General features: G+C 41.1%; 1 protein-coding gene across 1 annotated transcript; it reads right to left on the reverse strand.

The window, feature by feature from the left end:
* Positions 1-332: 332 nt before the first annotated feature.
* ARHGAP31 (Rho GTPase activating protein 31) lies at positions 333-127,025 on the reverse strand. Its single transcript, XM_089512485.1, has 12 exons — positions 126,918-127,025; positions 35,898-36,000; positions 34,501-34,645; positions 29,299-29,381; positions 26,828-26,935; positions 19,299-19,438; positions 14,296-14,497; positions 9,208-9,332; positions 8,212-8,271; positions 6,166-6,789; positions 5,658-5,929; positions 333-3,865 (listed from the first exon to the last, which is right to left on the reverse strand). Exons 1-12 carry the CDS (start codon positions 127,015-127,017, stop codon positions 1,433-1,435), a joined length of 4,395 nt encoding a protein of 1,464 aa, XP_089368611.1. The 5' UTR covers positions 127,018-127,025; the 3' UTR covers positions 333-1,432.
* Positions 127,026-247,173: the final 120,148 nt, after the last annotated feature.

Raw genomic sequence — 247,173 nt, forward strand, 5'->3', positions numbered from 1 at the left:
ACGAAAAAGTTAGATTTAAAAAAACTGTTCCGGGTAACGAAAGATTTTTCGGGTTACGAAATTCATTTCGGCGCGTTTCGGCGCGAAATTTAAATCGGAAGCGCGGCTAGCGGCTTTCCAGCGGCTTTCCAGCGCCTTTTCGGGTTGCGAAATTTATCGGGTTACGAACGGCGCCGCGGAACGAATTAAATTCGTAACCCGAGGTAGCACTGTAAGTTGGGCATCTATACTCTATTTTACAAAATGATGTAACAGTTTTAATTCAGTCACTTCAAGGAAAACTTCAATAGTGTGTGTGTGTATGTATTCCAACTCTAACTCACAACTGTGAATTCTGACAGGGATATCTTTGCAAATCAGAGCTTATATTTATTTCTTGTCACTTACCTTCCTGATGCTCCAAGTTAAAGGACAGCTTAAAAAACAAATTGTTTCTGAACAAACAGTAGCCACAATGCTTGTGAGAGAAAGAGAGAGAAATCCCTCGATGACTTCAAATAAAAAGCAGCACACATGATTGTTTTTTTTAAAAAAAATACAAATACAGATAATACAATTGTTTGTAGCTTATTGTGACTGCTCTGTCCATCAATCCATTCAACAGCTACCAAACCTGGGCCTGATAGTGCAGAAAGAAAAATGAAGCAAGCAGTGAACTGGGGAGAGAATCAATAGGATCAGCAGTGGGTCTAGTCCCTGCTGTGTCATCTCTAATGTTACCGACCTCTAAAAGAAGAGGTAGCTTACATGGCTATTTGTGCAGTCTCCTATAGCAATTAATATAAAACCTCTATAGTTAACACTAAATTATTCAACATGATGGAGAAACAGATGCTATGGGAATAGGACAAGAAAGAGCTACTTGCTGGCAAGACCAAGACATCAACATAGGTGTTAGTTCAATTACATCAACATTCCTCTTATACCAATCTGTTTTGCACATTACAACAGTCCTCATAAGTCTCTCCATAACAAGGAGAGTTCAAAGCCTACAGGCTTCTGTTACCATTGTAATCTGGAATCCTGGGGAATATGATAAATCAAAACCAATAGGAAGGCTGTGGAACATGGAGAGCAATGGAAATGTAGCCAACTATAATTTGCTGAGATGATTCCTGTATGTTGCTGGGAAGATGTAGAATGTGAATCTGGAAGGGGGGAACCTTGGTCAAGGAAACCAGGATTGACTTCAGCTTTTCTCTTGGCATTTTACTTGTACACCTTTTGCCAAGGTGGGCTCCAAACCAAACCAAATTAATTTCCTATCATTTAACAATGACAATCTACAAAGTAAAGGACTGTTGGAGTTGACAAATAAGTATTTGGGGGCTAATATGTGTTTAATAATAACATAATGATCATAGTTCTCCATGTCACACCCCCACCCCAATCTCATCCACCAGGGAAGAGCAGGGAAGGGAATCAATAGGTATTATTCAATTTGTCTCCCACTTCTCCCATCCAGAATCACAGACCTTCTTTGAGGTTGGTAAAAACAGCTTGTGGAAGTCTCTAGTCTTTGGCCATTCTTGGGAATTGTCATCTTATTCCGAAGAGTAACCCCCTCTGAGACTGTCACTGACAAATCACTGGATATTGGGCTTGGAGAAGGGGTCTGTGAGGGGCTTCTTATGGGTGAAAGCAGCACCCTGGAGTCTGCAGAGGAAGAGGGATGGTCCATGATTGGGAATGGTGGACTAAACAGGATAAGGCTCTGAGGTCTTCCGGGCCTTGATCTGTACAAAGGCTTGGAAACTCCTGAAGGCCTCTCCATTTTTGAGGACTGTGGATTATCTCCTGTATTCTCTCCTTCAGAGGTGCGCTTTCGACGAAGAACTGGTACATCCTGTGAAGAGTTATGATTGGAAAAGGATGGCTCTACCTTTCTGGTTGCTGTTAAATCCACAAATGTTACATGGTTGTTTTCTTTGCCCTTCCTATCTATAGGTGGACTTGTTGAGGGCTGCAGCTGGCCCTGAGCATTTTGTTTTGACTTGCATTGGCTTATGCTGGCTTCTACTTCTTTATTCTCAGGTGTCAACTGGGTCCTACAATTGGGGTTCTGTGTCTGTAGGGGCTGAGGGACTTGGGTATACTGAATCTTAGGTGGAATAACTGGCACAGCTCTAGCCTGGCACATCTTAACCATGAAAGAGGTTCTCACTGCTGAGACACTCACTGGAGCAGAGTTACGTCGGCCAGTGGTAGCATGAGCCATCATTATGTAGTCTAAATCTAGTTCTTGAGGATCAAAACGAGAACCCCAAAGGTCAGCTTTAGTCTTGTTTGGACAGGCAACAGGAAGTGATGGCACAGAATCACTAGTTTTAACTTCCTTTTGTCCAGAGAGGAAATGTTTGGGAGGAGTAGGCACAGATAGACTCTCAAACTTAAAAAGGCTGGCAGCCGGAAGGACAGAATCCAGATTGAGGGAAGAAGGCCTTGGTCTCTCTTTCCGTGGGATGTCTTCACTTTTACTGTCTTGTGAGTCTTTAGTGCTGTCCTTCATGACAATAGGTGCAGAGCTATCAGCCTGCTGAATGAAGAGTGTGTCTTCCAATAGTCCATTTGAATTTAATAAACCATCCCCTGTATTAAAATGAGGTAAGGTGGACTCCAGATGATTCATGACATCTTGGTTTTCTTTGCCCTCATACACATCCTTCTCAACTGACTCTTTATGAGCAACAGGGTGGGGGGATGGCAATTCTATAGCTGCAAAGCCCGCTTCATGGCTCAAAGGTTTCTGGATATTCTCAACCAGTTTAGAAGATTCCTCTGAAAGATTCAGCCAGGCTTCTACTCTGTCCATTCCTCCCTGCTGCATCTCTGAAGGCTTCTTCACCCCTGACTGTGTGTCACTACAAAAATGCTCCTCACTGGCACTTAAAAAAGGCACTGGAATACCCCAATGCCTCTTCACAAAGTCTTTACTGTCTAAAGAAAAGCTACGATTGAAACATGGCTTCTTGGAGTGGCTCTGGACTACTCCTTGGCTCTGTGGGTGAAACTCCTCCTTCCCTTGAGTGTCTTTGAATGTAGGTGAATGAAGAGGACTGGTGACCCACTGGTGATCTTCCCATGGCTCCACCAACTCTAAGCTCTGGACATGATCCACCCATAAATCATCATCCTGCTGATCAAGAGAATCTTGGGCTTGATCACTTATTCTGCCTTCCTTCAGCTGGTGGGATCCAACTCCAGTTAAGGTCTTTGAACTGGCCAGATCTCTTCTCTCTGAAAACTCTTTATCACTTTCTTGTGCCTGGGTCACCACTGTTCCTTCCTTCTCCTTTTGAAGAATGCAGCTGTTACTTTCACACTCTGGTTCATCTAAATGCTCTTCTTTGGGATGCGGTGATGACTCATCTCTCAAAAGAGCTGTTCTTTCTAGTGATTTTGATGGAAGCTTCTGTTCATGGGCCAGAAGTGAAAAGTCACTCCTGGAGTCCTCATTTTTCAAACAAACCTTTGGACAAGCTACCCCACATGGGGTATTTTCCAGTTTTGGTAAGGTAGAAGAAGCATCATCCTGATTTCCGAACACTTCAGCATTACAAACCAGAGAGTCCTTTGATCCTTTGGAGGAAATACCAAACAAAGGAAAGTGAGGTACAGTTGGTGTGTTTCTGGCTATGCTTTCTTCCTTTGGTGCTGTGAGAGGGAGCACAGAACCACACACTGCACTGTCTGCTTCTATAGGTACAATCAATGGAGGACTAGGTTTAGGTTCCCATCGTTGTTTGACTTTTTCTGTAGCAGTTGCAGTGGATGACATCTCCTCTTCAGATTCAACAATTTTCAGTTCTTGTTGAACATCTTGCCACAGGGGTTCCACTGCAGCACTGGAATGATCATCATAACCCTGCAAGGGGTGGGGTGGGGACCAACAATATCAAGACAATTTTCTCTTTACCAGTTTGGTTTCTCATCTACCCACATTATTTTTTACATGTTGCATTCTGTGCAGTAATTAAGTCAATCTATGCAAGGGGACATATGTACATGCACAGAAGCAGATAAATGCAGAAAAATTAAAACCTCGCTCAATATATAGATATATGTTTCTTAGCCAAAAGGATTCAGGGAGAGTGGAAGAGCTGTTTTAGGGTGTAGCAGCTGAGCATATGTTTTGTTAAAAGAATGAAAAAACAATTTTCCTTCAGGCCCTCCATTATCCGTTCCCATTAAAAAAAACACTGTGCATCATGTACTGTGCTAAGTATACACTGATAAATGGAGGTTTGCTTCAATTGGATGTAAGAATCGTTACTACTCATCTATGCCACTTCATTTTAAAGTAATGTTACAAATTCAAGACACATTTGGGAATTATGGAAGGGTGAGAGTAACTATACATCCAACATCCCACTAGGGTGTCTGCAAAATTCTCACTGGATTTAGATTTACATGAAGAGGAATTTCCCATGTGAAACAACGTTATAGAATGAGAGTGGTTCCTGCCCTCATGTTTCAAAACCCAGTGCTATGAAATTTAAAGAACCCAGGAGTCCATTGATGCTATGTCATGTTAACAAACTGAGACACCCTATCAGATGCTGGGAGTGACAAGTGTAGAACAAAGGTCCTTCAAATGAAAGTGGAATCCATTATGCAATTTACTTGTATAAATGGTTTTGCAAGTGACAAACTTGGTTTCCCTTTTTCTACAAATGTAGAAGACAATTTCATGTTGGGGATGCAGTCTACTTTATCTGGCTATGTATCAGTTTGAGGAACATGTGGGTCATGGACCACATCAGCCCCCAAAACCATGAGATTCAGAGAAAGGCAGGATATAAATCCTTGAAATAAATAAAATTAATAGGGCTTACTTCCAGTTTTCCTCCTGTTTGAAAAGAATGCATCTTCTGAGCCTAAATTATCCCAGTAAGGTTCCAAAATATGATGAAAGTGCCCCTATGGCCTCTAGGAGACACAGGGTGGCTTTTTCTGTGCAAAACAACTACATGTGAATTTTGTGTGGAATATGTCCTGAATTGGGAATAGGCTTCAAAGACAATATTGTTTTAAATATTGCTTCCCAGTGTGAAGAAAATTGCTAAAATTATTCATTGCTTCCATCAAAAGAAAAATTACTGAAAAGTCACATCCTTGCTTTTCAGTGGAAAAGTTATTTTTTAATAAGTGGGGATCAAGTGATGGGGCAGCCATACAAACTCCCATAAGGGGCCAATGTTGCTTCTCCAATTCCTGGCTGTTACCTACTCTATCTCTATCTATCTATCTATCTATCTATCTATCTATCTATCTATCTATCATCTCAAGTCATACTTTATTTCAGGCTATGAGTGAAAACCACAAGTCCTGAACATTATGTCAATTTTGAATTTGAATTGACATTATCACGTACCTATGGCATATATATGTCTGTCCTTAGCTTCCACTCCACTAAAAACATCTGAGGAAGTAGACTGAAGTCTATGAAAGGTCATGCTGCCAACCTCTTTCTTCCAGTTAGTCTCAAAGGTGCTACAAGATCTCTCTACAATGTTGATCAACAGTAATCTGTGAGCCACAGTTCACCAAAATCCATTATTTGACAGTCATTAATCTGTGAACCACAGTTCACCAAAATCCACTATTCATTGTTTAAAGTATGGGCATGGGGCTGGTATTCAACACTTTCTTCTTACCTGCTTCTTTATGTGCAAGGTGTCTTCCACTTTGTCCCTCAGCGCTTTCTGTTCCTGGCAACCTTGCTCTGCCTGGCCATGACTTGCTTTGTCTGCCTCCTGTGGGCTTGCTGGAAGCTTGACCAGTGATTTCTGTTCCAGGTTCTGTTTTGCCTGAGGAGCTTGGCTGCCATTGCTCCAACCACTCCTGGTCTCCTGAGTTTCTGAGGCAGGCAGTGCATCACTTATAGACTCCAGCTTCCTGACTGTTTCAGGTTCTTCAGCAGCAGAATCTGAATCAGAAGCAAAAAGGGGAAGTAAGAAACCCGCATGGAGATGGGCAACAGAAACAGAGGAAAAAATGGCTCAAATCCAAAAAATAAATAATAGAGCACAAGAGTCTGCCAATACATATTTAGCAAGTATTCCAAGCATTTCCTTAGGGGCTATCTCATACATAAATGACACTGTTCTGGAACAAGTCCTTCATACTATGTTCTCAATAATTACCATACCCTTCTAAGTTTACCTGCTGGTGCCACTTTGGACTCAGGCTTCTTTTCCTCCTTGATTCTGGTATGCTCTGACTTGGCACGGTCTTCTCCTTCTGTGGCTGTAGAAGCACCACTGTCCTGCCCCAAGAAAGAAGATTCTTGCAGGCTAGGAAAAGCAGGCTTATCTTTTGCTGGTGAGCGGCAGGGGGTGCTGTTGATACTGATGACAGCAGACACCCGAAGAGGTACAGAGACAGCAAAGGGCTCTGATATGTTCAAGGCTTTCCGTTGGTGCCGGGGAGAGGCTTCCAGGGGGAACAGAGTCCCATGGAATCCCGATTTGGTTGTCCCATCATTGGAAGTATAGAACACGCGACGCATCTTTGGGGAGGTTTGCTCACTCTCAGGGTCTTCTATGGCCCGGAACACTTTCAACTGTTCTGGAAGTGGCCTCAGTTGGGAAGGTCGAGAAGCACTATTCTCTCCATTGTCCTCTGTCCCTCCCTCTGCTCCTTTCACATCACCCTTTGGATCCCATTCTATCTCCTGTTTGGTGACATCAGATGAGTTGTTTAGGCCTCCCATCCGTGGTTTCATCACTGGAACGAAAAACCCTCCAGCTATGACTGTATGCTTGAAATGGCCTTTCTCATCTTCTCCTAAGGAAAGAAATGAGACAAGCTAGAGAACATTGCCAAAGGGACATGATACCCTGCTATTTCAATACATCTAGAGGAAAAAAGGGAAGAGCAACCAATTGGTATGATGCTCCCATGTGTTTCCCTCCCACCCCAAAACCTTAAGTCAGAGACTCCTCTCTTCTAAAAGGTGACCAAACTTTATCATGATCTAATCAAATCCACACTCTTGGAATTTGCTATGGCTCCTGGTTTATTGTCTGGGGGCAATTCTGGCTGATTTCAAATGTCTCTGAAATGGCTTTTTATGTATCCTGGCTGGGGCATGATGCTTCTCATCAACATTTATAAATTATTTGCACAAATAAATACTTTGTATGATGGGGCATAGCAATTCTGTCAATGCAAAATAATTTCTGAATGATGCATGCATATAGAGCTGTAGAACCAACATGGTGTAGTGGATTACGTGTTGGACTACAACTCTAGAGAGCAGGGTTCAGTTCCCAACTCAGTCATGGAAACCTACTGGGTGAACATGGGCAAGTCACACTCTCTCAGCTTCAGGGGAAGGTAATGGCAAACCACCTCTGAACAAATCTTGTCACCTTCACACTTTCACTAACCTCCACTTACTACCTCACAAACCTAGCCTTAAAAATGCATAGAGGAAAAGGGGAAGTGAGAAAAAAGATGCTTTTTTTCACTTCCACTTTTGTCTGTATATATTTTCATGGTCTGGTCTGCATAGTAATCCATCTGAACAGGTATATTAAAGTGACACAGAAACAAACCATTGGATGGCTTATGGTTGCAATCCAGTCCCTTGATTCTATGAGCAAAAATATACTGTGTGCACAGAAATATGTGTCTGTTCATAGAATCAAAAGTTTAGGAAGTCAAACAAATAATCCACTGTCTAAAAAAAGTGGTACACATATACAATAGGCCTGAAGTATCAGCAAGCTAGCTATCCACAGATTAAACCAGCCCCAGTTTGCCACCCCATATTATTCAATGTTGGTGAATGCTCCCAGGTGCACTGATGTGGACACACACACATCACTAGTGATTGAATAAAATGGGGTTTGAACATTCATGGTTTTCCCTATCTGTAGGCGTCCCCAGAACCAAATCCCCTGCAGAGAGGTAGGATCCGCTATACATCAAAATATAAATCATATTATATAAATATAAATTTATGCTGATATAAATCAACTACCCACAAAGACAGCTTCCACCACCACACATATACACACTTAGGTCTGAATCATGTTCTTAGCCCTGACTAGAGTTGACCCATTCAACCAATGAGAGTTACCTAAGTGTTGACTCACCATTCAACACTAGGTCTATTCTAGTTGGAACTATCCAACAGGATGCCAGACCTAGTGAGAATATACTTTGACTGCCATTTTTAATATAAAACTGGCCAAGTCTCACCTTCTACTGGAATTGAACACAGCGAGTCCATGCTTTTAGCTGGTCGAATGGTGACTTTTTCTGGAGAAAGAAATGTTAAAAGGCACTTAGTTTAATGTGCTGTGGACTGGAAAGATTAAAGTGTAAGAGGGAAAGACAGTGTATTCTCTATCACCATGCATGGATGCGAGAGCTGGACAGTAAATACAAAAGGAAGAAAATAAACTCATCTGAGATGTGATGCTGGAGAAGAGTACTGAGAATAACATGGACAACCAAGAAGAAAAACAAATGGGTTGTTGTTTCCATGGCTGAGTGGGGATTCTAACCCTGTTCTCCAGAGTTGTATCTCCTGGATAAAAATGAATTCCAGTATAATGTAGTGGTTTGAGCATTGGACTACAGCTCTGGAGAACACGGTCAGAATCCCCACTCAGCCATGGAAACCCATTGGGTGAACTTGGACAAGTCAGACACTCTCAGAAGAAGGTAAAGGCAAACCATATGTGAACAAATCTTGCCAAGAAAGCCCTGTGATAGTTCTCCTTGGGGTTGCCATCATCAGGAGACCTCCCATTTATATCTATCTGCATTTTCTACTGGAGAAATATGACCTTATATTTTATCACTAAAAGACAAAACAACAACAAATAGATGTATTCTTAGTAAGAGTGTTTTGGCAGACATTGTTGACCTCTGTCTGTGTTTGCACCCAGCTGCTCAGGAAGAAGCAAGTATTCCCACAATACAATGGGAAGCATTCATAGCAAGCAGCTTGTATGCTTTTAGCTATAACTGCTTTCCATTGTCCTTCTGGTGATACTCCACTATGACACAAGAGGTTAAATATGTGATCTCCCTCTTGCTCTCTTAAACAACCATTCAGGCTGCCATCAAATCCTTGTAACTTTATTAGTATATAAGGTCTTTTGCACAATGGAACACTTCTTTACTACTCAAAGGAAGAGCAACAAAGCTGCACTAGTCTCATTGGCGGAGATCACAAATAGTCCTTACCAGATAGCTTCTGTCCTCGTACAAACACACTCCCATTTCGGCTCAGTTTAGTCTTGGCTTCTGAGCCAGACCGGCCCAGGTTGAATATTGATTTCCATGTCTTAGATTTGGTGGATAACTTTCTCCTGGAAAGAGAAATTTATAAGAGATCAATAAATGTAGCTCTGTTTAACTGCTACGGTGAAGAAGTTTATCATCCTAGTTTTTCTTATCCCCCTCTGTTCAAACTCATAGTTGATTGCCTTCAAAGGGTATTGTCAATTACATTCTTCCCTCAATATTTGCAGCTTTGATTTTTGCAGATTTGATTATTCACAAATTTTATAAAATATTCTTTTTAGGAATATCTAGGTCCTCCAGTGCAACTCTATGGTCAACTTTAACCAAAAAATCACACTGAAGGACCTGGAGATTCCCAGAGAGAATATTCCACTAGGCATTTGTAGCTCCTCCAGTGCACTTCTATGGTCAGTGTCTGGCAGATGTTGACCACAGTTGCAGAGGAGGACCTAGAAGTTCCTACAGAAGTCTTCTCTTAGGTAAAAATATAGTATTTTTGTTATTTGTGGTTTTCTGTCACATTCTTGGGAGTCCTGTGCTCCTAACCTGAGTAAATGTGGAGGGACGAGTGTACAAGATTCTCTCCTCCTAAAGCCTGGCTGTTGAGCTGTGTAACATGGGGTGGGTAACATGCAGCTCATAGGACCATGTATGGTCTCTAATTTACCTTTGCAAGACTGATTCTTCTCCATATGTCTCTGACAGTCTATCTACAAAAAGCGGAACCTACTAGAACCCACCAGGAATGGGGATCCTCCTCTTTTAAAATGGCTTGCTTTAAGCATTGGATATGAACTTCCAGTCATTTCTTGTTCTCAGGGGAGGGGGATTAACTCATATTTTGGGGGATGTTTCCCTAGAAGTCAAAATTGCCCCCTGGATCCACCAAAGTTTCCTTTCCCTGTTGTATAAGGTTTAAGGTTTTTCTCATGACGAGATTGTCTAGTTGTGTCCGATATTAGGGGGTGGTGCTCATCTCTATCACTAAGCTAAAGAGTCAGAGTTGACAAAGATGACTCTGTGATCATGTGCCAGTATGACTGCACAGAACGCTGTTACCTTCCCACCGAAGTGATACCTATTTATCTACTTGCACTTTTATATGCTTTCGAACTGCTAGGTTGACAGAAGCTGGGACTCGTGATGGGAGCTCACTCGAGATTTGCACATGGGGAAAGGATAGGGATTACTCCTCCATTCCTATCCCATCCTTAACCCATCTGTGACTGGATTGGAGCAAAAGGATTCAAATTGTAGCATCAATCCCACCATTAACCTGTCGTTAAAGCAGCATTGCATTAAGGTGAACCTCCGTTAATGCAAAATGCCAGCCAATGTCGCTTTAATGACAGGTTAATGGAGAGATAATGATGGGATCTGTGCTACTTCATCTGAAAGCCTTTCACGTGATCGCCATCATTCACACTTCCCAACCAGGTTAAGCGCAAATCCATCTGAAAGTCCTTGTTGCAATGATGGGGGAAGGATGGGAACATGACAGGAAAGGGACAAGACGTCCCTTGTCTGATAATCCCCTTTGTTAAATGGCAGTTGGGACGAGACCTGCCGACCTGCCAGTCTTGCAATTGTCATATAGAGAAAGGCAAAATCAAAGGACAGATTATTTTTAGTTAAATGTTTGCCCTTACTATTACAGGGAGATGCCCTATTCCCATCAGAAGGCAGGTATAGGTCTGTATATTGTACAAAATCAAAGAGTCTGTATATTGTACAAAGTTTGCTGTGGCTCCAAGATTCAAGTTTTCAATAGGTAACAGTGTTGGATCTGGAATGTGCCTTCTGTAGAGAGAAGGGCTGCATTCACATAAAGTGTCTCTGACTGATTTTCACAGGTTCCTTCAGCCTCCCCCCACCCCAGCACCACAGTTCACACCATTCAATACCCCCACACAGACACACACCTCTTTTGGAGGGACTTTCACAGGGAAGGAAAAATTCAGTTGCATTAGCCCAGATATATGTGCCTAAATTCCTCTGGAATTTATCTTGCAGAGATAAATTGTTATAAGGCAGAGCTAGATAACCTGAATGTAGCCGATCAGCCAAGTATGGTCACCCATGCAGAGCTCAATAACTCTCAGAATGTTTTTGATATCTTCTGGGTCACACAGCTGATGGGCTATAGCCAATTTTGTGGATCAAAAGTTGTCTAGACTTTTTATAGGGATTACTATGGGGATGGATGTGAAATGGCATTACATAAATATCAAGTATTATGACTTGAAGGCACATAACAACATTCTTCTTTTTCTCTTACTTCTGAGGAATTGAGGCTGTGAGTTAGAGATGCTGCTTCATCCATTATATTCTTTAATGCATCAGTTACACGCAACCCACACAGCTATTTCGCTGCATCTAAATTAGCTTGGACTGCTTAGCCACCATCTCCATACTGCTCATACTACAGTAGTCCATACTGCTCATACTATGTCTGTGCTATGTGGAAGGATCACAGTTTTGTGCCAGAACATGCACAAGTTATAATTGGTTTTTTCCCCCAGTAAATATGTAACTACACTACATTTTGATTATAACTTGATGCAAGATGTCAATTCTTTGGCATTATAACTGTAACCTTTAAGTTACTTTTATGCTAATGAGGACAAGGACTCACCAAATTGTGTGAGGCATAGCCCATGATCTGAGTGCTGGCTTGTGTTCTCTACCTTATGCTGCTGCCCCATCCTTTGTTGTGGATAGGATTCCTAGACTGAAAATGGGATGAAGTTCCTGTAACTTTTATCCTGAACATAAAGCTCTGTCAAGTCCAACAAAAACTGTATTTCCTTAGATGAGCCTGCCCTTCTCTCAGTCCCGCCACTGTCACAGGCATGGTTGGTGGGGGTTTGAGAGATGGCCTTTTCAGTGGCTGCCTCAAGACTCTGGCATTTCCTTCTCAGGGAAACTAGAATGACCCTCTCCCTGCTAGCTATCTCTCAGTAGGCAAAGACAGGCTTTTAAAATTGGAAGTTTTAAAATAATGTATTGAGCTGTGCTGCTTTAAATCTGAGCTTTTATCTCTTACCTGTTTTTTAATCTTTTAATTGTATTTTAACTTTTTAATTCTAGTTTGAAATCATTTTGATATTATCAACAGTTTAATTCCATTTTAATATTAATTTTTGTATATTTTTTGCTCTATTGTTCTTTTAGTGATTTCAGGCCCATCATGGACTATCCCATTGTTTCTAATATTTAAAGGGGGCACTATATGTTGTAATAGCCACATTGTGTTTTTTAATTTCTTTCAGTGTTTGGAAGCATGGTTTCTATTACCAAACTTTTCTCATTTTTAGTTTTGGTTTTTAAAACCAGTTTTGCTAAGATTTGATGGAAACCTTCCCGTTCAGGTAGGACATCTCTCTGATACTAAATGTTTCACCACAATTTTGCATATTATACATTGCTGTGTAGCAGGGGGTTGGACAAGATAGCCCTTGTGGTCCCTCCAGTTCTAAAATTCTATGATTCATAAGTTTATTGCTATAGTCTACTCCCTCTTTATTATCATTCCATTGTCTGGTAAAAACCTTTCTGTTCTGCAAGGCCAGGGCTCTTAATGGTGAGCTGTTTTATTGTGTGTTGCTTTGTTGAAAATAACTTTTAATTTGTTTTTCCTCTCCTGTTGTAACTTTTATTAATTGTTTTTAACACCTATAGGCCACCTTGGGTTGCAATATTGGGGGGAAAGTGGAATATAAATGAAATAATCATAATCAGAATTATAATGGCCATAGAAACATCATCTTCACCACCACCATCATAATGTTGCAATGTAGTGGCTTATAACTTATTACATTATATGGCTTTGACTGAAGACCATAGATGAACAGGGATTTAAGCAACTAGAAATCAGTGCTGAGAATCCATTAAGGCTGGATGATATAAGGGTCACATTCCCCCTTCTGTCATCTGGGAACAAGTCTCTGAACTGTGTACCAGAAATGAAAAGGAAGCCACTGCCCTTCACATACAGAAATGTTTGAGAGAAACTATGAAGCCAGAAATGGCCCTTGTATCTGTAGTTGGGGCAGGTCACCAGCAGGTGGCTCTCTTATAACAGATGTATCAAGACCTGTTTGGTATTCCATTCATGTTGATCAAAACTGCAAAATGAAGCAAATCACTGAAAGTAACTGAACAAGCCTACATCCTTCTGGTTAACTGAACAGTCTTGGCACTAGAGAGGAACATAGCTTAGAGGGAGCACACATGTTTTGCATGCATCAAGCCCCAAGTTCAGACCTTGCCATCACCACCTTGCCATCTCAACCAACAGGGACTGGAAACTCATTTACATTATTCCTTGATGTCAGGAAGCAGTATTTGGCTAGTAGGATCTGTATCCTCAGAGGGCATGTGGAGGCAAAACTATTCAGACACTGAAAATGAAAATGCTTGTGGCATGTTGCCCTTCTCTCAGCAGTATTGAAGGATAGAAGTGTTTAACCATGGGGTAAGAATGGGAAAGAAGCCTAACTACCGGTAAATTTAGTCAGTCCCAAGTATGGCCTCCTTTCGCTGCATTAGGCACTATAGCCCCTCTTCATTCAGATATTGTGTCAGGCTTACTGGCAGATGCAACAGGGTTGATCCTGCCAATTGGGAAAGTAAGGTAGCTGCCTCAAACAGCAGATTTTAAGTGCTACAAAAAAGGTTGAAAATTGTTAGTTATTTAATGTGTTATGAATTCATTCTTATTGTCATGAACAGAAAGACAGAAATAATTATTGGATTTCTTCTTCAGGTGCTAATCAACCTCAACTGGCTTAGCGTAATATAAGCATTGACTTGGGGCAAAAGTGCCACTTGCTGCTGAAACTCAGGTTCTTATGATGGCCCTGGGGAATGGAGAGAAAGCAGTGTCCATTATAGTAGGGTAAAGTAGTAAAGGTGCTGTTCTTCTCATACATGGTTTTTCACAGTGGGTGTCCCTTTGTTTGTCAAACTGCTGAACCCAGGCATTATACGTTCCATATGGTTATACTGAGGAAGTGAGATACTAACTTGCTGTCTGGTAGATCAAGGACAGTATGGTAGAAGGAACCTGTGACTGGGACAATTTCTGGCAAACTGTTCTCCCTCCGTTCTTTCCGGGCAGGGTGGCAAGCTGAGAGGCTCCGGGCCTGCGCCTCTTCCAGGCTCACCAACTTCATTGGCAGAGAGGCAGAAGGAGGCAGTGTCAAGCTCTTCATTATGGGGTTATTCTCTGGAAAACAAAAGAGGAAGAGAAATCAAAACTTTAAAAAGTCATGCTTGCCGGGAGATTCTGGGAGTTGTGCTCCAAAAAATGAATTTTCCCAGCTCTGAAAGGAATTACAAAATCCACCCTTGTTGGAGTGGAGTGCCAGAATGGTTGTAGAGAAGGGAAAGGCCCCCAGCAGGTGTCTCTCAAGCATTTCCTTTCCATTCCAGTGAAAACAGAGCTTGGAAATCTGTTGTTGGTTGAAATCTCTTCTTCCCCAGAAATTCAGCCCATCTCCCCTGCCTTCCTCAGTAGGTTCCTGGTCAGTAGCCAAGGAGCTTCAAAGTACGTTGGTGAGCATCTTCTAAAGCAGAGTCCTGAGAATTCTGAGTGTACTAAACTTTAGGAAGGCTCAGTTCAGGTCTTGGCCTTTGAAATGAAACAAGATTCTCCTCCGCTGGCAACTATTTCAGGGAATTGGTTCTGAAAACTGCAGTCACTTTTCCTGTTTATCAATGGGGACTATTGTTAGCTGAAAGTGTCAAAGTGCCAACTCTTGAATTCAAAGAAATAAGCCTGGTGATTAAAGAGGACTTTTCCAGTTTCAGCTGGCTGACACTTCATAATTTGGTTCTAACAACAGTGGTCATTGATAAATAAGGGCAAACAAGCTCACCTCAAGAGTCCCCTTGCAGTAAATGAAAAAGGAAACAAAAGAAATATTAAAACAAAAGGGGAAATGGAACTGGTGCAGAAACACAATGCATGTGGTCAGAATTATGTGGTCATCCAAACATTAAAACCGTGAGGTTAAAATGGTGGACAGTAAATGTAAACGTAAAGAGGTGGAATCTCTTTTCCTATAGCTTGCATCTATTGTTCCAGGTCCTATTCTCTGGAACAGCAGAAAACAAGCTTGCTCCATCCTCAATAAGACATCTCTTCAAATATTTCAACAAGGCTATCATATCACCTCTTAACCTTCTCTTTTCCATGTAAACATATTCCGCTCCCTAGGTTTATCCTGATAAGGAATGGTTTCCATACCCTTCACCATTTTAGTTGCCCTCTTTTGGACACACTCCACAATGTCAACATCCTTTTCGAATTGTGGTGCCCAGAATCAGACACAATATTCCAGGTGAAGTCTGATCAGCAGAATACAGTGACACTATTACTTCACTTGATTTGTACTTCTATTGATGCAACCTAGAATTCCATTGGTCTTTTTAGCTGCTGTATCACACTGTTGACTCACGTTCAACTTGTCTATGAGGACTCCTAGATCCCTTTCACATTAAGACAGGTGCCCCCCATTTTATATCTATGCATTTCATTATTCCACCCTAATTTCTCCATGGTGAAATTCATTTTGTTAGCTTTGGCCCAGCTTTCTTCTCTATTAAGGTCATTTTGATCCTGTCCTCTGGGGTATTAGCTATTTCTCCTAATTTGGTGTCATCTGCAAATCTGATAAGCATGCCCCTTATTCTTTCATCCAAGTCACTGATAAAGATGTTGAATAGCACTGGGCCCAGGACATCTCCCTGATCACTTCTTTCCAAGATGAAGAGAAGCCATTGCTGAACATCCTTTGGGCTTGGCTGGTCAACCAATTACAAATCCATTTAACAATTGCGTTGTCTAGCCCACATTTTACTAGCTTGTTGGCAAGAATGTCATGGGGAACCTTGGCAAAGGCCTTACTGAAATCAAGATATACTATTTCCACAGCATTTTCTTCATCTATCAAGATGTTAATTTTATTTTAAAAAGAGATTAGGTTCGTCTGTAATGACTTCTTTCTCTGAAACTGATTTTGACTTTTTGTGATTATGTCATTGCCTTCTAAATGTTCACAGACTCTCTGTTTAGTTATCTGCTCTAGAATCTTTCCTGGTATTGATGTCAGACTAACTGGATGATAATTGTTGGGATTGTCTTTTTTCCCCTCTTTTGATGATGGGGATAACATTTGCCCTCCTCTAGTCTGTTGGGATTTCTCCTGTTCTCCAGGAGTTCTCAAAGATTATTGCCAATAGCTTTGACATTACCCTTAGATGTAGTTTATCTGGACCTGGGGACTTAAATTCACTTAGATTAACCAGGTAATCCCGTACTACCATTTTACTTATTCTGTGCTGCATTTGTGTCTTCTTTTCCATTCTCCTCAGGCTGAGCACCCTTTTCCTTTTGTGAGAAGACTGAGGCAAAGAAGGTGTTGAGTAGTTCTGCCTTTTCTCTGTCTTCTGTTAGCATTTTCCATCTTCTCTGTGCAGTAGCCCTACCATTTCCCTCTTCCTCCTTTTGCTACAGACATATCCAAAAAGCCCTTTTTATTGTTTTTAACCTCTCTAGCAAGCCTGAGCTCATGCTGCGCTTTAGCTTTTCTGACTTTACCCCTACACTAGCTAGCTATTTGTTTGAACTTCTCTTTGGTGATTTCCCCTTCCCCCCCCCCCCCCCATTTCTTATACAAGTTCTGTTTAAAAGTTAGCTCAGCTGAAAGTTTCTTAGTCATCCATTTTGGTTTCTTGAGACATCTCCCATTTTTCCTCCTCATTGGAACTGTTTGAAATTGTGCCTTCAGTATCTCCCTTTTAAGAAACTCCCATCTATCTTGAATTCCCTTCTCTTTTAGTATTCCTGACCATGGGACCACACCTAGTATTTCTCTAAGGAGTTTATCGCACACGAAGACGTCCTCCAAGAGGCCCCGTTCCGTCCCCCAGCGCACACCCGTTTGTGTCCAGTCCTGACGGGTGTGATTTTTGCCTGACGGACTACCTTCCGTCAGCAAAAAATGGTGCCTGTCAGGACTGGACATGAACGGGTGCACGCCGGGAGACGGAATGGGGCCTCTTGGAGGACGTCTTCATGTGCGATAAACTCCGTTTTCTGCCGGACGCGCGCGCGCACACGAGCATCCTCCTTCAGTCCCCAAAACGTTGAAAATTGTGTGTGCGATAAGGTTCCTAGTTTACTAAAATCAGCTTTCCTAAAGTCTAGAATGTGTGTCTGACCATGCCTGGCTTCTCCTTTCCATTGTATAACAAACTCCAGGAGAATATGATCACTCCCACCTAAGGATCCCACCACCTGCAGTCCATTAACTAGGTCATCCCTATTGGTTAGGATCAGATCCAAAATAGCTGATCCCCTTGTTGCCTCTTCCACCTTTTGGACAATGAAATTGTCCAAGGCAAGTGAGGAATTTGCTAGGCCTTGAGGATTTGGCTGAATTTGACTTCCAGCAAATATCAGGATAGTTGAAGTCACCCATCACTACTACATCTCTCCTTTCTGAGTGTGTGGTCATCTGTTCTAGAAAGGCATCATCCAGTTCCTCAGTCTGGCTTGGGGAACTGTAGTACACTCTCACAATAACATCCCTGTTGTTAGCCTCCCCTTTAATTTTCATCTATCTGCTCTCCACGTGTCTTCCAGGGTTTAAGTCCTGGATGTCTTCAAAGGTGTAAACATCCATGACATATAAAGCTATTCCTCCTCCTTTCCTGTTTCGCCTATTTCTCTTAAAAAGGTAACTAGGGGGCTCATGCTAACTGGGGGACTCAGATAGTAAAAAAAATCCCCTGTTCAAACTCTCAGATTGCCATTATAACTGCTGCCAAATGGAGCAATTTAAAGCAGCCACTATGCATGGCAGCTGTCACAAGTAAGGCAACACTATTAGAACAATTATTTTTAAAGTGTGGATATTATGGGACTGTCAAACAGACATTTTAGCATGAGGAATGCTCATGCTAATTGCCTAACATGTTTCTGACATATGTCAAAAGCTTGACTCACTAGCACCTCCAAGCTCAGCCAACATGCCAAAGACTTAGGGTGACAACTAGCTATCTCAGCATGGATGAGGCTAGTGATAAGGCACAGTTCTGAAGTCTGCAAGTCATGAGTCAAATTAGCTTTCTATGGGAACCAGGTTTCTCTGCAGCTGGATCCTCTCCTTCCTACCTCTTCTCTATGTTTCCCCAAATTATTAAGTTTCAATGGCAAGGGGAGAACAAATAAGCAGGAAAGGAGAATGGTGAGATTTGAGAGGTTCTTGTAGATTCTCATACAAGAATGTTTAGAGCATCCATTGCCAATGGGGATTCTGAGAGCTGTAGCTTTTGTTGTCCTTCCTTTTAAACACCAAATCTTAGAAAAGAGGATTATCTAGCAGTAAAACTTCCAGAATTCTGGAAGCTGGGCCCCAAAAAATGTATTTCCAGGCTCTGGCAAAACTTGAAGACTTCTGCTGGGCTGGGTCTTCCCAAGCTTAGAAAACATGGGATTAAATCATGAGTTTTTTCTGAGAGCAGACCATGAAAGCACAGAAAGACTGAGCAAAGACTGAGAAACTAAGATGGGAGAGAAGTTTGCTCACCAACATGCAGAACTGAGGGGCTCGACAGAAAGCCCCTAAGGAGCGGTGGGATGCCACCATTTTCCTAGCCGGATTGGGGTCACAGCAAGCTCATGCCAAGGCCCCGATCCAGTCTTTTGAGGGCACAAAAAAGAGCTGCAAAAAGCAGCTCCTTTTTGCATCTTCAAAAGGACTCCATAGCCTTTGGTGCTGTACATTAAATGTAAAAATAAACTAAATAAAAACATAAAAAAATAAACTACAACAGCATGCTAATAAAAGTCATTTCCTTGTAAAACAGTCAGTTTGTGAAAGCTTGTTGGAATAGAAGACTTCATCTGCTGATGGAAGAACAGGAAGAGAGCCAGACTAGTTTATCTAGGAAAGGAATTCCAGAATTACATGCAGCTACAAAGAAGGCCCTCTCACATGTCCCCTGTGAGAAAGACTTACCTTCTTTTGGCCTGGCAGTAGCATTTTCACTAAAGATCTCATCAACATGGTTCAATATAAATTCAATGACCAACTGCTGGACACGCACCTCCAGGAAAGCTGCATCTCCATTGCAGCCCACAGCCTCAATCTCCTTTGACCTGTGGCCATAGTAAGGAAGCAGTTGGAAGAGAAATATCAGCAAATAGTGATAAGTTAATGCTTATTTGCAATTAGAGATAAGTTAATGCTTATTTGCAATTAGAATAATAGAATCATAGAATTGGAAGAGAACACAAGGGTCATCCAATCCAACCCCCTGTCATGCTGGAAGATGCAGTCAAAGCACCCCCGACAGATGGCCATCCAGCCTCTGTTTTAAAATGTGGAGTCAAAGGCTTTCATGGCCGGCATCCATAGTTTTTGTGGGGTCTTCAGGTTATGTGGCCATGTTCTAGAAGAGTTCCTTCCTTATGTTTCGCCAACATCTGTGGCTGTTTTAAAACCTCCAGAAAAGGAGACTCCACCACTCTCCATGGGAGTGTGTTCCACTGTCAAACGGCTCAGGAAGTTCCTCCTAATGTTTAGGTGAAATCTCTTTTCCTGTAGTTTGCATCCATTGCTCGGTGTCTCTAGAGCAGCAACTAACTGTTAAGGTTAACTTTTGCAGAGCAGTAGTAGCTTTTTACTTTCTTTTATTTGTATGAGTGTGTGGCCTGGGAACGGAAATCTTTGCTTTTTTGTTGTTCTTGCATGTGAAAAAATAAAATTTCAAAGCTGTCTCCTTAGTCACTGAGATTACTAGGGGTTTTGTGATCACTAATTTGCATTTTAGGACATTTTGTGGAAATCCTTTTTCTTTCTTTTTTCTTTCTTTTTTCTTTTTTTGCACAAACTGGAACAATTTTTGCACAAACTGGAACAAACTGTAATAACACAAAAACACACCACCAGCAGTATTACATCAGCAAGAAAAATACACATAAGGACACAAGCAAGAATAGTTTCACATTATTTCAGAGAGCATCTAAATCTAATGTATATCTCAACAGAATTGTTTAAATATGTCACCTGATAATTGAAATTTAAAGTGCAGTCTTACTGAGCAAACAACTGAACAAAATCCACTATACACACTTTCATATTCCAGCAAGGCCTGTTGTTTGATGGGAAAATCTGTCAAATTCCAATTCTCCCACATTTCAGTTTTTTAAAACCTCCAGCTCTTTTCTACACTGAATTGTAAATTTGTATAAATTCTTCAAAATTTAACTGAAATGAAATTTTCCCTGAATTTTCACCATCCAAATTCAACTGGTATAGCAATTGCTAGCATTGAGAGTATCATGTTATACCTGCCTGTCTTGCAGGCATTAATCCCTCTTACAAAACATTCAAGAGATGTGGGTTCTAATTCAGCATCAAAAACACATGCACTAAAACACTCAAATCGCTGTGCCAGGATGAAGGAATCACTCAGTGCTAGTTTCTCCCACATATACATATTTTCTTTTTAACCAAAGACCCTTCCATCTAGAATATGTAAAAAAAATGAGCATGCTTGTATATTCTTATCAAAAATGAGATGCAGTGAAATTCTCCAATGCTTTGTAACACGAAAGATTAGGCACAAAGGAGTCTGATAGGACATCCAAGATCTTTTCAAAAGTTACTGTTTTGAAGTACAAATCCCAGAATCTCTCATGGCCAGTGGTCATGCTAGCTGTAAGTTTCTGTGATTTGTAGTCCAAAGAACATAATTTTCTCAGAATCTGGGGCTGACTAGCACCCGTCATAACTGGAATGTTCTGCCAGGGAGTTTCTTGACAAATAGCTTCACCTTCCAGGCTTCAAGACTGCTCCCAAAGTGCAGCAGTGATAGTTACGGCTGGAGCTGCTGGAGCTTAAGCTGATCCCCAGGATTTAGCTTATCTCTGAGTAGAACCATCACATCAAAACAGTATAAAGTGGGGACAGAAAAACATCAAATGGAGAACATCACAACTCATCTTGATTATTTTTGTGGGTTGGTTCTCCCCTCCCTTCTTTAATGCCTGCTTCTTGTTGTCCATCATACTCCCACCCTACCCTGTATGTCCAGAACCAATCTCTCCTTCAACCCACAAACTAAAAGGAACAACAGATAAACTGTTTCTTATCTTGACATGCCAAAGTGTTATTGAAGAAATTATCTCTAAGCAATGAATCCTTTGTAAAGTTAGTGGCTGGAGTGTGTGATAAAATTCTGAAGGGGACTTCGTCACTCTAGGATAGCCATTTAAGGCAACCAAAGCTGTGACTCCTGCTTCTTTTGTGTTCTCTTTGGGACCCAGATGGATAAAGGAATTGCGATTTCACACACACACACACCCGCCCCCTGCAAAAGTAGATGAAATGAACATTTTTGCAGAAGGTGTCTATAAGGTTTAACACATCTTGCAATTATGGAACCAGCTCTGCCTTTTTTTAAACTGAAAAGTCTGAAGATACTTATTTAAGGTTGCTTGAGCCAGGAAGTGATGTTCCTTATTTTGTCGTGAAACTCCTTCTGCTACAGTAGTCCTGGCAACTTGTCTACAAGGCCAGAGTCTCAAGTGAGCTATCTTTAGAAGTAGCTCACAAGCTGAACAGGAACTCTGAGTTTCTACAAGACTAACTGAAACAACTATGACCTATGTATCAGTTCCTTTGTAACTCTGATTCATTTAAAGGAGACACAGCATGGAGAAATATCTCCTCAAATGCACCACACATTTTCACAAGATATTATTAGACCTATTCATGGGAGCTGGCTGTGTTGAGATGTAAAACTAAACCCTAGTTTAGAGCTATGTGAAAAAATATTCAGCTTGTGCAGTTCTACCTTCTCTTCTCCTTCTCTGGCATAGCTGCACAGTAGAGAAGTATCTGCTTCCTTCTTGAGATAACTTTAATTTAAAATTTCATCCAAATCAGAGCAGATACCACTGGTATTGGATACAGAGGTGTACACTCCTGGCTATGGAGGTACACCCAGAATCCATCCAATCATTATCATCTTACATTTTCCTTGTGATTTCTCAGACAACAACAAAAATCTGTCCTTTCCCCCATCTCAAAGAACAAGCGTAGATGTCCTTCAGTCTTTTTAAAGGGCTTTAATGTAGACAGTGCCATATCAAATAGCTTAACTTCTCACAGTTCAGTAAGCATTCACTATTAGCTTTTGCAGTGAATTTCATTTTATTACCAGTTAATTTTTTATTATTTGGTGCTCCTTCACTAACATTTTTAGTCATTTAAGAAATGTATTCCTAAAATTATTTAAGTTCTAATTACCAGATTTGTTAAAATGATAATAATACAAGGTTCCCAAGATGTGGCAATAAAGCTTCAGTTTAAGGCAGGGTAAGGAACATCAGCAACTGGGGCCGAATCTGGCCTTTTTTGGGCCCAAATCCGGCTCTCTGGAGTTCACATGGAGTCATGCTCCTTTCCTCATAATATCTTCATTTAATAGTATCCCAACAGTGGGTTTTGTATATCCCATCTCTTCTGAAATAGTAAATGTGTAATGCTTAGGTACTGGAAATAAGAGCCTTATACTAAATATGTTGGTACCTTTGCTCTCAAGTTTTTGTCTTTACCTCCACCACTGGAACACATACCCTGAGAATTTATCTAAAATTGAAACTGGATTTTGGGTTAAAAGCATCCCAACATCCTTTGTCATTTAAAGTACAAAATATAAACACTAAGGTTGAGGAAAGTGTAAAATTGCTGCAAATTGCGTCACCTTTTCCCTCGTCACATTTCCCATGCTTTAACAACATTTTCAAAATTGTGACAGTGTGCTTCCTATCAAATAAAAAATTTTACAAATAACCAATAGCAGCTAAATCATATTCCCCCATCAAAGATTTGCCTCCCCTTCTGTAATCTCTCAACCGCAACCTCTAATTTGATTTCTCCTCCTCCTCCTTCCTCTCCCGTCTGCTCATCTCCTTCTCTCTGTCTTATACCATTTACCAGGTAATGGGTTCCATTAAAGCCAATGGGGCTTACTTCTGTCTAGACATATATTGGATTGAGAGTAGGCTTATATCTGAACAGATGTGCCAAAATAAATAAATAAATAAATTGCCAGAATAATAACCCTGCAAGGCAGTAGAGAACTGCAGAAGATGATGCTTATCAAATTTGCAGATGACACCAAATTAGGGGTAACTAATACCCCAGAGGACAGGATCAAAATTCAAGAAGACCTGAATAGGTTAGAAAGCTGGACCAAAGCTAACAAACTGAATTTCAACACAGAGAAATGTAAGGTACTCCACTTAGGGCGGAAAAATAAAATGCACAGAAATAGGATGGGAAAACCTGTCTTAATGAGGCTATGCATGAAAGGGATCACACATAGCGATGTGGCAGCTTAAGAGGTCAATGCGCTTTTAGGCTGCATCAATAAATGTATAGTGTCTAGATCAAGGGAAGTAATAGTGCACTCCATTCTGCATTGGTCAAGCTTGGAATACTGTGTCCAATTCTGGGCACCACAATTCAAAAAGAATGTTGACAAATTGGAGCATGTCCAGAGGAGGACAATCAAAATGGTGAATGGACTAGAAACCATGCCTTATGAGGAAAGACTTTAGCCTGGAGAAGAGATGGTTACGGGGTGATATGATAGCCCTGTTTAAGTATTTGAAGGGGTTTAAGTATCACATTGAGGATGAAGCAAGCTTGTTTTCCAAGCTCCAGAGACTAGAACGCAGAACAATGGATGCAAGCTACAGGAAAAGAGATTCCACCTGAACATTATGAGGAACATCTTGACAGTATAAGCTGTTCGAAAGTGGAACACACTTCCTCAGTGTGGTCTCCTTCTTTGGGGGTCTTTAAGCAGAGGCTGGATGGCCATCTCTCAGGGATGCTTTGATTGTGAGTTCCTGCATGGCAGGAGGGTTGGACTGCATGGCCCTTGTGGTCTCTTCCAACTCTGTGATTCTATGTGGCACAAAGTAATGTGTATAAAGCAAGCTATCGGGAAGAATAGTTTGATTGAGGAAGAAATGGAGACATCATTAATGCTGCCATGCTCCAGATTCACCATATGCCTGGAACACACTCAAGTGGATCCACCTGAACTCTAAAACTGGGATACTTGTGAAAAGGATCTTTTGCACCAGAAAGAAAAGAAACAGAACAACCGTGTGACCTGAGCCAATAAATGGATTATTCTGGTAGGCAACAATGAAGGGAGCGTAGAGAAAACAGAACCGTAATAATGTCATGTTCAAAGCCCTGTTGATGCTACTCAACCTGTATTCCACGATAAAAAACATATGTGAAAAGGACTTCAGATTAAGCAACAGATAGGGTAATCTATCCTTGAAGAGGGGTTCCTGGGTAAGGGCATGATTCTATTCTAGGCTATTCTTCTTTAGCCATGTGTGTCTATGGCCCCATTCTCACTGGCTCTTTTGCACTGGAAGGAACTGGGAAGATTCGGTTTCTGCCCCCCCCCCCTCACGAATGCTTCCGGAAGCAAGTGCCCACTATAAACACCTCAATCGGGGTATTTAGCCCCAGAAGCCATTGCAGCTCTTTAAACCAGTTTAAAAGGAAGAGTCCTCTGCTGTCAATCAAATTAGTTCTGCTTTTGTAAAAGGTGGCGTTTCTTGCAGCTATTGGCTACGTGGATGGGGGCTTCCCCCCTCCTTTTTAAAAAAAATCTGGCAGGCAAGGTGTGCAGATGCTGTCAAATTTAAAAACCTCCGGTGTGTGTCTTGTGTGTAGCAAAAGCAAAAGCAAAAGCATTCAATTATCAAGTATCAATTTCCCAAATTGAAAGGGAAACATTTGTAAGATTGGCATTGTAGCATTCACATTTTAAACAAATAATTCCAGGAGCAAGAGGAAATGAAAGGGAAATGTAGTAGCTCGGGCATTGTAGCATCTGTAACATAATAATAATAATAATAATAATAATAATAATAATAATAATAATAATGGCTTTTAAATTCCAGGAGCAAGAGGAAATGAAAGGGAAATGTAGTGCAGCCATTCTAATTGTAGCATCTGCATATAACACTAATAATAATAATAATAATAATAATAATAATAATAATAATGGTTCTTATAAGGTGCTGTTCCAGGAGCAAGAGGAAATGAAAGTAGCACAAGCACACAAACATTCTATGTCACCCAAAAAATCATGCGCATAGACTTTCAAAAATAAAAAATAAAAAGAGAAAGAGGCTCTTTCCTCCTGGCTCCGCAGTTCGATTTCCCTTGGCAATCCTCCTCCTCTTCCTCCTCCTCCTCCTCCTTCCTTCCTTCCTTCCAACCCTTCCTAAAGCAAAAACCACTGTCACTCCAGTTCCTCTTTTTTGCAGCCTGTCACCCTGATTCCCCTTTTTTGCAGCTTGTCACCCTTTGCCTCTTGTCACCCCGATTCCCCTTTTTTGCAGCTTGTCACCCTTTGCCTCCTGTCACCCCGATCCCCCTTTTTTGCAGCTTGTCACCCTTTGCCTCCTGTCACCCCGATTCCCCTTTTTTGCCTCCTGTCACCTTGATTACTCTTTTTTCAATCCTGAGGCTCTGTCCTCCACCTCTTCCTCCTCCTCCTTCTCCGATGAGGGGAGGGAATGCCCTGCCCTCTGACCTCCCTCTAACCTAAATCCCTCCCCTGACCTTGATCCTATCATGATTGGGGGCAAGTTCATATTTCGCAGAACCCGGGTTTTTGCCCCTATTCTGAATGACCCAAGCTAAGGGGCATTTGCCACGAAACGCTTGTGCATGCCTCGAAATGGATTGTGACAGATTTGGGACGAATATGAACTTCACGTGCAAGGATCGATTCCTGATCCGGGGTAAAGTGTAGTCTGAATGGCCCCTATGTGAACAGCAAATCAGAAAGAAAAGGGGGGAAACAGATAAACCTGCCTTACCAGCTCCCTCAAGCACATTTAAAAAAAAAAAAAAGAAGCAAAGATTGACGAAATGGAAATAAAAAGAAAAATGGAGACTGGTGAAAGATAAGATCTTAACAAAATGTTTTTGTTTACTTAGGCAAGGTTTATGTGACTTGTCTGTGTGCTTTTTTTTAATTCCACATATGCATATTGTTAGTTATTGAGCAGGGGGGCTAGACCTGATTGTCCATAGGGCCGCTTCAAAGTCTAAGATTCAATGAACAAAAATTTGCTGAATTATGTTGAATTGCTCTTCTTTAGTAGGAGAGGGGGGAAAGTCTAGAAACCTATCCCTATTCTTTCCAAGCTATTTCTACCTGTGGTACCACTTTTACTGTTAAAGTAATATCCAGGAAAGCATTTATTTTGTTAACTGATGCATACCTGTACAACTGAACTCTTGCCTTCCAGCTGGCAGCCAAGATAACTGCAAAGGTGTTGATTCACCTTCCAAGACCTGACCTATTACCAGTTACCTCACTTCAGCACTGGATTGCACCATGAAGTTCTTAACATCCACATTCACACCAATGCCTAGATCTCAGTGTTGCCTTTGACTGTGATGCAAAACAGGAAGAGCTCCTAATGTACCTGAGGAGATTAGGTGCCCACACTAAAGCCAGATTCCTGGTGTGCATGTTGGTCATGCTGCTGAAGGATGCAAGAAGAGTCAGATGCTTGCTCAAGTATTCCAGAGTCCTGCAATGGTTTCATGAAGATAAAAAAAGAGAGACTTGATTATGTGTATACATCTTATCATATTTGTTTTGTTCAAAGAAGGATGTTAGAAGTTCCTACGCATCACATGAAACACCTTGAATGAGACATGATCTGTAACTTCTGCTAATGATGCAATGCCATAATTCCTATCTTTTCTGTTTCATCCCATTTCTTCTCCTGTCAGTCAGCTTAATGCCTCGTCTTTGTTGTTATTGTGTGCCTGAAAGTTGATTCTGACTTATGGTGAACCTAAGGTGAACCTATCATGGGGGTTTCTTGGCAAGATTTATTCAGAAGTGATTTGCCTTTGCCTTTGCCTTGCTCTGATGCTGAGAGATTGTGACTTGTCCTAGGTCATCCAATGGATTTCCATGGCTTAGCAGGGATTTGAACTCTGGTCTCCAGTCATTGTCCAATGCTCAAACCACCATACAATTCTCCTCTTTGCCACTTGATTATGGACTCCACAAGAGCCCCACAAGCCATATTTATGCTCCTTTAGTTACCATTACATACCTGAGAGAGAAGATAGAGAAAAAGAAAACTATATCTGTCCTGAACTGTACTTTCACTGAACTGGTTAGGAATTACATGTGGTTTTATGAGCCAGCTGCTAGTGCTAAGAACTATCATAGTGGCGCGTTACAGACCGTCCCTTTGGGGCAGCCTGTAGGCGCTGCTTTCCCCAGTGTATCAGGCCTCAGCTGCCAGAACGGCAGCCTCCGAGGCCCCGATCCACCACTTTCCAGGCCGCGAGGAAGCTGCAAGCCCCGAGGACACCCGATGGCGGCAGGGAGGAGAAGAAAGGGGCCGCTTGGCCCCTTTCTCCTCTGCGTCGCTGGGCGCAGCCATCTAAAGGCTGCGCCCAGCAATGCAAAGCTGGAAGGAGCTCCGAAACGGACCTCCTTCTGGGGCTGCGGAAAGGGCGCACTAGGTGCCCTCGCGCAGCCCCACTACGTCACAACTGCGCCGCCCCATTTAGAGGTGGCACGGCCGTGACGTAGTCATGGCGGCGGCCGTGTGGAATGGCCGCTGCCATTTTGTGAGCGCTCCGCTGTCCTAGGGTTGGGGGTGTGCGGAAGCACCGCCACTTCCTAAGCCTAGCACGCGTGGAGCACGCACTTTTAGGCTCATCTATAACGGGCCAGTGACTATCAAGATGAGGCTGGGGGATCCATGAGAGAAGTGTTTTTAGTTAAACATGAAAGGGTCCCTGGTGTCTTCATTTAGAAACTGGTGTGCTGGAAAACTGACAGACATGACAAACTATTGTATGGGTAGTTCCGAAATATCAGATGAGTGTTTCTTGTAGGGAAATAAATTCCACAGATCACATGCCAATTACATTCTGGGGGCTGCTGGAGAACAGAGAGCATGAATTTAAGGAACAGTCATTTTCTTCTGAAAAGTAAATTTTGACCCATTCCAGATGGGCCTTGACTCCACCCCAAGTACGTACTAGGGGTTGGCCGAGGACGCAGCGTCCAATCAGGCCTCACCCCTAGTATGTACTGGGGACGTCAAAATGGCAGCACCCTATACACATGGGCGCCGCCATTTTGATGTGACAGATGCTTAGCGTCCACACTTTGTGCCTTGCGGCATCACAACTCCACCACAAGAATAACCCGCTTTTTGTGGGTTCTTTTTGCTGCACGGGGGAGCCACGCAGTTTGTCCGCTGTGGCTCCCTCATGCAGCAAACACAGGCACCGGTAGAGTGCCCTTTTTGGAAGCTCTGTAAAGCGCCATAGTTTCCTCAGTATATTTTCAGAAGGGGAAAGAAAACTAAATGATTGGTTACTCTCAATGCATAGACGACTCTTCTAATTCCAGTAATGGTATTGATTACTAATAAGAATCACCAAATCTCTCCCTACATCTTAAGAGCAGGTCTGCACAACATAAAGCCTGCAGACCACTTGCAGGCCGCCAAAGGATTTTCAGTGGCCCGTGAGGATATGGAACCTCCTCCACAGCCCAGCTTTTTTCCAAGGAGACAGCCAGACTGCAGCAGAGGAGGAGGAGGAGGAGGAGGAAGTGCAAAGGCTCACCACCACCCAAGCTGCTCTACAGTCCAGTTTTCCTCCAAGGAAATGGTTAGGCTGCAGAGAAGGAAGAAGGGCAAATGTTTGTCCAGCAAAACTTCTCTGCCACTCAGCTCTCTCCTCAGGAGAGGGTGGGTAGATGATGAGGAAGATGGAATTAATAATATTAATTATTGTTCATTAATAATAATTAAAACCTATCTGTGGTCCAAAGAAGTTTAGCCTATTTTAATGTTGGCCTCTACCTACCATGAAGTTGTGCAGGTCTGTCTTAGAGGACGGAGTTTGCTTTTACCTGTAATGAGATGGTGGAAGTTCCTGGATGGCATTCTGAATTTGAACCAGTTGTTGTTCCTCTGGGAAACATGAAATGGCCTCCTGCAAAGGGGGGGGGGGGGGGAGCAAAAGAAAACCAAAGCAATGTAGTGCTGGAACAACCTTCAATGGCTCATTGGTCCCACCTATCCCCATCCTCACCCACATTTTTGTGTACCAAATAGCCTTACAAATTATAAACATACAACAGATAAATTGCCTATAGGCCTCATACAAATGGCAGAATTGTAAAAATGGCTGCTTAAAGATATAGGCCTGAATCCTGTTGTTAGTCCCAAACGGACTAAGCCCATTGGAATCAATATGTATCAATACCTACTAGTATGTATTGACTTATCAAGTTTCTACTGAATCAGTAGATCTAGATGGTACTAATAATAGGATTCAAGCCACACTGCTAAAAAACAACACCATATGAAATCATAGACTTGAATGAATGAGGAAAATTTCCAAGTTCAGGACAATCCTATGTGAAGATGTTGTGATCTATAGATTTCTACTTGACATTGATGGACAACGTGTCTTCTCTTGAGTGTCATCCTATTATCTGGAAAAGATCCAGAGATTTGTGAGAGTTATTGCAAACTGATCATCAAACACAGAGAGGATCTCCCTAATAGATTAGATGCAATCTAGCATCAAAAATAGCATTTTAGTAATTATTTTACTAAAATTACTTTTAGACTACAACTTCTAGAATTGTGTAGCCAGCATGGCCACTTCTACAAGCTCTGTTTTGTTTTGGCTCTTTTTGAAATCATCTCTTTTCAGCTACCTTCACTTTTTTCATAGCCTCAACTCATATTAAGAAGCCCTACTGTGTATTAAAATAAGGTCATGTGAATCTGCTTCAGTCAGTCCATTTGTCTAGCTAGCCTGAGTTGAAGACTTCACTTTGGCCAGCAGTGTCTCCCCAGATCTCAAACACAGGGTTCCCCCTCCACCCACCACCCACATACACCTAACATTTGATCCTCTATCTGGATATGCCAGGGTTTGAAAGTGAAATCTTCTGCATGCAAAGCATGTGCTCTACCACTGAATTATGGTCCTTCCACAGATTATATTCCTTCCAATGCAAATTTCCCAGTACAGATTTCCTCCCAATGTAAACAGCAGCCTTTGAACAAGGATTTCACCCATCATACACGATCCTACTCTGATCACTACCAATCTGCCCCAGCAGATGCAATCTGCATAATAAAGAAAGTGTACATTAAATTCAAAAATCAGTTACATCATGTTTGGTTTGGTTCTCTTTTACTATACTCTGGGCATGGCTCTTGATAGGAAGTAGCAGATTTCTAGGTCATCTCCTACCCTGAAGTTTCCCTCCAGGCCCCTGGAAAGATTGTGCAGGGAGTTTGGGGACCCTGTTGAACAGGGAAGACTGTGATGCAGGATATTCCCTCAGACAGAAGAACCTGTGATAAATTGTGCTCCATTCAAGGAAGATGCTTCTGATGAATTTTGCAGATTCCCTGCCCCTATGTCCCTACACTGTATAGCATTATCTTCCAGCCTTTGATGTGGCATTTCCTAGTAGCCTGAGGAGACAAAAGGGTGGGGAAGTCTGATCTAACCAGCCCAGTTGCATGTGCCACATCTGGACCCAACCCAATGACTCATGCAGATACTCAGAAGGCAATGACTCCCAAAGGCATGTAATTCTGCTGCTTCCCTGCATTTCTTGTGTTTAGAAGCCAGGCATATTGTGACTCACAGCTGCTCTGCCCCCATTTTGCTGTGGGCAGATACTTAGGGGCTGCTATTTAATTACTCTCTAGCACTTCCTTTCTGATGCAGAAGTGGGGAACTCTGCTTGTACCAAGGCAGACCAATGATTCATCCTGTCTAATACCAATAAAATGGATGAAGATAGTGGTTGCGAAATAGACAGTCACCCTGCATGTTTCGTATTAAAGAAAGAACTGCCTAAAATAGGTCATGACTTGCACACACGCACGCATACACGCACACACACATTGTTTATGGCATTTACCCCACACACCCACTCCTTTCTCTATCCCTTTCATTTTCAAAAACTAATATGCTTACTAAAATGAGAAACAAGTGGATCAGAAGACAAACATTTTAAAAATTTATCATTTTATGAGCACTGGAAAAAAAACCTCAGTAATAATGACCTGCATTTTCAATAAGCTCTCTTGTAAAGTGTGTTGAGATATATGCTGTATTAAATATTAAGTACCATAATTAAGTCACTGTATACAGGTAGTGCAATTTGTATGGTGTTAAGACCATAAATACTTAACAGTAATGAGCACCTTAGGAATGTAATTATAAACTTTGACAGAGGCTGTGCATTCTGCTTCCCACATACAACCCAGGAGATCCATAATTTCAAGTGCTTACCAACCATATGCTTCCCATAAGAACACCATGAGATAAGGTCTTTGTGATTAATCCCATTTTACAGGTGGAATGAGAAAAACTGTTTGGCAAAGTAGCAGAGTGTAGAAACAGCATGCACCAGACAGTCAAAGGAGGCAGGTAAGGATCAGGAACAAAATTAGCAGACTCAGGAGGACATGGCAGCAGCATTAGACAGGGAAGTGCAAAGTATATTGCAGACACTTCTGTAAATAAGATGATGGAAACCAAACAGCAACAGCAGAGACAAGATGAAAGCAGAATGATATGCTATACACACTCCCTGGACTACTTCAGTACTGACATGTGGATTTGCTGCAGAAAGAGTGTAGAAACAGTCAGGGGACGATATTATTGTGTTCCTCCAATAAGAGAAGCAACCTTCATCTCTTTATTTACTTGTCTCTTTAACTTACATCCTGGCTTTTTTCTGATACAAGACCCCATGTGACTTACAACAATTTAAAACAAGTTCAGTTAAAATTTTATTTTTACAAAAGTTAAAAAACATTGGGTTTTTTTAAATTTAAGTACATGTAAAACATAAAAGAAACAATACAGATAAAAACACATCACACCACTCTGAATACACCCTTCAACCATGTGATTTAAGAATGGAAGGCCTTCCAAAATAAAAAAAAGATCTTTACATGATGACAAAAAGAGAACAGAGAGGGCGGCTGAACTTCTTTGGAAAGGAGTTCCACAGCCTGGGAGCAACCACTAAGAAGGCTGTATCTTATGGCATTGTAAGGACTTTGATCACAGTGACAGGACTTTTCACAAGTACACAATAGAAGGAAGTATGTATGTATGTTCAACTGAAATCCTTAGCTGTTTGTCCTTAACTGAATCCTTCTAGATTCTACTCAACAAATACAATTTGCACTAAGAGAGAATTCAGACTCTCTTAACTGAATTATTGGCTGAGAAGGCCTTTGAAAAATAGATTCAGATTTTTAACACTATAGCCAAACAAACACATTGTCCTCTGTTGCTAGCTTTGGTTGACATTGTGTCTCTGGTTGATATTTAGAGGAATTATGACATCTGTTAACCTATTTCAGAATCTAAAATTGTGTGTAGATGCCTCCAGCAGAACATTTGACTAAACATTAAGTTCCTTCTCACAGCTTTGGAGATAAGGACATGCGTGCTCTATATTCATTTTCGCCCATCAGAATAAAGTTATTACACGAAAGTTGTTTGAAAATTTCTGCTTGGACAGTTTCCACCTACGCTCATTCTCTGCATTCATGGCCTGATCATTTGGAACCTGATTTTCCACATCTCTGCACTTTGATTCATTAAGTCCATCATAAAATGGGAGGAGGAAAGTAGCTGTGACACCAGAAATATACTGCTTTCACCCACTTAGCACTGGATTAAGTGACAGTAAAAGCCTCTGCTGCTAAGATTATAGTAAGATTCCACTGGTCTGAGAATTATGAAAGATTTGTTTAAAGAGAGAATGAACATGCATATCTGTGCTTGGAACACAGTTAGAATAGAAATGTCATAAACTCTCACTATTGAATGACACTTAAGATGACATTGAATGACACTTATGGTGACACTGGTCAAATCCAGGGTGGAAAGTACCTTTCCTCCCTCTATAGCACAGTTCAATCTATTCAGCAAGGTCTCCCATCCCTCTATGTAGCACTTTCAGGGGACTGGGAGAGGGATTTCTATAGGGAGAAGAAAGCAGAGAAATCAGTTCTCCTAATCCAACTGCATGTACCTAACTTTGGATCAAACCTTCCAGCAGCAAACTATCTGGTGTTTCTGTTTAGATGTTTCATTGTAGTGTTGCAGTAATAACTGAACTCGTGACCATTAACTTGGTTCACTTCAATGTACTTTTTAACAGTTAAAAAAATACACTGCAGATTGTTCTTTGTTACAATGTTTTTCACTTGCTACCACTTTCCAATAGTTTTCAACCTTTAGACAAGCAGGAAACCACTCTTTGTCAAATACGAATAAGACCTACTTCTTAAGCATTTTTATAATTCATGGCTGTTGATGGCAGTTCTGGAGTTTAGAAAAGTTCCTTTTTTTATCACAAAGTTAATTCAAATACTTGTTACCCATTGATTGTGTGATGAAATTTATTTAGAAGGCAAAAGGGGATCTTGATCCCGCAAGCCAACACATTTGAAGGCCTTGGCTAAGAAGCAAGGCTTTAGAACATGTAACAAGTTCTTATTCTAAGACTAGCTCATTGCTTTTAGTTACTTTTAAAAATTATGCCTCGAAAGTAGCCCAACAAAATTACAAAATGAGCACAACCACCCTCTCATTTAAGAATAATGGCTAACGGTAATGATAAGAGTAATGGTACTTTTCAGTAACATGTTCTGTCTAGAAAGCACTCATTATTAATGTTCACCTTCGGGAAAGCTGTTTCAAGTAGCAAGCTGTGAGAAGAAAGTGCTCTGCACATACTCACAGAGACATTTCCTACTTTATTACTGTTTCATGTGTTCCGACACTAGAAACTGAAAATAAATTTCAGCGTTTAAACTGGGTTCAAATGAAGGCCTGGAAAGAAGTAAAGAATGAAATGCATAAAGATCTAAGAATGAAGACATGTGAGCAAACAAGGAACATGCCAAAAATGATGAATGGTTCTTTCCATATGTACCCCATCCCATTCCACCCCTGCTGTCATTTTCATCTACACACACACACAAGCCAATGGAATGAGTCCAAAACTGCAATGGCCCTACCCAGGCTGGAAGCAAGGCAGAAAACAGCTCACCGTGAATTTCTTGTAAAGTTCATAAGTGAGAAGAGGATTAGGTAGCTCCCTGAAGTACAACTTGCAGAGTGACCCCACGCAGTGAATGTCTTGAAGGTAAACTTCCCTTGTCAGGTCAGGGCATGGGTCTGAGCCAAATTCTTGCCTGGAACAAGTGACAAAGAAGCACAGTGGCATTAATGAACAGAATGAGAGGGAAGACAGTCCCCATCTTGATTTCTCTCAGCGACAAAGGAAAAAAGTGTCCTAATTGGGTAGCAAAGATTTGAGAGTTTATTGCCTCGACAAAAGGATCACCATGGAAACCTACCCTGACCCTGAGGGCTCTGTGGATTCTGCATATATTGGTTTATGTTTTCAGTGCCATTTAAATGAAGAAGGTATACTAGAAGCCACAACTGAACTGGCGGGTACAATTTTGCAATGTTCCTAAAGAGCTGGTTTATAGGAGACCCCATTATACACATGGCAGTGTATACACAGGAGCTAGCCCTCAAGTGGCCAAGCAATGAAACCAGTAGTGGAACAATTATTTTCTTTTTTTCAGCCTAAAGCAGCCTGTGGAGAATTTGTTGTTGTTAACTGCCCTTGAGTTGATCCTGACTCATGGCAACCCTGTGGATGATGCATCTCCAAGACTCTCTATCCTCCACTACTCTGCTTAGGTCTTGCAAATTCATGCCCTCGATGTCCTTAACAGGGTCCATCCATTTAGCATGTGGTCTTCCTCTCTTTCTACATCCCTCCACCTTTCCTAGCATTACTGTCTTTTCCAGTGAGTCATTCTTTCACATGACGAGACCAAAGATGGAGAATGTATGGCCTCCTGGCCCTTCTGCTGTTGCCAGAACCCCTGAAATAGGCAATGTTCACATGATCCAAATGGGACAAATAGAACTCACCCTGTAATTTATATACACAGACTTCAGTTTACCCTAACCATTCTATGTAAGGGAAGAAACATGAGGTAAAGGCTTACTCCCACATCATGATGCATATACCCCAAGTTATGGGAAAAGTGGGGCCCATGGTTCACATGCAACCCTCAAGCTCAATTTTTTTGTTGTCACAAAAGCCCCCTAAACCTATATTTTGTAAACAAAAAGGCCTGTTCATTTTTAGGTGATAGTGTATCCTGAAAACTGGTCCAAACAACTCTAAACTGGCTACAAATAGGATGATTTATATCTTCCATCTTTGTGTCTTGTCTTCTTAGTCTATAAACTGGAGGGCCAGAAACTGTCAAATTAACAATTTGTATGCTGCTCTGAGAGCATTTCTGAAGATAGAGGTAATAATAATAATAATAACAACAACAGTATTCACACATTGCATACTCCACTTCCAACATCAAAACTGTCATCCATTTGTTTTGTATTTTTAAACATATTTTTTACCTCAGTTTTTGGATGTTAGATGTCACTCCAGAAAGCCGGTAGATCCCATCCACAATTCCATGAGTCTCTATGAATTCTGCACAACTCTTCAATACTGGGGGGACTAACACAAGGAAAGAGATAATTAAGCAATAGAAAGATTTCTTTCTCAGTAGATTACAAGCTGAGTTGCCTATATGCAGCAAGATGGCCATGAATGGCTGGTTTTGTTTATTTAAATAGCAAATTATTTCACACTTAAGAGAAAACCTTTTTAAAAGAACCTAGACTGAAAATTAATATCCTCATGCTTCGAATAATATGTGGCTTGAACATCTATGTTTTTTCCCATCTGCAGGTTGGAGGGGGATCCAGAACCAAACTGCCATGGATGGGGAATAAATAATAAATAAATAAAAATTTTATTTTTATCCCACTTTTCTGTGACAAGACAATCAAAGTGGCTCACAACACATTAAAATATCCACATTCAATATTATCTTCCAAACTACCCCTCTTAAAACAAGATTAAACGTGATACAATTAAAATTGGAGATTAAAATATCTATTAATAACAATAAAAATATAACGAGGATAGAGCGGTGGGCTAATACATGATGTGAGGGGCGATCATTCTGTGGCCGGACACTTTTATTCAGGAAAGGCCTGCCAGAAGAGATCCATCTTGATAGCTTTTTAAAAGCTGTCTAAACTGGCAATTTGATGAATCTCGTCCAGCAAGCCGTTCCATAGTTTGTGAGCAATTGCAGAGAAGGCCCTCTGAGAGGTAGCAGTTAATCTGGTTTTTAAAAACTGCAATAGATTCCTCCCAGAGGACCTGAGTGTGCGGGGTGGATTACATGGGAGCAGGCGATCCCTCAAATAGGTTGGACCCAAGCCATGTAGGGCTTTAAAGGTTATAGCCAACTCCTTATACTGTGCCCGGAAACTAATAGGCAACCAGTGAAGAGGTTTTAGGACAGGTGTTATTCGGTCAATCCTAGTTTTTCTGGCAACCAGTCTGGCTGCCATATTTTGCACTAGTTGAAGTTTCTGGACTAGGCACAAGGGTAGCCCCATGTAGAGCACATTACAGAAATTAAGTCATGAAGTTACCAGTAAATGTACTACAGTTTCTAGGTCTTTTAATTCCAGGAAAGGGCGCAGCTGGCATATCAGCCGGAGCTGATAACAGGTACTCCTGATCGTTGCATTCACTTGGTTCGTCATGTGAAGCGACGGATCTAGGAGCACCCTCAGACTGCGAACACAGTCCTTTGTGGAGAGTGTGATCCCATCTAGGACTGGAGGTTGCAACCCTATACCTGGTGTGGGGGCCTCCTACTGTAAGCACCTCCGTTTTGTCTGGATTCAGCTTGAGTTTGTTTTTCTTCATCCAGCCCATTACTGCCTCAAGATACTGACTGAAGGGAGAAATGCCATCTGTCATCATAGCTGCTGACCGGGACATGGAGAAGTATATTTGGGTGTCACCAGCATACTGATAACACCCTGCCCCATGTCTGCGAATGATTTCTCCCAGTGGCTTCATATAAATATTGAATAGCATTGGGGAGAGTATGGCACTTTGAGGGATGCCACATTTAAGCTCCGTTTTTGAGAAGCAACTGTCCCCGAGCATCACCCTTCCATCTACAATGGAAGAGTCCTTTGTAGTAGTATTCACTAAAAATGATCTCACTAGTACTATCTAGTTGGGACTGGTAATACTAACTTCATATTTCTTCTTAACATTATTCATTACTTTTTTGGCTTGCTTTTTAAAAGTAGCCTAACAACTTGTAGCAAGCCAGCATCGTGTAGTGATTGGAGCATTGGATTAAGACTCTGGCAACCAACGTTTGAACACCTTCTTGCCTATGAAAACTCATTGGATGACCTTGAGTAAGTCACACACTCTTAGCTCCAGATGAAGGAAAACACCCTCTGAACCAAGCTATCCAAGAAAAACTCATGATAGGGTTACTTTATGGCTGCCATAAACTGGAAATTACATGAAGGCACACAACAACAGCAGACAATTTCTAACAGGATTATTCTTTCTGTTTGAATGACCCAAACAGTAAAGGCTGGTCAGTCTATTGAAACAGGATCCTAGATTTTCTTTCTTGATGCCATCCTAAATGCAAACAAATTTCTTATAGGGAAAACCTGCATCCAACACATGTGCACATGCCATCAGATAAATATTCATGACTTATTTAATACCCATTCCTCAATTAAATTAAAATTACAGCAGTTAATGCAATTGTGCAAAATGTTGCCAGCTAAACTGTTCCAGGCTACTGATATCTGTATCCAGATAAATGCTTACATTAACAAAGATATTCATATTTTGTTTCTGGATTGTCCCTCTTGCTCATAGTATTCTGAAAAGTGAACGTTGAGATTTGGATGATTTTAGCAGCATTTCCAGATTGTTTCTACATGAGATAGCCCTACGTCACCCCTAGTCAATCTTATGTAGCCACCAGAGGTGCCTCAATGCAAGGCCTGCCCAAATAAGAAGATCTGGAAGACTTGGCTTGGGAGCACTAGTGCTTGCAGAAAGAATAGGACCTTGGTGGCTGCATAATCCCTTCACACAGATGTATAATGGAGGCCAATGCACTAGATACTTGCCAAAAGGTTGGAAATCAAAGAGCACTTCCCTCTGGAAATGATTGTCAGGGATGATGGGAGTTGTAGCTCTTCACCTCTGGCTCAAACTCACCACCTTGTTACGCACCGGCGCTGACCAGTTTTGGCCAGTGGTTAAAGCTTTGCTCTAAAGCAGCAGAGTTACAGAGAATAGGCTGAAGACCCTGACAAACTCTCCAAGCCTTCTCACTCTTGCTTCCACAGAAGTCTTCCCACTTCTTCAGGATCCAGCTGGCTCTTGTATCTTCACTCAAGACACCAGACATCTCAGTAGTCTTATATAAAAGATCAACTTTATTCTACTATATACAGCTCCAAAACTATCCAACACAACTCCAATACTCCACAACTATCCACTACTACCCACAAAATACATTGGGATTCATAGCAATTATTATAGTCATTGGAAAACACCACCCACTCTTGTCAGTTTCCACCCAGTGGGCGTGTACAACTATTTTCATTGGTTCTCTTGGTTCATCCCATAATTAATGATTTCATCATTTCACCTTGTCCACTTAACAATTCTCAGGTGTGTTCAATTATACACTTTGCATTTCTGTCCTTGGCATTTAGGACTTGCTAATTACATTACCTTTTACACCTGTGTGGCTTCTAATTGCTTTTGCTGAGTCATCCTGACTCTCACATACATGTTTTATTTCTTACACTGTATATCCCATGCTGCATTTTCCTTAACAATGATACCCTTGTGTGTGAGACATCTGGATTGATTGTCCTACCATTTACCCAAACATCTGGCCATTCTTCCTCCTGCAGTAATCCTCTCAAACTCCTGAGAAACTGCTTCAGGAGCCATTTCTTCCCATAAATATGCCTGTTTGGTGCAGTCCCAGTTTGTTCTCAGTCAAGTACAGACAGCCACTCTGTTTCTCCCTTGACTCCTCGGGACCAGCATGCCACTTAGGTCCTGGCTGTGTTTTGAGTCAGAATCATCTGTTAACACATGCACACAACACATGATCAGAGCTCCATGCTTCAATTCATATAGCCCACTGCTAAAACCCTCTGAAATCTCTGTCAGCTACCACCTTTTACATCATTAGTTCTTGTATGTGTTTGTGTGTGAGTGTCTTGAGTGAAAATTGATTTTCCCTTGCTGTCATAAATAAAACTAAGCTAATTTAATTAATTAATAATAATAATTTGTTTTATTTATATACCGCTATTCCAAAGATCATAGCGGTGAACAGCAAGTAAGCTAATTAGCAAGTAAGCTAATTTGCCCCCAACAGTCTGGGTACTCATTTTAGCGACCTCGGAAGGATGCAAGCCTGAGTCGAGCTTGGGCCCTTTTTGCTGGTCTTGAACTCACAACCTTGTGGTTTCAAGTGAATGGCTGCAGTACAGGCATTTACCCACTGCGCCACCAGAACTAGAGTTCTTGATTTGTAAACTATACATAGGCTAGAATCCCAGCTTTTAAGAGTTACCTGAACCCTCTCACTGCTTCCTCTTTAGCTAAATCAATTCCCCCATTGATTTCAGTTGTGGATGCCCTCCCAGGACTGCAGTAGTTTGGCTAACAAGATTCTACTTGACATGACAGGACTATCAGAATGGAAGGTTTTTGCACATTCTTCTCTTAGAGCACATGCTTTTGTGCTCATACTCACATAAGGTGACAAATAAACATTAATTATAGTTTTCTCTCCATTGTAGGCATCTACAATATTCTCTCCATATTCAAATGCCCCAAAGTGTAGCAGAGCAAATAATTCTGTATTTTTATTGTTTGTTTGTTTGGTTGGTTTTTTGAATAAACAAAAAGTGTTCTGCACTGGAAAAAGGCTTCTAGTGTTTTCCTTTAAAAAATTATTTGGGTACAGAAAATACGTTTTTGCATAAACATTCAATTTTTGCCCATGAAGAATCATTTGTCCACAACACTTTAAGACATTTGAATACAGGGGGAAGGGGAGAATGCTGGTCTATTATTTATCCCAACATGGTTTCCAAACTGTCAGTTTTTTAACCTGAGTAAGGATGATAATGAATATTCTTTCCATCCCTATTTTACACAACTATAAAATATGGAATGTGGTACTATGCAGTGTGAGAATGTTTAATGCACACATTGCTTTTGAATCTTGGCTATGAGCCACAGTCCTCCACAACTATAAACATGACCAGGCAAGCACTTAGGTCAGGTTGGCTTTTGGCTTGCAGATCTTCGGTGTGCTGAATGAAATGTATTGCAGATGAATTGCTGCTGGTTCAATTGCAACCTCAGAAAAAGACCTGAGATCCCTATTTCTGGACTACATGAGTCAAAGAGGGGAAAGCTGGCATTTGTGGAAATAAAACAGTTATACATCAAGAGCTCAAGACCTTGTCAAATAGATCCTGCAAGATGAAGAGACCTACATATGACAATCTTCTGCTGTCCATAAAGCTGTCATCTAAATAAAGTGGCTTTCAAGAAAGAAAAACAACAGTCACAAATCGTTGCACATCATCTTTTTCTTACAGGACAATTCAACTGTGTATACGTTCAGAGTAGGAAGTAGGATTACATCTAGTACTGAAAAACCTTTTGTTTTCTCTCATGCAAAACACTTATTTAGTTAAGAAGCAACTTAGGTCAATGGCAGCCTTAGGAAGAGTGAGACCGCCTCATACAGAAGAAAGCTACTTTCATTTATTCTACATACAAAACAGGGAAAGGGCCAGGTAGAATATTTTAATTGTTCCCCTGTGTTTCAGATTCTTGGTGGCATTTTCCCTTTTATCATTCACAGTATAGTGTAAAACAGATGGATTTTTAAAACTTGCAGACTGTTCCAATGACTACCATGGAGAAGTAAGAAACATTACAGATGGTTATGCCTCACAGTCTAATATTATAATCCAGAATGCCACTAGATTCCCTTCAAGGATGGTAGAAATCTGACTGAGGCAGAATATCAACTGCAATGTAACACTATCCAGTAAGATTCTCTGAAAACTCCAATGTCTGCCTGGCCACACAAAGCTTCAATGCATGCTCTGCGATCTCAAGCATATTGTACTTTTGATTTCTACTTGTTGTTGTGTGCCTTCAAGTCATTTCTGACTAATGGTGACCCTAAGGCAAACCTATCATGGGGTTTCCTAGGGCTGAGAATGTGTGACTCACCCAAGGTTACCCAGTGGATTTCTGTGGCTAAGTGGGAAATCGAATCCTGACCTCCAGAGTTGTAGTCCAATGTTCAAACCACTCCAAATCCCTCAGCCACTGGTCATGATTTCTAGTGGGGTTTTAGGAACTGCAGTCCAAACAATTAAGTTTTTCAAACTCTGGTGTGATGGTGGCATCAGACTGGTAGAGCCATAGGCCACAATTGCTGGGTCTGGTGAGCATGATTATTGAGTGAGATTGGACCCCAATGAATATTGTAGCAATGTGGGTATGCCTCCTAGCTGTTTGCTAGCAGCTGTTCCATGCAACAGGCGTGGAATATGGTCTCAATGGCCATGTAAAAGGCTTGGGCTGAGCAGGGAAGAGAATGGATCCAAGGAAGGGGTTCCTCTCCTGTTCTTATTCTTCTTTGCTCCCTGCAGGTTGGGAAGAGACTCTAGAGACTTGCTGCCCAGAGGTTCTATTAGTGTGCATGCCTTAGTATTCCCAGTGACAAGAAAGGCAGATTCTTGGTTTCACAGAAGCAAGGGACACTGGTGCCTGGAGCAGCTTGGGAAATGGCTTAGCTGAAGGTGAGAAGACTTTCTTCCCTTGCTCCCATGGTCAGGCTGCTTCACTTAACAGCTGTTTGACTAATGAGGAGTCCAGATTCCTTTCCTGGCTTGCTCGTTGGCAGTTTTGAGCAACTCAAAGGACACTTTAAGACCTTTACATAGGTTTTCCAATCTTTTATGTCATCATCGTCATCATTTAAAAAAAAATCATTGATTTCAAAATGAGTGTCAAAAACATTCCACAAATACTACTACCAAGAAAGACAAAAACATATGCAAAAACTCAATATCCCTCTTATAACTGTATGCCTTTCACAGGTCTGTTTCCCTCCTAATTTACTATAGTCATGTTTGCAATTCTGGTTCTGGTTCCAGTGTACAGTGCTTCCTCCACAGTCGCTGGGGATAGGGGTGAAAAACTGCAAATAAAAAAAAATATTCTTTTTACCTTCATAGGAATCTCACAGAATCATGCTGGAGGACCTACAAATGCCTAGAGAAGTATTTTCTATAGGAACTTCTCAGTTCTCCAGAACAACTCTATGGTCAACTTCCAGCAGACTTATGCTGGGTGACTAAGGCACGTTACAGACAGGCACATGAGGCGCCGTCATTGCGCCGACATTACGCGTGAGGGGCGGTGCTCCCTGACGTGCCTTTCCTCTCGCGCGTAATGATTATGTCAAAATGGCAGCACCGCATACAGATGGGCGCCGCCATTTTGACGCAGCGGACACTCTGCGTCCGCACATCGTGTGACAGAAGTGATGCTGCGAGTGCGCACTTTGGCACTTGCAGCGTCTCTTCTGGGCTGCAGGAAGGAGTGCGAAAATCGCGCTCCTTCTTTGCAGCGTCCGGGAACCACACCATTTGACTGCTGCGGTTCCCGGACGCTGCAACCAGCAGCAGCGCAAGACTGCCCCTTCTGGGCTGTCTGTAACGCGCCTTAGAGATTCCTAAAGAGAACTTATTAATCAAAACCTCGAATAATCAAATCCACAAAAGTAAAAGCCACAAATATGGAGGGCCAACTGTACTCACTGTCTCCTAATGATCAACAAACCAATGAGTATTATAGAATCATAAGCTTTTGTGCATCTGATGAAGTGAGCTGTAGTCTACAAAAGCTTATGATATAATACATTTGTTAGTGTTTCTGGTGGCATAAGACTCAATATTGATCCTAACAAGCCCTCTAAGGGGAAAATTGCACAGGGTTAGTTTTCACCATCTTCTGCCTGCCTGCCTTTTTTTGTTTGTTTGCCTCCCTTGACTTTTAATGCCAGTTTGGCATTCCAGCCCTATACTTCCCACACCACTGTAGCCAACTCCCTCCCCAAACTTTATGCGCACAGTTTCCTCCTGTCTCTGTCCATGAACTCTGCTAAACAGAAAACAGCCTATTTTGCCAGACTACACAGTGGGTTTGTGATGTCAAAAAATATCCACCAAGGACTCATTTCACATGTGACCAAAAATTACAGTCTTGACCTCAAATCCCCAGAGATAAAAAGGCTATGCATCAATTTCCAGGAGAGCCAAGCTCCTCAATGCATTGATTGTGTGAATACGGAGCACAAAAATGTTTTCTTTCTGTCTCTGGAATCAAAATTCAGAATTAGTTTTGCTCTCCGCCACATGTCAGGTGGTTGAGTTAAAAATGATGATAACCCCATGACAGGTCCTGAGATAACTTCCTTCTGATTTCCCTGAAAAGGACCACAACCCAAATGGCAGTTATTCTTCATAGCAGAACTGAAATTCTAATACACATTGAAACATCATTGCAAAGGTTTTATAAAAGCAAATTCTTCTTTGGTAGCTTTGATACTCAAAATGAAAACTGAAACAATAACTCTGCATTTTCAAAGGTTTTTGGTTTTTGTTTTGTTTTTTGTTTTTGGAGGGGGTGCAGAGAGAGAAAAGATTAAAATGAAGGAAAGCAGTGATGTCTGTGGAGAAAGGAGGGGAAAGTTTGGATATCCCAGTCTTCCTATATATATATATATAATTGAAACCACACCAGAGGGCTGGAAGTTGGAAGACACAGCTAGTGTCACATAGTTGCTGATAGTTCTGCCAAGCAGCCAAAATACCCTCATCTTACAATTACAATAGAAACCAGATGCAGAAGAAAGAGAGTGCATGGACCCCTGGCAGCAGTTGGAAAGGAAGGGAGAAGCATGAGTTTCAGTGAAAATATACTGAGACTATAGCTTTTTTTTTCCTTGACCAAAAATAAAAACCAAATATGACTGAGGTCTCATTTGCACTGCTGAAATAATACAATTTGTAACTGCTTTAATTGCCATGACTCATTGCTATGGAACTCTGGGATTTGTAGTTTTGTGAGATATTAGCCTTCTCTGTCAGAGAGCTCTGGTGTCACACCAAATTACAAATCCCAGATTCCATAGCATGGGAGTTAAAGCAGTGTCAAAGTACATTATTTCTCCAGCTCAGATGAGGCCTGAATGTCTTAGGTTTGTGCAGGGTGTATATTTTAGGCAGCCCCCTTCAAAATCTGGTGGATTATAATTTCCACCATCCCATACTAATAGGGCAATGCTGACAGGGGATGAAGTTGGCTTGCAGCCTAATACATTTTGAGAGTCATCAGATTCAGGAAAGATTATGTTAGGATTATCAAACCCTGTCCATCTAAACCCTTGTTGTTCTTGTTGTTGTTGTTGTTGTTGTTGTTTTACTTCAGTCAGTTTCCTTTTGAAGACTTCACATGTCATACCCCTTACTGGGATGAACAAGCTACACTGCTTTTACTTGCAAAATTTTATATCCCTCCACCTCAAATAATTCTGAACAAGATCTCTTCCACACACATCTCCACATACTGTACCCTGCAACTCTCTTTTTTACCTGAATTCTAAAAACTAAGTACTGTTTTTAAATACCAAAATCCATTCTGAGTCTAGAGCCTCTGTCATCTTTGTGTGTGATTGATTCTGGTCAGCTTGACAATTTTGTGTTTTTATACTGGAAAACATCAAGCCTATGAATGATCCCATTGAAATCTTCATTTATACTAAATCTTAAGTGATGACAACACAGGATGGAAATTCATGTCACCTAAATTAGGACTCAGTAGCATAAAGCCCATTTTCTTGTGTTCTATCTATGGATGCATCATCTTTTCTGTTGCTTTTTTAAGTTTCTAGCTCTCATGACCAGTATTTAGTATGCTGAAAATTGTAATATAAATTTAGCCAATATGGCTTGTGGGGAAAATATTTTTTATCAATTATTATTCTTCAACAGCAAGTGGGAAACACAGTTGACTCAGACAGACCTCCAAATCTAAACAAGTAATACATGGACGTCTTCTGCCCCTAAAGTACAATAGGATGTAGAATTAGATTTTATTGCCTAGTGATGATGATATTGAGATAAGAAACTGAGAAACAAGAGTAAACACAAAAACTTATTTCCATATCTTCTTTAGCACTTTATGCCACAAGAGTACTATACCTAATTTTTACTGTGCATACAGAAATATACAACTCCCTTGTTGTAACAAAAATATTAAGCAACACAAGACAGAAAACTGTTGCAAACCATATATATTGCATCTGCAATAGTTAGAATTGTAAACATCATATACCCGCTACTTAATTTGGGGGCCCTTTTATTGTTTAACTAGGAACTGGCTTAATAATTGACAATATACATTTTAATCAGAATTAAAGTTAGGTTTCTGGACTACAGCTCCCTCATCAACCCCTCAGTCAACATGACAACTATATCTTTTTATTTTGTAAACTCTGAGTCACAGATTTGGTGGAAAATAATTACAATTAAGCAGAACCAATCCAACATATTTTGCAAATCTGAAGAGCAAGATGGTTGCCCTCCCTCATTCTACATGCAGAAACTGCTCATATGATTTGAGGGTCCCTAGACATGCTGTGTCGCATACAGAGTCCTGTCCTTCAGCAAAGGACATATACTTTCTGCCTGAGCTTAACAAAATATAGGGCCAGCCTTGCATCAAGATGGCAAAGGCAATGATTGCCATCACTTGAAATATCACAATTGTCAAGAGTCCTGTTCCCTGGCATGCAAACTGCAAATACATGCTACACCATCACTATTGGGAAATATGAGAAACTGTACAATTTCGTATATTTCCCAATAGTAATTGTGTAGCATGCATTTGGATCTCTCAAGCAGAACATCTTATGCATGAAGCAGATGCTTGAACAATTCACCACCTCACTCTGCCCCGCACACAATATCTAGTAGAGAAAAAAACCAAACAGAGGCTGCCTCCGCACTGCAGAAATAATCCAGTTTGACACCACTTTAACTGCCATGACTCAATGCTATGGAATTATGGGAACTGTAGTTTGTTGTGGCACCAGAGCAGACCCTTGGAATGGAATGCTATGGAATTCTCAGAATCCCATAACATTGAGTCATGGCAATGAAAGTGGTGTCAAACCAGATTATCTCTACAGTGTAAATACAGCCTTAAGTTTTCTGCATAAGATATATAAAAGTAGTTTTACTCACAAATACTTGTGCATAAACACAGGTTCATCTTCTTGGGAAAGGTAAGGAAAAAAAGATATTGTATTGTACCAGGAGAGTTGGAGCATTTCACCCAGAGAGAGCTTATCACACATGCTTCATGAGGACAGGCAGGAAGAAAGAGAGAAGAGAACAGATGAGACCCCAGAGAACAATGGGTGTTTATCACACTGTACTCTTATAGTGCTACTATTCCACTTTAACTGCTCTAGCTGCCTCCTGTTGCATTCTGGGATTTGCAGTTTTAAGGAGGGGTATTTAGAATTCTCAGGCAGAGTCTGCCTGAGAATTCTAAATACCCCTCCTTAAAACTGCAAATTCCAGAATGCAACAGGAGGCAGCTAGAGCAGTTAAAGTGGAATAGTAGCACTATAAGAGTATAGTGTGATAAACACCCATTGAAAGTCTATGTGATTCAGGAAGAATCATAGAATCGTAGAGCTGGAAGAGACCACAAGGGCCATCCAGTCCAACTCCCTGCCATGCAGAAACTCTCATTCAAAGCATAGTTCCTCCTAATGTTGCGGTGGAATCTCTTTTCCTGTAGCTTGCACCCATTGCTCTGGGTCCTGTTTTCTGGATCAGCAGAAAACAAGCTTGCTCCCTCCTCAAAATGACATCCTTTCAAATATTTAAACAGGGCTATCATATCACCTCTTAACCTTCTCTTCTCCAGGCTAAGACATACCCAGCTCCCTAAGGTGTTCCTCATAGGACATGGTTTCCAGATCCTTCACCATTTTAGCCACCCTCCTTTAGACACGCTCCAGTTTCTCAATGTCCTTTTTGAATTGTAGTGCCCAGAACTGGACATAATACTCCAGTTGGGGCCTGACCAAAGCAGAATATAGTGGCACTAAAAATAATTATAATTATAATTATAATTGTAATAATAATTATAATTATAATTCCACTTAATCTCAAGGAATCCAAGCGGATTACAGCAATAAAACAAGATAAAATTAAAAGAAAAAAGCATTAAAAGTTCCAAGATCCCCATCCCCCCCTGTCATAAAAACATAATACAGGTAAATGCTAAAAAAAAAAAAATCAAACCAAAAAAGAGGTTAAACACAATGGTGTACAATAACAATTAAAACAAGATAAATGTAAAGATGGAGAACAATGGGGCGGGGGGGAGAGAGGGGAGGCAGGTCAACAAGGATGTCCTAATCCAGAAAGGCCTGCCAGAAGAAATCCGTTTTAATAGCCTTCTCAAAGGTTTCCAAGGTGGTAATCTCACGTTGATCTAGACACTATACTTCTATTGATACAACCTAAAATGTACAGCGCTGTGTAAATTTACAGCGCTTCATAAATAAAGGTTAATAATAATAATAATAATAATAAAATTGCATTGGCCTTTTTAGCTGCCACATCACACTGTTGACTTATGTCCAACTTGTGGTCTACTTGGACTCCTAGATCCCTTTCACATGTTGTCTCCTTAAACCAGGTGTCCCCATCCTATATCTATGCATTTCATTTGCCTGCCCTAGGTGCAGTACCTTATATTTTTCTGTGTTGAATATCATTTTGTTAGCTTTGGCCCAGCTTTCCAGTTTATTCAGGTCATTTTGAAATTTGATCATGTCCTCTGGGATGTTAGCTATTCCTCCTAATTTGATGTCATCTGCAAATTAGATGTCTCTAATTTTGTCATCCAAGAGAGTGAGTGTGAACAAACACACATACAAAGAAAATGTTATCATGAACATATTGTGCCTAAACTCCTAGAAATTGACATGCAACCAGTGAATATACACTTGAGAAGGTTGCTAAAACCAACAACCACAACAGCAACATGTTGTGAATAGAAACAAAATTTTGGTGTATTAAAAAAAGAGAGAAGAGAAGGGAAGGGAAGGGACAATTACATTGTTGGTTTTTGGAATGGTAGGGATAATGTTTATTGTTGAAGTTTGAAAAAGAATACGTCTAAAAAGGAACAAGAAGAATATTCAATGATTTTGTTTAACATATAGAAGTGATGATGATGGGTTTTTTTTCCTAATAAAACTCATCATTTGAAAATGGCTTCAGGAATTCTCCATTAAATGAATGTACTTTCAGTAAATGTTGTGTACATGGTCTTTCTGGATGCATTTGCTCTGGTATATTTAGAAGTATAAAACACATTGAATATTCTTTTTGTTCCTTTTTAGCCTTATTCTTTTTCAAACTTCAACAATAACCATTATCCCTACCATTCCAAAAAACCAGCAGTGTATCAGCTCTGTATTTGATTAGTGCTATATCAACTTACCTATAAATAAGACTCCTCTGTGTGTGTCCTGGACTGCAGCCAGCACACACAAACAATGCCGATAAGGATGGCTCAGCTAAGTAATTAGCAAGCAACTGGGAACAGCCCACAAACCTGCAAGGAGTGATAGTTAAGGAGCAAGCCAAAAGCCAGAGCCAAAGTCCAGAAAACAGAGGTCAGAGTAGTCAGTCCAGTCCAGGGTCAGGGCAGCCAGAAGTAGCAAGAGTCCAGTCCGTTCCAAGGTCAAGAGTCAAGGCAACAAGGGGTCAAGATACAGGGAGCCAGTGCAGGCAGCAATCACACCAAAGGATCATGCAATAAACTCTGACACTGAATTGGTGTCTCCCTGCTTCTTAAGTAGAAGATTCTCTCCTCGGTGCCAGCTGAGGCTTGTTTGCCAATTGTCTCTCAGCAATCCTCCTGGACCTGCATCTGCCAGCACTCTCAGCCCGGCGTTGTTTAAAGGAGGGAACCTCCAGGCCTGATTCCTCCCCAGAGTCACCACTAGGCTGCTGTGCCACCAAAGGAATCCCATCAGCACTAGGATCTGGCTAAGCCTCCTCCTCTGGGGCTGGGAGATCAGGGCTGGATTCTGGCAGAGCAGGATTAGAACCAGGTGTAGCCTCAATTACCTCTTGCTCTGGAAGAGCTCCATCCTCCTCATCATCCTCCGAGACCTGCTCTTGGCTGGCCATGACTGTGTGTGTGTGTATTGTGTGCCATCCAGTCATTTCTGACTTATGGCAACCCTAAGGCGAACCGGTCATTATTGGCAAATTTTGTTCAGAGGAGTTTTTTCCCATACATACATAGTTATATTTCTATAGTACAATTATTTTCAGATAAATATTGGAATAGACAGGATGGCGCTGCTAGGGACAGAACATGTCCCCTTTTCCCTTTACACAGACCTTTCATGATCAGAGGATAAGAGTTGTCAACAGGGTTGTGAGCAGAAGTCTGCAGACAAAGGCCTTCAGTCTCCACAACTGTCAGTCCAACAGCTTTCACCAGCACTACATTTAAAGTTTGTAGAAGAAAGTGAAAAAAATATATATAACATGGGCCAGTCCTCCTGTGCCAATGTTTACTTTGGCTTATGGTAGCTGAACTATCGGAAGCCCCAGACACCTGTGTTTGAACAGGAAGATAGCTAACCAACATCAAACAGGTTTAAAAAAGAACCCCCTCCCTTTTAAGCTGCCATGCTCTTTGCCACTTTGGCTGCCCTGGGTTCAGCATTGAAAATGAAACATACAAACTGGCCCTGTTGTGATCCTAGCTGCGCAGAGGATAGTATATTTTCCCACTTTGTTTCAATGGACAAGTTACTACATTTTCATAAGGGTTAAAAAATGAGAACACAAGAAAAAGCCTTTCTTAGGTCCAATCCACACTGCATAAATAATCCAGTTTGAGGCTGCTTTAACTGCCCTGGCTCAATCCTAGGGAATCCTGGGAATTGGAGCTTATTGTGGCACCAGAGCTCTCTGACAGAGAAGGCTAAATGGCTCACAAAACTACATAATTCCCTAACATTAAACCAGAGTGGTTAAAGTGGTGTTAAACTGGATTATTTCTGCAATGTGAATTGGACCTCTGTCTCTTCTGCTTCAGTTGTGAGAAACTTTTTTCTGGGATAGGCTGATGCTGAGCACTTGGTCCCCAACACGTCCATTTATGCTACTGTCTCTTCACCAGTTGCTGGAGATCACAATGAGTAGGAAGGACTCTTGAACTCATGTTCTTCTGGTTGTGGACTTCCCACAGATGGTTGTTTGGCTATTATGGTCACAGAGCACTCAACTAAACAGGCTAGTGAGCAGACCCAATATGGTTCATTTTACATTCTTATGTACTTCCATGTTTTTGACATGGCCAAGATGACCAGCTGTCAAACCACAAAGGAGGACAAGGCATCACATAATGTGGGACATTCAAGAAAAATGTAGGTCATGACAAAAGAAAAGCTAAAAACCATAAAATAAATATTAAATTCATGCTTCTTAATCATGTTCAAAATGGAGGTTGAAATGTAGGACATATCCTGGAAAAGAAGGACATCTGGTCACCCTGAACAGGGCCATAAACACATTCAGCATTGTTCAGGATTTGTGCTTTTCTTTATGTTTCTAATTTAATGAATTCTAAGCAGACATTGAATTCATACGACTACATGCAGTGGAATGAATGGTGCACCTCTTTTGTGGGATTTTGCCCCTTTTACCTTTTGTTTGTGCCTTTCAACAAATTACCCTTTAGTACACAGTTTCTAAAACTATCTGATGTGACAGACCAGCAGCTTGTTTTTCCCAGTATGCTAAGGAGTGCATCATATTAGTGCCAATTGGCTACAACTGTTTCTTTCTCTCCTGGAAACCTGCCACAGACTGGCAATGGCTTGCAGACTGGCATTAGGCCATGCACCAACAGTTTGAATAGCACTGCATGAGTGTAAACTCTTCTGCTTGAATTCTAGAAATATCCCTGCTGTAGACAGCCTGGTGGGTGGAAAATTTAAATATAACAGACAAATAAACAAAATCCCGAGAAGCTATGCAAAAATAGTACTCAGTACAGGGTAAAACAATCCTCACTTTTTTAGACTGTCAACACACAGCAAATGAGCACACTGGAAACACTGTGCCATTGAAAAGAAATACAACATTAACATTTCTCTAATCAAGGGAATCAAAGCTGGACTTAGGGATTATCCTGTTCATAAAAAGTAGGTATGTACAAACAACTCAGAAACAATAATCATGCAGAGAAGCAAAACCATTTCAACCCCCTTTTCTTGCTTTAGTTTATTTATCAGCCTTTCACTTGTACTGTTTCATTGAGGAGGCCATACACATAGTCAGATAGTTACTTCTAGACTAGAGAAATAACCTATTATTATGGCTCCATTTTTGTTAAACAGCAAATAATCCATAATAATAATTACAATAAATAAGCCAGATGATTTATGAAAGTGTTTTTATCCTCAAGGTGAAAGGATATCTTTACAAATTTTGACGAAAAACTGTCCATACTAGAAAAAATTTTGCCCTGCCTGCTCTTTTCTCATGTACAGTTGCAATAACAACAAATATTTTTGCATAAAAATGTGTTTTTGGGGAAAATCAGTGTTCCTCTCACAAAATATTGTATTTTGCACATAAACATCTTATGTGAAATTTTCATTCCAGGAGACCTGAAGTGCAAAAAAGGCATTGAAAGATGTGCAAACACTCACATAAAATGAATGTAAATGCTTGAAATGTTTCATTCTTGCATGTAAGGATGAAATAAGGACAGGTTACTCACCTGTAATGGTATTTCTTCGAGTGGTCATCTGCGAATTCATACAAATGGGTTTTACTGCGCCTGCGCAGTGCTGTTCGGAAACCTCTAGAATCACTGGGCAAAGTACACTTTGCAACATATAGAAACTTTTTGGCGGTAACCCCGCCCCCCTCCTATAAAGCCCCGGTTCCCGCTCTTTTCCCCAGTTCCAAAATTTTTCCGCCAAGCAGGCGATGTCAACAGAGCCAATCGAGCAGGACACCGAGGGGAGGATGGGCGGGATTTGTATGAATTCGCAGATGACCACTCGAAGAAATACCATTACAGGTGAGTAACCTGTCCTTCTTCTTCGTGGTCTCTGCGAATCATACAAATGGGTTTAGACTGGCAAACTTAGGTTACGGCGGAGGGAGTGTCCTGAAACCAAGCTAGGTAAAGCAATGTATTTTATTGAACAATAAACTTCAAACCAGTCCAAACATGTGTCAATTTCCTTGTTATCTGAGAGATACTCTACATTATCTACAAGGCAATACCACATCCAAGGCAGGAAAAACGAACCCTGGATGGCAAGGTAAAATGTGAACACCCGTATAAAACAGTCTCATAATATGGATAGGCAGCAGTTTGGTCAATGCAAACCCGAAACCAACACTGCCCTCCCAAAGGCTGCATCCCTCCTAGACCTGGTGTCCAGCCTGTAATGTTTAATAAAAGTCAAAGGCTGGGACCAAGTCGCAGCCTTGCACACATCCTCTAAAGAAACTCCTGCCAGAAAGGCAGAGGATGCCGCAACCGCCCTGGTCGCATGTGAGCGTACCCTTGCCGGAGCCGGTTTGCCCAAAAGCTCATAACAGAGGTGAATAGTGTTTGCCACCCACTTTGACAATCTCTGAGATGAGACCGGTAGTCCCATCCTCGGCTCCGAATAACATTGGAATAGTCTCTCGGAGCGGCTCGAACCCGCAGTCCTGTCCAAGTAGAAAGCCAAGGCTCGCCGAACGTCCAGCATATGCAAGCTGCGTTCCTCGGCTGTGGACGGGTTCGAGGCTAAAGAAGGCAAAACAATGTCCTGGCAAGTGTGAAAAAATGAGAGCACCTTAGGGAGGAAGGTGATATCCGTCCGGAGCACCACCTTATCCCTATGGAACCGAAGGTAGGGCTCATCCCTCCGTAAAGCACACAGCTCGCCCGCCCGGCGTGCAGAAGTTATGGCCACCAGGAATACAGTCTTCCACGTCAATAGTCTCAAGTCTGTTGTGGCCAAGGGTTCGAAGGGCTTGGATTGGAGAGCAGACAGCACCACATCCAAACTCCAAGCCGGGGCAGGAGCTGCGACCTGGGGGTGGAGGTTGTTGTAGCCCTTCAGGAAGTTCTTAACAAGGGGATCCCTAAAAAAGGAGGGCAGACCATCATATTGGAAATGTGCACAAATAGAAGAAAGATAGACCTTAATGGACGAGAGGCAGAGCCCCGCATCCACTAAAGACATCAGGAACTCCAGTACCACCGGTACCGTAACCGCATCTGGCGGTAAGGCTCTCTCTTCAAGAAAGTGCAGAAATCTCCTCCACTTGGAGGCGTAGGACTTCTGGGTAGCCGGCTTTCGTGCGGCGCGAATTACCCTCTGTACCGAGGGTGGGAGAGACATCAGCTGCAGAGCCTCCACGCTACCATCGGTAGCGAGTCTATGTCTGGATGCCGAACTCTCCCTCCCTGGAGAGTGAGGAGATCTGGCCGCGGTTCCAACCGGAGGAACTCGTCGTTGGAGAGGTGGATCAGCGACGGGAACCACGGCTGTCTCGGCCACCATGGTGTGATGAGGATCACGTCGACACGGTCCCTCAACATCTTGGAGATTACTCTGGTGAGGAGAGGAAATGGAGGAAAGGCGTACAGCATCTCTCCGGACCAATCGAAGGCGAAGGCGTCTCCGAGGGATCTCTCGTTGTGCCTTCGGGAGCAGAACTGGGGACAATGAGTGTTGGAGGCAGTCGCAAACAGGTCAATCCCGGGGGCTCCCCACCGAAGGAACAAGTCGCTGACTGTCTCCGGGTGCAACCTCCACTCGTGGCAGGTGGAGGAAGCCCTGCTGAGCTGGTCCGCTAGCGTGTTGTCGTCTCCCGGGAGATGAATCGCCTGTAGGAGAATGTGCCTCTGGATGCACCAGTCCCAAATTCTCAATGTGATCTCCAGGAGTGTCGTCGACTTGGTGCCTCCTTGTTTGTTTAGATAGTACATCACGGTGGTGTTGTCCGTTCTGAGAAGGACCACCTTGTCCGTGACACTGGATTCGAAGGCTCTCAGCGCCTTCTCCACGGCCAACATCTCCAGTGCGTTGATGTGGAGAAGACACTCTTGTCGAGACCACCTCTCCCTTACAGATAAGTCCAAAAGATGGGCACCCCAACCTTCCATCGACGCATCCGTCGTTAGGGTCAGCTGTGGTCGGGGCTCGGCGAAAGGCATGCCCACGCAGACGTTGTGGGAGTCTAACCACCACCGGAGGGAGGCTGCGACGGGTCTCGGTACGGTAAGCCACTTGTTTGGAGAGTCCGACATGGGGTTGAAGACTGAGAGGAACCATGCCTGAAGAGGCCTCAGTCGTAGTCTCGCCCAAGGAGTCACGAAAGTCGTGGATGCCATATGACCTAAGGCCACTTGGACGTCTCTCGCCCTCACTCTCCTGTGGAGCTGTATGGTGTTCACCGCAGCCGACAAGGTCAAGAATCGGTCCTGAGGCAAAAACGCGGTGCATTCTTCTGAGTCTAGAATGGCGCCTATGAAGCGGACCTGCTTGGATGGTGTCAGGGAAGATTTCTGTAGGTTGACCACTAGTCCCAGATCTGAAAGGAGGAGCAGAGTGAAGCGAACGGCATCCTGCAGCTCCTCCCGGGAGGGGGCTGCCAACAGCCAATCGTCCAGGTACGGGTAGACCCTGATGCCCTTGCGATGAAGGAATGCCACAACCGGTGCCATGCATTTCGTGAACACCCTTGGAGCGGTGGCCAAACCAAACGGCAGGACGTTGTAGTGATAGGCGTCGGAGCCGATGGCGAAGGCGAGGAATCTCCTGTGAGAGTCTCGAATCCCTATGTGGAAATAAGCGTCCTTCAGGTCGACTGTGGCAAACCAGAGACCCTGATGAAGCAATGGTAAAACAAAAGCCAAAGTTACCATTCGGAAACGTCGGTATCGAAGAAAAAGATTAAGATGTCTTAAGTCCAAAATAGGCCTAATCCCACCATCCGACTTCGGTACCGTGAAGTACCTTGAGAAGAAGGATCTGGACAACAGTTCGGATGGAACAGGTGAGATTGCACCCTTTTGGAGCAGAGAGCGCACTTCGTCGAGAAGGGTGTCCGAGGGGACTGTGGAAATAAAAGCTCCGGTGGGCGGGAGCTCTTCGAACTCGAGGGTATAGCCCCTACGGACGATGTTTAAGACCCAGGAGTCGGAAGTGATGGAGGCCCAGATGGTGAAATAGGGTCTCAAAATGTCTAAGAAGAACGGAGAGGGAAGGACGAAGTGCGCTCGGGACCTTCATGTCCTCTTCTTGGCCTGCTCGAAGTCCTGCCGGCGGCTCTTACGATACCGAGCAGGTTGGTTGCGGCGGCCAGATGAAGAAGAAGACTGGGAAGGATCCCTCTGGCGCTGTCCCTGTTGGCCGAATTGACGGTCCTGGTAGAAGGACCTCTGGGACTGACCTTGATGGTGCTGCCACGGGCGCGGGCGTCTGCGGAACGAAGAGGGCGCCGGGGCCAACATGCCATGTTTCCTCGCGGCCGCCTTCATTCTGAACTTTCTGTTCAGCTTGTCATCAGTCTCCGCATGGAACAGACCCGAGTCGTCAATCGGCATGTCTTCGATGGTGGCCCGGACGTTAGGGTTTAGGTCCGAGGCACGGAGCCATGAGTGGCGCCGCAGAGCGACCGAAGCTGCCATTGCTCTGCCAGAGCACTCCGCGATGTTCCTCGAGGCAGTAATTAGCCAGCTGCCAATGGAGTGGGTTTCGTCTCTAATTTCAGCCAAGGTGCGCTGTACCTCATCCGGGACATCCGGGATGACCAGGGAAATGCCCTCCATAAGAGTCTGAATATAAGCGCCCATACAGGCAGCATAATTGGTGGCCTTGACCACCAAGGCGGCCGCCGAGTAGGACTTCTTGGCCAAGGCGTCAATTTTCTTGGCCTCTTTATCCAGGGGTGAAGAGGCCTGACGCTGGATGGCAGTCTGCTGGGCTCCCTCGACAATCGCAGAGTTCTGACGCGGGTGGGAGGCCAACCATGGGGCGACAGGAGAAGCCAGTCTGTAAAGAGACTCAATCTTACGGGGCGGACCCAGAAGAGAAGATGGGGCATCCCATGAGCGCTTGACTAGAGTCTCTAACGAAGGCAGGAGTGGTATGGCCGGAGGGGTCGGCACGCGACCGTGAACACGCCTTTCCACCGGGTCCTTGGCGGTGTCGTCGGGGTAGGCCACTTCAATGTCAAGAGCACGGGACATCTTTATGACGTGCTCGCTAAATGACCTGACGTCATCGGTCGGCGAAGTCGGTTCCGGCTGATGTAGTGCCTGTGGGGAGTCCTGCGGAAGATCACCCACGTCGGAGGAACGATCAGACTCTGGGAGGGGGTCCGGCTCGGAGTCAGAGGCAAGCAGGTCAACCGTGACCCTGGGCACAGGTCGGTCAGCCGGGCGGTGGGTAGATGGAGCCCGAGTTGTCTTTGAGGAGATATCCGCGTCCAGACGCCTTTCCTCCCGATGTCGGTCCCGTGTGGAGGGGAACTTCAGCATGGCCACGTCCCTCGGAACAGCCATATAGTACCGGTCGGTCTCGGAGTCGTAGAAGTAGGAATCCTCGTCGAGGTCATGGACCGGCGAACGTGGCAGCGGAGTGGGGGACCTCCTTCGGTGCATCCGAGCATCTACCTCCCTCGGGTGAGAGACCTGAGCCGTTGACTCCGAAGGGCAGGGGGCAGAAGGCAAGCCCTCTACGGCCGAAGTGCTGGGGTGGTCGTCCCGAGAGGAATGGCGACGCAGGCGCTCACCTCGAGGGGAAAGACGGCGTCCGCCCGAGACAGATGCGGCCCTTGGAGATGGAGACTTAGACCTAGACCGGACACGCTGGGAGACAGCCTTTACAGGTGGAGTCGACCTAGGCTTTTTGGGTGCCACGGTATCTGGGGTCGAAGCGGAGGAAGGTCTCTTCTTGCCCGACCTCGGTTCCACCTGTGCGTCGGGTGGGAAGAAGGGAATAGGGGCATCCGAGACCCTCGAACCCGACTTGGGCTTGTCTCTCTTGACGGTGTCAGCTCCTGATCTACCGGCCTCAGAGCCCTCCGGCTTCGAAGACTTGGAGTGAGTCTTAGAATGCCTGGAAGCGTCCTTAGACTTCTTCGGGCTCGAAGACGAGGTCGAAGCCGCCGCGGGCGCCTTACGCTCCGAAGATCCTCGCTTGGAAGCAGCCGCTCCCGAAGCACGGTCATCATGAGCCGACGAGGCAGAGGTGGGCGCCGCAGAACCCGATCCCCGGGGTTTCTTGGCAGGCTTGGAAGAGGCACTGGGTTGGGCAGAACCACGGGCCACATCAGAAATCACACTAGGCTCCCTAGAGCTCTGGCCTGGAGTGGCCAATGTAGGCGGAGCGCTGGCCGTGTCGCGCAAAGAGCCGGGAGGCAAAGCAACCGAGGCAGAGGGCGCTGAAGAAGGACGGGGGTCCACCTCCCGGACCTTGCCCTGGGCAATCGCGGATGTCAGTCGCGACTCTCTGTTCTTCCTGGCCTGGGAGGACATCGATTTACACAACGAGCAAGCCTTTGCATCGTGTTCTCTTCCCAGACACAGGAGGCAGGAGGAGTGTGGGTCTTGGACTGGGACTTTCCCTCCACAGACCTCACACTTTTTGAACGGCGGAGACATACTTGCCAAAGCCGAAACGGGATCTGAATCGAAGTCACACAGTCCGATGGTCAAACAGCCGGGGAAACAGAGAAGCCAAGTCCAAAAACAGTCCGAAGTCCGAAAACCAGTGATCCAAAACGAGCAAACAACAGCGAGGTTCCAAACAGCAGCCAAACGTGGCGGAAAAATGGAACTGGGGAAAAGAGAGGGAACCGGGGCTTTATAGGAGGGGGGCGGGGTTACCGCCAAAAAGTTTCTATATGTTGCAAAGTGTACTTTGCCCAGTGATTCTAGAGGTTTCCGAACAGCACTGCGCAGGCGCAGTAAAACCCATTTGTATGATTTGCAGAGACCACGAAGAAGAAGCCAAGATTTGACAGATGTGTTTAATTTATCTTCTGTTAAGGTTGCCAAATTTCCTTTATCCAGAGGATTGTCTCTTATATGAAAGGATTTTCTTATGGCATTGCAATCCTCTTTTCATACATTATGGTCCACAGCCCTTCTCCCTATTTCTATCCTTGTCTGACATGGTAGAGCTGTAGTTTCAAAACCAAGTAAGGCAGGACTTACAAATAAGACCAATCTCAACTGAGTTGCATGGTCATTTGACATCCCAAACAGAAGATTTCCTTGAACAAAACCGGAGATCTCAGTATGTGTTTTAGAGAGTAAGGAGTATTTATTCCATTCATTTTATGTGTTGTATATAGTTTTCAACAGATTTGAATTGTCTACTCACTGATGTTATTTTTTTGTGTGTGTATTTTTTTCCAGCTATAATAATTTTATTCTTTATGTTTCTATACTGCCTTGTGGCCCCCTCTGAAAGAAAAGACACGCAAAAACGAATATATCCCTTTTGAAAAATTACTTTTAAAAAACAAAACAAAAAAACCCTTCAATTATTAAACAAATAAATCTTCAGTGTTCCCATTTTGAGAACTTTCTTCAATTTGGCCATACAGAGTAGCAACAAAAAGAAAAGAAAGTGGACCATTTTCAAACCATGTAATCCTTAGCACACATAAAAAAGATTTAAATCTCTTCAAAATCAAGGGGGCTCACTTTTGAGTTTACATTCTTATGGCTGCATTACACATTACTTTGGATCAGAAGTATCCACACAATGCAGCACATCTGGGTCATATTTCAGATACAGTAGAATCGCAAGAAGTCCTTCAAAAAAAATTGGATGCTTCCCCCTCCCAGCTTTTTTTTTTAAATGTTATTATACTCTTTCCTAATCTTGACACGCCATACTGGGTAATCTGATTGTATTATGTTCTAACATTAAAACTTTAGCAGATGCTCCCTTTTTCTGTAGGCACGTCGCTTCAGGCCAGACAAACTGCATCTCAAGATACTGAAGGAATAGGTGATATTTCATAGGACTGAAGGAGAGCTAACATGGGCGCGTTCCACACATGCCAAAAGTACTAGGGTTAGGAAGGGGCGTCCTTTCTGGATGCCTCTAACCCTAGTACGTGCCGAGCATGTACAAAATGGCAGCGCCCATTCTACATGAACAGACGACCACACACTCAGAAAGGAGAGATGTAGTAGTGATGGGCAACTTCAACTATCCTGATATTTGTTGGAAGTCAAACTCAGCCTAATCCATAAGATCTAGTAAATTCCTCACTTGCCTTGGAGATGATTTCATTGTCCAAAAGGTGGAAGAGGCAACAAGGGGGTCAGCTATTTTAGATCTGATCCTAACCAACAAGGATGACTTGGTTAATGAAGTGCAAGTGGTGGGATCCTTAGGTGGAAGTGACCATGTTCTCCTGGAGTTTGTTATACAGTGGAAAGGAGAAGCCAGGCAGAGTCAGACACGCATCCTAGACTTTAGGAAAGCTGATTTCAGTAAACCTAGAGAAATACTGGGGGTGATCCCATGGTCAGGAATACTAAAAGAGAAGGGTGTTCAGGATGGATGGGACTTTCACAAAAGGGAGATACTGAAGGCACAAATTAAAACAGTTCCAGTGAGGAAGAAAAATGGGAGATGTCGCAAGAACCCAGGATGGATGACCAAGGAACTTTCAATTCAGCTAAATTTTAAACGGAACATGTATAAAAAATGGAAAAATGGGGAAATCACCAAAGAGGAATTCAAACAAATAGCTAGCATGTGTAGAGATAAGGTCAGAAAAGCTAAAGCACAGAATGAACTCAGGCTTGCTAGAGAGGTTAAGAACAACAAAAAGGGCTTTTATGGATATGTCTGCAGCAAAAGGAAGAAGAAGGAATTTGTAGGGTCACTGCGTGAAGAAGATGGCAAAATGCTAAGAGGGAACAGAGAAAAAGCAGAATTACTCAACACCTTCTTTGTGTCAGTCTTCTCAGAAAAGGAAAAGGGAGCTCAACCTGAGGATAATGGAGCAGAGAACGGAATAGGGGAATTTCAGTACAGAATAAGTAAAGAGATAGTAGAGGAATACCTTGTTAATCTCAATGAATTTAAGTCTCCAGGACCAGATGAACTACATCCAAGGGTATTAAAAGAACTGGCAAATGTAATATCGGAGCCCTTGGCAATAATCTTTGAGAACTCCTGGAGAACAGGAGAAGTCCCAGCAGACTGGAGGAGGGCAAACGTTGTCCCCATCTTCAAAAAGGGAAAAAAAGAAGATCCAAACAATTATCGTCCAGTTAGTATGACCTCAATACCATGAAAGATTCTGGAGCAGATCATTAAACAGAGAGTCTGTGAACATCTAGAAACCAATGCCACAGTCACAAAAAGTCAACACGGGTTTCAGAGAAAGAAGTCATGCCAGACAAATCTTATCTCGTTCTTTGATAAAATTACCAGCTTGTTGGATGAAGGGAATGCTGTGGATATAATATATCTTGATTTCAGTAAGGCCTTTGACAAAGTTCCCCATGACATTCTTGCTAACAAGCTTGTAAAATGTGGGCTAGACAAGGCAACTGTTACATGGATTCGTAATTGGTTGACTGGACGAACCCAAAGGGTGCTCAGCAATGGCTCCTTTTCGTTTTGGAGAGATGTGACCAGTGGGGTCCCACAGGGCTCTGTCCTGGGGCCAGTACTGTTCAACATCTTTATCAATGACTTGGATGACAGAATTGGGAGCATACTTGTCTTCCCAAGTTCTTCAATTGGCTTTATATTAATCTGATTGTTCTGCTCTCTTGTTAATGTATCCTCACACCTTAGCCATTTATGTAACTACTTCCACCAACCTTGAAAAACTTTTTGTGGTGATATCCAACCATGAATTCTTCTCTAGAATTTCCTTTTTAGCTCAATCCAGTTTTTAATAGTGAATTTCTAATATAATGGTTTTCAAAATCCTTGTGGGCTTTTGCTTTCCTGTACCATAGATAACTATGCCACCCAAATTGATTGTTGAACCCCTCGAGTGTTAGTAGCCTTTCATTTTCTAAATTAATCCAGTGTGACACCCACATCAGTATGTTTGCATAGTAATATAGTCGTAGATCAGGAACATTACAACCTCCAATTTGTTTTATCTATCAAAGTCTTCCACTTAATTCTCAGTTTACAGCCTGCCAATATAAAATCTTCAGATCCTTCTGCCATTGTTTAAATGGATTTTCCTTAATTATTACCAGGATATTCTGAAATAAAAAGTTTATCTTTGGATGCACCATCATTTTTATTGCAACTATTCTTTCCAGTAAAGTTAATTGTAATTTGGACCATTTTTCCTAATATATTTTTATCATCTTCCACAGAGTTTTATAGTTATTTTCAAATAGATCTGGGTTCCTCTTTGTAATCCAAATTCCAAGATATTTCACCTTCTACTCTATTTTCCAACCTGATCTCTCTTCTATTTTTACTGCTTCCTTCTTAGTGGTGTTCTTTGTTATAATAGTTGTTTTATCTCTGTTATTTTAAATCCTGAAATATAACAGAGTTTAAAAGTAGAAAATTGGGCTGAATATAAAAGAATGAAGTTCAACAAAGAGAAACTCAGAAATCTACATTTAGGCCACAAAACCCAAATTTGGGCTATTTGGTTTGATAGGGGTTATTGCTGATCATAACTTGATGACCCAGTGGTGTGATGCTGCAGCAAAGAAGACATATAATATTTTAGCCTGTATTAATAGAAATACCATTTTCAAGACAGGAAACAAGAAGTAATAGTCTCACTATATTATGAAATAATCAATCCTCATTTGGAGTACTACATTCAAATCTGGGCACCACATTTTAGGATGAACATAGACAAGTTGGCACAGGTTCAGAGAAGGGCAATACGGATGATAAGAGATATGGAGAACGAAACATTTGAGGAATGGTTGAGGGAGTTGGGCATGAAGACTGAGGGGTGATATTAATGTTGTTGTTATGTGCCATCAAATCATTTCTGACTTATGGTGACGCTTAAATATCTCAAGTGCTGTCACAGAAAAGAAGGTGTAGGTTTGTTCTCTACTGCCCTAGAGGGTTTTGTGTTACACAAAAGTGTATTTCAATTGAACATCAGAAGGAAAATCTTCACAGTAAGAGTTGTTCAACAACAAAATCAATTACCTAGAGCAGTAGTGGAGTCTCTTTTTCTGAACTTCTTGAAAGGGGCTAGACAGCTACCTCCTGGTGATTCTCTAGCTGGACTTCCTACACTGAGCAAGTAGATTGGATGCAATGGCCAAAGGGGCCCCTTTCAACTAGGGTTGCCATTTCCCAGTTTTGGGCAGGACTTTCCCAGTTTTTGGGTGGTTGGGAAGGTCCCGTCCCACAATTTAAAATTTCTCGGGCTTTGGCCGCCACCACGACTCCACCGCCACCTGCAACGGAGCCGAGGGGCCTAGCCAGCCAGCTAGACCCCAAAGAAGGAGGCCTTGCTGCGGCTCCCTTGTGGGCGGTGGCAGACTGGCAACGGCGGTGGTGGCGGCCAAAACCCAAGGAATCCTTCAGCAGCTCCACCACCCACGATGGAGCTGAGGGGCCTAGCCAGCCAGCTAGGCCCCACAGAAGGAGGCCTTGCTGCTGTGAGGCCTCCTTCAGCGGCTCCACCTCCCGCGATGGAGACAAGGGGCCTAGCCGGCTGGCTAGGCCCCAAAGAAAGAGGCCTCACCATGGTGAGGCCTCCTTCAGCGGCTCTGCCACCCGCGATGGAGGGAGGCCTTGCCACGGTGAGGCCTCGTTCAGAGGCTCCGCCACCCGCAAGGGGCCTAGCCGACCAGCTGGGCCCTCTACAGAGAGGCCACTGTGCCAAGGAGTCCTCCAGCGGCCTCCTCCAGCAGCGGCAGATGCGTCTCACAGGTTGGTACACATGTATTTTTCATTATATTTGTTGTTGTGTGCCTTCTGTCTAGTGTCAATATCTCCTTGATTTTTTTTGTAAATAATTATTTATATTATTTTTTAAAAAATATTATTAATATTTCTGGCTTTTAGTTGGTTGTGCCCTCCATTTTTCTTGAATGTCCTACATTTTGGGGCAAATGTTGTCCTGCATTTTGTCCTACATTTGTCCTACATTGTGTCCTACACTTTTTGTCCTGGTTTGGTGATAGCAAATTATGGCAACCCTACTTCCAACTCTATGATTCTGATATTTGATGACACTACAGGCTCCCATGTATCCCCTACCATGAGTTTGAAAGCATTATTTTTCTGGATTACAGTTCCCAGAATCCATGCTGGCTTCTGGATGCTGAGAGTTAAATTCCAGAAAAGATTCTGGCAAGTTCATATCGGGCAATACAATCTTTCAGATACTTTAGACCTGAGCCCTATAAACAGAAAAGAATAAACAATGAAGCAAATATTAGTACCATGGTTTCAAAAACTTAAGGGAAACAGTATTTTTTCTCTCAGTTACGCATTTCACCTGTATATTCAAATACATAATTTTATACATAACTGCACTAATGTGTTGGCTAGAGAATACGAGGCCTCCCCCCCCTCCCGCTTCCCAGCAGCAAAAATGTCAGCATCTAATATTTTAAGTAATAACTCTGGCCTCTCTCCCAATGCAATTTCTGGTTTTCCACAGACACTACAGTCCTGATATTTGTCCATTGTTTTGTTTTCCACATGGTAAATCACAAGCTCGAACCCATCAGGAGGGAAAACAAAGCCTTTTCTCTCCCTGCTATCTCTGCTCCATTTCAGACCAGGTAGTGCTTATCATTTCCTTTCTACCTCACACACACCAGCACATATTCATTTCCTGCTAGCTAAGTCTGGATTACCAGCAGAATTGTTTCAGGGGCCTCTTCTCTCCTGAAAGCAGCAGTAGTTGGTCTGCATAGAGCTTCCTGTTGATGTCAGGACCCACTTCCTCTTAAAGCAATGGAACTTCCCGTTAGCATATGTAACCTTTTCCATGAAAGCCATTTGCCTACATAGAGGATAAATAAATAATAAGAGAAACGGAGGAGGACGAGGGATAGCAGGGCAAGGTGGGGCTTGCTTTATTTTGCTTGTATTTTCACAGGGAATCAATGGCTATCTTCTATCACTAACATCAAGAAAGAGGGGGAAATGATATTGTACCTGTATGAGCTCAGGTCTTCAATCCTGCTGGCTATGATACCTTAGATCTAGAAGACAATGAAGTCTGAGCATGGTAGTTATTACTTTCCCACTTTTACAGAATAGTACCATTTACAAGGTGACTAGCTAGCTAGTTTTCTTGGAGATGAGGAAATGATTTCCCAAATGTCTCTGGACTTTGTCTTCTTTGACAACAAGCAGGGATTGTGGGAAGCTGTAACCCAACAACATATGGAATCCTACTCTACAGGTTGGGGATCACTGGTGTGAGAATCAGGCTATCAATTCTGCGACTGGACAAATACATGTGCAGTTGTATAGAAATTACAGCCACTGCCAAGTCACTTGAGTGCATTTTGCCAAGCAAAATGATCTTCAAAATGCATGCTTTTGCAATGACAACATTTAGCCAACCCATTTCTAGGGTCATATTACCTTTCAACAGCAACCTACTTTGGCAGGCACAAAGGGAGAATACCATTATCTCAGCTACCCTGTATGTTTTCAGAACAATATAGAAACATATAAACTATAAACTAGAGCCAGAAGTCAGATGAGTCTTCCCACTTCAGCAAACCTGGGCAAGTTATTTTTGGATTACAGGATCCCATAGAAAGCATTTCCACTGGTTGTTAAGTCTTTTTTTAAAAAAAACCACCACTTTTCTAAGTTCTGGCCAACAGCAGCTCCTAGCTCCATGAGAATGCAAAGAATCCAAAGTAATTACAGATGCATGTGTCCGATTCCTACACTTCATTAGAATAAAGTGTTGGCTTGAAATTATTATAGCAACCGGTGTGATCTGTTCAAGCCTGGCAGAAAGTCCAGATGACTAATAGTCTATCCCAGCCTAGGGAAAGTCAAAGTATGCAATTACTGGTGATACGACTAATGCTCATTTCGTGAACAGAAGTGGACAAGGGAATCAATCATGAGGTGCAAACTAAATTGAGAGAGGCAATTGGGGTGTCAAGCGTGGACACAAGTGATACATCACTCTGCACACTGACTGAATTGGAAGCAGTTCTGAAGGCTTCTAAGGTTGAAAAGGCACACGGACTTGATAAAGCCCATAGCAACTTTCTTCATCATCTTCAGCTCTGTGTCAAAATGCATTGCATTTTCCTCCATTCCTTAATAGCTGCTTGGAGTCAGTGTATTATTCCTAATATTTGGCAGAAAGATAAAATTGACTCCAGTGCTTAAAATGTGGCTCTAAATGACACAAGACATTAGTTATTAACTGACACAAGAAGTTATCTTCCAGTTACTTTCTTATATGGCCCAGAGACAATATAATTTTTCAAATATTTGGCACTCTTGAGTTCCTTCAGCCTTTCAACACACAGTCCACGCACATGCATGCATTTGGACATACACAGACAGTATATACTGAATATATACTTCAATATACATTGAAGTGTACACTCTGCCAGGCAAAGAGACAAATGACAACCCACAGAATTCCACAGAATGCAACCAGTTAAAGTGGCATACCAGTGCTATATCCATGAGTTGTGAAGAGGCCTCAGTTCCAGACAGCAGTTAGAGGATCTGAGGTTACTTTGAGGTTCGGTTCACATACAAATGTTTCTCACAACAATTAGCTTGGAAACCCTAAGCCTATCAGCTCCCTATCTGTGGCCAGCTAGTCATATGGATATTTTCATCACACAAAGCATGCATCACTTTATGCATTACGCATCACCTTATGCATCACTTTAAGCATTATGTGCTGAAAGATGAACCCTATGTTGGCATACACAAATGTGACCAGCCTATGGTTGGAAGACTGTTTGTATGGATTTCTGAAGTGCCTCATTCATAGCTATATTTTTTTTAAGGGCATATCTCTGTGGTTGAGCATATGCTTTGCATGTTGAAGGTCCCAGGTCAAGCCTTGGCATCTCCAGTTTAAAAGATCAGGTAGCAGGAAAAGTGATGAGAACTATCTCTGCCTGACAACAAGAGTGGATACATCAGGATGATGATGATGATGATGGTGATGACGGGGGAAAAGAAGAAGAATTTTCTAAGCACTGTACAGGCACTCAAAAATGAGAGCCCACCCCCATGTTTATCATATGTAAATACAGTATAAAACAAAAAGGAACAGGAAGAAAAACAAGTGTATTGGAACAGCAGTTTCTTCTCTGGCTAATAGGACATGATGATCTCCTTTCAAACAGGTGATCTTTCTGGAAGGGAAGGCCAAAGCAAGCTCCCTACAATTCAGCAACAGGCAGAATCCACCCAAATTTATTGTTTTAACTGTGTCGGGGTGGAGAAAATGAGGGCTGGATGTGGTCCACACTATTGTTATTAGCCCACAGGCTTCCTCATTTTTTAAAAAAGTGTTCCTATAACTGGAGTGAGTGAGTTTGTATGTTTTCCCAGGGCTCTTTTAGGCTGAAGAAATGACTTTTTCTAACAGGAAATGATTCAGAAATTCAAAATATGGGAAAGTGTCCCTCACGTTCCCTAGTAGATATTGTGGCCTATTCCCTCCCTTCATTTTTTCACAGTAGGACAGAGGCCTCCCTGGGTCCCATGGATGGCTAATGCAGCCCCAGGTGTTTCCCACATATGTTAAATACATATGAGCAGTCTAGAAAATCCTGCAATGTAACACAGTGGGAGAAATAAGGGTATGTGTTTTTATAAGATAAATACATTTACTGTCTAAGAACATATTACCAATGCCCATATGGTTTCATTAATAACTGTAATTTTAGAGGTAATCCTGAAGATGAAAGATAATTTTTAAAAGGGGACTTGAGGCCCAATTCCGACAAAACTGATTAGGGACACGAAGCTATTATCTGAAAAATCTTGGAAATATTACTGTATCCAAGAAGAACTGCCGAGTGTGGGGTTGTCCACACGGGCCAAAATGTCTGTGTTCCCTCTGGCCTTGCGTTGCCCACTTTAGACAACACAAGCCAAAATCCCAGGGACAGGACTGGGCCCGATTCTGCCAGACCAGATGTAGTTCTGGTGGATCTGACCCAAAGCTGGAGTTAACAGATATTACCCTGGGGTACATTGACCCTTGGTTTGCAGCAGAATTTCCTGGAAACTCCATGGCAAACCTTGGCTGTTCAGATGGCCCTCTGTGCAACTTACCTTGCCCCAGCATCACTCTTACTCAGAAGCCGCCTATCACCCAGTCTGAAATGGAAACAGGGCACATGGTCATGTGGGTGCTGCCAGATGCCCTGTTTCCGTATCAGATGCAGCAACAAGGAGCTTCTGAGTAAGAGCGACAGCACAAGCTAAGAAGTGCACACCAGTCGCAGGGCTTGGATCAGTATGGGGACAAGTGTGTAAACACTCGCTTGTCCCCTATGCTGACCTGGGGGCTGATCTGGGTGAGCAGGGAGCCGAGATAGCATGGAGTCAGCCCATGAGGCTTGTCCGCTCAGCCTCTGTCAGAGAGAGCAGGTAAATTAAACTTTATCCATCTGGAATGAAGCCTACATCTGGGTCACTTCATCTGGGTCTGCCAGCCATTGAATTCAAGCCTGGTTTCAACTCACTCTAGGCATGCTAGGCCATGCAGATCCTGGGAAGAAGGAGCTGGAGATCTGCCATTACAGTAGGGACTGCTGGTACGCCACTTCACCCCAAACCTCAAGGCAGCCATGCAGTAAGTCACACATTTCGCTTCTTCACACAATTCACAGGACACACTCCCAACCAGCACAGCCAGTCTCCATGGTGGCTAGTAGATTCCAAGAATTTCTAAGATCTAAACAGCATTCAGGAAGCACAAAATCAGCCGGATGTACAACGCTATCCCAGTACCTATTTTGAAAATTTCTTTATGGAATGTCACCAAACATAATTTACAACTTAAAGACAAGCCTATCTTTCTCCCGAACTCAACAAATATCCATTTTTAAAGGGTGATTAGTTTCTGGAATGATGTATATTAATAACCAAAGCAACACTTGTAATTTGTATTTCTCTTAAAAAAATGAGGGTGCTCAGTACCCTCAAGTTGTAGGTTGAGTCTTCTTGTTAAATATTACCCTCCATGCCCACACTTACACTAATCCTCTCCCTGGTCTCTTTTACACTACACAATTATAGTACTTTGATACCACTTCAACAGACATGACTCTGTTACATCCTATGGAATCCTGAGATTTATAGTTTTGTAAAGTCTCTCGAGTTGCCTGCTTTGGCACATACTACAAATTCCAAGATTCCACCAGATGAAACAATGGCAGTTCAGATGGTATCAAAGTACAGTATTTTAATGTGCAGTGTGAAAGTGGCCACTGCTAAAATAATTGAGCATAAGCAAGTATCTGTTACAAATACCTACTAGCTCCTTGCAGCTCTTTTTTGATCCAGGAGTTTTCCATCTTGAAAAAAATGGCCACTGGAGCCCTCCTGGAAGCGGGGGTAGGCCCGAGATGTATTCAGGCAGCAAAATTGGAGCTAAAAGCCTTGTGATAATATCTGGATGCTGCCAGAATTAAGGGTTAAAATTGGATTGAGGTAAACTGATTTAAATATCCATGCAATAAGCTCCTATATCACAACAGAACCAGTTTAAGCAAAATGAGACAATTGCTGTAGATTACAAATGCTAAGTGAGCATTTACTGCCCTAAGGAAAGGTGAGGAAATGCTAGGTGAGCATTTCCTTCCCTAAACTATGGTGGAACATGCTGTCTCATCCTCCACAATGAAGTAAGATTCAATTGTAGTCTGCACAGGCTCGAGACATGGATTGTCCTTCCCATCAAGCAGCACCAGGCATGGCTTCCTCCTTCACGTGAACTAGGTCAGCAGACCATTTCACTTGCACAGTGCATAACATTAATCTATATGTTTTGCAAATAAAAAACTCTACTAGTAAGGAGCTCAGCAGCATCTTCAAATGCTACAGAAAAAAAGTCAAGGGAAATAAGCCATGCACTTCTTGTTCCTTGTTAAAACACTGTGTATGTCCTAAAAGCACTTTACGGGAAAAGACTAGCAATCACCACAATGAAACTCATATTTTCCTCTTGCTGGCATTCTTCTTCTTTTTTTTTCCTGCTTACTTATTAGTGCAGTTCCTTATTCTTGAATGAATTACCTCAATCCTTCTTAAACAACATACTGGCCAGGAAAAGGGTGTGGGGATTATTAATGGAAAAATCCTTGAATCCTTTAACCCAGTGTTCTGCTTAGCAGCAGTTATAGCGGGGGGAAAGCAAAACAGGATACCAAGCTGTTTATGAAGGAGAAAGATTTTAAACTTCAAGGAGAGACAAATAAACGTAAATGTTAAAATAGGGAAGGGAGGTGACAATAAAAGTAAAAAAGGGAGGGATAGGGAAGATTATGGTCTGTATTTGGGCACATTTGTTACTCATAAAAAACACACCTGGGGGTGACAATGTACCAGTGGATACAGCCAATAAGCATTTATTATTATTATTATTATTATTATTATTATTATTATTATTACCTTATATCCTGCCTTTTTCCCAATGTAGAGACTCAAGCTGGCAAACATAAGAAAAATAAAAGGCCTAACTACACTTTTACTAATACTGTGGATGAAAGAAGTCACCTACTCCTATATATAACGGAATGCCTCTGTATCAAGTCTTCTGCTCTTTCTAAGGACGTTATCAGACAAGGGAAATTGGAAGTATAATCCAATGGCAATCCGAATGCAATCATGGGGTTTAACGTTATTGCGTGATAGACTACCACATGCAATCGGGCAATGGGAAGTCAGTCCAAACGCAATCATGGGGTTTCACGTTATTGCGTGAGAAGTGATCACACACAGTTTGGGATAATGGCAAGCCATTTTCGGGCAATGGGAAGTCAGTTCAAACACAATTCGAATTCACACAAATTTGTTGAACTAGCAAATTCATGTGAATGCATTCTGGCCCCACTTTCTTTTCATTCGAAATTAAGAGAAATTCCTCTCGTGTAATAAACTCCTCACACTCCCATACTGGAAGATATTTATTCCCAACATGATTTAAATCAGTGTTTTCCTCCACTTTGGTCCTCCAGCTCTTGTGGACATTAACCTCTAGAAGCCTTAGCCAACTTGGCCAACAGGAATTCTGGGAGCTGGTGCTCTAAACATCTGGGGGACCAAAGTTTCGGAGCCACTGGTTTAAATTATTGTGTTGTTACTGGTCTACTCAGGAGCCCATTCACACCACAAAGTTATAGTGGGGAATGCCCTCAGAGAGCAGCACTTTCAAAATGCTGGCTCCTGGGCTTTATTTTTTCTTCCCCGACCACCTGGCTGCACCAGCCCAGAAAAGGATGCAAAGGAGAGCGGCAGAGTATTTTATGCTGGTTCTAACGCTCCCAGAACCCCTGGCTGCACCGGCCCAGAGTTTAACTATTTTAGATAAGTAATTGATAACTGACTGTTGTTTTGCTGCCAGGGGAGAGTTTGGGATTGTCATTTAGATTATTGTGCTATGTTATTATTATGGTATGTCATGTATCCTGAATTATTATGTTATGCCATGTATTTTGGGTTTTTGTATTTTGTATTCTTTATTATGTATTTTTTTACTTTTTGTATAATTAATTTGTTATTATTATGTTTGCTGTGATTTAATTGACAGGGGGGTTATTTTGTACTTTGTATCTGTATTTTTTGTTACCTTTGCTTATAATCTGCCTTGATTCCACAAGGAAAAGGCAGAAATATAAATAATAATAATAATAATAATAATAATATAGTGCTGTTAACTGTCTGGGCAAAATCTGGGCAAAAAAAATCCCATGGAATCCTAGGATTGACAATTTGGGGAGGACCATTTCAAATCCTCGGTCAGAGAACTCAGGTGCCAAACTAGAAACCCCTTGATTCCACAGAAGATTGTCATGGCAGTTAAGGTAGAATCATAACCCACCTTTATTTTTCCCAACCAAGCAAAGGCCCAGGACAGACCACCAGTTCCCTCCAGAGACACGCTGCAGCCACCAAACCATGCAGCGTCTCTCCGGAAAAACCCAGGAAAAAACGGATTCTTTTTCCCTTGCTGGGCAGATGTCACGAGTGCGCCAATGGCACACTCTTCACTTAAGCGATGCACATCTATGTCAAAATGGCGGCGCCAATGTTCACGGGATGCCGCCATTAGTCCACTGCCACACCATGCTAGGGTAAGGGACTGTGCGATTGGTGCACAGTCCCTAACCCTAGAATTGGTGGTGGCACGGCACTTTGGGGCCATCTGTCCCACGCCAAAGACATGTATTCTTTGGGCCACTGCCTTTGTGTTGTATTTTGTTGCACTGTCGTGTGTGTGTGTGTGTGTGTGTGTATGAGAGAGAGAGAGAAAGAGAGAGAGAGAGAGAGAGAGAGAGAGAGAGAGCTGAACAGTGAAGACAGGTGACCAAAAGAAAATAAACTCATTTGAAATTATGTTGCTAGAACAGAGTTCTGTAGATACAATAGATTGCTAAAGAGACGAATGAAACCTAGGGCAAATCAGGCCTGATTTCTTCCTAGAAACCAAGATGACTAAACTGAGGCTGTCTTACATTGGACATATTATGTGACAACATGACTTATTGGAAAAGACAGAAATGCCAGTAAAGTGGGAGACAGTAGGAAAGGAGGAAGACCATAGTACAGATGGATTGATTCAGTCAAGGAAAGCACAGCCCTGACAATGCAGGCCTGAATAGTTCCTTGGTCTTGGATGTCTCTCATTCATAAGGTTGCCATAGGCTGAAGTAAACTTGACAGCAAATAACAACAAAAGAACTTTCATCTTAAGCAGCCAACCTATATACCATTGCGCTACAAGGTCATTTGTGTATAAACTGTGGGAAAGTCATTCCAACATCTTGAAACAGCCATGTAGTAAGAATGTATTGTTTGAAGCACTGTTTTCTTTAATCCATTTATATGCAAAATGTTTAAATTGTAACTTAAAGACTGGAGTGTCCGTTTCTCTTCATCTACAAAATAAAGCTAGACGTAGCTGGGTTAAAAGACTGCGAAGCAAAGAATATATTATGTACAATACAGGAACAGGATTTAGAGAATGCAAAAGGCATTATTGAGCTATTACTATCCCACAGATATTATTGAACTATCTTGGGCAGGTGTTGTTGCTACTGCTGCTTCCCAAATGCTCAATAAACGCAACAAATAAGCACAGAAAGGGTCATAAAAACAACCTATGAGATTGTAAAAGATAACACAATAGTAGAGGAAACACCAGGAATTTATGAATCTGGCATCACTGCCGGTGACCCAGGACCGCACATAAATCACCTCAAAGAAGCCACGTTGGCTGAGAGAATACAACAGCTAATAAAAATCAGAGAACATCCATTATATGCTTAGCGGGTGACATTTAAAGCCTGTAAAGTTTTACATTTTGTACATCTACTTTGTACATTTGGAACATATGCATGAATGTATCGCTCAAGAAGGAAGTATGCTAGTTATTTTCAACTTTTAGAGGAATTTAAATCAGGTTTTTTTTCTTTCCAGCATTATAAAAACCTAAGAATTACTCAAGTAGGAACGGGTATAATTTTACAGGAAGAGCTGTTGAAATAATTTATTTGTTAATTTGAATGATCTCCAGCCAGGTTATATAAAAAAAACCTCCCCCAAATATTGTAAATAATCCCTAGGAGATAAAAATGATTTTTTTTTTATTGTGCTTACTTTCATAAAATCCAAGATCAAAATGAACTATTCTGAAGAAGGGAAAACTGAATTTGGGAGTAGACACAATGGAGAACATATGGTGGCCACAAAAACAAACAAAAAATCACACACACACACACACACACACACACAAAACCTAGAAGTGTTCCAACTCTCCTCTCTCCTCCAAAAATCTGATGCTAGAAAGACAGGAGTCACTGGGAGTGTATCATCAGGAAGAATGTTTGCCAGTTTCTAAAAGCAGCAACCCATGAAGTGGCCAGAGAAATTCTAAGAATATGAAAAGAATGGGTTTTACTCTGAGGGCTGTATGTGACTCCAGGCTCCTATTTTAATAGAAGGGACCACAAGGTCCATTTATTCCAACCCACTGCCATGTAGAAACACACAACTAAAGCCCATCCAGCCTCCTCTTAAAGACTTCCAAGATGGAACCACTAAGGTCCTCCTACCCCATTGCAGATATCCAGTCCTAAATATGGACAGAAGGTATAATTTAACATTGTAGAAAGGGCCAGTGACATGCCCAAGCTGTCCCTTAAATGGATGAGCACTTCATACAAGTAACATGAGTTATGAACATCCCAAAAGGTTTGTCAATTTTTTTTAATCTGGGGTTAGATTTTTTGCCTTATATGCAGCCGAGGATTTCAAAATGACTAGAAGAGATTCACATCATAATTAGTGGAAGCACCAAGAAATTCAGACATTTTGCAAAGCATGCAAAATGTGCAAAAGAGTGTGGGTGTTTGATCTATGAATCTGCTGCTATAAATTATGTTTTAGACAAGTCAAAATAATATATTTATAAAATCCAGATTCTAATTTACCTGGCTGTCATGTACTGTCTGTGCAATCATCAGCATCATCCCTATTCAAATAAAATTCCTGGAGCAAAGCATTACCTAGCAATCTCCGTTTACCTTTTCACATTAACACTGTGAGTTCCTTGCAGATATATAATGCAAACCATCCTTTACAAAGCAGATAGCAAGCTAAGGCATTCGTCTTTCCAATAACTTGTTAAATTGTAATAACAACATCAAAAGTTTTCAGTGACAACTTTATAAAGATGAATGTTTGGGGAGACTTAGCATGTGACAAGCACTGCAGGAAATCTTGGAGGTAATTTTCTGCCTAAGTTCAGTGAAGCTACTGGGTTCAGAAATCAACAATGAGAAAGTAGTCCCCAGATGGTGGAACATAATCAATTATCAGTCATACCCAATTGCCTACATACGATGATCCACTTGCTTACTCAGCTAGAGCACAATCTAGCAAAAGTTAGTCATGGTGACCGCCTTTGAAAGCAATGAAATGTGACATACAACACAATCCTAAGCATATTTGCTTAGAAGAAAGTCCCATTGGGTTCATTAAAACTTACAACCAATTTATGCTCAATGAAGGACACAGGCAAAATGCTTCTCATCACAGCTGAACACAACCTAGTATCTCATTTAAAACATTTTTTTTTACCCAGCTCCTTCATATGCACCATTAGAACTCCAATTCAGCTACGATATAGGCTACAGTTTACTCATACTATATGCAAAAGAGCAGGCCAAGGGTAAAAGCATTTTAAATTAGAGACTTCAGGCTATGCGAAATAATGCATATATAAGCATTCTGCTTACACATGCTGTTTTACAGAAATGGGCTTTTACTTCCTTCCCATATAAAACGTTCATAGGACTGCAGACTCAGTCACATTTAATGTCCAGTGGATTGTTCTGTTTTGATACACAACAATTTTTATTTTGAGAAATGTAGGCAGACTGTGTTAGACGGGTAGATATTAGCAAGCTATAATGCTAACCAAGTGGATTCATCTCCTGCACTGTATGGAATGCCGGAAGAAGGCAAGATGTGGATTCAAAGCAGCAGCATGGAAAAGCATGAAAACTCCCAGAATCCCTCCAGCAGCAAAGCTATGCCATGGTATAGCTATGGTGGGAACATGAGAGAGGGTCTGCTCAGTGCTTGCTCCCAGGCTCTGGAACTCCCTTCCCAGAGGTTAGAATGGCACCTTCCCTACTTTATTTTCACAGACAAGTAAAGACAAGTAAAGACTTGTCTGTCTGAATGGGTATTTGATGCTTCATTGCAAAAAGCCTGCTTCACATAAACAATATGCTAGATCTGGGGTTCCCAACCTTTTTGACTCGTGGAGCCCTTCTTTCTATGGTGGAGCCCCAAGAGTGTTTAGGAATATTAATGGTGTTTACAAGAATATATTCTTATTCTTTAATTTCATTCCATTTTTATTTCTTTCATTTTCCTGGAGCAGCCGCAGAGCACCTGGGAAGTACATGCGGAGCCCTAAGGGCTTCTCAGAGCACAGGTTGGGTAACCCTGTGCTAGATCTTGCTATTTCTTTGGATCTTGCTAAATGTTGTGCTGGGAGGAGGTGTGCGCATGCGTCTGTTTAATGGTGGTTTTTTTTAAAAATGTAATTCTATTTTTATTATTTAAATTATTTTTTAACTTTTGTAAAGGTGTGAAAAGGTAAACGTTTCCCCCTTTGACATGATTGCCTAGTCATGTATGGTCATGTAGCCAGCATGACTAAATGCCAAGGCACAGGAATGCTGTTACCTTCCCACTAAAGTGGTACCTATTTATCTACTTGCACTTTTACATGCTTTCAAACTGCTAGGTTGGTAGAAGCTGGGACTAATGAAGGGAGCTCACTCCATCATGTGGCGCTTGGGTCTCGAACTGTCAACCTGGTGACCTTGCAGTCATCAGAGTCAGCATCTTAATGGCTAAGCCACCAATCCCTGTTAATGTTTTTACTTTGCATTTTTAACTATATGCTTTTTAACTTGTTCTAAACTACTTTGAGTCCAAAACTTGAGAAAAGGTGGGGAAACAACAACAATATGGGGATTTTATATTTTACTGTTGTCAACCGCCCGGATTGGTTTGCCATAGGGTGGTATACAAATAAATATTATTATTATTATTATTATTATTATTATTATTAAGATGCAAAATGAAAACAGTGCCTCCTAATGAAATTTTCCTTCTTGGTGTTCCCAGATTTCTAACATTGCAGTAACTTCAAACATCAGCTGAACATTAAGAAACAAGAGTTTAGACTCCCCCCCCCAAAAAAAAAAAAGTTAGTTACAAAGGAAACAAGAGCACAACAAATATAGGAGTTTTAGATGTGAGTGATTTTAAGTGTTTCACTCTCTGTAATAGAGGGTGATGAAGGAAAATTTCCTAGGGAGACTGGAATTCCTGTTTGGAGTAAGTACAGACAAATTTACTAAATTTACATGCTCTAGGTGATGTAACCTTTCTGGAGTTCATCTACAGCTAAATACGTAGTATCTAGCCAGGGCATTATGTATAATATGCCTTAAATTATTTTGTGGAAGAAAACTGGAGTATAAATGTACTAAAATTATGCTACAGAATGTTCAAAGTGCTAATAAATGGAAGAAGAAAGTGGATTCATTACAATACGGGAATGGGAGCCTCAAAGGTGCAATGAAGAGGAAAGTTTTTTAAAATGTTCTTTCATGTTTTATTCTTGCCAACCAATAATTCATAATTAACAGACAGATTTCATAGACATTATTGTTCCATATGGTTCAAGTTAGTGACCTTTATTCTGGATAAACAGAGAAGTCTTCACTACTGTTTCTGACTGCTTAATCAGAGAAAAGAGTCTGTAACTCAAAGTACATCAGGTTCAATAAAACACAGCCTCAGCACACAGCTCCTTTGAGGTTTCCTTTCATGCATTTCTTCTCTTCAAAGTCCATTATCTCAGAGCAGTCTTGCAATAACCTGGTAAGCCAGGTCAGTGTTATTACTGTCACATTACAGATGGAGTAGTAGCTGCTACTCCATGCTACTGATGTTGAAATAGAAGCTTGCCCAAACCAATAATGAGTAAAATTTGAACTGGTAGTTTTTTCATTAATCCAATCTGCCTTCCTCCTTTTCATCTGCATTAAGACTTAGAAAGAGTTAAGAGCATAGGTTGACAAGCAACTTGCAGGTACATACACACACAAGAACAAAATCCAAGGGCAGGAATGGTCTTACCATATAACCCCTGATGACCTCTGATCGAGTGTACTTCAAAACTTTATGATAACCCCTAATGTCATAGCCCTGATATATGTTTGCCATATAACCCCTAATGACCTCTGGCTGAGAGCATTTGCGGGATGGGATCCTGTAGCGCCTGCCATATATTTCAAAATCTCTTTTGAAATTAGGTTGAAGGTTGCAGGACAATCCTAGGAGAAATCTTTTTTTCTGAGAATTTAGTTGCTTCTGGGATTGCACAAAACTCAGGAGTCCAGATATACTATAAGAATTAATACAGTAGCACTAAGGTTACATTAAAGGAACAACCATGTGGAAAACCCTATGGCCCACATCATGTCTGAAATTTCTTATCCTATGTGCTGGTTTGTACATTTGCAGCTGTGTATAGCTTAAACAATAGAATGCAGATTCAGATCATGTACTATATAGCCCCTTCAAACTGAAAACCTACAGGCAGAGATTTAGAGGCAGTTGCCCACCGCTAGTATATTTAACTGAGACAAAGAATTGGATTTGAGAGCCAGCATGGTGTACTGGTTTGAGCACTAGACTAGGACATTAGAGATCAGGGTTCATTTCCTCGCTTGGCCATGGCAACCCACTGGCTGGGAAAATCACACGCTCTCAGCCCCAGAAAACCCTGTGCTAGCGTCACCTTAAAGTCACCATAAGTGAGAAATGACTTGATGGCACACAACAACAACAACAACAACTATTGTATCGTGAGCGGATGTAGGCCTTGACTGCAGCTCTCAGAATTCCTCAACCACAGGATGGCAAGCTAGACCTGTGCAGGACCAAAATTCAAGCCGTGTCTGAGAGATCTAGTGAGGTTGTTCTGACATGCAAAATCTTTATTTCCATGCCATCTTGAATGAGAATAAAAATGGCAATAAAGATTTGCCTCACATGATATTGCGACTATTTTACTCAGTAAAATAGTAGATTCCTATGTAAAAAGTAATATCGCAAGAGCGTTAAATAAACAAACAAACAAACAAAAAAAAAAAACCAAAAAACAGCAACAACCAGTAAGAGTAGCTGGAGTAAAAATTCTCCCTAAGGCCTACTCAAACAAGTGTTTGTAAAAGTGTTGTTGCTGTTGCTGTTATTTTTAAAAAGTTAAGCACTGCTCTGTAGTTTTATGAGAAAGGTTGTCCACTGGCTGAATCACTAGTGAAGGCAACTAGGCTGCCAACAGCTTCCACAGCCATGAATAAAAAGGCTCTCTCACATGGATGCCTCTGCACTTTGGGATTATTATGCTGCCAACAGAACGCAAGAAAACTGCCTTGCTGCAAGGCAGATCTGAGCTTGTCTCTCTCCCCTCCCCTTCATTATATGAAAGAAGCATCTGTTGGGTGTTCTGTTTTGTGAACTCTAGAAAGGCCTCAGCCAAGAGAGGCCAACTGATGCAGTCCTCTAATTAAAGGCCCACTGTTCGGGACTCTTCCCCCCCCCCCCCCCATTCTCATTATATCCTGCAAACACTCAGGCATCTGGCATAATGGAGTGAGAACTGCTAGAAGAAAAGAAAAGCTTATGACCTAAAAGGCCACATAAATCTTCTTCTAATTTGGAAACCTCTATACCCTCATATCTTGCGAAAAGAGGCTTTTCTGGATTACAGCTCCCAGTATCCTCCAGTCATGACATATTGTTACTCCAAGGTCTGTCCCTCTGCACCTGACCTGTGTCAATATCAAATTGATATCAAAAGGGATGCTTAGATCACCTAACTGTAAGGATGCCCCAGTGCAGGAAACTAGCCTTACCATAGGAGGAGATTAGGGAAGCTCAGCATGGGGGAACTCAAGAGCACATATCCAAGGATAGATCAATCAGTCTTAGAATCTGCATAATCCCTTCCCTGATAGAAGTGATGGTGGGTGACAGACCTTGTGTTTACATGTGTACAGAAATACACGTACACTTTCCTCTGGGAGAGATGCTCCTTTGTCCAAGGACATTTGCAACGATTGTCTGGCCATTCAGAATTTCCACTTCCTTTCTTTCTTCCTAGAAGCCATCCCTCAATCCCAAATTTTGCCCCAGGATATGTTTTTCACTATAAATATGCTCACCTGGACAGTATCAATTCAATCTCATTTGAGGTCAGTCAGACAGACATTCTGTCTATATCTCACTTGACTTCTCAGCATTGCTGGCCATGCCACAGTCCTAAGGCAGCTTGCTGAGCAACTAGTCTTCCCAGTATCCCCAACAGGAACTCTGCAGTACAGTATTTCCCTCTGCCATCTTCTAAGTCACTATATGGCACCACCTGTTGTTTTCTTAGTCCTTGAATGTATGTGTGAGTGAATTACTTTGTATGGATGGTGATTATCTATTGTTAGCCGCCCCGATTGACCTCAAAGGGGCGGGATATAAATAAAAAAATTATTATTATTATTATCATAAATAAAACTATTTTGAACTTTCACTCTGGAGTTGTTTCTTGGAACCAGTGTGCACAGCCTTGATCCCTGCTTTGAGTTGCCCAGGCCCTCTCGGCTGTTGTTATTTAAGCAAATAAATTTCCCCAACTAACTATTAATTGTGGGTACCCTACCAGGGCTCTGGCATTTTGGGTAACAATTTGGCCATGCTGGCTGGAAGATATGAGGAGCAATCATAATAATAATAATAATAATAATAATAATAATAATAATAATAATAATATCATCTCCAAGCTTTGCCTGAACTGGTTTGGAGGGTGTATTTTTCATCAGTTCTAAACGGATCGAACATTGCCTCAAACATACAAACATTTTGCATTGTCAGCGTCTTTAGCAACTACTGCAAGGAATCCATAAAATACAAGAAAAAGTGTTTTAGAAACATATCACGTAAGCTTTCCTTGTATATTCATAGCTTTAAACTGGATGCACAGAATGAAAGAAACCTCATAGCATAACATTGTTCTCAATAAGGTCAATATGTAAAGAGAAGAGTCTTGGGTGCATTGCAGACTGTCTAAAAGCGGCGGTCTGCCGCCGCTGCCGGTTGCTGGGTCCGGGAACCGCAGCGGCCAAACCGTGCGGTTCCCGGGCGCAGCAAAAAAGACACGCCAAAATGGCGCTTCTTTTTGTGCCCTGGAAGTGGCGCCACAAGGTGCTAGTTGTGCACTCGCGGCATCACTTCTGCCACGCGGTGTCTGGACGCTACGCGTCTGCGATGTCAAAATGGTGGCCCCTGTGTGGACCAGCACTGCCATTTTATACGGACTCAGTCCATACTAGGGTTGAGGGGCATCAGGAAGTGATGCCCCTTCGTAACCCTAACACGCAATTTGACCCCAATTGTCCTGCATGTCATTTGGACGGCTCACTCTCGGAACTTATTTGGCCCATGTAAATAAACCCTCAAAAGCCTTCGTAGGGCCCATTCACACTACAAAAAAAATCGGTTTTCAAACCGATTCAATCACGTGAAGTTCATACTCACCCCGAATCTCACACAAGCGAATCCGAGGCTTGCACACCCGTTCCGTGGTAAATGGCCCCTAGCATGGTGTTTTTGAAATCGGCGCAAATACCATTTCTTTTGGAAAACCCCAGGTCCTGGGAATGAGAACTTGGCCTCGATCACGATCGAGGCAAATTGAGGGAGGGATTTAGGTGAGAGGGTGGGCAAAGGGCAAGGCATTTCCTCCCCTCATCGGAGGGGAGGGGGAGGAGGAAAGAGCCCTGGGAAGAAGAGAGCAAGGGAAGGCATTCTTTAGGAGCCTCTTTTCCCTGCATCCCCTGCCCAAAGCCCTCTGTCGCTGGGCATTCCTTCCCTTGCAGGAGGAAAAAATTCAGGTCATGAATGGAGCTCATGTCAGGCAAACCCCCCCCCCCTTTTCAAATTCAAACAATTTTTTTTGAGCAAATATGCGCATTGAATACATTATGTTTGTATTCCAGAGGCAGATGGAGCTGGGCTTGCACTTTATATCCTTGGATCTCCTTGCCTTCTGCAGAGGGGGAAGCTACAAATGTTGCAAACAATCAATGTTACATTTTAAACAATTTTTTTGGAGCAAATATGCGCATTGAATACATTATGTTTGTATTCCAGAGGCAGATGGAGCTGGGCTTGCACTTTATATCCTTGGATCTCCTTGCCTTCTGCAGAGGGGGAAGCTACAAATGTTGCAAACAATCAATGTTACATTTTAAACAATTTTTTTGGAGCAAATATGCGCATTGAATACATTATGTTTGTATTCCAGAGGCAGATGGAGCTGGGCTTGCACTTTATATCCTTGGATCTCCTTGCCTTCTGCAGAGGGGGAAGCTAAAAATGTTGCAAACAATCAATGTTACATTTTTAACAATTTTTTTGGAGCAAATATGTGCATGGTTTGTCTTCTTGAGCAGATACAGCAAGGGAAGCAAAGGGAAAGCTAATGTTGCTTTTAAAAGCATAAAAAAATGCATGGCAATCCCATCCTTTGCCTGGGACAGGGGCAGATCTGACCCCAAAGCCCACAGGTTTATAAAAAAAAAAAGAGAGAGAGAGGCATCTCTCTCCCTGCTTCAGCTGCTGAAACCCCTGTGCCTGGCTCTTTAAAAAGGGAGGACACTTTCCCCGATGCCCTGCAAACGTCACCATGACGATAATAATAATAATAATAATATGTTTTATTTATAGACCGCTATTCCGCGATGATCATAGCGGTGTACAGTAAAATCGTTAATACAATAAAAATACAGTTAAAGGAGGGAGAAGTCTCATCCTTCAGGCAGTCCCTGATGTTGCTGGGTCTGCCTGATGGCTCCCTCTGAGGCCGAGATGACAGTTGAGGAGGGAGGGGCCTCTTCCTTCAGGCAGTCCAAGATGTTGCTGGGTCTGCCTGATGGCTCCCTCTGAGGCCGAGATGACAGTTGAGGAGGGAGGGGCCTCTTCCTTCAGGCAGTCCAAGATGTTGCTGGTCTGCCTGATGGCTCCCTCTGAGGCCGAGATGACAGTTGAGGAGGGAGGGGCCTCTTCCTTCAGGCAGTCCAAGATGTTGCTGGGTCTGCCTGATGGCTCCCTCTGAGGCCGAGATGACAGTTGAGGAGGGAGGGGCCTCTTCCTTCAGGCAGTCCAAGATGTTGCTGGTCTGCCTGATGGCTCCCTCTGAGGCCGAGATGACAGTTAAGGAGGGAGGGGCCTCTTCCTTCAGGCAGTCCCTGATGTTGATAGCTTGATTGGCAGCGGCCACCTCACCAGCAGACACAGAATGCATTCGATTTCTAATTTGCAGGTCAAAATGCATTCGATTTCAAATTTGTAGTGGGCACTTGCTAACGGAGCGATTCGGGGGAGGGGCATCCGGATCAGCCCAGTTCCTTCCAGGTCTTTTAGACCAGTATGAATGGGGCCGTAGATACATGTAAATGTTCCAAATACAGTTTCAAACCTCTAGAACAGTCTTTGGTCCTCCAAATGATTTAGACTTCAGCTCCTATAATTCCTGTTTGTTGGCCAAGTTGGCTGGGATTCCTAAGAGCTGAAGTCCAAAACAAAAGGAGGACCAAAGTTGGGAACCACTGGCCTAGAGCAGTAGTACCACATATCAGAATCATGAAATTCAGCATTAGCAACATTGTTTGGGTTGCTTTAGGAGGTCACTCAAGCTAGAAGAACCTTGGCTAACCAACCGAAAGCCACAGAAGAACTTGCTTGGGAAAGATCCCAAGACAAAGATTTCCATGATAAGGTACCATCACTGAAAAGGCCTTGCACCATTTGCTTGTTTATGAAGGCCAATAGATTTGGAATCCTGATCCACATATAGGAATGTGTCTTCATTAAATATTCTAGCCCCAGATCCTGGAGGGTTTAAGACCAGCACTATAAACTGTGAGCCCATGAAACTTTCAGAGCACTGATGCATTTTGCATTCTGCAGTCAGAACATTGTAACAAATGGGATGCTATACTCTGAACCAGTCAATGTATCTGGTTGATTTCAGGGACTGCAATGAGATGGTAGAGTTTGTCCTTAAAATATCTCATTCATTAAAGATGAAGGAAAGTTGTGGGAAATGAACTGTTTTGTAATGATGCAAAAGTGATGAGTGTGATGTATTAGTTAAAGTAGATCTTTGAAAGTGTGTCAGATTTTGTGGATAGTCTCAGAAAGCACTGCAGTAGTTTTGTACAGTACAAATTTTGAACAAACTTTGCAATATTTCTCCCTAAGTAGATCACATCTTTGTAGAATGGTGGTCACTATACAACAGTGACTGCAAGGTACTTTGTAAATGCTCAGAGGCATTGTTTTCTGTTTTACATTAGAAGTCAACCATGTGGTTGCTTCTCCCATCAGTAAGTCGTCATGGAGCTGCCCTTTGGCAATAATGGAAGATCCCTTTATTACCAAATGGCGGCTCCAAGGACTCATGGGAGAAGTGAGCACCAACGCCTCCATGACGATTTATTGTCAGGAGAAGCATACAGGGTGTGAACCCCGATCACACTTCTTTCACGATTTCTGATGATTTCATGGCGATTTACTCACGAGAAGCCTCCCATGTGATAAGGTCCAATGGTTTGATATCCTATTCAGCCATGAAGCTCACTGGGTGATTTTGGGCAAGTCACATGCTTGCAGCCTCAGGGGAAGGCAATAGCAACCCCGCCTCTGTACATATCTTGCCTTAGAATGTCCATAAGTTGGAAATGACTTAAAGGCAAATAACAAATAATAAAAACAGGTACCCAGTTACTAACCATTAAACATGTTGAAAGACTACAATAGAGATCAACTGTAGTAGTTTAATCTGCAAATGTAGATTTTTGACAATGTACTATGGTGTCTTTCTATCACTCTCTTTCAAACACAGAGTAAGGCCAAATCAAGCTTTTTGCCTCATAGCACTTTCTAGTTGTTTCCTCAAGAGTGTATGTTCCCCTCAAAGATTTTATGTTCAGAACCATTCTCTTTTTGCTTACATCTCTTCTTTTCATCGCTTCTTCAGCTATCTCTTCCTCTTTCAAATGGCCAAACTCTTCTGCTTTCCTGTTGGAATTTCATCAGCTTTCACCACTAATGACTTAATTTAGTTCAATGGGTGGAGGGGAGATTTTCCAAGAAAAATCTAGAAACTGCTCTGGATGACTCAAAAGCTCAAACCCTTGTGGATGAGTCACTGAACCAGGGCCATTTATTGCTATGCCACTGGAGCCCTTAATGTCGTAAAAGGCACATAAAACAGAGATTCTGTTCACTGAATGCATTTTCTATTTGTAAGACTCAGGTCAAATATGCCGGTGTCTTATCCCAATTTCAGGCAATCCCTTCTCTTATTTCAGTTCAACCCTGTCTTTGCATTCTTACCCTCCATTTTAATGTTAAATACTAGGTTGTTGTAAAGGGCCAGAGAGGCCTGTTAATTAAAACATGCTGTGTTATGTTCATGCTTTGGAGCTCCCACTGGCTGACAAAAGGTTCAACAGGACACCATTAGCCATGGCATTTATTCAATCTGTCATAGGAGGTTTCCATATGCACCCCTCTACAATATTTAATAGCAGTGAGCAATGTAAAAGGATGCTTTTTTTATCTGGATGCTCTGTCAAATCCCAGATCTGAATACAGTGGTACCTCGGGATACGAAATACCCAGGTTATGAAATTTTCGGGATACGAAAAAATCCCATAGGGAATTATTGTTCCGGGTTACGAATGTTTTTTCGGGTTACGAAAAAACTTTTGGTGCTTTTTTCGGCTTTTTCGCACGGAATCGCGGCTTTTCCCCATTAGCGCCTATGGCAATTCGGCTTACGAAGGCTTTTCGGGTTACGAAAGCGGCCGCGGAACGAATTAATTTCGTAACCCGAGGCACCACTGTATACCATTGAGAGGGAAAGTAAAGCCCTATTCAGCTGGTTAGTGAGCATGTGTGCTCCACATGTGAAGAGGAGAGATGTTCCATGCAAGCCAGAATGTCAACAAATGAGGTTTCTATGATTTTGTAATTGCACCAAGCTAATACAACAAGCTCTCCTCTTCAGACACTTTATTTTCACACGAGAAAGCAATGATGGGAGAGGGTTATCACACTCCCCTCCTCACACGTGGCATACATATGCTTACTAAATAGTTGATGTTATACGGACAACATGGTGGCTACTGAAAACAGAAATCAATGCCCACTTTCCTTTTCTGTCATACATTTCAGAAAGTTAATGATTTAATGTCATTAGGTCATGTGTTTCTCCACCACCCTCTTCATTACACATCAGTCAGTAATATGGGAAATACACAACTATTTATTTATGCAAAGTTATTTCCCACCTTTCCCCCAGTCCAGGACTCAAGGCTGATAACAAAAGTTTAAAAAGATACAGCTATAAATTTTATATCATACAAAAATTAAAATTATAATTGTATGCCACCAGGTTATATGGCATAATTTTATCTTACTAACAGCCATAACACAGCTGCCTTCTGAGACTGGTCTGGACATGCAGCTGGTACAAAACACAGTGACTTGTTTGCTATGCAGATCAACCTTTTGAGCACAACTTAGAAACACTACTTCTTTTCTATGACAAATCCCAGATCCCTCTCTGTGGTCATGCTGGCCAGGGCATTCTGGGACATATAGGAGTTTATTGCATGGCTTAAAAACCCGACTTACCTCTGCTGTGCTGAAGTCTCTTCGGGGATAAAGTTGGGTATTATCACACGCAAAATGTTGCCAATGCTTCCGCCCAGCTGAATCCCAGTGAACTTCCGGTGAGAAGCCGCACTCAGCCAGCCTCATTTCAAAAGCAGGAAGCTCCCGGCTTTTCAAATTGGCCAGCTGACTCCATAGTCCCCCAAAACTAACCTTTTCAAAGGTCTACTACTTGTATATTCAACAAGTAACATGTTTGCTGGAAGACTTGGTCTCATTGCCCTATACATTACTGAGTCAGGTGTACCCCTCATGCAAAAGGGACCAAAACCTTTTATTCAATGAATTGCTGTGTGTTTTCTAAATCCATTAGAATGCCAAAGTTGTGTGAGGATCAACAGTAGGGATAGCCTTGGCATTGTGGTTAGTCTAAGGTAGGGAGGTAGTGTTTAATATACATTTCATGAATTTTCTGAATCACTGAGTATTCCAGTCCCACTCTCATGGGGATGGTCTGCTGATGATCACAACAGATTACATCTCCTTCTTGGGCTGACCACTCTTTCATTCCAATATCTTACACTCACTATGACAAAGAGGTCTTGCAATGAGGGAGAGTATGGACTCATTGAGACGTTTTGCTTTTGGTTCAGGATTGTTGTTTTTTGTTTGGTTTGGTTTGTTTTTAGTCAACTGAACTTCTAAAGTGCTTGAAACTTAGGGATACTGTTTGCAACCATTCAGATGACAATGTTATAGAATGCACAGCAACTGTCTCAGTTTGGCAAGGACCATCCTAATTATCCTGCTGTCATCCCACTTTTTCAGCTGCTTTTAAAAATGACCCAGTTTCTCTCACTTCCTCCCATTTTCTGCCTCTGTCCTCAGTTTACTTCAATTCCTGCAAACTCAGTTCAAAAGTAGTTTGCATTCAATTAACTTTGGAGAATGAAGAGGAGACACAGAGGCAAAAACAAATTATGCTAAAAACTTATTTGATACACAGCTTAAAAAAAATAAACAGTTTTGTAAAAAATACTAAATTGCAAGAGTTAAAAACATATAAAATATGTTAAAAAGATAAAAAGCATAATAAGCCCAATTAAAAAGATCCTTCTGTCACAGCAACTGAAAAACTGTCACAGCAACAAAAAAGTATTTGTGTGCTGGTGGAAAGAGTGTAGACACAGGTCAACCAAGCCTCCCATGGGAGGTAATTCTTCAAGTTGGGAGCAGCCACTGAGAGGGCTCTTTCACTCATTCTCACCAAATGCACCTGTGAAGGTGACAGGACAGAGAGAAAGCCTTTCTCCAAAGATCTTAAAACTTATAGAATGAGCTTCTATATAGAGCTTTAAAGGTCATAACCTAGAAATGGACCAGTAGCAAGTGAAGATGTTTCAATAGGAGGGTTATATATATGGGAGGAATATACATAGGATTCAAATGCATCTGTATCATTCCAGATTATTGTGCCAGGTTTATTCTTAAAACCATTCTTTGTTTTCTTCTGATCCCACGGGTATCTTAAATAGCAGAATCCTACTTAGCTCCATTGGGTCTGTGAGAAATGTTCCACAAAGTCTAAAAAGCACTACTTCTATAGATGTTGAAATACTATAGCTAATCCCAAAACAAGGATTAAAAAATTTATAGAACAGTTGCCCTTCCGTTTTCATGGGGAATCTGTTCTGGACCCCCCGCGAAAATTGAAAATCACTTATATACAAGCCCCATTGGCTTGAATGGAGCTGCGCCACCATGGGAATCCATGGGCGCACTCAATAGGCACGCATCCCATTTTGTCCCCCTCCATCTGCCGCCCACGAACGGGTGAGGGATGCAGACTTCAAGTCTGCGAAAATGGAGGGGCGACTGTACATACATTGAGAGGATGGGAGAGAAAAAAGCCACTTCCAAACCTTTACAAGACTTCCATCAAGTGTTCCAAATCTTCACTATACATAAACGCTAAATAATATTTGTTTAAAATACATTGTTATAAAGAAGCAGTAGGCTTTGTTACCCAATTCAGAAGAACTGTCATAAAAATAACAAATCCTGCTGACATTGTGAAATAATTTTGGCCAAAAGTAGTAACAACATATATGTCGAACAAGCATGTTATTAATTTATTGGATTTATAGTTCAGGATGTGCTTAAATGTCCAGGCAACTGAACGTGAGCAGTTACTCTTCTTTTAAATGCACAAAAGATTTAGGCAATCAATTAATAGATAATACTCAGGAGCAAAATAAATAAGGACATTTTAAAAACAACAACAACAACAAATGTTTACCTAAATGTGAAGACTCAAAATTGCATATTCACCTCTGTGGAGAGGCACTACCAATGTCTTACGAAACTAACATTTTGATTTCCAGAATTTTCACAAACTGTTTCCATATTTACTTCATTGCAGCTTTCCTTTTCCTTTTTTTTTTTTTTTTTTTTTTTGTCCTTGCCTCTTCCAGCTTACCTTATACACATATATACTAGTGTGTGCTGATAAAACATAGTGCAAAAGAAGATCCTGATACACTCAGGTGTTCGTCTGATCAGTCTTTGACTGCATGCTCATCTGACCCTATGCTTATATTATCCTAAAAGCTGTTTCATCAGTGCTCACTTATACAAACTAGGTAAAATTGGAGGGGGATACTAAGGGAAGGAAATAAAAACTGCTGCAAACCGCACACGTGCCAGCTCCAGAAGTAATTTTAGAAATTCTTCATGTTGCATCGGAAGGGAGGTGGAATGAACTTGTAGAACAATAGTGAATGGAACCGCCCTAGAACAGTGTAAAGTTAAGGCAGTACTGTTGTTTCACAGAACGTGCACCAAAACACATTGAACACAAAAGGAAAGAAAACATTTTTACTGGTTAGGGCCAGTTCAGAAGCTATGTAGCACAAAAGTCTTTTTTAATGAATGTATTTGAAAATGATAAACTAATTTTCCCAAATGGGATGTCTATAGAAATTCAGATTCCTCACCTATTTTTTTAAAAAAAGCAAAGAAAAGTTTGATATCTTGGGTATTTTTCCACAGCTGAGGTGGTGTGTTAAATCATTTCAGCAAGGTGCGATCAGAACTGGAAGTTATGTTTGGACTAGAGTTTCTAGAATCTCAGCCACTGCCCATGTTGACTGTAGGATTCTGGGTGGTATAGTCCAAAAAGCAATTTCTTCTAAGCTCTTTCAAAATATTTAATTCATAATTCAGGTTCTACCTCCCTCAGGTGGTATGTTTTAGTATTAAGGAGCAATCTGTCATTATTTACTTTTAAATTATTATATGTTTATTGCCATGGATGTTTCAGCTAGAATTACAATACAATAACAACAACAAAAAAACCATGTGCTGTCTTCCAGCTAAAGCTGGGCAGTCATGAATTTGTTGTTATTGTATGTCTTCAAGTCATTCCTGTCTTATGGTGATCCTAAAGTGACCCTATCATGGGGTTTCTTGGCAAGATTTGTTCAGAGGAGGCTTGCCATTGCCTTCCCTTGAGGCTGAGAACATGTGACTTGCCAAAGGTCATCCAGTGGCTGAGATGGGAATTGAATCCTCATCTCCAGAGTTGTAGGCCAACACTCAAACCACTACACCATGCTGCCTCACAGTCATTAATACAGATGGAAAAGAAGTCTATTGGACTTGCAGTTCCCTACACACATAGACATGCTATACTTCCTAAGACTAGCAATGACATGAAGCACGTCTTATATCAGAAATTCATACATTCACAAGGTTTGAACACATTTTGGAAAAGAAAAAATATAGAAAATCATGCGCACATCTGAGAAATGAACTCAATTAATAGCTTGGAGAACATGCACAAATGTGCTTGTCAATAGGAAAATGTACTATATGATAAAAAAAATATGCACATTCAAAATCTGTGCACAAAAATCATAGAATTATTTGCAGAAGGAAGAACCAAGTACACAATGTTGACAGGATGAAAATACCAAGGTGGACTTCTGGGGAACAGAAACAGAACAAAAATGAGACTGGCAGATTTTCATGCTTGCATGAACTATGGAGCTATGAAATGGTCACTTGTTGCCATGCCTGGCAGGCAACAAAATGAAGGGTCACTGGGAAGATGGGATCTCTATTCAAATATAAATTTATTTTACTCCTCTCCAGCTGATTTTCCCCATTCAATAAATAACATATGCAGCACAGTGTGCACACCAGTCAAGAAGAATTCCCAAGATACTGTCTTGCCTGATAAATAAGATCCTAATATAGACTTAGGGACACAGATTTTGTGGGGGAGGAGGGAACTCTGCACACAAATAAGTTGCTTCCTCCATAGCCCACTGCTGAGCTCCTGTAGTTATGAAGGAAAGCCACTTTGCATAATTTAAATATATTTATATGAATCATAAACTAGAAGTTAAAATATGCCTGCACATTTCTTGTGCATGTTTGTTTGAAGTTACTCTAATCAGAGTCATATGATTTTGTTCAGTGAAAAATATTTTAGGATCAAAGTTTGAAATGTCCTTTCTCTTTCAGACATCTAGTAAGCAGGACAGAGCTCCCCAACCCTATTAAATACACCCTATTCAGATGGTGATGTTGTGGGGAGGGGATCTCAGGGAAAGTAAATTTAAGAGGGACTGCTTTCAAATCTTTGAGGAAAAGAGAAGTGTGCTTAGAGATCAGCATTTTACAACTGTGTGCAGAAGGGCTTGGAAAACAAACTTTTTTGGAGCATAGCTCCCAGAATCCTCTAGTCAATATGGCTAGTGGCCATGCTGAGGAATACTGGGAGGTGTAGTCCAAAATTAACTTTTCCAAGCTGTGGTTTGCAGACCATTTGCTACTGAAGGTCAGTTTCCAGTTTCTTATGTACCTTATTCATGGAACATTATGAAGGAGCCAGGAAACATCTTCCAATTTGTAACAGGCCCCTGTCTGTGTTTTTTCCACTTCTCTTTTCATCTGTTTTTTTAACCACAGAATATCCACTAAGGAGTGAAAGCTGGAACACCAGGGCAGAAGTCAATTTTATTTTTATTTGTAATACTAAGACCTATTTGTCTGCAATGACTCTCCAGTATCAAACGTCCATCTGTGCCAACTTGATTCTAAAACTCAGCATGGACTTCCCAGAGGAAAGGCAGACCACTGGCTGAAAATGTGGGGTGGCTTTTAACCTCCGAATCACTTCTTAATGTCTCTGCTCAGGGATAGTGATGCTCGGTGGTGGAAGCAAAGTGGATCTTAACTTGTGTGGGAATTCTGTCTTTGTTAGGGGAGGTTCAGCTGAAATTGCTGACACGTCTCAAATTCCCCTCAAGCGGCATTGCTGGCCCAAGCCAAGTGAGTTCAAGGAGCCATTTGGCTGCGGCTGCAGTGTCCACGTGCCAGCGGCCTGATTCTTGCTCTGTAAGCTGGGATAATTGGACATTGTTCAGTTACTGAATTGATGCTCTGTGGGTCTGCCTACTGTATAAAAGAGCTAATTAAAATGTAAACTGTTAAAGGAAGGAGCAGGTCAGAGAAGGTCTTATCTCCTGTAACCAGAGCTCCTGTTGGTACTGGAGAAGAAATGCCACAGTGGAACAGTTTACTATTTTTCTGTTGTCATCTGATTCGCAATCTGAAAAGTTCAGCACTCAAAACTTCACACCACATTCACACAAGTTTGGGTGCGGGGGAGCTTGATGTATTAAAATTGCTCATGATCCCTTGCAGAGAAATGTGGGGTGAAGGTAGAGAGTCCTCCCCTTTGTCTGAACACTGGAAAAGGTCAAAAACAATGCAAGTAATTCTCATACTGTTCTTCCCACCACCAGCAGCCTTCCTTCATTTCTTGCTACAACAAGAACACTTCTCACTTTTTCTATCTTTTCCGAAGGCTCAGAGTGGGGAGACAAGCCCTTCTCCCCAAAACCTGGGTGCTGACAAGACCAGAGTTTTGAAAACTTACTTTTTTGGACTACTGGACTGTGAGAGCTGTCACTTGTCCAAACTGGGCAAGATTCTCGCTACAAAGCAAAAGACTGTCTCTCCCCATCCCAGTTTTCTGTGATGGAAAAAAAGGCTAAAGAAAGTTGGGAAATCCACAACTAAAAATGAAGTTGCAATTAGGTGACTTGGCAACTGCATCTGTGGCCACATCTCCTAGGCTGCATCCATACTGCAGAATTAATGAAGTTTGACATTGCTTTAATTGCCATGGCTCCATCCTATGGAATCCTGGGATTTGTAGTTTGTTGTGGCACCAGAGCTTTCTGACAGAGAAGGCTAAATATCTCAAAAAACTACAAATCCCAGAATTCCATAGCAGTGGGCAATGGCAGCTGTGCTGTCAAATTGCATTAATTCTGCAGTGTAGATGGTTATTCCAGGAACTGTATAGGACTTGTAGGATTGGTTCAACGTTTGGTTCAAATCCCAAATTTCTGGATGAACTTGTTCACCCTAACTTGATTCAAAGGACTGATTAAGGTTCCCTAAAGCCTGGACTTGAGGTACATACACTCGAAGTGGACCATTTTCTGGACAGGTATCCTGGTCAAGGTAAGGTTGTTTTTGTGAACCAGAGACACTCCACCCCCTTGCCCACGTCCCCTTAGCTGCTCAATGTCCGAGTACCCATCTGGCAGGGCCTGTGCCCAGGTTATTGTACTGTCCTCTCCCAACCAGGTCTTGGTAAAACAAGCCAGGTCGGCCTCTTCTTCTAAGAGAAGGTCGTAGATGATACGAGTCTTATTTTTGACCAACCTGGCATTACAAAGGAGCAAGGCAAGGTTTTGTGGCATGGTTGGTAGGCTCTCCAATCCATTTTGGGGAACAGAGTGATCTGAAGGTGGGATAGCTTTCAAATATTTATCCTGCCTTCCGTTGTAACAAACTTTCGCTCTGTTATCGCTGAACCTTCCTTTCCCCTGCACAATTTCAGCCCTCGCTCCCAGCTCATATCCAGCCATAAATTATAATCCCTTATCAAAAAAGCAATGGATGCAAGCTCCAGGAAAAGAGATTCCACCTCAACATTAGGAAGAACTTCCTGACAGTAAAGGCTGTTCGACAGTGGAACACAGTCCCTTGGAGTGTAGTGAAGTCTCCTTCCTTAGAGGTCTTTAAACAGAAGCTGGATGGCCATCTGTTGGGGATGCTTTGATTGAGATTTCCTGCATGGCAGGGGGTTGGACTGGATGGCCTTTGCGTTCTCTTCAAACTCTATGATTCTATGTTACCCCTGAGAGGTGGGCATCCAACCTCTGTTTTAAAAAACCTCCAAAGAGGTAGCATCTATTCTATTGTCAAATAGCTCAAGAAAGGAGCATGGGAAAGAACTTTATACACTGTGTTTCAAAGATTAATGTCCAAAAATAATGTATATAGAGGTTTGAGGGTGAACAAAATGCTTTATATATAGTAATTCAGCAACCTTTAAAGCAAAATTTGCAAGGTAGGTTAGAATATTGATTATCCTCATATTGTAGATCAGTTGAGAGTTAGAGAGACATAGGGGCAATTAATGGGTTTATGGTGGAGACCAGATTTGATTTGTGAATGCAAGTTCCTTGTTCACACATTAGTCTCTTAGTAATCTATACCTACAATGAATATTGTATTTAGCTGTGTAGGATATTTTGGCTTTATTTATTCTTCAGGGAATCCATTTTGCTTTGACAGAGAACTTCACATTATTTTTAAAAACCTCCAAGATCACCTCTGGCTTTCATTAATTTTGCTCTCAATGCTCACAGATCCATTAAGCATTTTGAAACCTATTTCTTCAGGACTAGCTAGCTACTCTTAGACCTTGTTGCCAATTACCCTCACTGTTTCTATAATATATTGCATAATTTATCTAGCACAGTGGTGGTGAACCTATGGCACGCGTGCCAGAGGTGGCACTCAGAGCCCTCTCTGTGGGCACACATGCTGTCGCCCTAGCACAGAGTTTGCCAGAGTTTCTTACTAGAAAGCCAGAGGGACGTGGCACTTTGCAATAAATAAGTGGGGTCTGGGTTGCAGTTTGGGCACTCGGCCTGTAAAAGGTTCATCATCACTGATCTAGCAGAATGAGGGGGGGGGGGGGGGTTAGAAAATATCTTAAGAGCAAAATTAATTTTTTAAAAAATTATTGTTTGTATTTGCTTTAAAATTTAACACTTGAAAGATTTTTTGAGTTTTTAAATGAACCAGTTGATTATAAATATTTATTAGAACTTTCCCTTTAAATTTCAGTATCCTGAAGGATAATCTTATCACAAAACACTTTCATTGTACTAAGGAAGAAGATTTTGAGTCATCAGCATCCTATTTCCTGCTTGTCCTCAGAGCATTCTAATCCAAGAACCAACTGGGTATGATTTAGCTTTATTCTCTAGGGGTTGTGCTGTTAGCACTGCTTTCAGCTGCATATACACAAACTTAGGAGACTGCCATTTTGGGAGATAGCAGGGAATCATTAATCTCTGTTATGCTGATTTTTGAGACAGAGTGAATGACAGACAGCTATTTAAGCAGGATAAAACTGAGCCCTAATTAGAATTTGCTGCCATCCTGCCTGCAGATTAGATGCTTCCTTGTCTTGCTTAGAAGCAATCTAATTGATAGTGTCAAGGCCAAAACTGACTGCATTTCAAGCCACTATGCTAGGCTAATGTGGCATGCTTTCCCAGATATAACATGATGCAAAAGCAGCAGGCAGAGGGCCACCAAAAATCCTAGCTTTGTTGAGTCAGTTTTGAAATCTCTCTCCATCCCTTTCAGCATCTGCATCCAACTTCCATGCCATGTATATCCTAAGGATGAAAAGACTATTAGCAAATATTTGAAAAATAATTGAAAAACATGTTTCTCGACATGTTTCTCATCAGAAAGCCTGATGAGAAGAATCTGGGACTGATCCAAATTTTCACAGTTCAGGATTTATTCTATGCAAAATGTGCACATGGTTGTTTTGCACAGAAAATAGTATTTTCTTCAATGGAAACTAGAAGATAGCATAAGTATTCAATAATTATGGAATAAATAAGCATAGTATTCAACTATGCTTCTCAGAAGCATGTATGAAATTCAAGATTTCTTTTTCTTATAGCTTACTGTGTTCTTTTTTACTTTCCATGCCTAAATAACTTCTTCAAAACTACTTTTCATCTACAACATGTCTATATGCTTCAAGAAATGCAATGAAGGACTCAGGACCCATTTCGGCCCTATAGAGAGTACACAACTCCTTCACAACTGCCTTCACCATCTGGACTAACTTTGGGAAACTGAAGTCAGCTTCTCTGGTTTGTGATTCTAGCTCAGTTCCACAACCAGCTCACTGAAGACGCTTCAGCTCTTCTGAGCGTGCACAGGATGCCCATTAATGTCCAAGAAAATGGGAAATGTAGTTTTCAGCCCCTCTTGGCTCAACAGCTTGAACTGTTGAACAGCAGCAAATTTTAAACTACACTTTCCATCTTCCTCAGTTTTAAAGTCTGAAAACTGTCTCATTGGGAAAATATGAGATTGATATCAGCACTCCCAGTTTCATTAGCAAGCACACAGACTGCATGAATAGTTATTGTGTAATGGCCATAGACACAGATCTACACACACACACACACTTAAAGTTTACTAGGAATGAGAGGGGAACCAGTCAAAGGTTGTGGTGGTGGAGTTACCTGCAGTTCACCAGCAACACTATTCCACTTCTTTCCACAACTGAAATCCATACAGGTATATACAGTGCTCTCTTGCCTTACACAGTACATCTGTTCCCCCCCCCCCCCCAGTAAGGCAAATAGTGCGTATGCTTGAGCCCCATTGAAAATAATGAGGCCATGCATGTCATGTGGTGCGGCACACATGCCATTTCTATCATGTGGCTTTCAGCATACGCTACGTATAGCATGCCCTTGTATGATGCAGGCATGCTGTGTTATATCCTGCTATTGACTATCCCACTGCTCAGCAACATCTCCCTTCACCCAACTAAATACACTTGGCCTTCTCTCCACCATGGTTGCCACCCACTTGTTCAATACAAGATCTCCCTTCACCCCTTTCATGAATATAGAGAAGTGAAGTGTTCTTGGGAGAAAGAAAAGGGAAGTTAGCAATTAATTAGAGGGAGCTAAATATGTATGGTGTAGTGGTTTGAGCACTGGACTTGGACTTTGCGACACCAGTATTTGAATCACAATGGAAGTCCCCTGAGTGACCTTGAGCAAATCACATTCTCTCAGACTTAGAGAAAATTATTTTAAAATAGTTTAAAATAATACAAAACATTAAATGTAGGCACAAAGTTTAAAAAACAATTTAAATATTTAAAAACATAAAAAATTACACATTAAAAATTAAAATGTATTAAAAACACTATACAGAGCCACAATAAGTTTGCCTAAGGGTTGCTGTAAGTTGGAAACAACTTGAAGTCATACAACAAAACAGAAGTAAATAGTATGACTCAGAAAGCATTATTGTCAAGATCACCCTCATCTTTGCTACTTTACTGGAATGACATAGAATCATAGAATCATAGAGTTGGAAGAGACCGCATGGGCCATCCAGTCCAACCCCCTGCCATGCAGGAAATCCAAATCAAAGCATTCCCGACAGGTGGCCATCTAGCCTCTGCTTAAAGACCTCCAAGGAAGGACACTCCACCACACTCCAAGGGAGTGTGTTCCACTGTCGAACAGCCCTTACTGTCAGGAAGTTCTTCCTAACGTTGAGATGGAATCTCTTTTCCTTCAGCTTGCATCCATTGTTCCGGGTCCAGTTTCCCCCAGCTATCTGATCTAAATGACTAGTTGAGCTGAAAGGAAAGACGACCTAACATTGACTATTTTTTCCACTACCATCATACAGCTTTGCATTTAACATTAATACTTTGGGGCAGTCATAGTGCTATTCTTCAGTCCCATCGTATCAAAACACCCCCTTTTAACATTTCATTAAGATTCCAGCCTCCTCCTTCTTCTGCTTTCCACTGTGTCTCCTACTTTAACTGTATTGTGTCCACAGTGATGAGGGTCATAGATTGAGGCATTTGCAAAACACAGTGAGTCACCAAGCCACCATGTCATTGTCCCACTACAGCAGATCATAGCAGATTTTCCTACTAGGCTGCCAGAAATCATTATGGTAAATAAGGGGAAAGGAGAAGAGAGGCCAGTAAGAGGGAGACTAACACAGTTGCCTCATCACCAGACATGACACAACATGGGTTTTTAATGCTGTGCAGTGCTGTTTTTAAGGTTTGTATGGCCCAGTACAGATGGCACGAAAGCGCCGTGCTGGGACCAAAGTAGGGCTGGAGAGTGCGCAGCAACTGCACACTCCCCAGCCCTACTACGTATGGAGGGCGCCATCTTGGCATGGCGCCATCCATATGCAGCACACGACAATGCTGTCACACGCGTGATGCATCCAAATGGAATGGCACACGCCTGATCTCATTGCACGATGGAGGGCACTTAAGGCGCCCTATTTGCGGCATGAGAAGGAGCTCCAAAACAGAGCTCCTTCTGAGAGGGCGCCTCTTTCCCACGGCAACTAGATTGCCACGGGAACGAAGCCAGGGAGAAAGGGGCCAAGTGCCCCCTTTCTCCTCTGGCTGTGCCTGTTGGGGTGTCCATAGGGCATGAAGGCCCATGGACACCCCTTTCCAGGCCATGGGGAAGTGGTGTTTTGCTGCTTCCCCGTGGCCTGGAAAAGTGCCAGGTTGGAGCTGCAGGGGCTGCCGTCGAGGCTGCCCGGCCTGCAACTCGGCAAGAAAAGGGGCGGCTGCAGAATGCCCCTTTTCTGCTGTCTGTACCCCACCTAAGAAATCTTTTAAAGAATTTAATAGTTTTCATGTTTTAATGTTTTTAACTTTATAATTGTTTAATTGTTTTTAAAAAAGTTTTTGCATAGTTTTAACCTGTATTGTTTTTAAATAGGTTATCTGTCTTGAGACTTATTATTGGCAGAAAGGAGTTATACAAATGAATAAAATATAGCAGTAGTAATAATAAAAGCAGCAGCAGCAGCAACAACAGCATGACCCCCAAAAGTGACATTTCACTGCTAGAGACATGGCTAATGAATGGCATTACATCAACATGTTTAAAGAACTTCAGGAGCTGCAGTTCAAGCACTGTTTAATCCAATCCTGCTCTAGAGTATGGCAATACTCCTAAAAGGGTTTCTCACAGTTATGTTAGTGGCCAATAGGACTGGCTAGTGGAAGCTGAATAGGGCTTTCACTGAAAGTTGGGGGTGATTGGCCTCAAGTCATAATGGCTTGAAATGTCTAATTGGATTAATTCCTTTAGAATCCAGTCCCACCACTCCAAACTTCTGTGTCATGTCTAGCTCCCAGTAGGTGTAACTCATATCTCTCCTGCTAACTCAGACCTATGACTGACCACAGAACACATACAGCTATCCTTTTATTTAGAGTACAGCATCTGGAGCAGCCCCTGCGATGTACTTTAAATAAGCTTTGAATCTCAGTATGTACAGTTGGGGAATCTAAATATTTAGTTTTGTTTCCTTATGTTCCAGCTTACTGTTCATTTAGATCAGAATTATATGATCGTTCCAAGGCTACGCTGCCATTTTCTAAATGATGAACATCCTTGAAAAACTTCACTAGTCTTAGTGGAATTAGTTTTGTCAACTTCTGGTTTTCGTTCCTTTGAAATTCCTTTGTCTGATACTTCTATCCAAAGAGATTTCACCCCACCTCCCCAGCCCCAGATTCATTTGATGGCATACACTGCACAGTTAAGTGATAACTCCAACCTCCCCCTTGGTACCTATCTTTAAAAAAAAATCCTTGTCCAGTGTACTGAGGTGTTCTTTGTGAGCATGGGGCATTCTCTATTTATTGAATTTTTGTCTTCTTTTGTTTTCAGGATTCCTTGCCCATATCTCTCAAGCAAGAATCTCTGGATTGCTTTAAGAGTTTTTGTTTGTTTGTTTGTTTGTTTGTTTGTTTGTTTGTTTGTTTGTTTTAAGGGTAGCCATCCTGGTTCCTCTTCAAACAAAAAGCCAGCCATTTTGCACAAGAAATAACTGGCTGCATTCCCGTTTTTTAGTCTCAACTACAGTAGACCCATTGAATCAATTGTCAACACACTGGTAAATCCCACTCACACTCTGGTTAGGAGTAACAAGCCTTTACTTGAAAACACCACTGAATACCAAGGACACACTGTACTGTGGTCCTTGGTATCCAATGGTTTTTGGTTCCAGGACTTCCTGTGGATACCAAAATCAATTGATGATCAAGTCCCCTTATATACAATGATGTAGTAAAATGATGTCCCTTGTATAGAATGGCAAAATCAAGTTTTGCTTTGTGGAATTCTTTTTAAAGACTATTTTCAAGCTATGGATGGTTGAATCTGTGGATACAGAATCTGTGAATGAGGGGGCCAACTGTACTACTATATTGTTACTTCTAAGCTCAGAGTCATCTACTGGCCATAATTTCATTCAGAACACAGGGCAGTATTGCAACAGAAACCCATCTGCTGTCAGAGTCATAACTGGGAAAGAGGAGTCTAGCCCAAGGATTAAAAAGTAATGTTTGTCTCATCCTTACTCAAGTGTGTTATGTAAAGAAAACAGATAAAATGTCCCCATTAAGTTAATAAATCTTACAAATGTGTCTGGCTTGAAACAACATGTAGGATAAAGATGCTTATAGTTGGTCAGCCTTGAACATGGAAGAGGAAGAAGAAAAGGAATCAGAATTGGGAGAAGAAGAAGGAGGGGCTGATGGTGTTTGTGGGAGCAACTGGAGATGAATGGAAGTTAACTCTGTTCAGCTGCAAAGGCAGAATTCCAAGCGCCTCAGCAGGCAGCTGGGAATCCAAAAGCAGTTGCATACATTCCTCCTCCCCTCCTGCTGCTGCAGAGAAGGGTGTAGATAACAAAGCATCTCCAAAGGAGACTCTGAACATGGCTTGTATTAGATGCAGACATGCGCAGGATCACATTACAGCAGAGAAAACAAATCCAATATTAATTGGAAAGGGAAGGTGCTACAGGCACCACACAGTGTATCCTTGAGACTCAAAGCCTGTGCCTCCTCCTGATGTGTGTATTTACTTTGGAAGCCCTGCACGAGTTCATAAAACATTTGCAAATTAGCCAAACAAGCCCTTTTGAAGCTACCCAATACTGAAATGGCTGCTATACGAAGAGAAATGCTGAGAAGAAAATGAAACACAAGGGCATTGAACAACCCCATCCAGCAGCTATGCTGCAGTTCCCCACAAATTTCCTTTTCTTATTATTTCCTACCCTGAGCTATGTGAGAGAGTCATTCATTCTTTATTACAGCTACCAGAGAAAAGTCAAAGTTTGGATCTTATTAAGAGGAGCTAAGGTCGATAACTTAAATAGCACAGTCTGTACACAGACTGCAACCAAATTAAGAGTAGTAAACTATAAATCCTTTGGGTTGAATTCCTTTTATTCCAGAATCTGTTACAAAGTTTCAGTCACTAACATCAGATTCATACAATACTCTGTATGGAAACAGTTAATGCAAGTAGATTCCCCATGAAAGAAAGACATTCTTGTCGCCATATAAAAAGAGATGAATCATCTGTTAGTACCAAAAGATCATCAAGGCTCTGTTTTTGGAGGAGCATCAGTATGCAGCTTAATTCACAAATCAAACAACTTGAAATATCCAAAGCTGCATCTACGTTGGAAAATTAATGCAGTTTGACACTGTATTAACTGTCATTATTCAATGCTATAGAATTCTGGAATTTATAGTTTTGTGAGCTGTTTAGCCTTCTATGTCAGAGTGCTCTGGTGCCACAACAAAGTACAAATCCCAGGGTTCCCTTAAATGGAGCCATGAAAAGTTAAAGATGTGTCAAATTGCATTAATTCTAGAAACAATCTAGATCCAGGGAAAAAAAATCATGTAGCCCTCCAAATATGGTTGGACTGCAGCCCCCAGTCTGGCAGCAGTGCAGTTCAGGAGTGGGAAATGTGAAGTTCTTCAGATATTGTTGAATATCTGGGAGCTGCAGTCCAACAATATTTGAAAGACTACATGATTTTCACCCTGTATCTAGATTGTTTTCATAACACTGACAATCAAAGTGTTTCATTTTAACTAAAGGCCAACTACTTACTACTGTATATTTACTTAGCATCTACTGCAATCCATAGGGATGGAAAGAATATTCAAAAATCCCCTACCCCAAATGACCAAAAATATGTTTCCTGAGTACTGAGAAATCCTGCTGAGGATAATACTGGACTGACAAGAAACTGTGCCAAATTTGGACATGAGTTTCTTTGTGAAGTTTTCAAAAGATTTTCTTGCCGTTTGAAGAAAATTGCTAAAATTACTTGTTGTTTCCTTAAAAAATGAAATTACAAATAGATTTCATATCTATTGAGAGAAGCTATTTATTGGGAGGGATTTTTTTTCTGATACAAATTGCTCAGGCATCAGTAAATATCTCTTAAACTAATGAGGTTGCACTGTTTCATATATGGATGCTCTGGTGACCTTTTATTTTGTTTGACCCATGAGGGCATTGCTTCCCCCAATAAAAATTCTGACTCCCCAAATGACATTCTTCAATCCCCAAATTTCTAGCATTGCAGTAATTTAAAAAATTCTCAAGATAGATTCTGTAATGTTTTCAGAATTTTTTCTGTTGGGCATTATGGACAGAGAACTGGGATAGAACCACCTCTTTGATATATGACTACAGCAGCAAGAATATGGAGTTAAATTAGTTGGAGACAAGTGATTTTAGTATGGTCTAGCATGGGTAGCTATGCCCTTCACAGTTCCTTCCTTAGTACTGCTGCACTAATCTAAAATCAGACCCCCTGGTCTCCATTTTAAAAAAATGGAGATCTAGGCCTGTTACAGACAGGCCAAAATAAAGCTGCTTCAAGTCACTTTGGAGGTATGGTATTTCAGTGATGCATGAGTCCTAAGACTCCAAAAGCCACACCAAAGCTGCACTCCAGTCCTTAGGACCGGAGCGTGGCTTTGGTGCAGCTTTTGGACTCTTAGGACGCATGCATCATTGAAATACCATACCTCCAAAGTGACTCGAAGCAGCTTTATTTTGGCCTGTTTGTAACAGGCCCTAGTCACATACTAGCACTGCATCTGTTTTGATCTTAGACTGCCATCATTGCTAAACTAAACTTGTATACTGGAACTCCTATCAGTCTGAGGAAACCTCCCCAAAGCAATTCTTCAAGGGCAGATTTAAGAGTCTGGAAAATCTGATGCATTTTTACAATGAGTTCATTAATGAGAGTTTTATTCAAGTTAACTATGGGAATGAATGATAATCAAATGCAAAAGGAAAACATCTTTTTACATTCTCTGTGAGCTAATCATTTCCATATTTTTTGCAGTAATAGCACAGAGATGCTATTTTATTGCCAAGGGAAAGGCAACATGTTCAAGACTGGGAAGGGAAGCAGGGAGAGAATAAAAGAAAAGGAAAACAATGTGCTTGACATCAATACTGCTTGAAAAATAAGATTTCAATTGCTTTGGAGAAGACAAAATTATAGTGCCAGAAGTACCAATGATGAGATGTACCAGTCACCTTTGTGTCGATGTTGTTGGTTACAAGTTTTAAATTAATTGAACAGTTAATATTATTGAAAGGGTTAGGAACTAGGTCACATGGCAAATAGTCTGAGATTGTCATCTCTTTCATAACTGTTAAGTGCTAGAGATGGTTCATATTTTTTAATTAGATGGCTATGGGATTATGCAATGTCTGAACAGAACAGGAATAAGCCCAGATACAATGTCCATGTCTCTACTCACCAGGTCAAATACTTCATTATCAACATGCTGGACCAGGAGGGGGACTCAGATTCAAAACCATACTTTACTAGATGGCTTAAGATAATTCAATACCTCTCATTCTAAACCATGGATGGGTGGGTTTCTAGGTGACATGTTGCAAACTGGCAAGTATTTCTGATTCTGAACTGTCATATAATAGCAGCAGCAAATTAACTATGAAGGATGTAAATTTTTATAGTTTTTGTGTGTTTTTCAGTCTATGTGGCCCTGTTCTGGAAGAGTTTATTCCTAGGATATAAATTTTGTTTGGTGCACTTTTTTGACTGATAATTTCTATAGCATTGATTTCTTCAAAAATTCTATGGAAAAAGAAGAGAAACTGACAGGTCTTGTCATTCCATAAAGAAGTGCTTAGTTTCTGGAGGCTTAGCTTTGAATCTCTATGTACCAACTGCTTCAGCTGCTGAATTCAAAAATCTCTTTTTGCTGAGATGCTCATCCACTTCAATATTTATTTGGCAGGCACGTACGACATGATCCTCCCCATACTGCAAACAACTGTACTTATTACATTTGTTCAGTACAGATGGTTGAGAATGTTGTTCTGTTTGGCAAGGTATTTATCTCACTTTATTTATCAATCTGATGGAACTGAGATTTTTAATTAAAAATAATCATATGACAGAAAGCAAGAATAGCATATTTGCCCATCCCTCAATGATATGACTAAAAGGAAGAAAGTGTGAGGTAATCATGGTGGATTTATATGTGAAAAGACTAAGCTCATATACCTCTAGTACTGAGAACAAATTACTAGATTCAGAATTCTCTCATTCTAAGCCTGGAATGCTATGCACATTTACTTGAAAGTAATAGGACTTGATAAGAATAGCTATGCTTAAGACTGCACAAGACAGGCATGGTTTTGCACATGGCTCCATTTGGTGGATCTGAGAATCTTCACAGAAAACAAAGGAGCTTAGCACACAGCCATATAAAGCAACTTAACATTCCCAGTTTGAAGCCAAATTTGGGCTGCCCTCTAGTTTTATCTAGTTTTTGCCCCCAAAACTGCCATCCAGGTACAGCTGGGCTCCAATACGTGTCCCTGAACTTGCATCAGTGGCCATTTTTCAAAGTTGGAAAGCTCCATGTGATAAAACCAAGGGGCAGCCCAAATTTGGCTTCAAATTGGGAGTGGTAAGTCGCTTTATATTGCTATGTGCTAAGCTCCAAAGCTACAAGTCTACCATCCCCTGAGCTAACCAATCTCACATGTTTATTGTAAGGATGTGTGTGTGCACAGGTAAATCCTGTAGGCTATCTTTGAATCTTAGGAGCAAGTGAAATATAAATGAAATAACAAAAACAGGGCATCATGTGATGCACATGGATGTGCAAACCAATTCTTAAGAAGCAAAATAATAATAATAATAATAATAATAATAATAATAATAATACATCAAACCAAGCCTTATGAGGAATGACTTAAAGAGCTGAATCTGTATAGTCTGGAGGAAAATGACTGGGAGGTGAGATGATAGTCATCTTTAAATATCTGAATAGATGTCATGAAGAAAATGGAGCCAGATTTTTTTTCTGCTGTTCCAGGGATTAAAACAGAAATCAATGGATTTAAACTACAAGAAAACAGAATCTATCTAAACTCTGGGCTTTTTTTTTTTTACTTTAAGATCTGTTCAACAGTGGAATAGATGGTAATGAAAGCTGATGGCCTCTTCATCTCTGGAAGTTTTTTAACTAATTTGGATGGCCATCTTTCAGGAGTACTTTATTTCTGCATGGAAGGGAGTTGAATGGAGTGGCTCTTATGGTCCCTTCCAGTTCTAGGATTCTGATTTTCTGTTTATAAAATTACAGCATGGAGATAGGGGTTCACAGCATTTGTAGTCACTGAGTACAAAATCCTGTACACAGATCTCTGGAATGAGATACTCCATCCCACCCCCCTCAAAAAAGGCATTTGTATGGTTCTCCTGGGTAAAACTACAAATCACTTTGAACTCCAGACTGGAAAATGAAATCTGGCCAAGAAGTATTCCCATAACATTTATCCTTCCATATCTGTCTTCACTCACCCAGAATACCAGTGCTTTTTGCATCTAAAAAAATACTATATGCTGCAGAACACTCCCTCTGTGTGTATCTGCTACAAGAAACCACAGACAAGAAGAAAAATGTTTTCTATCTGGGAAAAATAGAGGTCTTTGTGAATAGGCAACCAGAAACATGTGATTTCTTTAGCAGCAAAGGAGGCTGATACATTCAAACAAAATATGTGCCTCACGCAATGATTGCTGAGGGAAATGTTAACCGGGATATGCAGCATATTGAAAACCAAAAAAAGTTTGTAAAAGGAAAATGCAGATACACAGCAGAGAGCTATGATGGCAATGTGAATGTTCAATAGTAACCACAGTAAGCCGCAGCTCCCAGGAAACAAGCAGCAGATTGAGGAAATAATGAAAACATAATCTCAGACAAGAAAGGAGAGCAAAGGAATAACAGCAAACAGATGGCTTTCACTCTCAGTGACATCAGCATTAATACATGGTTTTGAGTGACAGGGTTTGTCTGATTTCCCTTTGAAGAAACCCACAGCTGAATCTCCCTAAAAGATGCTACAGAGAAAGGTGGGAAAGAAGAGGTTTAACCCTGTCCTCCCTCACTATATTCCTGGCCCAAATTGCCACACCCTAGTTGTGCAATTCATGATAGACTAAAGTGCAGTCAACATTGGGGAAAATGTTTCCAATGGTGTCAATGGGAACTTTCTTTTTCCATTGCACCATGCACTGGGGCAGCCTGTGGAACAATTCTGGCTAGTATACCAAATTAACATCCTTTCCCCACATCCTACAATCCCAAATCAAAACAGACCCCACCCCTTTACATTTGTCACATCACTCTGCAAATTAATATAATAAGCGTGAGCCATTGTTTGGCCCTGAAGAAAGTGGAAAGTGGCTTTATGATTCATACCAGAGCCAACCAATCTACACAAGGCAAATCTGGCTCCTGGTCAAATCTAGAAGAAGATGTTTTCACTGTGGGCTGTACATGTGTTCAAAACATTCTGAATGTGTTTCCGCAGCAGGCTTACAGCTAAAATTATGTACATCTGTCCACACTCTTAGTATTTTGTGGCACATCAAACACCTGTTATGCTTTAATGTACCAAATCTTCCCTGCACAGCTACTTGGAAGTACTTGCTGCTGTCAAGGAGACAGGTGTCCATTTATAGGCAGGCTGTAATTAGCACCTAGGAAATAATGGATTTAATATGTGAACTACCTAGAAATTGTAAACAAACCAAAAGCATAATAAAAAGGTTAAAGCAAGTTCTAAAAATTAAAGCAGTTTAGAACCCCCATACAAATGCATGGGGGGAGGCAGATCAAAAAACTAGTAAGAAGTCAAATTTCTTCTTTAGCACTGAAATGAAGGCAGCATGGAAGCCAATTGGGCCTCAACTAGCTTCAGTCAAAGCAACTAAGACCACTTCAGTATCATACTCTGGCCTGAAAGAAGGCTGATATGTGTCTAATAATTTGTTTCTGCCCAGAACTTCTGAAACTGCCCAGTCACTACACACTCAAATACTTTAACTGCAAAGGGGATATTTGGAATACGACTATAGTTTTTACATACCTCTGGGTTCAGGGATTTCCTGTTCAGGAGAAGTCCTTGGGGGAGGTTTTCACTGCAACCTCCTTAAAGGAAACAGGTAGCAGGGCATTTACCACCCCAGACACACCTGATCAGGCCATCTCTGCTGTATTTTCTCAGCCAAGATAGTCAAGGTTCAGATGTACATGTGGTAGGATGCAAAGACATAGTTGTGCTAGTTTGGAAAATGAGTATGCAAAGGGATCTTGCAGCACTTTTGAGACTAACTGAAATATATACAGTAAGATGGTAGCATGAGCTTTTGTAGACTTGACCTTACATCTTCAGATACATTTGGTGGAGTGAAAAGCCCAAGAACAGACCTATATAGCAGTCTGTGTTAGAAAATGTCCACAAGAATGCCAAACTGTGTAGTGTTTTGGTATGAAGATAAGGTGGCAGATTCAGCTTTAACAATGATTGATGGTCATTGGGGACCAAGGCAGGGATATTACCTAAAGCCAAGGTTAGTAACCATACAAATATTGGGATGTAGTGTGGAAGCCAAAAAGAAGATGTGATGAACTGGCCTTGAGCCCTCATGAGATTTGGGGGGGGGGGGGGGGTAGCTAGTGTTACAATGTGAGTTGTGTGCCAAGAAAACATTGTCTCTGTTCAACGCACTGCAGATGGACTGCAGTTTGTTCATATATTCCAATTTTGCTGTTTCTGGTGGGTTACACACCACCGTGAAAGTACGCGCGGAGCGCGTACTAGGGTTAGGGAGGTGCGGTACTTCCACACCTCCTTAACCCTAATACGCGCTCCGCGCGTAAAAAATGACAGCAGCCGTTCCAGACGGCGGCCCCTTTCTCCTCCTCCCCACCGCCGCAGGGTGTCCTTGGGACTTGAAGCCCCAAGGACACCCCTTTTCAGGCTGCGGGGAAGCGGCATTTTGCCGTTCTGGCAGCTGAGGCCCCAATACACCGGGGAAAGGGGCAGGTACAGCCCGCCCCAAATGGGCAGTCTGTAACCCGCCTCTCCTTCCAATCTTCCTTTGTAGTCTTTTGAGGTCCAAGATGGAATGCCCAGGAAGAATGAGATTTTCTTTATTTCCCTTCCCTAATGTCTGATTTATGTCCATGTGATAGAATGCACTTGTTGAAGAGTCCTATTCACATCATTAGGCCACAAAAACTGAAAGTGATCCCAAGAAACCAAACCAGATGGAACACTGGATATTTCCGCAGAATCTGAATGAATACAAGCAACTTTATCCTCAAAATAACTAGCAACTATCCCAGCATCCCAGCAAGCAACCAAGAGTTCCACTCTGGGTCTCTCTGAGCCTGATATCAATAGATTCCTTGTCACTCAAAATAACTCTGTTGGTTGGCATGTCAAAGGTAACAGGGACGTAGCCAGGATTTTGGGAAGGGGGGGGGGGGTCCAGACTAAGGGCCACCATTATAATGGGGCTTGGGCACAGCAGTGCAGCAGCACACACCATTCATTGTATCTAGCAGAGGTGGTGGTCCAGACCCCACAGACCCCCTCCCCCGGCTACGTCCCTGAAGGTAGCTGAATGATACAGGATACTAGCATACCAGTTTTTATTCCTATGCTAGGTGTGGGATGTAAATGCACAGCACATTCTATCTCACAGCTCTGTCCCTGGACAGTATTCATCCAGTACCTGACCTGTGCTTCTCCTGGACCTTTTAAAGAATGGGAAAATCTTTGAATTCAACCACTGTGTGAAAGAAGTTGTTGCATAAGCTTTCACAGGCCTGGTTTACTGGATGTTGTTCAAGCCTACGCTACAATTTCTTTTGCACAGTTAGTCTCATAAGTTTGACAAGACACCTAAAGCTTATTACTTAATTTGTTAATTACCATAGTTCATTTTCAATCACATGAACATCAGTAAATATTTTTAATTGTTCTCTGAACAAAAAAACAACCTGCGAAATGAGCTAGTGCAGAGAGTCGGATCTTGTGCAAGAACAAAAGCCTGGAAGTTTACCTTTTTGGTTTACAACTCCTAGAATTCTGAGCCAGCATGCTGCACAATTCATGCTGGCTAGAGAATTGTTAACCAAAAGTGAACTTTACAAAATTCTAGTATGAACTATTTATTGATTTTAATATTTTTGGTTTTTGTAGGAAACTAAATGTGGCCATTATATATATAAAAGTTAAACGAAAGAGTTTGTTTCTTTTGCTGCTTCTGTTGCTCAAGAGCAGAGATGTATAGGTTTCATGGGATGCAATATGAAAAATTAAGGTGAGGTTTCTTGGAAAACAAGCTTTTAAGGAGAATGAATGTACTGATATGCTAGAGCCATTCATAACTGAACAGTTTGGTACGATGTTGCTCTGGGTCTAGGGATAAGAAACCTTTCCTAGTCTTGATTTTGTTCTCTGCATTTCATGTGTATTTTCTTCAAGACTGCATATCATAGCAGGCTGTGTTTCCTTCCTCCCCTGAAATTCATGCAAACTGTAATGCATTCTCCTAACCTACACATTTATCATGCAATTTACCTAAATTATGCAACTCTTCCATATTGACTACAGCATGCTTCTCTGTATTATTTTCAATTCTATGTATTCTAGCTATTTGCATTTTAAAATATGCAATTATTTTGTGTGCCCTTTATTTCTCAGAAAGGCCCTATAAACCTTGCAAATGTGTTGGTACTATTGGCAAGGTGTGCATTTTCTCTCAGTGAATCTCAAGAGGTATGAAAACAATATTCATGAGAGACTGTTGCTGACGTTTCTGCCTTTGTGCTTTCTGTTTATTATCAGAAACCCTTCTAAACCAGGAAATTGGAGCTAGGCCCAGTTTGGCAATTTCCAGGGGCCATGTGGAATAATTTTGGAAGCAATGGGGTAGTCCAGGGTACAACAAGAGCTGTTTCAGGTTGATGCCATTTTGTTGTGATCTGTTCTTCTATCTTATAGAGGAGTCACACAATTTGGGCACATTGTGTCCCCCCCTCCCCTTCCAGGCAATAGTAGTACATATTTGTATGGGAAGTATTGTCTGGTTCCTCCCTTCCCATTGTATCTTCTCCACAGACCATTATAAAAGTGCCCATGCCTTCCATGGCACAAATGACATTCACTGATTATATTTATACTCCATCATTACTCCAGTCATTGTACTCAAGGTGGTGTTAATGGTTTTTTTTCTACCTCTATTTGCACAACATTCCTGTGAAGTAGGTTAGGCAAAGAGAGAATCAATGGCTGAATCAAGAGTACTCCATCAACATCATCACTCATGGGAACCAACATTTCTCAAGTCTCAGACTTTAAGTACTACACCATACTGGTTGCCTGTTGTGAGATTGGGAGCTGAGCTAGATGATCTGTCACAGTTCCTTAAAAATGTAGGGGCTGTTCAGACCGGCCATTAAGGCCGACCTGGGGTTGGAGTCAGGGCATCATGTCCACATGATGCATGCCCTGACTCCACCCCAGGCTGCCATGACACCATGTGCACTCCACACAGTGCTCCTCCGACACTGCGTCCATACAATGCAGCACCAAAGCCAGATCGGGGCCAGGGTGTGCAGTTTCCACAGTTCCAATCCGGCTAGGAAAGGGGCGGCATCATGCTCCCCTTAGGGGCTGGGTGTAGAGCCCCTTAGTGTCTCTTGAGGAATGACTTAGAAGTGAGGCAGATGGACGGAAAGAAGCAATTTAGCCACAATTGGGCCAGGACCATGGCGACCACACAGCCCACTTTCAAAGGAGGCTACTGCCACAAGTCCCAACCCATACTACCCAGGAGCTAGTTAAAAACCACACCTTTTTGTTCCTGTCCTTTGGACTGGAGGGTGATGGCAGAGCGAATTCTGGCCAATTTGGAGTCATGAGTCACCTAAGCACCATGCCACCAAAGCATCCAGAAGCAGCTTCTTTTGTACCATGTGTTTAAGGCCTTTGTTTCTTATCAGTGCAGGCTGTGTGAGGCATAGCTAGTTAGAGCCTTGGACTCTTTCACACTGCACAATGATGGGACTATGATCCCCCTTCAACAACTCAGGGATCATTAAAAAGAAGTATCAGAATTAAACTATATGTCATACATTACTTTAGGCTTTGCCCTCATAATCCCAGACTTGTAAACAATATTTACTCAGTAGGGATACTCCCTATGTGAAACCTGAAAAATCATTGTCTACACAGGAAACATTATTGTCTGCATGGAAAATGATACTTCAAGATGCAAAATACCACAATTGGGGATTCAGTTTATGTAAAAATCACACATGGGTAACTTGTACAGAAAACAATATTTTCTGCACAGAAATTAATATGTCCATATTGAAATATTATTTTCCATGAAACCAGCTCCGCCTGCTGAAATGCTCTTTTTCACACATTCATTAAAAGTACAGGAGCCCTGCCCACTTTTTCAATGTCAATCTAACATCCAGTACCAGTGGAAGTGACAAAACATCTCCCATCCCATCAGAACTTGGATATGTCGTTTGGGACTAATTCCTAGAAAACCGCAGGCATTGCCACTGGTCATGCTGGCTCCAAGGATTCTGAAAACTGAAGGAGGAGGAGTTGAAATTTTCCAAGTGCAAAAATAACTTTTCCATGTTGAAAACATCCAAAATAATAATAATTATAACTTTCCCAAATTCTACATCCCATGACTTCAGAACTAGCAGGACAGCTTGGTGCAAGCCTTAAATCATAGAATCATAGAATCATAGAGTTGGAAGAGACCACAAGGGCCATCCAGTGCAGAAAACAAGCTTGCTCCCTCCTCAATGTGACATCCTTTCAAATATTTAAACAGGGCTATCATATCACCTCTTAACCTTCTTTTCTCCAGGCTAAACATCCCCAGCTCCCTAAGTCGTTCCTCATAGGGCAAGGTTTCCAGACCTTTCACCACTTTAGTCGCCCTCCTCTGGACACACTCCAGTTTCTCAATGTCCTTTTTGAATTGTGGTGCCCAGAACTGGACACAATATTCCAGGTGGGGCCTGACCAGAGCAGAATACAGTGGCACTATTACTTCTCTTGATCTAGACACTATACAAAATACAATATAAGAAGACAGAGTTTCAAGCCCATCACAAGCACATGCTATACAGGTTGTTTGGTGAATGAATTGGGGTGAGTAAGTCTGTTGTGTCCTTTTATTCCTATTCCCACATTTTTCCATCCTAGTTCTGTATTAATTTAAAATTATATATATGTAAATTTATGCACTTTTGTGTTAATTTTTTAAGAGACACATTAGCCCATTGACTAAAGTAAATTTGTGCTCATGTTATAACTGTACATAATGTTTTTGGTATTTTTTCCAAATATGTATATGTTGCCAAATGTTGCTGGTTTTTACACTTTCATGGAACATTTTTAAAGTCCAAAATGTATAGATATCCTATTATGAATTATAGCCAATTCCATGTTCAGTCCAGAAGTTACAGAATCAAATAAATATTTTTTTAAAAAAATAAAGAAGAGTGAACTTCTTGCAAATCTCTAAACCAAATAGGGCCTTTTATAGGGCCTGTCTACTCTATAGAATTAAAATGATCTGGATGTCATTCCTTCTTATCAAAGTATCTTGGGAACTGTTCGTCAGGGGAGCGCAGTAAAAGGTTCTAACAGAGAATTGTAAGTACCTCAATAATCTACAAATGCCAAGATTCTCTAGGATGGGATTATAAAAATGGTATCAAACTATTATAACTAAAGTCAGTTCTGCATACCCACATTTTCTTTATCCACATATTCAACCATCCACAGCTTGAAAATATTAAATACATATGTTTATTCCAAAATCCTTGATTTTACCATTTCATATAAGGGATATAATTTTACTATGACATTGTATTTAATGGGACTTAAGCATCCACAGATTTTGGTATCTATGTGGGGTCCTGAAATCAAACCCCACAGATACAAAGGGCCCACTGTATGAAGTGCAGATTATTGTTGTTGTGTGCCTTCAAGTTGTTTCTGATTTATGACAACCCTAAGGTAAATCTATCCCAGGGTTTTCTTGGCAAGACTTGGTTCAGAGAAAGGGTTGCCAATACTTTCCTCTAAGTCTGAAAGAGTGTGTCTTGTCCAAGATCAACCAGTGAGATTCCATGGCTGAGAAGGAATTCAAACCCTGATCTCCCAGAATCCTAGTCCAACACTCAGACCACTACTCCATGCTGGCTCACACACACACTATGGATTAATTATGCACATTCAGTCCCTTTGAAGCAAAAAGGAAGGAGGAGGGTAAGCCATGCCTGGAAGTTTAGGGGCTGTATAGGCCAGCATCAAAGGCCAGCATGGGGGCGGAGTGGGGGAGTGGCATCTGCATGAAGCATGCCCTGACTCCACCTCCATGCCAGCATGACACCACGTGCCCCACCACACAGCAGGTGGCATCAAGGCACTTCCCTGGCACTGTGTCCAGATGACCCAGCACCAAAGGAGCACAGAAAAGCCGCAGTGCTGGCGGCTATGGCTGCTTTTTGTATCTCCTTTTTGTGCTGTGGAAAGGCTAGATCAGGGCCATGGCATGCGGTTGCTGCTGCCCTGATCTGGTGAAGAAAAAGGCGGCTGCAGGCCCTGAGCTCCTGAGAATTATCTGTTCTATAAATTCTTGGATTGTACCATCCATTTCACTTGTAAGCTGGTGATAGACCTGCACGGAAAGAAAATCAGAAGGAGAGGAAATATGAAGAAAACATAGACAGGAAGGCTGTGTTTTGTTTTCATCTGTGTACCACACCTCCCAAGCATGGTTAACTAATTAAGACTTTGTTAGAAGCTTCATTCAACACTTGAAGGATTTTCCCCCCAACCTTTTTCAAAAGGGGGCATTTTATTTATTTATTTATTTTTAATAATTTTTATTATTATATAAACATACCAGATGCAAATCACATATTCCAAACAAAAAAGACAAGATGCACAAAAACAATACAGTCTTGTACAAAAAACATAAAAAACACAATTGTATCTAATTTTCATTTATATTCTAACAAAAGACTTCCTCAAAGTTTTGTATTTAGGTCACCTCTTTAACATACTTCATAAGTTTTCTACATATTAAATCTTAAATCTTATTTCTTCTTGGCTCTAATCATAAGCCCTTTCCTATAAATCATATACTCTTTTGGTTTCTTTTTAATCCAAGTCCAATTCTTTGAATTTTTTTTAAACATTCCCATTCTTTCTCTCTTTCTTCCAGTTTCATGTCATTCATACGCGCTGTAAGTATGTCCATTTCCATTGCCTCTGTTAGATTTTCTAGCCATTCCTCTATAGCAGGATTCATTCGTGATCTCCAATATCTAGCAAAAGTAATTCTAGCTATTGTAATCATATATAATATTAGTCTTCTAAATTTTTTTCCATTTTTTTCTCTAATATACCCGTCATGTTCAAAAGAAACAACAAAGGGTTTAAAGGTATACCAATATCTAATATTCTGTATTTTTCCCCAATAATTTTTGGTCTTTTCACATTCCCACCATAAATGATAAAGAGTACCTCTTTTTTTTCCACATTTCCAACACATACCATTCCCAACTTTGTACATTTTATTTAATCTATTTGGAGATAAGTACCATCGGTGTAGGATTTTGATATAATTTTCTTTATAGTTCTGACAAAGAGTGAAGGAATGTGAATCTCGCCATCATTTTTCCCATAAGTCCATTTCAATTGTTTCGCCTATATCCTGTGACCACTTTATCATACTATGTTTTACTGTTTCAGATTCCAGCTCTCTTTGTTTTAATATTCCGTAATATTTGGATATATGACCTTTTTCCCATCGAATATAATGTTATCAATTTCGTTCTTTTCAATTGTTAATTCATGTTCTTTTTTGTCAATTCTAAATTTTTCCATTAGTTGTCTTTGCAATAGCCAATTCCTGTTAGTCAATTTTTCTATTTCATCATTAGATTTCATTACTAGTTTTCCTTTTTCGTCTTTTAATAAATCTTTATATGTTAACCAACATTGATCTTTTTGTTTAGTTCTTTTATAGAACGCCTCTTGAACTAAGATCCATAATGGCCATTGATTATAGAACATTTTTTTTTATTTTTAACCAGATCCTACATAATGAGTTTCTTATAAAATGATGGGAAAAATCAGAATTAGCATTAAGTTTTCCATACCATAAGAAAGCGTGATACCCAAATCTCATTTTCGTACTCTCTAGTTCTAACAATTCCTCATTTCTCAGAAAGACCCATTCTTCTAACCATTGGAGGCATGCTGCATAGTAATACAGTTTCAAGTTTGGTAAATTACAACCTCCTTTCCTTTTATCTTCTGTTAACAGCTTCCACCCAATCCTCGCTTTCTTTCCCTGCCAAATAAAGTTGGTAAGGATTTTTTGCCAACTTTCAAAATATTTTTCTTTACACAGGATGGGTAGGTTTTGAAATAAGAAAATGAGTCTTGGCAACACGTTCATCTTCAGGATTTCCATTCTTCCCAACAGAGAAAGATTCATTTTTGACCATTGTAACATATCCCTCTTGATCTCATTCCATACTTTTTCATAGTTGTTAGAGTAAAGATCTATATTTCTTTTTGTGAGATATACACCCAAATATTTAGCTTTTTTAACCACTTTAAATCCTGAGATATTACTTAGTTCTTTCTCTTCCGTTTCTGACATATTTTTAGTTATAATTGCTGTTTTATTTACATTAATTTTGAAGCCTGCCAATTCGCCATATTTGTTTATCCTCTTTATTAGTTGTAACATCTATTTTTTTGGGTCTTCTAAGAATATGATCAGGTCATCGGCAAATGCTTTAAGTTTAACATTAAAAAAAGGGGGGGGCATTTTAAAATGAGGTCAGGATAGTAGGTTCCTGCCTACACAGAGGCCAGACAATCAGTTCTGTGCACAATCCTGTTCTGAAAAGCAGAGTATAATATATGCAAGACAAAAGGGACAATCAGTCAGCCCTCAACAAACCTGGATTCCCTTGAAATAGAGCAGGGCAAAAGCACACACATATACACCAAGGTTGATCCTCAACAGAAGGTTATTATGTGTGATGCAGCTGTGTACCACTCTTGCTCATGCACTCACCACTGAATTTATGTCTGTCTTCTCCCTACAGCAAGACATCAAAGCACACACATACACATATATCCAGAGAAAACACAAGTAATAAATGTGCCTGCAAACATAGGCATAAGCTTAGCAAAGGGAAAAAACCAACATGATACTGACAACTCAAATTCACATCTGGTTAGCAGGCTTAGCATTTGGCTCAAACAAAGCTCCTCCTCAAATTGAACTGCAGATTCCACATAAAGTTCAGCAGGCAAAAGAACAAAAGTACAAACTATGTGGCAAAGAACATGAAAATCTGGTTTATTTCTCAAATGTTCATAATGCTTAGATGTTATGATTTCCTGTGGGGTGGGAGGTCCACAGGCAAACAGCTGGAGGATTGAGAAAATTCCTATATTCCTGATGGCACTATGGGAGACTATCTTCACATACATAAAAAGAAAGTTAGAATAATTTCACTACACAGTCATACAGAAAGCATAAGAAGAAATCCTCTACCAAATTAGACCACAAGTGCATCTAATTCTGCATTGTATACATCAGCCTTCCCCAGTCATGCTTGGTTGTACTCCAATAGATCAAGAGGACCCCATGGTTGGAAAAGCTAGCAAGTCACTCTTCTGTGTTTCAGTCAATGATTATCAACCCTACCTTGGGAGCTAAAATGGACGGCTCCAGCCCACCCTTTTGGGGTGATCAGTTGAGCCCCCAAATAAAATTTCTGTCCTGCGCCGCCCCCTTTCCCCCCCCCCCCCATTGACACTTCAGTTGAGCATTTAGAAATAAAGTTTAATCATGCAAAGAAAGGGGACAGGAAAAATTAATAAGAGAATGCAAACAGATGAAACAGATTCATTTTAGGTGTGAATGATTTTCTTGCACTGCTAGAAATTCAAGGACAGGAGGGAAATTTTGCTAGGAAGAACAGAATTCTTCTTCTGAGGAAAGAAAGCCTTATCCCCTTTCCCTGTAGCTACCATGTGCTAGGGATTGAATGTGGGACTTTCTGCATGCAAAACAAATGCTCTAACACTGAGCCATATTTCCTTTCTCCACATAGAGAAAGGGAAAAAACCAACACATATAGTTACCATAAATTTGGTGGTTACATTACTGACACAAATCTTCTTGGCATAAATCTATACAGTTCAAAATTATACCAAAAGGTATGTTGTAATCTCTGCCATGTGTCTGCTTGTGCGCACACATGTGCCTGTGGTTAGAACACTCTTCTTCATATAAAACAGTAGTGTTTCTACTGCCAACATTTCTTTCATTTGGTTCCATCAAAACCTGGATAAAACACCTTACAAATAATGGCATTACCTGTAACATGTTACTTGGGGGAGGGAGGTAATGAGGGCATAATAATGCTTAATTTTCATCACTGCCAAGAGTAATTTTTTTAAAAAATCACAAAATCAATTTAGACACAAGGAGTTGCTAGTGTGTTACCAGTACATTACTCATATAGCAACATGTAACTAGCAACAGCTAACAAGATTCTTTCAAGCACTAACACACTGGCTTTAAAAAGTAATGCCTTAAGTTTGAAAAATATTGGACTTGTTATTTTTAAACATTTTAATCCTGATTAAACTATTATGCAAAATGTTGCAAAAGTAAATATCAAATAAATAAAAGTACAGTGAAATAAAGTTACAGTGCAGCTTGTAGTGTATTATGAAAAGAGCTCATTTATCTAACAATTACCCTGAAGTGATAAATGGCATTTCCTGTTTTATAAACCAGTATAACCTTGTTACCATATATATTCAGTTTGTAATCCATCAAAGACTCTGGATCTCTTTTGGAAATGCTAATGTCTGGCTGATCCCTCATTTTCTGTTTGTGGCTGTAAATGTGTCTTTCCAGCATACTTCTTCCGCAATGTTTCATTACACTGTCTGAGATTTGTCTCAATTATGTTCCTGTGTTGGATCTCTAAACTGTACAAGACCTATTCCTGTTTGCACAGAGCTTTACTAACTACATTCAGCAAACCTTACACTGAAGTAAATGTACATAGAACAGCAGCCTTGGATGAGTAAATGTGAAACTTCTGAGTAAACATGAATAGGATTGTGGTACATGCCTGTCTATCCAGTCACCATCCAACCACTAAATCCCAAAAGCCTGGCTTAGCATAAATGCATAGAGAGCTAAGTGAGCATTAATTTTGCCTGAATAAGAAATTGTGGGCTTGGCTTTAAATGAACAAGACAACCCAAGAAAAGATAGGGTTTCCAATGTAAGCAGTATAATAAGAAATTCTAATCTTATATGCGTCAGGGATTAACAAACTAAAAATAAAATAAAATGAATGTACTTTCCATCTCTCATGGTTGCAAAATAGCTTGAAAAAGGATCTGCAACCAGAGTTGCAATAGGTCTGAGAAATTTCCTTTTCTCATTTAAAAGAGAAAGAAAGAGGAGCTGTGGGGTTTTCATCATGAGTTGCCCAATTTTAGTAGCTGTTAAGAAACATCTAAAATCATGAGGCAAACCCCTTTGGGAATTCAGGTGGGTTCAAAAGCTTTAAGGAAAAAGAAAGAGTGAAAGCACACATGCCTTGTCTTTTCCTTTTGATGTTTCTGCTGTTATGTACAGTAAAGGAAAGCTGAACATTCTCTGTGGGCAAGATGCATGGGCACCAGATGTATATCTTGAGCTGTCTTGGCATACTGAACAAGAAAAGTGAGAAGTAGACCAAATTCAAGAAATCCACTTGCCAGCTGGGCAGGGGTGAGAAAGCTTTTGATCCTGGCTAGCAAGAATGCTCAAATAGGGAGGCTGCATTATAGCAGTTAAACTGGACTGGCAGGTCAACTTGAAATATGTTTTTGGGAATGGCCCTGTTCTCCAGTCCTGAATAATACCAGCAAGACTGTGGCGTTTATCAGACGGGGTCTCTGCAGCTCAGATCCAGGGCATCTGCTGATCGGGCGATTCGCATTCACGTGATAACAAGAATGTATTTTCATACCTGGTCGCTGTTCTGATGCCCTTCTGAACTGATGGGGAATCGAATCGAAGGAAGTAATGTGATGTGGATTCAGGCTAAGCGGATTGAGTGCAAATTGTATTTCCACACTGGTACATACCATTGGGATTCAATGATTCGAATTGGGACCCTTGCACATGCTCAGTGGAGCCCTGAAGGCATCCTGAACCTTTGCATTTCCGGGGTTAAGAAGGGAATCTGGCTCCACTTTCATGCGAACACTAGCCTCACATGAATGACAGCTGCATCTTTCTTCCTCCCTTCTAGTTTCCCATCCCTGGCAGCCAAATTCAAAGGGTCCTCCGTGTCAGAGCCCCGATCCATTTCAGCCACATCGACATCTATCCCAGTTGTCCCCAAACTGTGCCCTTTAAAGGATCCTGGACTTCAGCTCCCAGAAGCCTCAGCCATGTTGGCCAATAGCCTGGGATTCTGGGAGCTATAACTATATCTGTATATATCTACATCCATCCTCCTGTCATTCAGTTGCCTTCTCTTAGGTTGCATCCACACTGGGGAGATAATCCAATTTAACTCCAGTTTAACTGTCCTGGCTCAGTGCTGTGGAATTCTGGCAACTGTAGTGTCCAGAGACATTGAGCCTTCTCTGCCAGAGAGCTCTGGTGCCTCAGCAAACTAATAACCTATATTATTATTATTATTATTATTATTATTATTATTATTTTAAAACAATAAATTATTATTATTTTAAAAATAAAGTTTTACTATTATGGGAGTTGGAGTTTGTTGTGGGGTCCTTGGCTCAAGGCTATGGAATTCTGGGAGTTCCATCTCTCCCTGCATCCTCATGTTTCATTTCCTTCACATCTATTTCAAAAACATTAGTATACATCCTTAGGATAGATGTACGTGTGGATGAAATGGATGGGGGCTCTGACACGGAGGATCCCTTTGAATTTGGCTGCCAGGTGTGTGTGTGTGTGTGTGTGTGTGTGTGTGTGTGTGTGTGTGATAGATGAGGAGATTGACAGGAGGATAGATGTACATGTGAATGAAATGGATGGGGCTCTGACACGGAAGATCCCTTTGAATTTGGCTGCCAGGGATATATGTGTGTGTGTGTGAGAGAGAGAGAGAGAGAGAGAGGCAGGGAGGGAGAAAGTGCACTGGCCAAAAAGTTGCAGCGAGGAAGGAGAGGGAAGAGAGACAGAGCTCCAATGGAGCCCCGGTTGCCCTGAAAGCGAAAAGGGCCACCGGAAGTACATGGGGCAAATTGCAGCAGGGCGTCATGGGAGATTTGCAACCCAGGGGTCTTGCGATGGTGTTCAGGAGCACAAGCAAATTGGGATTGCACACCAGACCAATTCTCAGTGAGATCGAACAGAGCCCCAATGCGAATCGCGTCAATCCACTTATTTAGCGCACTCGCCAAAACGCGCCAAAATGAGGAGCCAAGAAGGATTCGGTTCGGAAGTCCTGTGGAAGGGGTTCACATTTAAAACTACCAGGTATGAAAATACATTCTCATTATCACATGAATGCAAATCGCCCGGATCTGAGCTGCAGAAGCCCCGGATCTGAGCTGCAAAGACCCCGTCTGATAAATGCCTGTATGTCCTCTTCCTCTTTTTTCTAGGAATACTGCATATTTGACCAATGGGCTGAGTTGGAGCATGGCAACTTCATTTTCAGTTTTGTCCTACTGTAGCTCTCCATTTCTCTTTCTCTTCTTATTCACAGTTGTCCCCTTTCTGTTACATCATCCACATGAGGGTAAGCAGATCCCAAGGCCTTTTCTGTAAGCTTCCTTTTTCCCCCACCTCTGTGTCCATTTCTCACCAGTTCTGTGAATGTGTTGCAAGACATGAATGGATGCATTAAGCGGTACAAGCTCTCATGGATTAAAGGTGCCTGTATACATATTTGCAATTGTATGCAATGGATGGATTTCCCACACTTTTAAAGGTGTGCAGGTTGTCACTCATATTTTTTTATTTTGTCAAATGCGTCACAAGTCCAGAAATAAACATATTTCTGATTTTAAAATGTGACCATTTTCATATTCAGTCTAGCAGAGGTGCAGATGGGGTAAATTTGCAGAAGAAACTTGACAGAGTGAATTTCTCCCAGATTATCTTTTTCCTAGAACTCTGCAGCAGCAACTACAGGATCTTTGAAAACTCATACTCCATCTCTCACCCTGAAATACATATTCCTTCTAAATATCTCCCAATCAACAATCTCCTGTGCTGCTCATTTCAACTGTAGGTAGATTTTTTTCAAGAGCAAGGAAGATTTGCTTTTGTAAATTGATTGACTGACTGGACAGAAGGTAGAAGGCAATTTAAAATCTATTTCTGGTCTGTCAACCATAATAAATAAATGGATGGATGGAATTTCAAATTTCCCTTTTAATGCTTTCGGATTTTCTCCATTCTCCATCTCTACATGCAACTGGCTGCTCTCTCTCATTCCTTCTTTCCACACAAAAAGAAATTGAAAGGGGGGGGGGTCTTTGTTTTGTTCTGTGACGTTTGATTAAGAACAACTTCCACCAACCACACTACAGGGTTGTGAAGGTCAAATGCTTCAAGGAAGGAAGAAAAATCTGGAATAGATTTCTTTGGAAGAAAGAGAGAGTCTCCTGTTCTGCCATTTGCCAAAAAAAGCAGTGTAATGTTTAATGCTCAGCAACAGCCTGGCAGGGGACATGGACTTATGAGGAACAGTGCATGACTAGCACGTCTCCTTATTTCTGGGGGAATCATAAGCTGCCACTTGATGGGATGTCTGTGTCATTGGTATGAATGCACTAATACATAGTTGTCTGTTTTTTCTGCTGGTACATGTTGCTAGGTATATTTTGAGCACACATTTCCCAGTTTACATGTGAGAAATCTTAATACACCACAGATTCACATAAGAGAGAAAGGTTATGAAGGAAAACAAGGAACAATGAAATGAGATGATGATCTGGGTGTGACCTAAACTGTGGAGAATAACACTGTTACTATAAAAGGCTCAAAGGGCACATGCAGAAGATACAGGCAACACAGATAGCTTTGTAAGGGATGAACAACACCATTCATATGTGTGTGTGTTATTCAACTGTCCTGAAGGCTTCCACAAGTTTGTTAATCTTGCTTTTCCTTTTATCTGCTGACCACTGGACCAGCCCCTTGTTTGTATTTTGTTTTGCTCATCATTTGGGTTTGGTTTCATCTGTGCTGGCCACAGAAAGGTCAAGCAATTCCTTCAAGAAACGGCAAAAAGAACATTTCTGATCTTTTAGTGGCAAACGCACAAGAGGATGGGCTGACATTTCAGATGAAAATAAGCAGTTCTGGGAGAACAGTTCCCTCCTCTTTTTCCCTCTTTACATAAGCCAAGGGTGATTGCTAAGAGATGACCCTGAGGAAGAAAGCTGCTCAGAGCTGCCAAACCACTTCCTGTGACTACATCTAGCGGCCCTCTGTAAGTCGAGAGCAGGAACCTCAGATCATCATACAAGGCAATCCCTCTGCCAGATGCAAAGACAGCTGAACAAAAACATTGTGATCTGATTGTGTCTCTCCATGTGCACAAATAAAGTGAATATACACATATGAGTGGGGCATCCACTACCATATTCCTCTCCAAACTGCCAAACTGGCTGCTGTGCTGATTAGTGATGAGAAGAATGTTGGCAGATGTGCAGCTGATCCGTCACTAGCAACTGGGAAAAGCTGGACACTTAGAAGCTGGGGGAAGAGGGAACAGAAGTATAAAACCTGAGGGGAGAAAGCAGTCAGAGTGTAGGATTTGGCCCAGTCTTGGAAGACTGCCACAGAAGGCAAGAGCAGAGGAATAAGGAAGACCCTATAACCCACACAGCATATAAAGGCTTTCCAAAAGAAAGAGGGAGAAGATAAAGGAAACTTCAAAAGGTTTTGCCCCATAATTTGGTCACTAATCTCATGAGACAGTGAACCTAGCTCCTTCACTATCCAGAGCAGTTCTAAAGAACTAGGAGAGATTCATCTCTGTACTAGAAGAGGTTTAGTACAATAACAACCAAAATCTACAAAACAGCAATACTTTTATTGAGCAAATCAAAATCCACGAGATTCATGATGCAAGCTCCACTGGCTTCTTCATCAGGCAAAAGTATTAAAAATCATACAGGAGAAAGAAAATGACAATGTTAGAGTCACAGGCCTGCTGTCATATTTTTCATTCTTCTGTATGATTTTTAACAGCTTTTTCTGATGAAGAAGCCAGCATCATGTACTTTATGAATTTTGGTTGGCCCAATAAAAGTATCACTGTTTTGTGAATTTTAGATGTTATTGCACTTTGCTGTATGGCCAACATAGCTAATCCTGGATATGTTTTCTAGAAGGGGTTTGTCTGACACACCTGTAAAGACTCTGCTGTCAGTCAGAAGTTGAGGTGGAAAAGCTAGAAGCCCCCTGCCCTGCTAATTGAGCTTTGGAAAGTAATCACAGGACCAATACAAATGGGCATGAAGCGCTGTGCTGGCACGGATTTTAGGGTTAGGGACCATGCACCAACCACACGGTCCCTAACACTAACATGGCGCCATAACAATGGCGGTGCCCCATGTAGACAGGCACTGCCAATGTTATGAAAGTGCCACATGGCGTCCACACGTCACCATGCGAGTGGTGCACTCATTATGTCGGCCCTGCGGTGCAAAAAGAACCCATTTTTCTGGGTTCTTTTTCCTCCATAGGGAAGCAGTGCGATTTGGCAGCTGCAGATTGACTCTGGAGGAAATTAGTCTGCCAGCAGGCACTCTTTTCAGGCGGTCTGTCCTGCGCCATAGCCAGAATCTACACAGGTGCATGTGGCTTTGACCACACTGGGCTTGGCTGTGCTGAAACTGAAGAACGGAGCCTGATCCTGCCCAGATTTAACCTCCTTCAGATGGCTGATCCTGGTATAACATAAAGGCTGCTAGTCCAGCTGGGGAGAGCTTGGAAGACCTAAACACTATTCTGACCAGGTGAATGAATGAAGGGTGGGAAGGCTGGATTTTGAAATGGGTACTGATCTGTGGAAAATAAACATCTCTGAAGTAGAATTTGTGTGCCCCGTTGGTATACCATGAAGAGAGGGGATTAAGATATCCCATTCCCCATGACAGGAGAGGAAAACATTTAATAAATGCCTCATAGTGCATTTGAGGCTGGTGGAATGTATTCTGTAGTCCCACATCTGAAAGTTTTACTCTAAAGAAGAAATGAAAATATTCTGTTTAACACTGAAGAAAATAAGTTATCAAAGGAAAACCTTCTTAGGTCGTTATCACATGACGAAAACTTCCAGTCTATTCCAAAGTCATCCTGGAGTCAATCATGGGTATTCACATTAATGCGCAAGAGATTATCACACGCAATTGCTGTCAATGCAGAATCGTTCCAAGCCCTCTCCAAAGTGAACCCGGAATAGCTAAATTTGATGAACTACGGAATTCACAAATCCTACTCCCAGGCTGAATCGCATTCAGTTCGAAGTTGTGATGGTGTGGAATGCATGTTTGCTTCGGTCCTGGTATTCCCCCCCAACCTGGAAAGCTACTACAATTCCCATGAAGCTTCGCTGCAATCTTGCTTCTATTTTGCTTCCAGTAGTCCTTCCACTTCTAGTGCTGGTGGGGGGTGGGAAGCAGATGTTTCTGATGGTATGGGTGGAAAGCTAGTGGAAAATGCATATGTGCTCATTTTAACGTGAACAGAGCAGTGTATGGTTTGTGCCTCCTGCCCCCCCCCCCCCAAGATCTGAAAATGGGGGTTTTCCTTTGGGTAGTCATATTCTGATCGCCCTGGAAGTGTTGCCCAGTCAATGTGATGGGGAGGAAGGTGTCTTATTTTGCCAACACATGTCATGTTTGCGATATCTATCTATCTATCTATCTATCTATCTATCTAGGAGCGATGTATGCATTTGAACATGCGTACGCATGCACATACACACATATATACGTGCACATATGCATATGCTTCTGTTTCTTTGGCTGCATTGAGTCAAAACCATATCTACACAACTGATAATTCACCAAACCAAATGTATCCTGCCCAAATGTGTATATTGGCCCATCAGGAGCTCAGTAACCTATATTTGTCATAGCTCAAAAAGCATAAAGAAGGTACTAAGATTTTTGTATATGCCCATTTCTTGTTGTGTGCCTTCAAGTCATTTCCAACTTATGGTGACCTTAAGATGAACCTACTACAGATTTTTCTTGTCAGAGGAGGTTTACATTTGCCTTCCTCTGGGGCTGAGACAATGTCACTTGTCCAAGGCCACCCAGTGGGTTTTCTTGGTCAACCCTGATTTCCAAGTGCTGCAGGCTATATTTCAAAGGAGGGAGCTGGCAAAACCACCTTTGGGTATTCCTTGGCTAAGAAAATCTTATGAAATTCATGAGGTTGCCATAAGTTGACAGGTGACATGAAGACACATACACACACAATCCAGAGTTATAGTCCAACACTCAAACCTCTACACTATACTGGCTCTCTGCATGTCCCCATGCTAGGAGGGAAATTGTGGATGTTGCACTCTGACAAAGCAAGTCTTCCAAGGTCTTTGTTTGCTGCCTGTCTAGGATTGCAGAAATGGAGATAAGAGAATAGTCTAGAACCATTGATAAAATTCTTGCATGGGGAAGCTGCCATCTATTGACTTGGACAAACATTTTAACTCTATACTAGCTATACTATCTACATTGACTGGTAGCATAATTAGGATGCCACAAGTGAAAAGGCCCCAACCCACATCCCAGACAACCAAATCTCCAACCCCAGGAGCATTCAAAGTAATGTTTTGGCCAAGTAATGTGGTGGGAAGACAAGCTCATATATATCCTTATTTAACATGGCTGTGAGGCTGTGTTTGCCTCCATGGTCATGGAGGTCTGATCATGAATGTTCTTGCAGTTCAACACTGAGATCTCTTTATCCTCAATGCACTGGGCCAACAGTGTTGCTGTGGTCAGCCAAATGGGGAAAAAGTGCTACATCCCTCCACTCCAGCCATGCTTTTCCATAGATGCTATGCACATCTGTCAAATGAATTAAGTTCTGTATTGCAAACTGATGTGGGAAAACATGTTCCATGTTTGTTTGGTTTTTTACTGGAAGTATGTGAATGCATAAGAGAAAGAACATAAGAACAACATGATGTACTTTGGCAGCTCATGTCACTCTGTAACAGCAACATCTTATGCAGCAACATTTATATGAGTACATTTCCTTTCTGAGGCATTCCTTCCACAGAAATTGTAATGACTGTCCCCGCCATTATTAAATAAACTCTGAAATAATATTGTTAAAGGAGCCCTTGCCCTGGAAAGTCTGCATTTTTTTTAAGCAGCCACATAAATCTAAACTTGGAATGTCATGTAGATGCAGAGGAGGAACAAAATCCTTTAACATTTCTCATTAAATGTACAGTTTCTAAGAACAAAAATCAGGGGAGGGGGATTGTACCCTTTCAGACATGTCAACAATATGCCTTGTCACCCACTTCTAAGAAAGATATTTTGCTTCATCTCTGACCATCCACTTCAAAACCAAATTGATATTGCCACCTCCCACAGTCTGACACATCATATGCTCATCTGAGAAAAAATGACTATAGGGAAGAAAGAGGTAGGAGTTGCTAGTAAGAAATACAGGAAATTCTGTCAATTGCTCCCCCCACAACCTACCATTTTCCTACATCTTTGTCTTTCAAATAAGAACATTATGGGAACCTTACATAATAAGAACATTACAGGAACCTCGGAGCAGAAGTTACAAAAATTACTTTCTTGGACTACACTCCCTGAATCCTTCAGCTGGCTACAAGATTCTAGGACCTGTGGCTTAAAACAATAACTTTTCTGAGCTCTCCTTAAGAGCTCTTGCTGCCTTCTACTTGCAGTCCATCTTCTGAGCACATTTGCCTCCTCAGTTCACTGATTTCAACGGAGGTTCATGTTGCTGGACATCTTGAGGAAAAGAAATGCAAGACCTGGAAGGGCCACACCTGGAGCGGCAATCTTGAAACCTCCTTATTCCCCTTGCCCCAGTTTGAGGGTGTCAAAAGTATTCCCTTACTCTCTCAGGATCAAACTTATATCCTGGGGGTAAAGAGATCATCTTTCTCTCTTTGCCACACAGCAAAGCATTTCTTGCTGTTAGAAGCAAAAGCAACAAGCACTATTCAGCTCAGCTAAAGTAATTTAGTGTTTTACAGCGGTAAACCATGAATCTACCTCACTTCTTGGCAGTGGCCACAATAAACGTCATCTCTAGACCTACAAAGAAATAAAAAGGCTATTGTTATTACCATCTTGTCCAGAGCTCTCCAGATATTCTGTCAGATCGCAGCCGAAGATGTTAGTGGCTCCTTTCCTCTTGAGTTTCGGCTTTCCTCCCTTGTTCTTCATGAGTTAGTTCCAAAAAGAGGTCTGCCCCCTCCTTCCTTTCCCCCCACCCCCCTTAGTTTGCACCAGACAAGTGCAAAGCTCCCCCCTTGTCCCTCAGACCTTCGTTGCCTGTCTCCTGTTCCCAGTCAGCGACATTGAAAGTCCAGAAGAACTTCCAGCTGGATGTATCCACATTAATCCTCTCCAGATGTTAAGCTGCTGTGGCTGATGCTGCTGTTGCAGAAGGGGGAGGCTGAGACAATGCAGAGAGCTCCAGTAGGCAGCAGCAGAGAGATCATAGCCCAAGTTCAGAAGGGTTTGCTTAAGAGGGAGGTGGCTGGTGGTAAACCAGTGTCTTCAGTGAAACTGGCAACAGAGGGCAGATGTTAGCTGGGGGGGGGGGTCCTCCCTTCTTACAGTTGGTCCCAGGAACCTTCAGAGTGAAATCAAGCTGGCAAGGAGAGTCAAGCAAAGTTGGATATTGCTGGGTCAGCCAGAGAGTACAGATAAGACACGCCGAATCTTTTCTTCCACAAGCTTGTAAAAAGAGAAGGAAAGAAAAAAGAAGGGGAAAAAAACCCAAGTGATGGAAAGAGAGAACCAGACGAGTCTATGAATCACTCATTTGTCAACTCCTCTTTTGGTGTATCCACCAAACAATGTTAGGAGAACAAGGAGTGAGTTTTGTACATTAATGCACTCTCTTGTGCTCTCCCCTTTCCCCTGTTTTTTAACAAATCCTGGGATTATCCAGCTCAGGAAATGCTGGAAGGAAGTTAGCTGGGGAGGGGGTGGAGGATGGACATTTTGGCAGTAAAGTGTGTGCGTGTGTGTGTTAGAGAAATAAGAGTGGGGGAGAGGCAAAGAGAAGTGTTTCAGAACCAGGGGAAGGGAGGGAGGGGGATGTCCTGCCAGCTAAAAGATAACGGGACAGCCTGAAAGGAAATCATTTCACTGAGTAGGGGCCCGCAGCAGTTCACAGCTCTGATTTTTTTCCTTTTCCACAAATGGTCAGCTCTGAAAAAAGGTCCAGGGAGGGGCTGGAGGAGGAGGAAGGCGCATAACTGGTTTCAATAAATGCCCAACTCTGTTTATTGATTCATTTCCCAGAACACCTCTCAACCCAAACACATCTTTCTTTATACTTTGGACAGAGTGTTCCTTTCTCATCCATAAGTGGAGAGAGGAAGCATGCAAGGAAGGGTTGTGAAGGGAAAATGGAAAAAAAGCAAGATGATACCACAGCCCAGTGCCCAAACAAACACACACATACTAACATGCATGTCATTCCTTCAGACCAGAAACTGATGTATTGAGTCCTTCATTTGAACTCTGGAATCAGCTTACAGTCTACCCCTCCTCAGCCTGGCTACAGAATAACAGTAATCAGTTTGCAAAAAGAAATCCACCCATCTCTAGGATGTATAAAAATAACTGCACAACTTTGTCTTCTATTTTATGGAAGGCTGCTGAAGCCATTGACCTGGGTTGGGCTGAATTTCATATTGGTGCAAGCAGTGAAAGGAAAGGAAGCATTCTACTTTACAGAGTAGACCCACTGAAACCCTTATTTAATGGTGAGTCAAAATGTAGGAAAATCTTAGGCTAGTTGGGATTAATAATAGGGTTCAGGCCTTTCTCTTGCATCCTTCGTTAAAAATTAACATCATGGCAGTTTACAAATCAACAAAACCACCAATTATCAAAATACTACTGTAAAAATAGTAAGAAAAACTGAAATATGCAGACAACATACTATTCTGATTCATTTGCCAGTTCTGATTCTTATTTCCTTTCCATGTCAATCATATCCCTAAAATGAGATAATATGGATGTGAGGCACTTTACAAATTAAAAGTATTAACATTTTATTATTAATGTTCAGCAACTGAACTGTGGCTTTTCAACAGCTGACATCACCTTTTACATTGAGAAACCCTGTACTTAACTATATTGCAGAACATGTCTAGGCTCTTTATTTGTTTTGAGCTTAAGGGTTGACCATATTGGCCCTTCACACAAATTCTTTCAGACCTTACGACACACAACGTAACCACTGTGTATGAGATGGCAAAAAAAACATTCTAGTGGCGGAAAACATGTGTACTGTAACCGTTGAGGAGTGAGCTTCAAAAGGGTGAGGCGTCTGATTCAAACAAAGGAGCCTTAAGAAGCAGATAGTTCTTAAAGTTTTTTCAAGAAAATAAAATAACTGGAGACAGACAGTGACTCGCTTTTGTAGGAACAGCAAATCAATCTTCCCCACTCCCCAGCCAGAGATCGAAAGTGAGAGAGAGAGGAGAAAATTGCTGCCTCTTGACAAACTAAGGAATCTCATAACTAATCCAAAATGATGCCCTTGGCTCTAGCTGTATTTTGGTTGGCTCTAACTAAAGGAGGCTCAGCACATAACTTTAGATACCATGGCCTCATCCACACATAGAACAGATTAGAGTGTTAAAACACTGAGCTGGACTGAACCAATAGATACTGGTGACTCACAGTTTGAATCAGGAGTGGGGTAAACAAACCCCACTGGAGGATGAGGTGCTCCTTACTCAGACTACAGATTGTTGCTACAGGTAGGAGGCCAAAATTTTAATGCTTTTATAAGTTACAAAGTCCCTGCATAAAGATAATGTTCACACCAGGCAAAAGTGCAACTAGCATGTATAGAATCATAGAATCTTAGAGTTGGAAGAGACCACAAGGGCCATCCAGTCCAATCCCCTGCCATGCAGGAAATCTACATCAAAGCATCCCCAACAGATGGTCATCCAGCCTCAGTTTAAAGACTTTCAAGGAAGGAGACTCCACCACTCTCTGAGGGAGTGTGTTCCACTGTCAAACAGCCCTTACTGTTAGGATGTTTCTCCTTATGTTGAGGTGGAATCTCTTTTCCTGTAGCTTGCATCCATTGTTCTGGGTCCTGTTCTCTGGAGCAGCAGAAAACAAGCTTGTTCCCTCCTCAATATGACATTTCTTCAAATATTGAAACAGGGCTATCATATCTCCTCTTAGCCTTCCCTTCTCCAAGCTAAACATCCCCAGTTCCCTAAGTCATTCCTTATAGGGCACAGTTTCAAGACCCTTCACCATTTTAGTTGCTCTCTTTTGGACACGCTCCAGTTTCTCAACATCCTTTTTTGAACTGTGGTGCTCAGAACACAGTATTCCAGGTGGAGCCTGACCAAAGCAGAAAAGATTGGCACTATTATTTCCCTTGATCTAGAGACTATACTTCTACAAAGATACCTTAAGTTTTTGGCTCATCAAATTCAGTATTATCTACACCACAGTGGGGAAAGTACAGTCCAACAGACTAATACAACATCCACGTAGGCTTGCCATATCCCGCCTGTGGGAGGGACTTTCCCGGTTTTGGGCGGGTCTGCACGGTCCCGCCCCGGTTTGGCCCCGCCCCCAGGATTTCGCCTGCCCCCGGGCTGAGGAGAGGATTCCCTCCCCGCTAGAGCTCTGGTGTCGCCGCCGCTGCAGCAAGGCCAGAGCCCAGGCCGGGAGGGAAAGCCTCCCTGAAGGGAGGATTCCCTCCCCACCTTAGTCCCGTCCCCACTGCTGCAGCAGCGAGGCCGGGGCGAAGGCCAGGAGGGAAAGCCTCCCTGAAGGGAGGATTCCCTCCCTGCCTTAGCCCCCGCCTCCACCGCCGCGGCAGCGAAGCCGGGGCTCAGGCCGGGAGGAAGCCTCCCTGAGGGGAGGATTCCCCCCCGCTTGAGCTCCAGTGTCGCCACTGCTGCTGCGGGGCCAGAGTCCAGGCCGGGAGGGAAAGCCTCCCCTCAGCAAGGCTCCTATTCAAATGTAGGACACAAAAAAATGTGTCCTACATTTGAAATTTTTGTCCTACATTTGTCCCGGTTTGGAGGTCCTGAGGAATGGCAACTCTCCATCCACGGCTTTCTTGAGGCGCTCAATGTCCCCCAGCACCTCCTTAGAAAATGTTTGCAATTTTTTGAAAATTTTGCTTTTACAAGGAGGAGGAGGAAGTCTCTTATGCCCCCTTTAGCTATAGACTGTTTTAAGCCAGGGGAGCTTTTTCAAACCAGGAATACCAGAAGTTGTCTTCCATTGTACTTTAAAATGGCTTGGGGAAGCCTAATTAGGGAATGGCCTCATGACCACTTGATGGTACAAGAATATGTTCTCCTGAGGGAAAAAATGGCCTGAAAATCAAACATCATGGTGTGTGATGGAAGGTCAATTCAGCCCCCACAAAAAAAATATCTGGACAGTACCTGCCCACCTCTGCCTACAGTTCTCCAAAGTCTGAGATATGTATCATTCTCAGCTCTGTCTGGAGATGCATGGGAATAAATCTGGATTCTTTCCTAGAACTTGGAAATCTATGCTCTCATACCCTCCAACTGTCCCAATTTGACAAGGATAGTCCCAATTGACACTCTTGTCATCCACTTTTTCAGTTGTTTTTAAAATATCTCAGTTTCTTTCTCCCCTACTCCCACTTTCTCCTTTGTCCTCATTTTACCTCAGTTGCTAGAAACTGAATTCAAAATAGTTTTTACTCAGTTAACTCAGTAGGAGGGAGAAGAGAGGAGAGAACAAAATCTTGCCCTTCCTAGTAGGCTTAGGCAAAAGGAAGCTGCTTCAGCTTCTGAATTCTTTTTTCATTAATAATTTATGCCATCTTGACTACACCCTGAAGTTGTTTGACCACACATGTCCTGGTTTTCATCTGTGCAATGTTGGAGTTTATGAGCCATTTTACTGAGCAATGACATTCGACCTAAATTGTGTACTGGTCTGACACTGCCAATCTGATCCCTCATTCTCCTGCCTCAAAGAACACACAAAGCTTCCTTATGTTGTTCCTCTAGTTCATTATTATTCCCAATAAAATGGTTAATAAAATAAAACGAGATCAAAGTCTGGTGGGTACCGCTAAACAAATGGTGGGGAAATTCTGAGGAGATCAGTTTGGGAAGGCCTGCTGGAAGAGATCCGTTTTTATTTCGTATTTTGTTCCAATGATCCAGACTGAAAGGCCTCCAAAGATGTTAGATGGTGGATCTCATCCAGCAGGTCATTCCAGATTTTTGGAGCGGCAACAGAGAATGTCCTCTGGGAAGTCGTCTTCAGTTTAGTTCTCTCTAACTGCAGTAGGTTGTTCCCAGAGGACCTGAGAGTGCGGGAAGGATTGTATGGAAGGAAGCGTTCCCTCAGGTAAGCTGGGCCCAAGCCATGCAGGGCCACTGGCTTTTAACTATGTGTAGTTAAAAATTAAAATTAAAATTTTAAACAAAAGTTAAAGAGTAATTAAACCGTCATAAAACTGAAACCAGTTAAAACAAATTAAAACAATAATGATAAAAGTTGAATACTTTATACATGACCTGTTTCCCCTGAAAAATCAATTCTCAAAGGTTTTTACCTATTTACAGACAGGTAGTAGTGTCTAGAGTCCAGCCTCTCTGGGAAGGGAGTTCCGGAGCCTGGAGTAGCCACTGAGAATCCCTCTCCAATGTTCCCACCAAAGGTACCTATGAAGGTGGTGGAACAGACAGCTGGGCCTCCCCAGAAGGTCTTAAAACACAGATAGCTTGATGTGGGAGAATATTGTCATTCAAATAACCTGGAACTGAACTATATGAGGCTTTATAGGCCATTCATAAGTGAATCCTGCCAATAAACAAGCAGCCAGCGGCACATGCATACAACACACATTCTGAAGCCATATGAATTACAGTATCACCACAGCAAAACATCTTAGACACAGTTTTATATACACATGAAGGGTCCCTCAGTTACCACCTCAAAGAATAACATGCTTTGATTTCTATTGGTATCATAGTCTTGGCTGAGAGGGATTTGAACAATTGCTGAATAGAAATGAAAACCATGTTAATTCAGGAATGCCCAACAAGCAGGAGATAGGCCTATGACAATGGTTACAGCATATATATATGATGTCTTTTTACATTTGCACTACACTGTTACCTCTCCTTATAATAATAATATAATAATAAAGATTTATTTCTAGCCCACCCTATCACAGAGAATTCGGGCAGGTTACAATAGTAAAATGCATCAAAGTTACAATAAAATCCAAGAAGAAAACAATCCCTATACCCACCCACCCCATTCCCAATGCTAAAGCAGGCTATATAAATGCTACAGTATCAGATGATCCTGTTTAAAACATTTGCTGCCTTTGAATCAAGTTCATGATTACTCCCAGTTCTTTATTTCAGGGGCTATGTTTTCTAGACCAACCAACCAGACCAAATTTGTGGATATAAAACAGGGTTCATGCCCAGCCCCACCCCAGAGGCACAAAATCCATCCAAGTCCTCCTTTATAAACATACATTGGATGCCCTTCACATTGATCACTCGGAAACATTGAGAAAAGAAGGCTTATGTTTCTCAAAAGAGAATTATTTGATAAACATCAAAACATAAAAGGCAGCATATTTCAAAAACATCAAATGTTGAGTGAACTAAGGAAACTGTACCTGAATGAGAGTTTAGCTAGCACACTATAATTATTCATACTCACAACATCAGTGTGCATTCTGCTGAAAAGAGTGACAGCAACAGTGAAGAATGCCAGCAATGGCAATATTCCCATAAGACTTTTGAAAGATAAAGCACTAGACTAGGGCTGGGAAGAGAAGCCTTGGATTTCCTTGAACTTTAACAATTTTATTTTTGATCAGTTTTTCAGTTTAGTATTACTCATCCACAGATGTTGCAAATGTTTTTTTAACTACAACTCCCCAAAAAAACTAGCCACCCAATATTATTGAGATAGACCATGCTACAATTTCTTGTCTGCAAGTTAGATGAAATAAGCACAAAGTTTGTGACAGCAGAAACAGGATTTTAAAGAGCTTATGTTGGAGATCATGCTTGCTATGAAAGCAGCAACTGTTTATGCTTCAGGGTTCCAGGACGAGATGGAAATAATCATTACAAGCATAATTCAGCATCCAGCTAGCCTCACAATTACAGATGGGTGAAGATTCTGTTTGTTTAATTTGTGATAAGATCTTTTCAAAATTTGCACATTTCTGCATAAATTCAGCAGAAAGAATGTAGAAGAAAGTGAAAATGACAGACTCATCCATCCCTAGACTTAGCTTGTAAAATTGCAGCTTTGAATCATTCATGCAATCAACCATATTTGTGTTGCTGAATAACAGAATTGCCACCTCTTTTTTCTAGCAGGCATCTTATATTATATCTAATATTTTGAAAGCCAGTGGGGTGTAGTGGCTTGAGCATTGGACTATGACTCTGAAGACCAAAGTTCAAATCCAAATTCTACCATGTAAACCCACTGGGGGGACCTTGGGCAAGTCACACTCTGTCAGCCTCAGAGGATGCCAATGGCAACCCCCCTCTGATGAAACTTGCCAAGAAAACACCATGGCCCCATACAGACTGCCAAAATAAAGCTGCTTCAGGTCATTTTGGAGGTATGCTGTTTAAATGATGCATGTGTCCTAAGTGTCTGGAAGCTGCACCAAAGCTGCACTCCAGTCCTTAGGACTGGATCGTGGCTTTGGCATGGCTTCCAGACTCTGAAGACTTTAGTACTTTGGACATATCTCAAAAAGACATGACTCATTAGAAAAGACAATATTGCTTGTTAAAATGGAAGGCTGTAGGAAAAGATGAAGACCACATTACAGGTGAACAGACTCAATCAAGGAAGCTGTAGCCCTGAGTTTGCAAGATCTGAACAGCCAGTTGATAATAGGATGAAGTCTCTTATTTGTAGGGTCACCATAAGTCCCTGTCAACTTGACAGCAATTAACAATTTTTTTAAAAAAAAAATCTAAATCCTTGCATCTGCCTTTACCATTTGGAGCTAAGAGAAGCCATACTTGAAGATCTATTTTGTGGGAGTTCTCTTTCTTCTTCCGATTGGAGCATTTTACTGCATCAAACTCATACCCATCTATGATTTGTTCAGTCTCCACCTAACTGTCAGGTTCCTTTTGAAGCAAAGATCAAGGCGGAAGGGGGCTGGGGAAGAGATGTAGAAAAACAAAGAGAGAGGGATAAGTCCCCTAAATATAGCTGTATGGTTATAATAAGGAGCCCTGGTGGCGCAGTGGTTAAATGCCTGTACTGCAGCCATTCACTCGAAACCACAAGGTTGCGAGTTCAAGACCAGCAAAAGGGCCCATGCTTGACTCAGGCTTGCATCCTTCCGAGGTCGCTAAAATGAGTACCCAGACTGTTGGGGGCAAATTAGCTTATTTGCTAATTAGCTTACTTGCTGTTCACCGCTATGATCTTTGGAATAGCGGTATATAAATAAAACAAATTATTATTATTATTATTATTATTATTATTGTTTTCCTGTCATATGTGATTCATTGTTAGACTTGACACACTGATATGACTTCCCTCTCCCAACTTCTCCTCCAGCTTTCTTTCCCCACTATATATACACACCTTGTCCAGTTTCCTGTCTACTCCTGAGTCATGTTACAATATGTGACAGAAAGGAAGCCTCCTTTGTCTGATATGTAGAATGCCTTCCTACCTTTTCACTTGCTGCTCCATACTCCTGGATTTGCCTCCCTAAATATTTGCAGACTAGTTCTTCCCTCGCTATTTTTAAATCTCAATTTAAAACTTTCTTGGTTTTCCAAATCCTTTGGAGATTTAGTTGAATATTATTTTCTAATCTCTATATTTTGATTACAGGTATTTGTCAGTTTGAGAGCCAGTGTGATGCAGTGGTTGAAGCACTGGACTAATATACTGGAGACCAGACTTCAGTTTCTCTCTTGAGCATAAAAACTGCTAGGTGGTCTTGGGCAAGTCACACTCTCTCAACCTCAGAGGATGGCAATGGCATACCCCTTCTGAAGAACCTTGGCAAGAAAACTCACTTTGTGGTCACCATAAGTAAAAAATGACTTGAAGGCACACAACCATTTGTCAGTTTGCTTTATATTATTCTGCATTTGCATTTTGTATTTCTATCTGGATAATTCATTTTACATGTATATTGCATCAATTTTATATTTGCATTACTCCTTTATTCCCCTGTGACAGAGATAGACAGAGACAGAGGGTGTGTGGATGCATGTGTCCATGTGTATTTTAGATCATATGTCTTTCACAAGGCTGGAGGACCAAATGCATCTGTGGAAGTAGACTGAAGTTTATGAAAGCTCATGCTTCTTTCAGTTACTCTCAAGGGTGCTATGTAAATTTACAGTACTATTTTACAGACTAACACAGCTATATCTTTGAATTCTGCTTCAATGACTTATCCATGAAATTCCAAATTACACCAAACACATATAAGATTGGCATAAAACCATTCCTGATTTTTTAAAGGGAGGAGGGGGTATGAATAGGGTTAATCTCTCCAAGTAGTGGTGGCCCATGGACATTGATGAGGAAGCACCTCACCCAGAAATGGTGGGAGGGGAGGCAGCATGAGCTTCCTATTTTATGAGTTGGATACATAGAAATCCTTATTGGAAAGAAAGGACTATTAGAGCCTGTTGTCCAGCAACAGTGGAAGTGCCCAAATCAGGAGGGCAAAGGATAATCTGCCTGTAACACTCTGGGATAGATGGCAAACAGAGGAAGCAGGCAGGCATGGAAAGAAATGTTGAGTTCTTAATCTCTCTGTCTAAGCCATTTTATCCCTAGTTGGGCAAGAGAGCAGCAAGAACAGGTGCAGAAGCTGCTGCATCTTCCATGACTGCCCAGGTTTCCAATAATAAACCTTATGCTACAGACTCTTTCCTGACCTGGCCACATGCTAACCATTCAGTGCTTCAGAATTAATTTTAACTTCTAAGCAATTCTGCGAGTTATGCTATCTCAAGCATTACTGAATTGCGCAATGCCTGCTACAGGTCTTTCCCATATAATGTTGCACATAAAATTCAAATAGTTAAGCAAATGCTCAAATCTAATTTCACTTCTTTCCGAACTTGGACAAATGTATTTACATAGGACACATGCAAATACTTGCACTACACAAATGGTTGTGTGTGAGGAGGCCTGACGACTGCAATATAACAGACATCTGAAGTGGGGTGCCGTAATACATTTGCTAGTTTTAAAGGTGTTTTTACATTAATCTATTATTCTGGATTAAGTTTATTGTCTAGATATTGACATTAATATTGTTGATATTGCCTAGAAGCATTTGGACCATGCTGAGAAAATTATATCAGCTAGTTTGGTGTAGTGATTTGAAGATTAGACTAGGACTATGGAGATCAGGGTTCAAATCCCTACTCAGCCATGGAAACCCACTGTCTTACCTTGGGTAAGTCAGACTCTCTCAACCATCTATGAACAAATCATGTTTATAAAATCCCATTACAGGGTTGCCATAAATCAGAAAAAAACTTGAACAACAACAAGAAGATTAGACCAAATTGTTGTATAGGAGAAGTAGTACAGAGGACCCTTGTCATACGCTGGGATTTGGTTCCAAGATCCCCCGTGGATAACAAAATCTGTGGATGCTCAAGTCTCATTAAATATGACATAGCAACATGATGTCCCTTATAAAAAATGGAAAATCAAGGTTTGATATTTGAAATTTATACTTTTTTTAACATTTTCAAACCGTGGATGCTTGAATCTGTGTATTAAAAATCCATGTATAAGAAGGGCTCACTGTAAAGGGAATTCCTGGAATTCCTGTAGGGAAAAAAGTTAAGGCAGGTCTAGCCTACCTAACTATTTGAAAAGATATGTCTTGGGGTCTTAGGACTAAATCCAATCACCAGTCCCACAGAATCAATGGAATCTGCACAAATGTTGACTTTCTATTCAGCAATTGATTCTAATTCTATTTGGGATTAGCAACTGAATTTATGTCTCAGTATTTAACTTCAATCCATTGGGTTAACAGAAAACAGTATCAATATGCATTTCATATAAATATGCAATTAACTTTCAGATCTTTCATTTTTAATTTCCTTTTAATCAAAGTATACATATTTAATCAGAACATATGTGGGTGGGGGTTGTGCTTCTGGGCATATTATACTGGTTAATGACAGATTGATAGCACCTCTTACCAGTTATGAGGCTCTCCTGTCATTCTTCCTTTATTGGAATCCTACCCTCAGAATTCTGGAATCAAAGGCCAGAAAATTTGTTTATAAACCAGAAAGCCTTAATGGACACATACAATTTAATTAGTGAATCACAAGATTTCCACTCCTGTTTTGATGATTTCATCAAGTTATGAAAATAATCCCCAGATATCAGTGATGTAGACATGACTAATTGACTTGAACTTAAGTCAGACTCATCACTTCAATGACTTCACTTGAACTTGGCAAAAATGGCACACTAACTCAACTTGACTTGAGACTTGTATATTTTTAGTGACTGACTTACTGGTAATTAACTTACTGGTAATTAGCTTACTTGCTGTTCACCGCTATGATCTTTGGAATAGCGGTATATAAATAAAACAAATTATTATATTATTATTATATTAAGAAAAAGCAATTACAAATTAATCATGTCAGTGTGTAAAGAGCTATGTTCAATAAATATGAATACTGCACTTTAATGCATAAGACAGAAAAGCATTCTGTTGTCATACTTGACAAGGTAGGGCTGTGGCCTGGACTCTTTGTCTATCTTGAGAAAAACCAAGCCTTATTCTAAACTGCAAAATTCCCCACTCCCACCCCCACCCCCTGTGCTGTCAAGGAAATGGTTACACTGATTGAGAGCAATCTGTGTTTACCCATCTAGTCTATATCCAGTGAATGGAGATCCTGCCAAACTGGCTCAGACTGGGACACTTCTCCTGGTGAAGTATTGGGCTGACCTCAGAGAGGCTAGCAAACACATCAGGATTTCAAAACGAATAAATATCTATGGCCCGATTTAAACAGGACTTTGCCCCACCCCCGTCACAGCGTCCATACCAGTCTCACCCCTAGCACAAGACGGGGGCGTCAAAATGGCGGTGCCCTGTACACACGGGCGCCACCATTTTGACATAACGGCCACGGCACGTCAAAACGGTGTGGCACGTCCGTTACGTCTTGGCGCCGCTGAAGGGCGCTTGTGGCACCCTTTCAGTGGTGCCAAAAGGAGCTCCATTTCAGAGCTCCTTCTGCCACGCATATCGCTGGCGTGGCCTTTAAACAGCCATGCCAGCAATACAGAGAGAAAGGGGCTGAGCTGCCCCTTTCTCCCTTTCCCCACTGCTGTCAGGGTGTCCTTGGGGCATAAAGCCCCAAGGACACCCCTTTCCAGGCTGCGGGGAAGCGGCATTTTACCGCTTCCCTGAGGCCTGGAAAAGCTGCAGATCAGGGCCTCTGAGGTTGCCCCTACGGCCGCTGAGGCTGCGATCCGTCAGGAAAAGGGGCAGGTGCAGGCTGCCCCAAAGGGGCAGTCTGTATCCTGCCAGAATTTGATTAGGTTTTTGTCCTGTATATGCAACCCATTGTTTGATGTTTCAGACCTCTTAAGACACATTATCATAACCTGATGGATACTCCACTTTTGCCCTTTTGCAAGGACATGGTTTGGGGCTTTTTAAAATCTTGCATGGGATAACGTTTTATGTCACCCAGAAGTGTTCCCTTCCTCTTATAAGGCAAGCTCTCATATTTAAAAAAGGTTAAATGCAGACACACAGAGAACCTCTTTCTCTGTAGCCCATCTTAAGTTGGATAGGAGATGAGTTTTAGCTTCCATACTGTCCTCCTACCATTTCTTTAGCTTTGAGAAACAGCTTGGAGTGGAGCCTTGGGATCTGCTGGGGGTTGCTTCCAGGACACACACGCCATGGATACCAAAATCCACAGATGCTCAAATCCCATTAAATACAATGGCAAAATCAAGGTTTTTATTGAAGTTGAAGGAAGGTGTAGTAGCAAAGTCTTAACCATTCTAGAAATGAAAAACCAACAGACATAATAAGTAAAACCATGAAGGAAAAAAAAAGTATGTACACTATTTTAAGTTTAGAGCCAGAGAAGAGACAAAATTTCACAGCCACCAGACCTGAAAAGAGTTGTTGCATTAACTTTTTCTCCCATCAAAAACAGATGGTCTTGTGGCATGGCAAAGACAAATATATTTCATCATGGCCTACAACCACTTTGTGGACTAAAGACTACCCCATCAGATGACTTTAGTTTAATCTTCAAATGGAAAACATGTCATGTGACTAGTATGCAATTGCCTTATTATCTGAAATGTAAAAATATTTCCAGAGAGAGTTAGCCTTGTTAATTCCCAGATCCAATAGATGCCACTGTTGCTTGCAGTATTTACAGACCAAAAACATTTTTAAGCTTAGTGTCTAGTTTACATGGTCAAACATATGCACACAAAAAAGTTTGGGGTGTGGTAAAAAGGATTAGGGAAAGCCTTTGTGTGCACCATGATGAATTTCAGAAATGTAAAAAAATTGGGGGGGGGGATTAAAATACAGCGGGCCCTTGGTATCCACTGGGGTTTGGTTCCAGGACCCCCTGTGATGACTGGCATTGTAGTCCAAAGTATCTGGAAATCATCAGATTGGAAACAGATTGAAGAGATGCTGTTCAGCACTTGGGGAAAAAATACTTTTTTGGACTATACCTCACAGAAACCCCCAGCCAGGAGATTGTTGAAGTTGTAGTCCAAAGAATAACATTTCTAAGATCTGGACATTTTTAGGCAATGAGAGCAGACCTCAAAACAGTCATATAATCTTAATGTCATATACTCTGAGGGGGTTATCACCTCCCAGGTTACTTTATATTGTTATGTGTTTACTTGCAGTGATAAGAGAGATTGTTTCCCATTAGTTTACAGACCAACAGAGCCCACCCTTCCATTAGGTTGAGTAGGCACCTGGCTTAGGCAACAGATTTTGGATGTCCTGGAAGAGCTGCAAATTGGTATCTATGGAATACTTTATTATTTAATTTTTTACTGTTTGGGTGAGGAGAAGTATTTAAGGGTCTGTGGTTTAACCTCCCCCAGTATTTTGCAGCTAGCATGGTATGTAGAAATTTAAGATATAGAGACAAAAGATTATTGGTGGTTCCACCAACACATAAGGTTCTGTCAAGACCGCAAATCTTTCAGGATTTGGCTCTGTGATTGTGGAACAATCTTCCTTTGCACCTCCAGCTGGAAGAGGATCTTATCTGCTTTCGTAAAGGGTTGAAGACTTTCCTCTTATTTGCCAGATTAAGTCGCTGAGCATGCCTAAGGTGGTCAAGATGGGTAGTGACTGATGAGGATTTTGTTTGTATTTGTTTTTAGCATATCAGTATATTATTTTAGTATATTTGCATTTTATAGTGTTGTGCTTTATTGTTTGCTTTTGATTGTATATGTTCTATTGCACCACCCTTTGGTGAAAAGTGCATTATAAATAAATGTTGTAGTTGCGGTTATTATTTGTGGAGTATTCTGCCTCCTGTAGAAAAACAGCTTAAAACCAACTTGTGCTGAGCAGTTGCCATTAAATTCTTATTTGTTAGCTTGTGATTTCAAGTGTCGTAATCTGAAGCATGATTTATATTTCTATCCTATTTCATACTACCTTGGGGGCTACAGGAGACTATCAGAGGTCTGGAGAGCTTTACCATCAAAAATGCTGGCTGCCGTCCAAGCAATTCTTTCAAGTCTCATTGTTTGGTAGGAAACAAACAAGGAGAACAGTGTTGGGTGGGCACACAGAAGGGCTTAAAAATAGAAAGGCAGCTTAAGGGAGCCAAGCTTCTTGACGGTAGCTTCCTCCGCAGATAACATCCTACTGCCTTGTTCTAAAAGGGAGATCTGAAACAGGCTCAATCAAATACCAGTCTTGGGCCACTTGGTACCAAACTACAAAATCCAAGATTCCATAGAATAGACCATTGGAAGTTAAAGTGGCATTAAATTATTGTAATTCTGCAATGTAAACACACCCTATGTCTCCATTCCCTTTGCTTCTCCTTTTTCTAGGATGTCTGTCTGAGACCTGCATCACCATGTTTTTAGTTTGCATCTGCTTTTCAGCCATCAGAAACAAACAAACAAAAAAACCCCACAGACTTCATAATGCATTTCTATTATGCACCAGAACCATTTTAAAGCCTACTTTGAGAAAAAAATCATGTAAACTCAGTCAAAAATACATTTGAAATGTGTTGCAGTTATAGTTGGGTGACAAGTAAAATCTCTTGACTTTATTTAATTGTTGCTCAAAATGGTATGTTGTGCTATTACTGTACTGAATTTTAATTTGCATATGCTGCTCCGGAACCCAGGTTTGGCTAAAGGCACTGTTCATAAAAAATTAACAAAGATCTAAAGTGTAAAAGAAATTATGCAGCGCGGGGGGGGGGGGGGGCAGTGGATGGGTGAGCATTTAACCAGAGGTAGTTGTTGCTCCTTGGGGCTGGTATGGTGGAGGCCAGGCTCAGCAGATGTAGTACGCTGTCAAAATTCTTCCTTTCCAAAATCTAAGTACACCCTTTATCCCCCACCATTCAGATGGTACTGAGAAGTAGTGCTTTGTCAGCCCAGAAAGTAGGACCATCCCTGCACTAAACTGGGAGTCCCCAATATCTCCTATTTTATTCTGTAGCTATAAGGACTATTTTTTTTCTTGACTTCAGTGCTGCTATTCCAATGCCTACCTAAACATTATATAAAGTCCCCGTATAGAGCTCCTTGTCAAACTGCCTCTTTGACCCTTCCTGGTACAGTACTTCCAACACTTGAGCTTTTCCATTTGTCCTTGGGTTTCTGCAGCTATTGTGTAGAGCACAATAGCACAGAACAAACCATGACCTGCATTTCAGGAAAACATTCATACACACAACAAATCGGAGGATAAAAATATGCCATGACAGGGTCCTGAAACCTTCAGGCTAAGTATTTTTGAAGGTATTTATTTATTTATTTATTTATTTATTTATTTATTTATTTATTTCATGGGTCAGATTTCTGGACCTCCTTAATGCTGTTCAAGATGTGATTACAGAGGTATAGGCAACTTGGTACCTTCTGATGGATTTTAGTTCCTATCAGCCCCAGTTAATTCGGCTTGTAATAAGGGATTATGGGGCTTATAGTTCAAAATATCTGTAATACAAGGAGGTAAACAGTAACAAAAATAGAGTTTTGCTTTAGGGAGGCTGGGAGGCCACCATCTATTTTCAAACAGAGCACACCCTCCAATATTTCAGAGATTAAAACTGGGGCATGCATAACCAAGCGGGACAAAAGCATGTGTTTGAGTTTCAGTTATAGGACAATCAACATTCCATCCTGAGTACAATCAATTTTGCCTGATCCCAAAAGCTAAGTATGATTGCATTGTACCTGGACTTGGACCGTGGAGCACCAAAATTCTCTAGGTGGGTCTACATGTCTGTAACTCAGATGCTGCCAAGCAAGAATTGACAATATTAGGCTAGATGTTCAAATGGTCCCTCAATATAAGGCGGCTTCCTATGTTTCTGCATTCCTAATTTTCAGTGGGGCAAAGAGCACCAGATCCCATCTGATCTTGGAAGCTAAGAGGCTCAGCCCTGGTTAATACCTGGATGGGAGACCACCAATGAATACCATGTGCTGTAAGCAATATTTGAGAGGGAGGAACTGGCAAAAAACACCCTTGATTATTCCTTGCCTTAGAAAACCCTATAAAATTCACCATAAATCAATAGTGACTTGAAGGCACTCACGCACACATATATGTTGGTCTTGCTAAGGTGGGTGGGGGAAAGTATCCTAAAGACCAATTTAAAGAACAAGATGCTTTGTGGTATCATTTTCTAGCCTACAGTGAACTTCAGCCTTCCCCAAATTGAGGAAGAAATCCTCACTCCTGATCACTAATGCCTAGGATAGTAATTATTTATTTGTTGTTTTTGTTGTTGCCGTTGTATGCCTTCAGGTCACTTCCAACTTATGGTGACCCTAAGGTGAACCTATCACAGGGTTTTCTTGGCAAGTTTCTTCAGAGGGCCATTGTCTTCCTTTGAGGCTTAGAGTATGTGACTTGCTCAGGGTCACCCAGTGAATTTACATGGCCAAGCTGAAATTCAAACCCTGTTCTCCAGAGTCCTAGTCCAGCACTCAGACCACTACACTATGCTGGCTCACTAATCTATTTGTTACATTGTTATTAACATCATTGTTATAATCACAGTATTCTTCAGTATCTGTTGCCCTACTGTCTGAAGCATGTGTTGCGTGGTGCAGTAAGTCTAAGGAGGCTATTACCTTATAGAAATAGAACCTCTTCTCTTCTTAATATAAATTGCTGCTCAATAGCTATATATTATCCCTGCAGTTCTCAAGCTATTTATACTGGAGTAGTCCTGCTGGAAATTCTTTCTTAAAGCCGGCTCCAAACTAAATGATTTGAGCACTGCAGCCTCTTGCCAATAAATCTTTTGTACCACATAGCAGCATCATTAACAGTTATGCTGCATGTGGCTATAAGCATAAGTCACATGGATTTCTCAGAGAATTACACAAGTAGGACAATACCTAAGATTGCCGCTGTAGTTCCCTGCCTTCTTCCCCTCTTTCTGATTCCTAAAAGTCCAGTGTGAATTAGAATCACTTTGTTGATTCAATGTTATTGGCTGCTGGTTTGGAATATTTAGAAAGAGGTTGTATATGTCATTCCCACTGCTTTTTATTTGAAATTTTAAAAAAAGCAGGGTTTTTTTTTTCCTATGTGTGCATGGAAATGCTAAACACTGTCAGTTTCCTGTTTAAGCTGGATTCCAGTTAGATTTCACTGGTTGTTTTTCCGATGAATAAGCCCTTGTGTGTCACTATTGGCTGGTGTCTATAAATCCTGAAAACATTTTAAAATTCAGTATCTGCACGTAGTATTTGCATCAGTTGTCTATGAATAGTCAAATGTCCACAGATGACTGGTAAAAAGGGATCACCATTGAAAATAAGAGTGAAACAGAAGAGAAATGATTGGCAGATATTGTTCCTTACGATTATTTCTTTAAAACATATCTCCTTTTTTATGGTTGCTGTTACAGACCTCTCCATACAGCTTCCAAACTAGTTCATTTGTTGTTTTGTTGTTGTGCACTTTCAAGTCATTTTTTACTTATGGTGACCATTATCATTAAAGCTTATATTGTATTACCTATTTCCTTTCAATTAGTCATATTCCTCAATAATTCACATATTAGATTAACCACTCACATAATCTCAGTCATTTAATATTCTATCTTATTCAGTTTTCCAAAAATATAACTGCTGTCCACAATTTGGAAAGATATTTGGGGGTAGGATAGTAGTTCATTTTTGTTTTTTGAAAAATGAATAAAATGATTTTTAAAAGCCTCCATGAGTATTGGGTGGAAATTCTTTTTGCTCATTCCCAAGGGCTGTTATTTCTATTGTTTATAGCTTTGTTATTTGATAAAACTTAATAATTTTTTTTTAGAAAAGCCTCCACAGGGATGTCCCAGGAAAAAGTTTGGCCCTTGGAGATGAAACAGTTTACCCACTCCTGATTTTTATAGAAAATTTTCAGTAAAGTAGATGGTGCAAAACATTGACCTTCGACAAATGGGGTCATAATGACCTGCAGTGACTTGAAGTCATTTTGTTCTAAGAGAAAAGAAGAGGTCTTTGGGAGTAGAGAGACCTCCATAGCCCTCTCAGTAATTGGGAAATGACTGGCTGGAGTAGACAGAGATGTGATGAAGTCTGTGTTAGCCCTCACAGAAATGGTATTGGCAGCTATAGCTAAAGCTATTTGACCATGTCAAACGTTTTCTGCTGGTGGAGGGAAGAATAACCCATGAAATCAGTCCTTTAACTGAAAGGGTAGCAACTAAAGCAGGAAAAGCTCCTCCTAATATGTTCCTTGAGTCACAATGGGAAATGGGGGCAGAGGTTGACATCTAGTGGTAACCGGCTCTGCAGGGATTACACCGCAGGGAGCACAGAGAACGCATCAAGATTAGTTATGACACAGGATTGCCAGCATGCTTTGCCCCTTCGGCGAATGAGGTAACTGTGAACAAAACTAGTCTCAGCCTACAGACTGAATCATCACAAACTCTGCTTATCTAACTTTTAACATGAAGCTGTTTTTATTCATTTATTTGTTTAATATCCTGCCTTTCCCAGCATGGGATTCAAGGCGGTGTGCAACTTTTTGAAAACATTGTTCAGTTCAAAAATTCTTAGTACAAATATGAGAACACAAACTAAATATCGATTTTCAACATGCAAGTGAAAAATAGAAGTTAAAACAGCTTTGAAAAGACATTTAAAGTATAATAAAATAAAATAAAAAACCTGCATGCAGCCCAACTATTAAGAGCTCTGTCTGTTGCACTACAATAAAACCCAAATGCCTCCTTGAATGAAAAGGTCTTTACTTGCCAGCAGAAAGATAGCAGGGAGGGGGCCAACCAAACCTTCCAGAGAAGGAGGCCACAAATTGGGAGCACCCACAAAGAAAGCTCTTTCTCATGTCCTCACCAAGCGTGCTTGAGATGCCGGTGGAACAAAGAGAAAGAAAAAGATAACGGCTTCCCTTGCAGATCTTAGAGCATGGGCAGACTCATATAGGAAGAAACAAGTTTTCAAATAGTCTTGACCCATGCCTTGATAGCAATAGGACTACAAGGGAAGCTAGTAAACATAATTTTCAAAGCAAGGCACAGTTCTGGAATATACATTAAGGGTGGAAATGTGTTTGTGGCTGGTTTGGTAGAGAGAGGCTGCATCCACACTGCAAAAATAATCCAGGTTGACACCACTTTAACTGCCATGGCTCAGTGCTATGTAATTCTGGGAAATGTAGTTTGTTGTGGCACCAAAGCTCTCTGAAAGAGAAGGCTAAATGTCTCACAAATGTATGATTCCCAGAATTCCATAGCACTGAGCCATGGCAGTTAAAGTGTTGTCAGACTGGATTATAGTTGCCCCTCCTAACTCGCAGATCTGAGATCCACAACCTTGAATATCCATGGAGGAACAATCTCCGCTATTTTCAATAGCCCACGTGTCCAGGCTGCGCACATGGGGGCACACCCCATTCAAGCTTAAATATGAACAAGCTTCCATTTTCACAGCGGGGGTCAAGAGGGGATCCCCCACAAAAACGGAGGGCCAACATTATTTCTACAGTGCAGGTGCAGCCTTAATAAAGAATTTCTGGGGAAAGCTATTTTTGAAAGTAAAAGAACAGATGTTTCTTCTGGCAAGGAACTGCTAGATGTTTACAGGTTTTTTAAAAAATATGGTACTCTTAATTTGCCAAATTTATGTTATTTTATTGAACACTATATTTTATCTGCCATCCACCTCTCTATTAATCCTTCTTTTTTTAAAAAAAAAAATAGTTGCTGTATTTTACTAATTGTTGTTATGTGCCTTCAAGTCATTTCTCACTTAGGGAATCTAAGGTAAACTGAATGAAAATTTAATTACTGTAAGCCACCTTGAGTATGAGAAATATGTGGGGTACAAATATTTTTATACATACTTTATAATAACAAATAAACAAATAAAAGTATGCACAAACTTTTTTTAAAAGCAGCTCTCTGGATTCCAGTCATAAATATGTGACTTTTAATCACTATCTTTATAGGGTGACCCCTTAACAGGTCAGCCCCCCCCCCCCAAAAAAAAGACAAAATAGGACACAGATCTATGCCATATATTTCACTACAGAGCAGAACACTGTGAACAAATGACACATTTGTCAACTCAGTCTATTGGCTGGATGCTAATTAAAGTTAAAGGGCAACTTCAGGGACCTTGTTCTCCTTAGTTATGTTTTTTAAACAAATCCTAAAACCAAACTTAAGTTGGACAACCTTTCAAACAGAGCACTGGTTTTCCGACAGCGGTACAGAACCATTGGTGAGCCACAGGTGCAGTCTAAGCAGAATGAATGTTGTTCTTTTCATTATTATGCCTAGGAATTTGCTCTCTCTCAATTCTAATGTCTTCCTGCAAGTGTGATGGGCCATCTTCAGTCAAAACTACCTGCCACGGACTAACTACTGGGGACTTTGGGGCATGCCAGTAGTAACTTTCCTGTCAAGAATTGTGCTTTACACCAATAATATTATAATTTTCAGCTACTTTATTCCCAAAAAAACAGAACTGATGGAATCAAGCTTTTAAAATTTAGCCACAAATGGGAGATAAATATAATAACCCAAAGCCTGTAAACATATAAATGTCCTGCTCAGAAAAAAAAGACAGATTTTTAAATATCTGTTCAAGTGACAACCAAGTTCTTTGACAGGGTGATTACTCAGACAGCTGTAGGATATGAAAGGCTGAGAACCACTGAAACAGAGGGCATCTTCAGTTAGAGGACAGTCCCCTGATCATACTCATATTTAGAAAAACATGAAATATATAAAAAGTAATGAGCCACTCAGTAAAATACCATTCTTATGAGACCTTTAATCAGGCAGTCCCTTCCTTCCTTCCTTCCTTCCTTCCTTCCTTCCTTCCTTCCTTCCCTCCCTCCCTCCCTCTCTTTCTCTCTCTCTCTCTCTCTCTCTCTCTCGCTTTCTTTCTTTCTTTCTTTCTTGCGTTTATAGTCCACCTTTCTCCCAAAATGATACTCTTCTGGGATAAAGCCCATCTTTTGTATTGATGAAACCCAGGCTGCTGCTGGTGCTGGTGCTGGTGCTGTGTGTGCCATCACGTAATTTGTGACTTATGGTAACCCTAAGGTGAAGCTATCACATGGTTTTCTTGGCAAGGTTTGTTCACAGGGGATCTAAGGCTGAGCGAATGTGACTATCCCATGGTCACCCAGTGGGCTTCCCATGGCTGGTCTCCTGAGTCCTAGGCTAAATCTGCACTGCAGAAATAATGCCATTTGATGCCACTTTAACTGTCATGGCTCAGTGCTATGGAACTGCAATTTGTAGTCTGGTGCCTTCTCTGCGAGAGGTGGAATCTGGTGGATCTGCCAAAAACTGAGGAGGGATGGTAAACACTCTTCTGCCATTAGTCCCTCCCCTCCAGAATGAATCGATTCTGATCTGTCACTCCCACTTATTGAACTCGCTTGAGAATCGATTCTTCTCAAAAGAACCTCAAAATAACTGCTACAAAAAAAAAAAAAAAAAACCAGGCTTTTTGCGTTTACTTCACTTTATTTCCTCTGGAATCGATCCAATGAGGATCAGAATCGATTTCCAATGGGAACTAGGGGCATATGCATCGAATCAGGATTCGGAGCTTATCGTAATGGGAATGATCCAAAAGTTGACTTGATGGCAATTACCAACAATTGATTAATTATACTCAATTGATTTTATTGTATGCTGCCCTGAGATCATTGGATATAAATATTTTAATTAATAAGTAAATAACAGTTAATTTTGAATACTGAAATCATCATCATCATCATCATCATCATCATCATCATCATCATCATCTCACGTTTTCCCCCAAAACTGAACACTAAGTGACTTACAAATTAAAAGAACAACACAGTTTAGAACATACAAAAGTGAGCATTAAAATAGAATTAAACATTCTCATTTATCATTCATATGCCAAAATTCATTTGGTATTCATGCAGATGGGGTTATGAACTTTTATTTAAATAACCTGTGGCTTGTTCACATCACACTCAATACCTTCAAGCAATTCTGATTTACTTGAAGGGTCAATTTAAGAGAAGCATTCACCTCTTCAAATGGGCACAAAAGATCTGCTTTGATTTTACAGAAGTAGCAGAAGCAAATTAAATGCAATCAAAGTCATTGACATTTAGTTAAACAGTGTTGAGGCTGACAAAGTGAATTAATTGAAAGAAAAGTTCTAAAAGGACACAATCTGGGATTCAAAACCTTATCAAAGGAAATGAATCCTCATATTTGATTTGCAAAATGCTGTTTTACCTCAGCTTTGTTAGGAGCCCCACTCATGAACTTTGTCAAAAAGAGGTGCATAGAAAACTGCTTTTGGAAGTTGGCTTCAAAACAAGCACCTGCAGAACATTCACCCTTCCCCACTTTTATGACGTTTAGAAGCTTGAAAAAAGCCAGTTAAACTTCATGGATCCAAATAGATACAAACAAACAGAATAAACAATGAGAAAAATCAGTGGGCAAATTTCTGCTTTGACTCTGAGCAAGTTGGCCAGTTTGCTTAGTTTTAAGATAGGATGAAAGGATATAGATATGGATAAATAATAAGTGATAATGCCATTGCTGTTCTATTACAGAATGGAGGAGGACATTTTTCTGTCATGAAGAGAACATTAAAAAAGTGGTTCCACTGCTTGCAATACAACTAAATTTGAAGAGGAGAAAATGAGCATGTGGCAGGTACCTATTGCCCAGTGTTTATACCATCACCAGAATATCTCAGTTCAGGAAATGTCCTGATCTTGTATTTAAACATTAGTTCACAGTCATAATTGTAGGGAACCAGACCTCAGGGTTAAAAAGGTGTGGAGTTGCAAGATTCCTTGGAAGAGCTGCTAAGAAACCCTGTGCTAAAAGCAGCCTGGACTAGTTAACTATACACCTGCTGTAACTGCTTCTCCAGTACCAGAAGCTCAGATGATTGTACCCAAAGCTCTGATATCTGTTCCTATTATGCGAGATTACATTGGTCATTGTCATTTTACTGCAGGTAGAACAGAGAAGACTGAGAAGAGCCACCATTGCCCTGCTGCATTCTAGCTGCCACAAGGGCTTCAAATACCCATGCGCTCAACCTTGTACTTTTAAACAAAGCCATCAACATTGTGATTCATCAAGGAACTTGTCAGTGAGTGGAATTAAACAACTTCCAACATTGGAATCTCTACATGTAGAAGCATGAATAAAATGTCGTCCAGCTTAAGTTGGAATGAACCACTTTCCAATTTGAATTTAAAACAGAATTTTAAAATTAAATTGGAATATGCTAAGAAAGGAGAAGGAGATTAAACCCCAAGATTTAAAGACTAAAGATATTGATGGAAATGTTCATGTCTGAAAACTGAGAAAGTTAATGTTTAAAAGCATGAGAAGAAAATTTTATTTACCTTTTCTGGAGTCTAAATATCTCCATCGCATGGTAAAGAAAGAAGGAAACTAAAGGAAGAGACTCGTTTGTAGTTGAAGCAGTATAGAACCTAGAGGCACTGTGGAGGACTAAAGGAATCAGCAGCATCTAGTAATCAAAGTGAAAAATGCACAGAAAAAAAGCACAGTCAGCCTTCTGTGTCCACAGATTCAAGCATCCATGGCTGAAAAATATTTTATACATATATAGATATATAGATATATGCATTCCCAAAAGCAAAAGTTATTTTTTCCATTTAATATAAGGGACACCAGCTTACTATGACATTGCTTTTAATTGTACATGAGCATCCACATATTTTGGTATCCACAGGGGGTCCTGGAACCAAACCCCAGCAGATATCAAGAATATGAAGTTTCAATATAGATTAGGGTTTCTGTGCCAATATTATATCATCCAGTGTGCAGATTATTGCATATTTGTACATAATTTCCCATTGCTGACAGTACTCCATGCAATGAACAATGTGTAGATAATTCTTGGTCTCTCTTGTATCATTCTCAGGCTAGCATCCATTGTTGTTGTTGTTGTTGTTGTTGTTGTGTGCTGTAAAGTTGTTTTCATCTTATATTGACCTTAAGGCAAACCTATCACAGGGGTTGTGTGACTTACCCAAGGTCACCCAGTGGGTTTCCATGGCCAAGCAAGGAATATCATTCTCAAAAGCACAGAGTTGGAGCATGCTCCTTCCCAACACCCAAAGGAACACTTTTGCCTTTTGACCACTATGTGGCAACATAATCATATCTCATTCTCCTCCTTTAGCTTATATTGCCCACAGACATTCTGTCTCACACACACAAAATACATGTTCTTGAGTCAACCTGAGGTGCCACTGGTCTGTGAAGATGTCTCCATTTAGATACACCCAAAGCAATGACATGATATGATGGAGCAATTGTGGCCTTTCATTCATGCTGATGAAGCTAATAGGATGTCCAGTGACTCCACATTCATTTAGGTTTTCATCTCAACCTGGGGAGGAAGCGCTTCTCCATAGTATAAGTATATTTGAGCATGACATTTTGGACGGTGGAATTACCACTTGGGGATTCCACCATCCACGAAAGGGATCCTGCTTGCTTTGTGACATGAGCAGATAGCCAGCAAGGTCCATTCCCAACACTGTGGCTATAAACTACTTGGTTAATGCCCTTGGCTGTTTTAAATCATAGTATTTTTTGTGGTTCCTGCTTTTCTCATACTTGAGTAGCATCATCAAGATACAGAGAGATAGAGAGTTCATAATTTCCTCACCATTAGCATTTCCCTGTGGTTAAAAATGGTTTGAGATGAAACAGGAAAGGGAATCTAGCTTAAGCAGTCACATCCCATCTTCCCCCTCACTACAAGGTTTGTGCCATTCTTTTTTATTATGCCATTGATTAACAGGAGATGTGGTACAGTTTCTCCCTCAAGAATTACAACGTAATCACATATTATAAATTGAACCCCTTTATCCTTACCACTTCTTCTGTCAGTGTAAAAGGAGAAGCAAGGTTGCAGACATTTATGAACTTTATATGGAATGCACATCTGATATTATTAAAATATTTATCTTTATAATATATGAAAATTTCACACTGAAAAGCATTCCATTATGTGAAATATGACCCAGATTGCTCTGATCTTGCCCGTATACATAATCATAGAATCACAGAATCACAGGGTTGGAAAAGACCAAAAAGGCCATCCAGTCCAACCCCCTGCCATGCAGGAAATCTAAATCAAAGCATCCCTGACAGATGGCCATCCAGCTTCTGCTTAAAGACCTCCAAGGAAGGAGACTCCACTACACTCCAAGAGAGTTTGTTCCACTGTCGAACAGCCTTTACTGTCAGGAAGTTCCTCCTAATGTTGAGATGGAATCTCTTTTCCTGCAGTTTGCATCCATTGTTCCGCGTTCTAGTCTCTGGAGCAGCAGCAAACAAGCTTGCTCCCTCCTCAATATGACATCCCTTCAAATATTTAAACAGAGCTATCATATCACCTCTTAACCTTCTCTTCTCCAGGCTAAACATACCCAGCTCCCTAAGATGTTCCTCGTAGGGCATGGTTTCCAGACCCTTCGCCATTTTAGTTGCCCTCCTTTGGACACGCTCCAGTTTCTCCACATCCTTTTTGAATTGTGGTGCCCAGAACTGGACACTGGATAAAGTTGTTTTTAAAGAAACATGTAGCAGGTACAATGACAAAATAACACATTGCCACATGACTGTCTTCATCTGATTGAATTTTCTAGGGCACCACACACAACTATCAGCTAGGGCTAGGCCTTTTCCTCTTGCATGAATTCAGCATTCTTTTCATATTAACACCTCCAGTATAGCATGTCACCTCACTTGTGGTACAACTATCTGAAACTCAAGTAATAAATATCCACCCTGGATATTCAAGAATGTCCTGTGGTGGTAGTATCCAATAGCTTACTTGCTAATTAGCTTACTTGCTGTTCACCGCTATGATCTTTGGAATAGCGGTATATAAATAAAACAAATTATTATTATTAGTGCAGTGACCATTCTTTGTAATCTTGCTAAAGGATCTCTTATCTTAAATAACAATCTACTGCTATTTTGTTTATATCCGTCCTTTCCCCAGTATTGGGACTCAAGATGACTTACAGAATATTAAAGCAAGAGCAGATTTAAAAGCATACAATAACATACAATAACAAAAGCATAAAAACATACAATAACATCAATAGAAATTGATACATAATATGTTTTCATATAATAAGTTTTTTTTAAAAAAAATAAGAATCTATACAATTAAAACATTTTTTTTAAAAAAATCATTAAAAGATACATGGTAGTAAAATAAACCCATTGCAATCATTTCTTGAAAGCTGGCACTTGCTGGCAGAAAGAGAGCAAGGAGGGAGCCATCCTATTCTCCCTAGGGAGGAACTTTCAAAGCCTGGAAGCAGCCAGTAGAAAGGTCTTCTGCTTTGTATCCACCCAACATACCTGGGAAGACAATGAGACTGCCAAAAGACCATCCCCTGAAAATTGCAGGTTCATATAAGGACATATGGTCCTTCAGATTCAGGTTCATCTAAAAAGATACAGTCCTTGAGATATACTGGACCTGAGCTATTCAGTCTTCGAGGCCTATATTAAGATAGTGAGCATCAGATTAGCTGTTAGCAGACTGGGGAGAAGAATCACCACGTCCACCACTACAGGGAAGAGAGGTTTCTGTAGCTGCCCTCACCATCTACTTCCTGCAAGCTGTTGCTTCTGTGCTTAGGGGATGGCTGCCTACCTCAGAAGTCTGTCTGTTCACCTGTTGGCTCAGGCCCAAGTCTCCAGGTACTGAGCCAGCTGCTGTGTACCAGACAATGGTACTCCCTTCCATGCTAAATCTGGTTGGCCTTTGCTTTGCTATCTTCTCACCTACCAGTGAAGAACTTTTTATACATTCAGGCCTTTGATATTTAAATTATGCTGTTTGCTGTTTTCTCTTTTTTCTTTGTAATTCCATTTAAAATGCATGTTAATGGTTGTTAACCATATTTTCTAATGTTATTTTATTCCATATTTAACTTTTGTAAAATAACATTATAACCAAGCCTTGTTTTAAAATGATTATAAACTGTCTTGGGTCCCATCTTGGGAGAAAAGCTGGATATAAATTCAATAAATAATAATAATAATAATAATAATAATAAATTAAAAATAATGGGCAGGAATTTTGTTAGTGACTTAGACACATGTAAGTGCAGATTACATGCATGGACATCTCTTTTTGAACCTGGTGCAAGGGCATAAAGAATTTCTTTATCCCAAATCCAAAACAGTCTCCCCTCTTTTTTCACAGTTACTTTCAAAGGTGTTGTATGGTCTCTTTGCATAATTACATATGAGACTTACATGGCTATGTCTCTGAAGTTTTTTGTCTTAATTGTTAAACCCCTGCCATGCAGGAACTCTCAATCAAAGCATGCCCAAGAGATGGCCGTCCAGCCTCTGTTTAAAGACCCCCAAGGAAGGAGACTCCACCACTCTCTGAGGAAGTGTGTTCCACTGTCGAACAGCCCTTACTGTCAGGAAGTTCCTAATAATGTTGAGGCGGAATCTTTTTTCATGTAGCTTGCATCCATTGCTCCTTGTCCCATTCTCTGGGGCAGCAGAAAACAAACTTGCTCCTTCCTCCATATGACATCCCTTCAAATATTTAAACAGGGCCATCATATCACATCTTAACCTTCTCTGCTCCAGGCTAAACATCCCCAACTCCCTAAATTGTTCCTCATAAGGCATGGTTTTCAGACCCTTCACCATTTTAGTGACCCTCCTTTGGACACACTCCAGTTTCTTAATGTCCTTTTTGAATTGTGGTGTCCAGAACCATACACAGTATTCTAGCTGGGGCCTGACCAAAGCAAAATAGAGCAGCACTATTACTTCCCTTGATCTAGACACTATACTTCTATTGATGCAGCCTAAAATCGCATTGGCCTTTTTAGCTGCCATATCACACTACTGATGCACTTTCAACTTGTGGCCTACTTGGACTCCTAGATCCTTTTCACATGTAGTCTCTTCAAGCCAGGTGTCCACCATGCTATATCTATGCATTTCATTTTTCTGCCCTAAGTGCAGTACCTTACAACTACAATGGAATCCCATTGTTTCAGGGTTTCCTGGAAAATCCACCCAAATGCTTCAAGACTCTAGTTCTTGAACATGTTATAAATAGGCAAGATCCCACCTATTGTTAACATAGCCCTCTTGCTGCTCCCAACTGAGTTTAATTAATTTCCCCATTGGTTTGTGGGTGCCCTCTCAGGATCACCTGCCATTTAGATAACAGATTTTCCGCCCCTCCCCGAACCTGACATTTGAGTTTCAACAGACTGTTGATTTTTTTTTCCCCAAGAAAAGAGGTGAGCGTAGGTCAGATGGTATAAGTAATCACAAGGCAGTTGTAGTTCATGTAACTACATATCTAAAGGGGATATGCAGGATACAAATGTTCTTTTGCTACAGGAGCAAAAGCCCTGGAGCAAAATCTGACCCTCTGGAATTTCTCAAAATCCACACTCACTTCCCCATGACACTACTTTTTTATTTTCAGATCTTTAAATGCCTTCCCCTGTTCTGTAAGATTGAAATGGTTAGTAACTGGCAGTATGTACTTTAAGATGTGTTGGTAATTTGATTTTTTTTCTTTTGGCTCTGCCCAATCCTGAAATACAGCTCCCAAAAATGTATCTGAAACTGAATTCTGTCCTCAGGCTGAAAGAGGTCCCCTACAATTGAATTCAGCCCTCCTCCACCTCTGTTGTCTTCATTTTACCAATGTAATTGGAGAGGTGGATGTCATGTTCCTGTTCTTGCTTTTAATCAGTTGGAAACCATAAATCCTTGCTGAACTATTGCATACAACTTACTAGATCTTAATTGATTTTCTGCCCATTCCTGGAGTAAATATTGCAGTTTTACAAAGCTCAGACCTCAACATTTTGTACATAGGAAAACACATTTATTTTCCCAAGAAACCACTGCTTTATTTTAATTCTTGAATTTTATCAGGAAAATTCAAAAGACCTAGAAAAGCTTTTCAAGACAGGATTATTGCTATATAATTTCAAAGCTGGTTTTCCTAATTTTAATGCAGTTGGTGGTTAAGCATTTTAATATGTAAAATATGAGGCTAAATCTCCCTAAGAGAACTGCAAAGACAGGTTTTTAAAGTGATTAATTCTTATTAGATGTTAATAACATAAGTCCTGAAAAAGAAATGGATAAACTCTTCAGTGCTGCCTATTATCTAGGCAGGGAATACAATTCCTGCCAAGTGCCCATCTTGCACTTTGGTGTCAGTAACATCTTTCTGACCTTTGACTTTCTTCTAACTCCAAAAAGGAGACATGACAAATACTAACTGAAGTTCTGACAGATCCTAGTCCAACACATAGTTATGACAGATGTCTCTGCTGTCCCTTGTTTTAAGTCATGTTGTCTTCTCTTCATGCCAGTAAAGCAAAATGTTCATCACACAGTCTCATTATCAGCCATATGTTGTGTCATGGTCTTTAACAGAAGAAGGGCAAAGATCTCAATGAGATACCAAAGCCAGGATAAAACTAGAGTCTCATGCAGCTTTTGAGTTTTTAATTTTGAGTTATACTAGGATTTAATTTTCAATCAGAAAAATTTAAGGATGGACATTTAGAGATGAATAATGAAACCTTGGGAGTCAATTTGTAAGATAAGCAGTTGATTTGCACGAGTTTATATGATAAGCTTTGAGCTACATATATATTTGGATACGTATTTATTGGAGAAAATAACAAACAGAACTTGATATGTAATTTCAGTTCGAGAGGCAGCATGACACAGTGAGTTGGACTGTGACTCTGCAGACCAGGGTTCAATTCCCAGCTCAGCCATTTAAGCTCACTGGGTGACCTTGAACAAGTCACACACTCTCAGCCTCAGGGGAAGGCAATGGCAAACCTCGTCTCAACAAATCTTGCCAAGAAAACCCCATGATAGGTTAACCTTAGGGACACCATAAGTTGGAAACGACTTGAAGGCACACAGCAAAACAATAAAAAGTTCAATTAATAAGTGAAACGTTTGGTCTTTACCAAAATATATATGTTTTTGAGATATATTTTTATTCACATGGACTCATACATTTTTGATATGTATCATGGTCTGAGTGGGCTTAAAATTAATATTCAAAATAATACATATAAATAATTATAAAAATAATAAAAAAGATAAAAGAAAGCTTGTCATGCAAGTTACCCTTACTAGCATGTGGTTGTAATTCAAGTGTTTCTCTCTCTCTCTCATTTATTATACTCCTCTTTCCATAAACACATACACACATACAGGAGAAAGCCTTCTCAGTGGCTTTTCCCACCCTCTGAAATTTCTTTCCATGGGAAGCTAGGCTAGCTCTCTCTCTGTTCTCCTGGCAGGCAAAAGCCGTTTTGTTCAAGCAAGTGATTAATGAGTAATTGCTGGCAGTGAGACTTCTTTTGGGGGGGGGGGGGGGGATGTCTTTATTTATAACCTTTGTAATGTTATAATCATTCATTTCAATGTAATGGTTTTTAATTTTGTTTACAAATGTATTGCTAGGATTTTGTGTGTCTTCAAGTCATTTCTAACATATAGTGAGCCTATCATGGTAATCCTCTCCTGGGTTTTTCTAGGGCTGAGAGTATGTGACTCATCCAAGGTCACCCAGTGGGTTTCCATGGCCAAGCAAGGAATCAAACCCTGATCTCCATAGTCATCATCCAATGCTCAAATCACTATGTATTTGAATTTATTCTTTTTGTGAACTGCTTTGGGTCCCATTACAGGTGAGGGGCAGCATATAAATAAAACAAATAAATACAATAATATGTGTACATGTAGCATTTTTTTAAAAAAAATGTAAGTTTTTAAATATTGTTTGTTTATACTTTAAAGTATATTTTTCTTTTATACAAGTGGCTCTGGGTGCAAATTGATAAAAGGATGGAATATAAATATTAAATAGGATTACTTATATTATTACTGCTACTAATGCTGATATTAGTACAAAGATGATGATGGTGCTGGTGGTGCCTTTGTTTTCTAACCATTTAGCTCTACCTGACCAGTTCGCATTCCTTAAAACCCTGAGCAACATTCCCACCCCCAGTACAACTGTACTTATTATCTGTAGAGCTCTAACCACAAAAGGGAAGATTAGATAAGGACCTCTACACATATATCTGTAAGTATTCAGATTCTTCTCAGACCAGTGCCAGTTTTGCCATGAGGTAGACTGAATCTACTGACTCAGGCAGAAGATTTTAAGCAAAAGTAGGACTATCACACAAGGCTAGTAAATCAGAATTTTATAAAGACAATAGCATATTTGGCCACTATTTATCATGTGATGCCATGCCTCTCCTGTTGCTGCTTTGCATTGCAATTATTGCTGGAGTGCACCTTTTCATTGATTGGAAAAACCAATCAATAGCACTCAATATCACTGTTTTTCCACAGAACAGTTTGTGTGATAGGTCCCTTCCACTACTGTTCACATGGAGTCAGTGGGTGTGATTCTCCTCCTCTCCCACTTCTTCCTCCTTTCTCCCTTGCTAATCCCAAGCAGGCACACATGTGCTGGGTAGGGTATACATGGAGAGGAAGGCCAGGTTAGTGAGGGGTTAAAGAAGAGCAGGTATGAGACCATGGATCACCAAAGCAGCACCATAGCACAACAGCTGAGAAGTGTGATAGGGATTGTTTTCAAACCAATATGTTCCTGTTTACATCAGCAATGCAATGGCAGTGACAATCGACTGGTGTGATAAAGTTTTAAATCTACTGGTTATTCAGATTCCTGAATTCCCCACGTGTTTCCTTCCATCAATGGATAGAACTATGTGTGCCACAAAACTGGTGCCCCCTGACTAGCCTGTGTACTAGTGCCCTCAGACTAGCCTGGTGTTTCACATGTGGTGTAAGTCACTAGCCCATCACAGTGCTGAAGTAAGGTTCAGCTGCTTGTACAGCTGGCTTCTGTATTGATATGGGAAGGACCATCAAGTCCTTTGCCTTGAGAAGCAAAATGTATTGGTCCAATGCTAGCTCAGAGGATGTGCAAAGACTCATTGAACATACATGGGTGTAACACAGAGCCTAGCATTGGCTTCCTGCTTCTTCAATGAGCACTTATTGAACATTGACCAATAAACTGACCATACATTCAGAGTACAATGGTGCCTTGCTATCCACTGGGATTTGGTTCCAGGACCAAAATACAGCAAACTGCTCAAGTCCCATTATATACAATGGCATAGTAAAATGGTAAAATCTGGGTTTGCTTTCTGGACTTTAAAAAAATAGTTTCCAGAGTATGGATGATGAAATTTGTGGATATGGAAATCCAACTGTACAGTCAAAGGCCCTACATTCCCAATAAAAATATAAAAATAAAATAACGTTGGGCACCATTTCTAAAATGTGTTTGTTTGGATTTCTCTAGCTGGGACAAATGTATTGGAAGATTGTGCTGTAGTAATTGGGTTTAGGCAGACAGGCAGATAATTATACTGTTCAACACAACAGAAACATCATTTGGGGTTTTATATACATACATACATACATACATACACACACACAAATGATGTTTCTGTTGTGCTGAACTATTTTCTGGCAATTTCAACCACCAACCACAACATTTTAAAAAAAGCACTACTAAAAAGCATCCTTACTAAGGGCTCCTTGAAACAGAAGAGCAATCAATACACCTTCCATTAGGTTTTGATCTGACTTGCCGTAGATTACGGCAATAAACAATCCCCAGGATGGAACTAAAATCTTAAATCAATGATCAGGGCTTTAAACTTTAGCCAAACCCCTTTGTAGTTTATAGAATCAAAAGCCTCCTCCTGATCAATAATGGCAGCATAAAACCCTTTTGACATTTGAATGATTGAATTAATGAGTTAGAGAGGACAGTATCAAAGAACTGGAAATGGTCCAAACATCCACGTGCCACCTTTAATAAACTGGTGTTAAGATGCACAGCTTCCCAATGTGGACAATATATGTTTTATATTCTTTATACTATTTGGCTAATAGATCTAAATATGGATTTCCATTCCCTATCCTATCATAATAGTATTCAAAAATAAATTAGTGCTAGACATGAATTTGAGTCAGAAAAAAGGGAAGTGGAGCTTCAAGGCAATGTGACTTCAGAATTTGCTGTGCAAATACATTATGGAGTCATGGCCAGAGTGAGGCAGCTACCTCAAGTGGCATAACTGGGGAGGGAGTTCTCCAGTCAGTTTCCTCTCTTGTGCTGTTTTAAGAAGTAGCAGGGGACACTATCCTGTTGCCAGTGTTAAGTAACTTCTGTACTAGTTGGCTTCTGTACATGACTAGAGAAGGGCAACATTTTCCCCTCCTCTGGCAGAAAAAAAATCTTTCACTGGCCCTGGCTAACTTTGAAGATCAACACAGAAACATCTCAGGGGGCATTTTAAAAAAAACCTGATCAGAAAGCATTAGCAAGGAATATATTGAACTACTTCATCCTTGCATGTGATTACAAATAATTTCAGCCATTTTCCCCTGATGCAGTTCTTGCCCAATATTCACAAATCCTGAAAAGTTTGGGGAAATTATTCTGCACAGAAGAATACAGCTTTTTGCATGAAAATATTAGCTTTCTACAAATAAAAAAAAAGATTGTCATGCCAAAAAAAAAACCAAAAAAAAAACCCTGTTTCCAGATATCCACATAGGAGAAGTGTGGGTGTGTATATATACAAAATCTAGCAGTCTTGCACAGTCTCATGAAGGTTTCTGCAAATAAAACCCACTTTTTTCTGCAGAAAGTGTTTCCAGATACTCATGGATTTTTTGTGCAAAACTGCTATTTCAGAGCAAAAGGCTCACCAGTTTTGCACAAAAAGCCATGTGGATTTCTGGAAACCTGGGGGCTTTTGCCCAGAAAATATGTTTTTCACACAAAAACCAGATTTTTCATGTAAAAAAACTTTCCAGAAAAACATGTGGTGTTTTTGTAGAAAATTGAGGGGTTTTTAACATCAAAAATTTGGGGTTACACAAAAAACTACAACATACAAAACAATACATTTATTTCTGTGCATAGTAATTTCCCAAAGCACTTTGGGATGTGTGAATACCAGATGAAAACTCTGCAGAAAATGCTTTTGTGTTATCCTTCTCTACCAGGTTTTTCAAGGGTTAGGAAGTGCATTTGTCATCAGGGAAATGAATAATCATAAATATTCTTTCCATCCCTGGAAAATAAGTTGCATATAAAACAACAGAGTAAATTTTCAGATTTTCATATAGCAAAACATAGAGTGCAACATTGAATTCACTTTGGTTGCAACAGATTATGTTTGTGCTTTACTTATTTCTTTGGTTTGACCGTAAACAGCATTTTACTGTACAACATTAAAGTATCATTATATTTTAAGTTGAAGTCAATAAAAGTTTTTTTAAGAAAAAAATCAGCTATGGCATGACAGCATTAGATAAAAAGTTGTTCTTAAAAGATGGTCTCTTAATGCTTCCTGTGTAGCATCATTTCCAATTACTATGGCAAATTTAAAATGACCCCAAAAATGAACAACAAATGTGGACAAAAGAAATATAGTACAAGTGATATACCTTTGTAAAACAGAATACTTTATATCCTGCCTTTCTCCCAAAATGGGATTCAAGATGGCTTGATAATATGAATTTATACACATTTTAAAATGGCAGCTGAAAGCCTCCCATCCCTGCTATCCTGTGAATCTGTGGCTCATAAATGTTAAAAGCCTTCCCATCACTTTGCTAATTTTGGAAGTGGTGACGGTATTTTCCACTGAGGAACCTGACGTCTTTTCAGACACACAGTGATTTCTTTTGCCCTCTAGCCTGCCTGATTTAAAGCTAAAATCTGTTGACTACCTCAGGTGGCATGAATGGGCAGCAAATTGTTACTTAGTTTGTTACTTTCGTATTTCTACAGTCAGGGAAGGGGAGAGGTAATTGTGAGATGTTCTGCCTCAGGTGGCAGAATAATTTGATCACTGTCGCTACTATGTAGTGGAGATGGAAATAGTGATCTGGTTTATCCTTGAATGCTAAATGAGAAAAACACATACACAAAGAAATCCTGTGTGCAATGGAGAAAAAAAATATCTGTCACTCTCTTAGGAAATGTTTGTATTTACCAGACCAATTTTTGTACATTTCCATAAATGCCCATCACTTAAAACCCATGACAATGTCTGTCTTGTGGCATGCATTGCTGAAAGGAATAAGCTTTGGAAGGGTTATCTTTGTTGTATTAAATGAGCAGCTTGTTCTCTTTAGTTTGCTGTAGGTATGTGTGCATGCACACTCATGGACACTTAGCAAAAAGGATGCTAGAGACATTTATTTTGGTAAATTACACAAAGCACAACCCCAAAAAGCATTTGGTATCTCACTTTGCTGCTGGAGGTGATACTTCTCATGGGAGCTGGAAAATCCTTGACAGTTTGTCTTGCCATGTCAAGACAGCCTGTCTCAAAGTTAATGAAGATATTGGCAAAATTTTCTTCACTTCTTCACTTCCCTATACTGCAGCCATGATTTGGTTGGCAGATTCTATCTCAAGCAGCATAATATCTCAGGCCACCCTGCAGCTGAAAATTTCATGACACCCTTAACAGTCACACTCTCTCTCCCTCTGTCATACACACACATACAATAATTGTCCATGAATTGGCTGCATGTGAACACCCAGGTGCGACGTCTGCAATGTGGATCCATCTCCAACCCCCCATCACCACTCCTACTTCATACTTTATTCTACAGACATTTGTTGTGTGAAGAGCACTGCAAAAAGAAAGAGAGAAAAGATAAGGAGAGAGACTACTAATTAACTAAATGAAAATGTCACAGTGTTCTTTTGCAAGTTCTTTACTTTCGAGTGTTGAGTGATCAGTCAATGGATATTGAAGGAAGGGTGTGTGTTTTTCTCTCCGACTTAATGCAAATAACTGGGGGGGGGGGGGGTCTATAAAGGAAGGGCCCTACTTTCATGGTTGGAGAAAGCAAAATAATCTAATCTCCTGCCCTTACAACCTCAGGGCACCGTATCTTATACTTGAAAGCCATCTCTCTCAGCTACGTCAGTGATACAGTCACAGTATCTGAACATCCTTCTGTTTCCCCATACAGCTGAGCTGTAACATCCTTTTAAATTACCCACTATGCTGCACAGGAGGAGGGGTGGAATCTTTAGATTGCTATTCTGAAAGATTCCTTGCAGGAAATGTGTTTCTGAGTCAAAGGAGATAATTAAAATACGGAAAATAGCTGAAGTGAAATCCCATATAACATGTGCATTGTTTGAGGAAGCAAGACAGATCACTGTTAGTATCTCGGTAAAAATGTCTTTTGGGGGGCCCTGAGACTCTTGATTCTAGCTTTCTATGTGTTAATGAAAGGTGTGCGGCACATTCGGGAAATTTGTTGGCAACTTCACTTGGTTTTGGTCACCAGTGGACAGTCATCCCAAAATGTCTCTAGAGATAATTGCATTCATAGCCAGATGGGAAGCTACAGTTACAGAGGAGTCCAAAGTTCATTAACATGAAATAGCATCAAGAAGTTTAAAAGGCAGAAGAATGATACAGAAAGGTAATCTCCATACTCATTCTGAATATTTTTAGATAAATAGAGATATTATGTAAATATTCTCCTTTCACTCTGCAGATGATGTTACAGCTGAAAGGAACTCTTAACAAGTCCCATGACATCCATGGTAGGGCTTATTTTTTATCCTATCTGCTATGATCAAGGTCTAAGATTAGTGCAAAGCTTGTGAAAAGGAACTTTTGGAGGCTACGATAGCTACTGGCCATGCTGTCTATACTTTAAGGATTTAATTCTTCAATAATTTCATATTTGAAGGAAACAGTGAGTAATTATAGCAGTTTTCTTCCTGCTGTGAGAAAGTCTTCCAAAACTGTAGTTCTCAAAGACTATTAATAGTTTCTTACTTATTCTGTGCAAGGTGGGTGTTTGTGTGTTTAGCACAGAAAATGGTATTTCTGCGCACACACACACTCAAACATTTTCCGTGCAGAAAGTACTTGGGGTTTTTTGTGCTCAAAATGCTGGAGTTGGAGATTTATTCTGTACAAAATTCAGACATCTTTTTTATACAGAAAACAGCATTTTCAGCATATAAAATGCCATTTCCTATGCAGAAAGTGCTGTTTTCTGCACAAAAAAGCTTGTACAAATTTTCAGAATAAATCTGAAACTGTGAAGATTCTCTTCAGTCCAGGAGTCTCCCCAGCAGAGTTTCCTGACACTCAAGAAACCCATTCCTGCTAGGTAGTGATTCAGAAACTTTAGCACTCCTGTGGAGTTTAAAAACAAAAACAAAACAAAACTTTAAATCCCAGAAGCTCCAGCCAGTTTGTCCATTGCTCAAGGATTCTGGGAGCTTAAATTCAAAATACCATAGATTACTAAATTAAACAATCCTGGAAGATATAATCACACACGCGCACACACACACACACACACACACACAGAGACAGCTGAACTCTGCTGGCAAGGTTCTGACCGACTGGTTCAGGTGGTTTTAATATTCCTAGCTAAGACTCTGATGCCACAGAGAAAGACCATCCAGGAGTCCAGCCATCACAGTAGGTTCCAGAGTCGAGAACAGAGGCAGTAAAGGGAACGAATAGGCTGTGATGCTCTAATTAGCTGACAGTGAGATAGGCAATGCTGAAAGCTCAGGGACATGGATAAAGTATGTTTTTGATTTAATTACTTTCTCTTCTCTCCCTCGAGCAAGCACCCCCTACTTGTGCCTTTTTCTTGCATTTGTAGCCCTAAAACTACAGACAGAGATCTCAAAAGTGTACAAAGGTTCTTCCAGGTAGGAGCACTATAATGTCCTGATACAGTTTTTAAAATGACTCATTTTCTCTCCACAGGAACCTTATAATTCTTTCTAATGAAGCTAGTGGCTGCTCCAGTTCCAGTTCTCTCTGCTCAGCTTGAAAGCACTTTTAGCATCCCTTTGATCTACACCCAAGGGCCGATGGGAATAATGCAGGCTCTGTGATCAAAAAGACCAAAATGAGAAAGGAGGGAACCTCAGCACTAAATGAACTCTGTCTGTATGCATTCTGTGCCCTCCATCCAGGTTAGCCTACTGTCAGCTAATTTCCTAGTCACATTCTCTGTGATGGTTGAGCATATGTCACACCTGGCAATGTTGCATTCTGCAAGACTGTATTTCCTCATAGTCAATGGTTAGAAAATTATGTTGTTTGGACTGCAAGTACCACGTTGGGCTCCAGGTAGCATGGCCAGATGTAGTCCAAAAAAGTACCCTTTCCAAACTCTAATAGTACTAGAGAGATTAAGAGAGAGAGAGAGAGAGAGAGAGCACCACTGAACCATCTAAAAGCTGCAAGAAGGAAATGTGAAGATGCTAAAAATAGTGAGAAAACTTTTGAGTTCTGAATTCACCTTCTGTCTGCATATTTAAAAAAAAACACACTGGGCATGCAGAATGAGGTGGAAAGAAACAGATGTAAATTTGAAACCCCAGATATCTGCAGTTACTAATCAGTTACTCTTTACAGTTACTCTTTAAGAAAGAGCACAGAAAGTGTTAGGCAGGCAATCTTTCATAGACATCAGCGAGCAGTCTCCATTGGACTCAGTAGGATTTCCTTCTGAGCAGGCATGTACAGGATTGTACTGTGAATGAGATTAGACTCTCCTACAGGTGGGAGAATGTGTGGCTCTCCAGTTGCTGTGGGACTGCAGTCCCCATTTGCTTTAGGAAATACAGCCAATGGAGACAGGTGATACAAATTGTAGCCCAACAACATCTGGAGGGCCAAACATTACTCCTCTTGTTTTTCAAAATCCTCAGTTCACATTTCAGAGACTGTCCCAATGTAAACTGATGAGCTCACTATTGTCTGTGCTGATCTGTCATGACTCTTTCAGATGTGTTTCAGGTGAGGATTTGGAAAGAGACACTCTGTCGGGGTGGGATCATTCTAACACATGATTTAGTCATCTTGCATATTTTTTTAAAAATCTGAAGTAATGTCATTCCCATCCCCCACTATTCTGGGAGGGCTACAATTCCACTTAGAATTTTATATGTCTTCAGGTCAACTCTGACATATGGCGACCCTATCATAGAGATTGCTTGGCAAGATTGATTTAGAAGAGGCTTGCCATTGTCTTCCTCTTAAGGTGATAGAATGTGACTTCCCAAGGTCACACAATGGGTTTCTATAGACCTTATCACATGCAGATTTTAAACCACAATTTCAGCAAGAGAATACTTCTTTTGACAGTATCTATTGCACAGCATTGCCTCAGATCCATTGCTGCTGTGCCTCTGAAGTATAGAGGGCATAATTTCATTGATGGAAAACTCATCAATAAGAGGCCAATCATGCTACCACCCTATTACTTCACAGATGCAATACGGACAGTCTGCATCAATCCTGATACTAGACAGTCACATGGTGTCATTCACCTCCTTTCCCCCTTTCCCCTGAAACATCAACAGGCTTAAGAAATGTGGATGGCACCATACTTACTAGCAGAAAATATCACAGACCTGTAACAATGACTAAGGAAGGTCTAAGAAGAAAGTGAAAAGACAGGCTTGCTGCTGAACATAAAGAAAACAAAAATAATGACCAGAGGATCTACATATATTCAACCTAGACAATGAGGGAATCAAAATAGTTAAAGTGTTCTCATGCCTTGGATCAAATATTGATCAGAATGGAGCATGCAGTCAGGAAATCAGAAGAAGACTAGGAGGCAGCTATGACGGAACTAGACATGATCATAAAGAGCAAAGATATACTGTACAATTGAATACTAAAGTTAGAAATGCCCAAGCCACTGTGTTCCCCATCACCATGTTGTGGTGATCCCTGGAGCAATGAGCCCTGTGCGTGGCTATTACTCCCAGGGAGTCCCTTTAAACACTTCCCTTCTAGGATCTCCTAGGTCTCTATTCCCACTCCCTGCTGAGCGGAATCAGACCCCTTGAGGTCCTATCTGTTGCTGCCACCACTCAGTGAATTTTCCAACCAACCTACATTTCCCTAAGCACACACTGAGACTTGCTAGGGATCTCTAGAGTCCTTCCTTGCTAGCTTACAGCAACCAGTAAACCGAGCTTAAGACGCGTGTACAGGAGCAGAGAGAGACAGCAGATACTTTTAAAAGAAAGATGTTTATTTCAAAGAAATAGCATAGGATAGGAAGGTATCCTTCGTGCAAAGCCTCCTTGCTTCACAGGTACAGAAAGCATAGTTACAAAGATGTTCATTTCAGGCAAGCTATTGAATAAACATAAGAAAACCTAGACACACTAACTAACACATTTCCTAGCTACTCACACAGTGATGGGATTTGCAGTTCGTGTTGAGTTCTCAGATGCAAGGAGTTGGCCCTCATGGCCTAGCTCCACTTGCATCACTTTTGCCTGCCTCCGTGCAAGCACACAGCTGGTTTCCCCAAACAAACACAAAGATGGAGAACAACAGAAGCATGGTCCTACAGGGTATTTAAAGTCCTCTCCTGGAACCTTCTTGAAAAGGCCGCTCTGGCACTGATGATTGGCCAGGTGAGCCTTACGTCAGCTATGATGTAGCTGCTCATTAGCATGTGATGTCAGCTCTCATTAGCATGTATCTCCCCCCAGATTAATCCTTTGTGGTTCAGGGGAAGTCCCTAAATGACTGGAGGGCCCAGTCATTACACATGTACAGATGCAAGAGATGGAGGGTCAGGAAGGTAGATAGAGGAAAATCAAGACATTTGAGATATGGTGCTGGAGAAGAGCTGGGGATGCTGTGCACATCCAAAAGGACAATCAAGTGGGTCCTTCAGCAGATAAAGCCAGAAATTTCCCTGAAAGCCAAGATGATCAAATTGAGGCGGGATACAGACGGGCAAAAAGGGGTGTGTTCATGACGTCATGAAGGTATAGCCTTCAGACAGCCCTTACCTGAATGCCGCCATGAACACACCGCCCACACGCCCCAAGCGGGAAGAAGTGGCATTAAAAAGGTGCCGCTTTTTTCCGCTTCTTTTCTATATACTGCGCAGCTGCGCATCTCCGTCTATAAGCTGCTGCACCGGTACGCCAGAATTGCTACGCCGCTAATTTAAGTTGCCCATTTAAAAGCTCCGTGTCTGCTGCGTCGCACAATGAGTCGGGGTCCTGGAACATGCGCAGTTTGCAGTCAGGCTTTAATTGCAGCGTCAGATGCCATGCAGGTGTGGAAGCTGCAGCACAGCTGCAGCGCATTTTAAGGCTCGTAACCCTAACCCTAACCCTAACCCTAACCCTAGAGCAACATGTACGCATGCGCTGCTAGAATTGGGGAAAGTTTGGAATTTAAAGTGAACCCCTACACACATTCCTGTGCCATTTTCACCTAACAATAAAAAACCCCTAAAACTTTAAATATTTACATATGTACAAGGGAGGTGATGGGGGATGGCAGGGGGACAGTGGTGGCAGCGGCGACAGCTGTGGCTGTGCATTGCAGATTCAGCAAGAGCGTGGGGACCAAAGGAGAGGAGGCATCCATGATGCTGGTGACACTACCAACGTGCAAGTGGACAAGGATGCCAACACCAGCTGATCACCAGCTGGCAGGTGACCACCATTGTTCTTGGGCAGGGCGAGGGAAAAAGTTTAAAGGGGCTTGGGCACTTTAAATGTGCCCATAGGCTTTCTGCCGCCGCTGCTTAGCGCTGCAGCTGCGCAGCTGCGCATCCGCCAGCCAGCAAAAGGAAAAAAAAAGCCCCGTTTTTGGCCGCCCGTGCAGAAGCTGCCTCTCTCTTTGCAGCGTCCTCCGAGGTGGCGGTTTGGAAACTGCGGGTCAGAAACGGCCCCAGGTGAGGCGTCTTCACTGCCCCCCATGTGGAAGCCCCATCTCCTGTGCCACGCCCCCGGGGCGGGCGGTCTGGAGGCTCCGTATTCAGCAGAATACACCTCCAAGACGTCTTCCCCTGCCCGTCTGTATCCCGCCTCCGACTGGTGTACTTTGGCCACACTATGAGAAGGCATGACTCATTAGAAAACACAATAATACTAGGAGAGGTGGAGGGCAGAAGAAAGAGAGGAAGACTGCACACTAGGTGGCTAAACTCAGAGAGGTCACAGGCATGAATCTACAAGACTTAAGCAGAGCAGTGGAGGATAGAGGGGCTTGGAGATGTCTCATCCACAGGGTCTCCATGTATCAGGGAATTGAGGACAATTAACTACAGTTTCCAGAATTCTAGTCCAACATCCAGAACAGTACACCATGCTGCCTCTAGTAGCCCTAGGAACAGAGTGATTCAGTGGCTATAGTTCATCAGTCTTCAAATTGTATGTCTGGCTAGGTTAGTTGGAAAAACAGTACTGCCTCTACATGAGTGAAAACCAAAACGAAAAGCAGAGTATGAAAACATTGATCCCCCATAACATATTTGAACTGGAGGCAGGTCCTGACTTGGAAAAGGGTGAAGGTAGCTTCCATATGGCACATGGATTTCATCAAACTTATTCAAAGGTCTTTCTTTCATCAATGGCCTCCCTGCAAAAAAGAGCAACAAGGGCTACAATATTATCAGATGATAACTGTAATTATCATACACGAATAATGCATTTTTATAAAATTTATTTTTGTTCCCCCCCCCCCGCCAAAAAAAAACCTGTCACTCCAAACATTCTCCTTTGTGCACAAATCCACCACAACCAGATGCTCTCCCAAACATTCATGTGAAGTCAAAAGAAACGCTTGTATGGACCCTCAGAAGAAGCAGAAAAAAGGGGGATTGAAAGGGATGAACAGAACAGCTGTTCAGAGTTTGAATCAATAGATTCATGCAAATGGTGTTTTGGCTGGATTATTCCTGTTGTTAGTGTATAGTTCTTGCACTGTGTGTGTATGTGTGCATGAATGAACAAAATACACAAGCAGCATGCTCTAAGAGTAGTAGCTTTTGAGTTCTTCTCTACTTACTCCATGGAAGAATTTGCATTATTATTATTATTATTATTATTATTAACCTTTATTTATGAAGCGCTGTAAATTTACACAGCGCTGTACATACAATCTTTTTAGTTAGACGATTCCCTGCGCTCGGGCTTACAATCTAAATAGACATGACACAGAAGGAGAAGGGAGTGGTGGAGGGAAAGGGTAAGAGGTCCAGAAGTTCCTCTCTACCTCCAAGGCCTGGACCAAGGCAGATGGACTGGAGGGAGGGCTTGGTTTCATAATGGATGATTAATCTTCTTCCAGGGAAAATACATACTCTCAAGTAGGATAATACATATACAGTACATAGCAATACAGGAAATGGTTTGATAAACAGGCATCAAAAGAACATCAAATAGTAAGTGACAATTATGCAATGCCAGGGAAGGCTTCTCTGAACAGGATGGTTTTCAACTCCGTTTTGAAGCTGGTTAAAGAAGTGATGGCTCTTGCTTGTGGGGGAAGAAGGTTCCAGGACTGAGGGGCAGCGAGTGAAAAGGGGCGAATCCAGGATGGGGCAGAGGAAATCGTGGGCTGAGACAGCAGACCTTGACTACCAGAACGGGGGGCCCGAGTGGGAAGGTGAGGAGAAAGAAGGTCTGATAAGTAAGGAGGGGCCAGTCCATGGAGGGCTTTAAACATTGACAGCAGGAGCTTATACTGAATGTGGAAAGGGAGGGGAAGCCAGTGAAGGGATGCCAACACAGGAGAGATGTGGTCAGAGCGGTAGGTGGAAGTGATAATGCGTGCAGCTGAATTCTGAACAGAGATTAAAGGACGGAGGTGAGAAAGAGGAAGCCCAGCCAGGAGGACGTTACAGTAATCAAGTCGTGAGATCACTAGGGCATGGACCAGGATCTTGGCAGTAGAGGCAGAGAGATATGGTCGGATTTTGGCAATATTGTACAAAAAGAATCTACAAGCCTTGGCTGTGGTCTGGATCTGAGGGATACACGACAGAGAAGAATCAAAGATAAAACCAAGACTGCAGGCTTGCTGGACTGGTTGAATAGAAATGTTGTCCACAGAGACAGAAAAGGGGTGTTGAAGGGTGGACTTAGGAGGAAAGACAAGAAGCTCCGTCTTGGACATGTTGAGCTTCAAACGCCGATGGTGCATCCACTGCAAGACAGCTGTGAGGCAAGACGAAACTTGCTGTTCAAGCCTTGGAGAAAGGTCAGGGGCAGAAAGATACAACTGGGTGTCATCGGCATACAGATGGTAGGAAAAACCAAAAGAGCTAATGAGTTTTTCTAAGGACAGTGTGTAGAGAGAAAACAGAAGGGGACCCAGAACAGAGCCCTGGGGAACTCCAACAGATAAGGGAACAGGAGAAGAAGTCTGACCACCTGCAACTACGGCAAAAGATCTGCCAGACAAGTAAGATCTAAACCAGTCAAGAACAGAGTCTGAGAACCCAAGGTCAGAGAGTATGTCAATTAGGAGAAAGTGATCAACAGTGTCAAAGGCTGCAGACAAATCGAGAAGGATGAGAACAGAGTAAAAGCCATTAGCCTTGGCCTGTAAAAGGTCATTCGAGATCTTAGTGAGAGCTGTCTCTGTAGAATGCCTTGGGCAGAAACCAGACTGAAAGGGATCGAGGATGGAGTTGGCTTCAAGAAACTCAAGACAGCGTGAATAAACAACCCATTCCAAAACCTTAGAAAGAAAGGGAAGAAGAGAAATCGGACGATAGCTAGACAAAGAGGAGGGGTCAAGAGAAGGTTTTTTCAGAATTGGGGAAATGAGAGCATGTTTGAAGTCCGACGGGAAGGAGCCTGTAGAGAGAGAGAGATTGAAGATATGGAGAAGTGAGGGCAGAAAGGAGGGAGCAATAGAGATTAGAAGACGAGTAGGAATTGGATCAAGAGAACAGGTTGCAGGTTTAGAAGAGTTCAGAAGTGTAGAGAGTTCATCCAAAGAGGCAGGAGGAAACACAGAAAATTTTTTAGGCGAGGGCGATAGAAGATTAAGAGCAGAAGAAGAATCGGGGGGGGGACTATCTCAGAGCAAATAGTGGTAATCTTAGAGATGAAATAATTAGCAAAGTCATTAGGAGAGAATGATGAAGAGACAGGAGGAGAGGGAGGTTTAAGCAACGTGTTGAAGGTGGAGAATAATTGCTGCGGGCGCCTCTCATTGGCGGAGATCAATGATTTGTAATAATTCTGTTTTGCTATAATTCTGTTTTGCGTGAGAAGGAATAAAGAACAAATTAGAAATGGATAAAATCAGCCCACTGTTTGGACTTTCTCCAAAGACGTTCTGCCGCTCTAGAGCAGGACCGGAGAAACTTAATGTTGTGGCTAAGCCAGGGCTAAGGCTGAGTCTTAGAGGAAGAAGTGCATACAGAGACAGGGGCAAAATGGTCAAGAGTCAAGGAAAGAGTGGAGTTAAATAAAGACATTGCTGAATCAGCAGAATCCCCGAGATTTAGGGAAGAGAGAGATGGTTAGAGTCAACAGATTGAAGATCACAAAAATGGCGTTGAACAGTATGACGAGGAGGAGGAGTATAAGTAAGAGTAAAGGAGATTAAATGATGATCAGATAGTGGAAAGTCAAGATCCAGGTAGTCAGAAATGGCACAGTTTCCAGCAAGAACTAGGTCACGACAGTGACCAAGAGAATGAGTTGAAGAGTTGGAATGGGGTTGGAGGCCAAAAGAAGCTAGGAGAGAGTTGAAGCGAGACATTGTAGGGTTATTGGAATCATCAGCGTGGATATTAAAGTCACCTAGGATCAAAGTGGGGACTGAATCTGAAAGGAAGAATGTCAGCCATGATTCAAAGTCTGAGAGGAACTGGGTGACAGAGCCAGGAGGGCGATAGATAACTGTAACCCGGAGCTGTAGAGGAGAAAAGAGTCTGATAGGATGAAACTCAAAGGAAGAGAAATGATAGCTGGGGGGAAAAGATAGAACTTGATACTGGCAGGAGTTAGATAGCAAGATACCAACCCCTCCTCCTCGACCCTCAGGACGGCTTGTGTGGGTGAAGGAGAGACCACCAAAAGAAAGGGCAGCAGGGGTTGCAGTATCATGGGCTGGGAGCCAGGTTTCGGTGAGAGCGAGGAGATTAAGGGATTTGGAGAGAAAAAGGTCATGGATTGCTGCCGCTTTAGGGGCAGCAGAGCAGCAGTTCCAGAGGGAACAGAGGAATGGAAGCAAGATTGATAGAGTTTGTATCTAGTGCCACAGCTAAAATAAGATTTCCAATTGGCATGGCAAAAAACAAGGGACTTGGTTGTCCATTATATCTTGATAACTGCAGTCTTATTTCCTATTCCACCACACTCAAGACAATGTACATTTGCCTACCACTATTGATTTTATTATCACAACCGCCCTTTGATTGAGGTTAAACTAAGAGAGAGAGAGAGAACTTTATGACCAAGTTCATATCTGAACCCGACTCTTTTCACTCCTGGTCCAAAACTTACACTACTGTGCCGTGTTTCTTCTTTCTCCTATAGCAGGGCTCTGATAAGCAGAATATGGTGTTTCTATCAATAAAATTTGAACATTCATTGCAATCTTCTGTTTCAATATATGTTTTCTGTTCTCTGTTTCAGTACCTCCCTGTTATTAACTAGAAAATGGCCCATTAGATTGTAGTTTTAATGTACTGAGTTTCACAAACATCAGAGTAACAATGGGCTAAATCCAAAATTAGCCCTCTCTCCAGTAGACCCACTGAAATGGATGGGATTTGTTGTTCACAACTAAAGTAAGTGTGCTCAAGAAGATCATGATCTAACATTTTATTTTGTAACTAATACCATTAAATTGCAAGTTTACACTTAAACAGATTTACAAAGGAAGAAGAAAAAGGGGAGCAGCCAGTGAAATCTGCAGAAGAAACTGAAGACATGTTTCAAGATGCTCAAGATGTACAGAGGCAGTTGCATACAGCTGATGTCAAAGGTCTATAACTTCCTAGATGAGCTTGCCTGTCTTTTGGAGTCTCCCAGGAACATCCTCCCACCATCTCAACAGTTGCATTTGATAGGAATACACAAGAAGGTTTTCTTGATAACAGGTTTTGGGGAACTGATTGCAAGAGCTTCTAATACCATGCCCTGTTAATTTTATCTTTTGCCTTTTTAATGGATCTGTTTTAGATAGATAGACATTGAAGATTTCCATACCTGACTCAAATGTGGATCGAACGTCCTTGAAATATCCTTAAAAGGTGGAGGAAGCATGCATGTCTGGAAGCCAGGCGCGCTTCCTCAATCGTCAGAGAAATGTCACTCCCTCTTTAGCGTCCCTGAACCATCTCAATGGGAGCAAATTTCCTATGAACACTTTTCCTCCACCTTTTAAGGATGTTTCAGGGATGTTTGAGCCATGTTTGAGTCAGGTATGGAAATCTTCATTGTAACAACACCTTTTTTTTTTTTGCATGTTTTTACTTAGGTGTTTGTATGTTTGTTTTTTAATCTCTCTTTTTTTAAAAAAAAAAAGTTAGCTGCCTTGAGTCCTGGTTTTGGGTGAAAGGCAGGATATCAGAGAACATTCCAACAACAATGACAACAATTTGTAAACTTCCTTCAAAACCTCTGGGAGCCAGCTAGTTTAGCCATGAACTAATACAGATTTAGGATAGTGTATATATGTGTATACACACACATTCACACACACGCACACAGAACACATTACACATGGCTCCCAGAAAGTCTCCTCTCTGATCAGCTGATGGGGCCACGGCTAAGCTTCTTTAATTTTAGCAAGAGAATATCTGGTCTTCCAGATATTGTTGGACTGCAAATCCCACCAGCCCTAGCCAGCATAGCCAACAGTGAAGAATGCTGGGAGCTAAATTAAACAACATCTAGAAGGTTATATGAGCCTCACCACTGTTCTAAACTATTCTTTGGTTCTTTAGTATTTTCCACCCACCCTAAAATTCTGAGGGCCTTTTGGCTATTGTTTCAAATGGGGACATTCAGTTGTGCCACCTCTTCACTCTCCACAGACTCATGGTGCCCATTTAATGATTCACAGATGGCTCCCCATAAATTACCCTTTGCAATGGGAATTAATTGTTAAATGCAAGCTCTGTAGCCACCTGCTCCCCCTCCTCTGCTTGTAATTCCTCTGTCTGCAGTTGCCATTTCTAATGAATCTGGATGTTATACGGATAGTGCAGGCAAAAACTTTAAGCATTTGGGAATGACATCGAACTGCAGACACCGAGACTCAAGGGGCTAGTTCAGGCATTACATTTTGATGATCCTTCTCAGTAGTGTACCCAGAGGGATGGTGAGTGGTAATGGGAATCTTTTACCTCCTAGTGGCATTATGTCACAGGATTAAAGTGCCTGCCCTATGATTCAAATCTCATCTTATATTGAATGAACTTGATATACTGAGAGAAGAATGAAGAAAAGGCCACAGAGGCACTGAGAAAAATAGCATGGAGATAAAGAATGTTTCATTTACTGTCCCCTGCTTACACTGATTGAAGATTCAAACTTTTTTTTTTATTTTTCACAGTTAGCTAAGGTGAGTATAAATTTTCATTGTTTCTCATGACATCTGAAGGGGGCAAACTATTTGCCAGGATACAAATAAATGAGATAGCATCCTGTGGTTCCCCAGGATTTTCAGGTACAGTGGAACCAGAACTTGTAGGATCAAAGCCCTGATTCTTTTTATTAGCAGCTATGCCCCCTTGGACTCCTCTAGAGTGGTATGTTTTCAGTGGACAAGTCCAATTAGTTTTACAAAAGACCTGCTCTTGATGGAGATAAAAGAAGTACTATAATTAAAAAAAAAATAGATAATCAGTGCTACCTGCATTTTTGGGCTCTCTTTGTGGCTATTGCTATAATGACTGTCATGAGGAGGGACTGCACTTATCCATGGGATGAACTGACTAGGTGTTGCTTCATAGAGATATATTCATATGAGTGGCATTCTAGAGCACCCCAAAGAAATTCCTGGGATGTGCTAGAAAAAAATATCTTCCCATTCTTCCTGCACTATATGTGTGCTTATGTCATGTGCATGTAGATTATCTTGTGTTGTGGGAACAGGAGAAATAATCAGTCTTCAGTTCTTACTAAGGAATTTAAGTAGCAATGTCTTGTTCAACACTATTGTTTGGGGAGTCCTGGGCAAAGCAAGAATTATTTAGAAGCTAGCTTCCTTAAAATACAGACCTAGTGACTCACTGCAAAACTGTTTGATTCCAGCTGTGTTGGCTTGAAGCATGTTGCTGTTAAAGCACTGTTGCCATTGAAGAATACAGGAAGACGCAGTAGGAAGTACCAAACTAAAGGAGGATCTTACCCACTTTCATAAATGGCTGAAGACCTCCCTCTTCAATTTGCTGGTTTGCTGAGTGTCCATAAGGTTGTCAAGATGATAAGGACTTTTTTTAGTATATTAGCATATTATTTTAGTATTTTAGCATTTTATAGTCTTGTGTTTTTTCATCTGTTTTTGATTATATATGTTTGATGTTCTGCCCTTTGGTGGAACGGGTGTTCTAGATAAATATGGTTAGTAATGATGATATTGATAACTATTATTAAGAATTATTATAATAATTTTAAATGCTGTTGGTAAACTGCATTATTATTATTATTCTGCATTTTCCCCATTAATTAATAGTCAATGAAGGCTATTCCACCTAGCTTTCAACCTAGCTCCTCCTTCCTAACTGAGCAGAAATCAGATGGGAAGGACACACTGTCTTCTCAGCCATGGTGGCCCACCAGATGCCTCTGGGAGCCCACAAGCAGGACATTAATCCCTTTCCCCTTCCCAAGATTCTTTCAAGCCAAAGGATTTTCAGACTTCAGGTTCTGCAAAACTTACATCATAAACTACATGAACTTCAGACTTCTTCTTTAAATAGACATATATTTGAATTGCAGATATTATCATATCCATTTCTGATTGTTTCCTTGATTTTTTAAAAAAGTTTTAGAAATGAGATGCCTCACATTATTATTACTTTTCAATATTTTTGCTGTGTGTTCATTTTCTGGATGCTTTATATAGTTTCATTATCTCACTGGATGTCTAAATTGTATTATTGTAATAAACACATCCAATTTATATGTTTTTGCATTATTGTTCACTTCACATTCACAAGTACCTGACTTTCCTGGTTAGTCTTTTTTGTTTGTTTGTTTGTTTGTCATGATTCTATGATTCTATGATTCTATGTTAATACCTTCCCACTCTTTCATTACCAGCAACTAATATTCAGAAGGGTACTTCCTCTGAAACAGGGGGGGGGGGGTAGACTGCTGCTAGCCACAGGTAGCCTTATTGTCTATGGATTTGTTGGACCTAATGTCATTCCATTTAATGGTTGGTGGGCTGGTGGATTCCATGTCATTAGTGCAGTGAGTCCATTCTGTGTTTTACCCTGAAATATAAAGGAGCTGCCCAAGGTGCCAAACCTATATTGTAAATACAGTTTAACATCTTGGATAACTTATTTGAAGTGTGGATAAAAACCTGGAGCAGATTACCTGCCCTACTAAAATGGAAGACACTGCTATTGTTTCCACATGTTGATGATGCACAATGCAAATAAGTGCTACTTTTTATCCCTGCTGAATTTCCACAATGTGCTTGATCTCAAACTACATATTTAAATGCATGTTTTCCTTCAAACTACACATTTGAATGCATGCTTTCCCTCAAACTACATATTTGAATGCATGCTTTCCCTCAAACTATATATTTAAATGCATGCACTGAAATGATGATTCAGTTGCCCAGAACTGCATGACAACATCAAAGAAGCCCAGGATCCAGGAGATAGCTAAGCACACATTGCTTTGAAAGGCACCAATCATGTTATTTTCAGATAGGAATTTTCAAAAACCATATTTGTCAAGCATCTCTAATACGGTTTTCCTTGCAAAATTATGCTTTGCTTCCACCTATTAAGACGGTACCCAATGCCAGCTGCCTCCGAGAGGAGTGAAAGTAGAGATGGGGAATAGAGAACACACACACACACCAATCTTCCTTTTGCATTTGCATTTTCAGTTTTTCTACCCTGAGAGGATTTTTTCTTCATTCCCATCTGCTGATCAGTTCATGTCCTGGAGCAAGAGGAGTGGAAGATGTGGCTCAGTGTTTTCCCCTTGATGGAATACTTTCATATGCTATTCATGTTGACAAAGTTCTAATGCTCACCAAAACTCTGTAGTTCATTGCACATTCTGTATTTATTCTCACTCTCTGAGTGTAGCCTTTTAAAGATAATTAAAATTTACCATATACATGCACTCAATTTGTTGTTTATATCCCAATTTACCACCAATGACCACAAGGTGATGGGTGTGGCTCTTTGCCTTTATCTTCACAACAACTTTGTGAGGTAGGTCAGGTTGAGAGGTAACAGCCAATGCAATGGGTTTTATGGTTGAATGATGGATTGAAAATTGATATCTCAAAATCCAACACTGTAATCACAACATCGCAAGTGCATTGTCTTTCATTTTAACCGAATACTGTTTTGGGGGGTTGGTGAGTGGATTAATGTGTAGTAAAGAAATATTTTTGTTATATTATAATCAAGGAAGGCTATAACTAATGCTAGCAAGTATGTGTTGTTTGCAGTTATTGTGAATCTAGGAGTGACATGGGGAAGAAAGATTTAACAAATAAATCTTTTCTGTGCTGCTAAACTGTACTTACAAATGCCTCACCCTGAAAAAAATCTTTCCAGACCTTCACTTCTTTTGCTCTGAGCCAGATTGGAGACAAATGATAAAGAAATGGTTGGAGGGCACATTTGTAGAAAGGAAACCATGGGCAGAGAAACAACTGAACACTGTCTCTGATTTGACAGTTCCCCTCTGTGAAGACTGTGATTGTTATAAAACACGTTGCTACGCACAGTTCTGCCTTGAGGCTCTGATGGATTGTTCTGTCTGAAAATGGACAGGTTTCCTGTACTCAGATCCCTAGATCAAAATACCTAGTGACCTTTCAGGCCTTCAAAGCATAGTCGATGAACTTCAATCACTTCAAGTTTTTGCTTTCTAACCAGCAACTGAATTGGATCTAGATTGTGTTGGCTGGTCTGAGGAAGGCTGGAACCAGGGACAAAGCTCAAGAAATTAATTTTGAGGATTATTCCCAGAATTCCCCTACCAGTACAAATGCTGCATGGAGGATTTTGGGAATTGTCGTTCCCACATACATACGCACAGAGAGACATGCACATGGATCAAGCTTTTCAATCACTATGTATGGATATGAGAGCTGGAGTGTGAAAAAAAGCAGATGAAAATCAATTCATTTGAGATGTGGTGTTGGGGAAGAGTGCTGAGGATACTGTGGACAGCCAGAAAGACAAACAAATGGGTCCTTGAGCAAATCAGGTCAGAAATACCCTGGAGGCCACGATGATTAAACTGAAGCTGTCAGATTTTGGCCACATCATGAAAAGGCATTATTCATTGAAAAAGACAATAATGCTGGGAAAGGTTGAAGGCAGAAGAAGGAGAGGTAGACCACACACCAGATGGCTCGACTCAATTAGGGAGGACACAGGCATGAGCCTGCTGGAAATGAGCAAAGCAGTGACGGACAGGGAGACTTGGAGATGCCTCAATCACAAGATTGCCATGAGTCAAAGTCCATTTGAGGGCAGCTAATAACAACAAAAAAGTTTTTCAAGCCACCCAATAAAATAGAATGGCAGCAGCCACCATGAGTACTGATTTCAAGTAGATGTCAGGATTCAAATAAGAATAATGATGACTATGGCAACAACAAAAGAACATTCACAGGGATCAGTCATGGCTGTTCTTTCTAGTAACATCTAAGTTCTTTTAGTTCTGCGTTACGATTATATTGAATTACTAGTCAGCTTATTGTGCTTCCCTTCTGCTGTTAATATTGCAGCCCTGTCAGTTTTCTCTGTGTATATTATACTGTTATACTCTTTTGTTTAAACTGGCCATGCTGTTGGGAGAATCTGGATAATGTAGTGCCCAAATGTACCTTTTCCAAGTTCTGTCCTTAATGCCCCTCTCTTAAGAACATGTTTTTCCCAGATGCCTTCTAAACACCCTGCACTCTGATACAGTGCCCTGTAGCCATAGCTTTGGCAGGAGACCATATGTGCAGAAAAGACGTGAAGCCTGATTAGCATTCACGCCTCAGGCAGAGCAAGGCTGAGTGAACTGCAGAAGGGTTATGGGGTTATGGTGTCCCTGACTTCTAAATAAATAGTTCAAACTCTGCTTGACTCTGTCATAATGGGAAGTGGCCTGATCCTGCAGCTATTTAACAATTGACATGCGTTGAAGTGATTGATCTCAATGCAGGATCATGACCTTATCCCCTCCACAATCAGCCTCAAGCTTGGCTGGGAGATACAGCTGCCTTTCATTATGAATTGGCCTACATAGCGTTTGTGATTAGACTACAAAAACAAGACAAGTGCAAGGTTTCAGGTTGTCTCCCACTCCTTCATGTCATTGTCCTAATCTCTGCAGGCTCAAGGGACAAGGTTTTTCTTCCTTGTGAAATGCAAAGGAAGCTCAATATCCACATATATTTTTTTCTCCTATCACAGCTGTGTATTAGTAGTAAAGAAACTCATATTAAAAATCAATATGCTTTTCAGAACTTGTGGCTGGATGAGCAAGTTTAATAATAATAGTAAGTTTGATAATAATTTTTTAAAGTGTTAGGAAAAGGGAAAGCACTTATAAAACACCTGCTGTAATAGATTGCCTCGACATGTTTTTGGCCCATAAAGGCAATAAGACCCATAGCCTGACTTTTCCATGCATGGCCAAACCTAATATAGTCCACAACGCATGCAGATTAAGATTGTTTTCTTCCATGTAATGCAAGAGACTCTTGTGGTTGCTGTCCAGTAGTGTGAAACTGTTTGAAGTGACTAGAAATCAGGAGCATCATTAGGGTCTAAGGAGTGAAGGCTACACTGGGTGACACCCTAGTGAGGGAGTGACACCATTTGCTCCCCAAACATTTGCCTTTTGACAGAAACCAGCTGTAGCATTCGCCTATGTCCTTTTAAATGCTGGAGCTCAGCAGAAGAGATGGTGGGAGTGGGGTGAGGCTCAGTGGGAGAAGAAAAGAGAGGACCCACTTTTAAAAAAAAAAGTTTTTATTTTAAAAAATATTATTTAAAATTTTTCTTGAAGAATGTTACATCATACTCAATTTTCCATTTAACCACATGAAACTATGTACATGTAAATACATTTAGGCTGTGCATATGATGTTGTAATTTAAAGGTATCGTCTTAATTTTGCTAGTTGTTTATGTTACAACTATTGCCCTTACATTCAGTGATATATGGGAATTACAATTCATGAGTAACATTAATACAAAAACATTACTAAGGATTCTGTATGGTGTGGCATGGGAGGGGGTCAATGGGGGGGTGACACCATGAGTTACTGCACTGGGTGACATCAACCCTAGTGATACCACTGGAAATCAGAATGGTAGATCTAACAGGCAGCAGTTCTTTAATGAGAGAGTAGGGTTGTAGGGTCCATACTATCCCAAGACCTGGGCAACAGATCTTCAAGATTTCAGGCACAGGGTTCTTTGCTAGTCTTATTTAAAGATGGTTCTATGGGGCTGACATATCTTTAATAGGCTAATTTGTATGGCTCCTCTATGAACCTATGTCTCCAGAACCACATTTTCATCCTAAATTTTATTTTATATGTAGCAATTTCCTTGCAAAATAATTCATTACAAACTATTTATCATTTCCACTTGAATGTCTAAATGCACTTGAATGCCTAAATGGTCTTCTTAACATAAATGGAACAAGAAGAAATTAACTTGAATATAAATGTATATAATCATACAAAAAGAGTAGTGATTAGTTGGATATATAGAAGTTCACTAAAAAAAAAGGTGCAAGATACAAAAATAACTTTTCTACACTTACTTTTTAAAAAGAAAAATCCAGAACATATTGTGTGGCAAAACCTAAAAATATCCTTTCTGGGCAAAATTAGTATGACTGAAAACATTATCTACAAACTAGCTCTTGATTAACTGAAGTTCATAATGTGAAACCAAGAGAGAAAAGATTTAAAAATGTGACCAAAAATGTGTTTTACATGACAAATTTATTAAGTTATAGAAATAACACAGGTCTGCTTAGAAATAGGTGATTTCAGAAAAATAAATATAAAGCTATCCTATGAAATGACAAGATAAGCACAAAGTGTCATTCATTATTATATTATTATTAGTAGTAACAGTAACAGTAGTAATAGTAGTAGTATTTCAAGACAAGCCTCAGTATGTAGAGAACAGAGAATGGAAATTTAACTGTGCCTCTCCTCCCCACAGTCCTCTCAAAAACTGGCCGTCTCAAAAGCTGCTGTTTGCATTTCATGAAGTTCCAATTGACATCCATACAATTGATGGTCCTCAGGGATGGGGAAGCTCTTTCTGTCTGAAGGCCAGATTCAAATTCAAAGAACGTCTTGAGAGCTATATTGTTACTGCTAGTACTTAAGCCTTAGGAAAGGCATTTCAAGCCTTCAGGATGAAGAAAACCCCATATAAATGCTGGAGAATCATCAAATGCTGGTGTTGTGGGGAAGAGGTCATAACTGTCTAGTAAGGTTCAGAGGGCAAGATTTTTTTGCAGGATCTGAGCTTTCCTATCCCTGCTGTAGACAGGGGAGAAATCCTGCATCAGGAGAAGTATTATAAAATATTATTAAGTTCCACACAGGTGGAACTATGGCGTGTATTCTCCTCATCTCCCCCAAACCACCACCTTTTAGCTGCTACTGCTCTCCCAACATGGTCATTTAACGATTGGTGGAAGGGGGCTGTGGAAGAACAACCAGCCATGTTTCTATAGCTGGATGCACAGCAACAGGCATAGAATTGTAGAGTTCAAAGGGGCCTTTGGGCCATCAGGTCTAATCCCCTGCTGAATGTCAGATTTCCATCTAGAGCATCTTCAGGTAGCTGTCCAGTCTCTTTTTGAATGCATCCTCCAGAACTTCCTGGAGGGGAATCATCTGGAGGTCATGGAGAATGAAGGCATTCCTGTGCACCCAGATGTAAGAACATAACTGGACTCTTCATCTCTGCCCCTCCTGAGCCAACCAGTACATGACCATGGTGGGGACTTCAGCAGTCAAAAGATGGTGTTGGGAGGAAGTTTCATCATTATGCAGCCAGCAGAGGATTATAACCCCCCCACAAGGACAAAAGTCATGGATTAAACAGATCTGCCTAACTCATGAACAGGATGTCAGCTACCTTCTGCTCTAGACAGCCTGAAGGTCTGAACTGAGTGTGGATCTGAACAGGTACAAAGCAGTTTCCTATGTTCCTATGGAATTGACCTCTAGCCCAGTGATTCTCAAACTCTGGTCCTCTAGCGGTCTTGGGCTTCAGCTCCCAGAGGCCTCAGCCATTTTGGCCAATGGTCTGGTATGGTCTAGCAGTCTGGGAACTGAAGTCCATAATGCATGGAAGGCCACATTTTGGGAAGCACTGCATCTAGCCAAACTTTCTTGCAAATCTGCCCACTGCCCAAGCAAGAATCCCTTTGTATTGAGAAAGGGGATTGATTGGTGAAGATGACTTGCTAGAGACAGGAAGAGAAGCTTTTCCAAGTGATGCTGATAAAACCTACTAATCCCATTGATCCTGTTGATATTCTGGAGGGTAGTTTCCAGTTAAGGAAAAACCAGAAAGACCTTTGCTATATCTGGCATTTTTTCCCATTGTCTTTTACCTCTTCTTCCTTTACAAAGCCTTCTTCCTTTATAAAGGATTGTTTGTTGTTTTGCATGGGATGCGGCTGGAAGGATTTGGCAAAAAAGAATTCCTGCTACTTTTTTAAAAGATTTTTTTCTCTGACATTAAAAAATGCCACCTCAAATAGTTCCCCTCAAAATATTTTCAAGGACAGCGTGAGGTGAATCATTTTGTGTCAAGTCAAACTTGGTTCAACTGTCACAAATGCAGATCTGATCTGGATTATTTTGGATTTATGGGAGAAATAGAGGAAACACGGGGATCTAAGGCTTGATGCAGCTAGTTTTATGAATTCTTACTGTGAATTAATGTCAAATTGGTAATGTAATAGAAAATCATATCCTTTTCATACTTTCAAGTATGAAGTTTCTTGAGCATACATAACAGGAGTTATAAGACTGGGATTTAACAGCTTTTGAAAAGCTTTTTACAAAGAATGATGTAAAGACATTTTCACAAATGTGTCATCTTGTCTGGGAGAAGGATTGTGTTTGGGCAAAAGTGTGTATGTTGATGGAATAAAGATAAATACAGTGCAAAATCAATGATGCTATCGGGCCATTTCTATTACTGTATTCAGTCTTCTTAAATTTAAGAGGCAGCCTGTTACAACATTGCAAAATGTTGGTATATAATATCATAGAAGATACATAACATTTGTAAAGTAAGCTTGAGAAAAAGCAATGCATTTAGGGGTGATTTCTTTCATTTGTGATGATAACGTAGAAGGGCATGAAAAGGCTGAAAGATAGGAAGTTAGAGAAAATAGCAAAATTATAACGATAAGGTTCTGTGGGCACATCTGTTCAATTCCAGTTAAAATGATGTGTGAAGGAAAGAGATTATGCTAACTATCTTTATAGGTTGTGCACACACACAAAGCACCAGAAAGGATAGAAAAGAACAAAATGTGATAGAAATTGCTTTTTAAGATGTGGGAGACAATTAGAATAACCATATTAATCAGTGCAAAAACATATCCAAAGGTAGCCATATTGGTCATGTAGCAAAATACAATAACATCCAAAATCCACAAAATGCTGATACCTTTATGGGACCAACCAAAATGCACAAAATACATGTTGCAAGCTTTCAAAGCTCCACTGGCTTCTTCATCAGGCAATGATCAGCATTTTTTTTCCTCCTGTGTGATTTTTAACATCTTTGCCTGATAAAAAATCCCATGGAGCTTTGAAAGTTTGCAACGTGTATTTTGTGAATTGTGTTGACCCAATAAAAGTATCACTGTTATGTGGATTTTGGATGTTATTGTACGTATTTATAATATTATCATTTAAGAAGTCCTATGACAACATACCTATTGTAATAATAATAAAAAACAGAAATCAGAGCTAAGCCTATTATAATCAAAATCCAAAGTTATACATACCATAGCTGCTAGACATTGAATGGGTGAGGAAGGGGAATTATTGTGGTACCCTCCTAACAGTTTTTGTTGTTGTGTGCCTTCAAATCATTTCCAACTTGTGACAACCCTAAGGCAAACCTATCATGGGGTTTTCTTGGCAAGTTTCAGAAGGGAGTTTGCCACTGCCATCCTCTGAGGCTGAGAAAGTGTGACTTGCCCAAAGTAACCCAGGTAAGATTTGTTCTCCAGAGTCATGGTCCAGCATGCAAACCACAACACCACCCTGGCTTCTCCCTAACAGTCCAATTTATATTAAAATTTTAAAGAGCTGTATGTCATCACATTAGGTCTTTGTGTAATTTGTGTTTGAAAATATCTGTGATGTGGTTATTGAATGTTATTGCAAAGTTAAGCTCTTGACATGACTAAAGAACAAACTGGTTTAGGTGACAGACATATATAAACAATAGCCCAACTCTGTTTGCTTCTACTTCTTTCATCTATCTGATTATTTCCATTCATTTCTCCTTTTGCTCTGAGGTTTTCTTGAGGCTATTGGATAGTTTGATGAGAATGATTCTAGTAAGTCAGTTTTTAAGGTGTCCAGAATGAAGGGGAGCTGAGAAAGGGAAAAGCAGGTTTACCCAAAGAGGAGTTAAGGTTATTCTTGTAATGCTATACCATGGTTTAATGTTATGTTCATCTCCAAATTCATTCTGTGTGTACTGAGGACAGGGTTTACATTTTAAAATAACTCTTGTCACTTAGACCACAGCAGCCTGCTTCAGCCTGTAGGTGGACACTATGTTATCTGCACTGGCATATGCCAAGACAGATAGACTGGCAGTCCCGTTATGTCAAAAACTTTAGTCTCAGACTTTCTATAAGTGTGGGGAAAATCCCAGAGTCAGCATTAAAAGGCTGTCGGCAGTCGCTCAAGGGTGCCTATCAGGGTGCATGCTGAGCTAGTGCTTTGAAAGCAGAAACCTTGGTGATCTCAGAAGCTTCTCCCAAACATCTTCAAGAGCAACAACTCTTTCTTGTTTTATTGCTTAGTTTTCTGAGGCATCTTTAGAATCTTTTCAGACCAAAAAAACAAAACAAGACATGACATGCTAGGCCCAAACTAGAAAATAGTTTAAATGTTTCATTGCCTTTAATGTGTTGAGTTGTTTTTGTCTTCACTAACTGCCACAAGGGAGTCAACCAGCTGATGGCTTCCATGGTGGTGAGTTGTTGAATTCATGGTGAGGCTTAGTTCATACTTCAAGGGCACTGTCCTAGGTGGTTGAAGCCTACGCTCACAATAAATTCATCATCTTGGGTAGCCCCTTTAAAATTCAGACTATGGCCCTGAACAGGTAGAGGGGGAAAGCAAGCTTAGCTCTGGGTTTTTCCAATTCACAGGGAGAACCCACTGACTGTACTACCAGCTCCTACAAAGGGCCACCCACCCACAGGCAGTCCACATCACCCCCTTCTTCTGCAATGATGGGTAATAAAGGAACAAGCTGTGTTGCATCATTATTATTTTTATCTTCCACCCTATACTGCACACAAATGCACTGCTAATGGCCACCAATTGCCTTCCTCATTCCACCCATCTGCTAGACCATCCCCTTTCCCATGCAACTGGCTGTCTGACCAGTCACTCAATCACACAATTGATCAAGTGCCCATTGGTGCACCCAGTGACACATTGGAGCTTATCGCATTGCATATTAGAGCGACTTACCTCTCCCAGCTTAAATTTCAAATCGGGTTGCATCCTGATATTATCACAGGGATTTTGCCACCAAATCCACCACCTGGGTCCATCCCCGCTCCCAGGGGCACTCAGTGTGCCTCTTTTCAAAACCAGGACATTTTCTTCTTAAGAAAATGGCTGCCAGAGTACTCCTGGTTACAGGGATGGACCTGGGAGGCAGGTTCAGTGCAAAATCCTTGTGACAATATCAGGGTGCCTCCCAATTTAAAATTTAAGCCAGGAGAGGTAAATCACTTTAATAAACAGTGCAATAAGCTCCAGTGGCACAGCACAATCATGGAAGTCCCCCTCTCATACAGGCTCCTTTCCCCCCTTCTCCTATGGCCCCCATTTGACCAGCCAGTTTGTTAATGTTCTTATTAAATCCACTATATTGTTGGCAACCTGCTGTGTTTGTTGTCCTTTCACTGGAGGAGGGCAAATATTGTCCCCGTCTTCAAAAAGGGGAAAAAATAGGATCCCAACAATTATTGCTCAGTTAGACTGACATCAACACCAGGAAAGATTCTAGAGCAGTTCATTAAACCTAGAGTCTGTGAACTTTTAGACGGTACTACCATAATCACAAAAAGTCAACATGGATTTCTCAAGAAAAAGTCATGGCAGACTAATTTGATCTCTCTTTTTTGATAAAATTACCAACCTGGTAGATGAAGAGAATGCTGAAGACATAGCATATCTCGATTTCAGTAAGGCCTTTCACAAGGTCCCCCATGATATTCTTGCAAACAAGCTAGTAAAATGTAGGCTAAACAATGCAACTGTTAGGTGGACTAGTAATACGTTGACTGGCTGAACCCAAAGGATGCTCAGCAATGGCTGCTCTTCTTCATCTTGGAGAGAAGTGACCAGTGGGGTCCCACAGGGTTCTGTCCTGGGCCCAGTGCTATTCAAAACCTTTATCAGTGACTTGGATGAAAGAACAGGGGGCACGCACATCAAATTTTCAGATGAGACCAAATACGGAGGAGCAGCTAATATCCCAAGGAGAAGATCTAAATTCAAAATGACCTTAATAGATCAGAACACCAAAACTAACAAAATGAATTTCAACAGGGAGAAATGTAAGGTACTGTAGTAGGGTGGGAAAATGAAATGCATAGATATAGGATGGAGGACACCTGGCTTAACAAGACTACATGTGAAAGGGATCTAGGAGTCCTAGTAGACGACAAGCTGAACATGAGTCAACAGTGTGATGAAGCAGCAAAAAAGCAATGTGGCTCTAGGCTGCATCAATAGAAGTATAGTGTCTAGATCAAGGGAAGTAATAGTGCCACTCTATTCTACTTTGGTCAGGCCTCACCTGAAATTCTGTGTCCAGTTCTGGGCACCACAATTCAATAAAAAGGATGTGGACAAGCTGGAACATATCTAGAGGAGGGTGACCAAAATGGTGAAGGATTTGGAAACCATGGCACAGTACAGACCTCCATAAAGCGGTGTACTCATGCCAATTTTAGGGTTAGGGAGCACGCACCAACCCCACAGTCCCTAACCCTAGTTCGTGTGGCCGGCGCCATTGTTACACAGCACTGTCCACACAGGGCGCATGACGATGATGTCACGCACGCACCTCATCCAAATGGCACGGCATGCGTGTGACGTCTCCATGCTGCTGGAGGGTGCTTATCGTGCTGTTCCAGTGGCACAGAAAGGAGCTCCGAAACGGAGCTCCTTTTGGAGAGCGGATCATTCCTGTGGCAACCACACATCTGCGGGAACAATCCTGAGGAGAAAGGGGCCGCCCCTTTCTCCTCATGGCTCCCAGGGTGTCTGGGGGCATGAAACCCCAAGGACACCCCTTTTCCACACTTTGCTGCTTCTCCATGGCCCAGAAAAACGGCAGATCAAGGATGGAGCAAGCCTGTTTTCTGCTGCTGCAGAGAATAGGACACAGAACAATGGATACAAGCTACAGGAAAAGAGATTTCACCTAAACATTAGGAACTTCCTGAGAGTAAGAGCTGTTCAACAGTGGAACACACTCCCTCAGCATGTGGTGGAGTCTCCTTCTTTGGAGATCATTAAACAGAGGCTGGATGGCCATCTGTCAAGGGTGCTTTGATTATGAGTTCCTGCAAGGCAGGTGGTTGGACTGGATGACCCTTGTGCTCTCTTCCAACTCTATAATTTTATGATACTGCATGGGGTGTGCGATGGGTCAGCAATGCAGCTGACCACTTATGCACATGTGTAATCCATTTGCAGGTAGGTGCCCCTTGCCCATCTCTGCACCAGCATGCAGTACAGACACTGCTATGATAGCTCCCACTTTCCATATTGATCTTGAGCAAACCTGGGGTTATTTTGCTGCAGCATTAAGCCCCAGAGCATGGCTTCATTCCAGATTCCTCCCATGTTGGTAACATGCATCATTTAAACAGATTTCAAAGCAGGACAAAACCACATCTTATTGTTTGTGCAGACAGCCTCTTTAATGCATAATAATAATAATAATAATAATAATAATAATTTGTTTTATTTATATACCGCTATTCCAAAGATCATAGCAGTGAACAGCAAGTAAGCTAATTAACAAGTAAGCTAATTTGCCCCCAACAGTCTGGGTACTCATTTTAGCGACCTCGGAAGGATGCAAGCCTGAGTCGCGCTTGGGCCCTTTTGCTGGTCTTGAATTCGCAACCTTGTGGTTTTGAGTGAATGGCTGCAGTACAGGCATTTACCCACTGCGCCACCAGGGCTCCATGAATTCAGTGCCTCACTGAAATGGAAACCACCAGCCTCCACTGATAAGGACTGCAGCAGACGTGGATACCAAATTCTTTCCCATAATAAACAGCAGCTCAGAGGTGGACAATTCTTTTTCAGGACGGTAGCAGGATAAAGAGTTAACTGCCCCTGGACCCTTCAAACTACAGAGACATACTGCAATGCTTCACTTTAACAGTCATGGCTGCATTTTAAGGAATGCAGGTGTTTGTAGTTTGGTGAGGCACTAGAACCCTCTGGCTGAGAATTCTAAATACCCCTCCCTAAATTGCAAAGCCTATGATTCCATAAAATGTTGCTATGGTAGTTACAGTGGGATTATAGTGCTATAACTGTGTAGTGCAAAAGGGCCCCTAGTGTTTTGACATCCCAATCTTGATTAAGCCCAATCCTATAGCTGTAATTTAAAAGGAAAAAGAAATACAGACATGCTAAATATAGTCACACACTTGACACTAAGCTACAAAGCTGAAAATAAGCAAGAATTCCAAACAAAAGAGTGGATCTTTTCATTTTAATGAAATGTGGGTGCCAGCAGGTACAACGTGACTTAGCTGTAGCAGTATCACATGCCTCGTAAGTCCCTAGAACTGAGGCTAGTTTGTCAAAGATGCTGCTGTTTGTTTGTGTGTGTGTGTGTGTGTGTGTGTGTAGCAGAAAGGGAGATCCTCCTAATGACACTAGATGTGAATCCACACTGCACAGTTATAGCAGTGCTATGCATCCATCCTATGGAATTCTACGATTTATAATTTCAACTTTGTGGTAAGAAACCTAAATTTCTCTTATTCTGCAGTTCACAGGAGTCCATCAGAAAATTCTAGGTAGCTTATAAAAGTACAAATCCCAGAATTCCATACCGTGGAACCACTGAAGTCAAAGTGGCATCAGACTGCTATAATTGTACAAGTATGGATTCACCCCTAGGTTCAAGTTTGCAGAAAGGCTGCTTTAAAACCTTTGACTGCACAAGAATGCCTTGAGTATGATGATCATTTTATTTTCCATCTATTTTTCAGTACCTTGAAATTTTTTCTTTTTGTTTAAAGACTTGACAAAGTTTCACCCAGTCGAATTCAGAGTGAGAGGCAGTTGCAGTATAGTGGACAGAGTGCTGGATTTAACAATTTATCTTCTAAAGTGCTGGGTTTGACTGGATTCGATGCTTTATAACAGTGAGTTTCCCATCTTCGGTCCCCCAAATGTTTTGGACTTCATCTCCCAGAATTCTTGATTGTTGGGTCAAATGGCTATGCCATTTGTCCCAACAATCAGGAATCCTGGGACATGAAATCCAAACCATCTGGAGGACTGAAGTTTGGGAAACACTGATTTATAAGGTGGAATTGACACTTTAGGCAATCTACTGGCTTCATGGATCTCTTGGGAAGGATGCAAAGGAAAGAAAGGAACGTGGTTCTAATAAGAGGAAAGATTTTTTTAAAAAAAAAGCTTAATTCTTACTTGAAATGTACTGAATTGTCCCTCTTTTTAGAGCTCTTCCTCTCTTCCTTTCAGTTAACTATTTTTTCTCTGCTCACACTATTTTCCAGAAGTATTATAATGAGAAAATGACAGATATTTTTATATGCTACCCTCTTATATAGTCCCAAAAGAATGCATTTTTCCAGGTTTGGCAACTCAGAGCCTGCCACACATTTAACTAAGGAAAAGAAAAGAGTGCTTATAAAAATTCAGTTGAAGTACAAAATAAACCAGCTGGCTCGTGGGTGATCGGTGATATCCTGAGTGATCTATCGTGTTTTCTGTTCCTATGATTTCCCAAGAAATAGCTATACCTTTCCCATTTAACCTGATCTTTGTATTTCAACTTTAATTAGACTTTTGTGAGCTCCAACATTAATTAGGCTTTTGTGAGCCTTGTTGAAATTGCCAGTGTTTCATTGGGGGGGGGGGGGGGGAGGATTTCGATCAGAAGATACCAAAACCTTCCATCAGATAATTGCATGTACCCCAGTGCCACTGCAATGTGTTAAGCAAACCTTCTACATAATAAAAAAGGTAAAAGATTCTACATTTTGTCTTTTTGTATGCTGCAAGAAAATTTCATGACTTCCTGAACAAATCTTTAAAAGGAACGATAGTCTATTGCATCTTCTTTTTCTCTCTCTAATTAGATGGAAATTAACTGGCAAGATATTAGGGGGAACTGTTTTCTGTTCCTCTTTATGGGAGACATCATTTTTACTACCATTCTACATTTTACATTTATTTCCATGAACCTTCCATGAATGCATTCCATGTCTTTTTACAATTTCTGATGTCAGCCAAAAAAATTAACCAAGTAAGTTATAGCTGATTCCTTTCCTTTTGCAATAAGCTTTGAAAGCATCCTTGAGATGGGTGAAAGGATACAAAACAGTGAAATAAAATCTGATAGTGTATGAAAATGTACTGCACCATATCTGCTTAGCAGATACAATACAATGTATATCTATTTAGGCATTTTGGCATTTCCTACTCTGCACAGTCTCCTTAGCTTTAGGCTTTGTGTGTGTCTGTGCCTGGGGATGTATAATGCCCTTTAAAAATGCCATAGTTTTGTCTTGTAACCTCTAGATAAAAGTACAAGAAAATCCAAATAATAGTTTACAAAGAAAGGTACATTTTCGCCACCATTAGGCATCTCACCTTGCCAATCTAATGGATTGTTGATGTATGTGGTTCAAATTACACAACTACCTAGATATCCAGAAGGCAGAAAGTTGGAACATGGAGTATGACAGTAAGTAGCAATCGAAGGCACAAGTCTCATAAAATGCTGAGAAAAAAGGATCTCTCCCTTTCACAGACTCAAAATTTCACATAGCAAGGTGCTATGTAGTTTTTTTTATTGTGTGTGTGTGTGTGTTTATCAAAACCAATCTGGAACAGGCTATCTGAGCAGAAGGACAGGTGAGAAGAAATTGCTTTTCCTTTTCTTCCATCATTTCCAGCACAGAATAATCTAACCCCAGCTGTGTTATCACCTGGGGGAAAAAAGATACCAACAAGACAGAAGGGCATTGTATCTTTCATTCTGTGGGCAGAAAAGACAGCTTAAAGAAGGCTGGCTTTGAACTGGCCAAGGCTTCTACACCAAGCCTTGTTCCACACAGACACAACCTTCGTTGGGCTGTTTTGGATTAAAACAAGGCTGGAAGAAGGCATTGTAGAACTTCATTCATGGAGCAGGTAGTTTGTGACAGAGAAAATCCCATACCACTGTGTTGTATTAGAGAGCTGTGCCCTATTTTAATCGCACTGAGAATGCAACTGGTTGCTGTTGTGAGCTAGAGTTCATGCTGACATTTTGTTCTTTCCTGATCAAAAGGTAACATAGACGAGTAAGTAAACTGTACAATTTTAAAAATTTCTCTTAGAAACCACACACAATGTCTTCAGCTAAAAAATAATAATAAATACACAAAACCACACACAATGTCTTCAGTGAGTTGAGTGGGTGAAGAGTGTTGTGCGTGTGTTTCTCTTTCATTAATATGAAAAGACAGATTCATCTTTGTTATTTGTCCTCAGATAACACATCACTGTTTCACAGGGTAATAGTCCAATCGTGCCAAATTTCCCCTCCATGGAAAACAACCTGAGCTTGGAAATTTACTTTTGAAAAGGCCATTTAGTAACACCGCTTTTTACAGTGTTTTAAAATAATAATTGCAAAGTAATTTGTTTCATAGCCCTTAACTGTTCTACTAAGTTTGTTTCACTTTAAAACAAATGTTTAGAATTGGCAAGAGAAAAGCATAAAAAGTTTGTGGTTGAGTTCATGTAAAAATTAACTTTAAAATGTAACTAGAAAACATTACTGTTTACACCCATAAAGTTATGTAACATTCTCATAATATGTTGCATTATGTTTGATATCTGACTTCATTGTGTCTTCATTGTTTGTGTGTATGTGCCTTAAAGTCACCTATCAACTTATGGTGGCCTCATGAATTTCATAGAATATTCTTAGGCAAGGAATACTCAGAGGTGTTTGTACCCATTCCTTCCTCTGAAATATAGGCACGGTACAGACTGCCAAAATGCAGCGTACTGGTGCCAATTCTAGAGTTAGGGACCCCGCGGCAACTGTACGATCCCTAACCCTAGCACATGACCGCACTGTCCTCATGGCGGCCTCTCGTCCACATGCTGGGACTATATGTTGGGCACAGGAAGTGGCATCATAAGGGCGCCACTTCCTGGTTGTGGCACCACAAAGGAGGAGCTGCTTGAGGCAGCTCCTTTTCAGCACATGCATCATTCCCGCAGCAACCAAACAGCTGCAGGAATGATGCCAAGGAGAAAAGGGCTGGGTGGCCCCTTTCTCCCATGGTTGTGGCTCCTGGGGTGTCTGGGGGCACGAAGCCCCAAGGATACCCCTTTTCCATAACACGAAGAAGGGGCATTCCATGGTCTGGAAAAACTCCAGATTGGGGCTGCAGGGCTGCCAGTGAGGATGCCCTTCCCCCAATCCACCATGGAAAGGGGCAGGTGCAAGCTGCCTCTGAAGGGGCAGTCTATACTGTACCATAGCCTACAACTCCTGGTATTCATTGATAGTCTCCCATCTAAGTACTAGCCAGGGCTGACCCTGCTTAACATCCAAGATCAGATGGCATCTGGTGACTTTGGGGTATTTAGGCCCTGTGTGCCTTCATTACCTTACCAGTAGCTTCATTACATTACCAGTAGTAGTCTTCTGACTTGCCAGTCATGAGAAGTATCAGTGAAAATATCTGTTAAAGGCTAACATGAAAATTGATAGGAAAACTCTGTATGTAGCAAGACTGTTTTCCATAAAGCCTGGATGGGACTCATATAACCCTCGAGATAATGTTGGATTGAAATTCCAAGAAGCCCTAGCCATCATAGTGAGGAATGCTGGGAGCTGTAGTCCAACAACAGCTGGAGGGCCACATGATTCCCACACCTGCCATAGAATCTCCTGCAAACTAATCTACATACATTTTGCATTCTGTGCTGATCTTAGTTTTGTCCAATGTATTTATACTTTGGCAAAACAGAGTAGGTTAGATCCTGCCCTTACGGCATAAGAATGATGTGAATTTATTTATTTATTATTTGATTGATGGATTGATAGATTGATTTCCTGCCTTCCTCCCTATTCAGGATCCAAGGCATGAAAGCTTCATCTTGGCCAGCAACACATTGAGTTATCCATTTTGTCTGCTGTGTTCATTCCAGGAAAAAAAAAGAGGAACAAATTTCGGCATCACTCCAGGAGCCCTTCTACCTCCCTCAGATTCATTAGAAATGTGTTCCTCCTCCTGGGCCAGGCTGCTGTGAAACTCTTTGCCTCTGGTGCTGCTGACAAACCGGCTGCAATTAATGCCATTCAGATAGAGCTTGGCTCTCTCTCTCTCTGCGCCTTAATGAGCAGGCATTGGTATGAAATGCCAGAAAAACAGCTGATGTATCACTTCCTTTGAGACTCTGTTTTTAAGTGCTTGACTCAGCAGAGAGGTGACCAAGTATGTCCTGAGTGATTTTCATGTTAGCTGGTGCTCCGGTGGCTCTGCGTTTTGAATGATACAAGGATGCTCAGAACAACAGAGATTGGCAAAATAAATGTTCTGAACTCATTACATTGATTCTGATTGATTTTATTCACTGAGTTCTAGCTCCTTCTTTCAAGGAGCTCAGGTCAGTATAAACTGTTCCTCCCACATTAATTCTCACAACAACCCTATAAGGAAAGTTAGGCTGAAAAAGAGTGACTGATAAAAAACACCCAATGAAACATTTCACCCTCATAATTTGCAAGATAGTTGTGATCCTATCTTTTGCTCCCCTTATCCCCAATGTTCAGGTCAGCTCAGATAATTTACCGCATATGATAACAACACTTTTCTCCCTTAGCTGTAGCCTTGCTTTCTCTAATTCATGGTCACTTTCTTGGTTTTCATCAATAGGGAATTAGTACGCCTTCAGTACTATATTATTTGGGGAGCAGAGTTGGTGCTTTTTTACACACACAGTGATTCTGTGAAACACTGTATTTCCCTTAAGATTTCTGTTTTTATTACATTGTTCTTTTTATCTCGGACATGCACATCACTTCCAAAATACCCTTCCTCTGTACTTTCTATAGATTTTATTTCCAGGGATGACTGGGCTAGAGTCTCACCCTGAAAATTAACCCAGTTTATTGAGTTTTCAAACTATTTTTTAATACTACAAACAAAACCTAATTGCACTCCACACCCTCCATTTCATCCAGCTCTCCTCTAATTTCACAACCCACCTCCCTGTGATGTCAGGTACATGAAAGAGAAGAAGGCAGTAATATAAAGCAGAAGAACTGACCAAGAAAGACCCAATGAGCATATGTCATTTCCTGCTAAGGGTCAATCTCCATATGTAACACATTCAGAGCTTAGAAAAGTTACTTGTTCAGACTATCACTGCCAGGATTTTCCAGCCATCATGGCCACAGGTTGATGATGGCAATGCAAAGTTGGGATTATCTGTACCATAGTGCTATTGATTCTCCATGTCATCTTATTTCCAATTTTTATATGTGGTGGTGAAAGCTGGACAGTGAAGAAAGCTGAGACGAATAAAAGCAAATTGTTTGAGATGTGGTGCTTGAGAAAAGTTCTATAGATACCATGGACTGCCAAAAAGACAAATAAATGGGTATTAGACCAAATCAAGCCTTAAATCTCCCTAGAAGTCAAAATTACTAAACTGGGGCTATCATATTTTGAGCATATCATGAGATGCCTTAGAAAAGACGGTAAGTCTTGTAAGGTGAAAGGCAATAGGAAAAGAGGAAGTTGGCATTACAGGTGGATTGATCCAGCTAAGGAAGCTCATGGACCTGCATTTGCAAAACAGAGTGTCCTGGAGGTCTCTCATTTATAGGATCACCTATGAATAAGTCAAAGGTAATGAAAAACAAGAAGTCTGAGTAATAAAATTCTCAAGCTCTCACAGTATTTACATGTATAGAACATGTCATTTTTCCCTAACAAGAGGCCCATCAGTGGAGAACCACCAGAAAGGGGCAAAATCCATGCATAGTTCTCTGCTAGTAATGAAATAGTTGACTTTAAAAGGAAATAATTCGCAAAGCATACATTGCAGCTGGGGAGAAGTTCCAGGGAGCTTTACCAGGCCCAGTTGTCCTGCTTTCTGCAGCCTTGTTTTCCTGTCCAAAACAAGGCTTTCATGGAGAAAGAGAAACTGTTAGCAGATCATGGGGGTGGGCAGAGTTTAGAAGACATTTTAGACCACAGATCCCAAAATTCCTCAGTCAGGAGTTCAATCCACTATAGTTCAAATAAACCCATTTATTTTGTATAGACTTGGCATGTCTCTAAAGACCAAAATCTTTCCGTGTCCCATTCTGAGCATATCTGCATTGTCCACCTGCACAGCACATAACAGTATAATATCTGCAAACTTTCCAAAAAGTTTTTATCATTTTTCCATTTACACATGGAGTTTGAAAATCTTTGCCATATCAATTCCCACACCCTGTAGAATCACAGCATAGATAGCTCCCCGAGGTGAAAGCCAGATGGAACTCTCTGAAACAGGTACCACCCATTGGCCACGGGCTACATCACGCACTGTGTTTTTATGCATACATCACACATTGCCATATTCAGACATGGAGGTCTCCATCTTTAGCTATGACCAAAATACCATTGCCCATTGTCTTGGGCTTGATAATTGGGTGACACAAAGGGGGAATCTAAACTAAGCTTTTTTGAAGCAGTGTTGCAACATCTAGCTCATTTGTATGGCACATGAAGCACTCAACTCCATAACCCTTATGCTAATACTGTTTTTCCTCAATATTCTCCCCCACCCAAATGCTTTTATGCTATCTTTTTCGTGACATCCCATGTGCTACTGAGTTCCGTCTAGTGGTATTTTATCATTCTTACTGACAGAAATGTCTTCAGAGTTGTAGGACTTGTTTTGCTACATTTGATGCATTCTGGACCTTTGACCTCAAGAGGAAAGAACAGGAAATCCATGGGTATCCTCTATTTCTTCTCTATTAATGATAGGAATGGGGATTGAAATGGGGCTGGTCAGTCACAGACAGTGGCATCACGGGGGTTGGGAGGTGCGGACAACTCTGAGTGACACCCAGAAGAGGGGTGTCACCCAGTTGGGCTCTCCAGAGGGGTGCATGCACACCCTTGCTGGCTGTTCTGGCCCTGGGCTTCCTTCCACTCTTCCTGGCTGTTCTGGCCCTGAGGTCCTCCCAGGGAGAAAGCCCAGTACTAGAGGAGGAAGAGGGGTACATTTGTGCCCTTGCCAGCTTCTATTACCCCCAGGCTTCCTCCCAGGGAGAAAACCTGAAGCCATACTCTTTTAGCCACCACCCCACATCAGCATTGCCCCTCCTGCACCAGGTGACACCCAGCTTGGGAATGTCACTGGTCACAGAACTTGGGAAAAGTACGGTTTAAAAAAAAAAAAAACAGCTCACAGATTCACCCAGCCATTATGCCTGAGGGGTTCTGAAAGTTTTAGTCCAAACCAACCAACCTTTCTATCCTCTGGGCAGCCATTTTCAGGGATGACTAATCTTCAGTGCACATCTACACAACTTCACAGTTGTGAATAGCCAATATTTATGCAGTCTTTATATTGGCTCTTTTGAAATGTGAAGTTGTATAATACTGACACTATAGCACTTGGGAAACCAAAAGGAATTTTGGAAGTCATAGTCCAAAAGGTAACTTTTCAAAGTTCTGCGTATGCATTCCAATCATGCTTCCTTTTCAGGAACACTTTTTCCCCATTTGTGTATGTGTGTGCGCGCATGTATATGTGTTAAAATACAAATGAAATCTAGGCAGCACTTTCAATAGATATCATTTGCAATTTAGGAAGTGATTTTTGTCAAATTGTTTCCCTGAGAATGGCATCATTGTTTCTAACCGGCACTCCTCTTTTTGTTTAAGAAAAAAACATCTACAGCATTAAAGTTGGAATGAATAGATTCTGCTGTAGTTCACATCCTGATTTAAAAAGTTTTGAGGAAGGAGAAATGTTGGGGTTGGGCAGAGTTTTCATTTAGTTGCTAAATATAACTCAAACTTGGTGCCTCATCATTTCCATACAGGGTACTCTTAGGATTATGTTTCAGGGTACATCTACACTGTAGAAATAATCCAGTTTGACACCACTTTAACTGCCATGGCTCCATCCTACAGAATTATAGGATTTATACATTTGTGAAGCACCAGTAATCCTTGGCAGTGATGGCTAAAGACCCTGTAAAACTACAAATCCCAATATTCTATCGCATGGAGTTATAGCACTTAAAGTGGTGTCAAGCTGCATTACTTCTACAGTGTACATGCATCAACACTGTAATGAATAAGAGACATGATTTTCATTGAATTCCTTGTTCTTCTCACTTGATATTCCACCTGCTCATGCTCTCTAACTGCTTACATTTTCTCCCTTCCCTTTCTGACTCCCATCATCTTTCACTAGAGAGAGGACTTTATCACACAAGGCAGTAAATCACAATTACAACAGGACAATAGTCTTTGGCAGCGACTTATCATGTGATGCCATGTCTCTCCTGTGGTTCCACTGGCTCTTGATTGTTATTGGTTCACATCTTTCTACTGGCAGGAAAAATGCATGAAAGGCTGCAATATCGCTACTATTCCATTGTTGTTTCTGGTGCAATCATTTCACCCCACTGCCGCTGTGATAGATAGATTTTCCTAGTCTTTAAAAGATCTCGGAGAAGCCTGGATCAGGTACGGGATGAGTACTGCCTGGGGATGGAGCTGTGTGATAGAATCTGTCCCTGTGGTTTACATCCCGCGCCTAGTGTGGGAATAAAAGCTGGTGCGATAATCTCCATTGATAAAGCCATGCAGTGTAAGCGGACATGGTTTCTTCTCCCGCTTGCTATCCCCAGACAGGGAGAAGTCAAAGAAAATGGAGCCAGATGTTCTTCTTGCATCCTTGGAGAATCAAAAAAATGTTATTGTATCCCTTCTCTCCTGACAGTTTTCCCTCAAACCCCCCCCCCCCCGCACGCATTTGTGCATTCTCTGGAGAGGAAGAAAGGGGACTAGCAGAAGCGAGGGAGAAAGACTGATAGCAGGATTCTGCTTCACCAAAGCAGTGCTTTAGTGTTCTTGCAGAGAAGGGTGATAGTGACTGTTTCCATTCCAGTACGTTTCCATTTCGCTGAACAGTGCAATTGCTGTGAGACAACAGGCTGGTGCGATAAAGTCCATAAAGGCATAAAGAAATACAGTAGCACCTTTGAGACTCACTGGTTTCTTATTTATTGATTTAAGATATTTCTGTATTGCCTCCCAGCCCAGAAGAGCTCCCAGGGCAATGAACAAATAAAAGCAATTAAAACAGTACAAAGATAAAACATTTTTAAAATACAGTACAGTAAAACATTCTTTGAAACATTTTAGAACAGTTTAAAAACAATACTAAGCCACAATCTATCTACATTTTAATGCTTTGCACTGTATTTAACTTGTGCTGTTTTAAATTTGTTAGCTGCCTTGAGTCTCTATATCAAGAGAAAGGTGGGATGGATGGATGGATGGATAGATAGATAGATAGATAGATAGATAGATAGATAGATAGATAGATAGACAGACAGACAGACAGATATCATAGACCCATTTCAGGCATTCAAGGCCATGTAGAACAGTATTTTTAGCTGCCTGCTGGAAGCACAAAAGGGATGGAGGAAAACAAACTTCCTCGGATAAGGAGTTCCACATTCAAAATGCTTTTGCAGAAAAAGCCCTGTTACATGTACTGTACATATCAAGCTAAATGGGACACACAATAGGACCTTCTCTGCAGATATCAGTTTTCAGGCATGTTCATGTAGGAGGAGGCAGTTTTTCATATATCCTTGTATCATAAGCAAGTTTCTTGTGTCATAATCTTTCATTGCCTCCAGTCCACTTCATCAGACTTCACAAAAGCTTATGCTAGAATAATCCAACTGGGGCCCTTTCATGCTGCACATATGGCACTATGATTCTACTTTAACTGTGACAGCAACATCGTACAGTATCCTAAGATATGCAGTTTAGGGAGAGATGTTTAGAATTTTCATCCAGAGAGCTCTAGTGCTTTGCCAACCTACAAAACCCAGGATATCATTGAATGCTGCCATGGCAATTAAAGTAGAATCATAGTAGGTTTTTTTGTAGGGTTTTCGGGCTATGTGGCAATGTCCTAGAAGAGTTTCTTCCTGATGTTTCGCCAGCATCTGTGGCTGGCATCTTCAGAGAATGCTTGCCTGGAAAAGAGGTGTGTGTGTGTGTGTGTGTGTGTGTGTGTGTGTGTGGAATATATATGGTGATATATCTTGGGTTTGGTGGTGAACTGGCTGGACTTCATCTGGACATTTTGCTGGGCCCTGCATTGTTTGGACTGATCACCATGGGAACAGATGAGGACATGTTATTTGGCCATGCAAACAGGGCCATGGCCACCAACTACCTTAAAGGAAGAATCTTGGCAGAGGTGCCAGCAGATGAAGGTGTAAACTACATCCATACTGGATGCAATGAAAGCAGCTGAAATCTATTTGCTTTTTACTCATAAGTAAAAACATGCAGGAGCTTCATCCAAATCATGCTTCCATGCAAAGATTAAATTGCTTCCTGCATAATTTTTTTTAAACCTAAATCTGTGCAAAGGTTGGCAAAGTTACTTTTTCACTACCTCTCCAAAGATTTTCAGCCAGCATGGTCAGTTATGGGAGCTGTCTTCCAAAAAGTTACTTTGTAAGCTCTAGAAGAGACAAAATATGGGGGGAAGGGGGGATCCCCTTGGGAGAAAGTGATGTTTTTCCTTATATGTATGCATGTCCATGTGTGTGTGTCCACGTTTATGGTAAGGAAACCATAACTAACCATGCTTAGCTAAACTGACCAGAAAAAAATAAAATAAACCTCCCCATATTCATTTGCAACTCAGAACGAAAACAACTTTCACTCACACTCTACACTTTAATGTTAAGTATGTAAAGTAATCACTGGTGCTTAATGGCTTAATGGCCTTTCACTTAAAAAAGTAAGTAGCATCAGGGTGTCTGCTCTGGGTTTTAATTTGAGCTTTAACGGTAGTGAATCCTACCTTTACTGGTTCAACACTTTTGATAGCTCATTGAGCATTTCAAGCAGATTTGTTGCTCCACTGACATGGAATCTACCATCTGCCACTCAGCTGAAAAGTCAGGGCTTCTTCATAGTCCACTCAGGGTCTTCATCACCACCTGTGAAAAAGCATTTAGAATAAAATAGAAAGGAAGCGAAGAAGGCAGAAGATGGCTGTTAGTGTACTGTATTCCTCCCTTCTTTCACTAGGCCTTCTGCCAAATCCATTGACTTTCTGTGGAAGAGCCCCTTGTAAGTTAAACCTTTACAGTGATTTTATAAATATACCATTCTCTTTCTTGGAAGGATTTCTATTCTGAATAATTTCTATTCTGAATGTCAGGATAGAAAAACTTATAATAAATCAACAGATAAGAACATTAATTAAATGGCAGAAGCCTACTGTACAGCATCACTTGCCATTAATAACCTTCTATGGTTTATATTATATGGGCCAAGCAGCATAATCTCTGGTTAAAAGGATGCATAGGCATATATCTGATGTTAAAAACAGGAACACAGAGAAAGTTATAAAGGGGAGGGGAGCATCCCACTGTCCTTGTCTCTTATCTTGAGCAATGAAAGTTAAACAGAAGAATTTTAAAGGTCAGTTTGGTAAATGACACTTCAGCATTAGGAATCTGTTTACAAATCTGATAGCATTTCTCAATATTTTAATGAGAAGTACCAAAGGCCTTTCACTACAAAAAGTAAATTGCCTTCCATTTGACATTTGATGGGGTGTATATTTAGTTCTCCAATAATCAGGGTCTCTTCTCCCCCTTGTTAATATGAGACCTAGTGTACTGTAGTGGCAAAAATGGGATTGTCCACTGACAGCTGGGAAATCCCCATTTAAACCTCAAATCAGATATGAACATACTAGGTTTAATTAGGAATAAGGCTGTAAACCTTCATTTACTCACTCTCACATGCAAGAATGATTTTTCCCCCACTGCAAAAGAATACCAGGGATATTTCACAGTTCTTGGTCACCATTTGCACTTCAAGCTGTGTTTTGGGTCACATCATGCCTCCACAGTGCATACCCTCAACATTTCCCTAATGAAAATCAAGGAACATGTGGCCAAGTAACATCAGTGTGGTCAAGATGTCAAATTGTATTAATGAAAATTTGTTTGTTCACTTTTCAATTTTATTAATGAGAAAGAACACACAAATAAGGAGAGGCTGAGTCTCCTGGGAAATGCAAGATTCCAACCCTTCTCTTTCCATCTTCCCAGGTAAATTGAATCTATTTTTGCATTTTGAACTCAGTTTGCAGCAACAAAAACAAGCTGAAGACAAATGGGGAAAGCTGGGAGGAGGTAAGAGAAACTCTGAACTCTGATATTTTTGAAAGAACTTAAAAACTGGGATAACAGAGGATTTGTCAGGACTGTTCCCACCAAATCAGGACACATGGAGGGTAAATGTACACTTACGTAGTTATGTAGTGATTATGCTTCACCATTCAACTGCTGAAAACCAACATTCTGCAACTGACTGTGTATCAGTCAATGTGCCTACACATTGTCCCATTCAGCAGTGAGGAATGCAGTGGCTGTTTCTACAATCCCAGATCCCAAGCATGCTTTGGAGGCCACTTTTCAAAGCCAGGAGCTTTCTGACTTTGAAAAGTGGCCTCCAAAGCACACCTGAGACCTGGGATAAGCCGAGATGCAGCTGCCCAGCAGAATTGGTGGCAAATTACTAGCAATAATATCCGCCTGCATCCCACAACCCAGCTGCATCCTGTTAGGGAGCAGTCAAGTTATTTGTCCATGCGATAATCTCCTTAGTGTGCATCTCCACTGTAGAAATAATGCAATTTGACACAACATTAAGTGCTGTTTTCCACCTTTGGAATCCTGGGATTTGTAACTTTAAAAGGTATTTAGCTTTCACAGAATGTCAGTGCCTCACACAGCTACAAGTCCCCGAATTCTGTAGGATGGAGCCATGGCAAAGTGGTGTCAAACTGCATTATTTATACAGTGTAGATGCACCTCAAGAAGGTGAAGATGAAGAAACCAATCAACAAAGCAAGGTTAGTAAACAGGAGCAACCTACTACAAGACAGTAGTACAGGACTACAAAAATATAAATGGCAGACACCTACAGTCCCCAGCTGAGACCATTCAAATGAATCATCAATGAACTGCAACCAGTTTTGAAGAATAACATCCCCCCACACACACACACACAAGCTCCAGGAGACAGGAATTTATTAGCCTTCAGACAGCCTCCAAATCCAAAATAATATTCACAACAGGATCCATAACATGTATGCTTTGTTGCATCTACCACAAACCCAGATGCCAATTCTGTCCCTGAATCTGCTCTGGGAGTAATATTACAGTGGTTCATCACAGAACCAAAGAATCGTAGAGTTGGAAGAAATCATAAAGGCTATCCAGTCCAACCTCCTGCCATGCAAGAAGACACATTAACATACCCCTGACAGTTGGCCACCAGCCTCTGTTTAAAAACCTCCAAAGAAGGAAATTTCACCACAGTCCTAGGTAGTAGCATTCAAAAATATAGTCATATTAGTCTGTAGAATCAGTATGTAGAGAGATCTTGTAGCACCTTTGAGACTAACTTAAAGAAGTTGGCAGGATGAGATTTCATAGACATCAGTCTACTTCTGAAGCCCTAGTGGTTAAATGCCTGTCCTGCAGCCACTCACTCACAAACCATAAGTTTGCAAGTTCAATACCAGCAAAAGGGCTCAAGCTTGACTCAGGCTTGCATCCTTCCAAGGTGGCTAAAACGAATGCCCAGATTGTTGGGGGCAATTAGCTTACACTTTGTAAACTGCTTAGGGAGTGCTTAAGTGCACTGATAAGCAGTATAGAAATGTACTTGCTATTGCTATTCTGAGGAAGCATCTGAGGAAGTAGACTGCAATCTACGAAAGTTCATGCTTTCCTCCTTTCAGTTAGACTCAAAGGTACTACAAGATCTCTCTACATACTGTGTCCTAGGCAGTGTATTCCATGTTGAACAGCTCCTTCTTGGCCCATTTCTTCTGTGATGGTGAGGCATTGGCGCAGCTTCCAGCCATGTTCAAGGCTTGTGTCATCTAGAGAAGATTAAGTTGGCATAACTTGTTTTGGAGAAGCCCATGTTGACTTTCAGTGATCATGGCATTCCTTTCTAAGTGTTTACAGACTGTCAGTTTAATAAGAACATCACCCAAACATGAAATGTGCATTTGCTTGTTCTTCCTCCAATGTGACACATGCCACCAATGTCCGTGTACACTCTACATTAGAGAAATAGGATCATCTCTACACAAGAGGATAAATGGATGCAAAATTGATGTTCAAAATGGAAATGTACAAAAACCAGTGGCAGGATTTGTCAACCTTACAGGTTGTAGCCCTTGAAAAAGGAAAATATAATGGAAGACTAGAAAGAAAAATTGTGAATTTTCCTGTCCATTAGCAGAGGTCTGAACAAAGACAATGGCTTCATGGCACACTACATAGAAGAGTCCTTGCTACTGCACATATATCAAAATAAATCTTCTCGGAGAGAGTTTTGAACTCAAGGAAACTGACTTCAGGGGAGCAGATTCATTGTTTTCACACATCAACACTAACTAACCACTGTAAAAATCTGAAAGACTTAAACCACCTTGCCCAACCCGCAAGATATAGTCCACCCTCAGCATATGCGCCCTCACCTTATGCCTATTTTCAACATAACACAGAAACAGAGTGACTAGCATCCTATTGGTAATCCCTGATAAGACAGTACCACTGAATCAATGAGATCTACATAACTCCCAATAATTGACTTGTTGTGTCTACTGATGTTGAAACTACCAATAGAATTCAAGACAGAGACTTCTCTGGATTACAACTGCTAAATCTGATGATGATGATGATGATGATGATGACAAATATGATGATTTTGATAAGCACATCCCATCTGTGTGGCTGTCTTGTCTATCTCCCATGGCTATAAAACCTGGTCAGGATGTTTGTTTGTTTGTTTGTATTTTTGAAGTTTTCTGTTTCTCCCCTCTCACACCCCTAATATTGTTGGGGGGAGTTGCAATGTCCAGTATGATAACAAGTTTTGAAGAACTCAAAACTTGCCTTTTTTATGATATTTTGATATATCAATATAGTTATTACCCAAATCTACTTTTTTATTTTATTCATGGACCACAAAGCTAAGCATCTTTTCATATTTTCTTTGCTGTATCTTTCTCTCGTGCCCTATCACTACAGCTTTTTCTTTTCTTTTTCTCCTTCTCCCTGCAGTACTGTGAGTTCTGACACAGAAAAAGCAATATCTTACTGGAAAATAATAGAATTGTAGCCCCAAGCTGTTTAATGGCAACCAGGAGTACACTCCAAGAATGGCTTGTGAGTCCCCAAGGAAGAAGGAATATTTTGTATTAATATTTGATATCTTATTTAGGATGTGAAACCAGAAGCATGAAACCGATAGGGAAGCTGTGGAAGCAATTCTCCATTAAATAATACGGCATTGCAGCTGGTCTCCACATCCCCCTGCTTGCTGGCAGTCTGACCTCGCTGATAGCCTTCCAAACAGACTCTGTCTTGCTGCTCTGCCACACAAACTAATGAGCATGCTGCAGCTGGTTGCTACAGAGGAGTTGTTACTTAAACAGCTACTTTTTTATTATAGATAACTAAATGCTTGTCAACAGGACAGGCAGGGTTTATGAAGATGGTGAGGATTGTACATTGCTGGGCACCATGGATGTCTTTGTATTTACACACACACTCCCTGCCAGGGAGGATCAAGCTACTCTGTAGCATTAAGAGAAATGCTCTCTTCCCTCCTCTTCTCCTTGAAATGCAAGAACATAAGAAAAGCCATACTGAATCAGACCAAAGGCCAACTGATGGGGAGCCTGCCAGCAAGGTATGAATGCAACTGCATCTTATGTTTCGTATTCCCCAGTGACTGATACATATTGGTTTGCTGCCTCCGATACTGGAGGCGATCAATTTCTTCTCCTACCTTCTTTCATTGCCTTTTCCACAATAGTGTTCCTGTGAAGTGTTTTGCTTATTTGTGGATAGCCTTTCTAAAGGATCCCAAATGAAGCTTAGCCTTTGCCTGGGTAAGAATAGTGCTTATAATCCTGGCAGCTCAGTTGCTCAGGGCTAACCTAAAACTGGCTGACAAAAATGGTGATGAAAATGGCAGTGAGAGGTGATTTTTGGGGACTGAGAGGGTCATCAATGGGATAAGAGGAAAACAGACAAGTGACAGCAAGGTGCTTCTTGGCACTAGAATGAGCATCATGTCCAGAAGGCATAGAATTCTCAAAGTTCTGGACAAGCTGGATTTAAGTTGCTGCTCAGGGACGAGAAGAGAATGAGAAGCAGAAACCCTGAAATTGACAAGATTCATCTATCCTTATCTGGAATTCAGATTTCCTGCTCCAAATGCTCATTGGCCACTTTATGTGATGCAAGGGGGATAGAATCATAGAATCATAGAATTGTAGAGTTGGAAGAGACCACTAGGGCCATCCAGTCCAACCCTCTGCCATGCAGGAAATCCAGATCAAAGCATCCCTGACAGATGGCCATCCAGCCTCTGTTTAAAGACCTCCAAGGAAGGAGACTCTATCACCTTCCGAGGAAGTGCATTCCACTGTCGAACAGCCCTTACTGTCAGGAAGTTCCTCCTAATGTTCAGGTGGAATCTCTTTTCCTGTAGCTTGCATCCATTGTTCCGGGTCCTGTTCTCTGGAGCAGCAGAAAACAAGCTTGCTCCCTCCTCAATATGACATCCTTTCAAATATTTAAACAGGGCTATCATATCACCTCTTAACCTTCTTTTCTCCAGGCTACACATCCCCAGCTCCCTAAGTCGTTCCTCATAGGGCATGGTTTCCAGACCCTTCACCATTTTTGTCGCCCTCCTTTGGACACACTCCAGTTTCTCAATGTCCTTTCTGAATTGTGGCGCCCAGAACTGGACACAATATTCTAGGTGGGGCCTGACCAAAGCAGAATACAGTGGCACTATTACTTCTCTTGATCTAGACACTATACTTCTATTGATGCAGCCTAAAATAGCATTGGCCTTTTTAGCTGTTCACTCATGTTCAACTTGTGGTCTACTTGGACTCCTAGATCCCTTTCACACGTAGTTTCATTCAGCCAGGTGTCACCCATCCTATATCTGTGCATTTTATTTTTCCGCCCTAAGTGCAATACCTTACATTTCTCTGTGTTGAATTTCATTTTGTTAGCTTTGGCCCAGCTTTCTAGTCTATTCAGGTCATTTTGAATCTTGATCCTGTCCTCTGGGGTATTAGCTATTCCCCCTAATTTGGTGTCATCTGCAAATTTGATAAGTATGCTCCCAGTTCTGTCATCCAGGTCATTGATAAAGATGTTGAATAGCACTGGGCCCAGGACAGAGCCCTGTGGGACCCCACTGGTCACTTCTCTCCAGGATGAAGAGTAACAGATGCAAGATTCACATGGTGAACAGATGGAGCTGTGCAGTTTGAAAGTGTTGCATCTTTTCATGTCTCTGGAAGGAACCTTTGGCTTTCTTTCTAACCTTTCTTCTATCTAAACCCCTCCTTTAAAGTCTGTGTCAAGATGAGAAGACATGCTTTGCAAAAGCCCTGAAGTTGTAATGTCTAGAAGCCCAAGGCAGACAGGAGGGACAATTTCCACAGTTTTGGAAGGATACAAGAATAGTATTTCTCTGGGGATTTATTTTAGGGTCAGAGTGATCCAGTGTTTGCATGTGGAGCTTGGTCTTCAATTGTGATTGCCAGCAAATGGAAAATACAATGAAGAAATAAAGCTAATTTATTTTCAGAGAATTATAATTTTGCCAGTTTGGAGTTGATTTTTCATAGTTTTTGGTGTCAAATAAAGGGGGTGTCTCTGGCAGCCTAAGGTGGAACTTTCTTTCAGAGGTTCCATTTTGGTTGCAAAGCCTGGAGGGTCATTTTAACTTTCTTAAGCTTTTATACCTCAGGTACATTATGAAAAATCATGTTTGTCTATTCCAGCTCAAATGCTTAAGGACATCTTCCTCTGTCTCCCCCCCCCCCCCATATGTATATTTATATCAAACAATTTATGTTGTTATTATTTGTTATTTTATTAAAATATTTATATTCCACACAATATCCAAAAAGGGCATAAAACATCAATTTAACCAATATAAAAATTTTAAATAAACAATTTGAAGAAGAATTCCATTGTCTGAGGCCAACATGGAATCAGCAAGTGGTCCTTTGTTCTCCCCACCCCAAACCACAGTAATATACAGGTGGGGAGATTTTGAAAGGGAAAGCAAATCACAATAAATATCTGGAATAAACTCTTCTAGAACATGGCCACATAGCCCGAAAAACCCACAAAAAACTATAAATGACAATAAAGTTTTTCAGTGCCTCTTCCCCACCTACTGATGTTCCTTTACTTACAAAAATGTTACTGGTCTTGTCAAGGTATAACCAGAGGCTGAAACCATTACTTCTTTGGACTACAGCTCCCAGATTATAGGGATTATGGTAGTTACATTCCACAAAAGTAGCATTTCCAAGCAACAAGTAAGACAGAAAATTCCACCTTCCAATTAATTTTTTTTTCTAGATAATGTCACTGGTAGTTTGTTGTTAGCTTCCCTCAACTTCCCTCGACTCATGACGGCCCTATGTACAAGACACCTCCAAGCCCCTCTATCCTGCACTGCTCTTGTAGATTCAGGCTCTTGACCTCCCCAATTGAGTCTATCCATGTCGCATGCAGTCTTCCTCACTTTCTACTGCCTTCTACCTTTCCTGGCATTATTGTCTTTTCTAGTAATTCATGCATTTCCATGATGTGGCCAAAGTACAACAGCTTCAATTTGATCATCTTGGCTTCCAGGGGGAGTTCAGGCTTGAACTATTTAAGAACCTATCTGTTTTTCCTTTGATCATCCATGTATTCTTAGCACTGTTCTCCAGCATCACATCTCAAATGAGTTGATTTTCATTTTATCTGCTTTCTTCACTATCCAGCACTCACTGTTATACCCTGCCTCCTTGAGCCAGGCATGTCATCCAGTCTGAGGAAGAGGCTGAGAGCCCAGGGTACATACCAACATGGCAGCCGCTCCAGAAGCCTCTGGAGGCTTGCAGCCAGTACCAGGACCAAGACTGCTTCCATCTGAGCCAGGCTTACTAGTGTCTACTCCCACAGAGAGATACCAGGAAAAAGAGAGACAATGGCATTTTCTTTAGTTAAGTAGGAAACAAGTGAGACCCAGATGGGCTGTAAATATTCTAGAACCTGCCTTGGTCCAGTATGGTCAACAACCATCCATCATGCTTGAGAGATGCTTTACTGTTGCCGCATACATTGACTGTTTACGTGTTGCCTGGACTACTCTTTTGGACTTTCCCTTTGAACCTGCTTGCCTGGACTGACTGAAGCCTCATGACAAACCTGGGCTGGATTATATAACCACTGCTTTTGCTACAAATGACTTGGCAAAACAAGGTCCCTTCCCCTCTCTCTATCTCAGTGCTTGAAATGCTGAGACTCTGCATCGAGGGTTTGGCTAGCCTCCCAAGAGTAAAACAGATCCCTTACATGGTGATGGGGAATACAATGGATCGGATGATTCTAACTTTAGTGCTCAGTTGTATATCTTTAGGCTTTAGGATCTTGTCTAGTTCTAGTTCATTGGTAGGCCAAACTACAAAACTTGACAATGGCATAGTAGGAATGACATTTTAGAAGCTATTCTACTAGAAAATAATCATTAGCGTCTCCACATGAAAAAGAGGGCAGCTGCTTCTTTATATGGAAGAGGAATTTCAGCAGGTACTGCTTGTCATGCAACTATTAAAAGTACAGGAGTCAACCCTAATGAGCATGTTGTGGCTAAGCATCAGACACATAGTTTGTGTCCATCACGTCTGTGCTCCATCACAATTGTGATTTTGCATTGGTATTGTATAAATCAAACTGTGGCCTGTTACAGACTGCCCAAATAAAGCTGCTTCGGATCTCTTTAGAGGTATGCTGTTTAAATGATGCATGCACCCTAAGAATCTGGAAGCTGCACCAAAAGCTGCACTCCAGTGCTTAAGAATGGAGTGTGGCTTTAGTGCGACCTGCGGACTCTTAGGACCCATGCATCATTAAACAGCATACCTCCAAAGAGACCCGAAGCAGCTTTATTTTGGCAGTCTGTAACAGGCCTAAGTGTTATACCAAATCACCAAGTACAAAGTGGAGATTACTCTTGACAGTTCTTTCTATAATCTGGTTGATAATTGCATGAACAGATGGTGTAGCCATGCTACTCATCCCATGTTCTTTCACATTAGCATTTCACTGGCACTTTTTCCCCTGTGAAAGCCTGCATATCATTAAACGGCTATTACTATTCTACTGTGATTGATCTGGAAATAAATCTTATATAGTTCCTTTTTCAAACTATTGTCTTGAAGAGTCTAATCCTTCTACAAAATGCCTAAGGCCAGGCGGAATACTTTTGTAGCACAACTTAGATTCAAAACAGGACTGTTAGGTCTGTAATATCCAGACTGAGGAGTTGTTGTTGTTTTTAATTTACATTATAATTCAGCATGATTTGCAAAGAAAAAAAATGAAAACATTTTATAACAATGCTTTTTTAAATCACATAACAGTGCCTAAAAGCTGAATTGGTACATTTTAAATAATTTGGACTATCACTAATATCAGATTTACAAAAGCTAAACTGAAGTGTAAAACTACACTACAGCTCACTGGCTCTGGATTATATTTTTATATTTGGTTGCTCAGAATGAAAGGCTCCTTATTAAACCAAAGTTAGTTGCTTTAGGATCTTACTAGAATTTAATACTCTTTTTTCTGGTTTTGAGTTTACCTTCCACTACTTTACAAATAATACACTAATAACTGTTAGCATTTATAGAAGACCTGGAGCCAACATGATATAATGGTTTGAGTAAGACATCAGGAAACAAGAGTTTGAGTCCCCATTCAGACTTGAAAATCCACTGGATCACCTTGGTAAGTCAAATTCTCATAGACTGAGATGAGAGGACAACAACAACAACAACAACAACAACAATAATAATTTGTATTTTCCCGCCTCTCCCGAGTGGATTGAGGCGGTATCACAACCTGATTTAAGAAACAATACAGAATAACACACAACAATTCGATAAAATACATAAGAATTAGCTATGAAAAACAAGATATCACAAGCGACACTGGAGTTCAGGGAGGTGGATTCATGTCTTACCAAAGATCAGGTGGGTATGCTCACCGGAAGAGCTCCATCTTAACTGCCTTCCTGAAGGTTTCCGGGGAGGCAATAAGACAGATCTCTTCCGGGAGACTATTCCACAGTCTTGGAGCAGCTATCGTAAAAGCTCTTTGGGAAGTTGAAACGTATTTGGTTGTTGTTACTTCCAACAAGTTCTTCCCCGTTGTTCTAAGAGTGTGGGGCGGATTGTATAAGGAGAAGTGTTCCTGTAAGTAACTTGGACCCAAGCCTTGTAGGGCTTTAAAGGTAATAACCAACACCTTGTATTGGCCCTGCAAGCATATTGGGAGCCAATGAAGATCTTTTAAGATTGGTGTTATATGGTCAAACTTTGAAGAACCGGTGACCAATCTGGCTGCCATGTTTTGTACTAGTTGAATCTTCCAAACATGGTACAATGGTAGCCCCATGTAGAGTGCATTGCAGAAATCAAAACGAGAGGTTACCAGAGCATGTCCACCGCATGTTACCATTGCAGAAATCAAGACGAGAGGTTACCAGAGCATGTCCATCAGGACGAGAGGTTACCAGAGCATGTCCATCAAGATGAGAGGTTACCAGAGCATGTCCACTGCATAGAATTCTCAAAGTTCTGGACAAGATGAATTTAAGTTGCTGCTTGGGGACGAGAAGAGAATGAGAAGCAGAAAACCTGAAATTGACAGATTCATCTATCCTTATCTGGAGTTCAGATTTCCTGATCCAAATGCTCATTGGCCACTTTATGTGATGCAAGGGGGATGAAGAGTAACAGATGCAATAATCACATAGTGAACAGATGGAGCTGTGCAGTTTGAAAGTGCTGCTTCTTTTCATGTCCTTTTCAAGGTCCTTTCGATCTAGGTAGGGATGCAGTTGGCATATCAACCGAAGTTCGTACCAAGCATGTCTGGTCGTCGCATCTACTTGAGATGTCAGCTGTAGAGACGGATCCAGAAGTACTCCCAAACTGCAAACTTCATCCTTCAGGGGAAGTGTGACCCCATCCAGGACAGGTTGGTAAATTTCCAAGTACCTCCGTTTTCTCTGGATTCAGCCTGAGTTTGTTTTCCCTCATCCAGCCCATTACCGACTAAAGGCAGGTATTCAGAGGAGAGATGCCATCCTTAGTCACTGAAACAGTCAGAGGCATAGAGAAGCATATTTGGGTGTCATCAGCATACTGGGGGACAGAATGGCGCCTTGAGGGACACCAGATGTCAGCTTTCTTTTGGAGGAGCGACTGTCCCCCAGCCTCACCATCTGGAATCTGCCCAAGAGGTAGGAACGGAGCCACTGGAGCACAGTGCCTCCGATACCTAACTCCCTCAGGTGTTCCAGAAGGATACCATGGTCTATGGTATCGAAAGCCGCTGAGATGTCCAAGAGCACCAACAGGGTCACACTTCCCCTGTCGATGCCCAGACAGCAATGGCAATCCCCTTTAAACAAATCTTGCCAAGAAACCCCCATGTTACGTCTACTTTTAGGTATCAGTAAATTGGAAATGAGCTGAATGCACACAACAACAACATAGGAGGGTTATTGATATTTCCTGAGTGTCATAGTTTTAACTTAAAGAAGTACATGCTGAGAAATTTCAGGTTTTGGATCCAAGTAAATTATTGTGCCCAAAGGCCTAGGAGAAGACAGAACACCTTTGCGGTAGAAAGCATGGAAGCATCCATCATTGGAGATGTAGTAGTTGCAGAATGGAAGACAAAACATAGCCAAATTACCATCATTAGTATAAAACCTATGAGCCACTATACAGTACCATGCAGCCTTGTGAAATTGATTCATGAGGCCAGATGTCTGTGGCCAACCAAATGTGTACAATCACCACTGAAACAATTTTTTTGCAAGCCATTCCAAATTCTGAGCAATATAATGCACATGAAGCACTGCAGAAATAAAACATGATCATGGTGGCATTAGACGTATGGTGATACAATATATATAAAGTTTAATACTACAGGCAATTGCTATGGACAAGGAACTGACACAAACACCAGTTAACATGCTTCCATACTGAGGCTGATTACTGTCTGAACCTAAGTGGTTCACTGCAAAAATTTTCAGATGCTTTTTAAAAATGGTTAAGCAGACGCATCAAACTAGAATACAATTTTAATTATCCAAAGTTTTTAGGCAGCCTGACAACTCAAGGGAATCGTTTTCATTTCCCCTGCCTTCCTATGCCCAACTCACTGAAACCGCATGAACCATTTGCAATAAAGTAGATGTATGCTTTGTTAATTTTCTTTTTTGCCTCTGCCTATTGAAACACACACACACAGAGACAAGGAAAAGAGACTAGACAGCAGGACTGGATATATATTATGACCAGCATGTATCCTTCATCTTAAAAAAAAAAAAAAAAAGCAGGAGATAGCACAAATATTTCCCTTTGCCCAAGATTAAGATGAGTGTTGTCAGTTTCTGCTGTGTTGAATGGTCACTGAATTTCTGTTGCCACAGATAATGAGACAATATGTATCATGGCACCTTAAAGACTGAGCAGGAAATGACAGAGAGAGAGTGCGTGCACTACTAGTACCCAAAGCCAGGCAAGTTATCTTGGCACACCAGGCAGGGAATTCCCCAAGCATTTTTTTCCATCCCTGGTAGTAAAAATACAATAATACTGCATTGCCAATTTGCTGCTCCTTCATGATATTTAGAATCTCCCACCAGGGGCAGCCACTTCATCCTGTCTAATGGCCTTGCATTCACTGTGGCATGAGATTTTATAGGCTAAATCTTGCTTATATCTGATGAAATCTACCTTAGACCAGGAAAGTTTGTGCCATAATAAATTTGAATGTGTTTAAGGTGCCCCCAAGATGCCTCCTTGGTGTGTTGGTTGTATCAGATTATCCGTGGAATTCATTGCCCAGTTAGTTGTCTGAGCTTCTCCCAAAGGACTCTTTGGTGGCATTTATTTGTTACAAGGAAACAGTAAACATGCTGCTGTCTGTCTTTTCATGTGTCTTGTTTGCTATAGGGTTACTGGACACTTTAATTCAGATTCTCCTTTGTTTCAACAGTTAGGGGCATTCTTAAAAGTTTTGACTGTTATAAAACGTGCAGAAGAGACTTGGTGTAGGTAATTCCTCTTTGGTTTAATGAAAGAAAGTATCCCTGAGACTTGAAGAGATTGTAACTCCCTAATTGACATGTCACTACCCAGCTGGCTAAATTGTGAAGATAACTCTAAATTGGCCAGTCAAAAGATCCAGGCCAGAAGCATCTCTGCCCACCTACCAGTTCATCAGGATCAAATACTAACATGGGTAATACAAGCATCCTTGATGATGCTCTTTTCTCTGGAATATTGTGCTATGCTGTCTTGGGTAGCTTGGGTATCTTCTGTTGAGTAATGTGAAACTGTTGTTTGCTTCAAGGGTTTGATTGCTTTCCAGCATAGCAGGAAAGATCCCTGTCATTTGAATCTCTCCAGGCATCGCAGATCTTTCAAAACTGCCTGTGGTGGCTTGAGGCTATGACCCCATTTTTGAGAACCTGAAAGTAGTGTGTGCTCACAGCTTGTTTCCAGTTTTTGGCACTGACGGGCATAAAAGGGAGCCAAGTTGTACAATTGCCTAAGTATGGAACCAGTGGACCCCTCAACCTAAATGTACATAGAGCTTGTCATTCTGGTGATCATATCTTTGATAATTACTGATTTATAATGGCCATATGATTTATTTACAATGGCATTATGACTGATTTATGATTGCAGTATGATTGATTTATGGTGGAATATGATGATTCATGACTCCTGTATTATGCAATAAAGTTGTCGGCAGTTTTATAAGCCATGGAATGGTGTCTGGCCCCTTTGCCCTGGTTCAAACACTAATCTTTAAATAAATGTATCTGTTTGGGGACTTTAAGGCCTAAATCAATTTGCTAATGCCAAAGGAAGTAAATTCACTGAATCAACTGATGAATGGTAAGTCAATACTTAAAGATCCAACATGGTGTGGTGGTTTGAGCATTGAACTACAACTCTAGAGTTCAAGGTTCAAATCCCCATTCATCCAAGAAAACCACCTGTGTAACCTTAGGCAAGTTGCATCAGAGGAAGGCAAAGGTGCACGTATAGATCCATGTTGCTTGGTGTGTGTGTGTGAGAGAGAGAGAGAGAGATTGAGCACAGGGGTGCATAAGAAAACTTCCCACTGGTGTTAATTAAATTCAACTTAGATTCCACTGTTTTTCCATTTCTTTCTACTGGAAATAACTTTTGTTAGGCAGGATATTTTCCATTACATGTTGACAAGTGATATCTTCTTACAACCAAACATTAAATGGTTGAGGTGTGTGTGTGTGGGGGGGGGGGGGGTGTCCAATATTCAGATGTATTTACTAAAACATTTGATAGTGTTGCTTCAAATCCAGATGTGAATCTGGCAAAGAACTCCTATCCATGCCTTGAATACAAAAGAAAATCCCAATTTGCAATTAAATGTGGCAACTACGATTCTTAAATGCAATCAGACTGGACCAAAATCTAGAGTCTGATTGCAACACCTAAAAAATGGAACTTAGGTCAGATGAAGCAAGAATGTTTTTAGGTCATGTTTTAGCAGCAGCTTGCTTGTTCATCCTTCGCCAAAGCGACAGACCTCAGAAATGGCTGCCAACCTCTGCTACAGACTGTCTCCCCTGAAGGCAATATCATTTGATGCATTTAGTTCATTTACTGCAAAGCCTCATTGCATGTGAATGTGAAACCAATTCATATCACTGGGGATTTGGAAAAGTACGGGAATTTCCCAAGACCCCATACCATAAAGGTGTTGGCTGATTCTTTTTTCGCTGCATTTCAGATGTGCGATGCCATTCTTAAAATCACTTATCACTGTTCTCCACTGTTTGTTCTACTTGCTGCACCAAACAAAAGATTCCTTTATTTATTTAAATAGGTTATTTAAAGCATTTGTATCTTCAGTCAGAAAAAGGCTTTTAAAAGCAGATTACATAAGATAATGAAACAATACTGTCAATCTAAAAGTTGCAATATAAAAGAGGAGGAAAGGTTTGATGAAGACAAGCAAGGGCAGACACTAAAGTGACACAGGAGTCAGATATGGTGCATTCATTAGGCAGTCTGAAGAAACTGCCTGAGGCAGCAGATGATGGGAAGAGCAGCACTGTCACTCCATTAGCCATTCCTCCAGATCCCCCTGGCCAATTCCCTCTGGCAGAGGCCAGAGCCATGTGTGCCACATAGCCTCCCTTTCACCTCTTAAACTAGCCTTCTGCCCTCAGAGGCAATAGAGAACACAGTGTCATTGCTGGTACTGAAACCAAATTGGCAGGAGAGAAGTGGCAAGTTAAGGTGGCTCATCCGTGTAGAGCTGCAATCTAGGAGTTTCAGGACCCTGGACAGTACCACAAGCACTGGGCCTGGAGACTTTTCTTGACTTGGGAGACCTTTTACACTACACTGTCATAGCACTTTGTTGTTAACTGACCCTCGAGTCAACACCAACTCATGACGACTCTCTGGATAAGACCTCTCCAAGACCCTGTGTCAGTTTCTCTGCTCAGGTCCTGCAAGACCAGGTACATGTCCTCCCTGATCGATTCTAACCATCTAGTGTGCATCTAGGGATAGCCGTGTTGGCCATATAGCAAATCCAGTAACATTCAAACAGTGATACCATTATTAGACCAACCAAAATGCACAATTACATGTTGCAAGCTTTCGAAGTCTAATATTGGGACTGATCAGTATGCTGTGCCTCTACACCACCTAAAGTTTTCCTGATGCAAAACATGAAGTCTTCTTGAGAAATTCAGTGTTCTCTACCTACTTAGAAGCCTGTGGCTTCACAAATGAAGGAGACATGCTGGGTTCCAAGGAAACATCTTCTTTGACTTGCAAATGGACATTACATTTCCTTGACTTTGAAAATCTACCAGTGACCACATGGCCAAAGGGAGGGGGTGTCAGCCTGCAGATAGCCCTCCCTACCATCTGAACTAAGAACAGAAACAGAATATGCAGGTCTATGACTAACAATTTCTTTCTCCTGTTTGCCTGATGAAGACACCAGTGTGACTTTGAAAGCTTACAACATATAATTGTGCACTTTGGTTGTCCCAATAAAGATATCATCTAGTGTGCAGTTTTCCTCTCTTTCTACTGCCTTCCACCTTTTCTATTATTATTAACCTTTATTTATGAAGCGCTGTAAATTTACACAGCGTTGTACATACAATCTTTTTAGTTAGACGAGTCCCTGCCCTCGGGCTTACAATCTAAAAAGACATGACACAGAAGGAGAAGGGAGTGGTGGAGGGAAAGGGTAAGAGGTCCAGCAGTTCTTCTCTACCTCCAAGGCCTGGACCATGGTAGATGGACTGGAGGGAGGCCTTGGCTTCATAATGGATGGTTAATCTTCTTCCAGGGAAAATACATACTCTCAAGTAGGATAATACATATACAGTACATAGCAATACAGGAAATGGTTTGATAAACAGGCACCAAAAGAACATCAAATAGTAAGCGACAATTATGCAATGCCTGGGAAGGCTTCTCTGAACAGGATGGTCTTCAACTCCGTTTTGAAGCTGGTTAAAGAAGTGATAGCTCTTGCTTGTGGGGGAAGAAGGTTCCAGGAGTGAGGGGCAGCGAGTGAAAGGGGGCGAATCCGGGATGGGGCAGAGGAAATCCTGGGCTGAGACAGCAGACCTTGACTACCAGAACGGAGGGCCCGAGTGGGAAGGTGAGGAGAAAGAAGGTCTGATAAGTAAGGAGGGGCCAGTCCATGGAGGACTTTAAACATTGACAGCAGGAGCTTGTACTGAATACGGAAAGGGAGGGGGAGCCAGTGAAGGGATGCCAACACAGGAGAGATGTGGTCAGAGTGGTGGGTGGAGGTGATAATGCGTGCAGCTGAATGCTGAACAGAGATTAAAGGACGGAGGTGAGAAAGAGGAAGCCCAGCCAGGAGGACGTTACAGTAATCAAGACGTGAGACCACTAGGGCATGGACCAGGATCTTGGCAGTGGAGGCGGAGAGATATGGTCGGATTTTGGCAATATTGTATAAGAAGAATCTACAAGCCTTGGCTGTGGTCTGGATCTGAGGGATACACGACAGAGAAGAATCAAAGATAAAACCAAGACTGCGGGTTTGCTGGACTGGTTGAATAGAAATGTTGTCCACAGAGACAGAAAAGGAGTGTTGAAGGGTGGACTTAGGAGGAAAGACAAGAAGCTCCGTCTTGGACATGTTGAGCTTCAAACGCCGATGGTGCATCCACTGCGAGACAGCTGTGAGGCAAGACGAAACTTGCTGTTCAAGCCTTGGAGAAAGATCAGGGGCAGAAAGATACAACTGGGTGTCATCGGCATACAGATGGTAGGAAAAATCAAAAGAGCTAATGAGTTTTCCTAAGGACAGTGTGTAGAGAGAAAACAGAAGGGGACCCGGAACAGAGCCCTGAGGAACTCCAACAGATAAGGGAACAGGAGAAGAAGTCTGACCACCTGCAACTACTTCAAAAGATCTGCCAGACAAGTAAGATCTAAACCAGTCAAGAACAGAGTCTGAGAACCCAAGGTCAGAGAGTATGTCAATTAGGAGAAAGTGATCAATGGTGTCAAAAGCTGCAGACAAATCGAGAAGGATGAGAACAGAGTAAAGGCCATTAGCCTTGGCCTGTAAAAGGTCATTCGAGATCTTAGTGAGAGCTGTCTCTGTAGAATGCCTTGGGCGGAAACCAGACTGAAAGGGATCAAGGATGGAGTTGGCTTCAAGAAACTCAAGACAGCGCGAATAAACAACCCGTTCCAAAACCTTAGAAAGAAAGGGAAGAAGAGAAATCGGACGATAGCTAGACAAAGAGAAGGGGTCAAGAGAAGGTTTTTTCAGAATTGGGGAAATGAGAGCATGTTTGAAGTCCGACGGGAAGGAGCCTGTAGAGAGAGAGAGATTGAAGATATGGAGAAGCGAGGGCAGAAAGGAGGGAGCAATAGAGATTAGAAGATGAGTAGGAATTGGATCAAGAGAACAGGTTGCAGGTTTAGAAGAAGTGTAGAGAGTTCATCCAAAGAGGCAGGAGGAAACACAGAAATTTTTTTAGGCGAGGGCGAAAGAAGATTAAGAGCAGAAGAAGAATCGGGGGGCACTATCTCAGAGCAAATAGTGGTAATCTTAGAGATGAAATAATTAGCAAAGTCATTAGGAGAGAATGATGAAAAGACAGGAGGAGAGGGAGGTTTAAGCAACGTGTTGAAGGTGGAGAATAATTGCTGCGGGCGCCTCTCATTGACGGAGATCAATGATTTGTAATAATTCTGTTTTGCCATCGAGAGGGCGCGTGAGAAGGAAGAAAGAACAAATTTGAAATGGATAAAATCAGCCCACTGTTTGGACTTTCTCCAAAGACATTCGGCCGCTCTAGAGCAGAACCGGAGAAACTTAATGTTGGGGGTAAGCCAGGACTGAGGCCGAGTCTTAGAGGAAGACGTGCGTACAGAGACAGGGGCAAAATGGTCAAGAGTCGAGGAGAGAGTGGAGTTAAATAAAGACAATGCTGAATCAGCAGAATCCCCGAGATTTAGGGAAGAGAGAGATGAATCCAGGGTCAGACCAAGATGGTTAGAGTCAACAGATTGAAGATCACAAAAATGGCATTGAACATCTAGAATCATTGCCTCTTCTAGGGATTTATTTTTCCTCATGATGTGGCCAATTTAGTCATCCTGGCTTCCAGGGATATTTCAGGCTCAATCTGTTCTAGAATCCATTTGTTTGAATTCTTGGCCACCCATGATATCTTCAGCACTCTTCTCCAGCACATCTCAAATCACTTGATTTTCTTGATTGGCTTTTTTTCACTGTCCAGTTCCTGCATCCATACATGGTGATGAGGAATGCAATGGCTTGGACGATGGTTACTTTAGTGTTCAGAGTATGATTCCCCTTTAATCACCATAGGAATGAGACAGTGTTCTCTATTGCCTCTGAGGTCAACAGGCTAGTTTAAGAATTGAAGGGTAGGCTATGTGGCAAACACAGCTCTGACCTCTGCCAGAGGGATCTGTAGGAATGGCTAATGGAGTGGCAGTACTGCCCTTCTTTAGCAACTGCTGCCTGAGAGAGTTCCTCAGTCTGCCTAATGACTGCACTATTTCTGACTTACATGTCACTTTAGTGTCTGTACTTGCATGCTTTCCTCAATAAATCTCTTGACTTGGGAGCCATTTTACACTACACATTTATAGCAATATGACCCCCCCCCCCCCCATTAACCACCATAGCAGTACTGTATAGAATCCTGGGATCTTCAGTCTACCAGAGAGCCCTAGTGCCTGATCAGACTCCAGGATTCCAACTACAAGTATTGGATTCCATAGAAAGCTGCTATAGTGATTAAAGTGGGAACGTAATTGTGCAGTGTGAAAGAGCCATTGGATTTAGCATGGTGACTAACAATCTTTACTGAGGGTTGACCATCTGTGGTTAACAATCTTTAGTGAGGGACGTGCGCCCCCCAAGTTTGAACTGGGCTCAGAGAAATGTTGTTTGATGTGAATTGCATTTCTCAATGGCAAGAGTAATGCACTCTGCACATACTCAGATGTATTTTCTACTGGTGTTTTGCACATTCTGGAGATAATTCAAAGGAAGACAGATTTCATGCAAGCCCTGGCTCCTCTTCTGCAAACTGTCTTCCAGTCCCTGTCCCTCCACCACCTCCAATTTGCATTTTCCTGCCTCCGAGCACAGTTATCTTTGTTGTGTACTGCGCTGGTAATTTGGCATGTCAAACACATCTTCCTTTCAGACAAACCAATCTGATGGCTAATTGCAAGTCTGGTAATTGAGGTTTTTACTCTTTTAGTGGTTTTATTTAAAGCAGAGCAGGAGATTCTTCATGGCTCATTGCCAGGTCGCTCATTTCTGTACGCAGGCTGGGGCCAAGTTGTCATGAGCAGAAACCTTTTTACTTTCCCTTTGGTCTGGCAGGGATACTTTTTAAAAATAGTCATCTGCATGCAACTCTTCTCTGATCTCCATCCCAAGCTGGTTCCCTCCAGATGTGCTGGACTACAATTCCCAGTCAGTTGTTGCTAGGATCCTGGGAGCTGAACTTTGAGGCTACGATCCAATAGGACTGCTAGTAGAATGTAACACTCTGTCACCATACTTATGCTTGTGGTCCAGGAAGTGAAGGTGCACCTTTTCCTTGTGTGCCTAGGAAGTAAGCACCCTTAACATTCATTCATTCATTCATTCATTCATTCATTCACTCATTTTATTTTTATCCTGCCTTTCTCCCAAATTGGGATTTAAGGCGGCTTACAACATAACAATTCCACGCACATCTCTTTCCCAATTACTGATTGGTTGCAGGGATGAAAGAAAGGAGGAAGATTTTTAACCCCCTTGGACAAGTGAAAAGTCTGCTTCTCCTTTCCTAGATGTATACCAGCTCTATGCACTATGCACTCAGAGAGACAGAGTATGTAGTGGGGAGCAAGATGCACATGGAGCCATTCAAGTGCCATTGCACGAGCAGAGCAAATACCTTCTTGCGCAATGTCTTCAAATGTACCTATGCCTGCATAGCATGGCCAGGAGTTACACTAGCATAAATCACCAACATGACTCTGGTCCAAAACATCTAGAGGGCACCAGTTTTGTGAAGGCTGTACACATGTATGCTTTGCTCTAACAATTAGAATAACATCCTTTCTGCAGCTTCACCCAAAACTGAATATCAACCAGCAGAAAGAAACAGCCTTTTAACAAAGGGAAAACAGAGGCTTCTTTCAGAGTTGTTATTGCAGACTGTGTCATGATGAGATGTCACAAAGCATACGTGCTCAGATTCCAGGACTGTTGTTATGCTAGCACTTTGAGAAAGGCAACAAAACTTCCCCAGCCATGATTACAACATGGAAAGTCGAGCCCAGCTTTGACCTCTGAACTATCTCAGAACTGAACTGTCTACCTTTGGAGTATCCACATCCTTTATGGACACTGCCTAACAGGAGATCAGCATGGCAAAAATCTGATGATCAAAATTTATCAGGCAAATCATGCTGCCAAATGAGGACAGATAACCAGAAGTTACCAGTCTGTTAGCCCTTCCCATCTTTGGATCTAATAAGGCTTTCCATGTGAATTGTATAACTTACTTGTTCTTTTATCAGTTGCATTTATTGGCTACTGTCCCCCAGTGAGATCAAGATTATATATATATATATATATATATATATATATATATATATATATCTCCCCCACCTCTTCACTTTTGGAGAGTGAGGCAGGTAACAACAGAAGTTAATACAATACAAAATAATCAAACAATGCAAACCCCCAACTCCCTGAATAAAATTACCACAATAAAACCATATAAATACAGATCACAATAACAAATTAAAATCAGTTAACAAATAGCGACAGTGGTGTGATTTAATCAGAGGATTAGACTTGTTCTAGTTTGGACAAAGGTCAGTCTGGGAAGGCCCGCCAGAAAGGATGGTACATATGATTCTCTTGCTCCCAATTTTAACTTCACAGCAAGCCTGCAAGGTAGATCAAAGTGGAATAACCAGCCCAGGGTCATTCAATGACTTTCATGGTTGAATAGAGATCTTCCAAAGGGATCTTCCAAATCCTATTCCAATACTCTAACCAGCACCCACAAATTGGTTATTTAATATTAAATGTTTATTCCATTTCTGAATTATTCTACCACTACCACAACCCCCAGTGATCCTTTATGTTTTAGATTTGCAATAGTTATCCTCTCACAATCCGAAATCTAGATTTTGTAGAAGGCTTCATCCAATTGCTTCATGCATTAGGGTGCACACATCAACTTCAAAAAGCCCAAATGCTGAAGCAAAGTCCATTTTGTCTGAAGCAAAGGCGCTCTACAGACCACCCAAAAATGATGATCTGCCAGCGCTGCTGGTTACGGATAAACTGCGCGATTCCCACACGCAACAAAAAAGAAGCTGCAAAAAGCAGCTTCTTCTTGCGATGCGGAAATGGCGCTGCAAGTCGCCAATGGCGCACTCGCGGTGTCATTTCCACTGCACGATGTGCAGATGCTAGGCGTCCGTGACGTCAAAATGGCGGCACCCATGTAGAACGGGCACCGCCATTTTGTACACACCGAGCGCGTACTAGAGTTAGAGGCATCCGGATAGGACACCCCTTTCTATCCCTAGTACGCGTGCGGCTCGTACTTTCCACCCGTGCGGAACAGGCCAAAGTCTGTTTTTTCTGAAGCAAAGCAGCCTACTATGGGAGCTTTGGGCCTACTGCAGAAGTGTATTTTCCTGAAATCCAATTCTGGCCAATTGATGCCTTTTAGGACTCCCATCAAGCTTTCTATGGAAGGAAAATAACAGCCAGGGAGGTGAGAGGTAGAGCAGAAGGAGATAGGAGTGAGGTTTTGTGACTTACAGTTGCAGTTTCCAATCAGAAAATGATTTTACTAGGGTTTTCCCTTGGAAAGGGATGTTGCAATATCAAGTTTCCCCAGTATTCCCAACAGTTTGTTTGTTTGTTTTTGCAAGGAGCAGGTTTGATGAACAGAGTTTGAAGCTGATAGTAGTTATTTTAGCTCTGTGCAATTATTTTCCTGAAATGGAAATAATATTTGCAAGGAGAGGAATGAGGAGGAGGGCGGTAGTTCCACCAAATCATTCATTGCTCTCTACGAGTATAGGACAAATGCCTGCTATGCAAAGCCTCCTGTGTTGATGAAGAAGAGCCTGGAACATTACTTTTTGATGAAGTGTAGATATAATGAAATACTAAAGTCATTTGTAACTAAGTAGTGATGGGATGATGCTCCAGGATCCAGCATATCATCCTGCTACACAGCTCAGTTATGGACAGCAGATGTAGATGTAGAATTCTATATACCATTTTGTTGTTGTGTGCCTTCAAGTCACTTCCAACTTGCAGCGACCCTAAGGCAAACTTATCATGGGGTTTTCAGAGGCTGAGAGTGTGAGATTTAGCTCTATTCTTTCCTTAAGAAGTTCTTAGCCCTTAATTTCTTAAATCTGACAAAACTGGAGCATTCCTGGTTTGCTTTCTCCTGAAATAAAGGAAAAGTGAAGGAGGTTGCAATCACACATACCCACAAGCAATGGTTGCTGATGATGCCCATGTACATATATCAGAATGAATATTCAGCACATTTGATTACTTCTTGGACTAAAACTCAGAGCAGATTTCACCACCCTACTGACATGGAAGCCACAGATGCCAATGTCTGCAAGAATCATCCAGTAGATTAATGCAAGATATTTCTTCCAAATAATTTCAGTATAATGTAGGGCATGAATTGAAGCAGGATACAGAGTGCTTCTTGGGATGTGGGAAACCAGAATTTTTTTCCTCATGTGCCAGGGACAGGTACTTTATTTGTACCCATCAACTACCACAGTTCCTTTCTTTCCTGGAAACTTCCTTTGGGCTGGCTAATCCAAGTACTAGCATTTTAGTAGGTCTGGTTTAAAGCTCTGAGCAAGGACTTGCTGAAAAGATTATTCAGTTTGAGCTTCATTGTTCTTTTCTTGTTGTTTCATTTAGCCCTGCAAATGCGAGAATGTCCTGATGGATGGAGTCTCATTGCATGGGGGAGTAGTGTAGGGTTGTTGTTTTTTGCATTTCAGTCAACAAAATGTCTTGAGCCAGCTGTTACACAAAGATGCAGTGGACTTTTATGAGAGAACTCTCCCCTTTCTCACCTCTTCACTGGCAAATGAATGAGAAGAAAGTGGGAAATGAGATTATGTGTAGAGTCAGCAAATCACATCCACCACCCTCTTCTAGGAGTCCCTGACCTTGCAAAATAGCAGTTTTTTCATCAAGCATGTGTGGGAAAATCCTTACTCCTGAAGAAGTTCAGTGGAAGCTGAATTGTAAGTTTCAGCAGCCTACACATAGTGGCTTTTTTGGTACCAAGAAGAGATCACTGACAGGAAAGCCTCAGCAGGTGGAGATCAGGAGTCATAGCTATCTAGGCTGAGCTGCCCTGGTGTTTGGGTCAGATTTTCTTTTTTCATTTCAGCTGTTAAGAAGCAACCCAGGGCACAATAAACGGGGAAGGAGGGAGAGGGGAAGAGACAGTTGCTAAGGGAGAGTAGTCCCTTTAAAATGATTTGTTCAAAAACCTGAAAGAGATGTTCAATGCATGAGGCATATGGTGGGTTGACCTGGGTCCCAAAGTACAAATCTGGTACATGTCAGAGGTAGCAACCTTAGCATTCAGTAGTTCCTAGTTTGTCTGTCTTGCAGAGTTGAAGCTTAGAATGCATTCATATCATTTTCTGTTTGTTGGTCCTAGCCACATCTAATCTCTTCCTGCATCACTTACTCTGCAATTAGTCTGAGTTTGTTCTTCCTCCATTTCATAGACTGCAGTTTGCTTTCTCTCCTCTGGGTTTGAAGAGCACTTGTTATAGAATCTCTCACCATGATATGTCATGAAACTTTTAGTATTTGTATGCAAATCTACTTCATATGTTTTTTAACAATGTAAACTAAGCCTGCTTTATTTCTGTGGATGGGTGGTTGTACAGGATTGGTTATCACTCACCTTCTGTTTTCAAATATGAGTTGCTCTGTTTGTGAGATATTACTAACTCTCACATTCTCCAACAGTATTTTCCACAAATCAGTGGAAAAGAGAAGGGCATAGTCATGTGGGGCTAATGATAATTAGGTATAAGTGTGTTTATCTGTTTCACTTCTTGGTGTAATGCCAGGTGTGGAAACTTTACATTTTGGGGCAACAGTTTGCAGAATCTTCCAGCTAGCATGGCCAATGGCTGTGGAAATATACATGCTGTCATTCAAAAAGTAAATTTCTCAACCTCTTTCTGAAACTTGCTCTTGTTCACTAATTATGAGTTGAGAGGCCTCTTGCTGATCACTGCAAATGACTCAGAAATCTACCAGTAGTTGCTGATTTATCTTCTTCCCACTCATGACAGGGCAAGCACTAGACATAAGAATGAATGTTTTCTCTCTCTTTACTTCCTTGGCTGAAATTCTTTATTCTTCATGCTGGGATTTCTAAATCTAACTTAACTATATTCTGATATATCTTATCTCACTCCAAATTAATGTCATAGCCAAGTCACAGCAAAATGTGTACGCTGATACTTTGCAGGTATTTTGTAGAAACTTGCAGATTTAAACTGTATCTCTCATGGATCTTTCATTATAATATATAAGCTTCTCTGTCGTCAATATGTAGGCGTTAGCAGCTCTTGATTCATTAACAGTAACAGTAAAGCTGGAACAACTAGACTCCCCTTCAACTTAGCTTACCCGTGAGAGCGAGAATAGTGATTTGAATTCTGAACTATGACTAAAGCCTAGGGTTTGAGTCCCAGCTCAGCAATGAAACCCACTGACCTTGGGCTCTGACTTGGTTGACCTTGGGCAAGTCACTTGCTCTTGGCCTCAAGGGAATGCAATGGCAAACCTCCTCTAAACAATTCGTGCCAAGAAAACCCCATGATAGGTTTGTCTTAGGGTTGCCGTAAGTCCAAAATGACTTGAAGGCACACAGCAACAACAACCCCTTCAATGTCAGAGCTGTGCTGGCTGGTGGCTTCCAAGTCAGTGAATCCATTCTAGGTTTTATTCAGAACAGTAAAGGAACAATTCAGAGTGCTAACCCTGCCTTCAAATACACCTGGAATAGGTCCTTTAAAGATCCAAACAAATTTTGGAGCAGATTCACCAATTGGGGGGGGGGGGGTGTCACCTGCCACCACTGTAACAGGGTAAGGAGAATTAAATAGAGGTAGAAGTTAAAATGTTCTCACCAATGATATCCCAGGGCACTACTGAGTAAAGATTTTGAAAACTAAGATGCATTTTAAAAAATCTTCTAAAGGCTTCAAATGTCTTTGGAGCTTTGATTTAAAAAAATATTTATCCAATGGTTGTATTTATATCCTGCCTTTATTAACCTGTTATATCTATAATAACTAGTGACATTTATTTTCCCTCTTTTCTCCAATGAGCCCAATGTTATGTTCACAGCTCTACATTTTCTCATCATGTCCTCCCAAGAGCCTGGTGAGGTAGGTGAGGCTGAGGGAAACTGGCAGTGCCAAGGTCACCAAGCAAGTTGCCTGGCTCAGCAGGAGCTTGAACTACTTTTTAATTTGTTGCTATTTATCGTCCCTGATGTGAGAATAGAAGCTGTATCATTTCACTTTCCAAGTAATGCAAAGTATCTGGAAGACTCCACTGAGAATCATGTTCCACTGTACAGTTGCCGTGGTGGTGCAGTGGTTAAATGCCTGTACTGCAGCCACTCAGTCAAAACCACAAGGTTGCGAGTTCAAGACCACAAAAGAGCTCAAGCTTGACTCAGGCTTGCATCCTTCCGAGGTCGCTAAAATGAGTACCCAGATTGTTGGGGGCAAATTAGCTTACAGTTGTAAACTGCTTAGACACTGCTTAGGTGGTATGAAGGGGTATATAAATTAAGCTTGTTTGTTTGTTTTGCAATAGCAACATTTGTGTTAACTAGGGAAAGCATTATGTTTTCCCCATACAAAATATTGTAGTACTCAAGAGTATTTGATGTTATTCCAGTAGGAGTACAAACTCAAGGCAAGCCATATAGATCAGGGTAGCCAACTGTGGCAGGGAGCAATTTTTGCCCTGTGTTTCCATAGATGCCTGTATTCCATGATTTCCATCTGAAAACTATCCAGAATTCACAGCTGGAAAACTCTTCTAGCAGCAACTGATGGAATGTTAGCATCGTTTGCAAGCAATAGAGTGATGGTAATGGGAGAGTGTTTCCAAGCAAAAGTCCTGCAAGCTAGAAGTAATAATGATTATTTTTGAAGAAGGAATTTGTCATTCCACACATACACTGGAATGGACAAAGTGTAATCATCTAGGTCCCAGTTACTGGCCCTTTAAATCCTCATGTCCATGGGAATTTTTGTTTTGCCCTAAAGTAATGGCTCAGAAATTACTCAAAATGCTGCAAAACACAATGCCCCCCTCCACAATATTCCTCAAGTACCCTACCTACTCCCAATCCATTATATCTCCTCACAAAAACAAAACAAAACAAAACAAAAAAAGCTGAAAATTGGTCAAAAATGAAAACAGAAGTGATATGATGTGATTTCTGGTCATGTTGGGCAAACTAGTGCCATCCACTAGAGGAGTGAAAAATGTCCCCTAACTCACCTACATTTGCTCAGCCCTGCTTAATAACCTGCCAATACACAGCTTGATAAACTGAACTTTCTACAAGGTGAACTTTATAACTAAGAACTGGTTACCTACACTGATTTTTTCTTCCTCCCTTCCAAACCTTTTCCTTTTATGCCATTCATTTTAGATTGCAAGAATCTGTGTCATTTAGGATATTTGTTAGCTGCTCTAAGAGGCTTTTAAAAGTGAAAAGTGGGCTAAAGATATGTGTATTAATACAGAAACAAATCAAACAAATCCATCACAATGATTAGCTAAATAAAAAGGATTTATTTCAATTCTACCAATGGCTAGGACCTTCCCATGGAGTGCCCCACAACCTGGATCCAGATGGAAATGAAGAGACCTCTGGGTCTATATGAATCATGGACGGAGATTTTGTTTCCAGTACACAACAGTGCTGTATAATTGCAGTTTCAGCCTTTGCATGCACATCCATTTGACCCTTCAGTCTATTCATTCCCAAAACACAAAAGGCAGTCTTGTTTAAATTCATTTTGATGAAAGTCATTGAGCAGAAAGGAGCTGGGGAATACAAGCTACTTTCTCAAATCTCAGTGTAGCCGGGTGACAAGTGCCCTCTGTTTGGATCCTTCCCCTTCTCAACTCCGCTTCTGAGCTATACAAAGAATACAGCCGTTTTTAAAAAACTGGTGTGAGAAAGAAATCTGGTATCTGTGCATGCAAAATTATGCATGAAAAGCAGCTTAGTTCCCATAATTGCATATATCAAATTAATATTTCCTTTAATAGTTGCTGTGACAGCGATTTGCATAGATCTGATCTGTCAGCAGTTAACATGACCTACAGTGAGGGAATAGATGAATCTGTCAGATTTTGGTTCCTCTCAATTTCTCCTATCTTAAGTTTGTTTGATTCTATAACAGTGTCATTCTATCAAACAAACTCCAGATTTTGGAAAGTGAAAAGAAAACCACACTCATAGCAATTTGGAAGAACAAATCACCAGGAACAGATGATATTCCAAAAGAAGTGCTACAATCCACAGAGAAAGATCAACTTTAGTTCTAACTAAAATCTGCTAACAAAGGGAAAATAAAACAGTGATCCACATATTTGAAGTGATCAATATACATTCCAACCCACAAAAAAGGAAACACAAAAGACTTCCATAATTATAGGACCATTGCACTAATTTTCCTTGCAAATTAAATCATCCTCAAAATTCTGCAGTGGAGACTCCTACCATATATGGAGTGACAGCTCTCAGAGGTGCAAGCTGGATTCAGGAAAGGTAGAGGCAATTGGGATCACAGTGCAAACATACAATAGCTATAGGAGCACACCAAGGAATTCTAGAAGAAGATCAGCATGTGCTATATTGATTTCAGAAAAGCCTTTGATTGCATAGATCATAGCCTGAAGGAAGGAGACTCCGCCCTCCATAACTGCCATCCGCCGGCCTGAGAGGGAGATCACTAGGCAGGTCCAGCTACATCAAAGACATGGGAGTGCCAGCACATCTGATAGTTCTGATGAGGAATCTGTACTCAGGACAAGAAGTTACTATTAGAACAGAACACGGAGAAACAGAATGGTTCCCAATTGGCAAAGGGGTTAGACAAGGCTGCATCCTTTCACCCTATCTGTTCAACTTGTATGCAGAACATGTTATAAGAAAAGCAAGCTTGGACACAAAAGAAGGAGGAGTAAAATAGGAGGAAGGAATATCAACAATCTAAGATATGCAGATGACACCATAGAACTAGCAGAAAACCTCAAAGAACGCCTACTAAGGAAGATCAAAGAAGAGAGTGCAAAGGCAGAATTAAAGTTGAACATAAACAAAACAAAAATAATGACCACCGTTCAACCTAGATAATCAAGTAATAGAAATAGTAAAAGAATTCCCATACCTGGATCAAATATTGGTAGAAATGGGAAATACAGCCAGGAAGTCAGAAGAAGGTAAAGAATGGGGAGGGTGGCTATGAAAAACCTAGAAAAGATTCTAAAATGCAAAGATATACAACTGAGCACAAAAGTTAGAATCATACAAGCCATCTTATTCCCTATTACCATGTATACACGTGAGAGCTGGACAGTTAAGAAAGATGATAGGAAGAAAATTCATTTGAGATCTGATGTTAGAGAAGAGTGCTGAGGATCCCATGGACAGCCAAAAGGACAAACAGATGTGTCCCAGAACAGATTAAGCCAGAAACCTCCCTGGATGCCAAAATGACCAAACTGAGGCTGTCATACTTTGGACACATCATGAGAAGGGAGGACTCATTGGAAAAGACATTAAAGCTGGGAAAGGTGGAGGAAAGTAGGAAGAGAGGAAGGCCACATGCCAGACAGATGGACTCTATAAGGAGGTCACAAGTATGGGGCTGCAGGAATAAAGCAGAGCAGTGTTGATGTCTCATCCATAAGGTCGCCAAAAGACAGAAGGTAGTAGCAAAAGAAGAAGACTGCATTACAGGTGGATTGATTCAATCGAAGAGCCCATGGCTCTAAGTCAGCAGGACCTCAGCAGAGCTGCTGAAGGTAGAGTGTCTTGGAGATGTCTCATTCATAGGTCTGTCATGAGTCAAGGTCAACTTGAAAGCAGGTAACAACAACAAGCACAGCATTGTCAAAGCTTTACGCTATGCTGAGACAATGTAGGTTCTCAACCAAGGAGAGCTGACAATGTGGGATGAAAGAGAGAGCTCTTACAACAGTGCATCTGTGAAGATGCTTTTAACATCACACCAGAAGCACTCAAGAAGAGTTCCTTCATTTAAACACACACACACTTCCCACACCCTGGAAATGGAAGTGTGGCTTTGCTGATATCCTCCTACAATGTGTAGGACTACCAGGAACAGAAGGGGAACTAGTGTTTTAATTGTGCCTCCATATAGGATGGCCGCCTAGCCTGGAAGTGAGTCAAAATGCACATTCAAAAGCTTTTGAAAACTTCCATTGAACAGCTGACTATGGTTTAAAAAAAACAGTGCCTAGTAATGATTCTCTGCTTGTATTGAAAAGTATTGTAGGATTTATTAGGGATGAATCTGGCAGAGGAGATGACAGATACTATCATCTCCTGAAATTTATTTTAAACATCCATTGTTTTTAAAAATTGATTCCTGGAGAGTCTATGCTGAAATATAATTCTCTGCTGATCACACACACACACACACCTAAGGAAAATAATATTAATAAGCCACCATCATTGCTTCCATCAACCATCTATTCTAAAGAAGCTACTTATGAGAGCTGAAGTAGCAATACCAGCTGATAATCCTGGATCACACCACTGTGCATCAGTACATTGGATTACTATTGTATATCTGCATAAAACTATATATATATATATATATATATATATATATATAGTTTTATGCAGATATACAATAGTAATCTGCATAATGAAGTAATGATAGATTTAACCAATACTACATATATATATATATATATATATATATATATATTAGTAGTACTGGTTAAATCTATCACATTAAACAAAACTTGAATTGTTGCAATTCCACAAGTGTCATATATGTGACAGAATGCCAGCGCCCTGAATGTAACATGCAATATGTTGGGGGAACCACCATCAATCTGTACACAAAATTCAAATACCGTAAGTCAGCAATGACCACCAGAAACAATATGTTTCTAAATATTCAAAATCTGAGGGACACAGCCCTTGCAACATGGCTTTGTTTCCAGTAGAGAAACCCCATGCTTGAGAAACAAGAAAATGCATAGAACTAAAAACAGCTCCATGCTGTATGGTTTTAATTTAGAGGACAATACTACTCTCACCACCAGCCTCACCTTTGACTTCCATGCCTAGAGTCTATGAATTCTATAATTGCCACATGATGCTATGTCTCCCATTCCAATGGACATCACCAAAGAAGGTAGAAGCTGACATATTTGATGCTTCTTTATAAAGATTAGTTTTTTATCATATCATCTTCTGTTTTATAGTATCCTTCCGGGATTCAGGTTCTCTCTGAAAACAGTGCTGTTAGTTGCTTTTTTTCCAGACTATTTTATATAGTTGAAAAAACCTACATGGTATGTATATCTATCTGTGCCAGTCTCTACAGCAGTGATTCCCATGCTTGGTCTGCCAGGTTCTTCCCAGATGATATGCCCAATGGGTCAAGGATGATGGAAGTTTAGTCCAGCAGCATCTGAACCTATAGTCTGGAACCACTGCCCACAATGGGGTAAATCATAGAGGTAGAAGGTTCAGCCCAGTCCCACAGATTTGGACCGTCCTATCAAACAAGGCTTTGAAGGTCAGTCAAAGGTCATTATAACTCCCTCCTTGGCTTTTTGTAAACTTCATGGGAAACTCAAAATACATATTGTAAATGGTCCATTGCTGTTTTTTGCCCAGACAGTCCCATCAAATGTGGCAATGGGGTATTGCCAGTGCTCTGTTCAGTGTTGTTTCTCCTCTCTCTCGACACAGAAATCTGTCACAGTTTGGTGCCCATTTTACCAGCCTGCTTCAGCCAGCAGAGCTATGTGCCCTTCTGCTTGCATCTAAGGATACCTCAATAGGTGGGTCTTCATGTGGTATACTTTTTGGTATCTATGCCTGATTGATCCATATTTTCTCCAAAATAATATTGCTTTCATAAGGGGAAAATTAAAGTTCTAGCTTCTTTTCCATTATGTAAAATCTTGTAGCAGAAAAAAACTATAACAAATATCTGAATATCAAGGGCATGCTGACACATCCATAACTGAGCAGTGGAAGAATAATGCTCTGGGACCCAGAACATTAACATTAACTGAGCACTGATTAACATGACTGAGCATCAATGTCATGCACAACTGAGTAGTGGAAGGATGATACTCAGGGACCCAGAGCATCATCCTTCCACTTCTCCGTTATAGATGGTTTCAGCTTGCCGTTATGTTCATCCTTCTGCAGACTAACTTTCCAAGTTTTTACTTGTGTGAAGTAATGCAAAATAATCTGACAAGCACTTAATTTAGTACACACACACACCCTTTAAAGTGCAATTCAGTTCTTGTCATCCTTCCAATATCCTGACATATATGTGGTTCTCTCACAGCAAAGCAGAACAGGAACTTGGCAATAGATGACTAGGATTGTCAGCTCCTAACCCCCTCATAAAAAGAGTGAAACATGCTTTGCAGGCTGCTGCATAGTAGCCTGAAGAAGCCTGCGGAATAGCAGACAGATGCTGTGATGGTAAAGGCCAGGTGCAAAGATAACTCTGCAGAGGAATAAAAGTATGAGTAGCTCCCTGCAAAAGTACACACAGACATACAGAGAGAGAGAGAGAGAGAGAGAGAGTCAGTCAGTCAGTCAGTCTTCTCACATTCCCTGTTTAATTTTCCATTAAACAGTGAGAGCCTGAAGTGCAGTCATGCCAGAGAAAGAACAAAAAGAAATATAAAAATATTCACTGGCTTCCAGGGCCGGTCCAAGACAATTTGCTGCCTGAAGCAAAGGGCAAGATTTCCCCTCCCCTGCCACAAATGTGTGTACAGAAGTAGACTGGATGGGCAGGTGAATCTTCCATCAACTCTAGTGATAGTGCATCAGGTCATTTTGGCAGCACAGAGCAGGTAAGTGAGAATACCTAGGGGAATTAGGATGGCTTGGAGAATGGCCAAAGTTTGCCACTATGGAAGGCCTCCTGCTTGAGATAACTGCCTCATTCTGCAAAATAGCAGGACTGTCCCTCACAGCATCCAACATTTGTCTTCAGTAAATGGGAAGCTCTCCTTTCACAGAGGAGAGTGACTAAGTGCTCCCCATGTTCGTTAAATAATTATTTTCTAAACTTTGTTTTTATCTGATCAGCCACTTTGTGCCACCTAATGCTATACTTGGCCCTAATTCTAGGCCATGTGTGATGGTTGCCCATGCATATTGGTGACTCTCCATAAGAACAAAGGTATGAGAGGAGAAGAGAGAAGAGAACATACTGGTAGCACTCCATTATATGATAGAGGAGGAAGAACAGAATAAAAAAGCAGAACAACTTGCAAGAGTCGAATATAAAAGAAAAGACATGATCTGGCAGTCTTTAACATGTTACCATTTGAGGGCTTCTACTTTCACCACATACATTTCCCAACAGCTAAAGGTGTATGGACTAGCCAGTTGTATCAGTTTCATATCATTTTAATCCTTTTAGATTCTCTGTTAAAAATCTAGAATATTCCAATGAACTACAACTTCTAAGGTGCCCTGGGTACCTGTCTACACTACTGAATTAATATAGTTTTGTTCTCAGTCCCCCTCTTCTTAGGATATCTTGCTACTGTCATCAAACTAGAAATCTCAGTACTCCTTAGGATGGAGCCATGATAATTGAAGTGGTATGAAACCTATATAACTGTGCTAGAGATGCACCTTTAAACTTAGAGGGAAAAAATCTCTGTGTTTTCTACCCCCATGAATCCCAAAATACACGAACACGCAGTCTCTGCCATTGGCAATATTCACGGAAGATACTGAGGCAGTAATTGCTTCTCTTCATACCCTTGTAAATTCAAAATTAAGCTCAAATCTGATTTCTTACTCATCTTGTTTCATTCGCCAGGTTTATATAGGTTCAATAATTCCTTTATTAGTCCAGCTGCATAGGGATGCATTCCAAAAGGACAACAGTGTTAGGCCTCAATCTAATTGCTATTCCTCAGTAACCTTATTGACTCATAAAAAAGGAGGGAGGGAGAGAGAGAGAGAGAGAAAAGGAAATGTGGTAGCACCTTTAGCTGTTTTTCATTTTAGCTAGAGCTTTCATAGATGTAAACCCACTTCTTCAGATGCAGTGAGTGATATTTAAGCCTCAGGTTATTAAAGCATATTATACTCTTATGGGAATTGAATAGAATGGATCCTAAATTTTCAAAGGGTCAGATGAGGCAATACAGGTCTTTCAAATCTTTGCAATGGCCAATTAATGTTGGTTTATGAAACCAATAAATCTGTTTACCAAAAGTCAGTTTTCTTGGGTTCAAAACTCTAAGAAAATCCCTTTTGTTATATGTGCAGAACTCTGGTATTAATATATGTAGTGTACCATGAACCCATTGGCCTGTTACAGACTGCCAAAATAAAGCTGCTTCGGGTCTCTTTGGAAGTATGCTATTTAAATGATGCATGCATCCTAAGAATCCGGAAGCTGCACCAAAGCTGCACTCCAGTGCTTAGGAATGGAGTGTGACTTTGGTGTGACCTCCGGACTCTTAGGACCCATGCATCATTTAAATAGCATACCTCCAAAGAGACCCAAAGCAGCTTTATTTTGGCAGTCTGTAACAGGCCATTGTCTTTGTTCATAGCTCTGCTAATGGGTTGGAATGTATTAATATAATTCAATTCTGCTGCTTCTCTTTCTAGTTTTCTTTTGTAATTTCAAGGACTGCAACCTGTAAATCCCTTAATGTATATCCAGGAAGGTTGAACATTTCTGCAACTGGTTCTGGGGTATTGACATTTCTAATGTCAGATTTGTGTCCATTAATCATCTTGCATAGACCATCCTTCTTGTTCAATGTAGAGTGTAGAGGGGCATTGCCAGCATTGAATGCCCTATATCACATTGGAGGAAGAGCAAGCAAATGCACTTGCTGTGGGCGATGTTATTGGCCCCTGTAATATTGCTCCCAGAGTAGATGTGGATACAAAGTTGACATCAGGGTTTGTGGCAGGGTCTTGTCCCTGTATTACTATTCATGCTATGTATCCTGTCGTAAGTAGTTATTTAAGATTTGGAGGCTGTCTGTAGGCCATTAAAGGCCTGACTTCCAGAGTTTGTGAGAGGGCTGTGTTATTGTCCAGAACTGGTTGTAGCTCATTGTGTATTCATTTGGTCTCAGCTAGGGACTATAGATGACAACTAGGGATATTCTACCATTTTGTGTTTTTGGTTTGTCCTGTAGTAAATGGTTCCCAGGTATTAATCATGCTTTGTTGATTTGATCCTTCACTTCCTTAGGTAGGTTTTGTAATTTGAGCAATGCTTGCTGTAAATCCAAGAATTTTGAATCTCTGTCTTCTGGGTCTGAGCAGATGCAGTTGTAAACAATAGATTTGGCATTGTGTTCTGGGTGGAAACTGCCGTATGTGTAGCAATCAGTGTATGTTCAACAGAGCATGGTGTTTAGAACTCCTTTGTGCATTTGCACAGTGGTGTCAAGAAAGCGAATTTGTTGTGTGGATTGTTCCAGGCTCAGGTTGATGATAGGGTGGAATTTGTTGAAATCAAGTTATTGTTTTCCATGTGGGCAAATTACAAGAAATCATAGAGAGAGGAGAGGTTTGGAGGTGATAACTTCAGTTTGTAGCCACTGAAGTAGGCTGAGGACAAAATTGGAGGAGAGGAAAAACACTGGACATTTTTAAAACAGCTGAAATAATGGGATGGCATCCTTAGAGGAAGGCAAAAGCAAACCCCTTCTGAACAAATGTTGCCAAGAAAATCCCATAATAGAGTTGTCATAAGTCAAAAATGACTTGAAGGCAAATAACAGCAACAACAACAACTCAGGGCATTTATGGTAAAATTTAAACAGATGCTAGGCGCTTGATCAGATATAAATACCAAGTAATGCTACTATTTGCCAATTGCTGTAGTCTCTCCACCCCCAGAAACAGTTGGTTTAGCCAAGGTTTTGTTTTATTACTAAAGTTCAAGAATCCTGAGGTAGAGAAGCAACATATACACTCCGATAATACCCAAAGCTAATCAAGAGGAAGAAAACCCCAAAACAAAAAAAGACTGATAAAACAAATACTCTGGACTCTATTAAAATAATAGTTTCAGTCATGACTGCAGGAACTAAATGGACTTTGGTTCTGTTACCCTTGTGTTAAACACAGTTACTTAGGCATAAGCATTACTTTGCTATAGAAAATGATAACATGCTTTTAGAGTAAAAATAACAACAAGGACCTGTATGTATCCCCTGTGCTAATAGAGCCACTACCACAAATTCTGGTGGTTCCTGGAAGGTCTGGGGGCTGCATTCAGTTGGCAAGAATCTTTGGCATCAGCACCGATATCCAGCCTTTGCTGCACCTCTGCTGAAAGACTCTCCTGCCTATTGTTACAGAGTGTCTATTGTCTCTATGTTAGCCTCTTCTTGGCAGGCAGCAACTGTCTGGGTATGAGAAGAATGCCCTTAATTCTAAGAATCTGAGCTCCACATTCTTGCCTAGCTGATTCTCTTATGCCAAAACACTGAGGGGCAGTGCCACTCTTTCATAACCAGATCCCAAAGTATGTAAGCAGAGGTTGCTCCAGACCGGATGTCCTGTGGAAGCCATAGTAAACACAAAAAGATGCATCCCCATTTTCCCATCATATTGACATGATAGAGAGAATGGTGATGGCTAAAAGATGACAGACACCAGCCTTACATCTCTACATCCATTTTAGCTCCCATAGCATTTAGCGCTTGATAACATCTATTTCAGGTTTTCAGAGGTGAGTGTCATTCCTTTTGTTGCCTTGAGTCCCTGTACTGGGAGGAAGGCGGGATATAAATAAACATAATAATAATAATAATAATAATAATAATAATAATAATAGCAGCCAAATGGGAATAAAGCCAGACAGAAAAGGGATCCAGCAGCAAGCTCAGAAAAATCCAGAGGTTGGCACAGAAATTATTTCACAAGAGGGATGCACTACTGTGGGAGGGACAGAATACCACCCATTTGCAAAATGAAAACCATAACTTAGCCTGGTGAGGACTGAGCATATTGAATGCTATGTAATATTGACTCTTTGATGGAATGGAGCATAAACTGTAACTCATAGGTCATAGATCATAGAGGTGGAAGGTACCACCAAGGTTATCCAATGCAACTCTCTGGTATGCAGTTGTTCAAGTGTTGATATTTGTTTTCTTTATTTGTGAGATGCATCCTTGGAATGTATATTCTATCTGTGCCCAGTGGGACCATTTTGGAAAACTTTATTCTCATTAACTCACTAACATTCCACATTTCTGGGAAGAATCATATTTCACCTCTTTGGTGATATACAGTTCTTGGATTCTATTTTGCTCTTAATCTCAGGAAAGGGCAAAGGCACCCCTCCCCAACAAATCTTGCCAAGAAAACCCTGTGATAGGTTCATCTTAGTGTCACCATACATTGGAAATAACTTGAAGGCACCTCAGCCACAGCAAGAAGATATATCTGTACAGTTGTCACATACTTACATATGGCTTTCTAAGCTAGGAAAAGCTTCCTGACACTAAGAACTGTTTGACAGTGAAATATGCCACCTTGGAGTGTGATGGCATCTCCTTCTTTGGAGGCTGGATGGCCATCTGCCAAGAGTGTTTTGATTGTGTGTTCTTGCATGGCGGGAGGGGGGGTTGGGTTGGACTGGATTGTCTTTGTTGTCTCTTCCTATTCTATGATTCTATGTTGCAATATGACAGCCAAACTCCCTCTGAACATGATAGATTCTCCTTAGGGTCATCCTAGGTTGGAAATGACTTGAATTCACACAACAACAACACGAGTTGTGATGTTTTGTATTGCCTTCTGTTGTTTTGTATCACCAGTGTTACATATCAAATTATTCATTGTTCTGTTAACACTTTTGAGGAATTTTTTTAACAGTCTAAAAACATGAATATGGAAAACAGGTATTAATTTTTAAAGATGTATCATAAGATGATGGAGAGAATGGTGATGGCTAAAAGATGACAGACACCAGCCTTACATCTCTACATCCATTTTAGCTCCCATAGCATTTAGCGCTTGACAACATCTATTTCAGGTTTTCAGAGGTGTCATTCCTTTTGTTGCCTTGAGTCCCTGTACTGGGAGGAAGACGGGATATAAATAAACATAATAATAATAATAATAATAATAATAATAATAGCCAAATGGGAATAAAGCCAGACAGAAAAGGGATCCAGCAGCTATTGTGTTTTGGACTAAGGCTATTGTGTTTTGGACACATCTTGAAACAATATGACTCATGAGAAAAGATGAAATATGCTTGGTAAAGTGGCAAGCAGTAGGGAAAAGGAAAAACAATTTTATAGGTGGATTGAAAGGGGGTACATTTACACTGATGGGAATGCCTAGTTTATCTTGGGTTACTGTGACCCACAGTGACCATGTGTTTGTCTTCATGATCACCACACACACCGAGGTAAGTTCAGGAGCACTGGCCAAACAGTGCTCCCATTCAGATTCACCCGAGTCTGATAAATCACAATATGTGCAGCTTCATGGTCATGGTTGCTCCAGAGGTTATTTCTCCCTCCTCCCATGCATGCAAAAGTATGTATTTATGAACTCTTCCCCTCGGCCTTACATCAATGTCACAACAGAGTGCAGTCCACACATACATGAGAATACCCAGATTTTCCACTCAAAACTGGGCTAAATCTACACTTTCCCCCCTCTTAATTAAAGCTCTGAAGTAATAAAAAGGGCCAGATTCAGCCTGAATAATTCTGTACATGGTTGGGACAGCTTGCTGTGAAAACTAGTTGAGACTGTTTTATTTGGCCTGTGCAAACATGCCCTTGGCCAAGGAAGGAAGGGCTGAATGATCTTGAAAGTTCTTGAAAGTCTCTCTTTCAGAGGGCCATCATAAGTCAAAGCCAGTGTGACAACAAATAATGATAACAAATCATGTCAATGTTTTTGTGAGAGAGGCAGGAGTACTGGGGCTCCAGACTGTGTGAATGCCCACCTGGAAGTCTGGATTTGTGAAAGATGGCCCTATCATAATAGATAACCCAAAGATATATGCAGTAAATGGAAAACTGACTCATGATTATTATATTTTTGTTTTGCAATATCTAGTTATCCCTATAAGTTACAGCTCTATAAATGTCATTTTGCCTATAAAAATCCAGTTTGATCTCTGTGACAGTGTTTGCAATTAGAATGCTGGTACTCAATTAATCTTCCATGATATATTTAACATAAGAGAGAAGGAACTTCCTATGGGTGAAAACTCCAAACTCACATCTCAGAAAGATCACATTGCTTAAGGTCATAGTGAGTAGAATAACCTTCAAAACTGCAAAGCTAAGGCAGACTACAGCAGTGGTTCTTAACCTTAGGTTCCCAAAAGTTGTTTGACTAGAACTTACATCATTTTCAACAAGTGACCCTTTGTGATGGGAGTTAGAGGATCCAACATCAAGAGTCCAGCAAATGCCTGGATTAGAGATCCTCTTGTTTTATGTATGCAAACAGCTTCAAAAAATATTAGAATACCAGGTTGTATAGAAAAGAGTTAAGTTTCCAAAGGTGAAAAAAACAACCACTAGGCTCCTTGTTAATTAACAGAAGACTATCCATGGCAGGCTCCTTCCCAGCATTTGGATTAGAGTAAAGTGGGCTCCATCCTTTCTGAGTTTAATGTAGGAAGCTAAAATTCTAGCCTTCATTACTTAATACCTTGGCTGTTCTGCCTTTTTAACTGTTTGCAGATTTTAAGGTGACTATAAAATCATAAAGTTGGAAAGTACACCAAAGGCCATCTAATCCAACCCCTTGACACTACAGGAATCCACCATTAGAGCACCTGTGTGTGCATACTTCGAAGAAGAACCCATGTTCAATTTTTCAGGGTTTTCCCCTGTTTAAATATGTTTTTATATATTAATATTTAATAGTTTAAATGTGTTTGTTGTACTATTTTCCCGCTGCCTTCCACTTTACCAAAATTATTGTATTTTCCAGTGAGTCTTAAGTATATCTAAAGTATGATTGTCTCAGTTTAGTCATTTTGCCTTCTGTATGGAATTCATGCTTGATTTGCTCTGGGACCTTTTTATTTGTCTTTTTGCCTATCCATGGTATCTGCTGAACTCTCCTCCAGCATCACATTTCAAATACATTTTCTTCCAGTCAGCTTTCTTCACTGTCCAACTTCCACGCCCCTACATAGAAATCAGAAGACTATGGCATGGATTATTCTGACTTTGTGCACGTACATATATGATGGGATTTTGCTTCCTTGGGTTGCTGAAGCGGGACAGTGTTTCTCATATTGTCGATTACACCTCTCAGTTAGAGCCTGGCAGAGCAAGACCAGAGGTTAGCAACAGGACTTTGCCTTTCATTATACCACACAGCTGGGACTGAGAGAGGATGGATGAGAATGTCTGAAACACTTGCCCTATGATCCTCTTTCTCCATGTGGTTTTCTCGAAGTAGAAATGAATCAACCAAAGGGGGAACACATGCTTCACTCCGGAGAACTCAGCCACTAGTGACAGAAATATCAGAAAAGGGACAAAGCAGGACAGAGCTAAACAGAGCTGCTTTTTCTCTCTCTGCCCTTTCTGCCTAGAAAAATACCAGCAAATGAGACAGTCACTTTGAAAAGGATCAATTTCTGCAGGTGTTCTTCTGCAACTGGTATTTCATATCAATTAACTGCAGGATGCAAGGTTCTAAGGAACTCATTAACCCAGAACTAACAAAAGCAGAACTGATAGCATCTGTTTTTGCAATCACTACAATATTTAGCCTCCTTGATATTCAGAAAAAGCAGGCTACAATGTTCAGAAATAAATAATAAATAATTAAATGATCAGCTATATTTACATTTTGATTGACCATTTATTTGAGGCAGTGTGTGTGTGAGTTGTGTGTGTATGAGAGACAGAGAGCATGTCTGCTTATAAAGGAAAATATTTATATTCATTCCAGATTCCAGATTTGCATTTCTGTAAAAGAAGTGAAGGAACCATAAATGCTCAATTTGTTGATAAGCAAAGAATGTGCTCGTGTTAAAATTGCTGTCAAATATTTGTAGCTTTTTGACTTACTCCAAGGTAACATGAATTGAAGATTAATTTACAAACAGATGGCTCCCAACAGGGTTTTCTCTTCCCCAAATTGTGATTTTTTTGCAAATACACAAAGGAAAAAATTGTGAAGAAAGAAAAGAAGAAGAGGAAGGAAAATAAAAGAAACAAATCAATTATACTGATGAGGATCAAACAACCATCAATTAAACACAGTTTAATGTAGGCAATCCATATGCCCCAAAAGTGTCCAGATGGAAATAACTACAAAATGCATATTTAGATTCAGATACTGTACTGGGATCTTTTAGACCACTGAGTGATAGATGGGGAGTGTTTATTTTTCCAACCAAAACAACAACAACAAAAAAACCCATTGTTTTTAAAACTAAATAAATCACTACCCATTTTTTTAAAATGATGTACTTTTCATGCTCTCACAATGAGCTTTTTATTCATTTGAAAGTCAACAGAGTGTTACAAAGAGGTTGATAAAAACACCCTCAGATGGAAAGGATTCTAATAGCAATATAAAAAGCTGGGTAGAAATTCCAATTCCTTGCCCATGGTCAGAATCAATCAAACCTGACTGCAGAATATCTCTTAAAATATTGGGGTACCATCTTCTTAGCATCTTAGAGATAATAACGATTTTGTCAATGTTCTAAGAAGATAATATGCCTTTTCCCTTCTAAATTTTTACTTGATAGGTTTTTGTGGATTTTTGGGGCTATGTGGCCATGTTCTAGAAGAGTTTATTGCTGACGTTTCGCCAGCATCTGTGGCTGGCATCTTCAGAGAATGCTGATCTGGAAGAGAGTAGGTGTGTGTGTGTGTGTGTGTGTGTGTGTGTGTGTGAGTGTGTGTGTGTGTGTGTATACTGTATACTGTGTGATCCTTTTTACTTAATGATAGGCAAATATATTCACATTTAATCAATTAAGGTTTTAATATTCCTTTTATTGGGTATCCATTTTTTTACTCTCATGTCTTTTGTGTTTCCAAAGAGCTTCCCCCCCCCCCCCTGCATGCACCAGCACTGCTGACCAGAAAGAGAAGGTAAAGCTATATATGTGATGAGGTACTGCCTGGCATTATGTAGCAGTCTGAGTGTTGAAGTACAACTCTGGAGATCAGGGTTTCAATCCCCGCACGGCCATGGAAACCTTGGGAAGTCAGTCTCTCAGCCTCAAAGAGAGGCAAAGGCAACCCACCCTCTGAACAAATCTTGCCAAGAAACCACTAGGGTAGGCTTGTTTTAGGACCGCTATAAGTTAGAAACAACTTGAAGGCATAAAACAACAACAAGAATCTGCTTAGCATGGTAGTATGGTGCTATTTAAGTTCAGTCATCATCCAGTACTCTGTTTGGACTAAAGCGAACAGCACTAGGGATCAATATCTTGTAGTTAGATTTCAAATGACTTACTATCACTAACATGTGTTGTGGATACTTGCAGGTGTAGGGAATTTACAAAATCGTCCATCTCTGCAATTCTAAATCTACTGAAAGTGTAAATCTTTTGTCTACAAATCTTAGTAGCAAGCTGATGGCTCTGTTTGCATGTGAGATAACACTACACAAGACACATATTGAGGATCACTTAGTGAGGGTTAAGAGAATGCAGATTCATAGACAACTGTGGGCATTTTGTACATGTCTCTCTCATCCCAATGTATCTATATACATACAAATGGCTTCTCACTGCAGTTTTGAATGCTCAAGTAAAGCAGTTAGACTGAACACTGTGTGCACGTTAGTATGAGCTCTATTCAATTAATTGATTAAATGGCATGCATTTGCATATGAATAAACATTAATACATAGAGACAATAACTTGCATGATTGCTGGATGAGGCACACACATTGCCAAGGTGAAAGGCCCTACAGAAAAGGCAGTCCATCATAAAATAGGGAACGCCTCTTTCTAGGCTGGTTCCTGCCACCCAGTTTTGTATCCTTTTTTTGCATCAAAGAGAGAGAAAAACTTAAATCAGTATTTAACACCCTGATTCCTGCTTAAAGTTATTTTAATGGTACTTGATTTAGGTCCTTGAAAATTAATCTAATGCAATTGTAGCCCCTCTTAAGATTTCAGAGGGGAAAACTGGTCTTTTCTCAATGATTCCTGAAATAAACAGAAACACCAATGCAGATATGTTTTTAAACACTTGAACATTGCTAGCTAGACCCACGTGTACCACCCTGCCTCCCTCCATACTCTGTATGTTTGGGGTCAGGGAAAAGATACTGTCTTTTTGGGACACACCAAGCCAAGGTTGCCTTTACACTTGGCAGGGTTCAACCTGGTTCTTGGTTGCGGTTTCTTCTGCGTGAATGGTATTCACACGTGGTCTCCTAAAAATACAAGAAGGTTGGAAGTTAGAAACTTCACTGCAAGCTGCCACCTATCTAGATGATGAACCCAGATTTTCTTCAGAAAGAAAGTGCATCCATCCCTGTCCTCCTCCACCCCTGCCAATGTGCATGCAGCGCAAATGATCGAGTCCCCCACCTGTGTTGACAATCACAAAAACAGAGGACCATGTGTATGTGGTGGTGTTGGGACTATGGAATAATATCGCATAAGATTTTCAAACTCTCACCAAGATTAAAAGCTTGGGGGTGAGGAAAAGAAGGGGGGTGCATCTAGGGTTGCCATTTGTCCCAGAAAACCTCTAAAATCCCAAGTTGAAGGGACTAAAAAATGTTCCAGTAAATCCCAGATTTTCCTGCATTACAGGATGATGAGTATTTTAAAATATGGCAGTGAAGCAGGAAGATGTGCAAGAAGACTGGCACTAGTGGGCATCTCTCCCTGTAGACTCAGATTGATATTTTTAACCTGGGTAGCATTGCCACCTTATTCTTCTATTCCCTACCCTTTTCCCATGACAGCCCCAGAAGGTAGGAAAGGAGTTGAGCAGAAATGGTCTTGTGTTGCATGGCAATTGTGTCAGCAGCCTGAACATCTGGCTAGGCAGCAAGGTGGCACTTCACTTCCAAACAGCCTCCAGAGAGTAAAGGGAGTCCCTGCAAGTCACTGCAAAATGTGGGCCATGCAAGAAAGATGTAGGACATTACAAAATAAATGCTAAAAAACGATTCATACAAATATAAATTCATGTTTATTGGTCATTCTAAAATGGAGGACATTTTGAAATTCCTCCTGGACTGAAGGCTGAAAGACAGACATATCCTGGAACACAAGGACATCTGGTAAACGCAGGAGAAGAAGGGGGGAAAAATCTCTTCCCTTGAAACATAGTGGTAGAAAAAGTGAAATGATTAATGTGTTGAATTTGTTGTTATTAACTGCTCTCAAGTAGTTCCTGACCCATAGCAACCCAATGTATGAAACATCTCCAAGACCCAAGACCCAGAAATGCTACAAGATCTCTCTATATACTGATTCTTTAACCAGCTTCAAAACGGTGTTGAAAACCATCCT

This window comes from Sceloporus occidentalis, unplaced genomic scaffold (genome assembly GCF_023333645.1).
Source record: "Sceloporus occidentalis isolate IW3139 unplaced genomic scaffold, rSceOcc1.0.p SCAF_2, whole genome shotgun sequence".
NCBI classification, from domain to species: domain Eukaryota; kingdom Metazoa; phylum Chordata; class Lepidosauria; order Squamata; family Phrynosomatidae; genus Sceloporus; species Sceloporus occidentalis.

Coding starts and splice junctions, on each gene's coding strand:
- ARHGAP31 (XM_089512485.1), bottom strand. CDS start 127,017: ATGAAGAACAAGGGAGGAAAGCCGAAACTCAAGAGGAAAGGAGCCACT. Junction 26,936..29,298: donor CTTCCACCATCTCATTACAG/GTAAAAGCAAAC, acceptor AAACCATTGCAG/GACTCTGGAATACTTGAGCA. Junction 6,790..8,211: donor GTGTTCAATTCCAGTAGAAG/GTGAGACTTGGC, acceptor TTCTTTCCTTAG/GAGAAGATGAGAAAGGCCAT.